Genomic DNA, 255,319 nt, shown 5'->3' on the forward strand with positions numbered 1-255,319 from the left:
CTGCGCAGCTGCAGCCCTCCTTATGTGTGCCGGAGGCCCACGTGCCTACTGGTTTTGTTTCATATGTGCCAGAGGCCCACGTGCCTACTGGTTTTGTTTCATGTGTGCCCGAGGCCCACGTGCCTACTGGTTTTGTTTCATGTGTGCCCGAGGCCCACGTGCCTACTGGTTTTGTTTCATGTGTGCCAGAGGCCCACGTGCCTACTGGTTTTGTTTCATGTGTGCCGGGGGCCCCGGTGCCCACTGGTTCTGCGGCTGTTTTCGCTGGGGGGCCCGTCCAGCCTCCTGCTTCGCTAGCTGGGGGGCCCGAGGAGCCCGTCCAGCCTCATGCCACACTGACTGCCACGTCGGCTGGGGGGCCCGAGGATCCCCCAGCTAGCGAAGCAGGAGGCTGCTTCTCCACCTGTGGCTGCTTCTCCACCTGTGGCTGCAGCGTTGCCTCCTGCAGTACCATCACCTGCAGCGCTACCACCTGCTACTGCCACGCCTCAGCCTGAAGCTTCAGCCTCGCCTGGTTCTGGTCCAGCTTCATCCTCACCTGGCCCAGCTTCAGCTTCAGCTATGGCTTCGTCCTCGCCCGGCCCGGCTTCAGCTACAGCTTCTTCATCGCCTGGCCCGGTTTCGTCCACGCCTGGCCCGGTTTCGTCCACGCCTGGCCCGGCTTCGTCCACGCCTGGCCCGGCTTCATCCTCGGCTTCATCTTCGCCTGATTCTGGTCCAGCTTCATCCTCACCTGGCCCAGCTTCAGCTACAGTGTCAGCTTCGCCTGGCCCAGCTTCAGCTACAGCTTCGTCCTCGCCCGGCCCGGCTTCAGCTACAGCTTCTTCATCGCCTGGCCCGGTTTCATCCACGCCTGGCCCGGCTTCATCCTCTGCTTCATCCTCGCCTGATTCTGGTCCAGCTTCATCCTCACCTGGCCCAGCTTCAGCTACAGCGTCAGCTTCGCCCGGCCCGGCTTCAGCTACAGCTTCTTCATCGCCTGGCCCGGTTTCATCCACGCCTGGTCCGGTTTCATCTCCAGCTTCATCCACGCCTGGTCCAGCTTCGGCTTCTGCTTCAGCATCGCCTGGTCCAGCCTTCGTGTCTCCATCCTCGTCTGGTCCAGCCTTCGTGCCCGCATCCTCGGCCACAGCATCCTCATCTTCACCCACTGCGCCTGGTCCAGCCTCCGCTTCAGCGTCTTCATCAGCTTCGCCTGGTCCAGCCTTCGTGCCCGCATCCTCGGCCACAGCATCCTCATCTTCACCCACTGCGCCTGGTCCAGCCTCCGCTTCAGCGTCTTCATCAGCTTCGCCTGGTCCAGCCTCAGCTTCAGCGTCCTCATCAGCCTCGTCTGGTCCAGCCTTCGTGTCTGCATCATCCTCTGGTCCTGCCTTCGTGTCTGCATCATCATCTCCGCCTGCTGCGGTCCCGGCTTCCGTGTCCTCAGCCTCGCCTGGCCCAGCCTCGTTTGGGTCTGGAGCTAAACGGCCGTTTTCTGGACCGCTGGCCGGGCTACTGGCCGGGCGCCGTTGCCTGACTGGCCGCCGTTGCCTTCCGCACGGCCGGCCCCCAGACAGCCATCGCCTGAGCGGCCGCCGTTGCCTTCCGCACAGCCGGCCCCCGGACCCTCTTCGCCTGAGCGGCCGCCGTTGCCTTCCGCACGGCCGGTCCCCGGACCCTCTTCGCCTGAGTGGCCGCCGTTGCCTTCCGCACGGCCGGCTTCCTGAACCTTTTGTGCGCCTCCACGGCCTTCTTTGTGGCCGGCCTCCTGAACTGTCCCATCCTGGCCTCCTGTGTTATCGGGCCCCTGGCCGGCCACCTGAACTGTGTTTTGGACTCTGCTCCCCTGTGAGTTTTTTTTTTTTTTTTTGTGAACATTTGTTTGGGACTCTGGGGCCTCCGTGTTTGGTCTTGGCCCGGTCCCTCCGTCCTGGGCCCCCTGCCGCCCGCCCGGATCTGGTGGTGTGTTTCTGTGGCTGTCGGGGGCCAGCCCTTGAGGGGGGGGGTACTGTCATGGTCCTGCGACCATGACTCAGTGACTTTATGTTTATGTTCTTTATTGTTATTACTTTCATTATTATTCATGGCTGTTTTGGGATGGTTTGTGTTTGGGATTTTAGACACTGGGTTCTGGGTTTGTGCTCCCTCTGTTGGTCCCTGGTGTTAGTGTTCCCCTGTCTCGTCAGGTTAATCAGGTCCAGCTGTTTCCCCCACCTGTGTGTGATTTCCCAGTGTCTCTTTGTGTACTTATAGTGTGTGATTTCCTCTGCTCCTCGTCGCGTCGTCTGTGTTCATCCTCTGTGTTCATACCTGGTGTAATCCCCTGCGTGCTCTCCCTGCTGTTCTCCCTTCATGTTCAGGTTTGCCACTCCCTTTGTGTAGTTTCTCCCAGTTTAGTTCGTCCTTAGTTCTGTTTGCCATCTCCACTTTATGTTCAGTATTGTCAATAAATCACCTTCACATCTGAGTAAGTGCTGCATCTGAGTCCTCCTTTCCACTCTTCACACGGCCGCTGCCCCGGACTGTGACACGTATAGTGGCAACTAAAAGTTGTTCTAATCAATCATTTGTATCAGTGTACGTTTCAGCCGTATGCTTAGCAACACTGACATCAAGTAGCATTAAGTGTCATGGTCGGCTGTGTGGCAGGCAGGCAGGAGTGGTGGACCCAAAATGCAGGATTCTCAGGACACGAGGTTTAGACAGAAAATGCAGCTTTATTGCTGGAGCAGAACATCAAGATAAAATAAAACTCACAAAAGCAAACAAAACTCTAAACAGAGATGCAGGAGGACTGGAAATCCTAAACACGCAGCAAGTGAGGGTGAACAGACGTTAACGATGCGACACCGAGTAGGGGAAGACACAGACACTAAATACAAGAGGTGAACGGAGCAAAGAGGAAACAGCTGGGAGACACGGCTGACGTTGATTACACTGACGAGACAGGGAGAGCACAAAGCTGAACGCACTGACAAAGGACACAGACCTACAAAATAAGACAGGAAGCACACGCCAGACAGAAACAGACTCGTAAACAGGCATAATGACGTCATGGACAAACAGAGGGACATACGGGCAGAGAAGACCAAGCACAGGCAACCTAGACCAAACATAAGGGCAAGATAACAAAACCTAAACCAGACATAATCATCATCGTCATCAACATCATCATCAGATAACTAAAGAATCAGAATATAATTGTAATCAAAACAGTATCACCAGAGAATAACCAATCCATAATGCAAAAATAAACCAAAACATAAGAAACTCAAAATGCTGGGTCGACCCGACCCAGGACCGTGACAGTACCCCCCCCCCACAAGGGCGGGCTCCAGACCGCCCAACAGAAGCACAAAAAACAGCCAAAAACAGAAAACAACCCAACCAGGGTGGGCGGCGGGGGACCAGGAAGGAGGGACAGAGCCCAGAAAGACCCAGAAGGTCAAGTTCAGGGGGCCGACCCGGAGGCCGACAGTGCAGGAGGCCAAAACAGTTCCGGGGGCCGGCCACGCGGAAGGCAGTGGCGGCGACAGAGCAGATCCGGGGGCCGGCCACGCGGAAGGCAGTGGCGGCGTTCAGGAGGGTGTTCAGGAGGGCGTCCACGGTGGCGGAGATGCCCAACAAGCGGCCTGGCAGATGACCGACGATGTGGAGGCGGTAGTAGGGGACCTGAAGGCTGCGTGGCCCCTGCAGCCCCAGGCGAAGCGGAGGCTGGACCAGACGGGGATGACGAGGACGCTAAAGTTGGACCAGGTGATGCTGATGCTGAAGCTGAAGTTGGACCAGGCGACGCTAATGAGGCCGATGAGGATGCGGGAGCCGGACCAGACGAGGCCGATGAGGATGCGGGAGCCGGACCAGACGAGGCCGATGAGGATGCGGGAGCCGGACCAGGCGATGCCGATGAGGATGCGGGAGCCGGACCAGGCGACGGCGTGGGTGGACCTGAAGCTGGACCCGGCGACGGCGTGGGTGGAGACACAGAGGCTGCAGCTGGCGTGGGTGGAGACACAGAGGCTGCAGCTGGCGAGGATGAAGACACAGAGGCTGCAGCTGGCGGCGGCGTGGAAGCCGGAGACGGAGGCGCTGCAGCAGGTGGCGGCATGGATGAAACTGCTGCTGCAAGCGTGGATGAGGCTGCTGGTGGAGCAGCTGGTGGCTGGACGGGCTCCTCGGGCCCCCCAGCTGACGAGGCAGGAGGCTGGACGGGCTCCTCGGGCCCCCCAGCTGACGAGGAAGGAGGCTGGACGGGCTCCTCGGGCCCCCCAGCTGACGAGGCAGAAGGCTGGACGGGCTCCTCGGGCCCCCCAGCAAAAACAGTCTCAGAACCAGTGGGCACTGGAGCCCCTGGCACACACAGAACAGAACCAGCAGGTGCGGAGACCTCTGGCAGGAACGCAACAGAACCAGCAGGCACACGGGCCTCTGGCAGGAACGCAACAGAACCAGCAGGCACACGGGCCTCTGGCAAGGACAGAACAGGACCAGCAGGCACACGGGCCTCTGGCAGGGACAGAACAGGACCAGCAGGCACACGGGCCTCTGGCAGCGTTGATGCTGACTGGGGCTGAGCAACACATAGGTTAGGCTCAGGAGGCAACAGTTGGGTGCAGTCATCGGCTGACTCCTTAGCCCCCAGGGGTCCAGAGTCAACTGCGGGTTGAAACTCGGACTCTGGGGAGGCCCTGGAGGTAGTAAGTGTCTCTAATCGGGCCAGCTTTCGAGGAACGAAAACAGTCCTTTTGAGCATGTTTTCCTGCTTAATACGAGTGAGAAAAGATGGCTGCTCAGCAGGAGACTGGGTTGAGAAAGACTGAAGTGACCGTTGTGGGGAGAATGAAACTAGTGAAGGAGCAGATGATTGAGCTGCGGGTAACGGAGTGGCTAACTGGGCAGCTGACTGAGCTGAGGGCAGCTGAACAGCTAGCTGGGCTGCTGAACGGGCTAACGGTTGAGGAGGTGTTTGTAGTGAGCGTGATGCAGGGGGTGGTATAGGCTCCCCTGAGCCTCTAGGGCTCGGTTTAACTAGCTGAAGGAGTTCAGAAGAAACAGTTCTGCTTAGGCTTCTCTGCTCTAAGAGAACAGGGCAGAAACAGCCCGTTAAGTCCCCCTCCCCATTCTTGGGTTGCGAACCCACAGCGCCATTCATAGATTCAGCAGTACATGTCAAAACTGAATTCAAACTGTCCGGGGTTAACTCTGTATCGACAGAAAAGTTCTTAGCAGGCTCCAACAGAGGGTGCACAATCAGAGTTTTGCCCATACATTCTGGTTCTTCAGCGGAAAAAGCATCAACATAATGAGTCAGGGAGTCTTTTCTTTCTACTGGGCCGGGGTGAACGTCCATGGAACAAACCGCCTTCACCTCACTACTCTTAGCCGTGAGAAGAAAACAGTTCCCATTACTATTTGCAGGTGAAGCAATAGGGGTACAGTCAATATCACTCACCATTGCCTGCTGTTCTGACGAGTGATTGGGCTCCGGTTGTAGTGAGGAATGACGGCGGTGGCGCCGCTTCCTCCTGGCGGCAGGGGCTGAGGCGACAGGAGAAACTGGTGACGATGGAGAAAAGACGTCCTCGTCCTCGTCCTGCGACCACATCGCCGCCAAGCAGGAGGCAGGTGAATTAAGCCCTGAGCGGCAAGAAGTGGAGCTCTGTGGCCGCGGTGCGGAAACGCCTTTCCTCTGTTGCAATTGCTGCTGTACGGCGGCCGACTCCGCGGAGAGCTCCTTGTGTTGCGGCTGCTGCCGATGCGACGGCTTCGGCGAAGAATACTGGGCGCGGACAAAAGCTGCAAGCTCCCGAGCCTGTAGCACCTCCTGGGCTTCATGCAGCTGGTCTATGAAGCCCCTAAATCCCTTTAGTGTGCGCAAATGAGGATTCCCCTCCAGGATCGCTTCTATAGCGTTAATCCCAACTGCCATAGTCTTAGCGTCCTTAGTGTGGGAGACCCGCTCAATCAGGCGGTGGATGCGGGAGAGGTCATGTTCCCGGGATGAATCCGCTGGGTCCAGGAAATGGTCGCATCGTTCTGTCATGGTCGGCTGTGTGGCAGGCAGGCAGGAGTGGTGGACCCAAAATGCAGGATTCTCAGGACACGAGGTTTAGACAGAAAATGCAGCTTTATTGCTGGAGCAGAACATCAAGATAAAATAAAACTCACAAAAGCAAACAAAACTCTAAACAGAGATGCAGGAGGACTGGAAATCCTAAACACGCAGCAAGTGAGGGTGAACAGACGTTAACGATGCGACACCGAGTAGGGGAAGACACAGACACTAAATACAAGAGGTGAACGGAGCAAAGAGGAAACAGCTGGGAGACACGGCTGACGTTGATTACACTGACGAGACAGGGAGAGCACAAAGCTGAACGCACTGACAAAGGACACAGACCTACAAAATAAGACAGGAAGCACACGCCAGACAGAAACAGACTCGTAAACAGGCATAATGACGTCATGGACAAACAGAGGGACATACGGGCAGAGAAGACCAAGCACAGGCAACCTAGACCAAACATAAGGGCAAGATAACAAAACCTAAACCAGACATAATCATCATCGTCATCAACATCATCATCAGATAACTAAAGAATCAGAATATAATTGTAATCAAAACAGTATCACCAGAGAATAACCAATCCATAATGCAAAAATAAACCAAAACATAAGAAACTCAAAATGCTGGGTCGACCCGACCCAGGACCGTGACATTAAGCTGTATTGAACATTTGACTCGTAGTTCTCAACATTTGTGTCATGAATTGAGCAAGGTACTTTGAGGAAGCCAGAGCATGAGTCTGATGACACAGCTTTTTAAAATACCACAATGACACTGCTTCTTATTTTTTTCTTAAATAAAGGAAAAACAGCTGTAGGCAATCACAGCTTTTTAGAAAATATAGTACAGCCTTTTGTTAAAGGTTTTATGCAGCAAGAAAAACCTAGTCTTTACTCGGTGTTAAAACCGGGTAAAGGTGGTGACATACATCATCTTTCAAGCTTGTTAGAATTGTACAAACTCTGTTTTTGCCTTATCTACTGTATTTCTATTTATGTTTACACGTGTTTTGGCAAATTAAGCAGAAATGAAGAGCGGCTCAAGACTACACTGAGAGACATTTAACCATTAATCAAGATAATAACTGTTACAGCTCTAATATTGTGATGATTATGAAGTAATTATATTCATCTTGACCTTTTGTGTTAGCATAAAAATATTTGCTATTAGCAACTTACATGCAGATAATGTTCAAACACAACCAGATGAATTGTACTTCTGTTTACAGAGGTATCAACCCGACACGTATACAGAGAAAAACTTACATTGAATTATTGCCATTTTCTTTTTCATAATTTGTTACTTTTTGAAATTACTTTATCTATTATAAGCTACATTTAAGTACGTTTTATTTTGTTGTATTTCTCATCCAAAAAGAAATAAAAATGATTTAAAAACGATTATGTCTTTGATTTGTCACAAGTTGTTTTATTTACAACACAGTTTACAATTTTTGGCACAGAAAAAATACACTCATAAATAAGCGAGCAGTTTTAGATTCAAGTGTGCTTTCAGTGAAACAGTCTCACAAATTGACATTTTTTCAGACATGTTAGTGCAGCTTGGGTCAGATTACAGGAAGCTGAATGAGGCTGAACTGTGGCGCAGCATCTTCTGTGGACTGTGTTTGGACCTTATTTCACTGGTGCGAACAGACTGCAAAATGACATTCAATAAGTTGATTCTTTATCTCTTTTTTACTGCTAACAGGAATGTCTGCTTTGCTAGAACGTTAACTGAAGCTCACAAGTAACAAAGGAAATCAATGCTGAAGTGTTTCTGTATATGATTTGTATAAAATGTGCAGTATAAACACCCTTTGAATTCTAGTCTCAGAAAGCAAAGATCTGGAATAATTCTAATTACAATAATAATAATAATAATAATAATAATAATAATGATGATGATGATACAATCACATTCAAAGAGACTTAAATATAAAGCTGAGGGTATACAGAATGGGTATAGCTACATTAAAATAATAAACTACATTACAGAAGGAGAAATATTGATCTTTCGTTTTATATAACACTTTGATCGACTTTGGAAGTGCAATTCAGCAGAGTAAGTCCCAAACTGCTGATACTGTTCTAGCAGAGAGCCGAGACCACAAAGGCACTACAGGCGCTGTAAACACAAGTCTAACTTTTCATATTCTTCCTATTACCAGTGAGCAGCTTTACTTTAATTAGTTTATTTTTTATGTAATATCTCTGGGTAATCATTTGACTCCACAGACGAGTGGAAAACTTCAAAATAGATCCAAGAAATAGATCCCGTTGTTGGCATTAGATTGAACCCCCCCCCCCCCCAAAAAACAAACAAACAAACAAACAAACAAAAAAACCAAAAACAAAGGCACTTTTGGTTTATAAGGCTTAGAAACCTAGAAAACACCTTTTGCATGGAGATGATATCAGTGTTATTATCCTTCCTTCTGGATGTGCTGTGATTGTCTGCACTGCTGAGCTGTTCTTTGATTTCTGCTGTGATGGTTAGTGTGTGTATACTTATTAACTGCTTTAAAAATTTTAATTTTAATCTTCTAGTGTTATTGAAGTTCTAGATTTCTCAGAATACCTTTAGCAGTTTTAATTAGAACAAGCCCAGTTATGATTTGAGTGCCTCCACCAGCCTCTGTAGGTGGATTAAGGCAACGACCACAAAAAAACCAACAAGAAAATACAAATTCACCACCAACAGCTGTTTTTTTTAAAGAATTGTTCTGGGGATTTTTCCCCTTCAGAGGCAGTTGATCTGTCTGTGCGACTGCCTCTGTGGGCCAAGCTGATGAGTCCAGTCTAAAAATCCTAAGTCAAGTGTCATTGGTCGGTGCAGCCTCTCGTGGAGGCGCTCTGCTCACTGTCCGACTGTCCCTTCCCCGGGTTTGCTCTACTTTGCCCTCTCAGTCATTTGATGCGGTGTCGTACCAGCGAGGACTCGTCCGTGATCTCACCGTTCCGGTTTCCGCATCTGCAGGGCAGGATGAGCATGAGCAGCAGGATGAGGAGGGCCAACACGCAGACTGCCATCAGGGCGTAAGATATCATCCACACAAGAGGCTCCTTCAGTGGGCCGCCAGAGCAGTCGGCCGCCACGTCCGCTGCAGAGAAGGGTCCCTCGATCTCTGACAGAGCCACCCCATCGCTCACTGCAGTGACGTATGAGAGAGGTCTTATAACATGATCTCATAAAACCAAAAAAGCAGCATTAAGTTAGCATCACTCATACGCCCTCATTCAATACAAATTTAACAAGTGCCAAATAAAAAGAGTTAACCTGTGACTGTGAGCTAATGTTTGAGAAAAGCTGGAAAGACAGGTAAAGAGAACTTTTGCTGGACTGAGAGCTAGCTGAGGCTATCTTGACAATGAGCAAATGAACGTTTTAAACATTTAAACATTTAACTGAACAACTGTTGCTTTTAAAAGTGTGCAAAATCTATTTTTCATTCCTGTTTTTCCCCGTTTAAGGAACATTTAGAAATTGCTAAATATGGTGTCTTTGGCCGACCGGTCATGGCCGATGGCTGCCCTCCTGGTTCTGCTTGACGTTTACGTCCTGTTAAAGGGGAGTTTTTCCTTGCCACTGTCACCAAGAGCTTGCTCAAATGGGGTCATCTGATTGCTGAGATTTTTGGTGTATTATTGTAGTCTTTACCTTACAATATAAAACGTTTTGAGGGTTCCTGTTGTTGTGATTTAGCCCATAAAAATAAAATTAAATTGAATTTGGTGGAACTGGAAGAAATTATTCATGCACAATTATTGCCTTGTTTACCTGCTTAGATAAATGATCTCTTTCATGCCTCCAAATGACACAGACCATTAACACATTGCAGCAAGCGAGCTCACGTCACTCCTATTTTATAATCTTTACATTGGCTTCAGGATGTCTTGAAATTCTTGTTCTCACATGCAGAGCATTAAACAGCCAGGCTCCAGACTTTATCCCAGCTTTTTAATCAAGCACACTGCTGCTCGTAGTCTTCGATGACGGGCTCAGGCATCATTTTTTTTTTAAACAATGGCATTTAACTTTCTTATTTATTTTACCTGCCCTGCTTAGACATTAAATGCTGTCACAAGCCTCCAACCTTAAGCCTACAAAAGTGTTTGCTCAGTACACAACAAAAATGAACTTTGTACTTTAGTATTAGGGAGGGAGGCTTGGCCAAAGTTCATTTTTCCACAGAACTATGAGGAAGTGCCACTGAAGGCTTAACCTTTGACGTTTAGATCTCAGTGAACAGGACACTGTGTTGAGCTCTTGGTCAGGGAGCCTGAAAGTGGCTGACTTTAGGACTTTGCCTGTCAGTAAGTTATCATTAGCTGATGTCTGGTTTACTCTGTACTTTAGGATTTCTGCTGTAGTTTCTCATAAAAAGCGAAATATTTACAGACATGTAACTGCAGTAAGTGGCACCAGTATGAACCCTGACCTGCACAGCTGCTGAGTGCGAAGCCCAGTCTCCGCTGAGTGCGATCAAACACTACACAGAAGCCTTCCATAACAGTGGCGCCGATCACCATGCCATTTGTTGACGACGACACCCCGAAACGGAAGCAGTCCAGCGTGCCGTCAACGTCCGTGATTGGCTGGATGTAAAGCTGTGAGATGACAAGAAATGAGGATGAGATGAGTTTGTCTTTGTTTGATGGAAGCTCTAGAGAAGGAATGATTATATGATTATATATGTGCCTGGCACCTGAGGCAGAATGGTGACGCGGAACGACTCGCTGGTGTTCGTGGCCCTCAGGTAGATGGACAGCTTAGGGAAAAACCTCCAGGGGTTCTCTCCCTTCATCCAACATGCTAACTTGGTGCCTTCCCAGAACCCTGAAGAAAACTCCTCGATCTGAATTAAAAACGAAAACAAAAAAAAAAAAAACACAGGAGGAAAGAGAAAAAGAAAATAAGACAGTCACAGTAAGAAATTGACAGAGACAGAAAAGAGACAGTGCGAAGGATAAAAAGGATAAAGACAGAAAAAGAAGGTCAACATAGCACCAAAACAAGTTTTGATGTTCTGCTTTCATTTTCCTACTTTGTATTCATCTGCAAGGATGTGGCTGCTTTAATTGAAAATGTTGCCTCCAAGTTCAAATTAACCTTGGGAACTGTTTGTGTGCAGTTCCAAAAAGGTGAGAAATGTGCAAAGCCTAATGGTAAATAAACAAAGGCATGGAGCGCGCGCGCACACACACACATATATATTTTTATAACAGGAAAAAAAACCCTCGATCCCTCCACTTAAAGCTACTACGTCCTTGAACAGTGAGTGTGTGCTATTCTCCCCTGCATATCTTTGCTCTGATAACATGTTTCATCATTGTCTGTGGAGCGGAGGCAGCATACCAGAGAGCTGCGTATGATGGCTTCTACCAATGCATTGAAGACGTTGACAGGAAGTCGCAGCAGAGTCGTCCCACTGTCGACTATAGCTTTATCCATGTTATACTGAAAGAAAGAGAGAAAGAGTGACGTGCGGTAGGGTTTGTTATCGCTGCAACGGACTCCTATGGAAGACCTTGAGCAAACAAAAGAATATAAAATGAGGAAGTTCTTTCACAAGCAGACAAACTGGATTACACTGCTCTGCAGCACTCCTACTCAGCTTCTCTTACATTTCAGTGTTTTAACCTTGACACAGCAAGTTAATCAAGTGCTGTGAGTCAACTTCCAAGTCAAAGTTACAGTTCACTTTGAAATAGTGCAGTGTGGAGTTAGGATCAGACAGTGAGAGAAGCGATTCAGACCGTGAAGTTTTACCTCTCTGCAGTCCAGATTCAGATTCTGGTCTCCCACCTCCAGCTTCAACACCTCCACCTGGTAGTACCACTCTTCTATTATAGGGGTGTACCACACTGAGCCTCGATACAGACTTGGTTCAGCCCCACCCATTATCTAAGAGAAGAAGATAACCAGAATTACTGCCTTTTATTTTTTTTGCCTCAGTAAATCAGCTAAGTTGCAGTTTACATATCTGTTTAGCTTCACCACTTCAGTATCTAACTAAACTTAAAATTAGAGCCTGATAGGAATAGGATTCTTAAGACAGATAAATACCGATACTTAGTGATCTAATTCTGACATACCCTGCCATCTTATCCATCTGTCTGCACCAGCGGGTCACATGATGGAGATGCGGTGAGCGAGGCACCAAGGTCGAAAGTATTACGGCGACAGACTTGCTCTCAGCAGGATGCTATCTTAGCTTAATTAGCTCCAGTCAAAGTAGAAAGGCCTTCCAATGTGGAAACACAGTGACATGAAGGACATCAGCTATGACGTTTATAAAAAGGTGCTGGTCACACACACAAGCTATCAAAATCTCAGACAGAGATCCAAAATATAAAGACTGTTTAAAACCAATGTTTTTATCTAATCAAACTCCTCCTTGGGGTGTTACTTCTGACTACTCACAAGACTGCCGCCCGTAGTGTCTGTTTCGCTGCCGGCTGACAGTCCAGCACCACACATCTGGAGGGAAAAGACGTCAGGAATTCCCAGCTGTCTCACCACGGAGTTGAAGAAGGGCTCCACGGACGAGTCAGGCTGGTGGAGACACACGAGACGGTGTTAAATAATGTTGATCGAGTGAAACCTTTACACTTGCGTTTCATACCTTTAGCTTGTGTAACTACATAGATTGTAAAAGCTTCACACACAACATCGTAGAAAATCAATCACCTCAAACATCAGCTCTATTGAATGGAAATGCTGAAATGTGTTTTTATGTGACAGCGGTGTATCATCAGTTTGGACTGTGATATGTTCACTCCTGTTTTCCTCCACAGTGTCACCATGTCATGCATGACAAACAGCCTGGAAGAAAGTTCAACCTCAGCACTCAGGAGTCGCCAATAGCACAAAGTGGTCAGTGTAAGCGTATCGGCTCCACAATCACTGACATTTGATCCCAAAGGTTGTTGCAGTCAGCGCAGAATGAAGGTACGTATTGTGCAGTTTGCGCTGACGTCTTTAACGCTCCATTAAGACGAGATTAATCTGTTAAAAAAAGCTGACACTGGGTAAAGCACCTTGATTTAGCTCTTCTTTTGAAAAAAGAAAACTGATTAATTCACATCTATGGTATAAGGGGAGATGGAAGTAAGAGATGACAAAATACAGCAACAACATAACCTCACCCCATCATTTTATAAGAAAAACACACACTCCTGTAATTATATCACAAACAAGTTTTCTTCTTTCATGTGAAAAGTGGATGACGACATTCAGATAAGATTAGACCGCAAAGTTATTCAGTGGTTTAACAGAAATGGAGGCGAGCAGGAAGCCATGCAATGCTGTCACATTCCCTTTGTGAAACCTGCATGTTCACATTTTCTCAGGTTTTGCTTCCTCCTTCTGCTCTCATCCTTAGGTTTGTGTTTAATTCCACATACATGGAAAACAGCGCTTTAATTAGCCAAATCATTTTGCAACGATTCATACAGAAACAGAATTCAACCAGAGTATGGTGTTTGTGCTCCAAAAATGACATTCTGCAAATATGACACACCAAGAAATTGACGAGTAAGGAGCAAATATCCCACGGAGAACACAGGTGGATGCTGGGGCTGTTCCAGGGGTTAAAACAGCAGTGACTCAGGGCAGCAGTCAGAGGATTTGCAGCTTAAGTAGACTGCTAAATTGGAAGGGTGTTTGATATGTGATGTGAGGAGTGGGAGGCATGTAAGTGAGAATGACGTTGCTTGTCCGGACAAGCTCTGAGGATTCACTCAATATAATTAGTTTATGTTATTTTAGTAATCAATGCTTTTATAGTCACTTCGGTGGTGCTTTTGGTAGCACTGTTGCCTCACAGCAAGAAGGTCCTGGGTTCAAATCCACCGGCTGGTACTTTGTTTTGTTTTCCCCACTGTCCAAAGATATACATGTTAGGTTAGCTGGCGATTTTTATATGGCTGTAGACCTGAATGTGTCTCTCTGTTAATCCTGTGATAGACTGGCAATCTGTCTAGTATACCACGCCTTTCACCCTATGACAGTGGCTCCAGGCCCCCACAACCCTGAATTGGACAAGTGTAAGAAAACGGTTGAACAGAACACAAATGAAATAAATCAAATCCCCATTTTTTTCACAATTCACATATGAGTGCGCCAAAACGTCTGTCCTTTGAGTGTCGTCTTTGTTTTCATTAGAGTGTAAAACAGCTTCTTACTAGTTAATGTCACACTGGGCAGAAATCAATGACTTTGCTTAATAACTTTACGCAAACTTGTAAATGAGTATCTCCCGTACCCGTGCCAGCACAGGATAGGCCAATCCCAGGATGCCTTGCCAGTTGATCCCAGGGAGGAAGAAGCCATCAGAAGACAGGATGGCGGCGATGTTGATGTTGATGGTCCCGTTTGGGCCTCTGGGAATAGAGACGCTGTCTATTCCCAGCTCACCTTCCCAGTTGCCTTGGGTGTACCTTACAGCTACAGTGCGACCGGTTGAACGGTAGGTACTGGAACTAAAAGCAGGAGAAAAGAAAACAGAATATGTAAACAGTTACAAAGCTATATATAACAAAAACTGAATGTATTTACTATGTTATACTACAGTTATTACAAAATGCAAGCAGGCAGTATTCCAGCCACTCACAGTGCAGTGTTGAAGTAATGAGTAATAAATTGGTGTGGAGCTGCAGCCACGGCAAAGTTACTGCTACCCGTATCCACCAGGATGTTCAGCTGGAAAACAGAAGGCACAGTTTGTTTTAACAATCACTCCAGCTATCTGTTACCCCCCCTCCCCCCACTTACATGGCCCCAGAATCACATGGTAAAAAAGAAAAAAAGAAAAAAAAGAAAAGAATGACAGCTAAGCACAGTGGGATGCATTCACAAGCCTTTAAGCTTTAAAAAGACATTAAAGTTTGTTTGCAGATATGATTAGAGGAGAAGGGAGAAAGATAGATGCGAGAAATTTCTCCACAGCATGAAAACACAAAAGGTAAATTACACAACAGTTCTCAAGGAAACAATGAGAGGGAAATGGGCCATAAAAATAGCCGAACATAAAGAAGGTTATATCTCTTTTAGGGGCGTTTCGTGCCCATCTGAAAGATTCATATAGAACCGTAAATGGACATTTTCTCTGGAGGAAGAAAACGCAGCTTGGTTGCAGCTAAAATTAATTACACATTTTTAATAACGTCTGTAAACATTATTTTAGCAGCACACACGAGAGGAAATGATACACATGAAGTTGCAACGGCACTACTTTTGGTTCAGTTCTAGTGTTGGACAAACTGGTGTGAAAGGTCTTCGTCATTAACAATGCACCTCGGACGTAAGTGTTCACTGAATGTGTGATCTGAGAGTCAAACACGACAGCCTCAAGCTGCTTTCATGACTGTATGACCTAACCAGTTGTTTGGTATGTGTCATGTGAACAGTGGGGACGAGTTAACAGCACTTGAGATCAAGTTGTCTTCCAGGCATCGAGTCAATGAACAGGAACAAATAAACAGCAGACTTCTGTCACCTTCATGTTTCAGCTGTGGCCATGTTAACACTCGCTGGCAAGCATTCGCCACCGAGGCGGGGGTCATAAACCTAATGCCCCGACGCCACCTGATGAATCAGCAACAAAGACTCGTGGCAATCTATGAAAACTGAGCAGCTCATTAGACATGTTCAAATGTAAACAGCGGTTTCAACAACTGATCGACTGTCGCCTCGTTGCGTTTGCCTTTACATTAAGGCGCACCACAACAGCGGGCAATAGTTTACTTAAATTACATTTCAGATAAACGCTTGTTGACCATTGTTGACCATTACGCTACACTGTTTGCTTATGAGCGCAAACTTTCTTACTCATTTCCTTGTAGCCGACATCCCACCGGCATGCTCAGGTTCATTTGGCCTTTATGAAAGCAGGTCTGTAATTATCAACCACATGTTATCGACTGGTTCACTCAGCCATGGGAAACCCCTGTTGAGCCGGGCTTATCAGTTCCTCCTCATTGCGCTGGCTCCTGTCCCACCACTGTCACTGTGCCATCCAAAACTCCTCTGCCACCTTAGCAGATGGCAGCAGGCCACTCACACAAGGCCTGAACCAGTCAAACAGGCCTGACTGGAAAATTCTGATATCCTGTGGTGAAGGAGAATAGCGAGAAGGGAAAGCAAGGGCAGCTCCTTATCCCCACACCACCTATCTTTTTACTAGTCACACTATCCTCCCTTTGTCAAGCTTCAGAGCTTCAGGCAAGTCTCTTCCCCTGCTGAGGCAGTCTGCAGTTGAGCGTTCGCTGTCTAATTGGCGGTAGCTCCATGGAGGCAGCGTGCATCTGCTACCTGTTTGTACCAATTAGCAGATGTGAGGCTCTCCAGCCAACACTCAGCCTGTGTGTGCCACATGCTAACAGACGCCGCAATTAGTGGCTGATTTGAATAGTGCCTCATTGAACACCGCGGCCCTGTAATCACATCATCATCTAGTTAGAATAATATTGAGAGTATAACTCAATAGTATCGAGTTACACGACATTTTGCCACCGCATAAACAATCTGAACCAAAGCAGATGGCTCTCTGCTGGCAAGGTTTCACTAAAAGACTAGAAGATCAAGAGGTGAAGCTTCCTCTATCTTTACTGTGCATCATAAACCAATTAAAGAAGTCTGAGCCTACAATTATGTTCACACATCCGTAATATTAACATCCTGGAAATTGTGCAAGAACGACTTTAAACGCGAACAAATAATAAAAATGGCTGTTTAGCAGGTATCTGTATCAAGTTCAGCTTTCAGGTGGTTTTAATGCTTGATGCAGCAATATGGATCCATTCTGCGATTAAGCGAGCTAGCCTTAAAAAAACACTCCATAATCTCCATAATCTCACACAAATGTGAACAATTCAACAAAAAACAAAGAAACAAAAAACTAAATGGCAATAGCCAAACCCCTAAACATGTCATTAACTTTCTGTGAATGTTCTCTGCACAGAAAGTTTCCTGACAAAGTAGGAAACACACAGCTGTAATAAAAAGACACCATAAAGACTGCGCCCTTTCTGATTTAATGTTTTGTAAAGGTGAGCCACCACTGACACATACATACTCCTCCCAATAGAGAAACATATTTAAAATACCAATATGCTGAATATAACTGAATAGTAATCTTAGTTCCAGTGCTAATGCATTGATGACATTTGCTTAACTGACTGACTTTTATGATTGATAATCTGTTGTTATACATTTACCTGTTGAATAATGATAAGTAATAAGGGTAAAGGGGAATTTTCTTCTTTGGGGAACACTATAAAGTGTTCTTTTCTATTAGGACAAAAGTCATTAAGCACTGTGACTTGATAATAAGGAAGTGTGGGAAGTGTACTCTGGCAAGTGCTGCAATGTTATCCTCAGCGACATGGCAGGTAGCGCAGATAAGCCTCTGTGAGCCTGAGAGACTGAGATGTGCTGCCCAAGAGTCTTAAAAGCTCTGATCTGTTTAACTCGAGATGCCCCGGGGCAACAGGTCAACTTACTAATGAGATAATTCACCTTTGCTTTAAGCTCCAATTCAAAGACAACTACTTTACAACACAAAGGCAAATCGCTGCCACCCTTAAAGCCTCATGTATTTTTAATAGTGACGGGAGCTCCAGCTCACCCAGATTTAGTCCTCCTCAATTATTAATATGATCTTGTTAGGCGCTTTACATAACAAGCAGTATAAAAATGACGTTCTAATAAATTACACGTACGCATTTCCAAGTTCTGCAACCAAAAGAATAGCAGCCAACGAATATCCCTGCTGTAGAGCAAGTGCTATTTTGTACAACTCTCGGGGTGCTCTCTGCTGCCTGGGATCCTGGTAATCCCTGTCAGCTGCCTGCTAAGAAACACTGGTCCTCGCAGGCAGCATCATGTGAGTGCATGTGAGCCAGAGAAAGAGTGTTGGTGTTGGTGGTGGGGGTTTAGTCTACAGACCCCTAGGCTATAATGAGGCTGAAGCACCCTCACAGCTATATTATCCTTCCTCCGTGGTCCCAGGCGAGCCTAAAAGTAAGAATGTACTAGACATACTTATCTTCCCATGACCCTCTGCTGCAGGGGTAAATTTAAACCTCATATTTTGAAGTATAGACTTAATAGCTTGAAAAAAAAAATATGGCTGTTAAACGAGTCAGTGATTGAACATTGGTGGTGGCTTACGACACCAGCTATCGTCCACCTACGATGAAGGCTTCATCTCCACTCACACCTTGCATCAGGTGACCTCAACAGGTCACAAGATGTGGTGGGGTGAAGTCTCACAGTAGTTTCACCCTTCCCACCTTGACTCATGTGACGACTCGCATGACCAAGTGGATCAGGGACCCTGAGGACCACTTCCAAAGGGGGCAACCCTCCACTGGGGATTAAATACCTGACTTCTTTCTTTCTTTCTTTCTTTTTTTTTTTTTAAGAAATGAAGGAGCCTCTTGGGTAATAGAGATCTAGTCTGTTGCCTTATTTTTTCAAACGTTCAAGATGACCTACACAGACATTTAAAAGCATATTTAAATACACAGTGCTGTATAGATGGGTATCCATGGCCCTGAGTCAAAACAAACACACCCAGCCCACCTTCTGACCACTGGATCACATGGTGGATGGACCAGCCCCTATTCACACATACACAGTAAACACACTACAAATGCATCCAGGAAAAAACAAATAAACACAAAAACACACAACACACACAACACAGCGCAAATACAGTGATTAAAGTGGAAAGCTGACACAAGTGGTGCGTTTAAGTCTAAATGAGAAACGTAAAAAAGAGTTAAAACAGACAGGAGCTCAGGAGCTACATTACCTTTTGACCAGGAGTACCGATTGACATTTCTATGTAGTAGCCTCTCCCAGAGTCTCCTTGCAAATTATTCACCATGTCCAGAAAGTTCACGGTACCGGTGGGATCAGAGGCCAGAGAGAGACCGCTTCCATCAGACTTTAACGCTACTCTCCGAAGAGACGTCAAATTCACATCCGATGAGACGTTGTACTTCCCTGGGTATATTTTCAGCGGTATGGAAAAGTAACAATAGGACACGCCGAAGTACAAACTCAAAGCAAATGCCACAAACGAAACGAAAGTTGAGTATGCCATGTTAGTTTTTTGTTGTTTTGTTTTTTATCACGCCAGTAACAACAGAGAAAGTCTCAGAAAAAGACTCCTGTTCCGTGCTCAAACTTTTCTCCTCAAGTTTTCACACTGGCCCGTACTGCGGTCGCCATCATGGAAACGATCCCGCTTCATCGTCAAAAAGACACCGTACATGGTGACATGCTTCCGCGGTGTGAGTGACACTGAACTGTCCGCTGTCGATCGATTTCCAGCGAGAAATTTCACCTCCATCTACTCTTACGACGGCGCCAAGCTAGCCCAAACAGAAGACTCAACTTCCGGCAGTTGCTTTCAAGTTAAAGCACACGTAACTGTTGTAACGGCCACACAAAACAGGCGTTTAACACGCTAGGTAAAGTTAGATAAATTATGAATGGGATTTATGCAATTTTTGCATTTCTAAAAGCTACTTTCAGTCGCTCCCTTATTCGCAGTGTTTGGTTTGCCAGATTTGTATTTTACACCAGATAAGACAACTCCAAAAGGTTTTCTGTCTCTCTTAATTCATAGCGACTCTAATAGGGGTTTATTATTAGACAGATGTAAAGACATTTGTGTCTCATCTAATTCAAAGCCAGTCGAATAGTGGTTTATTTTGAAGGCGCAGTTGCCGAGCTGTAGGTTTTTACCACATCCTTTACTCCTGGTATCAGGCTGAGTGATGTGATTCCACGATGCATGACTTCCTTCCACAACTTGGACTGCTGTAAACCGGACTGATAGCACTGGGGGGCATGTGCCCATTTTTAAAAGACTGTAATTAGATTTCCCCACACTGCTCCAAAGATTTTGCTTCACTTATGTGATCAGAATAAATTGTTTTTTCTGTCATCTACCCGAAACCTTTTGTTGTCTTTTTGTGGTAATCTATCTATCTATCTATCTATCTATCTATCTATCTATCTATCTATCTATCTATCTATCTATCTATATATCTACTTTTAAAATGTTATTGTGGTGTCTTTTTTCCAATTTTAAACACCCTTTAAATCCTGTTATTGGGATTGCTGTGCAGCTCCACATTTATGTAGTGACTAGTATTAGTTAACACAGCCTCAGTTCTGATTCCTCCCCTAACCAACTTCCTCATCATGGCCAGAGTATAAAACACCTGTGCCCTGTATCTTGGCTCCTGGTGTCCAGTTATGTAATTAAATGTGTCTTAACAAAGGTTAACTTTACATATTAGTTCAACGTAGTGTATGTGGGTTAGCTTCTTGTTATGTGTTTGTCCCTGTCACCTGGGGCCTGTACTACAACCTGGTTCACTTACCCTAATGTTACACCATTGTGGTTATCACCTGGATGAGAAACTGTAAGCTTTCCCAAGCATGAATACGAGCCATTCAGCCGTGTAATACAGCAGTGTAATACAGTATTTAAGCTTTCCTTTGGTAATCAACACTTTATGAATGTGTTTAACTGGAACAGTGCTCTAAGTATTAGTCCATTTAAACCCAACTATTTGCTAAAGCATAGTACTCGCCTTAGTCTGGTGAGTAAGACTAAGGCCTAAGAAGAATTACAGGTTTATGTTCTTTTAAATTGTGTTTTTTTTTCTCATGGCATGCAAGCTACATAGTTTCAGCTGCAACATCAGCTGTGTTAAACTGTTTAGTGGTGAGTAAGGAGGTGGCTTATAAGGATATTGCTTTCAAAGGAGGAGAAAAATGCAAGAAATAAAAATCTCCTTTCCTCACCGCGCTCCATCAGGGACACACTAACTTTAGATTCTAACAACTGGACCCTTATGGTGTCTGCACACTGATATCTGAGGGATCTCCCAGGAGGTATAATACCGTTCTCTGAAAAACTGGCCTGTAGGTGGTTTCATGCATGTTTCTCGTGACTCAAACATGACCTACATGAAGCAGCTGGATCTGCAGAATAAGTCATTATGGTAATGAAACAATAAAGTGTAACCCTCATAACACTGGGAATCAGGGCTAAAATAAATCCTTTGTGTTACAGACCTCTGAGAAGGTGTGAAGGGTCACAAGATGCTTATAATTTTCAGTAATCTTTGTGGTGAATCCTAATGCACGTTTGTATTAGACTCCACTGCTTTCCTGGATTTCAAAACAAACTCTCGTCTCTCTCCCCCCCATGCAGATACTGCTATGTTATGAGTTGGTGCCTGAGTAACCCATGGAGTTACAAAGGTAACTTCCCCTTGGTAGGGTCTCCCAAGGTAAATGGGTTATAGGTAGGGAGCAACAGAGACCCAGTTACCTTACCAGGGATGGGATACTGGAGCACCACCCTGGAGCCAGGCCTAGTGGAGGTGATGTTGGTGAGTTCCTGGTGGTCGGACCTTCACCCATTAGACACAACTGTGGCTCACTGCCTGCTCGGGGAGCAATAGGCGCATTTAGGCCAAAGACTGAAGCCTTGTTTTTGAATATGGATTGAGTTTTTGATATGTTGGTCATTGCGAGTTTTAAGGTCTTATGTGTTCAAATTAATTGTGTAAGACACTATTCTTGTTTCCTCCCAGCAGCTTGAGCCTCTGCCTAGTTATGGAAAGGTTTATTATAAAATGTCTTGTCGGTAATGTCTGAATTTACAGCATCATTTTTATATCTTCGTTTATTGCTCCACCCATGTTTGTAAGGGCTTTGTGAAGATATTCTACAAAGATGACTCGGTTCAAGTTATACCAGTATTTAGGACGCTGAAACTAGGCTTTCACTAGAAGTCTTAATTCCATTGTTCAACTTATGTGTATATCTGAAAGTCTACAATAAAAATACCTGTAAGTACTCAGCCTTGTGCATTGGAAAACCCATGATGTCTAGTTATTTTTGTATTTTTAACACCACACTTGAGAAAATGGTCAAAATGATTTGTGGTTATAAGCCTCTGAATAAATGGTAACATGTCCAGTATCTTTTATTAGCACACCACACTCCAAGTATGCTATGTGTATAATCTTGTTCTGAGTGTAACCAGTGGTTTGCACCATGCAAACTCTCTGTATTTACGTTCACGAGGGCATCTCTTGGTTGGTTGAGACGCCTGCCTCTTCAAGTCCTATTGGTTAGATGTTTTCTTAAGCATTGAAATAATCCTATCATTCACTTTATTTTTCTTCTGTGGTCTTTCAGGCCTTGTAGTGTTGCTGAGCTACTCAATGCATTCGTTCTTTTTAAGATGAACCTTACTGTTGATTTGGCCAATCCTGAAGTTCTTCCTATCTCTCTTAGGTTTTAGGGTTTGTTTGTTTTTTGCAGGCTAATGATGGCTTCCCATATTTTAAATTACAATTAAAAGCTATGAAACACAAATCCAACACTTGAATCATGTTCAGATGCACTATATTACAAAAGTGTTTCATCTTCTACCTTCACACATATATGAAATTGAGCCATGTCCCATTCTTCATCCATAGCGTTTAATATAATGTCAGCCTACCATTTGCAGCTATAATGGCTTTGAAACTCTTCCACACCAAGCTCTCTCATCCATGTTAGATGACTACCGTTCTCCTGGCAATGGCTAAACCCATGCTTGTCCGTCAGATTGCCAGTGTCTACTGATCTGAGTCCAGTGGTGGGGTGCTCTACACTGTTGCATTCCACACTTTGCATTGGACTTAATGATGTAAGACTCGAATGCAGCTCCTTGACCATGAAAATCCATTCCATCAAGCTCTCTATGCACTGTTCTTGATTTATTCTAAAGAACACAAGTTTAAATGTCTGTAGTGATTGACTCTGCAGAAACGTCTGTGTACTATGCACCTCAGCATCTGCTGACCCCACCCTCTGATTTTATGTGGCCTATTACTTTTGCTTTTAGTGGTTAAAATACCACCAATAGTTGACTGTGGAATATTTAGTACTGAGGAAATTTCACAACTGGACTTGATGCACAGGTGGCATCCAATCACGGTACCGCGCTGGAAGCTGTCTGCATGCCTAAGTGCTCGATTTTGCACACCTGTGGCCATGGAAGTGATTGGAACACCTGGACTGAATGATTTGGATGGGTGAGTGAATACTTTGGGTAAACGTGGAGCATTATGTCTACTTCATTTGTCATGAAATAACGAGGGAACAGGCCCCAATTGGCAATGAAACTGCCCGTCGATCAAATGTCCAATTGTGTTTGTCCCCATTACAATGGGGGAAAGTGTATAAAAACTGCTGAAAAAAACCCAACAACTTTTAAATAAAGCTGAAAGTCTGCCCTCGCAAAGACTTAATATTGGTTTAAAACCCATGATGGTGGCGTACACATGGAAAACTACAGAAACTGTCTTTGTCAAACAAGTTATAATTTGATATATATCCACCCACCAACTTGTGAACTGTTCACTACAGTATTAGGGAACAAAACTTTTGTGTATGCATTTCAACTTTGCATGACTTCATTCCCCAAGTTGGAAAGCTTTACGTGCATGTTTCAGCTGAGACGGCTTCGGTTCGGCACTGACAGCGTATGGGGAGAAAGAGTAAGAAAGGAAGGCAAGATCGCTGTCACAGGTCTTCTCCATGCTGCCTGTTTCCACACACAGACAACCAGTGTCTCACACTGAATACCTCATGAGTGCACAGTAGTGTCACATGTTCGGCTCTTTTCCCTGTCCCCCACCCATGCTTGTCTCACACCCTCATTGAAGTTAATCGCTATAGTTATATTAGCCTTAATAATGTGGGAAACTACTGTGACCACAAAAATTTATCTTTCCGGTGGACTGCTTGTCATGCACTGGGTCTTGTGAATGACCCATTTAAGCACAATTCCTATTTCTTCTTCCCTGGATCTTGGGGTATTTCCTTACCCTGAGAGTTTTAAAAACAGGACGAAGCTTTAATGCATCATTTGTCTGGTAGCCTACTAACCCCTTAATGCAGAAAATCAGGAGGTATGTTATATATCCTTTGACTGAAGAGTTTAACAACTTTTTAGGGCTCTCTACCTGGTTTTGTTTATGAAGTCTTCTAATGAGAAGTGGAGCTTTATGTCATTTAAAGCCACCATATACTTGTAAATTTGTAAACACGTTAAAAAGTGTACCAATTACAACTGAAAAGTTTTAGCTAAAGAGTTGTAATGATGATCAGATCAAACAGATCTAATGGAAAAGATTCCTTTTATTTAATCTTCGGTTTCGTAGAGATCAGGTTCCATCAGATAAAGACTCATTGGTAAAAAAGACCAAAAGTGATTCATCAAAGAATGTAAATTACGACAAAATACCCATTCATGACTTTTATAAAGTGTATTTTTAATAATGTGCCTGTCTTATATCCAATTCAATGTTTCTAATCTGGTCCTAAAGCCTCTCCCTGCAGTTCCACTTTTGCCCACAACAAGGCGCTCAACACCCTTTTTGTGCCTTTAATCCAATCTAGGAGAGCTGTAGCATCTGGTGGATGAGCAAATTAGACAGCTTAGGGGAGCCAGTGGTCCTACATTTGGCATTGCAAAGCTCCTTTACTGGGACATCGGTACTTAATCCTCACAGCTCTGATCATTACAGCTGATGAGAGGAGGAGACTGCTCCACATTGTCTCAAATGCAAGCCCTCCTCCTCAGCCTCAACAACAAACATCGACGTCTAAGCACAGATGCACATCTAAATGTAACATTATGCCAACTAATTACCACGATGAATTTAATATATATTTATTAAATTCTCATAGTTTTGTTCTCTAAAGTAAATTATATTATAGCAAATTATGTTTTTCTTATTGATTAATCTGCTTTAAACTCACTGGGGTTTTTTTTCTTTTCTTTTTTTTACAGGCAGTCAAACTTTCCTCGAGCCTGACATCAGATATGTAAATGTCTGATTTTACCTGACCAGCAGGTGAAAATATATTTAGTGCACAGTCATCTAAAAAGAAAGTAAGTAGATGGTAACCATGTGGAATTAAAAAAGTGCTTTCTGTTTTTACAGGGTTTCAAAATTGTACATGTTTGATTTAATAATTAACTTGGGATTTTGGCAATTTTGACATAAGTGAGTGTGAATGAGTGAGTTCTCCTTTTGTTAAGAAATCAATGCAGCATAAAACGTGTTTAGAAGCTTAAATGAAACTATTTGAAGATCAAATAAATGAATATTTCCAAAGATTACTGGCTATCGGCTGCCACAGTGTAAGAAAGTATAGGATGTTGTAAAAATGTTAACACTGCACAAAATATCATCTGAACACTTGTTCTTACTCTTACCAGTCTAATTTGACACAGTGCATTATTTTAAAGCATAAGCAGGTCTATCAAACAGGTTGATCATAGAAATAAATATTGTGCTGTGAAGTCCCGAATTAGCTCTGCTGCTTTCTCGGTGACCCCAGCTCTCATCCTTTTTATTTTTTTTAAAGCATCACGCAGGGCTATAATAATCAGGCCTGCAGACAGCCCAATCACTGTAAGTGTATAATGCTGCTCAGAGGTTTGCTGAATCTGCTAGCATTTTGAATGCAGTGTAATTACAGCACAGATATGATTGAGCTGGATGAGCGGTAAATGGGGATCACAGTGGGGCAGATCATCATAATCAGGCTGTCCACATGTTTCTCAGGCAAATCTCATTTTTTGGTATCTAATCAGCAGTGCAGTGTATTAGCAAAAAAAAATGGCTGGGGTCAATTAGCTTTTAGTTTAGTGGACTCAAATATTTAAATAAATACAACGTAGCTTGCTTTAAGAATTAATTTAGGCTGAGATTAAAAGGATTTTTTTGCACATCTTTGTTTTTGTTTCTTCTCTGCACGGCAGAGATTGACATATAGTTAGCCTGTTCTTCATAACAAGCTACTTCCCCGTCTCTCCTTCTGCCAGAACTGTCAACCGCCTAACAAGGTGCACATATTCACAGCTGCTGCTGCAGGAGATGAGCCCAAATGAGGAGAGTCTACATAAGATGAGAGGGACGTGCCAGACAACAGGTGCATGGATACATCACGGCTCATCCACTGGCACCACACTGTATGATTCCAGCCATATAAAAGACAGCTGGTTTTGATCTGTTTCATTTTTTTTAGATCGATTACTTGTAACTGTACAGCAACTCTAGCTCCTCAGACAGGCGGGAGTATGACTAAGCTTAACTTTAAGCTTAAATTTCAAAACTTACATTTAACTACTGATTTTATCTACTGTTCTGATTTTATCTGTTTTGATTTTATATACTGTTGTTTGTTTGTTTGTTTGTTTGTTAACTAGTTAGTTAGTTTATTTGCTTGTTTTATTCAATTTTAAATCATGCTTTTTATTTGTTCTTGTTTCTAATGTCTCTGTAAAGCACTTTGAATCACCTTGTTGTTGAATTGTGCTATACAAATAAACTTGCCTTGCCTTGCCTTGCCTTAAGGGTGTCTCATCCTAGTCTCACAGGCTACTCACACTTACTCTTCCCCCTGTGGTGATAGCGATGCCTCTCCACAGTGTATCTGTTTGTTCATTCATAGGAAAAGCATTAGTGACACGTAGATGAGTCATAGAGGCTTGCGTCTAAACAGTCCACAGCATGTCAGAAACCCTGCCACCCTTCTGCTCCTCGCCTCAAGGCACTACTCATACCCTCACCAGTCTCCCTAGTTACTCTAACTCGTACATATGCATACATATGCCTCCTGTGTTTGTTCAAACAGAGCGGATCCCACCTGATGTGTTGGGTGCCACAGAGCAGATGTTGCTGTAGTTGTGGGCTGGACTGCAGTGGGAGGCTGTGGACATCCTCATTACTGAGATGCTGTTGGGGTTCTCCTCTCTAGTGGGATCTCTTTAATGAAGTGGTTCTTCTTATAATCATTCACTCTATTCACCACACACTGTAAATACAGGAAATTCTGCGCAGTAGTGAGCAGTCTTGGTGAATACAGCTGAATCCCATACTGATACCTCAGAGAAACAAGAAAGGTAGTGTGCAATCTGAACTATGTAGATTTTTCAGCTCAAATCAGAAATGAGAGGCCTGCCAGCACTCGCAGGAATGTGGATGTTTACAACGTTAATTGTGTTGTGGTGGTTGTTTCAGTTATGAGAGCTCAAATGATTAGTCACATCCATCCACATACCCAGAGTTCATCTTCAGGGTGGCTGTCAAAATGTTGTATAAAGCAGGATTATGACTGTGCAGTTAAAGACAATGGGAATTGCTCACCTTATGTCATAATTTAGAAAGGGAATACAATAATTCAGTGTGAACGAGGACACACAGGGAACCTCAGCGGTTGTTACCATGTTTTTAATGTTGCAGTTATTCAATGCTTCACTATATTTTACAGTCATATACTGTTTATGGAGATTAGAGGAAGAACACTAAATTAAAAAAAGAAATGGCAATCGCACAGCTGACAGTATCATACTGCACAGCTTATATATTGTATACAGTTTCATGCTAGCAGATCTAGCTCCAGCACTTCACTGTAATTTAACAGGGAATTTTATCATAGTGCATGAAATCTGTAACCATCCATTCCAATCTGCCCATAGATGCCATCGCTTTCAGGTGAGACATGAGCATAAAGGTTTGCTTGTGCCCCCCCCCCGAAAAAAAATAATAAATAAAAACAAAGAACAATTACTTCGATGGTCTGCCTCCATAGCCGAATAAAAAAGACCTTCCCCTTGTCCGTTTTAAGTTTGCTGCGGGAATTTCGACATATTCCGGCCTGGCTGCGTTAATTGTAAAGCCAGCAGATGGAGCAGATGTGTGTGTTTATACAGTATGTGTCACACTCCCTCTGTGACTTTCAGAGGTGATGTCAGGTGCAACACCTGGAGTTTGTCTCCTAATTAGGATGGGCGTCTCCAAGGCGATACCCAATTAGAAAAGCTGAACCCGGCTCTCGGGGCTCACAAGCGGATAGAGATCAGATGCATCTCATCTCTCACTGGCAAATTGCTTTCATCAATAAACTATATTTGTGGTGCTGATACTGTATTTCTGTTCCCACTAAACACATTTTCTCACACTCTTCCACACTTATATCACACTCTTGTTTCCCCCCCACTGCAGGCTGAAGAGAAAATCCACTCTGAAAGAATATTATTATGAAGGCTGGTGCACCGACTCACCTTGCAGTGCGGTATTCAGTCTCCTTTGCGCTTGACTGTGTCCCTCTGTTCTTACAGCTATCTATCAGTTTCATAGCATGCAATCTGCATCCTTCCAGCCTCCCACTTCACGCCCACCAGCGTTGTATCTGTTGTGTTCTGCATGCATGTAGTGTGCACAGAAACAAGCGCATTGTGTTTTTGTGAAGGCTCAAGTGTTTTCATGTTCCTCACCCCCCTTTCTGTATAAAAAGAGACAGGAGCTCCTGGGCAGAGAATACCCACCGCAGAGCTGCCCCGGCAGGGTTAGGGGGAGTGTAGAGGATGCTCGGCCCCTGGCTACTTGCTACTCGTAAAAGAGGGGAGATAAGAGCTCTGAGGTTGTTGTGTGGTTATAGGAAGGACTAAGCGAAGGCTGGCGGGGAGGAGGTTGAAGGCGTGAGGGGGGGGCTTCTTCATACATTTTTATGACCACGTAGATAAGGTCAGTAGTGTGCCATCGTTACTAGGCAACACTGCGACCCTGAGTTGGATTGAGTTGTGAAATTGAGAAGTCAGATATTCTTATTACAACAGCCCAGCTTCGGTTCTGCTGTGTGCATTTGTTAACAAGCAGCCTGTCTCCGTGTGCCATTCTCTGCGCGAGTCGAGGCTGAAGGACTGCTTTAACTGGACAATTAACTGTGGCACTGAAATAATTAGAAGGCCATTGATTGGGTTATTAAATTGTTACAACCATGTTGGTGATATACTGGTATCTGTGCGCTCTTCAGATACGTGATGATGGTAATGGTGATGAAAAATGACGAGCGGGCGTTTGATTATATATTTTTAATGATCCAGTTCTTGTGGGGATACACTAGACTGTGGGTGTATTGATTTTTCCAGTTTTGAAGCAGAGAATGGAGGAGATGGAGACCAGGCACATATGCAGCCGGAGTACAAATCACCAAAAAAAAAATCATCCACCCTATTCTCTCCCTCCCTTTACTCACACTCTCCACCTTCACTCCCTTCCCTCTCCACTGCTCCTTTCTCCGTCCCCCTCTTTGCCATAACCCTCTCAGCTCTCCATCCTCACTTCCTTATTTCTGCCACTCCTCCAGCAGGTTTTCATTAGGTTCCCCCTTCCACTCCTCTCCCCTCCCCTCCCCTCGCTTACTCTCCTGCTCTCTCCTCCCATTTCTGTCCCCTTCAGCGTCCTAGTTTAGCACGTCAAGGTTGGCTACAGATATGCTCCTCTGTGTCTTGGGGCTAACCAATGGAAAACTGTCTGGGGTTGCTGTAGCAGGCTGGGGTGTTTGTATTACGAATTGAGGAGGAGACGGGAAAAGGTTGCTGTGTGTGCTGTGGTCCGTTTTGCAGAGTCGAAGCGAAGTCTTAAGCACGTGACCCTGAAACGCTTGCAGGGTTAACAGTCGATATCTGAAAAATGTGGTCTGAAAAAAAAGCAGCTCATTTTCTCACAGCACAGTTGAACAGACGACTTCATTAACTTTATTATTCACCACAGCAACAACAAACGCTTCCAAGCGTGTACGTCACTTTTTAGTGTCCCCTGGAAACATGTCTGTCTGAATTTCATTGTGTTTTCTCACATTGAAGCATGTTTTTTCCCTAATTGCTCTGTGTGTATTATCAAATTAGTAAAGGTGTTTTCTCACTTTGCGTGTGTTTTGTCGACTTGTCTGTGCTTTCATACGCTGCAGCGCACTCAGCTGTCAGTTGCAGCACACTTAGGTTAAAACGCATAATTTGGGGAATTTGGCTCATTATTACTGCCTCTGAAATCCTGTAACATCTGCTGTGTGTGACTGAAGTTAGGGCCTAAATCTGAATTAGCAATTAAGAAAAACGAATAAAAGAATAGTCAGGTTTTTGAGAGTTTGCAGTAGGAAGGGAACAAAGGCATCGAGCAAGCAGACGCTGAGTGGAAATATGGGCCAAGGGATAGCCTCTGCTCTCAGATAACAAACTACACTTAAAGCACATGTAGAGTTCACAGGTGAATACATACAATCATACAATCCAATCCACAGTTTGAGTAATCTGTTTAAAGACTGCGCTTTAAAAGTGCTGATAAAATTATTTTGTAAATTAACAGTAGTAGGTTAGCTATATCCCCTGTTTCATGGTTTCATATGGTATTTATAGATCTTGTCCTACTTTAGAAGAAAATTAATCCTCCAAAAAAGAAATATCTGTCAATCAAATTCATAAACTAAATACTTGACTATAAATTGGTATAGCAATAGGTTATTGGTAGTAATAGGGGGTTAAAAATGCTCAGGTTAGCATGTGAAGGACCACTAAGATCTGCTGTAGCGGTGTAGAATTCATTAGAAATAAATTGTCGAAAATAACTTGTTTTGTCAGCTCCAGTAGATTTTTTTGATGCTCTTCTGGATTTAACAACTGAAGTGTGCTACATGGCTGATTTCCAGCCAGAGATACTATAACACTAGTATTATTCATTCACTAAATGAAACTAATCAGTATCCTCACCTTAAATGTAAAACGGTGCCTGCTACTCTTGATCTAATGATGACGCTGAACACAACAACAGCTCAGCACCAGGACAACACAGTGCACTGCTGCAAACTTCGTCACAACACTGCAAAATATCCAGCACAGCACGCACTAAACTGTCTGGCATTTTCATGCAATTCCTAAATAACAGAACATTAGCATTCTTCACATTTCTTTGCAAGATGTTTTGCAAAAATGTAACTCAGAAACACACAATATATATATACCTCCACTACCTGATTTCAAAACTCATAAAAAGAAAAAGTTTAAAAATGCATTACAACATCACATATACAATTTAAATGTCCAGTTTTCAACATTTTTAAAAACTATGTCTATGTTAAAAATGATCAAATGCCACCAAACGCTCTCACCTTTCTCTCTTTTCTTTCCTTTCGTACTTCGTTCTCCATCTCTCAGTGTTGCGCATTAACCTCACTCCGGAAAAATACAAAAAGCTGTAAATCACCCAGAAATATTATATGTGTTGAGGTATTTGCAAGTTGCATTTAAAATTCACCGATACGCAAACAGTATGACTGATTATCTGACCTCTACCGCAGCACTAGCTAAATGCTACAGCTGCAACTTTATTTATATCTGTACCATGAATGGACTGCACGGATGAGAACGAATAAAATGACTTATCTTCTTCATAGTGAGCAAGTATCTCAGCACACAAAAAAAAAAACTCATTTGACAGTAGAATGCATGAATCTGCCTTCACAATTTCATTTCTCATTAACGAAAGGTGCTAGAACACCATTCTGGATCATTCTAACTCACCTGGAACACCTGGTGATAATTGCTTACTTAGTTAGCAAGCTACATCCATAAACTGTATGGATGCGTCACACGGACACAGATAGCTGCTGATTAGAGCTGAGTAACATCCCAAATAAAATACTAGAATTTCACCCACACATCTTAAAACGAACCACGCAGCTGATAATAACATAGCATAGCGATGCTTCAAGATTGTCTTTTGGAGATAGGTTCATATATCAGTAACAATACATAAAAACAGAAAATTTAAATAATTACGTATTACGTGCGATTTACATAATTTAAGTATCCAGTTTTAAAAAGCTTCTGTATCATATAAACTCATAGTTCCTTTGACATGTTGACTTCCAAACCCTGATGCCTTTCATGCAGCTGGCACATTCCCAGGTTATAGCAGTTCTGCCCTAATTTAAAGAGTGTGCATGTGTCCTAATGCTGATTGACCCGCAGGTATCGTGTTCATCCCAAGGGGAACTACTAGATTGTAAACATATAGCAGCTTGAACTACTCTGGCCACTCTGTAACCTTATACACAGTTGTATAAGGAGCCACGAGCATGGCTTGTCTCTTATCAATGTCATTGTCTTAGCAAACAAAAGGGATCATTATACCGGTGCTGAGAATGTTTCTATTCTGAGTTAATGGGTCACATAGTGTAAAGGCAACCTGATCCTCCTTTGGGTGGCGAAAGGAGTGAGCTGAAGGCTGACATTTTGCTGATGATAGGCCAGTCTGTGTTTTGTTGTAAGAGACGCTGGGCTTCACAGGCGTTGTCAAAACAAGAGACCCCATCCTGAGGGATTACCCGGCCTGTCTGCACACACGCCAGGGACAGGGTTGACCAGAGGGACAGCCGGGGTTGTGTGTGTGTGTGTTTGCACGTGTGTGGAAGGTGCTGAATGGAGGAAACGTAGCTAAAGAAGAATATGCCACTTCCTGTCAGTGTTGATATTTTGGTGTGAGAATTTTTAACACCATTGGAGTATGTTTCAGTTAATCACAGAAAGAGCTTGACTGGATGTAGATTATGGGGAAATTACACTGGCTACAGAAGCATACTGCGTATTGTTACCTACAGTGTTGGGAAGGTTACTTTTAAAATGTATTCCACTACAGATTACAGAATACATGCCCCAAAATGTATTTTGTAACATATTCCGTTAAGTTACTCAATGTTAGTAACGTATTCTGAATACTTTGGATTACTTAATATATTGTCATAGTTTTACAACTACATAATGTACTATTGTGTGATTTATTACTATATTACTATTACTGAAGGCTACTCGCCACGCTAGCTAACATTGTTAGCTAGCTTTAGTCTAACATTCTGCAGTCTATAAACTAACCTCAGCTAACGGCAGCTAACAATATTAGCTCGATGGCGAGTGGCCTTCAGTAATAGTAATAAATCACACAGCAATAGTACATTGAAGATACTGAAATGGGACATAACCCAGGTAGCTACCACAACTAAAACAAGCTAGTTGCAGTAGGCTAACGTTAGTTTTTTTTTAAAAAAGAACTTACTTCCAGATGTTTCTTAAGGGTTGGAGTTGGAGTCTTTTGAGCTGAGAGCATCTTGGTTGCTGGCATTGAACGGTCACAGTAGTTCCAAGTAAGAAATGCATTCCTGCCCGTGCACTGCTGTTGTGCTGGCTCCAGGTCATTGTGTAACTGACGCCACCAACATTAACAGGATGCTTACATTAGAGCCTCTTATTTCGTGTTTTGTTTGGAGTTACCAAAAGTAGAGAGGGGATAGCCTAACATATAAAACAGGAAAAGACGGCCGTGTAGTCCATTTATTTTATCAAACTGTATTCTAATTATCACCTTTTTTAACAGTAACTGTAACGAAATACAGTTACTCATATTTTGTATTTTAAATACGTAACGTTGGCACATGTATTCCGTTACTTCCCAGCACTGGTTACCTACATCACATTATAGACACTTACACTTACTCACTATTACAACATTATGGAGTTAATATTTCACTTCATTAAGAGCTTCAGGTTCTTTTATTATGTCCCACTTTGTCTGATTTCCTTCTTTAACTTGTTTTACATTTTTCTTTTTGTCTTACCGTCAAATAAATAAATTACACATTCACGCCTTATTATTTGTGATTTATTTTTATTAATATTTGTAATTTTAATTTTATACTGCATACGGTGCCGTGGAAAACTATTTTATCCCCTTCTTGATTTTCTTAGTTTTTGCATATTTGTCACACTCACATGTTTCATCAAACAAATTTTAATTTCAGACAAAAATAAATATCAAATGCAGTTTTTAAATTATGGTTTCATTTATTAAGTGAAAAAAGCTATCTAAACCTAAGTGACTGTATCAGAAAAAGTAATTGCTGTCTAAACCTAATAACTGGTTTCGCCACTCTAGGCAGCAAGAACTGCAATCAAGTTTTTGATAACTGGCAATGAGTCTTTCACATCCCTGTGGACGAACTTTGGCTCACTCTTCTTTGCAAAATTATTTTAATTCAGGCACATTAGAGAGTTTTAGTCCATAAACAGCCCATTTAAGGCCGTGCCAAAGAATCTCAATCTGATTTAAGTCCAGATTTTGACTATGCCACTCCAAAACCTTTTTTTTTTTGCAAGGCCACCATTGCTGTTATGTTTTATAGGACATGTTTGTCCTGCTACAGAACCCGAGTGTGCTTCAGCTTTAGGGCACAAACTAATGCTTGGACATCTGGAAGAAGTTAAGCAGCCCCAGACCTTTTCATGGCACTGTATATTGTATACATTATATGAAAAAACAGAGGAAAAAAAAGAGTGCATTCCTGAACTGCATCATACATTTACTCCATTACGCTGTATTTTGGACCAATGCTTAACAGAGAATAAATGAATTTGAGGTGTCATGTGGGTCCTCTAAGTGCTGTGAAGTACTCAAGGAAGCTTAGGAAGGGAACCTATTTGCTTTCTCTAAAATCTAATTTCTCACTGTCTCCATTAAACTACTATACAACTCCATTAGCCATTTAACCCAAGATGATATCATTTTGTTTGAGACCTTAATTATAGTTTTCTTTGCAATTACTGACTGACTTGATCAACAAGGTTGTCCAATAAAAGCTTCCAGTTTTAGTGACCAACACATAGGATAGAATAACATAGGAGCCCATGTTTATGGTGAATACAAAGTGCTGATGGGTGTTGCAACTGTATGTTAAAGCACAAATAATGGAGCCAGATGGGACAGTTCGACATGCACATACATTTGCATACAATCCATTTATAAGAAGCAGAGTTCATCAGAAGCCTTAAGTTCCAAAATTTAAAATGCTTGCTCTTCTGTAGTTCCTGATTCATCTGTTCTTGGAGAAATGGGATGAGTGCAGTGCAAATGGGATAAATCACAACAATACAACTTCCACTGGTTTAACAGTGGCTGCCACCACTCTGATTAATATCTTTGATCTAATTTTATCATCCCCGCTGAAGCTGGCAGTAAAATAAAAAGCGCCAACAGATCCCATGCCAGTGTGAGTATCACAGTCAGAGGAGTCATGACCTTGACTGTGCAGTGCCACGAATTGTCTCACATGTGCTCCATTTCCTTCCTTATATGCACGCACCGATACATTGGCACATGCGAACACCCCCGCACAAAGACATGCACTGCAAGGCCAAGACTGCCTGCAGCAGCCCGGGGGCTTCATTGTCACATTTACTTACTGCTGTTTAGGCATCATGCTGGGGGGCTAAAACGAACTCTCTTCTCCTCCCCCAACCCACGCAGTGAACTCAAACCCCACTGAAATCCACTCTGCTCATGTCCAAAACATGGCTGTGGAGCCACTGAATGCTGTTATATAGTTATTGGATTTGTCATATGGATTTCTTTCCCTTGTGGCTGAAAATGGCCCTTTTTCTCCTTATAATTTTGGTTTGGGAGATTTTGTCAAATGAACTAAAATCAAATAAAGTTACACGATGGATGAACCAAAAAAGCCTGATTGGTGTTTCTAAAAGTGCAAACACATGCATATAATACAGTTTTATAGAGTGACTGTAGGTTACCACTTTAGTATCAGCTTGCAATGGGAGCACATCAGTCTTAGTGCCAATAAAGCTTTGGACCACAGCTTCATCTTCACTTGTCTTCATACGACTGGTACATTTGTGCATGTTCTGTGGAAGGTGCCTCGCAGTGCCCCCCAAAAAGGCTTGCGAGCTGATGTTAAAGTGGACTGGTTCATCTCTGAAAGCATTTTTTGAAAAATACCAAAATCAAGACAAATAACATCAAACTGCTGCTCAGACATCAGCTTCAACAACTAAACAGTTTTCCTCTAGTAGAAAAACAGCAGCCATCTTGGTTTTCTCCAATATTTTTCTTTTGGCTTGTTCAGAATTGAAATTTTTGGTGGAAGCTGTTGCAAAATGTTTCCATCCATGTGAGTCCTGTAGATGCGACACTGCAGCTGATGCGGAAAAGCAGACTCTGATTAGTAGGTTGGTCCTGCAGTGCAAAAACAGCTAATTACTCCTGTGATAACAAAGTCCTTTCTAGACACATGTTTCTACTCTGGGGACATCTTCGTGTAGGTGCTTTTAAACATTTGCTAAATTGTAGTTGCCTATTAATAAAATATATTATTACTATTATTATATTTCAATCTCTTTTTACTTCAATGGTTAAAAAGTTTGATCATCCTTCAATTATCTCTTAAAAAACAGCAGGGACAGAGCCCATTTCAGCAGTTTACACCCTGGACAGGTCGCACCCTATTACAGGGTAACACAGAGAGACAGACAATCATTCATGCTCACATTCATGCTATCTATCTATCTATCTATCTATCTATCTATCTATCTATCTATCTATCTATCTATCTATCTATCTATCTATCTATCTATCTATCTATCTATCTATCTATCTATCTATCTATCTATCTATCTATCTATCTATCTCTGAATATAATCTGTTAGCGTTACCACTGAATACCTCAGCCTACTGGTGACAAGGTTGTGGCTCTTGTGTTCAGAGTGAAAATCAAGGTATTGTCTTTCACATCACAAGTAGCCTGTTCAGTTGTACAGCTGCTGTAAGTGATAAACAGCAGCACCTGTTTTCCATAAGTGTAAATAAAGGCTGTGCCAACAGCAACATTTGATCTATATGTATGTCCAGTTCTGACCTTTGTGTTTTCAACATATCATTGATTCTTATTTCTCTGTACAGTGATGCTAAAATTTTGACTTTAAAAAAAAAAAAGTTGTTTTCTTGTGGTAATAAAAGCTTCTCTCACGGCATCCATGTTTTTTATTAAATAGAAGGGAGAGAGGTAATTATTTTATAATTATGGTTTTTAATGTAAAAGGGAATTTAACCCATGCTAACCAGATATTACATACTCATATAGAGATCAAACATGGCTCATAGACAAAGTACTGTAATTACTGGGAGCAATATTGATTAAAAGGATTATATATAAATACAGGTTAGAGCCTTTTTTCCTCAATTGCAGTCCAGCAATGTGAGCATTCTTTGGTGAAATGAATATGAGTTGAGTCATCAAACACACCGGCTGTAATTTGGTTGTTGTGAGGTCATGTTGTCAGTGTTGATGTTACACTGTGCTTGTTTGCTGTCAAACACACTTTGTGAAATTGTGCTTTTACTGGAAGCGCCCTCATTCGGGGCGTGCGTACAGCAGTGTGACGGTGTATATAGTGTACACACACAGTACATATGCCCCTGACCTATGTGCTGAGGTGAGGCTGTGTCATTGCCTCTATTCCATGCTTTGTGACGCCAAACGTTAGTTTTCAAAGGCAAACAAATATCACCTTTTGATTAGCTTTGCTTTATCTATTTCACTGCCAAAGTTTTAATTTCAGCTTCTCATAAAATCCTGTTTGCTGAGCGAGATTACACCAGAGACGTTATAAGGACTTTGATTACACCAATGCTTCATTTCCCCTAAAATGTCAGATGGCAGTCTCTAATGCCATGGATCCCTCCCTCAATCCCTTGAACCCACAGTCAAAGCCTTTTTTTCCTCCCTCTCTAAGAACTGTTTGTCTTGACAGGCTGCGGATGTCACCTTTAGTTGTGGAAAAGCTTTCTTTTAACATTACTAAAAAGGCTGAACCGAGGAAAACTACGGGCAGTTCTGCTCCATTTGATTACCTGTAGGGCATGAATGGGCTTTGCCTTCGGCATCACTAACACGTAGTCCTTGAACTTTACAGAGATGCCCTTGAGCAAGGTGTTTTACTTTCATTTTAAAATAGCTTATTGGAAACAGATGATGAAACCTTGTTTCTGTATTACAGTATTTAAGTGTGACTGCTGTGAATGAGTATGGGCAGCAAGCGAGGCGAAAACAAAGCTTGGATAAAAATATGGCACGGCAAATGATCATATCTCACATTCTGCAGCAGCTAATCAACTCAGCTGTTCTTCCATGCCAAGAATTTACAGCCAAAAAACCAGCACAGTGCTCCTAATCAGCTCTAAATGACAGCCCGGATCTTTAACCATTTGCCCTGAAACACTAGCACTTTCTCCTTTCCTCCAGTCTTAAACTTGTTTGGATTTATCTTGCACGTATAGGCAAAAAGTAAAACAGCATCACTCATTCAAACAGACATTCTGGAGTAGCATTAGTAGTAAAAAAAAAAAATCCAGACAATATCTGACCAATCAAACATGAGTAAATACAAATATCTGAGTACTACTTGAACAGTTTTGAGGCAAACAACGCCCCTGTTTGTCTGCTGGAGTGTGGAGAGAAACAGGAAGAACGCTGTGACAGATTAGACACAGGGACAAACCAGACTGGACAGCAGCAAAATGCAAAGATCAAAATAGCTGAACCGAGAACTCTCAGCTCAGCATCTTTACCAACTTAAAAGGCGGCTATTAGCGCTACAAATGTAGTCAGTATAGCCTTTCACCATGAAACCTTCTATTTATTTATCTTCGTACACATTCAGACTTGTAAGGATATGAGCATACAAAATGAGTGTCTTGGGGTATATAGCTGGAATCTCACTTGCAATGTATTCTGTCGTGTGGGACAGAGCATGAGCTGGCGGTTATATCACACTGAGTGTAACCCGGCGCTGTGGACAGGCCCACAGGCTTCCACAGCTATACCCTTGACTTCAAGGCAGGCATTAAAATGGAGGGGTGGTGGTAGTGGGGGTTGGTGGTGGTGGTGAGTGGTGGATTATTGGGTTGAGGGAGGCGATATAAACTGTGTGAGTATGTGCGTCTTCGGGGTGGGGGGGCTCTTCATCTTAACCCCCTTTCTTCCCCCTGACAGAGTGGCTGCCTTCCCCTCCTATCTTCTGTTCAATGCGATTATTAAATCTCATCAATCAAGTTCACGTTGTTATTCAGTTTAAAAGAAAAAAACAACTACATTTTCTACTTAAACAACAGAAAATACGCGTCACTGGGTGTCCTTGTAGATTCCCATTATTACGGGGGAGCTCGCTTCTGTTTTCACACACGAAAGAAAAACATTAGGAACTAAATTCAAGCCAGATCTGGGGCACAGCGGCGTGTTCCGCGTACACCTGCACGCCAGCAGACAGCGCTTTCTGTTTGAGCTGATACAACCCCGTGCGTAAAAATCTTTGGTACCTTGGTGCGTCAGGTGCAGCTCATTTCCTTAATGCAAATGCCCCACTCGCTGCGTGCTCTCACACTCTTCCACCTCCACAACAGTATCCTGCCCCGAGGAGCGACCGGCTGCCGCCTCTGCTCCTTTAAGGCAATGAGGAATTAAAGCGTCTGCAGGGGCAGGGGAGAGGGTTATTCTGTGTAATGCTCAGAGAGTCAGTGTGGTGCGATTAGAGAGCGGCAGCGGAGAAGATGCGCTTGCTCGCCTCTTGCTGGACGCACAGAGGCGATGAAGATGATCTGACTTTGGAGTCTGAGCAAAAAACCTGCTTTTCATTCTTCTGCCACCGCCCTCTCTCTTATCTTTGCTTCTTTTCTCTTTTAGTTGTTTTAATTTTGTAACATTTTATTTATTCGTTTATTTTTACCTTCAAGGATGATCCGTCTTCCAGTGTTTTATTCAGGAAACCTGAAACCGGACATTTTTCTTTTAAAGATTTAGTTTAACCATTTTTTCTAAATTTTAATTTTTGTTTGTTTGTTTCTTGTTTTCGGATTTAATTTCTTTTCCCAGGATCCGCTCTAACCCGGCTCTGACTCAGCATCACACACACACCTGGGCTTCACCCCTTCAGCATCCTTTTGAATAACAGGGACAAGCAGCAAGACGCGGAGCACAGGAAGGAGAGTCTGAGCAGAGCTCTCCCCAAGAAAATCACAGAGGCGCATTTATGCTCCGAGACATCCCAGAAACCAAATCAGTGTAACAAAAAAGTACGAAGGAGATATTAAAAGTAGAGACTTGGACCGGTTTGCTTCAAGACAGTGGCAAATGTTTAACCTTAGCCCAAGCGCACAGAAGAGAAACCCAGGGAGGCACCGGTCAGAGGAAGAAGAGAAAGCATAGCTTGGGGGGATTGAACGGAGCAGGGCATGTGGATATTGGCTTTTATCTTTTCCCAGAGCATCTTGAATGGTAAGTTGCACCTGCTCATATTTTTATTATTATTATTATTATTATTGCTCATCACATACTGCAGAAGGCAAATCACTGGTAGACAGCTAAGTGACTGAGGAGGGAGGATGGAGGTCACCTGTGACCCACATGAAATGGATTTTATATGCTTGTCAAAAGGCTGACACCCCTGATAGAGGGGGAGAGACGGGCGAGGCATGAATTGCGTTTTAAATCCTTCAAGCTCTCCTACAAACCATTAGACCCATATCTGGCCTTCAGATATACACCCTGAACCAGGAGAAATAAAACGGCTATACCATGTTGTTAGTGTGCCTGTAGTCAGTCTGTTTAATTGCAATAGTTGGATATTATGTCAAGTTTGAATAGTTTTTCATTTGAATCATATTAATAATATTTGTTTTTGTTTTATACCAAATGATACTTATTTTTTTCTGTCACAACCTTGTTCCACTGTGGCCCTTAGTAATAAGTGACGTCTTTGATATAATGGACATTTGGTTTAACCCTTTCCCCATCCCCCACAGAGAGCATATTTTTCAAGTTCAAATGGCCTAAATTGACACTAAAGCATAAAAAAAAAAGGCCAGTTTATACAAAGATCTTTAAAGGCAGTCATTCGTATTTGCATTTTAACGTTTTGGGGTTTGTTTGTTTTTTAATTAAAAAAATTAAATTATATTTCTGGCTTGAGCAGGGTGTTCGCAGCACCTGCAAAACCAGTTTTGTTACAAATGTGAGCTCAGCTTTTTGTTTATTTACCTTAAAATGTAGTTAGCAGAGAGAAAGCGTGCACCATTAGTACAAAATGTTCATGCAACGAATGTAATGAACAGTACAGGTGTAATGTTTTTGGATGAAACACAGTCCTCAGGGGTCATTTTTGTATTTTATTTGTCTGCAAATGCAAAAGTACTTCACAAATTTACTCGTGAAAAGAGTGTGAAATGCATTTTTTCCATTCAAATGCTGGAATTGAGACGTTCAGACCTGGTCGTGCATCTTGTCGCTGTTTTTCGTGTACACAAGTGCAGTTGCATGCATTTGTGCCATTGCACACATGCGAGACACCATGCAGGTATATTTGCACACTCTCACAGTGCGTATATATGCATATATATAAAATCAATGGTGGAAAATTGATACAGTTTATTGCGTTCACTTATTGGCCAGAGTCCCTTCTACAGGGAGGGATTATGGCCGACTGGGTGTGTACGAAAACAGGGGAAGAAAAAGGGAGAGTTGAAGAAGGAGAAGGAAAGAAAATGGAAACATGTCTGGGAGACATCAGGGTGACAAGATGGGGATTGAAAAAAAAAAATCAGTGGTCGGTTGCTTTTGTATGGAAAAAAAAGAGATTTCACAAAAGAAAAATTAGGGAAGTGGGGATTTACAGGTATGAATACATTCAACCGCATCAAGGGGCTGTGATATATTATAGTATGCCCCCAAAATGGATTTTCCCCCCTCTGGCCGGAATGATAAAATAAAGCTTCGAAATGGATTTTTGTTTCTGTGCCAACGCGTTTTCGGTGCTGAGGCAACCCTCCGTCGGTGCCGTTTATTGACATTGACTCCATATAAAATGGTATCTCCCTCAGCCCAGCTTGTGCTGAAACTCATAAAGGAACAATAAGGAATCCTCATTAATCATAATCATCTGACTCTGACATTAGATCAACTGCCATGCAAGATTGTGTCCGTTTATTGCTTAAGGGATTATTGAGGAGGCCTGAGGCAACTGATAGGGATTAAGCAATAGACAGCCTTGAGTGCAGACGTTACACTTTTTGTGCTTGTTATTTGCACTGCAATCATTACACACCCACACACACATACATACATATATATATATATATATATATATATATATATATATATATATATATATATATATATATATATATATATATATATACGCATATATATATATATATATATATATATATATATATATATATATATACGCATATATATATATATATATATATATATATATATATATACGCATATATACACACATATATATATATATATATATATATATGTATGTGTGTGTATAAGTGAATTTTAAAGTATCTTTACCTTTTTCTATCATTTATATTTGATTTTCCCATTATGTACAGGACCCTGGCTATATATATATATGGTTGATTATCATGAAAATGAGGTGTTCATCGGCTGAGTAGTCATTGTCAGAATGAATGAATGACCTTGTAGATGGAAGCCAGCACGGAGATTGGATTCCAGACAGTTCTTGCTGTTTCAGAGTTAGGCCTATCATGTGCACACTGGCCTGTCTCTATGGTAACCTCCTTAATGGGTGTTAGGGGCTGCGTCCTAAAACGTTCACCCATTCACTCTTCACCGTATGGGGGGAAAGAAAGCCATATGATGTGGTGTTGTGCAAAGAAAATACCATGCAGTTCAGAATTCCCGTTCATAACATTGGATAACCGGATGATTTCATTCACTAGGTTGGGCTTAATAATTCTTCACAAACTGGAAACCTTTTTAAAAAATAAAAAAATGGCACACCTGTGGAAATATTAGACTATTCCTGATGGGAACTGTGAGTTTGTCTGCAAACCGTGCTGACCTGGAAGCTCCCGACCCAAAGCTAATCACATCTCGTTACATCGTTGTGTCCACAGGTGTTATAAGCAACCATATTATAACCGAGCACCTCACAGCGCTTCTGGGTTCTCTGTGTTCTTTGCGTACATTCACTGGATATCAGCCTAATGAACTCAATTAAAGAAAGGGAAACGGATTCGCAACCACACAATGCTCAAAAATGTCACATTTTAATTGCTTTCCTTATCTTTGCAATTGATTGTTTATTATCAAAAGGAAGCAAAAGACAACCCCGGTCCTTATTACTCTTTTTATGAAAATTAAAATGTTAAATCTGACACATTCACCAGCCAAGAGGCACAATTACTTTTTGTATTCCGTTTAAGACTTTATGCTCTTGCTATTTCCTGCACCTATCAAAGTAGCATCTATAAATTCAGTCATCAGTACAGGAGAGGAACCATTAAATATCTCTGCCTGAAAGTTGCCTCTGGGCAAAACTACAGCAAGCTAAACCGGCCTATTCAAATTCTCGTTGCAAAGATATAATGAGACAAGGCTTCTCACAGAGTCCCCACCAAGACTGCGATGATTTGTAGACATGCACGCGGCTTAACCCGACGCTCGTGACTTAAAAAGGACTTATCTCGTATTTCTTCAATAAACGAACTATTATGTAGAGGTCAGGAAATCATGCAATCAAATTTTGATCTCAATTAGCTGTGACCTTTCGCGGACTACACACACACACACACACACACACACACACACACACACACACACACACAGACTGGGGTGGATGGATAGATTGAACTTGGCTGCAAATAGAAGGTGGGACGAGTGTTTGTGTGGTAATAAATCTACATGAAGGCGATAAAGCCAGTGCAGTGATGAGAGCCTCCTTTTGTCGGAGATGCCTCTGTAAAAATGACTAAAGATCAGTGGCCTCCCAGCGGCCGGGTCTGTAAAGCAAATGGAGAGAAACCTGACCACCCTTATTGTTGCACTCACGACTAGTAGTCTGTTTACTAATTACCAATTAGGATTTGGTTGCACAAGCAGTATCATAGCTCTTGAAATCAAATTACCCCATGAAAGCACCCAGCGTACAGTCAAGTGATAGATCACCTTGTGCAGTCTCACTCTGATCTGAATATCTAATGGGCTAAATTAAGTTTACAAACCCACTTAACTCTTCCTCACTTGTCTGAGTTGTGTGAAGGTTTGTTGGGTTACGTTTTGAACTCTGCGCGCGATTCCAGTTGAAAGAGGTGCTAATGTTGGGTAATGGATACCCTGATGTGCGATCATAATAGATATCCCCTAGTTCATACATCCCAGCTGTATAATGAGGGCTACTCTACTGTACCATACCTCCTCGAGCCTGTCTAGCTCCCTAATTAGGAGCAAGCTTTGGTGACTCGTGCATGTGCGCGCATGCTTATGTGTGTGTGCTGCATTTCACCCAATGTAAAATCTAATTACCGATCACACTGTGTCTGACAGGATTCCACTGAATCGGAGGTGTAATTGCGCAAGCCCGCGTGTAAATGTCTCTTGCATTAAAATGTTAACGATATCATTTAGCATCTGCGGGGAAGAGCAGAAAAGCCCTCAGCACCCAGATGTAGGTGTTTGATCATGTGTGCAAAGTGAGGCTGTAGTACATCTGGCGGGGGTTTCCCTCTCAGAGAGGGTTCTCAGTAGAGAGGATGTTTTTAATTCACTCAGCACCTGTGAAAGTGACATGTTATATTACTGGGCTACACTGCACAGGTACTGTAGTGGGGGAACTGGTGTAGAAGCTTTATTTGACAGTTTAAAAAAGACCAGTGAACCACTTCTGCTCTCCTCTGCAGAAGTGGTTTTCTGTTGATTTTAGTTTCAAAGTAGTTTGGAACACGCCCACTTATGACAAAAGACCCAGTGAGTGTCTCAATAACAGACCCGCAGACCTACAGACCGCTCTTCTTGATGCAAAACCTGAAACGTGAAGATCTACTGCAAGGTGCTAATTCTGATTTAATAAAACTTTTTCAAGGTCAAAAGTTTGTTTCCAAAACGATTGACCTGAGCTGTCCCTCTGATGTACTCATTTGTAATTCTGTCTATCCTGGTTAAGTCTAAACATCTTCAACTCTGCCACCTCCAGCTTGGCCTTTTGTCTTTTCGTTAGTGTCACTGTCTCCAAACCATACACCATAACAGGGGGTCTCGAGCCAGTGTACTCCCAGTTTCAGTTCCAAACCTGGATATATCTGCAGGGTTGCATCAGGAGAGGTATAAAGTGTAAAATCTTTCCCAAATCAAACATGTGGATCATCAAGAATGAAACAAGGTCCTATACGCAACTTATAACAGCATTCAATCAAAAATTTGTATATTAACTGGAGTTTGGTTAATCCCAGTTACAAACACGCCTACAAAACCTGTTACATAGTCAACTTTATCATTTTATTAGTACTCTGTATCGTACTGTACTGTACATTATCAGTCTGGATATGACAAGTTAACCAACTGTGACATGATCAGCACAGGCAGAAGATACTGAATGAATAAATATGTGTTGATACAACAGTACACTGTGGCCCGCTCTCTTTGCCCAAATAAGTTAAAAGCACTCAAACATTTGAGGAAGCTGATTGCCTTTTTTTAAATTATGTAACAGTGACGTCAGACCAACGATATTGTAAAATAGCTTGCCATATCATTACCTTTGAGCAGGTTTGTGTGCACTCGCAGTCAGCTGCTGTCTTCAGAGTGATTTTGGTGGGATAAAATGGCATATTACAGAGTCAGTCTGCTCTCAGTTTGACTGAATGGGGTTAAGCTGGCAAGTTTGTGAGATCTGTCTGAGATAATGTGGCGATTAATGATGAAAACTTGCAGATCTGTTGCAAGTCAGTTTCCGTCTGATTTGAAATTCAGAAATTCCTCCATAAATAGTGACATAGTTTCTGCAAGATGACAATTTAAGTGCAAAATGACACAGGCACTCAGCAACCTCACTTTTATAAAGGACTATAACCAGAATAAAATCAGTTAGCGACCAGATAAGTTAAGTAGAAAGCCAATTAGAAAGAGACGGGTCCTGACTCAGATTGCCAACACGTTGCAGTCAATCTGACAGAAGTTATCTGAAAACCTTCGTCAATCTGTCTGGGAGTGGTTGCAGTCACACTGCGATTGTTTGCAGACAGGTTGGCTCCCACCAGGTGACCTCTGCAATAACCTTACAATCCAAAATAGTTAGAAGGTTGTTGCACAATCAACCTCTGGGTGACAAGTTGGTTGCACACCTAATTGCAATTGGTCAAAAATGAAGGTGTGTAAAACAAAAAACAAATTTCAACACACTCACCAGGCAACTACACATATAAAAAAAAATATGTTATTTCATTTATTTCTTTTTCATAGTTGCAGTGAGGTCTCCAAATGTTAGTCAGGAACTGGTTTAGAAAAAAAATTCTCAAAAAGCTTCAAGTTATTGAAGTATAGTTTATTCAAAAATGAACAAAATGTGTCTCATCAAACCCAAAGTGTTAGTAGCACAATTTAATTAAACTACTCAATCTTCTCAATGACTTTTGTATCTTTTTTGGGTTTAAAGTGTTCCAAGTTAGCTTTGCTAACTTGCTTTAGTTTGTGATCTGCTTCCAATCAGATGTTTGCTTTAAATAGCAATTATTCTAAACATGAGATTATATTGTTACAAGGTTGCATGAGCCTTTGTGACAATATCCCCCCCAAAATGAGTTCATTAGAAGTAAAACCTTGTTTCTCTATTTGCAGTTTTTATGTGCTGCTGTTTTGCCAGAAGAAACTTGGTTTTGTGAAATTCAATCCAGTTTTGATTCCCTTTTTCCAAACAGGACAGAGAAATGTTATTTAATACTTGTGTCAAATATAAAAACATGCATGACCTTTTCATAAAATATAGATTATATGTGCACGCACACCAGTAGTCCTTTTTGGGTCTCATTGGTGTGTGTGTGTGTGTCTGCAGGCTCACTTGTGGTGAGTATCCCACCACAGTTTTTGCCCATCGTGGAAGACAGGTGTTGAAGGTGCGACAAGTTTGCTATCCATCACCCCTAGAGACAAACAATCACACTGCACCTCATAAATACTGGCTGTTAATCCAGCCATCCACATACCAGGTCCAGGAATTGAACTCGACTCACTTGGTAGCCCAAGGCTGAATTGATTCGCGTGACTTTGTCCTTAGCATGATGCATGCCTGATGTATTGTGGCTCACCAACTGTCTGCCAGCCTGTCTCTTTCTTTCCAGTGATCTCTCTGAGCTTGGCTTTTCATGGACCCTCCTTGTATATTCAAATCTGCATCTCAGTCAGTTTATTCAAAAATGCATTTCCTGGAGATATTTCATCATCAAGTCTGTCCCAGTGTCTCATGCTCCGTTGTCCGAATATTAAAGTAGGCTACGGGATAACGGAGGAGGCAAAGCTGGATAGACAGAGTGACAGAAAGACAAATGGGTCCAGCTTGGTTTCTTGACATTGCTCCTTATTTTTAAACCTGGCACAGATGCTAAGATTTAAGACCAAGTTAGTGGCGGTTATTTTTAGCTGGCCATTTTTAAAGCGCTGTCATCTTGTTTGTAAGGTGTGTGAGAATATGCCTGTGTGTGTGTGTGTGTGTATGAGATGTGGAAGGTAGTGCTGTATTTCCTGGTGTTCATGTGAAGTATATATATAATGTGTCGGGAGGCTTTACGGAGTGTGTGTTCCTGTGTGCATGCAAACCAGTGCGTACGTGAGTTTAATTGGGAAGTGGGGTGGGTGGGCTAGTGTGTGACATGGAGTGGAGCCACAGGAGTCTGATTTATGTCCTTCTGGCCACTCATCGATCCCTCGGCCCGGTGTGAGACTGAGTGCATTGTCAATAATCTTAGCACTTTGTGGTATTCCTAGAATTCCCAGACCTCCTTTGCTCAGGCCAAGGTGTGATGCTGCAGTAAGCCATCTTGTCCAAGATCAAATAAGCGGACGCGGGGCCTGGCTTCAGTGCATTTGATTGTAGGGTAGTGTAGCAGTGAATATATCACTTTGCTGGGGCTGTGCTGTTGAAGAAGACTTCCCTCTATTGTTCGTGCAAGAGGAGGTAATTTGGGCAAAGCCCCACATGGGTCCCCAGAAGCTTGTAACATTTATATACTGTATGTGTTTTTAAGTGTCCCGCAGACATTTAGCAACACATAGACGGGGTCTATTATGTATTGCTCTGTGTCTCTATCTAGAGCATCCATCCCCACAAGTGATTATGCTAATTAGTGTTTGATCAGATGATTAAATTAAAACTCGATTCATTCAAAGGACTAAATGCTCAGAATACATTTGTGTCTGCTTGGCTGCTCGGCTTCGCACAGCACAATTCCCCTTGTGTCCTAGCCACTGGAGGAAAGGATGACCGGAAAGGAAAAGGGAAGAAACTGTACAAAACTGCCTCTCATTTTATTCAGGCAGGCGTACAGAGGGAAACGAGGACTGTAATAAAGCAAGCCAGGGGGGCTGAGGGAGAGTAGAGGAGGAACGGAGAGAAACAAGGAAAAGGAGAAAATAAAGATGTGTGTGTGTGTGTGAAATGTGTGAGTGTGCCGGGGGTGGGGGTGCTGAAAGGATCCCGGCTGTGGTCCCCTAAGTGTTGAATAAACATGCTTGATTTAGGGAAATGGCTGTGATAAATGTTTAATATGATAAGTCCATAAAGACGGTCAAATGAGTCTGGAGTATTAAAATGAGTACGGCACGCAGCAGCAATCACAGCAGCTTTGGAGGGGGAGTAGGTGGTGGCGGTTGGAGGGCCTGATAATGGCAGGCAGAGCTAACAGGATGAGAGCAGCCAGCTGCTGTGACATCCACATTAACACACTCTACCAGCTGCTGGTCACAGACATCTCTTGGACAAAACAGGGACAGGGGTATGTATCTTAAAAGGGTAACCGAGGCAATAATTGTATTATTACCTGTGCAGTATTGGTAGCAATAAAATCACAAGTGTAAAGCACTTCTCAAAATCGAGTTCAGGAGGGTCGCAAAAAAGCTAATAAGGACGCTGCAATCAGCTGGAAGAACAAGGCGGGCTTCAAATGATAGTGCAATTCAAACCAACGGCTCATTTAAAAACACAGAAAAAGGCTGACAGAACAGGAAGAAACCAAAAAAAGCATATGTGATACTGAGCATGGGCGTCGCGTTAGCAAACAAACATCCAAATGCTGATGGTGAAGATATCTGCAAATCGTGTTCGCTGGCAACAAGTTTAATTTGTTTTTCCTTTCAGTGTCAACTCCTGCAGAAGTTTGCTCATTGTAGCTGCTTCCTTCTGGCTATGTTTAGACACCCAGAACCTGCATTATTTCCTCAGAGCTAATATCGACAATCAGTTTTCTGTGGTCTGGATTTAACTATCTCTGTTGCACCTCCTCTGTACGTAAATCGAGTTGGTTATGTGAGTTTGCCGATGCTTGTGTTGTGAAATCAGGTGTTTGCTTTGACTTCTAAGTAAACAGAAAAAGTTTCCTCTGCATATTTTGCACAGGTGTGCCATGGCTACCTAACAGATTTAGCTGGCACAGATAAAATAACAAAGCCTGAGGGCCAAAGGCTATCTGTGTCAGGTCAGCCTCTTCAGAAGCTTCTCATATACCCCTATGAAACCACCATGGAGCTCCCTGGGTACCATCTAGGTGGACAGCAGTTATGATAAATCCAACAGCAGCAACTTTTCTGAAGGCCCTTAGACTTAATGCTGGGTGACATAATAAGGTTGCTTGTCCAGTATGTGTGATATCTGCTTGTCTAACTGAGGTTGGGCCTCTGGTAGACTGAAAAAGCATCTGTTCAGTGAGAATGTTGCTGCTTAATCATGTTATCAAGAAAGGCAGTGTATGTTGACCATTAGATTATTTTGGAGGTGATTTGATTATATCCAGTGAAGGCTCAATCAAACCTGTTGAATACATACAGACAGTCTTAAAGGATAGAAGATTATGATGTCTATTTCTGACAAACCTGGGCCTGACTGTTCTATAAAGTCATCATTATAAATATAGAGCCATAGCAACGCAGACTCTTCGATGAAGCTGGACTTACTTCTTTAAAGGATGTATTTGCATATGTTTCTTAAGAGAATGGGTTACTGATTTAGCGATGTATTATTTGAATAAAAACTGTGGCAGAAAATACACAGTTATGGTAAAAAGAAAGCACATCCTCTTTAAATTCTAAATTTTTATGTATCAAACATCATAATCTTGGCCACAGCCGATCTTGCAATTAGGAAAATACAACCTCAGAACCTCAGACCTTACACTGCGTCATTATTTATTTAACAAAAATTAAGCCAAAATGTAGACAAAGTGTGTGAAAAACTAAGTACAACCTTGTGGCATCCACAAGAATTAAGAGGGTAAGTAGAAGCCAAGTCCTGCTAGTCAAATGGACTTGATTAACTGATCATCAGAGCATGGGAGGCCCTCTATGAGACAGAAGGTTTGGCAGTTTGATGGTCCGGAGCATTCAGGTGTGTGTTAACATGATGCCACAGAGGAAAGACATCAGTAACTATTTTAGATGATGCAACCGCTGCCGTCTATTAATCTGGGAAGGGCTATAAGGCCATTTCCAAACAGTCTGAAGTCCATCATTCTACAGTGAACATTCAAGACAGTTACCGGTCTTCTCAGGAGTCAATTTCCTAGCAAATTCACCACAAGGTCAGACTGAGCAATGAGAAGCTGAGAAACTGCAACAAATCCTTCAGTGCTACATGTCAGACTTTACAGCCCTCAGTTAGCATGTTAAATGTTAAAAGTTCATGACAGTACAATTAAAAAAAGAATGAACAGGTTTGGAAGGGTGAAGGCAGGAGAAGACACTGTCACTGAAAAGGACATGACGGCACAGCTAAGAAAGTTGCAACAAGCTCACAAGACCTGTGTAACAATGTCCTTTAGACAAATGAGACCATAGTGGAGATTTCTGACTGTAATGCACAGTGTTGTGTTTATAGAAAAGCTCCACAGAGCTGCTGGAGATGACTGCGGCTTATTCTGCAGCCACAGGGCCTGGGCGCCTTGCAGCCTTTGAATTGATCACAAACTCCTTTGTATACCAAACTGTTCTACAATATAAACCTTAATATTGACAGATGGTCTACTTTCTTTATACCATGACTCTAGGCAAGCAGAACAATGCTACCGGTATCTTATAAGTGAGCACATTACATGTGTGTAGTAGCACGAGTGAGAAGTTATTGTATTTAGATGAAAGGATGGAGTTATTATTCAAATTAGCAAGTTGGGTTAGCAAGCTACATCCATAAACATCACAAAAACAGATACCTGCTAACTGGTGCTAAGTGCCAGACTAACAAAGTAGAATAATTTCACTCACCAATACTGGAGTTAAAACTTTTTAAACTTCTACCAAAAATGCTCCAAAAAAGCAGCAACAGCTGTGCTGACTTGAATTAGCCTAGCTAATCCTAGCAGAGCGCTACGTAGCACCAATTAATCAAAGTTTTCTAGCTAGCTAAAATAGATGAACTACTATTAAAAATTAAACAAAAATTGATTCATTGATAAATTTTCTTTTATATTTAAAAAGGTAACATCGTTTTAAATGTAAAAGGCATCCAGCATGCCTGTGTTTGTGGTGAGTCTGCCGAGATAATAAATCAGTGATTAAATGAGACCCTCGCTAGATTATGTGCTGCTTTGATTGTTACTTGGTTCCTTCCATTTGATGTTTCCTTCACACAAATAAAAGCATTTACATTATTAATCGGTGTATAAATATAAAGTATCTTCGCTCCTCTCAATCAACTTTCACCTGGCAAACTTATTAAAATTAAAAGATAACAACTCAACCCCCACTGTGGAGTTCACGGGATAGTCCTCTGATTATTTTATGTAACATACAAAAAAATTATTGGTTTATACAGTAAATACATTACTAAATGCTTCTTTTTAGCAGTGCTGGATTACTTTATACAGCACACCATCAATGTTGCACCCTGTGGGAATAAATCACCCCTAAAATATATTTATAACAAACAATCCTGTGCATGTTTGTCAAAAGGATTAGCATTAGCTTTCTATAAATACACAGGTTTTATTCATGTTAATTGGGTTGAGGAGAGGCAACAGCGCAGTGCTGCTCTCCTCAGGTCTTAGTAAAATTAGAAAATTATTTTAATTAATAGGTAAAACTGCAGGTGTTGAAATCTTAAATCATCTGTAATAAGTTTGGTCTAATTGGAGAAGCTGCTGCGGTTCAGTAGCAGCGTTTTCCAGGTTCACATAGTAAAATCCAACTCCTTGTAAATCTGCAGTGGATATATGCAACAATTTCAAAGCAGTGCTTTTTTGTTTACTTTATTACAGACCTTGGTTTCCCTCCACCTTCTAGTGCGCTTGTTATATTACATAGCAATATTAGATTTCTACTAGTGGAGGTTTTTATTCATCATCAGCAGCAGCAGAGGGAGCTGCTATAGTTTGCTACGGTATAATCCCTCATCAGATTCACTTGCACTCATCATCATCAGCAGTAGCAGCAGCATAATTTAGACATCAACGTCTTTATTGCTTAGTTATACTAACTGAGAACCAGTCCAGGGTCTCTGGCTTTCCCTTGATGAGACAGCCAGCCACTCTGGCCCATTTAAGACATGAAAATAGACCAGGGAGGAGGAGGAGGCTCATCTGCTGTGGGGGCCTCGTTTTTAGAGTTGCCCGCCCCTCCTAGACATCAGAGGACTGATCTGTCGGTGTGGATCAGCAGCTTGCGTACAGCCAGCCCTTTCTGTCACAGCCCTGCTTAATATTCATGAGAGCAAATTGGAATACAGTCATTTAACTTCCATGCATGGTGTATTGCCTCTGGCCAGATCAGATCAGTGGGAATGCTTACTCACAGTGGACTCCCTGGCCCTGGCTGGTTATCATCTCCCTGTATCAGAGCTCCTAGCTCTATACATAGCTCTACACATATTGCTTTCAAGTTCATAGACTGATATAAAGAAAAAATAACTTACTTTGGTGAAATATGATTTTCATCCATGGTAATCAGATTAAATGAAATGCAGTGTACCTGTACAGTGTATTTCAAATTTGGGTCACCCACAGGTCAAGGCCCTATTTTTAGCTGCTGGGAATAAAGCTTGATCACATGCTCGAGCGCTGCCTACATCACACTAATGCTACTATCCATAAATGCACAGAGCAGGAATTTGTTAAGGTTGAAAATTGCTTCAGCTGTTAGTGTTGAATGTGAGTGAGCCAGGTATGATCTCCACATCCCAGGCAGACATGCCCTGAGGGCACAGAGCACAGAGCTGCTTTAATTACCCAAGGTTCCTGCTGTCACATTGTCACTATGAGGTACCCGGTGCCACGCTACCATGCAGTGCAGAGTCCCCATGCTGCGGTGGCGTTGACAACTCAGACAATGGATCTGCTCGCTCAACAGATGCAACACAAGTGCCCCCTGAAATATGGGAAGCTGAATCAATCCCACTATCTCTCTGATTCTCTTTTTGCCCCTTCTTGTTTGCTTTCTGCTGTTCTCTCTTCTTCACATGTCACAGAGAGTTCATGACAAAAAAAGCTAGCAGCTGCATAAAAGATGGAATATGTTGGTGTGGGATGAGAAGTCCCATGTGGCACCGGGACCATTCATCTTAACTTGCAAGGACACATGAGAGAGGAAAACATCACACAAAAAGTGACTGTAGCATGTTTTGAGCATGTGTCAGGCTGAAAAATAATTAAGCGGCGAGTCAAGGACTTCAGGACCTGTGGAATCAACCATGTATACTAATCTTTATTACCTTGCATTAACACTGATTCACTGTTTACGTGGCTCTGCTGTGGATGGTAACAGCCTGTCAGCCGATCAGTTATGCTGTGGAAAGGAGCACAGCTATGGCTCATAATAGGTGTTGTTTGCTGTATATACAGTAATTCTGTAGGAATGTTACAGCTTCTCTGAAACAGATCATCAGAAGGTCAAACACTCAATAAACAGATTTTTCTAATAGTTTTTCAGTTATAACATTAAACAGACAATAGATTACAACAGCTCTGCAAGAAATAACTGTATAGTTATGTTTAAATATCTGTGTGGCAGTCTAACAACAGACACACTACCAACCTTTGTCGTCCCATTAAAGCAGATGGCAATAAACAAAGAGCTAATTTTCCCATATCTTACATTCCCAATAAAAACCTTTAAACTTTTACGTGATGTTTTTACGTGTATAATGCACATAAAAAACACTATAGAATGAGGACACAGTATAACACAATACAAAATGGTGCTCTAAGGAATATTTTTATATGGTCAATGGGTTTTTTTTAGTAATAAACTCTCCAAAAATGATCACCTGTCGCTACACACCACTGTTGTGTCTTGCATCTTATTGTTTTATGATGGATAACTTCTGTTCACTCTTCACGCCTCTTTAGTTTTACAAGAAAGCTCTTCTAAGGGGAAAAAATATGTATACATATTGGTTCATAACCAAACAAAAGATGGAGACAGCTGGCATCTAGCTGGTGAACTTAGTGTAGCATTTAGCACGAGTGGGTGGAGACCAAAGCAAAGCTAAAAGGAGAGCCTCTATTGGGCTTTTATGACTCAGAATCACAAACACATCTCCAGATGTAATAAAATGAATGATAATATTATTCCATGTAAGTCAACCGTTTTTGCGCCATGGACTGGTTTATGTCCAACAATATTTTCACGGGCCGGCCTTTAAGGGTTTGTGGATAAATACAAAAAAAGAAAACCAGCACTGCTACCAAAAAAAAAGATTTATTCATAACACTCGGGAAAAGACCCAGGGAAACCGAGTTAATGATAAAAATGATTAAAAAAAAAACCCTGATTAAAAACCGATAAAACCCCAGAAAACCATAAATTTTACACCCAAGCCTCAACTCTCGTGGCCCGGTACCAAACGACTCACGGACCATTACCGGTCCGTGGCCTGGGGGTTGGGGACCGCTGATGTAAGTAATAGTGTGATTTTATATGCATTTATTTATTTTTGGTGATATAGTCGCGTTTGATGTGTTTATATACGTTCTTATATATTCTTACATGCTTATAACGCAATCCAAACACAAACACTTCATACACATACACTTCAGCCCTGTAGAGATTTCTTTATAGCTTTGAAAGTCTTAAAAAATAGTAAATAATGATAGTTTTTAACATTATTGCTCCAATATCTGTCTCATTGCTTTCTAAACCAGTTGCATAAACAGTGGGAATTACAGAAGTGCAACGTGCAAACAAAATACAATTGAGCTAGCTATAGGAAACTGCAAGAATAGCACTCAAAACTATGACAGTAAGCACCAGATTAGTGAATAAAAAGCTTACATTTAAAAGAGGGTAAATATTAAAAAAGTTCTTGTGATAGTTAAGGTTTACATAAAACAGCTTTCCTCATTCCTCCTGTCCCTCTGAAGATCCCGAAAAAAAAAAATCATAGTCAATTATAGATGCATATAATGCATTATTGAACAGTGTCATTTATTTCACCTTTTACAGTTGAGTTCATGAAAAATTATGCCAATTACTGATTTCCTCCAGGGCAATGTAGTAAGTGGTTGGACCCTGAGGCCATTTGTTGGGGAATGACTTGCTGCTCTTTGTGAGGTCGAGGGGAGTGATGTACATGCGTCATCACACCATTTTGCGGTCTGGCTCCTGAGTTTAGTCAATTAGGAAAACGAGCAGTGCAGCGATATGCGCACTTTCACCAGAGTCCATTTCTTTGTTAAATTAAATCAATCTCACTCAGCCAGTCTAAATTGAATAGCTCTCACCTACTTTTAAATGTGAAATAGGCGAATATCAAAACAGCCGTGGCATAAATCCTAATCCAATTTCTCTGATGCTCGCGAAGAATAGAAGCTTTTCAAGCAACTGCACACTTCTTTAATCTATCTTCTCTCGAGACATTTTCTATTGTAACATCTTCAAGAGTCAATTAACTTCACTTGAATAATTTGATCGGAAAACTTTGAAGTGTGCTAGCTGTTTGTAACTGGATTTTTTTTTAAATTAAGAAAAAATATTATGTGTATTTTTTAATTTCGTTTAAATAAAATTGACAAACTTTCTTCACTTACTTCCCCAAATCCAATCAATTGAAGTTTACAAAATATGACGTTTCACTACATGCATACAAACACCTCATTCACAGCACAAACTGTCTTTAGCATAATCAGCTGTGTATTTTGGATTTCACATGAGGGAAATTCTCTGCTGGATGAAAACGAATCAAAGCAGTATGTTTAAAATATCTTGACACAAGTGATTTTAAAGTGTCCTCTCCTTCTCACTAACCTTGAGCACCATCAGGTGAGGCTGAACCCCCCTAAAAAAAAAACTACTACCACCACCATCACCTCCGATCTGTATTATCAACAGAGCACTGAGAAGATTGATACTCCCAGTGCCAGCTGGAAAAAGAGAATGAATCAGAATTTAATATGACTTTGATGTATTATTTTCATCTTAGCCGGTGCCTCAGACCCATCGAGAACCCGGCGCACAATCCCACAGCGTCTTAAAATATTTAAATTGGCTAAAACTTTTTGATGTTAGAGACTGTACAGGTATATGAAAGTTTCTCTGCTGGGAGCATATATAGTGCACATTGCAGAAATTTTATTTGGACCACCCACTCTTAAAAAGTCAGTCTTTCTATAAACGCATATGTGACATTTACACAATCTGCTTTATATATTGTTGAAGAAACTGTATATGCAATATATATTATAAGATATAAACTATATAATACACTATATTTAACAAATACCTATTTTTTCCACATATCTGAGAAACATAATGAGTTGTGTAAACATCTTATCACCCCTTTAAACAAATGAATCTGCAGAAAATATTTTGCATGTATGCATATGGGCATGTTCTAGGACAGGCAGATAACATATTGCAGACAGGCAGCAAGCAGAGTCACGTATTGTATAAAAAAAGGGACGCAGACATTGATTGATTGGTACTTGCTACTTGTGGGCTGTACTACAGTCTGAGTCACAGCTGACATGTTAAAAACCATAATTACAGCATCAAAAATGTGTTTTCTATAAATATATTATTTTATTGTGTCTTACATTTTTCCTCACAAAGGTGATTAGAGCCCCCTAAAAGCTATAATGCAAGCCATATAAGGCACTTTGCTCCTTTTTGGTAATAAAATTTAGGCTGCATTCTTGCCAACCAGGGAGACCAGGCAGGCATGGTGAGATATTGCAGTGATACCTGTGATATTACAGTCTCAGTAGAAAAAACAGCATTGTTTAATTTGACATAACAATTGATATGATTCTGACCAGTGTGTTTTAATACAGGAAGAATAAACAGCTACCATCCCATTTGTGGGTTTCTAGCTAGCTAAAAAACCAACAAAAAACAACTAACTTTGTTAGCCTAAACATTTTAATCTAGAAGTTTCAAATACATCTAAAATGAGTGCACTTTTTTGACATAGTTTTTCGCGGGTTTGAATGCTACTAATATCAGTGTTAGCTCGTTTATTTTGTATTTTATTTTAAATTAGCATTAGCCTTTATAGCGCTAATTTAAGCTAACATAAAAGATAAGGTTATTTTCGCCATTTATTCATATTCCTGGGGAAAAAAAACTCTTTCACTTGCTGTCTATTTGCAGAAGCACAGTTTACCCCTTATAATATAATATTATTTAAATTATTTTGTAAGAAAAAAATACATTTATAAGAAAATACTGTAGTGGGGGAGCAATATACAGAACACTGTTTTATCTAAGCTTAATGTAGCAAATATATAGCTTTATAATCTCACAGAAAAATATACTGTCTGTTTGTATTTTGATAAATAGTTATCCTGCCCTGAACTACAGTCAAAACATTTAAATGAAATGTCTGTATAGTTTTTTTTAGTGTAGTGGTGTAGTGTACTTTATATAACATTGAAAATATAGGTCTCTGTCCAACTTTTCAATATATCTGCATATTCCTTTCTCAGGAGAAAGGCTCCAGCAGTGATCCTTACCTCCATAATAATTTTTGTGTGTTGAATTCCTAATCTTCAAATGAGTGTTTTGCATGTGTACATGTGCAGGTCAGTGGAGTGTCTCATTGCTAGTTCAGAGCTACTGGAGCAGAGAAAAGGATGGAAATGTCTGCAATTTGAAACCTTGTTAGGAATTTATGAAGTGCTAAAATGTTTTCTCCCCAGAGAGGGTCCAAGCCAGCTGCCAGTGCCACTGTAAGCCATTTACTGCAGAGCTTTGCCACCAGGCTGAGGCGACAAGGCATACACACACAAATGCTGTATTTTTGCCTGAAATACAAACAAACTGTCTTTTCACAGAACCTCAGATCGTAGACTTCTGCTGCCTTGGCTTCTTCACTCTGAAATCAAACAGCTGTAGATTTATATGCAGCTAATTGAGCCAACATTGACATTTATTACCCTCCTATCCTCTTGAGAATGCTCCTGCACTAACTACATTTAATGCCATTCTCTTTACAGTGATGCCAGTTTAAACCGAAGCATGAACATAATCACGGCCGTGGACCTTATTTCATAATTGATGGGAGTTTATGTTAATTTAATGTTCCCAAAATCCCAGGGATGGGAATACACTGATGAATCTATAACTGCTGATCATGAGCAATGAATAAGCAACACTTGGAGTCAGAGATTTTTAACAAATACTGATTAAATCTTCTTCATCTTAACTAATTTAAATTGATACTTAAATATCAAGAGCTTAATATCAAGAGCTTATTTATCAACTTATGTTAAGGTGGTGCTTTCAGCAATAATTACTGCAAAATTTAAAAATGAAAGACTGATAAATAAAATCAAAACCACAGATTGTGATGTTCTCCTATTTTTTTTCTTTTCCAGTTTTCAGTGAAGACCTACATTCCAGCTTATACTTTGTCAATGCATCTCTGCAAGAGGTAGTATTTGCCAGCACCACAGGGACCTCTGTGCCCTGTCCTGCTGGGGGTGCGCCGCCTGCCTCGCTGCGATGGTATCTGGCTACCGGCGAGGAGATCTACGATGTCCCCGGCATCCGTCACGTTCACCCCAATGGAACCCTCCAGATCTTTAACTTCCTGCCATCCAGCTTTAGCAAGCTGATCCATGACAACACGTACTACTGCACTGCCGAGAACCCTTCTGGCAAGATTAGGAGTCAGGATGTCCACATCAAAGCCGGTGAGTCTCCAGATAAGGGTTTGAAGGACTTGTTGTTATTGTGATGATGGGGGAACTTGCATGAGTATGAATTTAACAGACTGAGTGTACAACACTTGTAGTACTGATAGTGTGTTATTTTTTTGTAGTTTAGTGGTTAAGTCCAGCAAAGGTCCAAAATCTTACAATAATGCTGCTTAAAGGCTTAGAGCAACTAATGATTGATCTGTAGGCATAGATCAGACAGTTGCCAGGCAGAACCCTTGATGGTCCAATCCCAAGTTGTTCTCAGGACATGCAAGGTCACTTCTCTCTTTGGGAAGAAACCTAAGGTAGCGCTTTAGATTAGGAGAAACTGGCCTGATAATGTTGGACTTCAATGCACAGCTTTTGGAACTAGTCTACTGGAAAAGGCTGGACTTTAGTGCAATCTGCTATTGCCCTCAGTGATTGGACAGGGCAGTGTCGGACAGAGGTGGGCATACTTGTATCATCCAAGCGTGCTTGAAAACTGGGGTTCTCCCTAGTGTCAAAAAAAGAGATCCTGACTGTAAAGCACAAAATAACAGCTCTGAGTTTCTGGTAGTTTCTTGGAGTCCCTGAGTAGGGTGATGGAAGTGGCCCAAGTTGGAGACACCATTGTCCTACTGGGGGACTTCAGTGCTCATCTGGGCAATGACAGTAAATCTGAATGATCTGAATCCAAGCACTGTTCTGGCATTGGAATATTTGTCCATAAATAACACCACGTTCACGCATAAGAATGTTAACCAGGACACCCTAGGGCATAGGTCAATGATCAGTTTTGTAACTGTATCAGTAGACTTTTGGCCAAATGTGTTGAACAATCAGGGGAAGAGAGGAGCTCAGCAATAACTAATGGTGAGTGGAGGATGCCAATTAGCCCAGCCATGCCTAAATGTATACTGAGGAGGTGCGTCCCACCTCTAGTAGAACTTCAGCAGCATTCTGACGGAGGCTGGGGGTCTGAATAGCCCATGTTATGCACCTCCGTTGATCTGTTCCTACATAGCTACAAGGAGTTGTGTAAGGTGGTTGATACCTGCTGTGGACTGTGTTCTCTGAAACACAGATAAGATTAGAAGTTCATGCTATAACATGCACCAGTTTTGTAGTTAAATTTTTTTAGGTGAAACTTGTGTCTCTACTTTAAGCTACACTTTCCACTACCCTGGAAAGTGTCCCTTTCTTTGCAATTTTATACCATAGATCTGAACTCTGATGCTTTCTTTGATGGCAGACCCAGTTTGCTTCACCCTAGATGTCTTTAAAAAAATGCATAATAATGTCATTATTTTGCCCTGTAAATGAGACGTGCCTTTTAATTCTGTTTTTTAATTGTTCAATAGTATCACGGGAACCCTACACAGTCAGAGTGGCTGACCAGAAGGCTATGAGAGGGAGTGTAGCCGTGTTCAAGTGCATTATTCCTGCTTCTGTGGAGGCCTACGTCACTGTCGTATCATGGGAGAAAGACACCGTGTCGCTCAGCTCAGGTAGGAGAAAAACTTCAAATATAGAGCTTTTAGCACTCAAAGCCTCCATGTTCACAACATGGTAATAACTGAACTTAATGTGTATATCTGAAGGTAAAAAGCAAACATTGATGCTAAAATGACCGACCACATTTGTAACTTTGTGCAAGGTATGTACTAAAAAAGACTTTTAGTGGCCATGCCGGTAATTTCAGAGAGTTGTGTCCTTTTTTTTTTTTTTGCTGTTTATGCCCAGTTGCCTTCCACTTTGCTCTGTGCTCTTTGGACGCTGTGTTCTGTTTAGCTGTGAGTCATCTTCTTACCTGTTTACTGGCTGAGTCTGCCATTACTGGGGCTCTGCAGCTCTATACAGCTATGTCCTCTCACTAGCCAGAGGATGTTGATAACTGTCACATTGAATCACTGGGCTTCTCTTTCTTGTACACACTCCACCTCAGCCAACGCCATTTTGAGTCCAGCAAGGGGTAAAGTGGGACAGTTTACATAGCATTACATACCAATGACCTAGTTTACCCTCCTTATTTGAATCCAGTGGCACAGCGGGATAGCGCAACACACCAGAACGTTCTGTAGCTTGAATTTTTACTCAGGTTAAATGGGATGCTTATCTCTTTGATTGCTCCATGTACTGCCCGCTGGCTGATTTTGCTTCATACTGTGGCGTTCAGGGACCTGTAAGTGAGCACTTGATGTCATTTGACTGAAGGCAGAATCTGGGACGGTGTTTTGGTGGCATTTTAAATGTGTGTGCTCAAGCATGAAGATGTGTCTTCTGATCCATGCCAGCGACTTATTTACTCGAGGTTACTCGAGTTACTCGCTGCAAGCTGCTGGTTGAAGACATTGCCTAATGTCACGGAGAGCGAGCAAATACGCAGCATGCAGATATGATTAGGTTCCGCAAATGAAATGAATCATGTAGACAAGACCCAGAGATGATGTTTATCTTAAGTGTGACTGAAAAAACAAAAGCGTCCATGCAAATGAAATACTTTTACGTGTGTTCTCTAGATCAAAAACAAAAGTTTGTTGTCCTGAATTAGAAAATACATGAAGAACGCCTCTCCGTGTATAGACCAGGAGTAGTATTTGTGCCATTTCTGCAAATTAAAATGCAATGTCTGCCAGTTATTTTTCCAAATCAGCTCTGATACAGTCCACAGTGATGTCTGTGCTTTTTACCGCAGGCCAGACGGCCTATAGAATATGCAGTGAAGTTTTGATGGATTATATTGTACACTTGGTGTTCTTTTGAGTTCTTTCACGAGTGTTCAAAAGAACAACGATATCGGATTGTCTGTGTTTACTCCAATAAGTATTGCAGCAGGCGAGTGCTGTCAAAAGCATGAGCACACGGTCAAAATCACTGCTGCTCGGTGATAAATATTTGATGGTAGATTCTGATGCATGAGCGGATTCACCGCGCACTGTTATGGAGAGGGTATGTTTACTCTAGGAGGGTTAGGAGGTGTGTGTGTGTGTTGTGTGCTCGTGTTTGTGCGTGAGCAAAGAACAAGAGTGAGTGAGAGACACCATAAGGATACCAACCGGGCTTGACAATGGCAGGGGGATGCAGTCTGGCCCAGCCTAGTTTTCCGACTTTTTTTTTTTCCACAGCCCTTTCCTTTCTTTTATTCAGTTTTACATAAAAGACGATTTAGTCTCAGAGGACACAAAATAAAGCTATCCCACCGCCTCACTGAATTATTAATCTCAGGTTTTTGTTGGGAGCGGTAACATCAAGTGCACTTCTCTACCTTTGCACGGTGCATCAGAATTAGAAGAAAGACACATCTTTTATAAGATATTTCTCTGAATAGAGGCTGAAATAATCAAAATGGTTAAAACATTGTGGCAGATCATGGTGATAAAGACCTGCGGCTCTGAAACATCTAAGCTGATACCAACAATGTGCTCGCTGCTTAAATGTTCAGGTGTGAGGTTTTGCCTTTTGAGATCTCTAAGTCGCAGAGAGGAAACTGGCTCAAATCGCAGCTGCTGACATCTGTGGAATATCCAGTGATTCACATTAGGGTCAAAAATAGATGCATAATTACAGACTAGAGCTTGTCTTAATTAATCAGCTGTGATTGAAAAGTTAATTACAATATGAATTACCTTTCAGAACGAGGACTGCTTAGTAGTCATTTGAAGCGGCCTGTTTTCAATGTGAATGAGCATGATGCAAGCTCACCGGGTCCTAATGTTGCCACTAACATACCATTAACCCGTCATGAATTTTAAAATGGATCTCGCAGCACGAGCTTTCAAATGGCCGGCTCCGATCGCCTCCTCGCCGCTTTTGATAAACAATTGACAGAGCTAATACAGAGATGAAAGGGGTAAAAAAATATGAAAGGAAGGAAGGTAGAGTAGGGAGGGGAGGAGTTGAGCTGTGTCCTACTGTGGTCCTGCCAGGATTTTATATGATGGACCTTTATTTGAATGCACGTGTGCGCTCCTGTTGTCTTACTACCTGTGTGCACACATTTATGTAAATGCAGAGCTTTTCTTTTTTTTTTTTACACACCCCAGTGTGTTTGCATGTCAAGTGCCCGTGCTTTTTGAAAAGGGTTAGTGTGTGTCTCTGTGTTTTCTATCTACCTGCCTTTTGTCTCCTATCATTCATGATATGAGGCAGCTTAATGAGCTGGGCGGCCTTGGTTTCAGACAAGAGCTTCTGCAAAACCAGTGCTTAAACGCCGAATGAGCTGCAGAGAACATGTTGTCTCAGAGACCTTGTGCTCGTCTCTAGGATGTTCATAGTTACCTATGTTGTGCAATTTGAGCACAAATTCGCCCTGTGCTTGCATCGTCAGTCGTGAGCTGAAATCTGTCAAGTCTTAGATTAGTTCCTCTTGTGCCTACTGTGTACAGACCAACTTCTTATTGACTGTTCTTGCGCACTATAGATGAAGAGGGAACATTAGCCCAAAGTTATCATGCTGTTGGTAAGAAAGGATGCACACAAGATAGCTCTCAGGGTTTAACTTTTGTTTTGCAAGTAGAGACATCAAACTTTGAAACTGAAAGAGCGGAATTTTCGGCGTAGTGCCTAGATGTGAGTGTTTAGATTATGTAATTGGATCCTTTCTTTAGGTTAATAAATTATAATTTGACTTGTATTTCTCAATAATGTCAGATTGCTGCCTATCTTGGTCTAGGATGTTGTCCCAAAAAGCATCAGAATCTTTCTTTTTAAAGATTGTGCCAAATCAAGTTTAATCTATAGCACATTAAAAAAACAGCTGTTGGTGAAAGTGCTATGCATCTAAAATAAAAATAACATGAAAATACAGGACAAAATGACAAAATGAGTTTAAGAAGGGAAATGTTTGATCAAGCACTTGGCAACAGTGGGAAGAAAAACTCTCTTTTAACAGGATGAAACTTCTGGAAGAACTAGGCTCAGCTGTCACTGACCACTGACAACACTTATCAACCATCTCATCATTTGTAATAGTTAGCCTCATATCGTTGTCTTTTAAATTGCTGGGGATTTGTAGCTTTGGTTTCTAACTATTAAAATCAAAATGAATGATATGATTCATTTGACAAGACCTATCAGGCCCAGTGCTGTAATGTACTTAGGCTAAGAGAAACTAAACCTGTACACCTATCACAAACTAATCCGGGAGGAAACCTGACACAGCCTATGATAATGACGTGTAAGCCAGACCGATGACCTGCAGAAACTCCCTGGGGGACAGCTGGTAAAGAGGGGAAAGGTGAGGAGGGGTCAGGTAGGATGGGGAGAGGACAGGAAAAGAAGAAGGAGGCCATATCTCCCTGTCACAAGGAGATACGGCCTCCTTCAGGGAAAGAAAATGCATGCCTCTCGTCTTTTCGGGCAGGAGATTAGGTTAGAGATGAAAGACAGGAAGCTTTATTGTGCAATACAGTAAGACACAGGCTTAGAGTGCGAAGGAAGGAAGAGACTCCACAGGTCCTGCCTACTTCCAGGGTGTGCTGCCATCTTGGCTGTCCACCCTCTTAATTTCACACAACATTGCATAACTTTTCTTCTCCGATGTTTGAATAAAATTTGGACAGTGCATACATTCTATAAGAGTACAGCACTTGTCTGTCGTCTAGATTTGGCCAAATCTTTATATAAATATATTTTTACTATTCAGTAATATTTTTTTTAACCAAAAACATGTCCTCATACTTCATTTATTAACAAATATCACATTTTTTGTTTGTTTTGATTTTGTTCGCAAATTATATTGTGATAAACTAAATATTTCTAATATTTATTAACTGTTTATTAATTGCAAAATAGAACTACAAACATATCCTGTATCACTGGATCATACCGTGCACGTTTTAAAGAGAGAGAGTTTTTTTGGTTTGTATACACTATATATAATATATTGTAATATAGTGTTTATCCATAATGATAAAATCAGATGTTGACATTTTTTATGTTTATGTTTGACTGAGGAAAATACTTCTCTTCTCTTCCATCCTCCTCCGCCGGCCTTGACTGTCGGACTTTTTTCTTTTCCTCTCATTTCGTTGCATAACCTGCTTGGCACAGTGCCCCAGTCAATTTCCTCCTGCATGGAAAATGCTATTTTTTTTATTTGCTTTATGCAAATAACTCCATCCAATACTCAGAGCATCGGCGAAGGGGACAAAAAAAAAAATCTGGCTACATTTTTCAGTCACATGCGTGTTGGCTTCTTGCATTCTGCTCACTCGTCTCTCTTCCTTGTGAGTGCTTATAGGGGCTAATTAAACAGTTTGCTTCCTAATAGAATCACAGCCTTAACCAGCCAGCGGCCCAGTCGCGGGAATGTAAAGGATGTCTTCAAAGGGGCTACTGTAGGTGTTTGGTTTACGTGATCACTGTTGCAGGATTTTTATCATGCCAGTGATGTGCCACCGTCTCCATTTTTCACTGAGATTGACAGTGAGGGCACTGAGAAGGCAGGCAGAGATGGGGCTGTAAATTCAACACGCCCAAAGTCAGGCCAACCTTGAAAGGAGGGCACAGTGCTAGGAATGAGCTTGCGAGGGAATAAGATGCAATGAAATGTCGAGAAGGAGAGGACAGATTAGAAGAAAGGAAGTGAGGGGAGAGTTGAGGAAACAAAAGAGTGAGAAGGAAGGGCTAGAGAGACGTGTGGGTGAGGCTTTTTCTTTGGTAAACAAGAGACTGCATCACATTCGCCACATGATCTCGTCCCTCTGTCTTCCTCTTTAAAGCTTTCTTCACTCGTTCTCACTTTCAGTCTCTTTCAAATTTCTGTTTCTTCCTCCCCACACGAGCAGGGTTTGCTGATCTTGTTGTTGGGGGGCTTGAAAATGGGTCAAGCACAAGAGTGCGATGACTGGAATTCAGAGAAAGCTCAAGATATTATTATGAGCATGTGCGCATATCAGCACATATATGTGCCTGTGTGTATGTGTGTGTTTGCACCAAACTCCACCCATTCTGCAGTGAAACCCTATGAAAACAACACCGCCTATCATTTTGCTCCCCCCCTCCTCCCACACAGATCAGCAGTTAGTGAAATGCTGACCCTTGTCTTTCACTGCACCCCTTTTCCCAGTCCACACACACACACACACACACACACACACACACGCACGCACGCACGCACGCACGCACGCACGCACGCACGCACGCACGCACACACACACACACACACACACACACACACGCACGCGCTTGTTTTCATATCTTAGTGAAGACATCTAATTGACATAATGCTTTCCCTAGCCGCTTACCCTAACCATTAAAAATGGTTATGGTTCTCAGCCTAAACCTAATGATAACCTAATTGTAACCCTGACACTAAAACCACATTTTGAGCCTTAAAAATGCCTTTAAACTTGTGGGGACGGGCATTTGTCCCCATAAGTGACTGTTGGTCCCCACAAGTATAGTGCCAAGCCAATTTTCTGTCCTCAACAAGGACGTCTAAACATGTACACACACACACACACACACACACACACACACTGACTCTAAAGGAGATGGGGTGCTTTTTGTGATGTTGTCACATAAGGAGTGTTTTGGGTTGGTGGGCTAAGGCCACTCTCTCGTAATAAAAAAAGCAAAAAGCAAAATCAATAGTTGTGCGCATTAATCACTCTGCTGCCACAGAGAATTATGGGAACGCGAGCTGAAGGATGCATTTTGTGCATTTGCGACTTATGAGTGCTGCGTGAAGGGGAGTTTGGGGAATTGGAACAGGACGAGACAAGACCCTTTTAGCAAGAAGTGAGGTTAGCGCGGAGATGTTTTCTTGTGTACACGCATTGTGCGCGCAGTCATCTCACTGTTGCCTTGTCTTAGCTCGCTGTTGGGTGGCATTCACACCGTGTTATTTTGAAAGCTTTGATGTTTGAGGCTTTAAAATAGCTGGGATCACATTTTCATCTTGAAGGTTCTTTAATAAGCAGCAGTTTTTGGATGGTTCAGGAACATTTTTACGCTTTGTACATTATTATTTGGATTCAGATCTTCCTTCAGCACAGAGGAGAGATAAAGAAAACCTCGCTCCCCTCTGACTTTCTCTTTGAGCTTCCACTGTTTGAAGTCTCCATCTTAGTTGTGGTGAGGGCTTGAGGACGTGATACATATTTGATAAGGATCGATAGAAGGGTTACTGAGACTGAGATGGAGGGAAATCAATCTTGGACTGGGCTTCCCAAAAGCATCTTAAACCTAAGGTGATCTTTGAAGAATCCAGCTCTGGAGCTGATGCACAGACTCGTACATTCTCACAGAAACACAATGCAATTTTTAAAAAAGTTCCTTTCATGTCCTCTCTTTTCCTTTTTCTTTTTTTTTTAGTTCATCTGTTGAACAACTGTTTCACTGATGTTCATGTTTTATATTAAACCGTCTACTGACATAATCGCTATGCACATAAAACAATAAAGCAATCTGTTTAGTGATGGGGGACTGAACAGCAGGCAGCGTTCTGGCACAGTGGCTGTGATTCCCAGCTGATACTCCATACGGATAGACAAAATCAACAACTGTTGAGGCGGGCATTCTTCCATCAGTGTTTACTAATAAACAGTAGCAATATGGCAGCCATTAGGCTGTTTAGGCTGAGAATGATTAGGGTGGTGATGGCTAGGCGCAATGGGAGACTGAACATGCTCTCATCTTTAATAGGCAATTTGGCTATGGGGGATGCCGCTTTGTTTTTGACTTGGCCTGAAGACAGAAGCTTAGATAAGCGCTGATTTGGAAGAGTGTGCTGCGAGTGCAGTGATCTCATTTTAGGAAATTTGTGTTACGGAGGCCAGTGCGATCTGCTGAAAGAAAGTGTAGACTATCGAGATGACATGCAATTTGAAGTTACTCTTGATCTTATACGCATTGTCTTATTACCTTAACAAATAAGACAGAAATAGAAAGATGTAAATAACTTAGCTTTTTTTCCAGAGAAAAGTTAGAAATTTAAGTTTTGTGGTTGAAAGAAGCTCATCTAGAGGAAAAGGTCCATCCTGCCTGAGCTTTTGGATTACTGTAGAGCAACGCTCGGCTGAAAATGGACTGGATCCGGGCCAGAACTAGCCTGGCGTCGGGCCAAAACACAGATTAGTAATAAGCATGGTGTGAGCTAATTACAGCCGGAACAAGCAATTAATTTCTGTTTATAAACTCTCCTGTATGTGGGCTGCTGAATGAAATGGCTGCGTAGGTGCAAGCACCCTGTGCTCATGCATGTGTCTGCATGTGTCATGCATGACAGGTGGTGGGGTTCACGGAGGAATGTGTCCATATGTTCCCAGCTCAAGCACTGGGATAAATTGAGACAAACTGGTGTGCTCAGTCACATCCCATAATGCAGCAGTGTCTGATCCCATCTTAAGTGACTGATTAGAGTAAAAAAGGCACTTAATAACTCAAATTACTCTGCTGACCTAATAGGGATTTTTCACTCCATTTTTTTCTCTCTCTCACATCTTCCATCCAATCAAGGATTAATACTTGCTCTTATTCTTCTCCCAGGGTGGTAAATCTGTAAAAATACAGTAAATCACATTGAGCCTCTTTAAACTTTCACACAGTGCCTGGGAGCCCGTGGGCCCCATGCTGGGCATCTGTAACACTGATTAGACATGATCATGGTTTCAGAACACCTGCAGTGGACACCAATCAGAGAGTCAGAGAGAGGGATCTAATTTTACAACCAAACACTGTGTGGATGTATAAGTTTGTCTTAACATCCAGCTATAGCTTGTGAAAACACTACTGCATCTTCCCGAGTTATGGAGCTTTGGGAGCTCTCCGTGTTATCTCAGCTCAGGTTTAGTTGCTACAAATGTTACCGGACAGCCTCTGTAAAATGCTTGGGACTTGAAAGACACGTGCTCTGACCAGGCAGGATTGCCATTGAGTTGCATTATGGAAAATAAGAATCAGTGTCTGGGAGGCAGAATTTCCCTCTCGGGTCGATCAAATTTGACTAGACTTTGTTTCTTTTTCTTTTCTTTGCTGTGTCTCCTCAAGCGTTGACCTGTTCACGTTCATCTGGGCTAGCGTTAGGATGCATTTTTGCCACGCGCTAAACAAACATAGTTTTAGAAACTATTACATGTTGTTGCATGCATTTTAGCCCCAGACTTTTTCTGTTATAGGATTCCCATTTTCCCCAATACAGGTGAAGATGTGAAACTAATCCTACCCCAAACCCTTAATACAGTGACCTGGTGAAGCCTGCTAATATCATCAGAATATTTTAAAAGCACAAATTTTAAACTCTTTTGCCAAATAATAAAAGAAAATGAACCCGATTGAGCTGATTGGTGGCTTGAACATTAATCCGTGTTTGGGACTAGTGCAACAAATATACTATCGTAATTTTTATCACTGTTAGTCGCTGTACTGTTCTTTTTTTAATGTTCTTTTTGGTGCCAAGCAGCTATAACTGGTCACTTTTCTTCTGATACAGCTTTGTTTTAGCCATTCCCCGAACACCTGAGATGTCCAATTACTGCACAGTTTTAGCGCATCGTGCAAGTTTGAGTTGACTTCACCGGTGACAAATGGACAAATCGCTCTCCAGATTGAATCCATCACAAGTAAATGACCAGCTGACTTCACAGCAAGGTGACCCTCCATCTTTTCCTTGATGTATGAGGCATCAAGCATCATTATTTTTCTTCAAGGCTCGTTTTCTTTCCTCTTGCCTCTTCTTTGGCATGAGCCTTGAGAACAACACTTAGACACACACAGACAATCACACACTCGGTATACTCGTGGCCCGTCTTTGACCTCACCTTGTCATTGTGCAGCCAGTGACTAAGATCCAAACACCCAAACTCCCGGTGGACTGCTGCTAAGTGGCTGTGGTGAAAACAGCGGGTCTGCTATGTCCTCACTGTGTGCTAGCTGTGTGTCTGTGTGCAATTAAAAGCAGACAAAAACATTTATAATTAAGCTTCCTGTGATATTACCGCACTGAATTAATGATTTCGAGATATGTGGGGGACTTCTTGTACAAGAGGTTCTTAAACCTGAGAGGACGCGTCGTACTGAAGCATTAATGGCGCTGTGCGTGTATGTGGCCAGTCAAACTGTCATTTGCAGCAGTGACGTCACGAGGTGACAACCACGGGCAGAGTGGCCTTTTGACAGACGCAGCCTGTAATCTGCACATCAGCGTAGGAGTTGAGCCAGCCTATCACAGCCGAGCGCCCATCGCCGCACACGCTTATCACCTGCGTACAGCTGCTGTTGCCCCTTTGAGGGAGCGAGTGAAGAGGATGGAGAGAAAGGAAAGAAAGCACAAGAATGAGCGCCTGAGACAGAGGCTGATTTGTGTTGTGTCGCAGCACATTCTCGCCTGCATCTTTCTTTCATACAGTTTCTAAGGTGTGCGTTTGAAGAAGCATTTTTCTGGATCCTATAATCCACATTTTTTCCCTCCCATTTAAGGGTCGAATGGAAGGAAAGTCTTTGTGTTTGTTCTGATTAGTGCTGCATCAGCCCAGCAATAGTTAAAAATGTGATTCAGAGTGGAAGCATGCTTTGTAGCCCTTGCGAAATGAGAAAGGAAAGAGAGAGAGGAGAGATAAGCTCAATCTGAATTGATTTTCGTGTTACTTTCTGCTGTACTTGAGTTTCCATAGCAACGTGGTCAGGTTCCCTCGGCCTCCTAGGGCAAGTGTAATTGTTGTCTCTTTCTTCCAGCAAACTTTCCTTTCCTTTCCTTTCCTTTGTCTTTTGTCTCTGAAAAATGGAAACATACTGTAGATAAAATGGTTCTTGGGTTTCTTTTTTGCAGCTGGCTGAGACAGAATATTTGTATTAATAGTAGCACAGTACCGCCATCCAGCCAAAAAAATTCCATGTTCTCTGAAAGGGAGCTTTGGAAATTGCTTAACAATGTAACACTTAAGTTTATCCAACTACTCTGACTGAAATCTCATATATATTGAGAGGCAGTAGCTATGTTTCCCCATATAAGGCCAGTGCATAAATTATTATAATGCCCCTAAGACCAAAGTCCCAAACACCGGTCTATTCAAATATTGTTTTTATCCATCCAACTGTCTAAAACTCAAAGATGTGCACTTTACTTTAAGGTTTAATTTAAGAAGCAATAAAGAATCTGCACAACCGAGAAAGTCTAAGTGTCAAGATCGTTTGCAGTCGCTTGTCATGCGTTTTGATAAATGATGCATCGGTTATCAAAACAGATGAATTTCTCTTAATTCACGGTTAATGAATTTCAGCTTTAAATGGGTTCAAAAGGTAAGTGTTTTATTATTTCCTTTGCTTTATGATTTATTGCTGTATCTATAAGGCTTGTCAGTGATTTACAGCTCTTTGCTCCTGTTGTCCCCTGACTGATTACCATAATACAAGAGCTTTATTTTCAAAAGAAGCTCAGATATAATCAGTGAAAATGGCCGTGACTGAACCTTTGCAGAGTTTAGATTAAAAGAACAAAATGTGTTCACGCACAAATTTTGAAGACGGAGACAGACAAAGGAAGCGAGGAGGAAAAGGAAAAAAAAAGAGTAGCATAATCCTAAACTGAGTTTGCTGCACATCATCTGATAGATGCATCTTTAAAAAATAAATTAGATATCAGAGCTCTCTGTGAGAGTCCAGTGATACACTGCTGTGCACATAACGAGGCCTTCACAGCTGTTTGGAGTCTAATGGCTCAAAGAGGCCTTGCCTCCTCAGCAAGAAGATATGGAATGCATCTCGGGGCATTTGATTGCTGCTGATCGAGAAACATTTACATTATGGCTTTTAGGACATTATCGAAGAAAAATGGTCCAAAAGCTGATGGAGCTGAGGTCAGCACTCTGACTGTATTTACAGTATATTAGAAAGTGCCTGAGGGAGGCACAAAAAGTCTGGATGTCTCCGCAAAACATGCTCAGCGATATCTAGGTTAAAAAAGGTGTATATTGTTGATTGAGTTAATTTAGCACACAATAACATTAATGTTTCACTTATTGTGTTCTGCTTTGGGTGGGGATGACAGCTAGCTGCTTAAAATGTACAATGCCTTATTTCGAGTAAGCCTCTGCATCTGTGATGGCCTTGGACCTGCCCCAATCTGCTCTGTGTTTTCTTCCTCCAGATCGATGCTAATTAATACACATTTCCCCCAGGGACGGTGGGGAGGCCATGCAGACAATCAGAAATTGCCGTCATAGGCTAGAGTTGAGCTGAGAGCTTTATGGGGAAATAAACCTTCCAAATATTTGCATACAGCAAATAGCTGGAGCCTCGTGTCGTATGTTTCCAACAGCGCTGCCGCTACGAGGCATCAGTCATGAGCTGGGGCTCAGTCTGAGAAGCTAAGTGGACAATCAGTGTTTATCCAGTGGCATATGTTAATTGGCTTGTTAGGCGGAGGCAGCGCCTTGTCTAATCATGTGCTTTAATGCAAATCCAGTTCGCGCAAAGTTCAGCCTTCTATTGTTTTAGCAGCCATATTCCATTAAATCCAAAGGTGTGCACGCCTGTGGTTTACGGTACAGCCAGCCGTACAATACAAAATGGCTGTGCCTATACGCGAACAGCCTTCTGGTTCAATGCTCGTTTTGTTTACTTTCCCGTTCCTGCTCTTCTCTCCTCTCTCCATCTCCCTCTGTTAAAACAAGTGGAAAAAAATGAAAAAGGGGAGACATGTTTTTGTGCATGCCTGGCGGACAGATAGGCGCTGCATAACTAGCAGTTTCCTCTGAAGTAGAGAGAAATCTATTTGCTTGTAGAAGCTGCTTGCATAATCCTTTAGTTACACTTGCCAGCTGTGAGCAAAGATATGGCGCTGTGGGATTTGGCATGAATATCATTGGGAGGACAAAGAAATGAAACTGATAAGTGTTTGTGCATAGGGTCCTTTGCATAATCCAGGATAACCCACAATCTGAGTTTCCCAAATAGATGTAGCGAGAAACCATTAATGAGAGCATATTGTTTGAAAAGAGAGCACATTTAAAGATAATGTGCACATTTCAAAAACTCTGAAATCAGAGATTAGGTTTAATTTGCTTTTGATTATTGGAAATTTTCTTAAACCAATACATTTTGAATATTCTACTCAAGAAAAAAAATTAAAATAAAAGAAAGAAGGTGTTGTCAAAGCCATAATCTGTGAGCCACGTATACAGTGCAGTCTGGTCTTTTTCTGGGTAACACCCTCATGAACACATTGTGGCCAAGCTAAAACACCTCGTCTCCCTTTTTCTCTCTTTGCTCCATATCCTTGTTTCCTTCTGTCTCGGTCAACAGTGTGCACTGCAATAAAGAAAAAACACATCACTCAACAGCTTTCAATACATCTGTCCAACCTCTTAGGGTATTTGTTTGCTCAGACTCCGCTGCCCCGGCACCTGCATTTTATACTTCTCTCTGCGTTATCGGACTCTAATAGACAGCTGCTGAAAGCTGGTGTGAAATATCTGTATGCTACAGTGTGCAGACCCTGATTCGCAGAGGCCTGTAATATCTAAATAATGGGATGAAACACTCTCGGGTATGAAATGTTTACATATTTTTCCCCTTTACTGGCATAATTTGTGAAAATCACTTGATGTACCGCCTAAAATTTAGAGCCACCATATCTGTAGCGGCTCAATCTGACGATGAATAAGCAACAAGTAACAGGATGTAAATAATATTTTGCCTCCAAGTTAATAATTGCTCAATTTAACAGGGAGAGTCCTTTGGTGCAATATGGTGTAGCTTTGTTTCTTCACAGCATCAGCACTGTAGACGCCTAAAATGAATCAAAAATGATCACTAATGTGCTTTAAGCCGTCTCTAAACCACAGCGCAGCTTACAGTTATAAAGATGAAACTGGTTTAGCTTTTTTCATGATATCTGTTGATTTCAAAAAATGTATTATTGTCAAATTAGTTAATAACGTTAGCAGCATTTGTCTTACTGCATACAATAAAGTGTACATTTAAATAGAAAGAATCCACCTATGAAGATGGCCTCAGTTTTCACAGTTTCTGCAACATGGCTCCCACTGTTTTGTCTTCACTGTGTGTTTATAGTCTGTCTCTCATTCCCATGTAACATTAACATTTCATTATCCAGAGGAAACAATAGAAATATACAAAAGGAAAAAATAATGGAAGTCTCCGCATCCAGAAAGGTTAAAATATTGATGCGGTTGCAGGTAAATGACTCAAAATCTGAGCGAGAGGATGAAAATGTGGGCTATAAGGAGAGCGAGCAAGGCGAAGAGGGGAAGACATCACTTGTAAAGCTGGGCTCTGAGGGGGCTTGGGCGCATAATCAATGAAGTGAAGTGTGTGTGTGTTGTATCTGTGGCGTCAAGTCGGCTTCACAGAAGCCAATCCTATTTTTACAGGGTAGACAGGTCTGTTGCTATGCTCTTTGAGAAGGTCTCCCGCAGCTTGGAAAAAGACACAGAACATCCACTCAGGGTTTGTATCACACCTCCAGAGTGGACAGAAGAAAAATGGGCAGTTAGAGCGAGGGGGGCTCCCTCCGCTAGGTGACAGATTCAATTGATTATTGATGATTTGATCCATTATACACTCAAAGGAACGTGTTGACACCAGCAGAAATAGACTCTGTACTTATTCATTTCTTTTTAGGGAGAGGTGTGAATGCAGGGAAGACACATGCTGTCTAGAAAAAGGTGAGCATGACGAGCTCGTTTTAACTATTTATTAAGTATTTCATTATTTACTTCTAAAACTCTCAGCTAAAGCGTGTAACCGGTTCAGTTATCGGTTTAAAATGTTTCGATAAAAGTGAAATAAAATCATGTGATTGGATTTTGGTTGAAAGCACAACATTAAAAGGTCGATATCAGAGTGTCATTGTAAGCTTTGACTCAAAGAAAAGATGTTTGTCTGTCTCTCTTTGTGGTAAACATGTAGCTAAACTGATGCTTAAGTGATTAAACATACTGTACAGGCGGGATTATTGTTCACAAACAAGTCACTCAGATTGCCTCCTGTGTGTTTTTTTTTTTTCTATTTTATGTCATCTTGTCCAGATGTCATCTATTAGACATCAGATTAGGAAGAGTGGTGTTGGATTAGCCAATCCGGAGCCAGAATCATCTTAGATTAGATTATAGTATATGGACATTTGGGTCGCTGCAGTGGCTCTGCTCAGCCAAAATAACATTAAGTCAGTGTTACACTGCTAGACACTACACAGACTGTAATCAGCAGACGAGCAGAAGGAGGATGACGGCATTACACAGAAGGATATAAAAAACAAAAAAATCCTGCTTTTTTACAACTCAATTACAGTTTGCCAAAAGCTGCCCAACTTCACCAGAAAAAAAAATCAACACTGTTCTTTTCATAAGGGGGTTAAAACGGCAGATGCCCACGTAGCCTCTTGTGGTTGCGTGAACAATTGCATGTAAAATCTTAGAATTTTCCAGATGGTTAGTTGTGTGGCCACCGCCACGCCTTATCAGGAAACCCATACAAATGTTAGACAAGCTTCTGGTGTGTGATTTAGTTTGTGGAAGGTGCTTAAATGTAATAATAATATTGATAATACTAAATAAAACTGCCTTTAAATAACAGCTACAAACAGGACGTGAACCCAAGACTTGTGTGCTTCTACATCCAGTAAATGTGAACTCTTTGTATTACCTCACCTGACTCCTAAAGGCTTCCTGGCACAGAGTCTTTTTCACCATCTGTCTCACAGAGGCACTAGACCAACAAATCGGCCCACCCTCACGTCCCGTATGTCATTTTAAGATTCATCAGCACTAGTGGCATTTTGTTGTTGAGGGATATGAGGATGTATTATGGAAAAGTCTACAACAATAGCTTTCCTAACAGGAGGTATGTGTGTGTCCTCAGACTGCAGAAAGCCCAGAAATCTGAGCGTGTGCAAAGAAGGTGATCAGGCCTTCAGTACAGACAGCCCTGCTAATAATAATGGTTATTTTCTCCTCCTCCTCCTCTCCCGCTTTCTCTTTTCTCAGTGTTTGTGCCCAGGCCTCCTGGCAGATAGATGTGCAGAGATTACACCTTCTAATTGGTGCTAGCGGCTGTGGGACAGTGTGGTTCACTGTAGTTTAGTGCTGTGTAGACTGGTTTTTATGTAGTGTGGATTTGTAGTAATGATGATAATGACTTCAGAATGGCAAATTTGCTGTTTAACAGAAAACTGCACTAAAGCATGTAAAGTAATGAGATCACAATAGGCTAAACAAAAGTGTGCATTTTTTCCATTAGCAGATTTTTGTTCTTTATTATTATTATTGTTAACTTTCGTAAGTGCTGGTAATGACTGAGTAGATCATGGCCTTTATTATTGATTAAATCATGGTTCAAAATATTAGTAGAAGTGGACTGACATTCCAGTCTTATTTAACATGAACAATGTTAGCTTGTATTTTATAGCCATCTTTTGGTTTCTGCAAACACATATTGAGGTTTGACATTTTGTCTATACTTTGGAAGTGAATCAGGCTGCACAAATTACCTGACACAACTCACATGATGAATGATAAAGTTGTTAATTTGTGATATAATTGGAGATGACACTGACCTGGCTATGGGACGGCAATGCTATCTCACTCCTTTGAATCTGAGGCTCTTTGTGTCACTCACAAAGTGCGGAGAAGTGATAGATAACGATCTCACAATGAAACAGGAAGTGTTGCTTTTCTATTAGCTGCACATTTCGCAGTGTATTCATCTGCAGGAACACGACATCCACACACACATACATATGCATGCTCTATGTCTGCCATATGCCATTTATGAACACAGGCTCTGTGTGACGCCTCTCCCTGTGCAAGTGTATCTGTGTAAGTATGTGATTCTGGTTGCATTTGTCACTCTTTTTTCCTGGGGTGTGTGTGTGTCAGGTCTGATTAAAGTTAACCCCTGTGAGGCGGCTGGTGCACCCCTCCTCTGTCTCTCCTTCTGCTCTCCCTCCACTCTTCCGTCCCTCTATCACTCCATCCCTGGTCTCCTTCCTCCTGGCAGTCTGACAGCACAGGAGAATATGCTCCCTCAAGGTCTCACCCTCCCTTTCTGGCTCCCGCGGGTGGCGTTTCCGTGGAAACAGTGTCAGAGTTGACTGGGTGGGTGCAGATAGATGGCTGCCCTTTATCGGACTACACCACTGGTCCATTAAACGCTACCAGGCAGGACCTGTGCACACACACGCACCCCTCTGTTCTCACCCTGAATGGACCGATCCACCTGACACGCGTGAATATTAGTCGGCCCAGGCAGAGTGTGTGTGTGTGTGTGTTTGTGTGTGTGTTTGTGCTTTCTTTGTCAGTGTGGATATTGAATGTCTGTGCTTATTACTGCCTATGTGCAGCCTGTGCATGTATGTGTGTGACTGACTGGCAAAATCTCTCATTGAACTGGACGTATTTGGGGAGAATTTCTGTGCAAGTGTCTTCCTTCCTCTCTGTCCTTGGGAAAGAAACAAAATGGAGACTGTTTTTTTTTCCCTTGCTTTGTCTCCCTCCGCTCGAAATGATGTAGCAAAGACAGCCAGATCCCTCCACAGCTAGCTTTAGTGAGAGTGAATGCGACCGCTCTGTTTAAACAACTGTATTATTGCACTCTCATAAACATGACTGGAGTAATTGACTGTTAAATTATTTAAATGCAGACAGTTGCAGTTTGTGTTGAGACCACACATCAGCAGGGAGCAACGTGGACAAGCCAACACAGATGCAAAATTTCTTAATTTAAAAAGGAGTTGATGGAAAACACCTGGCTCTTTGGATCTGGCTGGAACATCAAAATATACATATTACATGAATTAAAACCTATCATGTATCATTCAATCTCCTTTTGTTCCCACATTGGTGTTTTTACTCTTCTACAGTTGATACTCTACACCTTATACAGCTACGATAAACCAGCCTCGAACCAAATGCAGCTGTAGGCTCATGAGTAAAAACCTCCAAATGAAAATATGTCTCAGTTTGCACATGCTTAAAGCCAATGAGCCCTTACTGGAAAGAAACATTTGCAACAACCTTAAATGATCTGAAAACGTTTAATATCGAAAACATGTCATTTGTAGAAAATTATTTTACTATTTTGCACACCCGTTGGAAATGGGGTTCCCAGGCACTAATCTGAGAACCACTGACCTGACCAGTTGCATTGCACCAACTGCATATGAAGTCTTGACTCAACCATGTTTTTGCCATATTTGAGTGGCAACATATTAGAAAACTTTAACAGGGACGCAGCTTATCAGTACATAACATCCCCCACCGCACCCCTCCCGACACAGTATTAAAGTAATTACCTCATGCCAGATCCCGACTGAGTTTAGTAGCATGTGATAATCCATGTAGGCGGCATATGGGAGGAGGGGAATTAGAAGTCCAGAAGAAAATAAAGAAATTAAAGCATCCTGGTGGCTTTCTGCAGACCTGTAGGAGGGAACATTCAGCTTCTGCATGTCACTCCAAGGGTGGGTTTGTGCATGCATGTTTAGGAACGTTTGAGAAGGAGTGACATGATTTGTAACTGTGTTAAGATATTTTTACATCTGAAGAGGGGTGTTGCATGCCAAGTAATTGCGTACCAGACAGATGGTGTAATTAATTACATTATTGGAGACCGAGTGCGTGGCTGTATGCCGTGAAAAGGGTCATCATAATATCACAGAAAACCTCAGCGGTTTGATAATGAGATGATGAAAAAAATCAGCTCCATATTGTCAGAATCACATTCTAATTTGGATGACCTCCCCCACAGAGACTTTGTAAATTGATTGAACTGCCACAGAGCCCGTACTTTCGACAAATTCTCATCCAATTTCACCTCCTGTTTTTTTGGCACCGGGGTATCTTTTCCTGGTTGATTTGCATCAATAAACCTCAGTAAGCAAGGCATTGTAATGCCTAATTGGGCGGTAATGAGCTGTCGCATTATGCATAGTGCTGAGGTTCAAGCTTATTAGTTGCTTGGTTGCCCATAACATTTTCCTGTCTTCTCCGCGCTACTTCAGTGTTGCATGATTGTCAATGCAATCTCCCTTTTCTCTCTCACCTCCTTTTCTCCCTCTCTATTTCAGCCCTATATGTTCTCTCCCACTTCCCTCTCTCCGCTGTTCTAAAAATAGTCTCCTATTATCCAGGAGGCTTGGGCCATGTACAGTTAGGCAGCAATCAGCATGGCGGCCATGCACATAACGGTTCACAATAGCTGTCATTCCACTAACGCTAGCTAATATAATTCTCTGTGCATTACAGAACCCTGCTGGACCGAACAGAGGGTTATAGTCCGTGCTAATTAAAGGTCCTGTATTTTTCTAACGAGTTAATAGACAACCCCGCGGTTGAATAAAATCTCTAAACCGTTTTCCACAAAATACCTCACAAACATAGCTTTTTTCAGAGCTATCCTTTTGTCTCTTTACTTTAAATGCAGATGTGCTGCTGCTCACCATCATTTGTGTCCACAGGAGAATGCAGTCAGTATTTAGGGTCCAGCTGCAGTGCTAGGAAGTTACTGCCACTTTTTAACACTTAACACACAGGAAACCTTGAAAAGTTTGACTATAGACCACCTTTAAAGCCAAGATGGTTCCCTTAATCTACAGTTGCTGTGTTGCAGCGAAAGCTGAGCCAGGTTTAAAGATTATAGTTTTTGCCAACCTCAGTGCAGTTAAATGAAATGAAATTTTATTTATATAGCACCAAATCCCTATAACAGTTGCCTCAGGGTGGTTTATGTTGTGGGATAAAAAAAAAAACTACAATGCAAAGTAAACCTCAACAATCAGATGATCCCCTTTAAGCAAGCACTTGGTGACAGTGGGAAGGAAAAACTACTGTTTAGCAGGAAGAGATATTTGGTAGAAGTGGGCTCAGAGAGGGGCAGCCATCTGCTCTGACTGGTACAGGGTAAGGTGAGGAAGACGGGACAAAAAACACACTGTGGATGAGACCCAGAGAAGAATAATGAGCCTGATGCAGGAGTTCATAGCAAATACTGAGAAACTTTTAGCGTTTCTGCTAGAAGCACATTTTAACACATTTATGTTTCCCGGCAATTAAAGAGTTAATAGTATTATCAGCATTATCAAAATAAAATCTCACCTGTCCAACTTTTAAAGAAAATCCTTTTTTGGTCCATTTTTTTAAGCTGACGTTGACATGTGCTACATTAAATATGGCGGCCCAGCTGTCCGAGTAGACTAGCTGGACTGCAAGGTTCGACGCTCTTATTTGCAATGGGGGTGGGGGCTGATGCAAAACAGAGCCTCTTGTAGCATTAGACTGGGGAATTCACCTTGTTGAATCACACCATAAGACACCCAGGTGTAAGACAAATCCGTGATTGTCACCTTTTGCATTTTCACGCTTGGTAGAAACCCAAATTTATATTTGCGTCTGTTCCAGGATTTGCTGGAGACAATTCAAATCTTAATTAGACACAAATGACAAACGGTAACTAACAGGGTGAATTGGCTCGATGAGGAGCATGGTGCTCGTTAGTCAATCATTTCCTAACCCAGAAGACACCAGCCAACAAATTGGACAAATCTCCCAGGGCCCCTCCCGCACATTGCGTCCTTATGGGACCCACAATTAGCACCGTAGGAAGGAGGGTGTTTGCGTGTTAGGGTGGCAGTGGAAGATGGAGAGGGTGAGGGGTTGTGAGCCTGTGTGAAAGATTTTCATCTTGCGATCTGAACGCAGTAAGGAAGAAAAACGTGCCCTGAGGCAACTGTTGACATTGCGTTGAGAGCCGCTCTGTGCTGAGCTCCTGCTCAGTATTGTTATAATGTATTTATATAACACTGTTAAATGGCGAGACCTGTTCCACATTCATCTACATAAAGGAGCACTGTATTGCCTAGGGCTAAGCACAGACACGCACACACAGACACACTCGAGTACACAAACGCAGATGAGATCATTAAGCAAGGCCCTCCCATTGCTACCCGCAACCCCTCGGCACACCCGGCATTGACTGTTGATTCCCCTCCTCACTTGTCACTCGTGATTGCCAAAAAGCAAGGCACCATATGCCATTCTGTTTGTAAATGCGACCACCCCCTGTGTCATCTTAAACACACACACACACCTACATGAACAACCATACGCATGCACGCAAACACACAGGCGCACGCACGAATGCGACAGACACAATTTCCCAGTCGTAGTCAAAGACAACGACAAACTGCAATTCCCCTCAGCAAACGGTTCTCAGATGATGAAAGTGAGCGTTTTCTTCCTCTGATTTTTGATGTGCAGCGTGGATGTGATCAGAGAGGCCTCCCTCGCATTGCCACTCTCCTCTCTCTTTCTCAGCATTATGCAGTCTGTCTCTGCACCTTCCCTCCTCCCCCCGCTGTAACAGAAAACACTCACACTAGACAAGAGCAAACTGTTTCCATCTGCCTGCTAATTCTTGATCTGTTAGTCTGGCTTGCAGGGGGAATGGTGACTTTTAGCTCCTGTGTTAACAGGGTCAACCCAGATTTCTTCCTCTATCCTTTCAGTGTAAATATTTTTTTGTTTTGTTTTGTTTTTATAGGTGAAACGGGATTATTTATCTGTCAGCCTTTCTAGCTTTATTCCCAGTTGACAGTTTCAGTGGGCTGGATCTGTTCACATGTTATCACATTAAAACAAGCTATAAAGAAACATCTGGCTGAGTGAGACTGGCTGTCATTATCCTTCATGAGCTGGTGGTTCATCATTATCACGCCGACTGGCTGACTGACAGCAGTCACTGATTAACATATTGACTCTAATTGACTGTCTGGCTGGCCATCTAAATGACTGACTTAAGCAGAGACTTACTGACTGGCTGGCCGGCTGGCTCACTAACTAATACAGCCACATGGCTGGTCTACTGACTCACTAATTAACTGACTGACCCACTCTACTGACTGACTGATTGACTTGCATCCGCAGACTGACCAGCTGACAGTTGCTTTGTCTCATCATGTGTTTTTATCAGTGCGGTAAGGGAAGCCTCGCTCTTGATATCAGCACGACGGCTCTCTGACTGACAGGCACATTTCCATTTTTTCCCATTAACTCAGATATGGGAAGAAATTTGAAGAAGTGATGAGATAAAAGAGCCTGGGAAGAAATAGACTGGTGGCTCTGCTTCTGAGTGTGTGTGCCTGTTTATTCAAATAGAAGAGACCAGCCCTGCAGTCTGTTTCATCCTTATTGACAAAGTTCTGCTGCATTTTCCTATAAAGTGCAATCAGTGTAGAAAGGATTTGGAACAAGTCGCTGATCACATTTCATTTTTTATTTTTTCTCTGCTTTAGTTATTCTTAGTTATTCTTGTGCAGCTTTGTTAGTTTTCAGTTTGTCTGACCTGCAGTTACCATCTACATGCTTTATTTCAGTAACTTGCATTCAGTGGAAGATCTGAGTAACAAACTATTTCCATTTGATGCCTTAAATGCCGTCTATTGTTTTACTCTGTCTTGAATTTGGTTGTCTTAACTCTGTAATCAAAGGCATCAGAACTGTTGATACGTGTGGTCCTGTAGCTACTGTAAATTTTAAGAGAGCAGTTGTATTTGTCCATGTGGGTGTACAGTATTTATTTGGACACATGCTTATATGCTTGCACTGTACGTGGGTCCTACCGGCGTAACTGTGTGTAGTGAAGCGTGCATGTGTGCTACAGTGTTCACATTGAACACAGAAATCATGGCACTCTGCGACAGCTGCTACATAATCAGATTACTACTGCTTCAATTTGGGTTGCTTTATGTGTGTCTGGTCATTTGGGCCAGACCCATCTCTTGAGGCAACAGCGGTAGGTCTGACAGCATGTGTGGCCAGGATACATTCATTCAATTTGAGTCTGTTACCTTCTCTGGACTTCAGAGAGTCTAGAGACAAGGTCAGTGCTCGCACGTGTGTGTTAAAGTGTTCACATATGTGCTACATTTTTGGGTGCACCTGGTTCAGAAGGTATCTAAACCAGAAGAGCTTAAAAGGAAGCGTAGCATGTCAGTGTGTCACACAAGCTGTGCTTTTACATATTCTGCTCCATTTATTGCAGACACACCAGCCTTCTCATCTTTCCCTTTCATCTTTCATTTTCCACATTCCTCCTCTCATTCTCTCTGACTCTTGTTGGATTCTCTAAAGCTAATTAATGTTGAAAAGGACATTTCTTTTAGCAAAGTCCTCCAGATGCTTTTTGGCTTTTACTTGGGGCCATCTTATCACACCAGATTCTCATTTCTCAGGAATTAATTTAAAATTTTCTGCCCTTTTAATTTTTACTGCTGAGTTCAGTGTGTGTGTATTCACCAACACAGTGCTGTGAAAAAGTATTTGCCCCCTTCCTGGTTTCTTAAATGTTTGCACATTTGTCACACTTGGATGTTTCAGGTCGTCAAACGAATTTAAATATTAGACAAAGATAAACCGAGTAATTGCTCAATGCAGTTTATAAATGATGATTTTGATCATTAATGGGAAAAAAGCTATCCAAACCTACCTGGCCCTATGTGAAAAAGCTATTGCCTCCTAAACCTAATAACTGGTTGCACAACCCTTGGCAACAAGAACTGTAATCAAGCGTTTGATAACCGGCAATGAGTCTTTCACCTCACTGGATGAATTTTGGCCCACTGTTCTTCACAGAATTGTTTTAATTCAGCAATATTCAAGGGTTTTAGTCCGTAAACAGTCCATTTAAGGTCATGCCAAAGAATCTGAATCTGATTTAAGTCTAGAATTTAACTCTCCCACTCCAAAACCTAAAATATCTGTTTTGTGAGCAATTCAGGGGCAGACTTGCTGGTGTGTTTTGGATCGTTGTCCTGCTGCTCAACTCAAGTGTGCTACAGGGGATGAACTGATCGTGGGACATTTCTGGTCCTAAAGCAGCAAAATCAGCTCCCAGACCATCATACTACAACCACCATATCTGACTGCTGGTATGATGTTCTTTTTATGAAATGCTGTGTTAGTTTTATGCAAAACCAGACTCAAACCATCTAAAAAGTTCAGCTTTTGTCTCATCAGTCAACAAATATTTTCTTGGACATCTTAGGGATCATCAAAATGTTTTTTGTTAAATGTGAGAAAAGCCTTTGTACTGTTTTTGGTCAGCAGTGGTTTTCTCCTTGGAACTCTCCCATTTTTGCCCATTTTTGTCTCTTTCTTATTGTTGAATCATCAACTCTGATCATAACTGGCCTAACCTCTTGGACGGGTCATCCATCTGCTTTTGGAGTAATTTTGGTAGGTCGGCCACTTTTGGGAAGGCGGTTCATTGAATCCCAAAGCCTTTAAAATGGCTTTACAGACTGACAGAGGTCAATGGCTTTGTTGCTCAGCTGTTTCTTTACATCAGGGCATGATGTGTTGCTTTTTGAGATCTTTTAGCCTCGGCCTAGGTGTGGCTCATGAAATTGAATTCAGCTGTCCAAAAATAAAATGTGGTTAATCACAGATAATTTATGATTAATTTACTGGGAGGTTTTTTGTTTTTTTTTACACAGGACCAGGTAGGTTTGGATAGCTTATTCCGCTTAATGAATGAAATGATCATTTCTAAACTGCATTTTGGATTTACTCAGCTTATCTTTGTCTACTATTAAAATTTGTTTGTCATATATAAGTGTGAGAAATATTAAAAAAGAACAGAAAGACATCAGGAAAGGGACAAATACCTTTTCACTGTATTATACACAGTTTAATGGCAGAAATTATACATTGTGTCTTGGAGCAGATGATATTTATTTGGACAAAGTGAACATCTTGATTGATGACTGCGCATGCTTTCTGTTTTTATTTGTGGAGACCTTAAACCCAGGTTTCAGCAATTAGTAATGCATCGTTATGAGAGGAAAGGAGTCAGTACCTGTCTGCATAGCATCTTAGCATTGTTTTAAGACATAAAGTATCCAGTGGCAGCTCTATCTCCGCTGCCATGTTTGACCTTAAACAGACTCTGCAGAAAAGGAAAGAGAACCGGTGACCTCAGTCAAACTATACTTCTGGGACAGCTGGTTGCCCCTGTGTGTGTTTTACCCCGGTGTTCGTGGGTATTGTTTCTACCACAAGGGCATTTTGTCACCTCCCAGCTGGTCTTATCAGAGTCTTGCAGAGCTATGTGGTCTCGGAAAGGTCACCCACACCACAGGAGGCAGCAGACATGGATACACTTCGCACCCCCCACTGTGTTGTTTTCTCTGTCTCTTCAACTTCTGAAGATGGCGAAGACCATCTTTCTTTGGTTTTATTGGGTTTTTTTCTTTCTGTGTGTCGCGTGTTCATTTTTCCACACAAGCGAAGAGACTCGAGGCTGAGGTCAGAGGTCGACATCACAGTCTCGAGGCTCCAATGACATTCCTCTTGTTTATTGCAATTCCTGCGACCTAGACCAAGTGAGACAGACATAAGATTGAAGGATTGCACAAAATGTCCTCAACTTCCTCATTATCTCCTTGGCTGCTTATGCCCTCATGTTGAGCTGGCTCACTCTGCTTCATTACTGTAAGGAGACTATCTTAAAGGTGGAATGGCAGGCTTCCAGTTGGCTCTATCAACCTGTCAATCACTCCAGTCTAATCTTAGCTCTGCCCCTCAGTGCTGCCCATCATTTCCTGGCACTGTGGAGCAGTGAGCAGATTCTAATTCCCCTGAAATAGATAAGGATTTTAATGGATGGCCTACTCAATTATGCAATGGTGTTTTGTTGTTTACTTTTGGTGGCAATACCGCACCCTTCTCTTTTCTTCTTTCTTTTTCTCTTAGGCCAAATAAATAACTTTCACCACTGAGCTAGACCAGCTTGCAAGGCATATGCTGCACAATGCACGTATTAAAATGGTAATGGATACTGTTGAAAGGCTTCTTGTAAACACACACATACACGTCTGCACACACGCGCGGTGCTCTCTGCCACTCTGTCTGTCATTCTCTGCTGTTGTCACAGTAACCATCTCACCTTCCCTTCACAGTCCCGCCCTAATGAGACCACTGGAGGACACGGAGAGGGAGAGAGCAGCAAGTGGGTGGCAGAGAGATGCAGACACAGAGAAAAACAGACATGTATCACAGGAAGATGGGCAGCATGGAGGCAGGGTTGCCATTGTCTTGTATCTGCTCGCTGCACACGAGAAACCCTCTCTGTCAGCTACCGTTCCAGAAACAAAAGCCACTGCCCAGCCAGCAGCATCTGCTGATTACACTGTCTGCTCATGACCACACCACAAGTTCAGTTTGCTGGCTTGGCATTTCCATGTAAATCCAATAACATTATCGTTAATAGATAATTACCCCGCGCTGCATGATTTGTGACCGCAAACACAGATTAAAATTCAATTAAAGGTAAAAGTGTGCGTGGGTGCTGCCTGCTCTGCTTTGCTGAGTGGCTCCATTGAAGCTCAATGAATCACATTCAGCGATTATATCTAATGTACATGTGTATAATGCACTTGAATTCATTTGAAAGAGGCAGTATTAAAATAAATGTGTGAGGGTTTTTTTTTTTTTTTTTGAATCTCCGGAAAACATCGCTGTACACAAATGCGATCAACGTCACATGAAGGTTGATAAACAAATAGATACAGCCAGAAAGGGAGAACGTGGTGGAGCAGACCAGCAACGCTCATATTAACATCTGTTCTTTTATGTACTTTTAAAGTCTCTCCATCTGCTGCAGCATCATAAAAGCTCTAAATGAAGTGAACGAGGCCTCTGGGCTCTGCACAGATTGGCCCAAGAATTTCATCTGGGAAAACACATCTGCCAAATGTTACAGTAATAAGCAGGCCGCTCGTACGGGCATATGAGTGTGTGCAACAGGTTCAGAGGCTCTCATTTAAAGGCATACAGTGTGCTCATATGAGACCAAATGTAAGGCATGCAAAAGTACAACGCATGCTTATTCTTGTCAATGAGATATACATGCGCTTTGATTACACGTGTGCATGTGTGACGTTTGAGGATCCTCTAACGCGGGGTGTGTCAAACATAAGGCCAGAGGGCCTGAATGGGCCGGCAAAGACACCAATCCAGCCCACTGGATGGCTTTAGAAAATGTGAACAGAATTCTCACATTATAAAACATTTCAAGTTTTATAGCTTGATAAAGACCTTCACCGTGACCCTTCATACTACACCATAGTTATTAACCAAGAGATACCATTAAATGATATAAAAGTCCTGTCCTGTGTTTTTTTTTTCTAAATAAAAGGAGATTTTCAGAGAAATTAACAAAAACATTCTGTCTTATAATTACAGGACAGTCTGGCCAATGTGCTAGCAGAACATTTTCTGTAACTTTACACATTTATTTCATACAATTTAAGCCCAGAGAGTCGTGTTGATAGATTTATTTTATTTACTACAGAGATGTGTTATTGAAATTGCACTTATTATCCTTTATTAAAATCTCTCAGGGACTAAATGTCTAGTTAAACTTCTTTAAACTGACAGAAAGGAGAATTTCACTGGTCTGGCCCACTTTAAATCAAAATGGCCTATATGTGGCCTGTGGTGTAAAATGAATATGACGTCCCTGCTCTAGCAGGTTCAATCAGTGACATCAATCAGAATGTGTCACATTTAACCATGGTATGGAGCTGTTCCCATCTTATTTCTGTGCTGCACTTGTTAGGGGGAGATAACTGCAACCCTAAACTAACAAACCGCCCAGCCAGGAGCCTTTCAGTCAGTCATAACAGCATCTTCGAGCTACATGCATGTCCTAGTGTGATTTAGCAGATTCGGCCTCGCGGTGAGCCCTCGTTCTTTGTTGGAGCCGTTTACATAATAGCAGATTTGGGTTTTATGAGGTGAATGTTAGATAACACACAATCATAGTGTAGTGTGATTTCCAGTCTTTACTGTGGCTTCATATGTCAGGACTTACAAAATGCTGTTGATCAGCACTGCAAATTTGCCTATACTTGCTCCAAAGATTTGCATAGATTTCCTCAGCTTCACTGCCAGTCTCACATATCCAATGATTGTTGAATATGTGATGTGATATGTGATTCCCTCTTCTTTTAGAGGCAGTCCATAAACATCTGGGAACTGAGGAGACCAGCTGTTAGATTTTGGGGAGAGGAATGTTGTCTCACTCTTGTCTGATACAGGATTTTAAATGGTGAAAGGTCTGGACCGCAGGCAAGCCAATTCAGCATCCGAACTCTTCTCCTATGAAGTCATGCTTTTGTAAATATGCAAGGCCTTCCCTGAAAATTGTAATTTGGATCGGAGCACATGTTGCTCTAATACCTGTATATAAACCTGTATTTACCTTTCTACAGCGATGGTGCCTTTCCACATGTTCAAGCTGCCAATTTCAGAACTTTAACCTGTATTTATGGATTTCATTTTGAACTGTGTTCAGACAGCGAATTCTGGAAGCGTTCCTGAAACCATGCAATGATTTCCATCACATAATCATCAGCATCTGGTATTGATTTTCAGCCTTGTCCTTTGCACACAGAGATTTCTCCAGATTATCTGAATCTTTTGATGATATGATGCACTGCAGCTGATGAGATATTTAAAGTTTTTACTCTGTGGTGAACCTCTGCTCATCTTTACCTCTGTGAAGCTCTGCCTCTCTAAGATGTTCTTTACACCCATCATGTTACAGATCTGTAGTCTTTTAACCTAATTAGTTGCATTATGCATCTCCAGCTGTTTCTTTTAGTACCATTTACTTTTCCAGCCTTTCGCTGCTCAGTCCCAACTTTTTTTGAGACCTGCTGCTGTCATCAAATTCAAAATGAGTTTTTATGGGTTTATGAGATTTGCAAATCATCGCATTCTGTTTTTAGTAATAATTTGCTCACGCACGCGGCATTTACACAAACGTGGATGGTGCACAACACGACATTCACATTATCTGTGTGTATGATGACTATCCTGACATCCTGACATTGCTACAGTCCTCACCCAGTAATACTGTTCGCTCCCAATCAACGTCCCTTGTCAATATTTACTATCGTCTGCCGGTACATCAGCCGCCTTTGCCGTGTTCTCGTTTCTCACCGTCAACTTAATTAGTCACATCTCTTGGTTTAATTACATCAAGTGGAAGGAGGTTGCAATCTCAAGTAGATCAAATTAAGCTCTATGCAAATGCTGGAGTGTCTCGTTCCAGGTTTCTGTGGCAACAATGTCTCTATCTTCCTTATTTCTGTTGGGAGGAGTAATGCAAAGCTTGTCATCAGTTGCTAAATGAAATCTTACACTGAAAATCACTCCTATTAGGCAGGTTAAGTGGTTGACTGTCTGTTTAAGTTTCCACTGAGAAGTGACTAATCCCCGCTGTGTGTGTGTGTGTGTGAGAGAGACCGAGAATGAGAGAGGGGGACGATATGAGAATGAACCAGCTTAGATTTGGGAGAAAACATCAGAGTTACATCATATTTGACTAATCAGCACTGACAGCCTGTACAGAGATGATCAACTTCAGCAACTTTTCAGCATCACTGGCAAGTAAACTAACCATGTATCGTTTTCTATCTTGTAATATCTCTCAAGATACTGTAAGTAAATGTTTCAGGATAGTATAATGTCATCAATACAAATTAACACTGTGCTATCAAAACACAGCCGAATCAAGCTTCAGCCTGTGGTTATACATTTCCTACTAATGTACTTGTGTGCTGCACTTCCTCTTAAACTGCATGGTCATATTGACACTTTAATCAATGCATTCCTTAAAGGGATTCTTAAAGCAGTAATCTAGTGCTGCTCAATGCTGCACTTCACTTGCTTAATGCTTCAAAAGTTGCTAACTTTGTTGTTGTGTACGTGTGGCAGCACGCTTGCACCGAACAAGATTTCTGCAGAAAATGGCAAAAAAAGGTCAAAATGTTCCATGAATCTAAACAGACATCCAGAGCTGAGTGATAATTCTTATAGATTATTGTTAGGTTTGTGTTAAATCCCAAAATAAAACTTAAATGTAATTCTGATTTATTGTTTGCAATAGAAAAATATTAATCTGATTTGATTTCAGTACAAATTAATTGTAGGAATAATTGACTGTAACTGTGTTTTCTTTTTTATTTCATCTTATTTTCTCGCACAGCCCCCATTAAAATGTAAAATTTTTCCGTAGTGGTTACTGGGAGCTGCTGGCCAGTCTGTAGGTCTGTGCGTCTGAGGCAGTTTTATTCCTTAATATGAAAGAAAAGCAAATAAACTGGACCTTCTGTGATGCTGCTGATCACAAATTTGATTTTGTTTTATAATGTAGTTGAACTGTTTTTCTGCTGCGCTGAACTTTTATCCTTAGGCTGGAAGTTGTGGCAATAGAAACACAGTGCAACTGTGCTTTCAGCTACTTTAGAAACCAATCTTTAAGTAATGCAATGTTTCTTAAATACAATAAAAAAAAAAGCTGTGAGCTTGCATAGAACTGGATTTCTCTAATCATTCCCATCCACTGTGTCGACTCCATCACTGAAATTCAAGCCAAGATTTTTGTAGTGTGATTTGGAGTCTTTACTGTGCACCAAGATTTCTGTCTTGCTTGTGAGCCACAACTCTTACTTCATCAGCCCCCTTCCCATTCCTCTGTCCACTCTGCACTCATGTGGGAAATGCATAAACTATGTGATATTGACGGACACGGTGCACAGGCCTGCCGGACAGTTATGCAAGGATGTGAACTGAAAGGTCTTCTGTGTACATTTTCTTTTATATTATAGCCCTGTGACTTATCTGACTATGTGTTAAATTATTGAAATTATTATATATATGTGAAAGTTAAGAAATCTGAAAGAAAGAAATATAGAAGACACCAAGGTAATTATTCCAGATTACATTTTGCTCATCCTGTTTACATGGAACTAAAGTATGCCATGTAAAGGGCTTTAATCTGCAACACATGCTGTGCACTATTGGAGAGATTTTCATGATCATTTGTTGAGGTTATTGTTTTGGTGGACATGTGGTCCCCTGTAATCCCTTCCCATGAAACAACTGTCCATTGTTCACTCATAACCCAGATGATCCCAAACATTAAATGAAGCATTATGAAGCCAGTACAAAACACTTTAGGGGGTCAGCAGTTTTTGCACCAGAGACACAGAGAAAGCTGACTAACCTCATTTTACCCAAATCTCAGTAAAGACAGTGATGGGAATATTCAAATCAAAACAGAAATAACAGTGACTGTATTTCTATGTTATTTAAAAGGCCTGCTGGATGCATTTCTAAACACATAACTCGAGGTGTTGCACATTGATTTAACTCTTCACAAAAGGTAAACTGACCAAACAAACAAACAAAGAAAAAAAGAAGAAGAAGAAAAAAGCAAAACTGCGGCATAAAGCAAATCAGCCAACAGCAGAAACCAGTCAGCCTTTACTTTGCTATAAAATTTCTCAGTTGGCCCAAACCAGGAAGTGCAGCATGGTGGTTGGAAGAGTAAACATGAACATGACTGAATATCGTTCCTGCAGTGTGACTTCATTATTGATTAAAACAATGAAAACACACTTTGACTGAAAAACACTCGCTGTGCATGTTAATGTTGTGAAAACTGTCCTATGTATTACCAAAGCCTGCATTGGTATCGGATCGATCCTTTGTTTCTGTCCTCTAAGTTCAGTATGTAGTCCAGTTAATTATGTCAAATAAATTACTTTTTAGAAATAAAAAAAATACACCTCAAACATGCACTATGAAAAATGTCTGAACCTTTTTGTGTTGACTGTCATGTCTGTTTCATTTATAGTTCATTTAAACAACAGAAGTTGACCCTTTAGAGACAGGCATATTTAAATGGATCCAAGCAAACCCAGGTTCCAAATTCATGAAAAGCTGAAAGGTGTGTTTTGTTGTGTTAACTAATTATTGTGGAAAGTAAAAATCAGTGATCAAGTGGTTATTAAACCCCAGTCCCACAGCCTGCTGCTATCTGGGAAGTGGCTCACTGCTCTACCACCAGATTTTGGAGCACCGTCTTTCCTTTTTACCAGATTCATCCTTTGGTGGCACAAAGTGCTACAGCTCTTATTTCATTGTGCAGTCTCCAAATCCATAAATATAGTAACATGATCCTGAATCTTGAAAACCTAATGGAAAATCACCAAACATATTTCTTTGAACTTTTTTTGTTTTCCTTTTTGGCGGTGGGAGTTCACATAGTCAGTCATGTAATACACTTTTTTAAATTTATGAAATGAGTTGAAATAACAATAGAAATGCATACTCCTCTGTACGGTAACACAGAGTCCATCGTCGATTGCCATCAGGCCAATCACGTTCAGTGTAGTGTGTAGCCACCATCCGAAGGCCCATTTTGAGACAGGAAAAGTTTTGAATAATAGCTGTACTGTAAATATAATGATCTGATAATGTAATACAGTTTAGTAGTCCTGTTATATGTTCTTCCCACATATTTAAATTAGAGTTGAATGAAAGGTGTGGACCTGTACATAAAACATAAAACACAAAATGTACAGTTTAGTCTGCAGCCAAGATGATAAATTATGAATGTGTTACTTGTGATGAGGTTTTTATGTAGTTGCTAACTAATACAATTGTGATTAGTGTTTGCCTACAATCCTGTCATATACCTGTAAAATAAAGCTTTAGCTCATGTTGTTACAACCTGATGATACACTCTCTTGGACCTGCTGTCCTCCATACATTACCAATTCCATTTATGCATTAAAAAATATTCTGAATGCCAAATAATGTATATTAAATCACATATTTTCTCTCTACGAGATGATAGACTGAAGTAAAATCCTCCTCTTCATGTGTAGTACTGAAGCATTCGTTGACACTAAATGGCTTCCATTACCGATCAAATAGAGGTAATTTGTGTCACAATCTGACATCGGTGACGGGCTGCATCTGGCCGTGCCCAATCTGTACACTCAGATGAGCCAGGAGAGGCAGAGGGGGGGGCAGGCAAGGAAGGAGGAAGAGAAGCAGACAGAGGAAGAGGAGAGAGAGAGAGAGAGAGCGCGGGTGCAGCTTTCTCAGACAGCTGGTGATGTGCAGCTGTCTGGGAGGCTGGATTACTCCCTAAAGTCTGCTCTCTGAGGGAGAGGCGAGAGGGTGACGAAAAGAGTGAGAGAAATAAATAGAAATGGAGACTGAAATGGGGACAGAGAAGCAGAGTGATGGGGCCTGGAACAAAGGGGATTTGGGCGGGCAAAGACGAAGAAAGCAGTACAAAGCAAAAGAAAACAGATTTAAGTTACTGAGATGGAGGAAGAGAGCGACGTGAGAGAGATCATCAGAGATAAACAGCAGACAGGGGAGGGATCAAACTCATTAAATCAATCCCGAATGTGTTTCACCGTCTTCATTTGAAAGGTTTCGAAAATGTGTTTCAGTGAAGTTACGCTTTACTACAGGAAACAGTCAATTTTTTACTTATTTAAACCATACAGCTAAATTCTGTGTTAACGTGAGTACCCCTGTTATTAAGGTGTAACCTAAAGAGGTACAGTTTATTTACACATATCTCTGATAATACACCAACACATTAAACCATCATTATAGGAACAATTAACCTTTAAAAATCCTTATTTAAACAGCTTCTTGCACTGAGATTACAAACACATACACGTGACCTTTAAATGCTCTGACAAAATATGGATTTTATTTTTAATACAGTTTGAATGGCCCAGCATTTAACCCCATTTTCCCCAGTTCAGCGTGAATTTGGTGATATGACATACTCCATGTGCATTTGAGTCTGAAAGGTCATTCCTGACTTCTTGAATGCAGCAGCTGAGAAAAACAAGGTCAATTAAACGGTCCACAGGAAATTTGATTGCATCATGTGATTTACCTGATGAATGGTTCCTTCTTCGACAAAAAAATACAGTTAATTCACTTCATATAACAAAGACGAAAGGCTTTAAAATGCTTTTCAATGACTCTTTTTTTTTTTTTGGATTTATATTAAATGTGTATACTGAATATATACTGTAGCTTACTGACCGCTGAACATAAATGTTAAGTCTAATTGTTGAATGTTTGTCATTATGCTTCTTAAATTTGTAAGGTCTTAGTTCAATCTATAGGATCAAGACATTCCTTTGTCCCTGACCACCTCTCCAGCCACTCTGTGCTGGGGGAGGATTTTTACACATCCCTTGTGAAGATTCTGTTTGATGTTTGGTAAGCTTCCTGCCCTTTGTATGGCTTCATTGTGTTATGCATGGTGAACCATACATTGGGTGTGGGGGAGGTTACCCTCTTTATGACCAGGATGTTGTTAAAAACAGCAGATGCATACAGATGTTTACACATATACACACACATAGTGCCTTGTCTTAGAACCATTTGGGGGGTTTTATGGTGGGCGTTGCTTCGCTGTGATGTGTATTGTGTGAACTGTTTTCCCAAAAAAAGGCAGCAAGCGGAGGCCGTCGTTGGGGTCATTGCGGTAGGATTCAGAGTGCTTTCTGAGACACCAGCTGGGGCCTCCCTTGCTATCAAGTAAAAGATGTTCGTCTTGTTTTTGTCGTTAACGAGAATAAGTTTCACAGACCCAACAACAAATATGTGCATATATCCCTTTTTTGACATTTACAGATTCACATAAACAGTAATTTTAGCTCTGTAATTCATAACATATGCTGGCTTTAAATAAACCAAATAAATATAGACCCTATGGTTTTATTATCTTGTCCAGTCTGGTTTTATGTCTGCAAATTATATCACTTATCTCACTCTTCATCGTGTTGTCCCCACGCACTGTGGCATATATAACTGTCGAAAAGAAAGAGAAAGTTAAGGAGGCGAGATGAGCAAGTGTCTCTGCAAGTGTATCGTCACGTTAAGCTCTAATTTAAAAATTCCAACCAACAGTGAGAAATATCCTCCTTCAGTTTTTGATGGATCAGTGTGGCCACCACATGCGCACACACATTTGTTTGAAAGCATGCAAAAGTCCAAGCATGAACTTTTGCGAGGACGCTTCAATTAATTATCCATCTCATAATAGCGTTAAAGCAGCAGCAGGAAAATTAGCTAAAAAAAAATTGCCTTGACTGATTAGCTATCACCGATCACTTTGTCCATCGGCCCAACCCGAGCATACAGTGTCGAGACATCAGCAGCTCCACTGACAGAAATGCCAGTTCGCATTAAGTCTATTTCTGAATACTACTGTCGCGCTTTTGTGGTCAATTGAAGTAATTTTTGATTGTGATCAAAGTGAGCATGGTATCCTGTCTAGCTCAGAAGAGAACAGAGGAGTGAGCAAGGCCAGTACGGCTGGAGATCAGTAACAGAGGCTGCCAAAGAACAGACACAGTAGCTGGCTGGCTGGCAGGCTGGTATAATAATCAGGCTGTCTACTGCCCATGTGTTCCCCTCAGACTGAACTAATATAGTTTTTGCTGGGTAATGATACCGAGACGCAAGCTCACATTCCCCCATAATTGATCCTGCCGGCTACCGCCACACACTAACGAGCTAAACGAGGAGGAAAACCCTACTAGCAACTGGAGGGTAAGAGAGGCAGAGAGACACAGAGGGAGAAAGAGAGAAAAGAGGGATGGTTTAGACAAGTAAATAAATGCATGCGAGTCAAGCTAAGGCAAAAGAGGGAGAAAAGCTTCTAATACAAAGACACTGAGATTTTGATCTGTTACTATGACAGCGGCATGCTGTAAGGAGATCAAAGTGTAGTGTAAAATGGTTGAAGAGTGCAGGAGCTACTTGAGTATTCACTTTCTTTTTTCTCTCTCTATTCCAGAGAGAATGAGCAGAGAGAGAAAGCGAGAGCAGTGCGGACAGAGCACCAGTGCACGCTAGCTCTTTCATCTTTGACAACATCCATGGGGGGATTGGGCTATTGTGAATTTGGAGTGAAATATTTCAAAGGGGTGTTGGAGTGGGGCTGGGCTCCTCGGCTGAGTTCAGTCTGTGTTTCAGAGAGATGAAGCACACCTGGTTCCCAGCCTTTCCTCTGATTAGATGAGGGTTTGTACCCAATGCCACGGGGCCCTCCCTGATTAATCTGCTCTTTATTTAATGACTGACCGATAGCAAGAGATAATATTCTTTGAGCGCGCTTGTTTCTGGCAAAGCCACCACAGGCAGACCTTTGTGTGTCCTTTTTTTAAAATGAATTTGTCATTGTTAATCTTTCAGTTCATATTCTGATTCCATTATTTGTTTTCAGATGCGCTGAAGAACAAATTGTTTTGTGATCTCCCTGCCAAGGGTTGAATTCTTTGGAATTAGCTTAATTAGTGCTGATAGGTGTTGATCACATGATTACTGTCCTGTTCAGCAGAAAATTATATAACTGATTTGCCAATATATAGCATAAAAATGCTTGAAACTATATGGTCATGCTGCATTTTGATACTGCAGAGCACAGATCTAAACCTTTCTCTCTCTTACCCTCTCTGTCTGTCTATCTTCCTGCCATGCTTTCCTTCCCTGGAAGCAGGTAAGTCTTATACAAACTCTAAAGTAAAAAATGTTGATTTGGTGTCCACACAAAGGGCTAATATCTGCATTGGAGGTTCTCCTTTGGCTTCTAATCAATATCCCCCAGATATGCAGTGTTCACACTGTAGCAAATGAGGGGAAAGAGACAAACGAGCTAAACTCAGCAAAGCGTAAACAATGCCCATTTTGAAATACTGTGTGCAGGACAAAGACCCTGTCTATGTGTATGTATATATGTGTTTGTGTGTTTTTTCCCTGCTTTAGTGTGTGTGTCTGTGTGTTGAAACGGAGATGGAAGCTGCTGAATATTCATGGCGTCTGTGCTCGGTTGGGACCGAGAGATAAGACGTTTATGTTCTGGCAGCCTAAGAGGGAAAGAGTGTGTGTGTGCTTGTGCGTGCATGTGTGTGTGTGTGAATGGGGCTACGGGGTGGGGGCAAATGGGCGCGGCGAAGATGTGTCGACATCAGTGGTTTAATGGTTTGAATCTAACTTGGGCCAATTAAAAGGCATGCCGCGTGCACCGGGGTGGGCTCCCATTCATTTCGGGGGAAATTGAGGTTGAAATGAGCCATTGTCGGGCCACGTGGCCACTGTGCATACTGAGTGGCAAGCCTGCAGTGACTCTCCAAAACGGTGGTTAGAGGACAGAGGAGTCTTTGACCGCGGACAAGGAAAGGCAGTGTTTGCTTTCAAAACGGGAGGAAGGAAAGAGGAAGGGGTGCTTGGAGAGGGAGAGAGAGAGGAGTAAGGGATGTAGACAGATGAGGAGAGATGGAGTGAAAGAGGAAGAAGTAGGGGGAGAATGACAAGAGAACCGAGAGGATGGCGCACCGAGAATGACAAGTGCATATAATGTAGGAAAATAAGACACAACTGATTTTTGCAACAAAGAAGTGGAGGTAGGAATGAGCAGCGAGGCAGAGGTGATGAAAGAGTAGGAAAAGATAAGATGGAAGGAGACAAAGAGAAAGAGACAGAGGAAAGCAGCTAATATCAGAATATAGGAAAACAAGGCAGTGAGCAGAAAGAGAGATCTATGTGGGTGCATAGGTCGAAAGCTCTCAGAGGGCAGTGCATGGGGGTTGCCTGGCTGGTTGGCTCAGTAGCTCTTGCCCTCCTGACGTCAGCTGGACAGCACGATGTGGAATTGCTGACTGAGCCTTAAGCATGCAAACAAACACACACAACCACACACACATGGAAAATGCCTGCCAAGACAATGCCTAAATATTGTACATCACAGCATATCAAGCAAATGTGCTCGTACATTTGTGTGTGCCATAAATGAGAAGCACTAAATTAACAGACACCCTATCAGATCTCATATGCAGATGACGCATATGAGATCAGATAAAGACACGTTTCTGACTGCTAACAAGCCTCTTGTCAAATAAAACAACTTTTTTCATCAACACGAGTCCTGGTACCCAAAATCCAGATTTGAGCTGCCAGAGGCGATTATGTCATAACACTGTCCAATCGAGAAGGCGAGCCACACAGCTCAGAGTGTATCACTTCCTGTTTGGCTTACCCGTGTCCACACGATTGGATGATAACACATATCCCTTTGAGGCTCTGAGTCATTCTGACTGTGGAAGAAGTCTACATGTGACCTTTGGTTAATGTCACACGTCACTTTTATGTCTTTTATGTCACCCTCGAATGACAACGTGACTTGACAGGAATCTTTAGTGACCAGAGTCAGTCTCCTTCACAGAGGGATGCAGGACCACATCAATGATATTTCAGAGCAGCAGGGCAAACCGAGGTTAATTATCCCTTGAAGTGGTATGGAGGAAAAGAGGAGTTGTACATGAGTCAGTAATTATCCCTGTTTTTATATGAGTATGTACATTATTTGAGACCCTGGGTTCCAGAACAGCAAAGAGAACAGGGGAGGTTTCTGGTGTGAGTTCAGTCCTTTGACAGATGCACACACATCCACACATCACTCTGAAATCTCATCTCAACACAGTCTCAGAATTTGAACCTTATTTTGGCACCTTAATTGCTTTGCTGTAAAACATTCGAAACTAATGCTAGTCTTGCTAGACCTAGTAACATTTATGTATTATGTTTAACACAGAAAAAGCCCAATTTCACATTATAATATGTTAATTGATAGACATACACAGGACTAAGACTTGGTGTGTCTTCTATGAGTTACTCAGATCACTAAAGACGGGATATTTTCAGCAAATTTTGTATATAATAATAATGCAAAGGGAACATTTTTGTAGTTTGTAGACAATTCCTACTAACTACAGCAAACCCTATTCTCTTTGCATTGAGAGTGTTTGAGTCTACCCCAGGTGAGGTCTGGATAAAGGCATGTCTCAGGTGGACTTTGGGAGACATCACTTCTTGCCCTAATGCTCACTGGGTTGCAACTGTTAAATAAACATGTTAAATAAATCCCATGCTTCTTAAAACTCTGGTGTCAGTCTTCACATCTGTGTTGCAACTTTGGGTAACATAAATGGGGGCTTGTCCGGGACATTGTGGATTATTTAAATATTTCTGTGGAGACTAAACATCAGAGGGGTTTTTTGGTGTTTGAGTAATGGTTAAGGTGTTCACTGTGACTGAGCTAACCCTCGTTAGTGTGTGGCAGCCGGGTGGCCTTCCATTGAAGCACAAAGCGAATAGGGGTTGCAGAGGAGCAGAACAGTGGTCTCAAACACTGGCTTTCAGTCTTTATCCGCAGCATGATTGCAGATTCTTTGTATAGCATAAATCTGAAGCTATGTAAGTCAACTGGGAACTGTATTTAATGCCTGCAACACATACACTACAAAAGCACACATAATCTTTCATTTCAAGTGTTTCAATCACATTTCCATTGCTGTGTAAAATTAAGCACCCATGAAGTGAAAAAAATAAGTCGTTCTAAAAAACTGACTGAATTTGGGAGTTGTGCTATAAGAGGTCACCACTGTTTTGATATTCCACCATCAACTGTAATTGGTATTATTGCAAAGTAGAGGCATTTGCGAAGTCAGCAGTCTGTTCCTATGCACCAAAAGTTCCTGGGTTTGAATCCAACTTCTGGGCCTTTCTGGCTGCGTTGGCTCTCTCTGGTTACTCCAACTTAATTTCACAGACCTCCAGAAAGTTCCTCTCACATTTTTTCACTCACTTTGAAATAGTTTTTACTATGATGAAAACTAAGTCTGTCACTGTAGCTTCCAGCTACTTCTTCTGAGTTTATTACATACCTCAGCCTTTATATACCTGCTTAAACTTCCCCAGAATAAAAGTTGTGTGCATTTGCATTTGCTGCTGCTATTTGGCACAATAGCAGCAGCTTCATTAAGTACTTCCAATTTATCATTCTTTACACTGAGAGCAACTACAAATGACAATGTGTACTTCAATTCAGACAGATGACCTCTCATGCGCAGACAGTTCATGAGCTAAACTTTCATAATAGTATAATCGTATAGTATAGTATAATCATTTTACTCAAGTTTCCCAAAGTGCATATGAATGTGTTTGAGTCACTTCGTGTAGTACGTGTTTTCTCTAATTGTCAATCTATCAAAACAGAGCCCGTAGGAAAGCTCTGACTCATCACTTGATGACATATTTTGCACAAAGTAAATAATATCCTGTGTGTAATTTGGTGCGCTCCATCAGTGTTGTGGGAATCACTGAACAAAGCAATGAAGAATAATATATGTATGCAAAAGTAAAACATGTCTGAATGACAGATTGATGAAGTCCGCAGTGTTACTTATGCCACATCTGAAAAGGGCTTCAGAGGTTTCTGTTTTTCTTCATTTTGACATGCATCTCTTTGGCAAAAGCCTGAGTCTACCAGATACAAAGCACTTTACTCAAAGCACAAAGAAAGGCCCTATGCTATCTCAGAAGCGCAGCCTTTCAGTGTGTTTGGTGAACAAAATGGACAGAGTGAAGTCTCTGCTGAAGTTCACAGAAAAACTGCATTAAAATTTCAAAGCTGAAAACTTTTGAATAAAGAGACCGAGGGCATGAGGAAGAGATGAGACACAAGAGAGAGTGAAAAAGGTGGATGTGATATTAAAACTGAACCTTGCCTTCTTTATGTAATTGTAAGAGTTGTCACTTAGACAGATGGATGACAAAGCTAACCAAAAAATTATTACCTTTTATATAATGGAAAATGTTCTTTTTCAAACTTTAAAGTCAGCGTTAATACAGATAGATCTTTAACAAAAGCTTTTCCAGTATCTGTGCTAATTTCCTTGAAAAGACAATGGGAAAATTAAGCTTGTTTTTTAGTTACGTAATAACATTTCTCAGGTGATCTCATCAGATTTAAACCCTTAGCTGGCCCTAAATAGCAGGCCTCCACGACTTTCAGTGTAAAGCATACGGTGCAGTCAGAACAGAAAAATATGATCATCAGTTATAACTAAAAAGCTGTGTGTGCCTTTAAGTTTAACAGTTTGGTTTAGTTTACCACCTGGTATTTTATAGTCAGTTAACAGCAGAGACATCAAATAGAGGTTAGAAACAGGCAGCTTCATTAGATGCTCATATCAAAGGCCCTGCACACCTTTGGTCCACCCACACAGGTGTCTTCATCTATTGTGGCTGATTACAACTTGTCTGAGGACTGTGTGGGTGTGCGCAGAGTGCCTGACTGACAAGTATGTGACCCTCCTCTTAGTTTTGTTTTTGCACCTGTTAGGATCGAAGAGGTTATCGTTCCTGAGAGCCTTTTTTTTCTCTCACAGCAGACAGATGGTGTTTTGATAACATCAACAATGGCTTGGTTCTACTCAAGAAGAATCACAGTGAGCCGGTTAAGAGCAACCATTAATTTCACTGCTCTCTTGATTTGAAAAAATAATATGTGTTTATATAGTTAATAAATGTAATTTAATAACACTGTCTGGCCACAGAACAGGCACACCTGCTCGACTGTTCTTAAACACCATATATACTCAGCCAATCACATGGCAGCAACTCAAGTCATTTACGCATGAAGACATGGTCAAGAAGACCCTCTGAAGTTCAAAATGAGCATCAGAATTAGGAAGTCCTGCCCTGTCTTCCTCCCCTCACCCCAAGTGGTCACGGCAGATTAATACCCATCCCTGAGCCTTAATCTGCTGGATTTCTCTTCCTGTTAAGTTTTTCCTTCCCACTGTTCCCAAGTGCTTTCTCATAGGGGGTCATTAGATTATTGGGTTTCTCTCTCTATTTATTAGTGTAGGGTCTACCTTACAATATAAAGCATAACTGTAGTTGTGATTCGGCGCTATATAAATAAAGTTGAGTTGAGCTGAATTGGAAGAAAGGTGAGTTAAGCGACTTTGAATGTTGCATGGGCTAACAGAAAATAGTCTGAAAAAGAGAAAATATCCAGTTAGCAACAGTTCTCTGGGAAAAAATACCTTGTTAATGTCTGAGATCAGACGAAAATGGCCAGACTGCATCAAAGACAGTAACTCAATTAAGCACTGGTTACAACCAAGATACGCAGAAGAGCATGTCTGAACACATAGCACATCAAACCATGAAACAGATGGGCTACAGCAGCAGGACATCCCATCAGTTCCCCCTCCTATCAGCTAAGAACAGGAAACCGAGGCTACAATTCACACAGGTTCACCAGAATTGGATAATAAAAGATTGAAACAAATGTTGCCTGGTCTGATGAGTCTAAACTCCTGCTGCTACACTGAGATGGTAGGGCTACACTTTGGCATAAACTACATGAAAGCATGGATCCATCCTGCATGTCATATTTTATAGCACCAAATAACAACAACAGTTTCCTCAAGGTACATTATATTATAAGTAAAGCCCCTTCAATAACACAGAGAAAACAAAGAAAAACGCCAGCAATTACATGGCCCCCTCATGAGCATGTGCTTTGGTGACAGTGGAAAGGAAAACTCCCTTTTAAGAGGAAGAAACCCTCAGGAGAGCCAGACTCAGGGAGGAACACATGTGCTGTGAATGGCTGAGGGATGAGGGAAGATGAAGACACGCTGTGGAAGAGAGTCAGAGATTAATAAAAACTAATGGTGTATTAACACATATTGAGAAAAAAAAAATCTCAAACTTGTTTCTTGAAGATTCACTTTACTCAAATAGCCTCCACAGTCACCAGATCCCAATAGAGCACCTCTGGGATGTGATGGAACGAGAGATTGTCATCATGGATGTGCAGCTGACATATCTGCAGGAACTGCGCGATGCCATCTTTAGTACGGACCTAAATGTCTGGGAAATGTTTCCAGCACCTTGTTGAATCTGTACCATTGAGAATTATGGGAGTTAGCTTGGTACTAGCAAGGTGTTCCTAATAAAGTGGCAAGTGAGTGTATAAATAGAAGAAATACACTTTATACATTGAAATTAAATTGCTTATTTTTGCAGCTGGAAACACACAGAAGGTGCTCGTCTGTGAAAGGGGTCTGAATTTTGGTCAGACTACAATAACACACCTCGGACTACACGACGTGAAGCTGGATTGAAATCCTGTGTGTCGTGCACCATCATTTTCTTGGCTGTCTAATACACCTGCTGTTCTCTGTTCTTCAGATACTTTAAAAAAATGTCTATACTGGCATCCCTTATCTGCACACACTGACTTTTATTAGTGCTTGCATGTAATATAACAGGCACACGTGTACTCGTTCCTACGCCACTCTTCCCTCTTCCGAACATGACTGCGACCTGCTCGCTCAGGTAAATTGGGGCCTGAGGCAAGAATGTAATCCGGGGCATGTTTCTGACCCTTTTACATGCTTCATTGAGCCATTTCTCATAAAGAACAACAGCGCTGAATTGTGAAATGTATTCTGTGGTTGCTCCTGTTGCTTAATATCAAAGCTCCGGCATTATAATTTTGCTAAGGGCCATATCTGTCAAAGGGTGAGACGTAGTTATGCGGGTTTATTTCCACTTGCCATGTTCTTTAGGCCAGACTTAGCCTAAATTTTTATTTATATTGCTTCATTGTGTTACTGCTCTGTATGGTTTGTCCAGGTATTCATGTAAATGGGTTTTTTTGTGTGAATGAAATCGCGTTTAGCAGCTTTATGTGTTTTTATTAACAAGGTTTACCTATGGAGTGGGTCATCATGCTAAAATGGCACACCGCAAAACAGTGCAACATCAGTTTATATCACAGCTATTATGGACCTTACACTGCATATGTGCTGACCTTTTCAGAAAGCTCTTAAAAGGATAGCCATTGATAATGATATATTTTCCAGTCTTCGCCTAATTTATGACAAATGTTGTCAATACTTTTTGATAGCAAGTCTTTTCTTAGTGAAACAGTGAATATAGAGATTTATATGCTGTTCTTGCAGGCACTTCATGGTACAGAAGACGTAACAGAGGCTAAACCAATGGCACAACTTAATATTTGTGCCGGTAGGATCAGGTGACTTGTCATATTGCCCTAATGTTTCTCCAGGGTACACGCTAAAGTCTGAAAGTCTCTGAGCACACATTTTATTTTAAAAGTTGAGCTGCTCTTGAGGGAAGTCAACTCACAGCTGAAGCTCCAACTGAACTGGGATGTCAGGTATGCTGAAATAGCTATTAATGTCATCATAGTACAATAAGCTGCAGTCTGTGCAGCACCGCAGCCCCGGCAGCTCCGCTCATGTGGCATTAACCGCCTTAGTGAGTGCTCTAAATGAGCAAAGTAGAAATTGCGATCACATTTCGTAATGTCAGTGAAGTGTTTTGATATAGAAAATGAGCAGTTGTGTGTGGATTGCGTCATAGTAAGCTAACATAACCACATACCATACATGCATGTGGGTGCTGCTGCTGCAGCCTCTACAGTCTTCCACAGATTCTTGTTAGAGGACCTGTTGATATGTATCGCAGATCTTGAAACTGACATCAATGGATCTACTACAGCTTTTATTTTTATCACTGGGACTAAACCTCAAATACTGTGAATTAGTTCCAATGCTAGTTCCAGTTTGTCTATTGCCTGCTGTTTGCGTTTCACAGCTCGCTGAACTCAGATGACTGGTCACCAGCAGAGGCTTAGACCTCATTAAAGCACTTTAGCTTTCTCTGTGTAAGTACATTTTGAACAAATTGCTAATGTGTGCTCCTTTAAAAAAAAAAAAAAAAAAGCTCAGTGAGATGGATTAGAGGGTCATGACCTTGGCTTTGCTTCTCTCCCCTGCAAGTAGCCAGGGTTGAACCCTGTGCCATTAGTACATTTCTTCCTCTTCCTACCCAGCAGACCCGATGTAAGAACAGTGAGTCTTTCAGTTGTGTCTTTGTTATGATCAGGTTTGTATGTTTTCACCATCTAATCGCTGGACTGGCGTGACATTAATGTACTGCAGCTAATAAGCATAATGCATATTTTTCTTGTGGTTTTCTTGCAAATATTTTAGCTTGTGCTACTTATCTGTTCATCGAGTTAATGCCATATTGAAACACTCCATCACATCCAGGTGCACTATGTCTATTTATTATATGCATACGCGCTGTATATATGGCATAGTTGCATGCTTTTGCCTGTGCAAAGCAACCCCAGAAATCGATTACTGAGGAGGCCTGACAGCTCTGCTCGCCGGATGCAGCAGAATACATACTGTAGCAAGGGAGCACCATCAGTTGCCCTGACAACACCAGTGCCTGTCAACACCTCTGTCTTAATAGTGACAAATTGTACTTATTACATCAGCGTTAATTCCCCCCGATCTCCCTCAGATGAAGATACTTAGCCCCGCGCTGATCAAATTGTGTCAGCATAATTACTGGGAACAGAACCCTATTAAAAACCAGGGCCTCAGACGCACTGTCCAGACTCATCCACAGGCCTATCACTCAACATGCATCTCTGCGTAGGATGTAAGGGAGGAGGGGGGGCAGAGGGTGGAGAAAGACAGGGAGATGGGGGATTCAGGGGGATGTGGAGGAAGGGTGGGGGATTGTTATTCTGAGGCAGTTGTATGCACAAAGACTGCTGGAGCTGTTCACCTCGAAATATTTTTTGACTGATGGTTGTGCATCCTTAAAAGAAAGCTCTGACTTAAAAGAAAACTGAGAAACATTCAGTTTCTTTAACCATTAAGTATAGCTGCAGTTACATGTAGAGGTGTGTTATCAAGAAAACAAAATAATTCACTATCAGATGTTGATTTTTAATGTTGCCAAAATGATTGTTAGTCGTGATGAATATCAGTTGTCGGTAGATCCCCTCAACTCTGCAAAGTATTTAAGGGTCGTTCACCATTTTGCTTTATAATTTACAGTCGCTGCTGTTTTCTCCTCCATCAAGCACCTTGTTGGAGTTGGAGGAAGCCAAAAATTGAGCTAAAACAACTTTTACATTTGTGGGTTTAGTGTTAATTTTAAATAATCATGGTCTATGTACATTTCCTAGTATGTGGCATTGGAAATCTGTTTTTAGATAAAACAATATTCTTTATCTTAGGAAGCTCTTGGGAAGAGGCATTTTATTGGGAAGTCAGATGAGGAAACATGGGTTTCCCTGGGGTGAGAAGACGTTCAATGTGGACTACACAGAAAATAACTGATTAAAATTAGAAATGTCATTAAAGTGTTAGCCTAGTTTTAAAATAACTGCAATTACCATAAGCAATTTTCACAGCTCTATAGATATGGATTTAGCATCGCTAGTAGCTCAACAGTGAATTAAGTCTCTCTCTCAGCCAGTCCTGAATGGCGCTGGAATGGAATTCACAAATTAGTGTCGTCTGATGGAAATGTGCTAATTGCTGTTGTTAAGCTGCTGCAATAATTAGGTTATGATGGCAGACTGCTACACATGTTGCATGCGCGTACACACACGCACCCAAGCAGCCCCCAAGCCAACATCCCCTCTCCAGCATGGTGGAAATAGAAGGCTAGATTTAATTACTCATTTTACAATCCATCTGTGAGTATAATTTTACAGACATGGAGCCCAACACAAAGAGCAACAGTTGACAACAGTTCCTCTTGCTGTGGTTTAAAGAAATCTTCTTTTTAACTACAATGCTCTGTGGTGTTGTAAGAGTACACTAGAGGTAAATGATGAGATTAGGCCGCAGGCCATTTGGCTGTGGCATCTACTAAGATGAAGCAGACAAAGCACAGAGGTAGAAAGATAAACATGGTGTAATATGAGCTGGGATCTTTTCCACAAATGAACATGAGCTTCATAGGAAAGGTTGTTTTTCAGATGAGGTCACTCTGTCCAACGTTGTGTCACCACAACTTTTCACCGTTTATTGCTGCCTGGCTTAGAGCAATGCTCAACGTGATACAGCAAGATTAATACAACGCACTATATGCAATGGGCCAATTTTCTCTAAAATGAAATGATCCATTATCCTAAACTATCATGCAGAAAAACTTTGAGTGAGGGATAGTGATCTCACAGGTTAACAGAGCACCGCCCTGGGAAAACAGACTAACGTCTGACATGTGGAACTCAAATGTTTGTCCAGAAAAATGTATTATAACAGATTTGATGTTTATAAGTTTGTAATTAAGTCTTTCTGAAACCAACACTTGGTCGTGCAGCAGGGTATAAGGAGGCGTTGATTACTGTGTAATTTTTTTTTACTTTAATTTGATTACTGTCTGTCTTATTAGCTTATTCCTTCTTTTTTGCTTTCTCATGAAACTGTTTGAGTTAGATACAGATATAGAGGTCAATTTTCAGAGTTCTTAGCCATAACTGGGGACCAGCTGGGGAATGTTTGATCATGTATGTTTGATTATAAGTCAGTCCATTTCATGTCTGCACAGCATGCACGCAGCAGTGCAGGTAAATAGTCATGTGGACATGTACTATTAGCTACATGATAACATGTTATTAGCATGGAAGATCTTTACTCTGAAGTAAAGAGCTCCCATGTAGAACGAGGGGAGACCAGCAGGAAAAAATTTAAACAAAACACCTAATCAGACACTTTAAATCACCCTCACCCTGCTAAACGTGGAAAATTTAAAGAAGCTAGCAAAGTGGCTAAAGCTAATCACAGCAAGCCAAAAGCTAGCTGCCTCAGTTATAATGGTATAAAGATGATATTTCTTTTGTTATACAAATGTGTTACACGTGCTTTTGTTTGGTAAGGTGAAGTTGGGTGTATAAGTAATTTATTTTCAGTTAATTATTTGTACCTCTTTCTAATAATATAACACTTTATTTTCACTTATTTAAGTTAAAGAACATCCTGTAACTTACCTGTAACTACAGTTTGGGGAGAAATTTTAAAGTTTAATTAAATTTAATGTAAAGATAAAACTTTGTTTTGAAGAGAAGTTCATTTTTGATTGTATATGCTGTCAGAGAAAAACTCGAATCGTCATTTCTCATTAGCACGTCACACTTACGAAATATCAGGAATCCAAATCAGCCAAGAAAATTGCAATTGATGCATCTCTAGCTAGAAATATTTATTTGATACCTGGTTTAAAGATCAGTAATATTAAATGAAAATTCCATCACATATTACAGTACAGCATAATGAAGCAGGCGAACTGAAAAACACGACTCATTTTGTACTTGTGGTTATTGTCTCTGGAAAACACTGGTAAATATGTCTATTCTCCTTCATTGCTGAAATATCTCCTTAAACCTGCTGCTGTCCAGACTTTCTTCAATACACTTGCTTATCAACCTGCTGTTTACTAGCTCTGGGCTTCAACAGCAATTACTGGATCGCTAACATCATCAAAGACATCAGCACCCACCAGACTCTTTAACCTTGGAGACCTGACTCTCTTTTTCAGCAGTTTCTGTGATATGTGTCTGCCTAAGTGTATGCTGGTAGCCTAGCTCAGCAAGGTGCTATACATTAATGTAGAATTAATTCTACACCATGCATTCTTGTACAAAGGTGCCCACCTGTCACAAACCAGTTCTTGCACCATCACTGTAATATGATACTATACTGTATGTGGCTTTGGACTTTAGATAAGTACATTTCCTGTAGTAATACTGAAACAGTAACAGTTTTCTTTGTGACTGAATGTGTTTAAATAATCACACAGTCCTTCAGCCAGTCGACACAAATTAGTGCCCTATTTGGTTTATGTTGGGTTTTATTTTGTTTTTGTACTGATTTTACATTCATTTTCCCATTTTGTTAAGTTTAAGAGAATACTTTTTGGGGGGTTTAAATGCAAATTTTTCATAATGGAAAGCACATGTTAAAAGGCAAACTTTTCACATCTGCAACAAGTTTCTTAAATGTGTCCTGCTCCAGCAACATTTCCAGCAGAGCACTTTTGCCTACAGTTTGCATTTCAGATATTGAGGTACTCAAGTTAAACTCTTTGTCTAATCTGTACTTTGTAAAATGACACTAAAAGGGTACCCACGGTGTGAAGCTTGGTCCTGAATAAGTATCTGCATCTTAGGGGTTGAGAATAAGAATGTGACTTTTTACAAACCAAAAAATTGAGTAGGATAGTAGGAACGTCTGTGGTCACTGATGATTACTAGTTGTGGTAGTTAGTGCCCAGTAAAGCACACTAGTCTGGTGACTGTTGTAGTCTTTAAAGAGCAGTGTTGGGCAAGTTACTTTGAAAAAGTAATTAGTTATAGTTACTAGTAACTTATTTGAAAAAGTAACTGAGTTAGTAACTGAGTTACAATATTCTGAAAGTAGTTACTTTTCAAGTAATTAATTATTGCGTTACATTAAAAAAATGTTTAACCCTCTGGGGTCCAGGGTATAATTGGCCATTTTTAACTACTTTTGATTTTCCCTCCACATTTCACCTTTAAAAACACCTAAATACCTTGTTTGGTATCATCCTTTTCAGCACAACCTCACGTGTCTGAATTTACAGTTATGTTTTCATTTTGACATACTGTATTAACACAATTGATCTAAAATCAGACAAAAACATAAAATAAGAGTAGAATTTTTTACTGTAACAACCACAAACATGTTTAATGAATCATATTGCATAACTTTAAATGCAAATATAAATTGTCATATGCACAAGTTTTGCAAACAACAAAGTTATTTGCATTCATTTACCTTTTACCTTGATTTTTTTAAATAACCATTCAAACTATTTACAGAACAATCAGCTGTTCTGCATTCAATAAGATGCCACACAAATTATTTGTGCCACTCCAAAAAAAAAAAACTCCACTAAAAAGGAGAACATCACAGCCTGATACCTGCAGGTCTGACAGCAGCAGGTGTGTCACTCCTTTTTCTACCTGGAGACAGCAGTCGCCTCATTGTTCTGTCACACAACACAAAACTATCCACAACACTACACACTAACTACACAAGACAACACATTAACTACACACTCCAAACACGCTAAACATCACAAATCTCTCACATCTCAAAACTCGCTCTCTCTCTTTTTCTACAGTTTCTCTCTCTCTCGCAGTCACTCATTTTTCCTTTTTTTGCTCATAAGCAGAGAGTGCTTGCTAGCGCTGTCCTTAGGCAGTAAACGTGACAAAACTAGGAAAACGCCACGTATATATTGTTTATCATGACTGGTTTTACGTGGCCTATCAACACAATTTAAAAACTGGTATATATCACCTTGTTGCTTTGTCTTTAAGTGGTCTTACCACGACTGCTTTATTCTTCCTCAGTCAAACAGCAGCACTCATTTTTTGCCCCCTTAGCTCCAGGTGTGCCAAAAAGTGATCGTCTGCCAGAAAGTGATTACCGTCCAGCTGCTTAAAGCTGTAGTGCCCAGATTACTTACAGCTACTTCCGTGCAACTGATATAAGATGCGGTAAGCTGAACACAGTTTCAACCGTCTGTTTGTTGAAAAATAGTAACGGACCGTTAGTAACTGTAACGGCGTTGCAGTAATTAGTTAGATTAATCGTTACTGAAAAAAAGTAACGCCGTTATTCCCATCACTGTTAAAAAGTAAACTGGAAATACATCACAGTGATGGATTTCATTACTTTTTAGTTCATGATCCACTTACCATTAAGTTACTCTCTCAGACCCCCACCCCCAAACATTGAAAACAGAAAGAAAACCTTGAAATTGGAGAATTGTTACCCCATAATGATTGGTGTGAAAAAAAGATGCTGAGTCACAAAGGCTGAGTCATACAGATTACAGCATCTGTGATACACAATAGCCTTATGAAATATCTCCAGCATAAAAGAAAAACCCGGTTGTGATTCCGTGGTAGAAATCTCAAGAACTCTTCAGTCTAAAGGTAAAGTTTGTTGGTGCGTTAAGAGATGCAAGTTAAAATAAATAAAAGCAACACAGTAAACTTCCCCATCTTTTCTTTGAAAGTGTTACTACCATCAAATTCAAACTGAGCATCTATTCCAGAAAAAGACCTGATTAGTCTGTTTTTATTTTTATTTTTATAATTAAACATAGACTTTAAATGATTTGCAAGTCACAGCCTTCTGTTTTCATTCATTTTTTATAAAGTGTCCTAACTCTTCTGGAAACAGGCTACAGCTTCTGCTCACTAGATATTCTGTCTACTAGCTGATACTGTACCTCACACTACAAAAGCAGTCTGACCAGTACCGAGACCTGAGCACCACGCTGAAACGGGGTGCACAAGAGTACATGATTTATTAAAGTGACATCCTTCACTCGTTCGGTTGTTTATTAAATATGAATTGTTCGTCTTGTGACAGTTGGACATTTTTTGCATGAATTATGATGCGTAAATTATTCATGATAAATGAAAAGCCATCTTTAATTCACAACAATGTTGGTATGACACTGCATCTCACTCTGTAAATGTCTTCAATTTGGAAATATTTTTTTTCAAAAACTAAAGAAAAATGATAACATATAGTATTTTAGTGTTATTGCACCCACATTAGCTTTTAATGATGTTAATGGTGTTTTGTTGTAGCCGCAACACTAGATGCAGAAAATATACATTGTGACACTTTGACACATTTCTTGTTAATGTTTCGGTGTATGAGTTATTCTTTTGGCACACATGATTGATATAATTATTAGTATTTATTCTATGAATGGTCTGATAAAAAATACATGATTTTATTCTCAAATATTATTCCAAACCTGCAAAACAAATGTTCACCTCTTAATGGATGTTTATCAATTTAAATATGTAAAAGCTTTTGTAGGTCAGTGTCTTGGTAAAGGTAGGTGTTTTCTTGATGTGGGCGTTTGAGACTGCAGGTTTCATTGCAGTGTTCTGACACAGCCAGCCACTGTTTTAGCATTCAGCACACAGAGGGAGAGCCAGGAGAGGAGGAGAAAGAGAGAGACCAAGCGCTAGAGAGTGAAGAAGCAGGAGAGGAAGTAGAATGAGCCAAACAGGAACACAGAGGTTTTTGAGGCTGAATAAGAGACAGAGAGTCTCTTAGTATTCCAGCTCTGATGCCAAAACTTTTGACTGAATCAAGGATGCTTTCTTCACTAGGGCTTCAATGGCAGCTCTGTCATTTACTTGTATTCCTTGAATCTTTTCACACTGCAGGTGCATCGAGAGAAAGACATTTTTATAGGTGACTTTTACAGGTGCTGAAGATTTGTCCTGATTTTAGTGTTAGCTTCAGTATTTGCATTTGCTTTTCATCCACTGAAAGTCTCCATTCTTGCTTCCCCCCCCCTCCAAACAATTGATTTGAGCTATTTGAGCAATTTTCTTCTGCCATGGAAAAAAACACCCCACACTGATTGGCCAGGTGATAGCACTATAAAAACAGCTTTATATTTTAACTGCTACCTCATAAGAAATATGATGTAGAATTGATTTTTGTCTTCAGTTTTCCAGCCTTGAGACAAATCCACTGCACATCGTGTATTTTATAACTGTTTTCTCACCTCTTAGACTTTTATTCAAAAACCCATTTTCTTTGTTTTCCCCCACCATTACACGCTGCCTACTTAACCGCAAGTTTTAAGGTTGGACTTTTGTTTTGCTGTGACTCATAAGACATTCAAACTAGCCATACGTACATGTTTGCATGAGATTAAGTGCCTTAAATCATTGCATATTTAGATGTAAAATATACACGGAAGTTACAGATACAACTGGATGGAGTCTTTTCCACAACATATGTGATGGAATGTTGTGGTATTCCTGTGTCCACACAGGAACTGATTTAAAGTGATGAGTGCCATAGAAAGTCAATGACATTTGGTGACTTTGAGCAACTGCAGGCATGAATAACATGAACAAAAAGTCTGGCAATGCAAAGTAGTCCCAAAAGTCAAACTCTTCTTAACTTTTGTGCAATTAAAGAAAGTACCAATAATACAAAATAATACTGTTTATTGAGATATGCCATTCGGACGCTCGAATGTCCACTAGTGGCCAGCTGTCAGCAAACCATTTCCTCTGTGTGGCCTTCGGTTTGTATGACATAATGTTAGAAATATAGCCTAGACGATACCAAAAACTTGGTGAGATGAATATGAGGTAAATGCGAGTGACCACAACTGGAGACTAGTAGGTCTGCGGGCGGCCAACCATCAGCTTCAACGCGACCCATGACAAGCAAGACTCTACAGGTGTGGAGGTGGCTTTATTCATGTATCTATCCCCATGGTTACCATGACTTACAAAGATTGACTGTTATCTGAACAGTTCAGAAATGGCACACAGACTTGGTAGTAGTTATGTTGTTTTAGTTGCTCTCAAAACTAGTGTTGAAAATTTTGGTATGGCTCTGAATTAGTTAACACAACAAAACACACCATTCATTTTTTCAGTATTTTTAAACTGGATTTTTTGGAGACCTGGAATGTAAATGTGCAGGGATCAGTTGGAACTCAACATATTTTCCATATTGACCATAATAGACTGGTAATTTAGTCAGCAGCAGGATTTGAAGGTCAGCTTTGTCACCCAACCCACACAAAGCAGCAACCGGACAAATGCATCACAGTTTGTTTTAACTGAATGTACGGTTAAGGTAGTTTGGGGTTGTTGTTTTTTTTATACTTCAATTTTTGGTTGAGCTCAGTGAATTACGCCTCACTACACACTATACCTCCAGAGGACTAATTCACTTAATTCCTTTCACTTCCACCAGATTATGCAGCCTGTAGTAACCCACATAGCTCATGCTGTAATGTACTTACTGCTACTCCTCACAGTAGAGGAGCCTATTTGGTGTCATATGCACAATATATGAATCATGATTACTGTTTGTCCCTTTCCAGGTAACATACATTTATTCTTATTCTCATATTCAGTTTCATTTGAGGGTTTCAGTTTAGTTTAGTGAATCTGTAACAGTTTCAAAGCACGGCTGTTATACAGTTCATTAGTAGCCAGATAGTCCGAGAAGCAGATTAACAACAAATATTTTCCTGGTTTCCTGCAGGATGGTCACAGCACTGATTTCAGTTTCTCTTTGCGTAGCCGTGCTACCCCGAGGAGTGGTGGAAAGTTCAGTCCTGCGGTCTGACCTCAATCAGCTTAGATTAAAGCTCTGATCCAACGTCTGGTCCCCCTGCGACTTGTTTCCCGATGCAGCATAACCCCGTCTCAGAATGCAACTCTCGCTTCTCACCACCGCTGGGTGGTCAATGCATTATATTCCCCGTAATGTTTTTCTGTTGCATTGTACCACAGTAACTGCTCTAAGAAACAAAGTAAACCGTGTTAGAGGAGAGAGGAGCGTTTGACTGCATCTTTTCGAACACGTGTGGCGCACTGTAAGGCTTTGATGAGACAGATGTTTTAATTTTAATTTAATGTCTGAAAAGTGACACAGGAGAGTTGAAGTGGGCCATGAAGGTACCACACAAAGCCAGAACATTCATAAGCTCATTTATCATCTCTGCGTCTCTGCTGACCCGACTAGAACTGGGTCCCTCCTCGCTGTGTCTGACTCACAGTTTACTCAGAGCCGGTCCCACCTTCCTCTTTAAACAATAACAACACTGACTCACCGGCGCAACCTTTATGGAAGCGAACACCCTTTACTAAACATTTTTAACCTTTCGCACTCAAGCAGCGTCATATACATAATGTAGTATCAACGTCAGTGCGACATTAGCAGGGTTTTATTGGCAACATGTCGGTTATCTCAGCCACTTCCGTTCACACTGGTCCGCTGATGTTGATTGGTGCATAAAAACGCTGGTGGCTTGTCACCGAAATGCAGATTGTCAGCTAAGATCTGACCGACTTGGCTCTCATTTAAATCGCAGCAACTTCAGAGCGTCTGTTGGCAGCGAGGATGCTGTGACACTAGTTCATCTGTACGTCGAGGCTTATTTAGCCTGCTGAGAGTGAGAGCCCGCTGTTCCTATTAGATTCTGTCTCTGGCAAAGTGGGGATGATTAGATAAAGTGTGTCTGGTGGAGTGGAGCTCTTTTTACTTTACAGTAGCAGTGCCTGCAAATGAATGGAGAGAAAGACTCCACTCTCTGACAATAACACCCAAATCTCCACCGAATGTTTTTTAATGCATCTTGCAGCCGAGGCCTCGGTCGCTCTCACTCAATTAACCCATAGCAGTTTATGTGCTATACACTACGTCTTCACCAGTTTACAATTTTTACATTTAACTTTTAAACGGCCGTAATTTCTTGCTGACGTTGAACAGAAATTACTCCTAAAAGCCAACGCTGCGAGCGAATTAAAGAGGAGCGGGTTGTGGAGAAGAAATACAATACAGTGCAGTACAATTCAATACAATAGCTCTCATTCTGAATCCCCTCCCTACTGTAGTGTCCCCTTCATTCTGTCATAACACAATAACTGAGCTCTGACGTCTTAAAAGGCATTGCAGGAGCATAGAGGTGCTTGAAGAGAAAATTGCAGCAGCTCACAGCGGCTGGAGTGAAATACCATTTTGCCTCACTCAAGATGGATTCCACAGTGAGATTTCAGACGACCAGTACAGAATCAAAATGGAGAAGCCAGAAGGGAGGAGAGGGAAAAAGGGAAGGAGGCAGTGTGTGTGTGTGTAGTGGACAGCTTTGGAGGAGATGTTTGAATTGAGTTTTTGCTGCTGCATTGTTGTAATATGGTTTCTAGGATTTTACAAGTACACTCTTACATATATTTTTATTAAAACCAGCCAGCGAAAAGTGATCGGTATGTGAAGTAAAGGTACACACATCAGATAAATGAGAACTGCCGCTACAGCTGCATACAAAACCAGTGAAAATGGAGCTGAAAAGAGAAGGCGTTGATGAAAAACAGCGTTGTTTTTCTCGCATCTGGCCTCCTCGACCTCTGAGAAGATTTCCTTTTACCAATTGTCTTGCTCGCTGGCGTGCATGCATGGCTGCCGGCATACACACACACAGTCACACCCTCTCTCGCTCTCTTTATAGATTCCACTTGCTGGTTGCCCATCTAACAGCCCTGTATGTAAAACCCGCGAAACCCCTTCAGGACATCAAATCCGTGGAATCTGTTGTCGGTTCTATCTAGGTCAATGCTTACAATAGCTGAGCAGTTTTGTTTTGCTTCTCTCGCCTCTCTCTGTATTCCTCCTGTTTGCTTTTACCCCACAAGGTTGATTTTCCTCTGCCTGTGCAAACATCTAAAATGCATATAAGATGTAAGCATATTAAGCACGCTTTGCTTCCTTCATACATATTAGTCTCCGGTGGAATATTAAAACATGTAGCAGTTTGATGTTAGCATTAGTGTATAATCTAAGATTAGGTTAAATTCGCTCACCACCTCCCCACTCACTGTTTTTGTAGCTAATTGGTTCTGTCTGGTAACACTGTAGCTCATCGTGGCGCTGCGGCCAACCACTGCACCAAATGTAGGAGAGAGATCGGGATTACATTGTGACATACATTTTTTTCTATAATTTTCTCTGATTTTCTGGGGGATGTTGTTAGACGAGGGACGTCACATCTAATTTACAAACCTACATAGGAAAAAGAAACCTTTGCACCTACTTGGATTTTGAAATCTGTTTGGACATTTTGACCTAAACACAATAATAAATATTAAAATTCTTCACTCAAGAACTATTTTTTTAAAAAAGAAAAAAACATTACAGTCCTTAGTTTTTTGGTTTGTTTGTTCTTTTTATTGATTTTTTTTTAAAGGACGTTAATAGATATAGTTAATAGGATGTTAAGTCTCTGTTTAACAATAGACCCACAGCTCCTACCTTTCAGTTTATATGAGTTAACCACTGCTGGTCTCCTTTAGATATCATATGTAATGCAAATTAAATATGCAGAGAAATGTTTCGCTAATAAAAACAGTCAAATGCATTCAGGAAATAATGCAAAACATATATTAAAAATGAAAAAAACTACAGTATGCCTTAAGAAAATAGGAGGGTGTACAGATCTTACTGTAAGTTGTTATATTTTTCTGTCTTCTAATTTGTTTTTACTTTTATCTCATTCATTTGTTAAGTTGTTTAAATGTTTAGTTTTCCTAGGTTTTTATTAGTTTCAGTGTTAGTTTGTCTTTTCAATCATCATTGTATGGGCATACCATTTTTAAAGGTCTTGTTTTTATTTTAGTTAACAACATATTTTTTAATGTCTAATTTTAGTTTTTAGTTTAGTTTCAGTTGACACTACTCAGCTTGAATCAGAGTAATCCAGACTTAAACCACTTGGTGTAATTGGAGGTTTCTCTTCCTTTTGATAATGATGGAAGAATGTACTATGGCCTGTACATTCATATCCAAGCCACTGACTTTCATTTTTTTTTATACAGTTTATCTGTCAATCTATGTTTTTCTTGTGAGGGATGTTGCTTACGTTGTGCTTATTTTCAACCAAACTAAACATACAGGGGAAACAAGAAACTTCCTTGAGGAAAAAATCCCTCATGAAACATGTCACTCTTAAAAATAGCTGCACATTAACATATTATAACCTTGTTATTGTCGAAATCTTGCTTCACAAGCAGATAGCCAAATATTTGCACAGTAAGGTGATGACACAGAGTACACACTCCAGGCCATAAACGCTTCGGCACATTCAGTGACAAATAAATTCCAGTGCACAACCATGTTTTTGAGTATGCACTGTTGGTTATCTTGTCCACAATGTCCTCTTAGCATGATTTTTTTTTTTCAATTCGTTTACCACCACTCTACATGTGTCAACTTTTAGCTTTTTTCTGTTGTTTTATTGGTTTAGCAGGGGTTTACATCTAGTGCAGAATCCTCTGAGTTTCTTGTCATGAAGTTGTTATTTGATCTTTAACTAGGAAACATGTGCTTACATCTGCGTCCTGGAGAGAATGCTTTACCTGCTGTGCGGTGGTGGAGGGACTTCTCTTTACCATGCAAATGATTTAGCTGTCAGAAGACTTCTGCTGAGCCCATTATCTGTTTTTATCTGTGCAAAGTTCCTTTTGTGTTTTTGAATGAAATGTTGATGTTAGCTAACCAAGTGCCTTTGGTATTTAATCCCACTGTTTTAATTAATTTTTAAAAATCTTTTTACTAGTCATACACACAGCGTCATTACAGTCAGCAGTAACTGACAGCTCTCAATGAAACAGTTGGCTTTGAGGTTGGTGTGAGCTTTTTTGTGGTACAACTAACAGGCAAACAAACAGCAGCTGACCAGAAACCTTTGCTCTTTGAATATCTTCTATCATCTGCAGTATATAATTTGATTAAAAGTTTTAAAGAATCTGGAGAAAACCCAAAAGTCAAGTCTTCAATGCCGCATTGCATTAAAACAGTCATGAGTCTTCCAGAAAGTTCACGGTGCCATTCAGAACTGCAGGTTAGAAGTCTGTCTGAAAATGAGCTGTAAGTGAACAGAAACGCTGGCCTCCTCTTTGGGCCACAGTTCATTTAAAATGGACTGAGCCAATGGGGAGCACTGTTACTGGTCAGAAAAATCTAAATTATGGGATTTTGATTTTTGGGAAACATAGATGTCATGTCACCCAGACAGAGGAGTGGGACGATTCTGCTTGTTATCAGCATTCAGTCCAGAAGCCTGCATCTCTAATGGTGTTAGTGTGACTTAGTTCTTTTTAAATTGGCAGCTTGAACATCTGGAAAAGGCAGCATCAATTTTGAAATATACATACAGGTTTTAGAGCAACAAATGCTCCTATCCAGATGACGTCTTCTTCAGAGAAGGCCTTGCATATTTCAGTAAGACAATGCTAAATCACAGCTGAACTGCACTGTCTGCAGTCCAGGCGGTCACCATTTGAAACTGTCTGGAGCATCATGAAATTAAAAATACAACAAAGAAGACCCAGGACTGTTCAGCAGCTAGAATCCTCTATCAAACAACATTCCCATCTCCCATTGGTCCAGCAGGTGGACTCCTCATTTGCCAGAAGTTTATGAACTGTTGATGCCGCACAGTCGTAAACACGGCTCTGTCCCAACTTTCTACACATGTGGCTGCCATCAAATTTAAAATGAGCACATCATTTTCCCTAAAATTGTGCACTGACTCCATTTAAAGATTTGATATATTTTATATGCTCTACTGTGAATAAAATGTGGGTTTGTAAGATTTTCAAAGAATTGCATTTTGTTTAGTTTTTTTATTTTATTTCTTCTTATATACACAGCGTTCCTACTTTTTAAGAATTGAGATTTTACTTTTAAATGGTGCTACAATTTGTGCACCATGGGGAATTTCATAAATTCATTTTTTGTGCAGTAATATCAAGTATATGTTCAAATTAAAGCTTGATCTGGCTAACAAACAAAAATGCCAAATACTTTTTTTTTGGACTCTTAGTATAGCTTATAGTTCTATTTGGGTTCACTTTATATCTTATATTTATGTGGAGGAAAAAAAAGTAGACTAGAGTGCCAAAAAGGATTTAAAAAAATCGAACGGGTACCGCTGCAGCTTTGCAACCCCGTGATGGCACAGTACGATATTTTTCTTCTCGACCCGGTCGTCGTCACCTATTGCTGTTGTAGGACTCTCCCTAGCCCGAAAGGCTTCCTGTGCTATCTCTGTCGTAGCATACCCACCACTGCACAGAGAAGACAATATCCTGTAAATTGCTTTTTCAATCAGTTTTGACGTCAATCTGCTCCCATGGGACTGTGGGCATCCACGTGATGGCTGTGAGGAAGGTTTCTTTCCTTATGGATGGTGACAACCCCACTCAACCTCGTTTGATCTGCAGAATTAACATAATATTACCGTACTTACAGAACTGCCTGTGACAGCATAAGAGGGATTGGTTTTCTGTAACAGACTATGGCGCCAGTGAGGCTACTGCAACAGCACAAAGACAAGACAATAAAAGCTGTTAAAAGTTAAGGACTCGTATAATAAACACAATATGTGGACTGAGTTTTTAATTTGTATATTTTGTACATGATTAATTCAATATTTATAGCAGTTACAGCATCATTTAAGATGATATTTCTTGTGGTGTGTATTTATATGTGACATCTGTGACATTAGAAATTCATTAGCACCCTATGGAGGAAGAGAGAAAATCTCTCAGTGGTGCTGGAGTGAATGCATTTTCTTTATATTGTAAAAGCTGTTGTGATGCTATAAGACAACCACACAACTGCTTTCTTTCTTATCTTCTCCAGGACAAAGATATCTCATCACATCCACGGGAGCCTTGTATATTTTGGACGTCCTGCCTGAGGATGGCCTGAATAACTATCGCTGCACCACGCGTCACCGCTACACCGGTGAAACTCGCCAGAGCAACAGTGCACGTCTCATTGTGTCGGGTCAGTACTGCATTTAAAGATAACACTTAGTCAGAAGTTACAAATATATATGCGCTTTTCATATTTGATACTGGGATCATCCCTACAGGGAGTGCAGAATTATTAGGCAAGTTGTATTTTTGAGGAATAATGTTATTATTGAACAACAACCATGTTCTCAGGGAACCCAAAAAACTCATTAATATCAAAGCTGAATGTTTTTGGAAGTAGTTTTTAGTTTGTTTTTAGTTTTAGCTATTTTAGGGGGGTATGTGTGTGCAGGTGACTATTACTGTGCATAATTATTAGGCAACTTAACAAAAAACAAATATATACCCATTTCAATTATTTATTTTTACCAGTGAAACCAATATAACATCTCCACATTCACAAATATACATTTCTGACATTCAAAAACAAAACAAAAACAAATCAGCGACCAATATAGCCACCTTTCTTTGCAAGGACACTCAAAAGCCTGCCATCCATGGATTCTGTCAGTGTTTTGATCTGTTCACCATCAACATTGCGTGCAGCAGCAACCACAGCCTCCCAGACACTGTTCAGAGAGGTGTACTGTTTTCCCTCCTTGTAAATCTCACATTTGATGATGGACCACAGGTTCTCAATGCGGTTCAGATCAGGTGAACAAGGTGGCCATGTCATTAGTTTTTCTTCTTTTATACCCTTTCTTGCCAGCCACGCTGTGGAGTACTTGGACGCGTGTGATGGAGCATTGTCCTGCATGAAAATCATGTTTTTCTTGAAGGATGCAGACTTCTTCCTGTACCACTGCTTGAAGAAGGTGTCTTCCAGAAACTGGCAGTAGGACTGGGAGTTGAGCTCGACTCCATCCTCAACCCGAAAAGGCCCCACAAGCTCATCTTTGATGATACCAGCCCAAACCAGTACTCCACCTCCACCTTGCTGGCGTCTGAGTCGGACTGGAGCTCTCTGCCCTTTACCAATCCAGCCACGGGCCCATCCGTCTGGCCCATCAAGACTCACTCTCATTTCATCAGTCCATAAAACCTTAGAAAAACCAGTCTTGAGATATTTCTTGGCCCAGTCTTGACGTTTCAGCTTGTGTGTCTTGTTCAGTGGTGGTCGTCTTTCAGCCTTTCTTACCTTGGCCATGTCTCTGAGTATTGCACACCTTGTGCTTTTGGGCACTCCAGTGATGTTGCAGCTCTGAAATATGGCCAAACTGGTGGCAAGTGGCATCTTGGCAACTGCACGCTTAACTTTTCTCAGTTCATGGGCAGTTATTTTGCACCTTGGTTTTTCCACACGTTTCTTGCAACCCTGTTGACTATTTTGAATGAAACGCTTGATTGTTCGATGATCACGCTTCAGAAGCTTTGCAATTTTGAGACTGCTGCATCCCTCTGCAAGATATCTCACTATTTTTGACTTTTCTGAGCCTGTCAAGTCCTTCTTTTGACCCATTTTGCCAAAGGAAAGGACGTTGCCTAATAATTATGCACACCTGATATAGGGTGTTGATGTCATTAGACCACACCCCTTCTCATTACAGAGATGCACATCACCTAATATGCTTAATTGGTAGTAGGCTTTCGAGCCTATACAGCTTGGAGTAAGACAACATGCATGAAGAGGATGATGTGGACAAAATACTCATTTGCCTAATAATTCTGCACTCCCTGTACATTGAAAATTTAGAGTTGGGTTGGGCATTTTAAAATGTCATAAGATAAAGAAGCTGCATCTCCACATATGGTGTGTTGCAGACAAAACTGAGTTATGCAGTGACCTATTCTGTCTTTTTCATCGTCATTGTGTCAGATGTTAGATAAAAGTAAACAAACCAGGAGGTATCAGCAAAGAGCTTCTTATAAAATTGCAGTAGATTCTGATAAAAATAAGTCATTTAGCATGAAATGCACATTTATATTCTTCATTTATTTAGTATGTCTGAATTCGGTTGTAGGAGACAGTAAAACTGCGGTAAATTACAGAAGCAAGTCTCTTTCTCTCTTTTCCACCACGTAACAAAATATACAGTATGTAGAACTGAATGTTGACCCGAAGAATCAATATTGGATTAGACTGTCGAGCGGCTGGCAACGCTCACCACTAATTAACACTAAATTCTCTGCTCCTTCCAGACCCCACCAATGCTGAGCCAGTCATCTTGGATGGCTTTGACCACCGAGAGGTGATGATTAATCATCGGGTGGAGCTGCCCTGCAAGGCTTCAGGCTACCCAATGCCCAAATACCGCTGGCTGAAGGACAACAGCCCCTTGGAGCTCGACAGTCGCATACACCAGACAACCTCGGGGTTGCTGATAGAGAGCACACAGCCCAGTGACTCGGGAACATATGTCTGTGAGGTGTGGAACAGCTATGGCACCGCGGAGGTCATGGGTCGCCTGTATGTCAAACGTAAGTGCTTTATAAAATTCAGGGGTTCTTCTATGTTGTGGGTAGCTGAAACTGCTGTATTAGAGTAATGAAGTGAAATGAGTGGAAAAAAAAACAGCCTTGGCACGTGTTAGAGAGTGGATGGTTAGTTTGGTTCATGTGAGTAAAATGAACATATAAACTAAACAAGAAGTACTCAGAGAGCACATACCTCCACCGAGGCGGCTCACTCTCTGGGCACTTGTAAGAATATACCATTATATTTTGTATATATTAATTTTCTTTTCTTTGCTCTTTTTAAATGTACTTTGTAGACTAGAATCCACATATGTGATTCCCTGTATGCTTATATGTTGTCAATACAAGCAATGTCAGTAAGAAACATAGATTTAAATAGCGCTACATAGCCTTCAGAGGAATCTGCTGACCTTGAAGGAGGTCAGAGGTCAAATGCGACATGATTTTAAATCGTTCTTTCTTTATAGAACTTTCTATATGCTGACAACACACACCACATTTGTAATATTTGTAGTTTCTAAGGTATGAGGCTTTTTGTCAGTTTTCAATAATAAATCATTTAGTTGACCTTGAAGACATCGGTGGATGTAAGCTGAATTTTAAAGGATTGTTAACATGACCCCACTCTACACTCTACACATCAGAATTCATTTGAAACTTTTACACCTTGGTGTTTACAGACAGAACGAATGACACACACACAGGCAAACGCTACCAAAAACATAACTTCCTTGTTGGAGGTAATTAAGGATTATGAAGCTACAACAGTAAATACTAGGGGTGCAACGATATTCGTATCGATATTGAACCGTTCGATACAGTGCTTTCGGTTCGGTACGCATATGTATCGAACAATACAACATTTGTAATTTATTTTATCAACTTTCCTTCTGACGATGCTGTCTGTGTTGAGCGCTCAGTGAATCTGTGTTCGACTACTCCGCCTAGGCTGCACTGTCGAGCGCAGATCCACTGAGTGCTCAACACAGACAGCATAGTCAGAAGGAAGAGCGCAGGGCAAGCTAGCGAGACAGAAGTTAAGCTCTACTTGCAACAGGCAAATTGAACCTCATTCAGATCTGGCGTTTGGAATTATTTTGGTTTTCATGTGACGTATGACCCTGAAGGTAAGCGAGTCATGGACTAAAGCAGAGGTGTGGACTCGAGTCACATGACTTGGACTCGAGTCAGACTCGAGTCATTAATTTTATGACTTTAGACTTGACTTGAAAAAATGTTGTAAGACTTGTGACTTGACTTGGACTTTTACACCAATGACTTGGGACTTGAATTGGACTTGAACCGGTTTACTTGAAAAGACTTGATATTTTACCCCAAATATAAAATTTAACATGCATATTATATAGAGATTGAAAATGTGACGTCATTCACGGGTAGAACCGCAAAGGATTCTGGGAACTCGTGGCAAGAGGTACTAGCGCACGCAGGCTTTCAATTAAAATCAGTCACACAGCGATAAAAAGAAACACAAAAATGTCAAGAAGCTGTTGTATTATTAACTGCAATAGCCGGTCGCATGACAGCCACGGGAAGCCGACGGGTAAAGAGATCGGTTGTTATCGGATTACGTCGTTGAAGAGAAATTGTTCGAGCCATGTTTCCAAAGTAACAAAGACGCGACGGGTGGCCTGGATTGCAGCCATTCAAAGATCAAATATAACGTCCCAGAACACTCCAGCTCACAGGTTAGTCTGCTCCAAGCATTTCCACACAGGTCAGTCTGCTGTTGTAGTTAATGCGTCATTTTCATAACATAATTGGTGATATAGGTTACAAGCAAGTCTGGCGCTGAACAGAAATTGTCGCGCTATGCTCCTTTGTTTATTGTGCATAAATAGTGAATTGTCCTGACACAATATTGCGTTTCGCTTCTGTTATTATGGTACATTGACAAAAACATATACTTTTATTCACAGGATAAAACAGGTTTTTTGTATCACTAATTGCCCAGTACGATTACAGCATACAGTATTATTGTCACTGCTACATTTCTGTGATGGGTACCAGAAATTATTTCCACTACTAATTAATTACCGTTGAGCTCAAAGGTTATATTAATAAACGGTTAACGAATGTGTATTTATGAAGACGATTTGTGAGACTGGTAAACTTATGATACGTACGATGGTCTTTCGTTCTACACGGTGCATTTCAAGGTCCTGCACCCATCCGTCGGTAAACTGTACCTGGGCTTGTTGCAGTGACCTGAAGTTACTAAACTTCATGAGTGTATGCACTCACTCCAAGAACCGTATGATTATAAATATGCATATAAATATGCTACGATGAGATAGCTGACTTCATCTAACTAGCAAATGTTTTCAAGGCTACGTTGGTGATGCAGTTTTTTTTAAAAATGATATTTAAAAAAAAAAATCATTTATTTATGTATGATATTTTTGTCATGCGATTTCAAAGCCGGTCCTACAACCGCATCCAAGAATAACATGCAGCTTATCTCAGAACTGTCGGTGAAAATTATTCTTGGAGCTAGGTTTAATTGAGCTGCATTTTAAAGAGGTGCAATTTCACAATTTGTGTATATTTTCTAAGTTCACTATTTTGTCATGTGTTGAGAAAAACACAGATTAAAAAATTACATGGTCTAATATTTACATTTAGCATAACTGCAACATGCTTTTTTTCGTTTTTTTTTTTAAAGACTCGAAAGGACTTGAAATTCAAAGTTTCAGACTTGTGACTTGACTCGGACTTTTACACCAGTGACTTGAGACTCGACTCTGACTTGCCTGACATTACTTGAGACTTGACTTGAGACTTGAGGATAAAGACTTGAGACTTACTTGAGACTTGCAAAACAATGACTTGGTCCCACCTCTGGACTAAAGTAAAACAGTATGTTGGATGTGCCATGCAATGCTCAATTACATTGGTGTGAACTAGTGTGTTAGCGCAGTTAGCTCGTTAACGTGTTTGCCGTCTAGCCCCATGCACGGAGCGATCGGCGGTAGCTCGTTAACGGAGATTTGCCGTGTTGTGGCGTTAAGGTCATTTCAACGAGATTAACCTGAAAGCACTAGTGGGAACACAATGAATATGACTGCACATTTATGCCGACATCATCCTAGTGCAAAGACAAGTGGAAGCAGACAAAAAAAAGCAAGCATGCTACTAACTTTAGCCGAGTCATTTAGACAGCTGTTAGCACATGATTCTCCTTATGCTGCTGAGAATATAGCCCAGAAGAAGCGGATAGTATAGCTTTTATTTTGGAAAGAGCCATTTCTCTGTAATAAACTCTCTTTTCCAAAGATGAGTGATTCCTCAATCAGATACAGGGCTCGCAATATCGCTAGCCCGACGTCCCGGAGCTAGCGATTTTTTCAGTCGGGCTACCAAAATCTATCTCTTCCCTGCCCGTCGGGCTATTGTAGGAAAAATATATGTCAATGCTTTTGCATTCTTTCGGAAATGTAGCTGGGTAATTATGTCATTGGCATCGGTGAGCCACTGTCAATATGTGACATATTGAAGTCGCGTTTGAATTTGCTCTTGTTTTTTTGCTTTCACTTTGCAATCGCGTGAACTGTGTATAGAGAGCGACAGCACTGATCTGTGAGTGATGATAATTTGCGCACCAATTCCTCTGACATCGTCTTATTAATCGTTAGCTTACTATGCAAACATGACAAGTGAAATCTCCCGCAGCAAGCTTAAACATGTGAGAGGTTGATCGCGCAGAGAATCGCTGAGCTTATGTGAGTGAGTGTGTAAAAGCATTTCAGTTCTGCTGAGCCAAATAAGACAGGTCAGGGTGAAGAAGTGACAGCCAAAGAAAAGCTTACCACAAAACGGAGAAGTTATGACAAATCAGACTATAAGGCAAAAAGAAAGTGCAGCTTTATGGTTTCATGGACAAAAGAATTTCTGTGGCTGCGATATGATGAGCTAAATAACCAGGGCTGCACATAAGTGGTCCGCAGGTGCGCATTCGCTGTCAAAATAAAAAACACGCACAAGGGTTAGGGTTAAATTTAAAAACTGTACTTTTGAGTTAAAATATATATTTATAATTTTAATAAATGACAAATTAAAAATGCATGAACATTTTTTTTGTATCGAAAAAATATCGAACCGTGACACCAAAGTATCGAACCGAACCGAACCGTGAATTTTGTGTATCGTTGCACCCCTAGTAAATACGTGTGTGTGAGATTGAAATGATTTGCCAGTAACTGACTCCTGCACCAGCAGCACCACTGGGGGCTGTGTTTAGTGATAGCAAGTGACACCCTGCTTGTTTTGTTTGATACAGTGATGTACTGCATTGATGAGAATCAAATGTTAGCGCTAGCATTCTTAATGATTAAGAATAAACATTGAACTTGGACAAATATAATGATAATCATACTGTACCTCATTATTATATTTACTACCCAATTTTTTTTCTTAAACATCTCTTTGATTTCTGTGTCCACAGAACCCTTGAAAGTAGTGGTCAGCCCTCGAAAGGTGAAGGGCAGCGTGGGTAGCAAGGTGTCTCTGTCCTGTAGCGTGAGCGGCTCAGATGAATACGAGCTGTCATGGTATCGCAACGGAGAGATCATCTACCCTGGCAACAATGTTCGCTTCATTGGGCTAAACCGGGAGAACCTCATGATGGAAGGAATGTCGAAAAGTGATGGCGGGGCTTACCAGTGCTTCGCCAGGAAGGGCAAGATGTCTGCACAGGACTTTGTTCAGGTTATCCTTGAAGGTAAAATGGCATCACTGCTGCAAAGGTATCCAAACACACAAATACTGACCAAAACGCTACACAGTAGCAGCTGTCCTATACATATTCAGTGAGTTAGCACAAACAGATTCAGGCCTTGAAGATCAATAGGGTTTATGTGTTAATGGCATGCTGCTGCGATTCTCTGCCACCACTAGAATGATTGCCCCACACTTCACAAACACATACAAAAATACATCCACACACTCTTTAATCCATTAACTTACCTTGGAAGCGTTGCTTAGGCAACTGTCTCCTGTGGCCAGGGAGCTGTAAAAAGAAGATATTGATAATCTATAATCATGTGGAATACACCTAGATTATCAGAGAGCAGCAGCAGCAGCAGCAGGCAGACACAGACATTTGAAAAGCCGACAACTCTCTGTGTCTGGTAGAAAAGCTCATGGATCTATGTTCTTAATGAAAAAATGGCAAAGTCTTCTCAGAAAGACATGATTTTTTTCCTTTCCTTTTGCTGCTTTCTATCACTGTTTTATTAACAAAAATGTTTTCTTCTAAAGAAAAAAAAGATTTGTCTCCAACAACAAATGTATACTGCGTCTGGATATTACAAAGAGTAGTATGTAGACAATACAGGATATGAATGTTTTTTTTTGAATAATGAGTAAATGACTGAAAAAAATTTACCTGGTTTTTATGCAGGATTTCAGTAGAAGCTGTATCAGATGAACAAAGATTTTACATCACTTGCCCAAAAGTGGAAAAATGTGTAATTACCGACTGGTTAGTGAGTGGCACCTGGAGGTTGCTGGCAGTCACTTGGTGAAATTGATCACAAAGTGTGCTGTGCCACAAAGCCATCTTTATGATTGCCTTGATTTTTAGAAGATTGCTGCAGTTACCAGGAGTTTGCAAGAAAGATGTGGATTGCCAGCTACCAGCCAAGTGCTAACAAAATTTGCATCCAGATTTCCAAAGCCGTAACTTTTGCACGGAAGACAAACTATTTATGTTTTTTTTTTTATCTCACTTTCCAGTTTTGCCACCACTCAGAGAGTAGCTTGTAGACATGCTGGCATGGTCAACACCTGAGAGGGGTGCTAGCTACCAAACCATTTTGGCTTTGCTAGCCAGTGGGGAGCACACAACTGTGTCACTGGGGCTTTATTTGCTCGGGCTAGGGTTGCCAACCGTCCCTTAAAAAACGGAATCGTCCCGTATTTAGAAACAAAAGTACACGTCCCGTATTGAGCTAATAAGGGACGCACTTTGTTCCGTAATACAGTGAGAATCAAAAGTAGTCTATAACTTTTAATGGAATTAACGCTTTGTTTGAAAACATAATTCCCAGTCCCTCTCCTGCTTTGTGACCAATGAGCTGACAGCACACTTATGACAATTCGAGTATGACAATTCAGATTATCTCATTGGTCGAGGAAAGGTCGCTTGCGGAGAAAATACCGGAAGACAACAGATGACCACAACAACAAGCATGGCCAACAGGGAAACAAACGCCGACACTGCGGTGCACGTCTCGGATGACAGTACACCTAAAGCTGGGCAGACACTGCGATTTTTTTCAGTCACGTTATTCAGCTCTTGCTCAAACTGCACGATTGACTCGCAGGGATTAGAAGTTTGCAGGTCACGATGCAGGGTCTCACACTATACGGCCCGATGCTCTGATGCGACCTGAGTGCTCACACTGTGCCAACATAACATGAAGGTTATAACAGAAAATCTGTCGCTCGCTCTCTCTGTCTTTCACTCACACAGACACACCACCATCAACTTTGCTAAATTGCTAATGAAAAACATGATCAGGCAGCTGTGATTGAGCAGCAGTGTAAATCCAACTATTTTCACGGTTGTTGTGGTCGTGATAATTTTGTGATGCCACATCGAAAAGGCTCGGATGAGCTTTCCAAAGTTCTACAAGTGCCTCCATCACTTGTGTCCAGATCACACGCTGCACAGCCGTGCTGCGCCGTCTTTTTCACCGATGTTTACGTGTTTGCGCATGAGCAGTGTGAGCGGCTGTGGTGACACCCTCACGAGCGATTGATGATCGGGAGCTGGTCGTGAGGTGTTAATCGCTTCTCGTTACCCCACGTATACTACACGATGCACGATGAAGGCCAAAATCGGGCCGATCACCAAATCGGTCGCACGACTCAAAAATCGGCTCAAAATGGGCCAAAAATCGCACAGTGTGAGCCCAGCGTTAGAGCAGCAATGTTTGTTCCCCTCAGAGAAAGAAAAGAAAAAAGGCTGCAAAAGTACAGGGAGGACTGGGAAAAGGAAAACACCTGGCTGGGAAAGTGCACGATAACACCTATAAAGCGCACTGCACTGTGTGCCGGCGCACTTTTTCCATAGGCATGCTTCTAGTGGTGGGCACAAGAAGAACATGAGGGGCGTGAAAGCTCGGGGAACCCTTAACCAATTTTTTGTCCACCAGGCCACGGCAGAAGCAGATATGGTATGTAAACACTGGTTTGTTGTTTAAACCCTCTGGTTAAGGTTAATATGGGCATGTGCGGTGAATATCAGCGCTATGTGGCCAGAAGTGTGATAATATCATTTATTTTGTGTAATAAACAACTGCAAGGATGGATGATTACAACAAATAGATGAATAATACATAAAAGTAATACATAGATGAATAATGATGATGAGTTAAGATGCGTAATCATGGGAACAAGTGGGTTTACAAACAGGAGCAGCTGATTAGCATTAGAAAAGCTGAAATAATACCTCAACTGAAGCCAATTGTACTAAATGCACTATATGTGCACTGTTACAAGAATATTTTTCGTTCTATTGCTTTCTATTAATTTATATAATTTTAAGTTAAGCAGGACAGAGTTCTTTTAAAGAAAGATTTACTTATATTCTCAAAAGTTAAGCATGACAGGCTTCTGTTTAAGAAAGAGACCTGTTTTATGTGTTAATGTTGTCATTTTGAGCTAAAAATAAATGGCTAAATGATCATTTGTTTCCCATATGGTCATATCACAAAGAATATGCATCTGCTTAAATCAAATTCAAGTCAAATGGTTAAAAAATAATTTCACACACACAAAAAAAGAGCTACCACACTGGGAAGGGTGAAGACAACTGGGTTGCCCGGCCCTGGCCACGAGGTGTCCCTTATTTATTTTTCAGGGAGTTGGCAACCCGAGCCTCGGGCCTACATTGTCACCATCATTATTGTTATAGGTGGACAGGTTAACACCATGTGGTTAGCAATCACATGTCTGAAAAACCCCAATAGGCACATTAGCTTAGTTTGCAAAGCTTAAAAAATATACATATTGGATTCATCACACAGCTGGTGCAACAGCGTTCAGTGATATTTAGGAGCTTCCCTTTGTGTCTCAAAGCACTAGTTGAAAATCAAAGCTATATATATGTATTTCTCACTGCCATTTTAGTGAGTAGTGAGAAAGGAATCAAACTGGCTCACTGTGATTTGTGCCCAACACAAACTCACTGGCTCGGCTAATTAGTCAGCACAAATGTTTAATTTGAGTGGTATGTGAGAAAAGATCAGTAATCATCCCGTTTCTGCCTGGGAATTGTTTAAAGTCTAGCATTTCTTCCCCACTCTCCCACACTTGGAGTCAGCCTTTTTACATATGCCTTATTGCCGTTGTTTGATGAACTATGAAACACATAAGTAAAGCTGTTATTGTGTCCAAAACTACCGAGATTATAAAATGAGATATCAGCAGGTATATTCAGTTTTTAAACGGTTGCCCTTTAAACTACAAAAATCTATTGAAGACAGGTGTGTTACAGTGACCTAACATGCACGATTTCATCTGTGACTGGTTTGAATCCTGTCAGGGATCGACATTATAACGCATTTCCTTTTCCCTTTTTCCACATGTGCACGTTTCAGCTTTGTTTGTCAATCCTGTAAAGCCTGATTCATGAGTTTTTAAAAAACTAAATAGCAATTTACATACATGAATCTCCATTTGTTCAGTCATTTTTGCTACATCTGGCGTTTTTGTTATTTTATTACTCACAGTAGTATTGCGTGTGTCTGATTGTAGACATTAGGTTTTTCACACCGATGATGTTGAGGTCTCAAAATCTCATATTTCAAATATGATACACTTGGCGTTACAGGGTTAAAACAACAAACTACCCCCAAAATACATAATTTATGATGACATTATTCACTAAACCGCTCTCACTTTTAAACTTAGTACTTCTGTGTGACTTAGCCTCTCTTTTATTCACCACCACGTTCCACTTTTGTCTTCTGTCACAGATGGTACTCCGAAAATCTTGTCCTCCTTCAGCGAGAAGGTGGTGAACCCGAACGAGCCCGTCTTCCTGGTCTGCAACGTCAAGGGCACCCCGCCTCCGAGGTGCACCTGGTCGCTGGACGACGACCCCGTCATCAAAGACAGCCACCACCACCTGGGCCACTACGAGACCCACGAGGGCCACGTGGTCAGCCAGCTCAATGTCACGCACACCCAGGTGCAAGACGGCGGGGTGTATCGGTGCACGTGCAGCAACTCGGCCGGGGTCGTGTACCACCAGGCTCGAATAAACGTAAGAGGTGCTTGTCAAATCAGCTCCTCCAAGAACAAATACACATACCTGTCTGTCTCTCTATGTGTCTGTCTCTGTGTCGTATATGAGAGCTGCTTGTTGTTTGGATCTGGAATTTATCTGCGAAAAACTTGTTCTTAAAATTTGGTGTTTGTTTTTTTCTTTGCTATTATTTTATTTTTAATTTGAAATCTTTATTCACACTTACATCTCCTTTTAAGTTGCTCTCCAGCGACTGATTTTGCCTCAGTTTTGTTTTCCTGTTACTGTCTCTTAATCCTAAACCACGTATACTTTTCTAAAATTGTTGCTTTGTAATTTTCTCTCCAAATTGTTACTGTGCTTTTCCAACACGCTTGCATTTTAGGTCAAATGAATTATGCTGGTTTGCTGCTCGTACGCCTATCTGGATATGGTTTGTAAATAGCCAGAAGAAAAATGCATTTCTTCTGTTTGAATACATTTATCCCCCGGTGTGCTTGTGTGTGCGAGTCATGTGTGTCTGTGTGTATTTACTCAAGCAGCCAATTCGACTCTTCTCGATCAGATGCTAAAGCAATTACTCTGTTTCCATTTTATGAGACACAGAATGAGGCTCGGCATGTATAACATTTGATGGGAAACAGAATGTATTACAGCCAAGTTATAAGCACGCGTAGTACAGTGTTATTTTAATGCTCTCTTTTCCTTCATATAGTTAGCACACTTTAATCTGCTTGTCATTTCACCGCCTTCTACTTAGAGTTCTGTCTTATTTCTTGTAGTTAAACAAAAGCTTTAAACAGCAGCTTCCTTTCACTTCTCCTGTGAGTACTTGGTGCCTGGTAGGACTTGTGGAGCTGTGAGGGGAAACACTTTCATGTTGAAATCCTGAATACGTTTAACGAGTCACGAGTCTGTTTGTAAAAACACCATAATAAAGCAAACCACACTCATTCACACTGTTGTTGTGATTTTCTGTGAATACCGCTGTCCTTAAAATCTTACATTTTTAATCTCTGTGCCTTTTTAGGCCGAGCCAGCATTCGTCCAATGAAAAACATCACCGCAATCGCTGGACGGGATGCCTTCGTTCACTGTCGCGTCATTGGCTACCCTTACTATTCCATAAAGTGGTACAAGAACTCTGCGCTGCTACCTTTCAACCACAGGCAGCGAGCGTTCGAGAACAACGGCACGCTGAAGCTTAGTAACGTGCAGCAGGTGGACGCCGGCGAGTATAACTGCAAGGTGATGGTTCAGCCCAACAAGATGGACTCCCAGAGCGTCCACGTCCGAGTGAGAGGTAAGTCCAATGAAACTGCAGCTCACCAAGTTGCCATTGGCAACCTTGATGTGTTATTCTTACTCTGATTACTCTTTGACATAAAGTCATTAGAAAGGTGCAGTACATCCGGAAAGTATTTACAGCACTTCACCTGTTTCACATTTTTTCATTATTCATTTTTGTTTTATTTTTAACAAAATTGCAAGAATTTCAAGGATGCAAGGATTGTTTTATAGTCATTCGCATCACATGTTTACATGAGGTGGAACGAAATTACGTGCACACAGTCCCAGAGCGAAAGAAACAGAATAAAAAGAAAATAGAATAACAAGTAATAAGTTATACAGATAAATAGAGTGCAACAACCTGAGTACCAGTATGGAGTAGATATAGAAACGTAGGTATATTTAAGCAAACTCTTTTTAAATTCTGTCTTTTTGGGGTATTGTGTGTTGAATTTTGAGGTGAATAATGAATTTAACCCATTTTATATTAAGGCTGTAACATGAACAAAGTTAAGTGAATCGCTGCGACTACTATCAGGATGCCCTGCATAAGAAATGAGAACGTTGATGCCGCTAAAAATATGTTGCATGTGCTTTATAATTTATTATTGGTGACATACTGTTATTAAATCTATTTGGTAAACCAGTTCTGTGATTATTAGTGCATAGACTGTATATAAAGGGTGGTCATTAATTAGCAAACTGACATTTTATAGCATTTAGTGTTTAACTTCAAATGATCTTGTTTTTTCTTGGAACAAAAGATAGCCATGTTTATCAAGTTATCAGCAAATACTAGCAAGATTGTTACTATGTTGTGATATGTTAATCTGGTTTCTATGTGGATTTGAAAACCATGTATGTGCCAACTGCAAATCATATCTAAATGCTCCAAAACACACCACACAGATCATTACTGGAATTAGCTAATGTTACAGTCACATTGAGGGAAAAAAAAGTGCTTGGAGACAAATAAAGTTAATGCTACAGAAATAAAGCATCACTTTGCCCTTCGAGCTCCCTTCTCTTTAAGTCTGTGTTCTTGGTTTTTGATCGAATGGTCTATTGTTAACACATGCTTTAGAAATTTGCATTTCTAAAACATAAAAAGGTCACTAAGTACTCATGCATTTACACTTATTTTCTGCAATAATCCAAAAGCATATGGGAAAAAACAACTACTGACCTTCTGTCAAGGGTACCAGGATGATGATAACATCCTATAAACATAGATATTTCTCTACCACTTCATGGTAAAATGGACCGCTACCTATGTAGCGCTTTTTCACTCAAAGCGCTTTCTTACTACAATTCATCAATTCACAAATTAACAAACATTTACAAGCAAGTCCGGCATAAATATTGGAAAAACTAGCCTAAGTAATAAATTCTACCTACCGACACTTCCCTCTGCAGCTCAACAATTAATATGTAGTATTACATCTATTTAATATTAACACTCTGAGCTAAAAAAAAATGTGCCATTACCCTGTATAGTATTGCATGTGTGGTATTGATCTTCACACGTCACATTTAGCCAAAAGGCATAGGCATATTCCTCCATAGGTTTTGTGGGAAACTGTCACAGTTCCAACTTTGTGGGATACAGTGGTGAAAAAAGGTTTCGGCTCACTCTTCTCCTCCCATCCAGACGCCACAATATAAATAGATCTCTCCGGACTAAATTAATTAATCTACCTGATATTCCTGGGTACATTAGTCTGGCTTATGAAGAAGAAGTGAAGATGGCAGCTGATATTACAGGGCTGACTGACTGATCTCCACTGAGATCTTACAACTGTAATAGATTATACTAAAAAAACGGGCTTCCCCATTATGTCTCATTTCCTTCCCTCTGCACAGTATGTAATGTTGTTTTCACTATAATACACTTTCCCACAGAGCGAGGGAAACGGAGGAAGAAAGAGAGTGAGAAAGAGAGAGTGATGATATAAAGCAACCCTTCCCAGCGGTGCTATAGTGAGGGAGTGCATTTGTTAATTTACTCTGCTCATGCTTAAAATGCCGAAGTGTCTTTGGGGATCCCTGGAGTCCATTATCTCCACTTTGTTGTGAATTAAATAAGCGGCTAAAGTGCTGCTTATTTCAGTGTTATTTGAACTGAATGGACGCTCGCGCAGATGACTTGTGTGATGGCTGGAGATTTCCCAGAGAATATAGCGCAGTCAATTTGAATAGATCATATTGTAACTGTGATTATATCGTGCAGATAGATTGACTTTGTTTCTGAATTTCAGTTATTCAAGACAGGTGCATTGAAGACTGAGGTGGTGCAAGGGATGTAGCCTCTGTTTAGTTTAAAGTTGTTAATTCTTTATATTGTAATATAAATGCAAGTATAAATATTTCCTGTAATCATGATTTTTGTGCTATAATTTGATAGTGTTGTTGCAGCTAGATGTTAATGCACATAGGTGTAGGTTAGTGGCTTGATATATGATCATTTATAGATAAAGGGAAAAGGCTCAGGTTCGTTAAGGTTTCTTTTTCTAAAGCATCACAACAAGTCACCTTGAAAGTTATTATTATTTATTTTCTTTCTCTCTTTCTATGCACTCTGAGGACAAAATGTTCCAGCCTGGGAATGACAACGAATTATTGCAGCATGTTTTGCTATTCAAGTCTTTTATGTTCTTTCAGTGACCTCTTGTTTCCTTAACAGAGAGAGAGAGTGATGCTTATAGGGTTAGTCTCAATAAGGGACACAGCAGCTTTAACAGAATCCAGGGAGTTCAGATGATTTTTGAAGACTTGTAATCATTTAGATTTTTATCCCTCCACCTGCAGTCCCTCCCTACATCCAGCCCTTCGAGTTTCAGCGTTTCACCATCGGCCAACGCGTCTTCATCCCCTGCGTGGTCATGTCTGGTGACCGACCGCTGGACATCACGTGGCAGAAGGACGGGCGGCCGATCCCCGCCAGCTTGGGCGTAACTGTGGACAACATAGACTTTACCAGCTCGCTGAGGATCTCCAACCTAACACCCGACCACAACGGCAACTACACCTGCATCGCCCGCAATGAAGCTGCTGTTGTGGAGCACCAGAGCCAGCTGATCGTTAGGGGTAAGACAGCATCCACCTTCCATCTATCAGTAAAATCAGCTGGGAAACACCATGAAGTGTTGCTGTTTGTTGTGTTTGTTGCTGTGTACAGTCCCTCCTCAGTTTGTGGTTCAGCCTGAGGATCAAGATGGGATCTATGGCAAAACTGTGACTCTTAACTGCTCCGCTGAAGGTTATCCACCACCTACCATCGTTTGGGAACACTCCAAAGGTACATTAAATGAACTGAATGTAAAGGGAAGATGGTTGAACATGTGAGAAGAGGTGCAAACATCAGTCAAAACAGGGAGAAATCACTCTGCTTGCTGCTTTCTTTACCTGCGGCTGGCATACATGTCTATGAATGCGCAGGACATACAAACGCACACACCACTTCAATTTAGGGCTGTTAGTTTTCACAGTTCCCACCTGCATCGTTAGAAAATCATCAGAGAGAAAAAGACGAGAACAGACTGAAGCAGACAGACAGGCAGCAAGGCAGCAGGTGATTTTAGTCACTTGAGCAGGGCAGATGAAGAAAGGGGCCCCAGATGTTTGCTCCATCATCCATATAACCTGGGATGAAAGCTTCACCAAGAGAAACACAACAGCCAACGAGGAGCAGAGCGTGCACATGTGTGTGTCTGCGTGCTCGGTGCCATGATCAAAGGAGTGAAAGAATCAGATCTGTTTTTCACCCTTTGATGGGATTTATGTGTGCTCGTGTGCATGTCTGTGCCTGATTAGCAGTGTCTGACCAGGCCTGATCAGTATGTACAGAGGGATCGGCCTGAGCTCAGCATGTGTCTACTCGCTTGTAGTGTTTGAAGCTAGCTTATTGGTCAGGTTTGCTTAAGCCAGACTACCAGTCAGTCCTATTTTTTGGTTTCTGGGACCTTTTTACCTCAGCATTTCACACACTTCCTGTTTCTCTACAGGATAGCTGTCAGAGCAAAGGGACAATGAAAATCAACTTATCCAGGGCAGGCAGTTTAGCTCGCTAATGCCTAATTTGTTGTTAGCCAGACTGCAGTTTGTCCAGAGAATAGCTGCCTGGCATGCTTTTACTGCAACAGTAATAGCTAAGAGCCAGATGAGTGTCTCCGAGAGATATGGAACAGTAAGTAAAGGTCAACTGCTATTAACATAACGACTAGCACTATTTGGATATGCAGAATCCATAATTCAAGGAAGAACACCTCTACCTCCCTCTGCCTCTCTAAGAGCCAGGGGAGCAGGAACAAAGTCACCACTTGACCCTTCTCTAGCCACGGCCACTTGACTGCATTTTAATTAAACAGCAAATACCCACAGCTCCCTAAATGGTCTAATCTGTACACGCTAACTTTAACACGAGCTTATGCAACGTCTGGCTCACTTTGCATGCGTTTAATGCTACATGAGCAAGACTAGTTAAAGATATGAGCCTTATAATTCAGTGTTGGTGACATTTCTTAGAGACTTAAGGGCTGCCAGTTCAGGAAGAGATACTGTAATGTATAACAGTAAAAAGAGACTGATTATATAATTTTCTATTTAAAAGACAGAGACAGTTTCCTACCCATCTGTTAGCAGACTTCAGACAGGTACCGGACAGATTTTGTTACTTATTTTGAAAAATTTTAAGAATGAATTTCAAATGTCAGTCATATTTGACTTTTACAGATAAAGAACGGCGCAAAGCATCGAACCCACTGCTTCAGGATTAGTGTGTCCTTGTCTTTCAGACTGGCCAGAAATGTGTTTCTAAGGACATTTCTGTGTTATTCTTTTGGTGAATTCAGCAAACACAAGAGCAAAGACTAAATCCAGAGTTGGAAACACAAGAACAAAAAGAAAAAAGGAGAAAATCCTCTTCTAACTTCAGCGGAGAAATCTGCCTGACTCTGCATCGAAGGCTAGTTCCAATATAAGGCCTCCCTGCTCTCCCCGTTGTTCCTCTGCACCAATCTGCCTTCTTGTTAAACATGAGCATTATGTCTGTTCTGATTGCATCACACCAGGAGCTCAGCCTGTTTCGCTCTGCTCAGCAGCTGTTTGGCGATTTAAGGATTTAGGCCTGGTGTTAAGAAACATGTTTACAATCCTTGCTGAATCTGACAGGCTTTGTCGTCAAATCTGTAAACACAGATGCATGGTCAAGTGAATGCACATGGACACACACATTCTAGTTCCTCTTACTGTTAAGTACTGTAATGCTATTTATCTTCATATATGTGTATTTTTCTCTGTGTCGTGGTGCACTGAATGAGCCGTATAAATAAATCTGAATGCCTCTTTTCTGATTTAAAACAGCTCCTGATTTTGTCTTTTTTTGGCCCGTTTCTACCTGCTCGCACTAGGCGCCGGCGTCCCCCAGTTTCAGCCCATCCCTCTGAACACCGGCTCTCGTATCCAGCTGCTGAGCAACGGTTCGCTGCTTATCAAACACGTGCTGGAGGACGACAGCGGCTTCTACCTGTGTAAAGTCAGCAACGACGTGGGAGCGGATGTCAGCAAGTCCATGTACCTCACAGTCAAAAGTAAGAATCCACATCTGATGCAGCTGTAATCAATTTCTGCTTCGCTGTCTGGGCTGAAGGAGCAGTAGGCTGAATTGGCTTCCATTATTTTCAGGAGTTAAGCTGTGCAGCTTATGAACGAACAGATCATGACGAGAACATTTTTCTATATACATCAGTTATACCTCACACCTCCACGTGAACGTGTCTTAGTTTAATGTCCATGACTGCTGGTGTCCTGCTTCCACGAGCATTAGCATGTAGCTCCCCTAACGTGCTAGGAGTGGTACTTAGATGCAAGTGGGGATTATTTTCCCTCTGCTACTGTTATCAAACTCGAGCATGAGGTTCCCTGCTGACAGGCAGCACTCTTTCTTTCTCCGTCTCATCCTCTGTTTTCTTCTTGGGTGTACATAAACAAGACTGTGACTCCAGCTCAATTTAATATTTAAGTTAGTCTGACAGGATAAAGGTCAGGTGTTCAAAATGTTCTCTATCATACTGTGACCTCTGACCTCTCTGTGAAAAATAATTTGTGCAGAACCCGCCTTCTGGGTGAATCTGTATGTTCTATCATTAATATCAGCGGGCACATCGTGGATATTCATGTGTCACTGTAATTAAGCCTCGCAGTGTACAAGGCTGAGAAGCTGTCAGCACTGAAACAGCAAGCTCAGAGAGGAACAAACTCTGTGTTTTCATAGGTCAGTTTGCTGACTGTGGCACCCAGTTGCTATGCAGCAAGTTGACCTATGGCTGTGCCAACCTTTTTTCTTCTATTTTCTACCACGCAGAGAGCAAACACTGCAGCTGCAGCTACTGCAGGCTCAACTCTCAGTAGCATATCAAACTCCAAACATTGATTTTCATGTATTTCAACTGAAGAAAATGATAAGTGAACAAGTTCTTACGGCACACAGTATGCTTTAACCATTAACTAAAAAAATACATAAAATAAATCGGGCCTGCATTTTCTTTATATTATGCTTTCAGTGTATCTGTTAAAATCCACCCATATGTGCTCCTCAGGGTCACAGAGAATGCTAAAGATGTTAGAATAAGATAATATAGCTCAATAATTTAATCTTTGCTGTTGTTGAATGCAACAGCAATGCAGATCTTCTCTTTTTCTCTCATCTCTGACCTTTTTCGTTTTAGTCAACTTTTAGTCCCTTTGTGAGGTCTTCTCGCAGGAGTTCACTGAGATAATGTGCAGCAGCAGAGAAGATATTGGTGTGCTTTTCTGGGTGACTCCTCAATGATCATTCTCATCAATCCCCACCCTAAGTCAGAGCTCCTAGGTGTATGTGAGGTGTGCAGAAGGGAGCATAGAGTTTATTGGCCGAATCAAACATGCTGGTGTGCACACATGCAGCTTATTTACATGCTAGAACATGTAAAGTGCATTTTCCACACACTGCCACATTGCTTTAGTATCAGTTACTGTGCAGTCCACCCTTTGGGCTTCCTTATTAGGGGTGGGTTTTGATTATCAATTTATCGATTAAAATCGATTCTCGCTTAGATAACGTGATATCGATTCATTAAAATCCTGAATCGATTTTTTAATATAATTTTTTTTTTGCCCGAAACGCCAGAATCTCAGGTTAAACCAAACAAAATTTCAACAACCACCAAAAAGCTAAAACAATAAATGAGAGCAGGTACACGGATTCTGCACAAAGATGTAAACACACAGCTCGGACCCGCCGACGGATCAGAATCAGTGAGATGTCGCCTTTCTCACCCGACGGCACGGACATGGACACAAGCTGAAAGCCGACAGCTCGCTGATTCTGATGTTTCGGCGTGTCCGCGCTTTGTGTTTGCGCCATTTTTGCCCTGATTCTGAAGCTGCAGGTTTTATCTCTCTCCAAACATTATTGACTGAACCAGCAGCAAAAGAAGCAGCAAACTCGATTCACATAAACATCGTCATGAATTCCCTCTTATTGTTTTGCTGCCACCTCGATAAAATCACACTACATGCACAGCTGTCTCTCTCTCTCTCTCTCTCTCTCTCTCTCTCTCTCTCTCTCTCCGACAGCGCTGTCGGACGCTGTTTTTTTTTTCCTTTCACTTACTTCCGAAAAGAAAGCCTCATTTCTGCCGTTCAATACTGAACAAATCTAAACTTTTTAAAATTATGCAAAATTGCAAAACGCTCAGCTGTGTCTCTAATAAAACCTCTGTAACTTTGCTCTGCTTCACGTCAGCAGCATCAGGTAATGTTCATATGTTCATTAACGGTTTTGTTGCGTTTTTGATCTACTGCAGAATATTTTTATTAAATCCCAGGCCAGGAAAATCACCTTCATGTTTTTCTGTGTTTTATCCTCAGCTACTTTGACACAAAGGCATCTGCTGTGATGCTCACACCTTTGATTATGTCTCGCAAGTGTCAGCTTTCTTTTTATAGATATAAAAATATAGAAATGTACTGATGCATGATCTGAATTATAATATTTCTGACTGTCTGAGGCAAAATTTCCCGATTCAAATTGAATCGAATCATGGATCGAATCGATTTGGGACCTTGTGACTCGGAATCGAATCGATTCTAGAAATGAGTGACGATACCCTGCACATCCATGATGTTCCACCACATCACAACACAGTGAACTCATCGTCATGCACAAGAAACCAGTTCGAGATGATTTGAGCTTTGTGACATGGCTCGTTATAATACCAGAAGAAGGCATCAGAAGATGGGTACACTGTGGTCATAAAGAGACAGACATGCTCAGCAGCAATACTCTGGTAGGCTGCTCTGTTTCAACAATGCTCAGTTGGTGGTAATGGGACCAAAGTGTGCCAAGGAAATATACCCCACACTATTATATCAGCAGCCTAAACCACTCATATAAAGCAGGATAAGCCCATGCTTTCATGTTGTTTACTCCAAAGTTTGACCCTACAGTCCAAATGTTGCAGCAGAAAACAAGAGTCATCAGATTCTGATGCTCAGTTTGAACTTCAGCAGGTCGTCTTGACCACGTCTACATGACTAAATGCACTGAGTTTACCCCATGAGACTGGCTGGTTAAATATTTGTGTTAACAAGCAGCTGAAGAGGTGTATGTAACAAAATGTCCAGTGAGTGTATGTGTGTTATTTGTGGAGGACATGAACAATCAATAACCCATACCTCTACTCGACAGGAAACAGCAGTGGACTGTTTATGCTGTGTTATTGGTGTGCATTTTGTATTCTAGTAGGAAATGGAATCGTGTGAGGAGTGAACAGAAACTGCTTGCATAGTTTCACTTTCATTGATCCTAATATTCAGCTGCACTAGCTGCCACAGCAGTGTGAGAGAGTTGTGTATATGTGTGTGCGTGAGAGAGGCTTGACCTATTGAATGCACTCTGCTGTTGCTGCAGGCTTCAGTTTCACGTTGCACTGGGCTCTATCAAAGGGAATTCTAATAACTTCACTACTGAATAATGTACGCTTGCTTCTCACAACTAGTAGTTTCATTAACATGAACTGTAACCGTAACATGATTTACAGCTTTTATTATTTATATGAAAACATGTTCTTCTGCTTTAAATGAACAGAAACATGTTCTATTCCTTTAAAGCGCGAGTTATATATTCCCAACATAGTTGGGTGAATTTTTGAAGCCACATACACACACGATAGGCCTGTGGTGCTGATAAAATCATTTTTCTCCCTAAAGCACCAAGTGCACTGCACCTGCACATCTTTAGTTGGAAAGATGTTCAGGGATTTGTGCTCTAAAGATGCTTCTTTCCACCCAAAGTAACCAAAATGAGTCTTCCTCACTCCTCATGCGACAACATATGCAACTTATTAGAAAATATCAAACATTCGAGCAGCTGTAAAAGCGACAAAGATGACTCGTTTATAAATAACTTGGCTGAGATTACTAGAATACCTTCTCCTCCCCTCGCTCTGTCACGCTCTCCAGCAAACACAAACACTCCGGTCCTCTTGAGGCCGTGCTGTCGATAATCTGCATTACCGAACTATAAAGTCACCTGCATCTATCACAGTTCTTTCTGCTATTAGGCTAAGATACAATCAGCCACTGCAATCAATGGCCTGCCTTGCTGTGTCTGCAGTCCATGCCGCTGTCCGTAGTGCTGAACTAGCAATGCTGGCTGTACTCTATTCCTAAAATATCCCTTTAATATTTCTCAGGTCATTCAGAAACATCTGTGCTACAAAAAACAAAAAAACATATACACCGGCTCTGACGATAACGCTTGCGGGGTTTTACATGAGAAATGACTAAACATCCAGTTTTTACTGCTTTGCTGTTTTGTGCAACTTGCAGGTAAAGTGACTGAGTTAATTAACCTGCACTTGTATAATTCATATAATGTAATACGATATCTATATAAAATACCCCAGCTTGGATTGTACAGTGTAAAACATGGGAAAATCCTGCCCCCCCCCCCCCCCAAAAGGAAAAAAAAAATTCTTAGGTGCTTGTAAAGTAATTTTTTAAAACTTTGCTATAAAATTACAAAGAGACAGTTGTAGTATGGAGAGAAAGAAGGCGATTCGATAAAACTGAATTGGAGATTTATGGTTAAGGCAGCCTACAATGGAGGCTGCAGGCATGTAATAGTATTTCTTACACTCAATGTAGTAAAATGGCCTTGAAATATCATTTTTATATTCTCTATAGCTGCCTGCGGGCTCCGCATGATTTTGTACAGAGCAAGCAACTTTATTTCAGTCAATAACGATTGCTAGTTAATGGACCCCCCCCCCCCCCCCTCCCCCCTTTGTATTAGATGCCATTGATTCTCACGTTCATGAACTTTAGTAATATTTGAGAACATTGAGAACTTTTCATTTGTTCTGTAGGTGTTCAGCAGATCTTCCGAGCTTACACTTCTCTTCAGGAAATGTGCAGGCAAACATAAAGAAAGATCAGTGCTACCAATCGTCATAGTCCAACATTTTCTATCATAGTCGAGATTTGAAAAAAGAAAATTAAGTATAAAACGTTTAAGATCACGGTCATATTTTGTTTAATCCAGGATCAGTTCATGTTATATACAAGATGGTATATTCTGTATATAAGTGAGTGATACACTTTTCACTCCAGACATTTTTTTCTAAATGATCTTAGAGGTGACGGGGCTTTCTCCATTGCCGCCCCGAGGCTCTGGAACAGTCCTTGGAAGTCTTCAAATGGAATCTAAAGACCTACCTATTTTCCAAGGCTTTCCAATCTCTCTGACACCTCTTTTATTCTGTTTTAGCTATTCAGGTCTTTTACCTCATTGAATGATGTTTGCATGCGCATACATGTATTTAATGTTCACGTATGTGTGCTTGTGTGTGAATGTGTGCATTTTTGTATATGTATGTGCATATTTGCATGTACACATATTTTTTACAAACATATATGGATGTCTTACAATGTTTTCTATAATGTTTTCATCTTATCTATTTTAATTCTTTTTATTATATTATCCCTCAGTTTAGCACTTTGGCCGACACTTGATGTCTTTTAAATGTGTTATATGATTAAAGATGACTTGACTTGGCTGGACATTTCTGTACCACAGTTACTATATTGATGCCACGTCTGTATGGGATCATCAAAGTAGATCAAATATGAACACACTTCTTTCTTTTTCTTTTATAGAGTTATTCCAAACCTTCTTAGTCATTTGTGATTCAGTTAGCACTGACGTGTCATCTTCACAGTTAGAATACTTCACATTAGAGGAAAATGTGATATGTTCTTTTGGGCCTCTGATCATACTTAGCTTCCCCTGCTACCATTGGCTCAGCCCCATGCCGAACACTCATCAAGAGATCAGATTTCACATTTTAAACCCCAGCTTGTACTTGTTGTACTCGAGATGCTTTCTGTAAAGCTGAACTAAAGTCGCCTGAGTGGTGTATAATTTTTTTTCTTGGCATACATTGTATATGTTTTTGTACACGCTGCAGGAATATTTTAGAGTTTGTGTATTCATGTAAAACACATCGTTTGCATTGTGCTTGTATGGAGAGGATACAGTTGTGTGTGTGGGGGTGTATGTGTGCCTTTTATGAGAGGTTAGAACTCTTGAGTGCATTTCTGCTTCATTTAAATCCATCAATACCTCAATTAGTAGCTGACGTGGGCTCAAGGGAAGTGCAGTCTGCATGTTTCTCTGCTTTATTTGCACTCTCAGCCCATTGTTTCGTCTTACACATTCAGCAGTGAGAGACTGAATAACACACCAAATAGTGTTAATCTAATGAATATACGAGTTATATAGCAAAAGATCTATTTTACATATTTTTGCTGTTCGTTGTAATTGGTTATTTAAATTTTTACGCTATTTTATGAGTCTAATTATGTCCGTATTATGTTATATGTCCAAGTGTTATCAGTTGGTCTGTGTAATTGAATTTTGTGTTAAGTCTATGAGTGTAAGTACAAGCAAAAAAGAAACATTTAAAATTTACTGGTTATTTTTAACCTGCTCCTCAAACTTGTTTGTTCTTTTGGTGCTGTATATACACAGGGCTGCAGTGACACTGAAAAAGTTGAAAAAGTAGTGTTTATTCTTTTTAGTAATCCTTTTTAAAAACCAAATTAGTAAAAATAAAAATGAAAGCACAGGGTTAAATATTAAGCAGGTGTTTTTGTGATTTCCAGCTACTAAAGGTCAGCATGACTGGCTCTCTAAATAGCATATAGCATTAACATAAAATTTTAATACGATGGATACTACCAACTTTTTGATTAAACAAACTAAGTTAAATTTTTTTAAAAAATTAACTAAATAAAAAAACAGAAAATCCCATTGAGCTTACCTTTTAATATTCACCCTAATCCCCAAAATACAAGAGAAAGCAAGGTGTCTCCTAAGAACACAGGCTGCGGGCTACGAATTGCTAATGCCATCTAATCATGTGCAAAGTGTTAAGACCAATGTGTGACCCACCTGCCACTGGGACATGACCAGTAAATTAAGGTCAGAGTAATGAATATCATCACAAACTAAATTTATATCATTTATATCGATAGTATGATATGTTACCCTACATGATGATTAATTTTAAACTGAATTTCTTCTATTACTGCGGCCCACCTGCAGTTACGTTGCAGCCCAGCAGGGGACCCCAGCACATACTTTGGGACTCCATCCATCCATCCATCCATCTATTCGCTTCCGCTTATCCTTTTCAGGGTCGCGGGGGGTGCTGGAGCCTATCCCAGCTGTCATAGGGCGAGAGGCGGGGTACACCCTGGACAGGTCGCCAGTCTGTCACAGGGCCAACACACAGGGACAGACAACCATTCACACTCACATTCATTCGCACATTCACACCTAGTGACAATTTGGATTATCCGATTAACCTATCCCCACAAGCTGCATGTCTTTGGACGGTGGGAGGAAGCCGGAGTACCCGGAGGGAACCCACGCAAACACGGGGAGAAACATGAAAACTCCACACAGAAAGACCCCGGCCTGATGTTGGAATTGAACTCAGGACCTGCTTGCTGTGCGGCAACAGTGCTAACCACCGTGCCACCGTGCTGCCACTTTGGGACTCACTAGCATAAATAGCAGAGGTGCACATAAGTGGTCCGCAGTCCCGCATTCGCTGTCAAAATAAAAGACGCACACCAGATAAGAAGTTGCAACGCTGTTTGCGAAGCCAGCTCACCTCCTGCAACCACTTTTCCGAGAATATGCGTTTCTTTTGCGGTTCGGACTCCTTCTGACATTTCTTTGGAGGTGGAGGAACACCAAAGTGTAATTGCTTAAAGTTGTTTAAGTTGAGTTTGCTTCTTCGACATCTTTATAAGTTCTAAACAAATGTCTGTCCTCCTCCAGAAAATCTTATGTACACAAATGCGCGTTGCAACTGACTATAATTACAAATTACAAAAGGAGGCAGAACTGAAACTGAGAATAAATAAACAGGAGGAATAACTTAGAATACAAAACTGAAAATGACCAGGACAAAGCACACATTACAAAAAATGTGAGGATAAACAGAACCAAAATGTCAAAACTCAAAACACAGGGGCAAAGACACGAGACCGTGGCATTTTAGTTTCGGACACATGGTTATTGTTTATTAAGTAAATAGTGTTCACCTTTTTTACACCTCTTCTAATGTAAGGGAATTTGACCATGTGGCAAAAAGCTTTGAAAGGGTATAAATCTTTGCATTCCTCTGTTAAGTCCTCCTCTTCCTTTCTGTTGTCTTTGTTCCCTCTCTTTCACTCCCTTCTCGACCACCTCAGCTTTCTCCTCCTCTCCTGTCTCCCCCTCTTCGCACTCACGCTTTCTCCTCTACCCGTCCGTGTTTTATTACCAGGCCCCTGTAATATTGCTGGATATTAAAAAATATACATCAACTGAGCAATTACAGGCCATCAAAAAGAATAGGTTTAGCCCGGGGCTGTGCAAGTGCTGCACGGTAGATGCATAGAGATCAGATGAGGAGAAGGCCTTACCTCTGCTCGGGCCACTGAAGCACAGCCGAGAAGATGTAGAACATTTTAGGTACTGCATTGTACTTCGCATGTTTCATTCACACGTGTTTGTATACAAGGTCAAAAACAGCTTGAATACCTCAATGTGCACAGAGAGGTATTCATATGTGCAGTCAGGGGCACAGGAACACTTCAGCAGTCAAACATGCGCTCGTAGGTACAACCGTAAATGATGAATACAGTCGTGCACACGTGATTTCACAGTCATTGTGCGCCCTTTCTAGAGTTCTTTTCATGAGCAAACATGATCCCTGTTGATGTTAACTCGCCGAGGCCTCCGATTTAGATGGAGAAAATAGCCCCTGTTAAGGAGCAATAACATTTAGAGATGGGGCTGAGGAGACTCTGTTTATAGGACTCACTTAAAATTCATAGTTGCTATGCAAAATAAATCAGCAGTTTCCTGCGCGGGGGCAGTGGGTACGGGAATGATGGCGCTGGGAGCGAGGGAGAGGGAGGGGCTCCAAGTGAATAAGGGATGAGGTTTAAACGTCGGCAGTCCCAAGTCTGACACGCACAATAGCGCACAGACCCGAGCGTGCACATCCGCGCAGGCACACACAAACGCGCACGAGTATCAACCCCCTTTTGATTTTTGCTGGCTGCTTCAAAGATGAAAATGTGCTGTGAGGGAGGGAAAAAAGACAGAGAAACATGTTGAAAGAGTCTGTGTGTAAGTGTTTGTTTGTTTGTATGTGGGGGGAGGTTACTGTACGCGGGATCCGTGCTTGTGTGCGGACGTGCTTGTCGAGTCTCTTGATTTGAATGTAGAGCATCAAAAACAAAAGACTGAGAGATATAAGTCTGATGTTTTTGGCAGATGGCAAATGATCACAGATATACAGATGTTTCAAAGACATGTTTGAGCTAATTAAAAGATAAGGCACACAATTTAGTTTTCCCTCTAGAGGGAATTTACAGGTTGTTTTAGCCACACTAGAAGCAGAGATCCTGAGCAGGATGGCAGTGTTATTATTCTGCTCCTTTCATTTTAAAAGGAAAAATTGTATTGTAAACTTGATAACACCCTTTGCCATCATCAGGCCAAGGTTTTTATTCATCCAATACTATTATAACATTGTTATTTTGACACATTAGTGTGCTGTTGTTATCATTTAACTCATCAAACATCCTCACAGAGCTTATGGCATGTGTGTAAGCCTGAACTCACCTTAAAAATCCAACGCTGGTGAGGCCTTGATACGTGTGGTATCCGGTATAGCGACACCTTCACGCATGCCACCGAAATGATGAATAACAACTGAGCAAAAAATAATCTGCAGCATTTTTCAGCCTGCGTGACGTTTCAACACATCAGAGTAATTCAAACGCCATCATGCAAATAGCCATTCACACAAGTGTGGGATAATAAATGATTAATTATGTTTTCAAGTACTTTAAATGGCTTGTGATTGTCTAACCTTCCTGGCACTCCAAGTATAATCAAAGCGTACTGTGTGCAGCCAAAATAAATTATTACAAAGTTAGCTACAAATGCTGGTTCAACCACAGGAATGCTTTGTGTTTGTGTGCGCGTGTGTGTTTGTGGATGACGGTGGGTAACAGGTCTGTTTCTACAGTGCTCTCTGTGTTTTACTTTGGATTTGTTTGTGTACATGCATGCCTATTGTGTGTAGATGCACTGTGCATGTGTGCAAGGCCAACGTTGCTGTATTTATGCATTTCTGAGTGTGAGTATGTGTGTGCGCCTGTGCATATCTGAGGTTCGTGTACGCCTGTGTGAGACAACAGCACGGCCAGCGGACTTGTCTGCTGTGTATGAATAATCAAAGTGGTCTCTCTCATCATTAAATCATCACTGTCCTGGTGGGAGCCTGAGGAGGGAGATGGAGCGAGAGAGCGAGGGAGAGAGCGAGGGATCATAGTTAGCGCTGCAGGGGTACATGCTCGCTCTCTCTCCTCCATCGTGTACTGTGGCTGAGATGTGTCATGAGCACAAGTCTTTTCTGCTCTCTGCGCTCGCCCACTTAGCTCCCCCAGACACATCCGCTCTCGTGCGCACACATATTCATACATACGTGCACGTTGTTCAGGAGTGTACAGACACTCGCGCACTGAGTCAAACACACGTATCGCTTCCTTTCTTGGAAGCGAAGGCCTCGGAGCGCTGCTACAAAAGCATCTGCCACATGTAGCTGCTGTTACTGTCCTATTCAGTCACACAGTCCTCACCACTGCGTGCAAACACCTCAAAATGCATAGCGCATATATACCGGTAGTACAAATGTGTTTTCCTAATAAAAACAAGACTTGGAGATTTGTCTTTTTGACAGAATCCTTTGTAGCTGATTAACCGACGAAAGCTGCTCCACTAATTAATCTTAAAATGACAAGGAGTCTAAAGCGTCTCTCAGTTTTGCATCATTTTGTAACCTCTTTCAGCCTATTACAACCCCAAACCTGCCCATTATTAAAAAGCAGATACGATATCATGCAAAAGTCTTGAGTCGGCCCTCATTTCTTTATATTTTGCTTTCAGGGAGCCAGACTTTCTTGTCTTGAGCAATAGCTCTCAAGGCTGTCTGAAGGTCTTTCAAAGCTTTACTTTGGACATTTGCTGTTTTTCCCGCTCTGTCCAGTCCAGTCCTTGTACCTGACCAGTTTCAGAGGAATGTTTTTGTTTTGTTTGCTTTCTTAGCCACTTAAGCTGCTACAGCTACACATGTTTCTTTTCCAAATATTTATTTATAAGTGACTTATGTATGTATGTATATATATGTATATATTGTACTATTCTTAGTTAGTGTATTGTCTGTCTTGTCTTAATGTTGGTTTAAAGTGGAGCACTGTAACAAAAAATAATTTCCCCCAGGGATCAATAAAGTATTCTGATTCTGATTCTGAAGACTGACATATAAATCATTCAAGCATAAAAAAAAGCAAGGCTGTTGTTTCTACACACACCAGCAAAAAAATCTATTTTTAATTGTATCTTTAGGCACTTTGTTACTAGTGGTCTGTCACAAAAAAAATTTTTTTTGTTCAATTGATGAAAAATACCAAAGATAACAGTTTGATAGCCATAAAATCTTTGCACCGCTAATTCCCCAAGAGCTATGAACTGTGAAAACTTGGCAGCATGGTTGCAGGCCTAAAAAACAGCAGTACCTGAGAGAGTCATCGTACTCCTCAGTCGATCCATCTACAGTTCACTTAAGCTTCATCAGAAATGGTCTCAGGAATATGGGAAGGAAAGGTTAAGGTATGCCCAGTTAAACAAAAAACTCAAGTGAAAATCAGTGGCAACTAGTCTTATGAAGAGACAAATCCATTTTTTGGCTCTAATCATCATCAGTATGTAGGGAGAAGGTCAGGAGAGACGTACAGCTGTCTGTAAAACACGGTGGAGGCTCTGTCAGGGTTTGGGGCTGCGTTTTAGCCAGTGGTGTTGGAGATTTGATCAGAATTGATGGCATGGCAATGACACATGGCCAATGCAGTAAAAGGATATTGGATAGGAAAAACACACCCTGCAACACTGTCAGTCATGGACTGGCCTCCCCAGAGCCTGGACCTCAACATTATTGAAGCAGTGTGGGACCATATTGAGTGAGGATGGGGGGAAAAGGCAGACAACATCCGAAGAAGAACTTTGAATGTCCTTCAAGAAGCCTGGAGAACTATTCCTGAAGACTACTTGAAGAAATGACAAGAAAGGTTAGTTAAGAGAGCTCAGGTTGTGTTGAAGAATAAAGGCGGACATAACAAATATTGAGTTGGAATCTGGTTAGAATCGTACAAACTCTTTCTTATGTATGGTTGCACATTTCAGTTGCTGAACCCATGTCCCATTTTCCATGTCCCTAGTAAAATATAAGGAAATGAGGGATGGCTCAAGACTTTTGCACAGCACTGTAGACTAGAGAAAGCTAGGGTGACAATTGGCAGGTAAGGACATGCATAATCCCAAGTGGAAATCAAGATTTAAATGAATGTCCTTAATATGCTTTTACAATTTATTCAAATGCTCTTGTGAATACAATTTTAATATAAAACTTAAAAAAAACTTCATAAAACATTATTTACATGTGGCAAACATTATTTGATGTATTATTTATTGTCATTTGTTGAAATCTGTGGCTCATATTTGTCTGCTTAGATACCTTTTAAGATTCAGTATTGTCTGTAATTACAGCTTTTCTAATAGGAGTGATTCCCATAACCATATTCTCCTGCTGATTTCGATGTGCTGTCTAACACTACTGACAGCAGTCGGATCCTCTGAATTGTTTTACTTGAATTGCAAAGTGTATAATAATAATTGAGATAATGCTCTCTTCGATGGAGATTAACATATTCATTCAGTCTGCTCAGACTGCAGGAGCTAATATGGTGTAATCCAATTCAGGAGCTTCACACCTTAGAGATCATTATGGTGTGAATAGCACCTGAAAGTCTCTGCGAGTGTTACGATCAGGAGACAGCTTCGTGTAAGAAGGGAGAAAAAGATGGAATAAAAGAGAGTGTGAGTACGAGAATAGTGTGAGTAGAGATTGTGGGTGAGAGACGTTCACAACAGATACTCATTCTGCTGAACGACACACTCGCACATGGGCTAGATGTGCTGCTAATGAGCCTGGTGTGCGGTTACGGTGTAGAGCCAGACCGACTCCACTCTCAGACCGAAGGGAGTTCAGTCAGGAGTCACTGCTTTTTTCTCCTTCCTCCATTCCTCTACCTCATCTTCAGAAAGGAGCACGTTACCCTTCACTGTCTTTATCAAAGCAGGCGCTGGCTTACCTGAAAGGCTCCTTTTCAGTCTTCTAAGTACTGGGAGAGACAGGCAGACTCAAACAGGAGTTCGTGGCGGTCCCTGGAGTGTTTAAGTGGTTGTCATAATTGTCACAAAAAAGCAGAAATAGAGTTTTCTCAGCATTAGACAAGAAACACAGTAGAGTGTGCCATGTTCTGGGAAATACATATTGATATATTTTAATTTGATGTAAAACTCTATGCTAAAACGTGAAGGTAGTGATTCCAAAGTGGCACATACACATTAAGCATTATGTCACATCCACATATAGAGAAACCTAGCACTAACAGTCAGGAAATTAATAAATCTTCTACTTTATTTCCCCTCAAATGGTGCCATATTTGTGGGTTGAGCAGCAGAGTTGAGCAGTTGGGTTGCACCCATGAAGAACTATTGACTCTGGTTTGGTCTTGTTCATTGGATCGGATGATTGAAATCTGAGGAAACACTGCTGTGAGATGGAACTCAGAAGTGTTCACAGTTGTTGGGGTTAGACTCCAGGCAATCCCAAATCTCCACCGTCTGAGACCAAACTCTATCCTCTGAGATGACAGTGCTCAACCCCCACAGAGCCGGGTTTATCAGAGACTACCTCCAATATTTGGGAATTGAGAAGATGTTCCAGGTTGCTGTGGCTGTGTATCTAAATAAATAAATGACCCCAAACAAGAGTCAATAGCAAAATAAGCTGTTTGACATTGACAGAGAATATTTGGCAAATTTTTCATGGGCTCAACCCTCCTACTCAACTCTGCTGCTCAACCCACAAATGCATTTTCCTTACATAGGCGATATTTAAAGGGAAATAAAGAGGCTTTCCAACAATATAGGATTTATTTGCAACAAAGAAATAGTCACCCTTCACACCCCAAAACAAATTTCCTTCCTTTTTCTGTATATAGGTAGATACATTTGTGTGTGTCAGCTTTGTGTATGTAGTGGAGTTTTTTCTACTCTTCGCTCGATATGATGACAAAGAGAGGGGATATCCCTAATATGGTCATCTCAATTATGTGGGTGTGGCTGTGAGCAGGGTAATCCTGTCTACTTGAAGTTTAACTCTTGCTCTGAAAGTTTGCTCAAAGGGAGGTTGGCCTTAAAAGGAGAGGCGCTAAAACAGCTTGTTTCAGAGAATCATGCAAAGCTACTGTAGTGGAGTTCAAGAACAAATAAATACAGTAAACCATATTGTTTTCTTTTCACTTTTACTCATTACCCACCCAACTCTCCGTTCAGTACCAGCCATGATCACCTCCTACCCGAACACCACTCTTGCCACGCAGGGTGAGGAGAAGAGGATGAGCTGCATAGCTCACGGAGAGAAACCCATCATGGTGCGCTGGGAGAAAGAAGAGCGCATTATCAACCCCGAGACCAGCAGATATGTGGTCACTGTCAAAGAGGTGGCCGACGAAGTCATCTCAACGCTCGTGGTAAGTGCTCGGTTTCACTGTAAATCGAAACGCATTTCAAATCTTCGGGGAGCACGCCAACCTTCAGTCATTTTATCTGTACAGACAGATGGAAAGCAGAAAGGGAGGAGTAGAGGAGGCAGGGCAGAGGAAAACTCGGGCTAAAAGACATTCTCATTGTATTAATCTTTGAGTATGAATTATTAATTATTAAGGAGGTATTTTCCAATTAAATTTAATGGTTAATACACATTATGAACAAGTACAAATGTAATGCAGTAAATTGAAGCAATGTACGCCAAGAGATAATCGAGTGGAGGTCCAGCCTCTCTCTAGTTTATCGCAAATTAAAAGATGAAAGTGCTGGAGATGAGTTCAGTGCCCTGCTGTCTTTTAAACTCACTCAGGATGAAACAGTGTTTTAGATTCCTACCTGATAGCAAAGCTCTGCACACTTGAAAGCCTCGAGTTTGGTGTGTTTCTCTGTAGATTATGCCTACTCTTCGCGAGGACTCTGGGTTTTTCTCCTGTCATGCCATCAACTCCTTCGGCGAGGACCGAGGCATCATACAGCTGACAGTGCAAGGTGAGCTTCAACTCACCTCAGCTTTTTTTTTTGTGTCAGTGGATTGGTTTCAGGAAAAAGTTTTGAGTGATTTATTGGTGTTTGAGATATTTCGTATCTCTTTCTCTCTCAAACTTACTGTTCCACAGAACCTCCTGACCCTCCCGAGGTGGAGATTAGGGATGTCAAAGATCGAACCATAGCGCTCCGCTGGACTATGGGCTTCGATGGAAATAGCCCGATCACAGGATACGATATTGAGTGCAAGAACAAATCAGGTAGACGCGAGGAGAGGGGAGCGATGTAACTATCACGAGTCAAACTAAAAAAAACAACAACAATCCAGAATTAATAAAAGAGCAAAACCTTTATCGATTGTTTGACAGTGTGTGTTCACCCGCTTGTGTTTTGTTTCTTCTAGCGTCATGGCTATCAGCCCAGGTAACCAAAGATGTCTCGCCACAGCTCAACCAGGCCACTATTATCGACCTCCACCCTTCCTCCACTTACAACATCCGCATGGTTGCCAAGAACGTTATCGGCAACAGCAACCCCAGCAATGAGCTCACCATCACTACTGATGAAGCAGGTCAGTGAGCTTCAGTTTGGGGGAGTGATATTCTGTTTAACGTAGAGCCTGTTTCCTCCGGCCTCGCAAACCTGTTGAGTCGTCATGCACGTAATTATTTTGCAGTTGCTTTAAATGCAGGTCATCATCATTTTTTATATCTTGAGAAACAGCTCAGTCCACCGTTGCTTTTAGTCATCTCTATCAGTGTTCACTTACCCTCTATTGCCTATAATGATCCTCCCTCAGGCATTCCAGCACATTAAAATGGCACATTTTATCAGATTCATTGCTAAAATAAAGTGCTAAAATTCATATATCATTCCTCACATTATTTAAGGTTAAAGTTGATGATGTTACAAGTTTTTTTTCTTTTTTTAATTATTATTAAGTTAAGGTGAAACCTGCTGGGGTCATGAATCAGCAAGCGCATCGAGGAACATGCAATCTTAGCTCAACAGCACCATCTAGTGTAGCTGAACGCGATTGAAAACAAATGAAATTTCACAGTGAATCATCTTTCCCCGCATTATACCCAGCGGTGTTTAATAACGTTAAATGATGTGCTTCATTTGCAGCTCCTGATGGCCCTCCACAAGATGTCACTCTAGAGCCCACCTCCCCACAGAGCATCAAAGTTTCCTGGAAGGTGCTGTTTGAAAGTTTTTAAGTGCCGCTTTATGAGCTGAGCCATTCATACACAGGGACTATTCTCATGCATCTCATTAGTCATCGAGAATAAACACTAGACAGTCTTTTAATTTACAGCCGAATTTTTCCAAATACAGACCAAATACTGATTTGCATTTGCCATTCTATTTATTTATTAATTTATTTTTTGTGTGTTTTTCAGGAATTTAAACAAACTGCAATAAAGTAAAAATTATATCTTGAATTTAACAATGAAATGAACACAGTAATTAAGTGTATTCAGCTGCATTGATTAAAATCTGTGGTATGTATGGACTGACATAAGACAAAGTATTAATGTAATTATTTCAAATATAAAACACAATTAGCCATAAAGTATTTCAGAATTACCCAATAGGAAGAATCTGAGTAAGTCTGAGCTTCCTGATTCTCCTCACAGCCTCCACAGAAACACCTGCAGAACGGTGTGATCCGTGGCTACCAGGTGGGCTACAGGGAGTACAGCCCCGGTGGGAGCCACCAGTTTACCATTATCAGTGTGGACAGCACGGGCGATACCACAGAGAGCATCGTGCTGGACAACCTGAAGAAATTCACCCAGTACAGTGTGGTGGTGCAGGCTGCAAACAGAGCAGGCACCGGGCCGTCTTCACAGCAAGTGGTCACTAAGACACTGGAGGATGGTAAGCAGGGGATGTGGGCGCCTCTTACCTGGTGCATTTCCATGCAGCCATACTGAAAATGTTGCACTTTAGCAGTTAGAGTAGTTTGTAGCATAATAATGCATTTTAGTTATTCTGTATTTGTAACTGAAGCAGTTTTAGATATTTTGAACTGGATCAGCATATTCTCAGATTCCTCTCACATCAAGCCTTAAATGAGCAGGGGCTCAAAACCTTAAAGCTATTCTCGTGAAAAGGTTTCCATCTACTGGGCATATTTTGAACTGCATTACATCAAACAGTAAGCTTCTCTTCTGTCTGGGGCTCTAACATAGAAGGATATACAAACTTAAAAAGAAAAATAAAGTGTTTGTTCTTATTTAAAACCTTTTATTTTGTCTCTCAAAACACATCTCTTTTCCAAAATTAAAGAATGCATTCAGTATTTAATGTTAGAATATGACTTAGTCAACATAATAATACATTTAACATATCAGAATCACTGCAGGATGCAAATATATATCATAAACTTCCCTCATTTTAAAATAATCATAGTTGTAAAATAAAATGATTTATAAATGGAGGTTTTGACTTAATATTTGGTGGCAGGAGGTATTTGTGTGATTTATTTTTGGATACTTGTTCAATATCCTAGATGAGGGTACTTTTCCTTAAAAAGACTCCATTATGCTTCCACTTCAATACTTTTTTTTGTCTCCCTTGTCTCTGATAGTGCCGTCTCGGCCTCCTGAAAATGTTCTGGCAGTGGCCAAGTCTCCAGAGGTCATTTCACTCTCCTGGATACCTCTACCCAGGGAGGCTCTGAACGGGAACCTGCAGGGCTACAGAGTCATCTACTGGGCCAACCTGCCTGACGGAGGTGCTAGCATACACACACACACACACACACACACACACACACACACACACACACACACACACACACACACACACCTTTTAGTTGCCACTTAGGCCAATCCTTTGGTCCCTGTCTTTATTTCATTGCTGTTGCTTGCTTACCCAGGCACTAGGTGGCGCTGTGGTTTTGTCAAGATGCAACAATATGATGTAAAATGGTGTTTTGAAGCTGTTTCAGTGTGTGTGTGTGTGTGTGTGTGTGTGTGTGTGTGTGTGTGTATAGGACAGTTATCACTTATTCAACACTCATGGTGCTTTGTCTCTGACTCATCCTGTTTGTGGTTAGCAGCAGAACGATGAGCTCATTTTTACCCATTTTTAAAGGTTTAAATATGATTTCCAGCCACCTTGTTGCATTAATAATAATGTTTTGTTTTTTTTTTACGTCTCATGCAGTTTTATCTCCTTGGGATTATAAACGTACTTGCATGTTTTATATTTTTCATATTTTGTGACCAGCATGTGACTTTTGGACAATCAGCGGTGCGTTACACTACATCCTGATTGCTCACAAATGCTAATCAGCAGTAGAAACGCGAAGCCTGCAGTTCACAGAGGGAAGATTTGTGGTTGTATTTCCTGTGAATATATAGCAGTATAGCAGTGAGCGAACCTGCAGTCTGGCTGGGCGCCATCAATAATTCACAGTGCAATAATTCCAGCGAGCCTCATTGCTTCAGCTCTGAGTGACAGGACATAAGAAGAGAGGGAAGAGAAGATGAGAGTAGAGTAAAAATCCGAGTAATAATATAATAAAGTTTTGTCGGGTTAAAATACTTTATCTAAGTTTTATCACATTTGAAGGGGGATAGTTTTGTAACTTTTCAGAGCTGAATTAACTGCTCTTGCTCTACTCTGCCGCAGTTTATACATTCAGACTTATTAACATGTTTCTTTTTTTGTGTCAGAACTGGGAGAAATCAGAAATATGACCACCAGTCAGCCTTCTCTGGAGCTCGATGGTTTGGAGAAGTACACCAACTACAGCATCCAGGTGTTAGCCTTCACAAATGCTGGAGATGGTGTCCGCAGTGAACAGATCTACGTCCGCACCAAAGAGGATGGTATAAGAAATACCAGATAACTCCCCGTTGACTATAGTTTAGTTGCTCCTGGAAAATGCTTCAGTGTAAATGGCACTGTGTTGTTCCTCTGCAGTTCCTGGGCCTCCAGCAGGAGTGAAGGCCGCGGCCTCCAGTGGCTCAGAAGTCTACGTGTCCTGGCTGCCTCCGCTCAAACTCAATGGCATCATCAGGAAATACATCGTCTTCTGCTCCAACCTGCATCCGATGGTAATAGCATTTGTATACCACAAGATTTTCATGGTCTTCTTCAGTCTTCCTCACAAGCCTCTCTGCACTTTCTCATGCTGATGCTGCCCAGTGATACATTAATCCTTTCCGTCCCTTCGCTTCACAGGTGATGAGTGAGTTTGAAGCTTCTCCAGATGCATACATCTACAGGATCCCAAACTTGGTTCTGACCAGACAGTACAGTATCTGGGTGGTGGCTGTGACTGCTGCAGGTCACGGCAACAACAGTGAGAAAATCACAGTGCAGCCTCTGGCCAAAGGTACAAAATCCTAACTAAACTGGCCTTTTTTGTGTCATGTAGGAATTTTCCCACGGATTATTTCTTTAAGTGGAATTGCATGGTTCCTTTAATAGTGGTGCTTTAATCACACAGAGCATAAACTTATAAGAAGACAGGAACAGTAACTTATTTTTGTGCTGCTTTTAGCTCCAGCTAGGATCCTGACGTTTAATGGGACAGTGACCACTCCTTGGATGAAGGACATTGTTTTACCATGCAGGGCGGTTGGAGACCCTCCTCCCACCATCAAGTGGCTCAAGGGAAAGTAGGTCTCACACAGACGCACAAACAAGCATGTAGTACTGGTCAGCAGGATACAGATAGATTATTTTCATGCCTTTTTCCAGCACCAATGGGACACCTACACCCGTCCTGGTGGATGGTCGTCGTATTGTCTACGGCAATGGCAGCTTCCTCATCCGTACAGTGAAAGCAGAGGATTCTGGGAACTACAGCTGTGTGGCCAGCAACAACTGGGGGTCAGATGAGATCACACTCAATTTGCAGGTGCAAGGTAAGAAATATTTATTTTCTACCTTTTATATACACACTCACTGGCATTTGGGTGAGGTACACCTGTTCAGCTGCTCATTAACACAAATGTCTAATCAGCCAATCACACGGCACAAACTCAGCGCTCAGGGTTTAGGCGTATAGACATGGTCAAGACCAAACCAAGGATCAGAACGGGGAAGCACCTTTGGGATCTGGTGAAACAGGAGATTCATGGACTCATGGAAGTGCAGCCAGTAAATCTGCAGCAACTGTTTAACGCTGTCATACCAATGTAAACCAAAATCTGTGAATCTGTGTCACGAAGAATTACTGCAGTTCTAAAGACAGCAAGGTGCCCAACCCAATTCCTAATTACAGTGAACACCATATAGAGTAAACTGACTTTTTACTTGCATCAAGTGAACCATGAGACACTTTAATCCAAGCGACTAACCGAGCATTGACCTTTGTTTGTCCTCATATCCACAGTACCACCTGATCAGCCACGCCTCACAGTGACCAAGACCACCACCACATCGATCACATTGTCATGGATACCAGGAGACAACGGAGGGAGTTCAATCAGAGGTGAGGGTGTCCAACATCCACAGAACATAACATGTGCACATACAACAGACAGTACAAGGAAGTGGATGGTCAACAACATACACCTTTATATAACAACAATTACCCCCACCACCACCACCACACACAAACTGTGGCCTGACCCCCATTTCTGCTGCTCGTGTCTCATTATCTGCTGGTGCAGCACAATACTGGAGTCCTAAAAGCCAGATTAAAAAGCAGCAGGGAAGATTAGGTCCTTTTAAGTGAAGATTAAAGCGCTCCATCTTAAAGAAAGTGTAATCACACTGAGACTAGTTGTAGTGATTTATCATTGCACATAATCGAGGGGCTCCTGTGCTCAGAGCTGGAGCCGTTAAAGAAGCTGTCTATGATACCTTCTCTGTGATATTTGTTTTGCTTTCCTGCACAAAGCAACAGCCATCACCAAAATACACACATCTACTGCAAGTTTACTGATGTCTGTTTGCAGGCTAGCATGCAGCCTTTTCTCGGGATCCTGTGATGAGCGGTTGGTCTATTTTTCCTCATCCTTTGACCACAAAACCTATAAACAAACTGTGATTAAATTTTTCAGCTTCCTAGCCGATACGTGCCAAATTTATCTGAAATAGTTGGACCTGTTTGCCTTGATTCACAGTTGAGATCCTTTTTAGATGTTTAAGTTCTTCCGTGTCATAACATTTTTCGAAATTGTTCCAGGAATTTCCAGAATAAGCCTCTGTCTAAGCATTATTGAGAGTTTTCCTTTGATGATAAATGCAGGACCAGAAAACATTCTGGTGAATTAAAGGCTACAAATGTTTGTCTCTGTAAACAAAATACTTTCTTACATCCAATAATTAACTGTGGAGCCATAAATATATTAAAAAGGTAGGAACACAAGCTTACTATGTATTACTGGAAAAATATCAAATTTATTCGGACTCAGCTCACTCCAGATATACTGTGTCATGTCTTCATTCATACCTCTTTCTCCTCCTCGCAGGTTACATTCTGCAGTACTCAGAAGATAACAGTGAGCAGTGGGGCAGTTTTCCCATCAGCCCCAGCGAGCGTTCATACCGCCTGGAGAACCTGAAGTGTGGCACGTGGTACAAATTCACTCTGACGGCCCAGAATGCAGTGGGACCAGGGCGCATCAGTGAGATCATTGAAGCTAAGACTCATGGGAAAGGTGTGGAGTACTTTTTTAAAAAAAATATTATTTTTATTATTATTATTATTATACTAACAAGTATTAATATGCGAACAGCAGTGCTACAACATTGGGTATAGTTGACCAGGAAAGGGTGCTTTTAAAATAAATAATATACCCTAACCCTATACAACAAACTTTATGCCACACCTACCCCAAATTAGCAGTACTGGTAATTAATAACATATTTTTTAATGTTACTGCAATGATTAATGCACCAGTTAGGTGCAAGCTCTTTAATGAAAACTTTTTTAATGCTAAAATATAATTATTGTTGTTTTCTGTGATTTTTTTTTTTCTATTTTACAAAAATGCAGAAGATCATATGACCAAATGAAAGTTATTTACTTATAATTTTTAGTTTTAAAACAAGTTTTTGATATTTGTGTTTATTGTTTTATTTGTGTTTAATAAATTTGTTATGTGCTCTGCAGTCAAAGCAAAAATAGTTGTTACAGTTTTCCCACAGAGAGAGGATTCATGAGCTTAGATGAGGGAATCCATATTTGGACAAGATGGTGACATTTAGCAGCTAATGCTAGCTAGCTTCAGTGGCGAGCTTGGTGCACCCACACAGTCATGTGTGGGTGCACCAAGCGGGCAGACATAGATATCTGCTAAATAGTGGTGAACTATATCTAAAATAATACTTAAGCTACTTTGATTTCAATCACTGATACTGACTTTGTTTTTCAAGGTCAGTTGGTATTTACTTGCAAAAGTTGTAACTTTCTTTCTGTATTCTCTTCAGAACCTCAATTTGCCAAAGAACATGAACTCTTCACCAGCATCAACTCCACGAGGGCCAGGCTCAACCTGGCTGGCTGGAATAACGGAGGCTGTCCAATCACCTCCTTTATACTGGAGTACCGAGCAGTGGACTTGGGCACCTGGACCACAGCCCAGCGCACATCGCTGACCAAGAGCTACATCCTGTACGAATTGCAGGAGGCGACGTGGTACGAACTGCAGATGAAGGTCACCAACAGCGCCGGCTCAGCAGAGAAGAGGATCACCTTTGCTACTTTGAATGCTGATGGAAGTGAGTTTGGATTTTAACAGTTTGCATGTTATGGATCTTTGGATGAATCATGGATGACTCAAAAAATCATAAAAATGTTTAAAGAAATACTAAAAATGTGAAAAGTAGATGGAAGAAATGTTATTAGCAAAATTGGGCTCTTACTAAAACGAAAGTCTGTTGGGAAATGTTTAACCCTGTCATTCTATTGCAAGAAACCAGTCTGAGCCCAAGACTACAGTATATGGTCAAACATACTTAGATGTTGATGCCAGATTTGGAACTTGTCAGCAGAGCGCTGGGGAGTCTTAAACACCATCAACACTACAGGGTTGAGTTGATCTGGTTGCTGAACACTTCCATGTTGCAATAAAACCATTTTTAATTGATCATGTAATATCTAGGAATGAAGAAATTCCAGAAACTAACTTGTTGCAATGGTGGCATCCTGTTACAGTACCTCACTCGATTCCAGTGAGCTCTTTAGAACGACCTATTCTTTCACAAATGTTTGTAAAGGCAGGCCATATGGCAGGGTGGGCAACTCCAGGCCTCGAGGGCTGGTGTGTCCTTGATCCAACACAGTTGATGGCTAAATGACCTCGTCAACATGTCCTAAAGTTTTCCAGAGGCTTGGTAATGAAGTAATCATGTGATTCAGGTGTTTTGACCCAGGGTGATATCTAAAACCTGCAGGACACCAGCCCTCGAGGCCTGGAGTTGCCCACCCCTGCCGTATGGCTTGGTGGTTGATTTTATACAGCTGTGGCAATAAAAACATTAAAATTAAAAGATTTAGAGGTGTGGTCCCGTACCTTTGTCCGTATAGTGTATTTACAATGATTGCAATTAACAGTAATAATAATAGTAATTGTTTATTTATACAGAAAACTGTAGAGTGTTCCAGAGTTTGAAGAATATTTCCAATGAGCAGAAAAATTTGAAATGAATAACAAGGTATCCTACATGAAAAATACACAAAAATAGCTCATAATAAGAATCAAAATATATTAGCTGTTAAGAAGGGTCAAACTGTTAAAGGAAGACTTGAATCGAAGGCTGTTCTGAGCCGAGGAAACACTACAGCAAAAGTGTGATCCTTTCGTTGCTTCTCAGACTTGAGAGGTCTGTTCAGTAAAGCTTCTGTTAAATACTCTGGTGCTGTTTGCTGCTCGCAGAGTCGGCGTTACACCATAAAGTGCCATTCTGCACTTCTGCCTACAGTCGAGAATGTATTTTTTATTTAGATTGTCTGTCCCACTGTTTTATCAGCCTTTGAACAAGGCTCAGTAAGAGAATGGGGATGGTCTTCTGATTCTCCATGGGCTGTGGCGTCGCTCTATTTGCCTTGGGCTACAGATTGTGTCAGTCATGCACAAAGGATCTGTGAAGAAGGATAGGAACTTGTAAGCACTGTGCTCTCCAGACGGTTAACTTATTTCCTTTGAAGAGCTTTGCTGAGATGTGTAAGCTGCCTGTAAGGGTGTTATGTGTGCGTGCATGCATGTATGTGAGTGAGTGTGTGTGGGACACAAGTGTGTGTGGATGCTATTGTGAGTGTGAGAGTGGGTCTACAGCTTAATGCAGCTGCTGAGAAGCAGTCCTGCGGACTTAACACCACATATTCAGTCTGCTACAAACCTGGTTCCCCATCATCCCCCCACCAGCTATGGCAGATGGCTGCCCCTCCCTGAGGCTGGTTTCGCCAGAGATTTTTTCCTGTTGAAAGGGAGTTTTTCCTTCCCACTGTTGCTAAGTGCTTAATCAAAGCAGTCATTTGATTGTTGGGGTTTTCTGTATTGTTGTAAGGTCTCTACCTTACAATATAAAGCACCGGGAAGGGACTGTTGTTGTGATTTGGTGCTATATAAATAAAAATAAATTGAATTGAACTGAAAAGGTTTTGAGACCAGGAAGAAAATAGTTTAACTAATAAATTAAGACCAGATGAAAACAGCTACTTCACAAACATAGACAGGAAATGGACAAGCTGATCCAATGTTGCCAATGTGCATGCCGTTTAAAACAGCACCAAAATGTCACAAATACATATATTTTTGCAAGTTAAAAAGTGTGCAAAGGTTTGCAACCATGTTAACCAGGTTTAAATCCACCGACTGGTCATGAGTACTCGAGTCTTCTCTTGGGGTTCGGCTGAATCCTTTGTGACATCCCAATAAAGAACACGCATGTGGAAAAGCAGCATCCTAAGAGAGAATCAGCATCTTATCATCCCTGTATTCTTTAACTGTGTTGCATAAAAGCTTATCTTCAGTGTTTGTCTTGCAGGAAACCATCAACAGCACTTTGTTGTTGTAGAATATTAAATGTTTTTGAAGATTCAAAAGCAAAGTATTTGAAAATGTTAACAAATGTTGTTTTTTCACCCTCCTTTCAAGGCACCATCCCTCCTCTGCTGAAAACAGGAGATCCCATCTCAGACAACATGTCAGGCAGTGGAGGTCTGAAGATGGTGGTGACCATCACCTCTATTCTTGTGGTGGCTGTGCTGGTTTTTATTATGCTCATGGTGCTAAAGAGGAGAAGGCGGGAGCAGAGGCTCAAAAGACTCAGAGGTGGGTTGTAGATTAAGTTGTGTTGCTTTTATAATTTGTATGAATTTGCATTCTGTTTACAGTGTGAAGTGTAAATCTGGTCCATAAACCCAACATGTCTGTGTGCAAACCTGATCTCCATTACACAGATAAGCACTCGGACAAAAATGTGTTGTGTAATTAATCTTAAATGTAAAACTTTAGGCTTAGTTTGCCTTTAAAATGAAGAAATTGCCTCTGTGAGTATTTTGCACCTGGCGCCTTTCTGTAAGAGTTGTTGTCAGTGATTGTAGACTCTTAGCGCTGCTGTGGATTATCAACTAGGACAGTGCTATTATAGTATATTAACTGCCTCTTTGCTGACTTCACAGATGCCAAAAGCCTGGCAGAAATGCTGATGAGGTATGTGTTCCTAATTTTAATTTATGCACACAGCTTTCCTTTGAGCGGGGAACATAAATCACTGTGTAGCCCGGAGTTACAGTGCCCATCAGTAAGAATCAAATATATCGCATGCACACTGTCCCTCCTGCTTTCTTACAGCTACTTATCAGCTTAAATTAAATTGAATTAGCATTTCTGCAATATAGTGCAAAATCACAGCTGAAAAGTAAGGATTTTTTTCCTATTAATCTCCTCAGTAAGAACACCCGGACCCCTGACACAGTGAACAAGCAGCAGCAAACGCTAAGAATGCACATCGACATCCCCAGAGCACAGCTCCTCATCGAGGAGAGAGACACCATGGAGACAATCGGTAAGGCCCTCAAAGTCAGACTTGTGCGTCTAAGTGTAAAATATGGACGATACTTAAAGTCTTTTCCTCCGTTTTGCAGATGACAGGTCTACCGTGCTGCTGACAGACAATGACTTTGGGGAGACCAATAAACAGAAGTCCTCCACAGTGACCCACACAGTCCACTACCAGTCTCTGTCACAGGCCACTGGACCGCTGGTGGATGTGTCCGATGCTAGGCCTGGAACCAGTGAGTCCCACCACCGTCAGTGCTCAACATTTATTTCTACTACTAATAATACTAATACTACTGCAAGTGCTGTGCTGTGCTTCTAGCATACTGTTGAATACTGTCTTGTGGATAAAGCAGTAATATTGTTTTATTTGGTTGTTCTGCAGCTTCATCTTACACCATAAAACACAAACAGTAAAAGCTTTTCAGTGCAAATCGCGCTGAAGTACAGTACATGCAAAGCAAATGGGTTTTCTAGCCGGTCTGAGTTTAACAGTAGGCAGCTCACGTGGAGTATTGTACCACCTTTCAGCAGTGAGATGACAAAGCACAACAGCTGGGCTTCTGGTGTTTGAGTCCCACTGAAGCAGAAGTGATGAAGAGCTGTTATCTCCCTGCCTTTTCTTGACATATTCCCATCTGACTGCCGTGCTCCAACTGGCCAGCTGGACCCGAGTACAGACGCAGACCTCAATGCACACACTTAGTGATGTACCAAAGTGATTTTGTGCAGAAAGTTAGCTGCAGATGGATTCACCTAACAATATATTGTGGTATTTGTAACACCGAGTCACGCGGTTCATTTTGTCCTAATTAAATGGCTTAAACTTTAAATTATTCATTTTACAACAGGCTGTTTGAAATGTAAATCAAAACTAAATGGAATGATTATATTCTACTTTATAGTAGAAGACTCAAGGTGCTGAACTGACAGGGTGAGATAACCTCCCTCTCCAAAAGTACAGCAGCAGGGTTCTTGACTGTAAAAAATATGACTGTAATTCATCAGAAAAGTTCTTAATTTTCATTAACATGTGCTTTTTAGCTTTACTTGATATCTGCCAACACATAAACAAGACATAAACAGAACAACAGCATATCTGTGCTCACATAAAATTGAAAACATGGGCACGAGTCCAATATTCATCACAGTCAAACACACGCATTTGCAGTCATTTTTAATCAAACAGCCACACGATTGGGTCGTTTAATTTGTCCGGTGGGGCATGAACCCAGATGCTGACTCTGCTTTTTTTTCCTCCTCCCTGCTGCTGGCCAAACACCTCCATCATTTATCCCCCCATCCGCACAGATAAAATTACAGCCTGACCTACTACAATTACCAGCACTATTCTTCTCTGCACAGATCCAATCCAGGCCTTTTTTAAAGACTGAATCTGCCCAGCAGTGAATAGACCAGTAGTCTGTCTGGGTCAGGGTGATAGGTGACGGTTTGTGTGTCTGTCTGCAATGAGACAATTGGATTGAGTGTAATGTTCAGTTCTCTTAGAGAGAATAATTGTAGCTTTACATGAAAGCCCAGCAGGAAACGCACATATTCACTTTTTAAATCCCTGCACAGTTACGGAAAAAATGTGTTTTTTTGTTCGCATCCATTTGTCTCGTGCCTGTCATGTGTGGTGGACTCTGCAATGGTTGCTAGGACTAAATAGATCTATCCATGTCATTTAACAATTATTTATTAGATAACTAATAGTTAAACTAAAAAATATGCCTTTTGTTGTGTCAGAGGACTTTGGTGGTTTGAAAATTATTACCTGTGTTCATTAACAGTGCAACCCCCTCTGTCCTTACTTAGATCCCACTGCCAGACGCACTGCCAAAGCTGGTCCTGCCGCAGCACGGAGCCGATACGCCAGCCAGTGGACTCTGAACCGGCCACACCCCACCAGCTCCTCACACACCCTGACCACTGACTGGAGACTCCCCACTCCGCGTGCCACTGGATCTGTGGACAAAGAGAGCGACAGCTACAGTGTCAGCCCCTCACAGGATACAGGTAGAGCAGTGCTGTCCAGAAACAACATGGACTCATATGTAGCCCTTGGTAGAATTCAGGGTTTAAAGTTGGAGGAGGTGACGGAAATCGTGTTGCTGTTGGGAGATGTTCAAGTGTGAAGAGTCAGCATGAATATCACGTTGGCTTTTCTCTGCAATCCAAATCATTTGGGCTGCAGTTTTTTATTCCAAACTGCAGTTTTGGGGCGTACTCTTGGCTGAAGATTGCAGGGTACAAGTCCAACTTGAACCCACGCATTTTTTATATTTAAAACACATTAAATAATAAATAAACCTGAAAAGCACAGGAAATACGGCAATAATCCACATATATGATAAACCGTAGCTTTTCATAATACACCATTCTTTACAATAACTAAGCACGTGCTATACGATGTGTGACTTGTGACCCTCAGATCGCGCACGGAGCAGCATGGTATCAACAGAGAGTGCCTCCTCCACCTACGAGGAGCTGGCCAGAGCCTATGAGCATGCCAAGATGGAGGAACAGCTCCGCCATGCCAAGTTCACCATCACCGAGTGCTTCATCTCTGACACCTCATCTGAACAGATGACAGCAGGGACCAACGACTACACCGACAGCCTGACCTCTAGCACACCGTCCGAGTCGGGCATCTGCCGCTTTACCGCTTCTCCGCCCAAACCTCAGGATGTCAGCAGGGTCATGAACATGGCCGTGCCCAAAGCGCACAGACCTGGTGAGGATGTGGTGTTTGTCACGCCCAGCGTACACACAGTTCGTAGCTGAACCACCCTTTCTGACAGTAAACTGCATTTAGATGTACAGAAAAGCTTCTATATTCGTCTTCTTCATTAGGAAAACTCGTTGAGAGAATTTAACCAGAAATCTAAGACAAAAAATGTGGGCAGCTGCAATCATTTATGCCACATGCTTGAGACTGACTGGGTTGCTCATCTGAACATAGCTTAACAGATGTTGCAGAGATCCATTTGCTTTCATGTGCACCTCTCTCACCTGTGTGGTTCGCACAGGAAAATTTGAGCTACTTCTTCACCAACAATGTGAGCAAACATGTCCTGGAAAGATTTTTGTTCTCCTGTAGCAGCCAACACGAGCTACAACAACACGAGCTACAACAACACGAGCTACAACAACACGAGCTACAACAACACGAGCTACAACAACACGAGCTACAAGCCGACAGGCAGGTATAGTTTTGTGTAATGGGCAGAACAGCTAAATCACATTACATTAAAGATTTTCTCTAACCTCTCTAGTCTTTCAACAAAACCAGTGACTTTGGTCTCTTTGGTTTTTAAGCTGTTTTGTAAATGACCACATATTATTCTGCAGAAGCCAGTCAGTTCACTTTATGGCCACCCTCTGCTTTAATTCAGCTGCCATCAGCTTCCCATCCTAAGGATGCATCCCCTTAGTCTTCACCCAGCTGGTGCTAAGGTATTGTCTCATTAAACCAGTACAGAGCTCTTTACAGGCCTCCTGGGAGAGTAGCTCCTTGTTTTGGCAACTTTTAGGCCCTTAACAAAGCAACAAGAAGAATTCCAATATGCAGTTTTCCCTGCTGAACCCCGGGGAAGCTCGTCATTGTTAGAAAACAAAAAAACGTTTTACTAGTAATTGATACGTATGTTTTGTTGTTTTTTTTTAAACTCTGACTCCAAAGTTTTTCATTACTTCTGCAATTTGAGGTAGACCTGCTGTGCTGTGCTCTCTCCTCTCGGTTTGTAGTCTTACCTTACGTGACCCTCTGCTCCTCCTGGGAGATTTGCAGCTCAGTTACAAGATCTGGCAGTCCCGCTGCAAAGCTGCTGGCCACACACAGAAGCGCAGACATTCAAAAACACACACACGTATTCACAGCTCTTTTGTCATCCCCTCTGATCTCTGGGGCCGCAGATAATTAGCAGAGTCGAAGGTGTTTGGAAATTTAGGTCTGTGTTGTTGTTATTTTGTTTCTCAACAATAAGCATCCCAGAATCTTCAGTTTGACCTGACTGGGTTGAGGCCTCTTAGGCTTCATTATGTTTGTAACATTTATGCACAGGACGGCGGACTCGTATCACCAGTTTAGCGGAGAGAGAGGTCGGCTAAAGGCTATCAGTCAACCTAATCTCTATTGCCTATTGTCACTCGGCACAAAACGGCTCTTTACCGCCACACTGGAGACCTGTCAGTGTGATACCAGACTCTTTTCAGGCTGGTGTGGGAGCGCGGAGTGTTGAGACCCTGGTGTCATTTACATTAGTAATTGACACCAGGTCTGGTAGGTACGGCTTTTCTTAGCTGTATAAGCATTGTGTATTTTGCTGCCTTTGCAGTTAATGGACTATAAAATGACTACATGGTTTTCTGGAAGTTTACAGTTAACAAAGATTTATCAAAGCTCTATTTATTAGTAAGTTGTCTTGTAGAGTACAGAGAGAGAGAGATGCAAAACATTAACCAATCTGGCCAAAATTATTTAGAAACATTGTATGCATATTACTGTTGAATATGTGGATGCAGGATCTCTGTCACCCAGGTCACGGTAGTCCTGAGAGCTTGAAAAAAGAAGGGAATGGGCCTTCTTTTATTTGTGATGACGTGTCCCCCTCAGGATCATCTCCAAAAGGAGAAAGTCCCCAGAAGACCTTCCTGGCCAGTTACCTGGGACTGAAAAAGCCTCTTGAATGAGAGTTTAAATGTTTTCAAAGACCAACAGAAGTCCAATTACAGGGAAATAGTGCTATCCAAAGCACAGGTGAGCATGGAAACTGGATGATAGGCGTAGTTCATCACTTATGGTGTGCACTTGCCCAGGACCGCTGGCGTATTAAACTTCTTAAAAGACATTTTTAATGCCATGTCATGCTTGCTTCTGCAGGTGTAGCCATACAGACGTGAAAGCAGTATCGATCTTTCCAACAAGCTCTTAGAAGAGAGTGACTTTCCCAAAATGCCAGACAGCTCATTTAAAACATCTCCACACTTGTAAATTCTAAAAAATACAGACCCAGTGTGGAGGTTGTTTTGCTTGACTGTGGGTAAATGACCTGACTTCAACCCTATATTTGTCTCTATTACACCTGAGTGACATGAGCTCACCTAACCTGTCCATGCAGGGGTCAAAGGTGCTGCTTTCCACTGGGCCTTTGCAACAAATCCTCTGGATTTACGGGGCCATGAGCAGCAATCGTCGCACAATCAGCTTGTAAATATTTTGCGCGTAGCTCTTCCTTAACGACACACATAATATCCTTTGCAGAAGACTACAGCGATAAGGCAACAGACACTTGCACAGATTAATGTGTTTGGCAGAGAGCTGCGGTTGTATCGTGGCTACACATAACGCCCCATTACTGAACGATCGGAAATTTACTGGCTGATGAATTTTCAAACCACATTTCTAATGAGCCCCCACGGAATCACTTAAATCTATATTTAATTCAATCAACACTCCTCCTCATTCATCATCTTTGGTGGCACTAATAGGGCTTGTTATGAAACACAGTAAATTATTCATTCTCCCCGTGAACCCAGAAATCCATTCTCCAAGGTCACGTTGGGCTGAAAGTGCAAACATGACCTCGGCTAATGCTGTGCAGGCAGGAAGTGTGGGTCTACATATAGCGTATACTTCTGTGCATGTGTGGGCCGAGTACATGTGAGTGTGTCAGTGTGCGTGGGAGAGAGAGTGCATGCGTTGAAAATGTTATTTTAGCGTTAAATTGTACACGTGTTGAAATGTTGATCCCTGCTCCCGTGAAACATAAACGCTCCATGACTAATGAAACAGTGCAGGTGCTGCTCAGCTCATCAAGTGTTCAATCTCGCCGCAGAGCACCCAATCTGGTAACCTGACGCTCTTTTGAGATTGGCTTGTTTGCTGTGTTAAACATGTAATCCACTCAGTAGAATGGATACAATAGCAGTAAACTCGCTGAACCCAAAGCGCCTCTCCTAATCCAACACCTCACAGGATTATTTAACAATTGACAGGACAGCATTTAGTCAAAGTTTATCACTTGGTCAAGATATTAAATCTGACCTGCTTTATGTGTCCACAGGCCTTTGAAGGTTCTTCTCATTCCTGCAGTGAAACACTGAGAGAAAAGTGCAAATTGACAAATGAATGAATGTCATACATATATGCCGGTGGCAGAGACAAAGGCCATAACTCAGTTTCATCGCTTTAAGAGGAGAGAGCCACTGCATCCGTCCCTGACAGTGATAGCAAAGTTAACACTGTAATATTCACTTTCCTATTACATTATCTCCTGCACACTTTTCCCAATACCAACTCTTAAATTAAATAGATTCACAAATAGCGAAGATTGGTATTACATTAAAATAATAGTCGTGAATCATAATCCCGAGAGGGGCCCAAGGTGAGAAAATGTACCGGCGTGAATGTGAATTAAATATAGATTTCTTTTCCGGCTCTGTGCAATTAATTTAAACTGAGGGGAAGGAAGAACAAGCAGGGAGCCCAGAAAGTAGCTTCACTGTTTCAGGGCAAGCAGAGGCATCTCTTAAAATCAGCTTATGTTAAATGATATCTCAAAGATTTCTTTATTTCCTCCTCACTGAAGCAGTGCCTTAGATTGATTTAAATACCCCTGATAGCTGACAATAAATAACGCTTCCCAAATCGATGTCTTCAGCAAATCAGCAAATGACCGCGTGTAATCTTGTGATGAAGAAGCCAAGGAGAATTATCACCCGACTCTATTGCCAGTAGCTCTGCAGAGCATTTTAATGGCTTTCACCTCATTGCTTTGGTTTATGGTGCATAACATAACTACTCATTAGTCCCACTGGTCTTAGCATTTCCTCCAGACACAGAAGCTAAATGATTTAAAAAAAACATCCTGACACCCATTATAAACTGTCTCGCCCCCCAAAACCGTTAGAATCTATGTAATTGAGCATTTAGCAGCTAGAGATAGAAAAGACAGATATTTCCATCATGGGCAGAGAAAAAGAAAGCTACCCAAGGTTGGTAACCCCACTGGCAACCTCCGGTCTCTAGAGAAGAATATGCAGATGGTGAGTAGTTGCTGAAGTTTTCTGGGTGAAATTGGTCACAGGAACCCTGGGTGCTGCACCTTGGTCTCTACCAGATTATTTGCATGGAAAACACAGATTTGTCTGCAAACACTCTCTAACTAACCACCTAGCACCAGCCAGACTAGGAGAACAATTCACCTTCACAGCCTCAGCACTGAGACCAACATGATTCAAAAGGTGCAACTCCATTGCAGTCCTCACTTCTTCATTACTGCTTTGTGAGTAAGTGACGAAGGTGTTTTCCAGACATGTCAGTGTCTTCAGTACAAACTGTGGGCAACTGCAGCAATCTGCAAGCAACCAAGCAACCTCAAGGAGGTTTGGGTGTAGCGCTGCATACTTCTTTGTGACCACTTTATAGTATTAGCAAGCATCCTCCTGCTGTGGTTTCTCATTAACCAGTGGTTGCCATGCAGTCTCCAACTGGTCTTTAGGCCTCTGTGAGTGGGACATTAGTTAGTTTCACAAACACCTTAGAAGCTGACAGCATTTTTAGTCTTTTTGCTTGTCTCCTGTGTGTCACCTCCCAGGAGGAGAGCTGGTCCACTTGCCGCCTTACCTCCGTATGGACTTCCTGTTGAACCGCGGCGTGCCTCTTCCAGCCCGAGGTGGGGGCGTCAGCAGCAGTAGTGGCAGCAGCAGCAGTGGAGGTGGTGCTGGAGCAAGTGGAAGTGGTGCCGGTGCTACAGGGGAAACAAGAGGAGGCGGAGGAGCCATGGGTCAGACCTGCCTGGAGCCCCAGAGGAGCCGTACCCTGAAGAGGCCACCTCCCATGGAACCCACCCCTATGGAAGTGCCCTCACCCAGGGAGGTTCAGCAGTGGCAGCCAGGAACTGCTTCCACCCTCCCACACAGGGATGTCCGGGAGAGGGGAGAGGCCCGTGGTGAGGTCCGGGGAGAGGTCCCTTCCTCAGGAGATCTAGCCCAAGCACAGGCTGCCAAGCTTAGCACCTCCCAGGAGTCACTGCTGGACTCCAGAGGACACCTGAAACAGAGCAACAACCCCTATGCCAAGTCTTACACTCTGGTATAACACTGGGACACAGAGGACTGCTTCAGACAACAGGACTACTGCAGACACACTGGAGGAGGAAGGACAAGAGGCAGACGAAAGGCACAGGACGGACAGTTTTCCACAACAGAAATTGTTGTATATAGAGCTGTTTCTGACATGCGTCTGAAGTGGATGCTTTTCTTTGAGTCTGTCTTTCTTTCTTTCACTCTTTTCTTTGTTTCCTCTCTCGCTCTTCTCTGTTGCTTTCACACCTTTCATTCTCTCACGCCTCGCTCCTCTTCTGATGAAATTTTCTCTCACAGTTTTTATTTTCTACTTGAATATTCTTTTATTCTAAAGTGACAAAATATGAGGATTGCCAAAATGATTTATTTAAAATTTGAGAAAGAGAAAAAAATACTATTGAATTTATATCAAGGACAATTATAGTCATTATTAATATTACTATTATTATATAAAACAGAAAATATTTAAAAAAGAAGAAGGGACAGGGAGGAGGACTCTGCAGGAGAACGTTGCTTTCTTAATTTATTTTTGTTTTATTGTCGCAGTGTGATGAAATCTGTGGTTGGGAAACTGAGGGGGTTTTTAGCACTACAAGGAGCCAACAGAGGAGAAGAGGAGAGACCCCAGACGTGACCGCCAATGCTGACCAATCGTAATGTTTTTCAACCTTTCTGACGACTGCATGGCGACTGATCCAATGACAATTAATAGGAATGGCTGGACATCCCAAAAAAAAAAGAAGAGACAGAGAAAGAGAATTTTTGTCACACTATGAAATTATACAATGTGAATATATATAAAGAGATCACTTTTATTTGTGGATATTATGGGGAAAATGATTTGGTTAATAAAGTCCTTAGTCATGTTTGCACACATCTGAGTTTGATTTATATTTCCAAAGATCAATATCCCTCCTTTTTCTTTAACCTGGTTGTTCTTATACTTTCCACCTACTTTCCTAATTTACCAAAAAAGGGCAGCCATATCTGGTAATATCTAAAAGAGGTTTGATCAATGACCTCCTGATGGCTGCAGCCTGATTTTCTGCATATTTAACATCATTTTGACAATCTTCAAAGTTTTTTACTTTGAAGATTGTTCCTGGAAATGCATTAGTGTGCAAAATCCAAACACTAGTGCATCCAAAATAGATTAATAATTAAAAAAGTAAGCTTTCCTTTACCTTTTGTTTTTTGTTTTAACTTTGGTAATAACAGCTTACAGTTAATGAAAATCTGAAATCCTGTATCTTAAATTATTAAAATGTTTAATTTCCAGTGTGAGTAAATTACTATTCAGACAGTGCAAATACCTTGTATCACTATAGTTCAGTACACACAGCTGTCATTGGGGAACAATGCATCGAAGCCACAGAAGTTGACTGCTGAAAATATTAATGGAAAGTTGACTAGAAGTGAAACGTGTGGTAGGGAAAGGTCCACCGGGTGCAGGGGTGTTTGCAGCCGTGACAAGATTGTCAAAAAGAACAAAACTGTTCCACTTGGGAGAGCTGGAAACTGAACACAACGCACACAAAAGAAGAGACTCACAACTAACCAGGAAGTAACAGAGCAGAAATGCAGACTTTACACAGAGACAAAAGGTAAACAGACAGAGACGGTGACAGGACTGAGAGAGGCAGGAAATACACAAACTAACAACTAAAACTGTCAAAGAACTAAAGGCACAGATAACTGAGGTAAGGAAAGCAAACCGCAATATAAAGAGAACAGAAAACAACATTACAGAATAAGATTGATGAAAAATACAAAACTAGAGAAACTAAACATCTCAAAACTCAAAACCACAGTCCAAGACCCACAGAGGTTGCATTCGAGGTGTATGATCTGTCAGACATGGTCTAGGCTTCTGGCTGGAAGCTGTGCAATATCAAACCCGCAACTCCTCCCAGAGTTAATTTATTTCGTTTGGGGATAGTTGTAGTTTGGGAGTTTGTAAGATATTTATATAGCCATCGCCATTTGAGGAAAAGACCTTCATCTAAAAAGCTGCTGGCAGTACAAAATATAATTAAACTGTAAAGGAAAAAGTTGAAAAACCATTAACAAGTAAGTAGGAGATGAAAGGTTTAATGATATCTGGAAAACAAATCCATAAGTTGCTTCATTTGTATACTCATACAGCAGAAAAAAAAACTGAATTAACGTTTACCTTTTGCATTGATCGGCTGACTGTCCGACGTCACAGTGGAACCATAACACCGATCATCTGACAGCACTTGATGTCCATTGTTAACCTGAACTATTCCCAATTTTGTGTGAATTACCAGTTACTGTGAAATCCATACATACATCATATCATGGCAATATGCAATTTAGAGATATCTGCCTGTAGAAAGGTAGGCTTAGTACACTAAACTAAAAGTAACACAAAACCACTTTAAAGAAATCTTAAATTTTTAAAGATCATTTTTTATTATTATTCTCTTATTTTTCTTATTTTGTCGAAACATTTCTCACCAACATAAGCATCCACAAAAACTGAGCTGAAGCACAAAAATACACACATCATTACAAAACAAACACGTCACGTTTTACAGAGGATTACTGGTGTGTAGAAGTTGTTTGAATGCAATGAATCGGTCTCTTGAGTGTGTCCACACGTCAGCGGGGAGCATGTAACAGCGAAGAACAACCTTGGCATGGCACAAGCATTAATTAAAACAGGCTTGTGTGGATGCTCGGCGTTGGTTTTGATCAACAGATGGCACTGTGCAGTCACTGAATCGAGTCCTTTTGCTGATAACAAGCAGTGAGCGTGTGGACTTGGAGGAGGTGGAAAAGGATGGTTCAGCACCAAAACTATTTGTGACAACCTGGAGAGAAACATCAAGGGCAACCCAGCATCCATTCCAGCGTGTGTCTGCCATTTGCAGGAGCACGCCACCCCGAACACTGTGAATTATTCATGCCAGCGCTGACACTGGGGGCTAGATCAGGTTTACACTGTCACAGTGATCCCCACGGTGCCCCAAATGTGGATGAGACAGCAGAAGCTGGGAAAAGATTGCTTGCACCCCAATGAATAACCACACACACACACACACACACACACACACACACACACACACACACACACACACACACACACACACACATTATGCTAATCCTTGGTGGTAAATCGATGCAGCTGAAGTTGCTTTAAGTTGTTCTGTTGCTGTTTTATTCTTCCCTTTATGGTGCGTACATTTGTCCATTCAGTGCAACACAAAAATGATCTGCTGCAGGCTCTGAAATTGGCTACCAGGAAAACTTCATGCAGTTGCTATAAATGTTTGCAAGGAAACGGTCACACTGGAAATCAAATTTATCACCGTGGGCGAATGACAATAATTGCAGTTTCTTTTTTAAACCTGTGGACTCCCTTCGCTGGTGTGTGGTATTATAATAAAGATAGATTGCCCACCTGCACACCAAGAATACTTCATGCCTGTTCACTTGCCCTCATACATTAGGAAGAAGTAGGACTGGGGTGTTAGTGTGTGACTTGCCTCCTGGCTGTGGGCCATTATCGCGCCTCCAACCACGCTCAGCAGCCACAGAGGGAAACTCTGAGATAGTGGAACGGGATGAGGAGGTTTTAAAGCTAAAAGTGTAGTGCAGTGGTTTGTAACCGTTCTTTCTTTTGCTATATGAATTCAAGTAACCTTTAAGCAACACTATGCATACACTTTTAGTTTAGTTAGCTGTTCTATCCATTTATCTCTTACTTGTCTCTGACTTTTCTGCTAGCTTGCTTGCGGAATAATTTCAGATTCAATATGTGGGTATACTTTGTGGGGAAAAATATTGTTTATTTTGAGCAGCAGAATTTGCCGTACCGAGTAGACCTCTCCCACGGGAATGAGGCTGTACTGTATGACTGCTAATTTTCAGAAGGAGCCCTTGTGTGCTGTGGTGCAGATTTTTAGTAGATTTCTTCTAACTCTCCTAGGAGGATACCATAGCATGATGTGCACTGTCAGTGAACATACGAGGTTAGGAACAGTCAAGAGAGCTCCCAGGTGGTTTTCATAATGAGGTGCCTTAAGGGTTGGTAGGAGACAGGGGTGCAATTTAGAGAGCATGAAACGGAAGGAAATTCCCCCGGAGTTCTCAGATTGTTCCCACTGTGTTTATCTCTCCGAGGCCCATTATTTTTCTTCTCAGTCTTGACCTCCATCTCGCTGCTCTGCCTCTGTATTGATCCTGCAGCGTCTGTCCTTGTCTTCAGTGAAGGACTTGAAGAGCACAGTATTTTTCTGACAAGAAGATTATTTCACATGGGTTCCCTTTGTCATCTCAAGCAAACCAGTGGACTTTCAGTACTTAACGAGTTAGCTGTGGAATTGTAGGCCAACAAATACACTTCAGATGTTTACACACTCTCATCGTGGACATGAAGTTCATGGTAATTTTGGGCTTTTAATCATTTTTTTGAACTCTTCTTCTTCCGAGGTAGAATGATTGTAGAGCATACACCTTTAAGGTCTAAAAAATAATAATAATTGAGTGCATAAGTTTAAATTTATTCTCTAATCCACACTGATTAAAAAAAAAGAATAAAATATACATACACCAGCAATAATGAGACATTGCTAAATGTCCCTTAGCAAGTTGCACCACGACCAGACACTATTGGTAGCAATCAACAAGTTTGGGTTAAATATTATATATATGGTAGATTTAATTTAGACTGGTTAGTTTCCTGCTAAAGACATGGTTAATAATAATGCAAATTTTGTTTTTTCTTTTTTTTTTTGCCTGTCCCGTTTGGCTCTTTTGCCATCAGAATTGTTGTCTAAAGGCAAAGAAAGATGCCCAACGGATTTACTTTACCAAATTGACCATCCCAGCCTTGCCATAATGGTCCATTTGATTCACCTTTTATTGTTTATTTTATTTTCACTTACTGAATACGGGACAGACTTGAATGGGGGAAAGAAGGGGAGAAAGAAAGAGGGAAAGAGAAACAGCTGAGAAGAGGGACGGGGGAGAAGGGCAAAAGACAAAAACCAACAGAACGGGCAGAGAAAAAAAAAGAAGAAAAAAAGAAAAAAATGCATATATCAATCACCTGGATCACCTGCTGAGAAAGAAAAAAGAAAACAAGCAGAAGAGAACAAGAGTAATAGAATACACAACATCACAATGATATATGGGAATATGACAGTAAATACTAAATATTAAACATTATTGTGCAGCACATAAGATCAACAGAACACAGTGTGCTTTGAGGTAGGAGCCAAAAAGGGTGTAGTTTGTGGGTGTGATCACCCGTGTGTACACCTGTGAGCATGGACGCGTTTGTTTTTTGTTTTTTAAAAGGTTCCTTCATGTAATGATCTGCTAGAGGGTGTGGGGGGGCCATAGCCCCGTCCTCCAGGGCATGAAGCAGGTATGGAGGAGATCAAAACTCCAGACATCCAGAGGCCCCCAGAACACAAGAGACCAAGGAAGACCAACAGAGGGGCAGCCGCGCCACTGTCCCAGAAAGAGCTGAGGAGAGTCCCAGATGAGGGCTCACTCAGCAGCCGCGGAGCAGAAGCCAGGGGGAGTTGCAGTGACGCGCCCGTGAGCTCCGCCGGCAGCCAGCTGCGCCTGAGTGACCGAGCCCCAGGCCGAGAGGCCGGGGGCACCCCACCTCCGAAGTGGCCCGAGCAAGCCCCAGGCTCCAGGCCCCGATAAGCGGCCGCCAAGGAGTGATAATAATGCAAATTTTCAATAGAGTTGAGGTCAGGGCTTTGGGAAAGCTTAACGCTAGCATGTTTTATCCATTCCAAAACCAGTTCTGATGTGTGTTTGAGATCATTGACCTGGTTGAACAACCAGTTGTATCTAAGTTTCAACTGTCTAGCTGTTGATTTGAGGGGAAGTTGAAGAATTTGGAGGTAACGTTTTCATTATTCTATCCATACCTCTGGCAATTAAACAGCCCAGTGCATGATGCTACCGCCACCATGCTCGACAGCTGGTACACTGGTCTTAGGTTTGAAAGCCTCACCTTCACTCCTCCAAACATAACTCTGGGCATAAAATGTTTCTCCAGTATGCATTTGTCTTGACCATGTGGGCAGCTGCAAATTTCACTCACTTAAAGGTGCCAGTTTTGGTGCTACTTTTTTGCTCATCAGTTTCCTGTTCATGGCGGACTTAAGCCTTGCAACTAGTAGTTAGTCATGAGCTGTAATTCGAAGTTTGTAGACCTTGCTCATGTCATGTAGAACCATAAGAACCATTTTTAAGTGATTTAAGTGGTACAGTGTACAATCATTCGACTCTGGGAAAAGAATAGTTCAAAGAAAAGAAGTGAGTGCTCAGGAAGTCACTGTAGTCAAGGACGCAAGCTGTTTGTTAGGTGGTTTGATAGCTATGATCCCTGTCAAATATCTGTTATTATAATGAAAAACTTAATACTGTCATGTAAAACATTACAGATTGCAAATGTTTGAACAATATTGATCTGTCTAAAGGAAGAGATCCTGTGTTATGGACTACTAAGTGATGGATGGTCTGATTAAGCCAAGTCGATGTTGTAAAAAGCTGTTGTAATTGCTCACAGTTAATTAGAAACTGGCAAAGAGTCATGCAATAAGGAGTTAGAGCTTTATAAACTTAAGGTTTGTTTCTCATTGAAGCAGCTATATCATTATATATATCATGAAATGAGCTTCAGATCAAGGTATCAATGTGTCAGTGTAGCTGGTGTCTGAAAGCATAATCCAGATGCTCCTCAGCAACACCAGCAACCCAAAGAACTGCAAATCTTTCAGAGAATTGCATCATACTTCATAATTTAATCATGGTGGTCTGCGAGAGAGGCATGTTGTCAATAATGTGTGCTTACTATGTCTCATGACTTTACACAGACTCACATCTGGAGTGATGTTTAACACAAATTTACTTTACTGTCCCCTCAAGTCAAAGGCTACTTGAAGTGCCCATAAAACTTCAGTGGAAGATAAGTGAATATGGAAAAAAACACAAATCAATAAAACCTCATAGATCTGTCACACTTATACAATACATACATGGGTATTTTTAGAAAACTGAGATTTCTGCTTTTATTTTGAAAACTATTTTCATTCAGATGAAAATGCCAAAAATTCTATCAAGCCAGAGCAAAAGGTGGTGATATAATCCTAACTGTACAGAAATGTTAGCCAATCAAAAGATGAAATACAACAACAAAGTCTGCTGTCGATACAAGGAGGAACAGGTGCGCACATGCAGCAGGGCCAGGCAAACATCTTTGTTTTCCTCAGTTTAAAAGCAGAGATGGACTTTCTAAAAATCTTCAACCTTAGAGGAGTTTTACAAAAATCTTTGTTCTCACTGATGTGTGGCTGAAAGGCCAGGATGCAGAGAAAAAGCTGTTTCCCGAAACACACACGCACGTGTGGACAGGGGCCTTAATCAGCAGAGCCTTTCATGAACAGCACTTTTTAGCTTTAACTGTAAAGCTAACTGAGCCAGACACTGTATTAGATAAAAGCATCTCTATTGATTTCTACGGTTTTATTTCCATATGTAAGAGTTTAACAACTGATTTATGTTTTATAGTTATTAATGCAGTCTTTTCCTTTCAAGTGCAGACAGATGTAAACTGTTGTAATTTTATGAGCTTCTGAGGCATATGCAGAAGCCAATAACACTCTGTAGGAGCAACATATGCAGCACAGAAACTCAAAGCTTCACACTGCTGATGTTTTTTTCCCTTAGCATCTATGAGATGTGACATCTAACTATTGATATAAACTGCAGTCTTCTCCAGGAGCTATCCTGAAAGATCACAAGTGGTATTCTGGGGGCATTAAAAGAATTAAAATTAAAATTATTTATAAAATGAAGAACTTTAAGCATTTTGATTTAAATTGGATTATTATGGCTTATAGTCCATGGAAATCAGAAATCTGGTATCTAGTAAAACATTATAAACACTGTATTTCTCACAGTATAGTTCAATACCCCCAACCTCAGTCATGGTGAAGACCATCCAACACTTGTCCAGATAACGGTCATCAGTGAGGAGAGTGAGGGAAGGTGATTCCTGAAAAGCTGGCTTTTTGCAAAATGCTGTATCAAATAATATTAATGGAAAGTTGCCTGCAAGGGAAACGTGTGGAAGAAAAAGTTGCACAAGCAACAGTGATGATGGCAGCCTTGAGAGGAACTGACCTGTTTTTCTGTTTTCCAAAGTCCTCTCTACAGATGACAGTGAAATTTCAATTTCATATTGAAATCAAGGCTGTAGAGTCTGGAGGAATATGAGGTGCTTGAAGTCCAGTGTGAAGTTTGTGCAGTCTGTGGTTATTCGGGCTGTTGTATCATCTGTTGTTGTCAGTGGTTCTTGGTAATGTGTGTTTAATCAAGTCCAAAGTCAACGCAGCCACACACTGGGAGATTTTAGAGCGCTTCATGCTTCCATCTGCTGATGAGCCTTATGGAGATGCTGGTTTCCTTCTTTGGCAGGACTTCACACCTGCCCGCAGTGCCAAAACTACTACCAAATGGTTTGCTGATCGTGTTATTATGTAGAGAGAAATTACTTCACATAACCACGATATGATCTACAAACATAAAATAAGATTTACAAATGTGTATAATCGCTTTAGTGTAACTTTGCATAATCGCAAATGTGTGTTGCAACAACCTCCTGTCAGCGAGTGAAACATCACAACCCTTAATTGAACTGAATTGAATTGCACAGTTTTCCATGTTGTTTAACATGTATTTACCCACTCTCACATGCAATGATGTGTGACCATATGCACAAACACACACCACCTAGCTCTCTCTGGAAAAAATACCTGCTCTCACACGTACGTCCTATTAAAACAATTACTCGCTTACAAATTCAAGATCACTGAAAGGAAACTAACTACTGCATCTTTATGACTGATTCACAAACTGCTGTGAGAGCAGGCAGGCTCTAATTCACACACGGAGCGATTTCAGTGCAAGTAAGCTGTGTGTATGAAAGGCCGACTACACAGTGAGCATTTACATAATTTCCTTAGTGATTAATAAAGTGTTCGGATTCTGATATGCACAAAAAATTTTAAAGTCACTTTACTAATCTGAAAAGGCTTGTTTTTAAAACCTCCGCCTGTGCACACAAAGGTCCAATCGTATTTGTGATGTTCTTTCCCTTCAATTAAAAATTGTTAAAGATAGAAAAGTGCACAAGTTATTTGTTTCCCACTTACGCACTTATTTTGTACTTAGAGTACAGTATATAGTGAATTTGCCATCATTGAAAAATTCCTTTGAGGTGGAATTCGTAGCTGCAAAGGTGAAGTCTCATTAATGAGAAAGAAAAGCGGGTATAAATAGCAGCTGGTTTCTGGGGTTCATTCACAATCACAGGGTCAGTGGAGCAGCAACACTGCCGGGGGATAAAGTTTCTAGGACGGTTTTCAAATATGAAGATGGGAAATTATAGTTCACTACAGCGAGTGTGAGGTGTCACTTTTTGCTTTTCAGAAATTGGTTCACAGCGTTTTTTTTCCTCTTTTAAATTTTCCTTTAAAATACCAAATGTGACAGCTTACTTTATTTACCTCTGCTGTACCTTTACCACTAGCAAACTAGCATGATGCTAAATATGGAAAGACAACCTTAATATTGCCAATCCTGCATATAATGCAAATGCAAAGTAAATGTTCTAATTATTTAATAAAAGCTTACTGTTTGTTCCAGAAACCACATCGTGATTGACAAAGTCCTAAAGCTGTGGCATCACAGCAACGTGAACAACACTGATTATGGTGAGGCAGGAATCACACCAACAGATGGATATCAGACACACGTCTGGAATGGCTTGGCCACATTCAACACACAACCCCAAAACCCAATTTTATTATTTCATAAAACATATTAGTTCATTTTGAATCTGATGCCAGCAACAAATCACAAAGAAAGGTTGGTTCTTGGGCAGAATTTGAATTTGTAATAAACAAAAACAGATGGGAGAACATTTTGCAGTTAATTAGGCTAACTGATAACAGGTCAGTAATATGACTGGGCATGAAAAGAGCGTCTCAGTGATTTGGAGTAAAGTAAAGATGTACGCAAGTCGATTATTTCATTATTTGTCTGCCTTGGTTGCTCTTCCAGGGGTTTCACCTCCTGTATGTATGTGAAAAGGCCTCTTCCTTCTGGTAGTTGTTATTCAAGAAAAGAACTGCTTCCAGCAGCGTAGTCAATGTTTGGCACTTCTCTTTGAAAGAGGGTACAAGCTTGCTCAGCTTGTCTGTTTTCAGTCTGCAGTCCTGCAAGTTGTGCCACACTGTTGGTCTTTCAGCCTGCTCAATGGTACGCTCATTGACTCTGTGTGCACTTGATTTTAATTGTTCATTTTCAGCCGGGGTGGCTTTAAAGACCTTTCACACTTCTATTTGCATAGAGGGCCACGTCCTGGACCAAGCTACCTTGGAAAAATTAAAACAGTCAATTGATGTGTATAGAGTCAGAGCAAAGCTACTGCAGACAGCGAGTATCACGGCTGCGCCTGCTGCAGTTGTGGCCATGGTCTGGCATGTGCACCTGTACATACGGATGTCTGAAATATAAAAAATTGCCAAAAATGAAAGAAAAATAAATAAATTTGACAACAAAATCAAAAATGTGTGGATCAGCTGAGGCTCTCAACTACAGGGAGTGCAGAATTATTAGGCAAATGAGTATTTTGTCCACATCATCCTCTTCATGCATGTTGTCTTACTCCAAGCTGTATAGGCTCGAAAGCCTACTACCAATTAAGCATATTAGGTGATGTGCATCTCTGTAATGAGAAGGGGTGTGGTCTAATGACATCAACACCCTATATCAGGTGTGCATAATTATTAGGCAACGTCCTTTCCTTTGGCAAAATGGGTCAAAAGAAGGACTTGACAGGCTCAGAAAAGTCAAAAATAGTGAGATATCTTGCAGAGGGATGCAGCAGTCTCAAAATTGCAAAGCTTCTGAAGCGTGATCATCGAACAATCAAGCGTTTCATTCAAAATAGTCAACAGGGTCGCAAGAAGCGTGTGGAAAAACCAAGGCGCAAAATAACTGCCCATGAACTGAGAAAAGTCAAGCGTGCAGCTGCCAAGATGCCACTTGCCACCAGTTTGGCCATATTTCAGAGCTGCAACATCACTGGAGTGCCCAAAAGCACAAGGTGTGCAATACTCAGAGACACGGCCAAGGTAAGAAAGGCTGAAAGACGACCACCACTGAACAAGACACACAAGCTGAAACGTCAAGACTGGGCCAAGAAATATCTCAAGACTGATTTTTCTAAGGTTTTATGGACTGATGAAATGAGAGTGAGTCCTGATGGGCCAGATGGATGGGCCCGTGGCTGGATTGGTAAAGGGCAGAGAGCTCCAGTCCGACTCAGACGCCAGCAAGGTGGAGGTGGAGTACTGGTTTGGGCTGGTATCATCAAAGATGAGCTTGTGGGGCCTTTCCGGGTTGAGGATGGAGTCAAGCTCAACTCCCAGTCCTACTGCCAGTTTCTGGAAGACACCTTCTTCAAGCAGTGGTACAGGAAGAAGTCTGCATCCTTCAAGAAAAACATGATTTTCATGCAGGACAATGCTCCATCACACGCGTCCAAGTACTCCACAGCGTGGCTGGCAAGAAAGGGTATAAAAGAAGAAAAACTAATGACATGGCCACCTTGTTCACCTGATCTGAACCCCATTGAGAACCTGTGGTCCATCATCAAATGTGAGATTTACAAGGAGGGAAAACAGTACACCTCTCTGAACAGTGTCTGGGAGGCTGTGGTTGCTGCTGCACGCAATGTTGATGGTGAACAGATCAAAACACTGACAGAATCCATGGATGGCAGGCTTTTGAGTGTCCTTGCAAAGAAAGGTGGCTATATTGGTCGCTGATTTGTTTTTGTTTTGTTTTTGAATGTCAGAAATGTATATTTGTGAATGTGGAGATGTTATATTGGTTTCACTGGTAAAAATAAATAATTGAAATGGGTATATATTTGTTTTTTGTTAAGTTGCCTAATAATTATGCACAGTAATAGTCACCTGCACACACAGATATCCCCTAAAATAGCTAAAACTAAAAACAAACCAAAAACTACTTCCAAAAACATTCAGCTTTGATATTAATGAGTTTTTTGGGTTCATTGAGAACATGGTTGTTGTTCAATAATAACATTATTCCTCAAAAATACAACTTGACTAATAATTCTGCACTCCCTGTATATTTGAATCAGGTTTGGAAGGAAAAAGAGAATCGTTGAATGAGGAGTGGCAAACAAAAACAAAAACTCACAAAATGCTTCCCAGTTATAGCAAAGGTACTCTGTGGTGCTCATATTGTTAAGACATTTACTGCAGTGGCCCACATTCGAATCTGTGACAGCTGGAGCTTTTCTATTGAATGTTTTTACCAAAGTGTATAAAGTGACAGGGCTCTAGAGTGCGACTAATTTGGTCGCAAATGCGACCAAATTTTTCAGTGGTGCGACTAAAAATAAATACTGTTCCGGTAACAAAAAAAAAAATCTCTGTAACTCTCCGTGTGGTCAACAACAGACACACATTATGCCCCTATCGTGGACTAAACCAATCAGAGATAGTCAGGGGCGGGACCTCTCTGATTGGCCGTGGTCCAGTTGAAAGTGCAGGTGGAAGAGAGAGGTGAGTAGCTTGAATAAAACGATATCAATTCATTAACGGATTCCACACAAAGACCTAAACACGGAGCGGACCCAACACATCAGAATCAGCTTCGTCTTTCTCGGCTTTCTCACCCGACGGCCTGAACACGGACACGCTGTCGGAGCTTAGCGATTCTTCGGGTCCGCGCTGTGTTTACGTCTTTTTGCGCTGATTCTGAGCTGCAGGTTTTGCCTCTCTCCAACCAAAATTCACCGAGCCTGCAGCAAAAGAAGCAGCAAACTGCGCTTCACATTTGATCAATGTCGTCATGAATTCCCTCTGACTTTTGCTGTTTTGCTTCCACCACGATAAAAATCACACTTCCTGCACAGCTCTCTCTCTCTCTGTACTTCAGGAACAGTTTCCCGTCTCAAATCTGTTTTCTGCATTATTCATTCGCTTATTACCCACCAGTCTAGCGTTGTTTACAGCGCTTTTTCTTTTTTCACTTAAATGACCTCGGACAAGAAAGCCTAATTTCTGCTGTTCAATACTGAAGAAATTTAAATTTCTTAAAATTATGCAAAATTGCAGAATATTTTTAAGGTTATCTGCTATAAAAAGCCAGACCAGGAAAATCTCCTTCATGTTTTCCTGTGTTTTATTCTCAGTTACTTTCACACAAAGGCATCTGCTGTGATTTTCACAATTCTGATGAAGTCTCATGTGTATCAGTACTGATAAATGATCAGAATTATAATATTTCTGACTGTCTGAGGCTAAATTGAATCAAATCAGGACTTTGAGAACCGGAATTGAATGGATTATAGAAATCAGTGATGATACTCAGCCCTAGTGAGCAGCCTAGGCCTGAGAGAAGTGGATGTACTGTAGCTGTGGGTAATAAGAAAAGATGAAAAGAACTATTGATAACTTTTTTGTTAAGTTAAGGCCTGATCTGTCTGAAATTCATAGCCAGTGCTCTGACACGGTGCCATCAATATTTGAATGCTGAAAAAGCACAGTGTATCCAGAAAACACATTATATGCTGCAGTAAATGCACTGCCCAAGTGTCCCCTCTCCCCACGGCCTTTCAGCAGCAGACAGCAGCAAACAGGTCGTCAGAGGAGGCCAAGATGATGATTAAGTTTTTAACATTTTCTACAATATTGACAAAGCACTTTAAGCACAAGTTTGTTAGTTAATAATTTAGAAATTAATATTGTCTGTATGGACTTCCCCCCCCCCAAAGAAAGTGCACATGTAAAACTGCGGTGTTAAGCGATGCGGTTGAAAAATTTGAGTGCGCCTAACTTTTGTGCCGGTACGCCTAAATTTTTAAAGTTAGGCGTACCGGTGCGCCCATGTCAAAAAGTTAGTCTAGAGCCCTGAAGTGGCAACAGATGCATCCATCAGTCATGTTTGTTTTTCTGTAAATATAGTGTTCTAGTCCCTTCATGGTTCAATGTCTTAGGGAGCATTTAGCTCGATATACTGTTTTTGCATTTTGTTGTAAGTATATAGTATCGATATGCACAAACTTTACACTTGTGATATTCTATAGATCCAAATCATGTATAGACTGCCAAATAGATGTTTATAGTAAATTAAATTAATACAAGTAGTTTATTTTGTTTTGTTTTTAGAGGCAGATGTTTTTATTAGTCTTATCTTGTCAGGGCTCTGTGTGCAGGCGGATGGAGAGGAGGATCCAAATGTGAGACTCTGAGACTCTGGAATTGAATTGAGACTGAATTGAAACTGAGAACCTTAGCTTTATTGCTGGCGACAAACGAAAACGTGAACAGAACAATGACACCGAGAACTGAACACACAGGCATAATTCTGAGGGTACGACGCGACACTGACACAGAGAAACACAGGGCTTAAATACACAGATGGCAGTAATCAAGGGATGAGAGACAGGAGGGGAACACACCTGGGAGAAATCACAGCTGACGAGACGTGACGTGAGCACACTCACATACGATACAGACCTACACAATAAAACAGGAAACTCAGACACATGGAACCAGACAAGACATTGAACTAAACAGACAGCTTCACAAACAGACGGGGTGACACCATAGACAGACAGAGATACAGACGCAGACTCAGACCGAATGTAACACGTAGAACTCAAACAATAATAATAATCATGATAATAAATTGGAAAATGATAATAATAAACTTGGACCATGACATATCTAATTAGCAGCACACACGTTTGATCTGTTTTGACAGCCAGTTTTGCCTAATTGGATGACTGAATACTGCCTGTTGGATGGGAGCGATTGCGTGCACGATGTTCTTTTGTACCGGATGAAGGTCTGTTGGACTGAAATATTGTGTTTTAATAAAATAATGGTAAGTGAGACAGTGCGGACAGTGAGGTTATTATTTAATTGTCTAATAAAGGAGCAAATGCCCAAAAGAAAACATCTTTAAAAAAGACCACTGGGTGGTCCGATCACCGCAATACTGAACTTTAACCTCCTAGGACCTGGCGTCCACATATGTGGACATCACATTTTGGGTTGTCTAGACCAAAATACCAAATTTTGCTCTACAAGGGTCTGATATCCACTTACGAGGACATTATATATATACTGTTCTATCGAAATTTAAAGCGAATGTCCTAATTTGTGGATCTCATTTCTGTCAGAAACAAAAATCATGTAAAAAAAACAAAAAAACAAAACAAATCACGTAAATCTTTGTTTTTACTTTTTTTTTTTACAGGTCACAATCAGCTCAAATAGCAAAGAGAAATTAAAAATGCATGCCATGAAAGAGTTCAGGTCTTAGGAGGTTAAAGATAAACTGTATGAACTTGAAGTTCCTCACACTGTCAGGTGGACTTTAAAATAAACTGCGTATAACTTTTGTGTTGTTTTACGCCTAAAACCAAAACCCAAACTGAAAGCTGCTGCCTAGAACTTCTGTAGCTTTATGAAGAGCTTCATATCTACAACCATCAATAGGTAGACCAAGAAAGACAGAACAGCAGAGAGGTGTGTGTTATATGAAACCATTAACTAAAACTCCTCAGGCACCTGTCTCTGTTTCTGACATCAAGTTTTAATCAGATTTTAGAGAGACGGAAAATTTTTTGTTTTGTTCTGAAGCGTGAGAAGCAAGTTTAGCTTTAATCCATCAGCGCTCAATTTCCTGTCGTCTCGCTCCGAGATTTGCCAGCGGAAGAACGTTGACGTGCAAAAGAAATCAACTTTGGATGGAAAATACCTTATTAGGTATTTACTGGTCCTTTGTGCTGGAAAACTGGCTGGTGGAGTGTTAGAAGTGAAAATGGTAATTGTGCTAATTCCAGAGGAAGCATCAGTCTTTGGTACAGACAGAGGGCTCGTTGTATTTGACAGCGAAATTCCTCACATCATGCTCACAGGCACACACGCTCACTCGATTAGATCAGATTCATGTTACTGTTGGTGTGACAGGATACTAATGACTAATGCAATTTTAATGAATCAAACTGAGTGGAATCATTCATCTCCACATCTCCGGGGAGCATAAGACTACCGTGCAGAAATATCCTTATATCTGAACAACTAACCACATCTCACTACAACAATGTGTGAGATTTTATGTTTCTATAATGTTGTTAAAACACACATTTACGAGAAAAAAAGCAGATCGGTTGATTTATGGGGTGATCGTGGCTCAAGAGTTGGGAGGTCGCCTTGTAATCAGAAGCTTGCTGGTTCGAGCCCCGGCTTGGACAGTCTAGGTCGTTGTGTCCTTGGGCAAGACACTTCACCCGTTGTCAGAGGGCCCATGTCCGGCAGCCTCACCTCTGTCAGTGCGTCCCAGAGGGGGGTGTGGCTACAATGTAGCTGTCATCACCATTGTGTGAATGGGTGGATGACTGGATGTGTAAAGCCCTTTGAGGTCCTTTGGGACTAGTAAAGCGCTATATAAATACAGGCCATTTACCATTTCCAAGGTAATACATTGGCATGCAAAGTGCACAGCAGTGCGTAAACCAATCATGAAAATGTCAGTTTTCATAAGATCATGGCTGATAAATTATTATCAGTAACATTGTAGTGTGAAGGTGATGTCTGTGGCTGTTGGGACATAAGCACAGAAACCAGTTTATTTAGATGCCTCTACATTTACAGGCTGCTTTTACAGACTCTGAGGGCTACGAAAAATGCTCCAAGATTTATTCTGGTTTCTGTAGGAGTGATATTTGTCTCTATAGGAGGAACAGGAGGCACACAGTGAGTTTCACTGTTCTATTCTCAGTACACGTGGAAAATTTCATCCTTATTTCAGTGCATGCATTACCATAGTGTTCACGCTGAACTTAGTGTCTTGGTAATTAATCTAATTTGAGAGGATTTGAGCTTTGTGACATGGTGTGTTGTCCTGCTGGATTGGCAGCCATGGTTATAAAGAGACACGGCAGCAACAATAGTCAGGTAGGCTACAGCATGTAAACAATGGTGGGCAACCCCTTACACCATTACAAGAGAGTTTACAAAAAATACAGACATCCTCGTCTCCATATCTTGGTTGGATTTAGTGGTTATTTGAGTTGCCTTCCGCTCTAGGTCGTCTTGAACATAAGAAGATAAAGATTGATTCATCTCCTACGGGATATTCATGTGTCCAGTTGCTTACACACAGAGATCAACTCAATAAATTAACAGTTTAAAGAGTATAAATGTTCAACTGTTGTTACTGCTGGAAGGTAGTGTGGGGATCAGGTCATGAATCTTTTGTCCTGACAAATCATTATAAAATCTCTTGATAGTAGAAACAAAAGATCTTCTAAAGCATTCTGTCCTAAAGCACTTATCATCTGATAAGGTGACCGCTTAATCTACTTTTATGGTCAACCAAACTCCTGTGGAAAGGATGACTGTGGTTTTCAAATATGGCATTCCTTCTTCTCTGTACACCTTTCCATCACAATTCCCAATGAGTGCACAGTTCTACCAATCCCCACGCCAGCCTTCTTCACCAACTTGTCTATTCTCCTAGCGTCCTTGTGCGTCACACTGCCTCCCCAACACACGTCAGTAAAAAAGAAGACCTTGGCAACACCAGCAGGCCATGTTGAAATGCACTGATTTGCTGCCAAGTCATTGGCTGATCAGATATTTGCATTAATGAGCAGGTGAACAGGTATGCTAATGAAGAGGCTGGTGAGTACATATCCCTGCTGTACTATTTTTAATCTTTTTTGTGCGTAAAGTACAAAAAAGGGTGACTGTTGACTTTAAAACCAAAACTACTAACATTTATTGTATTGTACAACCCTGCTTGGAGAACACAGAGCTGTTTCTACTGTAGGTGAGAGTAGCACACCTTCGAGGCAAATGTCAGGGGACGAAGAACCCACAACGGATGACACAGCCGTCATCCTCTTGTTCTTACTGTCAGAGGAGAAGAGAGGGACTTATCATAATGCAAGACGAGAACACAATCTCCATATGATAATGCCATATTTTAATTCTATTAGGAGAGACAAACACAAACAAGAGTCTGGCCCTTGGGAGGACTGCTGTTCTCTGTGGGCCTTTGGATGACTTGGCAGGGAGCTTTTTAATAGGTATCAGGTGGAAAATAAAACAAACAGGGTGCTGCAGCGAGTCCTTCCAGAACACAGTGACCTTTTGTGAAAACACAAAGATCATCTGCACTGCTGCTTTTAAGTAAGCCTGGCGATGTCACCAAACATGCTTTGTATTGATTTGTTAGCAGGTATATGGGACATAAGCAAGGCACAAAAATGTAATTAATATACTACACAGGTTTTCTAGACAGCTAAATATAAAAATACAATGGTTGCCCTTTCTTTTAGTGTTTGTTCTGTTAATAATAATAAGAAAATAGTAGCTGTTGTCTCAGCACTTTAATCCTCCTAGGCTTACAAAGCCGATCCGCAGTGAGGATCAATTCCCTGGGGTGCAAAGGTTACCACTGACCTTCATAAGCTTTGCAGGTTTAAACCCCCGACAAGCTTATTCTCTTCAGCATCTTCTAAAGAATAGGAAGATTTAGTGCATAAGGGCAGTCGTGAATTTGTTATTTAACTGGTAAGTTGTCGCAGCAGCACAATGCGGACAGCAGAAAGAGTCAGATCACAGATAAACCTGTTTAATGATGACTCACCTTATACGACACACTGCCATTATACAAACTTTGATAACTCTGCTACCATATTACAGGTTCGACAGGCGCTAATGTGCATTTAAGCTAAGTGCTAACATCAGTATGCTAAAACGGAAACAATGGTAAACTAGCAGATTTATATTCATCATTACTTTTCTGTTAGTACAATTTATTTAACTTACTTGTTTAGTGCTGAACTTCGACAGGGTCAAATACAGCTATTTACGCATGTACCACGCATGTACCACTATTGCTGTGCTAGCTGTTGCATTTTACGAACATTTGCTAATTGTTGAGCCTCTGACTGCCCGTACTAGAATCTACTAGATATGGCCATTTAACAGTTTAAACAAAATGGAATATCACATTTTTCTGATTGAACTAAAGTAGATGATTAACCAGTCAAAATTTTGGCATCACTGTTCGTATTGTGATGGCGCTAGCATGGGAACAAAATTAAATCTTCTTTTAGAAAAGCATCAGTGATTGACAACTTGCTTGTTAGAGTTGTGTGTTTTGTGTGATGTGCTTTGGTCTTCATTCTTTTGAAACCAGACATCAGGGTTTAACTTTTACAGTGTCTTTGCCAGAGTTGGTTTGTTTATTTATACAGACTAATGAGGGAAGGGCTAACCACATAATGTGCCGGTGTCGTATACTGTACTGCATAATGATGCGAGGCTTTGTGTCTTTTCTGTAATCAGTTTCAAAAGGAGTAAGGCTTGTTTGTGACAGCTCTGCAGCTGAAATCCTGGCCACTGGAATAATTTACACAGAACTATAAAAAAAAATCAAATAATGAAGCAGCAGCCGGGCAGTTCAGACAGAAATCAGATGTCAGTTCCCCTACAAATGCAGTTTTTACACAAATCGCTACTGAAAACTCAATAAAAGCCAATTTTAAAATTGTATTATTATTATTTTTTTACAATCCTTCACTTCACAACAAAATATCACTGTTGGAGTTTGACCTAAAATATATGACATTTAATGAGGTGTATGCTGTTGGGTGGTTGTAGGTTAGCAAATGCCTAAAGCTGAGAGCAGCTCAGTGGGAATCAGTCACTCAGTTAGCCTGGCTTTACACAGAGAAGGTCATCAAGCTGAGAAGGGAATACATTAGGCCAAGCTTATTCAGAACAGTTTCTATTCGCAGACAGAGTAAAAGTCCCTACGCATACTGCAACAATTCAGCAGCCACATTTCAGCACAGTTTCCACACAGAGTTTTTATTTATTCAATTTACATTGATACACATTTTGATAGTACCATGCAGGTAAGAAATAAAAATGCCTCTGGATGAAATATTATGCTCGGAATGAAAAAGCTCCAGGCAGGGTTTCCTTAAAACAGCCTTCACTCTAACATTAGCTTTTAGTCCACCCACACTATGAATACAGGTGCTTTTAGGGAAACACGGTCTAAAGCAGTACAGAAAGGGATGGTGAGGGGAAATATAAGTACAAAAACATATTCTAACACAAACACCAGCTAGACTTTATGATATACGGGACATATATGGCAGGACAGAAACCATATCGTTATTACTCTATTACTTAGTTATTGATACAGTAGTCGAATATTAAATAATAGCATTTATAATTATAGGGTAAGGAAACTTCACAGACATGTTATATGATTAACAGGCTATTGCATTCCACCCCCCACCCCACCCCCAGCCCCATCGCAACCCTTTGAGTTCCAACTGGTATGAATTTGTTTTACATGCAAATGTCACACCGTCGTCGCTGTGCCGTCACTTCCGCCCGCCGTCCCTGCACACAGTGACAGAGCAACATGGTGCTCACTAGGACTTTTCATCGCACTTCTTCTTCTTCTGGAACTTTCTGAACTGGGACTGGATGGTGACGGCTGCCTTTTCAGTCTCTGGGTCGTCCAAGTCGATGTCAAAGTCCTCTGGCACATCCGTTTTGGATGCATCTGGAAAGGAAAATGAAAAGGTGTTTGAACCTTTCATCAGTGTGGACAAAGTTGGAGTTTATCCCACGGTCAGGTAAGGCCTCTGCTCTGAAAAGCGATTTTAGATTAGCAACCTTAAGGACAGAGGTCAAGTTGTATTTTTCCACTTATTGACATCTCCGCGGGACCGTTTTTGGATCAACATTTAGAATTTAAAAAGTTGTTTTTTGAAGCCTCATCAGCATATCCCGATAACAAGGCAGTGCTTACTGTAGAGAGATCACTGCTTCTGTTAGTTTGCATGACTTAATGGTCATATAAGGTCTTTCAAGACATCTGCTATATATGATCAGCACTGTGTGGACATGAGTAAAGTTTAGGCTTTTGTTAGCAGTTCGGCCTTCATTTGGGCTCATAGGTACAGATCAACAGAGCATTACCAAGGTGAAAAGGCATGCACACAGGTGCTGATTTCCAAAGCTGTGGTCTTTTCCGTAACCTGAAGTAGTAATGTGTAGACAACTAGTCTAGTGTGAACGTTGGCAGGACATAGCTGGCTTGATCTCATAATCTGTCAACATCAGCTTATGTAATACTGCTGTAACTAACTACTACATTATTACCTGAGTACTCAGTAGTTACAGATCAGACCACATCTTTTGGCACAGCCGAAAAGTTTGACTGAAAACATTTGACAGTGTAGCTGTTACAGATACTTAAAGATGCTTTTTTTGGTATTTCCTGCTACTGTTAAAAGACTTTTGCAATGATGACACTCACATGCACAGATAATATGTAGCATACACAGAAACACACAGAGTTCTGTCACAACATCATATGATATGGGTAAATAATAGTGGAGCAGGGCTTCTGTGAGGGAATCGGGCAGAGTGCAAGAAATAAATTGACAACCAGTTCTTAATCCTATCTGGAGCTCAACCAACACTGGCAAAAAGGCCACGACTGTAATCCCAGTGAAAGCAGATCATATATATGCACACTACCAGTCAAAAGTTTGGGCACACCTTCTCATTTAATGTTTTTTCTTTATTTTTGCTACATTGTAGGTACATACTGAAGACATCAAATATATGAAGCTAGATATATGGAATTATGTAGCAAAGAAAACAATAATTCTAAATATGTCTTATATTATATAAATCTCAGAAGAGATGAGCCAAGAAACACAAGGAATGGACATTAGACCAGTAGAAATCTGTGCGTTGGTCTGATTAGTCCAAATTTGAGATCTTTGGTTCCACCCACCGTTTGTTTGTGCGACGCAGAAAAGGTGAACAGATGATCTCTACATGCATGGAAGCTCAATGAGAGAAAGGCAAGAGTGTGCAAAACAGTAATCAAAGAAAAAGGGTGGCTGCTTCGAAGAATCTAAAATATAAACATGTTGTGAGTTATTCCACGCTTTTTTTGCTTACTACAGAATTCATGTGTTCATTCATCTACAATGTAAATAGTCATGAAAATAAAGAAAAACTATTAAAGAAAATGTGTGACAAACCTTTGACTGGTAGAGTATATATATACCAAAATCAAATCAGTGTTAGGTTATCATTTTAAATTTCTACACAGTGGAAAATACAAAGCATTTGAATGTCATTCCAAAAAACGTTTAGTTATATCTAACTGCATAATTTTAGGGTAATATGTAGTATGTATTTTAACTAGGTTTTAAAAACCTGGTTGTTATTGTTATTATTGTCCTTAATATGGTCAACAAGCATTTGTGCATTTTTATTACCTGACAAACGGTTAGAAACATGAATAAATAGCCGATCGAGGAGTAAATGAGCAGATGAAAATAGCTGTGGTGTTACAGAGAAGAGTTTTGGTGATTAAAATGATTTCCTCCCTGTAGGTTATATGAAGGGAGGCTATCAGAAGATTTTTCTCAAGCAGCATTCACTGTGGCTCCAACATATATCAACAACAACAACTTTTGCCACCAAGAATAACAGTCTAGAAGAAAGTAAAAGTCTCTCAGGCCTCCTGAAAATAATAATCATAGCATTGTTTTTGCCATGTAAAGAATAACTGTATACAATTTTTACCATTTTGCATCTGTGATGATTAACGATCCTCAAACACAACCACAAGTTAGGTGGTTTTAGCCATTTTATTTTTCTGAGCAACTAATGAGTCACCAGCAGAGCTCCACATGAAGTCTAATGCATTTTGCTGCCTTACAAAACTTCTGCAAAACATTGATTGTCTCCAGTTTGATCAGCAGAGAAACACACGACAGAAGAGCAGAGGAGCGACTCGTGTATTGACCGTGCAGCTAATCCTTGGGTTCCCTTGAGGTTGAACTTGAGTACCTCTCTCTTGCTGCTCAAGGAGAAAACACTAACCTCTATATCAAGTCGCACTTTGAATCCAGCATTAATTGATATTGAATTTTCCAACGCTCTGATGCCTGCTGTTTTCATCCCAGCGGCATTACCTATTGAGCTGTGCCCTCTGCCGTGTCAACATGTTCGTAATCTTTGCAGTACGACTGGATGAGATCTGTACTGTCTGTCTAAAGAGGAAGGTGAAAGGATGGATCTGATCTGATGCTGCCTTCAAGTGCTTGAAGGGATCATGTCAAGCTCAGCTAAATCATAAAAAAATCAAGTCCAGCTTGTTTGAGTCAGAAATGCATCCATCAAAGAGCTGACCTTTTTATAATACATTAAAATCTCTTTGTCCTGGTTGAATGCGGTCAGTTTATGTTGCAAAAACTGCTAAAAGATTTGATTAAGAATCCAAGTGGCATCGAAGGTTCTACTCCTTTAAAGCTACAGACAAACATAGAATCGTATTCATACATATCACATTAAGACCTCTGTAAACTGAACCCAGAAAAACAATTTCACTAGTGACAGGTGATTTGCAAGGGGCTCACTGAGTGATCTGTAGGCCTGCATGACCGTGGCTTTAGCAATCATTTTTTTTCAGCGACTGGCATCAACCACATTTCAGGGAATATTCATTTTAACCTCACAGCAGTTGTCGTTGGATGGCCGTGTATTAGGCTACGTTCACACACAACACGTTCTGTTTACGGAAGTAAAAATGGCGGCTACAGAGCTAGTGGGTGTTGTTGCAATTTCTGCACAATCGTAACCGACAGAATTTTGACAAATTAATTAGAGAAAGAAGGACACTGAGAAAAAAGAGAGCCCGTGCTTTAACAATGGCCACCATGCTTTCTCGTTTGTCTTCTCCGGCGCTGATAATTGGCTTCTGTCTTGCGTCAGTGAAGTAAAAGAGGGATTTAAACAGCAGTCGCTTTCTACAACATCAGATATGTATCGGATTTAGTATCAGAAGTGACCAAGGTCGGATTGGAAAATATCTGATTTGTGCTGTTCAAACTGTCATACCATGATCGGATATGGGTCACATAGGGTCACAAAAGTCAGATTTGATGCGCTTTCGCCTGCAGTGTGAACGTAGGAAAACGTGTATTTTGGACAAAAATGGGCAAAATTAACGCTGTAACCAAAACTGGCTTTTCTCACTATACAGTGAATTATACTGTATATCGTACATGGACCAAGGAGGCTGCACCAGTGAGAGTAATTGGGACAGTTTCAATACTAGTGCATAAGCACAGTAGACATAAAGTCAAACCTGTTTAGAAATGGATAAGTTACTATTCTAGTTTTCAATATCATGTCTCAAAAGATGCTATTTTGGTCAATTTAATCAACATTTGTCCAAGTATGTAGAAACTATACCACTCCTATCATTGTGAGTTGAGAACTGCAGAGCAAGGAAACGTGAATGAAACAGTTGATGCCCATTGGCTAATGCAAGCACGATTTACAGTACTTTACTAACACTGTGCTACTTCGATCCTGCATGGATGTAGCTTCAATTTTAAAGGTCTGAAAAAAGAAGCGTGTTTGAAGGCCACCAGATGGTGACAGATGTGGTTGCATAAAAATGGCTTTCTGCCCCGACCTCTGTAAACACTGTTGAGTTTATGGTCTCAGTCATTCATTTTGGGCCATGTTGAATAAAAACTTCAGCCTATTTTTTAAAGTCTTGGTCATAACATGTTTCAAAATGGAGGATTTTCTGTGGTATGCTCATCGGCTAACGACTTATGCTTACTTTCATAGTGGGAAGTCAAAACAGGACTTCGGAAACTAATGGGTGACATAATGGTAGCGACATTTATCCTTTGTGCTCTCTGTGGGCCTGAGGGGAAACTGCTATAGTGAATTAAGAGCAGTAATGAAAAAGTATTTAAAATAAGATTTATGAACATTATTAACAAGGGAGGAAAAAAAACACGTCTTCCAAATTACTGAAAGCAAATGGGCTCACCTCTGTGTTCGCCGCTAGTCATGTCAGTCAGAGCCACATGTCAGCTATGTTACCTAAGCACCTTCATTAGCAATGCCCTGACTCGCTGTTTGTGTTTTGTCGATCAGCCGTCACGCACGCTGCATGACTGACCCACTCATTCGCCCACTTTGTTTGGATGATTATAAAAAAAAATTCATTTAAAAAAAGAAAGAAAAGGTTAATTAATCTAAAAATAAACTAATAAATACATACAGTAAATAAGAGAATTAATACAAGGATAAATCAATACAGTACAGATAAAAATATAAACATGTCTTGTAATATCTACATTTAATACTTTGTGTGCTTTTATTGGGAACATTTCCTTCCTTCATCCTCATATTGAGCTTCAGCCTGTTAGAATTTGTGATTTTCTCAGACACATTCCCACGTTTCTAGTTTCCTCTGTCAACACGAGCAGCTGAATTCTTTGGTTTGTTCACCCTCAGACTTTCTTATCTTTTTCAAATCACTCGACTCTCATCCACCCATCCCACCCATTCATGAGCTCTGCCTGTCTGCCATGCATATGTCCCCCAGTTTGTCCACTGTCATTGTGTTTCATTTGCTTCTTGTACACCACTGCTTCAATCTCTGTTATTCTCACTTCTAAAACTAAATAGAGAATAAAACCCACTAAAAATGGCATTACCATGGCAACATTTAGTTTCTCTCTGCAATCAACAACTGCAAACTGGAGTTTTGCACAGACCCAACACGTCGTCGTCATCCCGATGAATGCTTGGAGTCTTTAGGATGGATTTTCTTCTGTTTTATGAGACAGGAAGCCACGGCTGAATGTGACAGTGACAGATCATTCTCCTCACTTTGTGGATTCATCTCCTGCTCACGACACAAATTACAGATCATCAAACCCATTACCCCTGTAATATCTGCTGTCGGGGTGCCGCACCCGCTCGTCTGGTTTAGTACTTTCAGCAAGTAAAAGAATAAATAAACAAGTCCATGGTGCTGTTGTGTGGTATCTGCTGAAATTTAGGCCTAATTGCTATGAGGTCTGAAGCTAAGGTGATTTAGTTTAAATGGAATAGATTCATAAGAGTCATGATAAGACCCTCCTTGGTTGGCTTTCTTTCAGAATGCCTTTTAAAAGCCGCTTTGAAGCCCACTGAAAGTTGGGACATCTTATTGATTTCACTGCTTAAAACCAGTTGAGCCATGAGAGGGATTTGTGTGAGCCGGGGACGAGAGACATGAAAGAAGGCTTACAGACCTTGAGACAAAAGAAAGTGATTGTTGAAAGTAAAGTAGAACTTATTAAGTTTTCGCACAGCATGTAGACGGCTATTTTAGCCCACGTTACTGCAGCAAGTTATTACATCTGTGAGTAAAATGGTCTGTGCTGCATATTTTTGCTGTTGTTGCTAGCAGCACGCCACAAAGACACATAATTTGCTCCTATTTCTTTAATTGAACCTACAACCTGCAGTGTGTTCTTACAAAGTCTGAGTAACTAGACAAAAAGGATAAAAGAGGAACTGGCTTAAAATAGACTACAGCGGAAAACCAGTATCTGCAAGTAATGTCCTTAAGAAATAGGAAAAATAATAATAATCCAATACAGGACCCGAGAGACGCATCTTTCCCTTCAGTTGATTTAACTCCTTCTCACTAAACCCCCATCTGAAATCTTCTCAGTGAACAGGTGGCTGCAAAGAAGCCATTCTTAAGGAGGTGAAACAAGGAGAAAAAAAGATGAGCTATGCTAAATTACACAAGAGCTGGACTGAAAGACACTGTCAGGTCTGATGGAGTGATGGTTCCAAAATCGAATGTTCTGGATAAAATCATCTTCAGTATGTATGGAGGAGGTCAGGAGACAGGTGAGTATCTACAGCCATCTGCACAACACTGTGGCTGTTCTGTCATGGGGATCAATTTCAACCAGTGGTGTTGGAGATCCCTTTAAATCTGATGGAAATATGAACACAGAAAAGTACCTCAACATTACTGGAGCAGTGTGGGATCGTCTTGACAGCGAACAGAATAAAAGGCAGCCAGCATCCAATAAAGAGCTTTGAATGTCCTTCAAGAAGCCAGAGAACCATTCCTGAAGACGACTTAGAGGAATGACAAGAAAGCTTGACTCGGGCTTGATTCAGGCTGTGTTGCTGAAAGTGAAGGTTTTTGTGTCAAACATTGACTTTCAATCTCATTAGAATTGTAGAAATTTTATTTCCATGTGTTACAAAATCACTGCATCTATTTCTCAAATGCCACAAAATAGAAAAATGCAACACATTTTTCCACCAACTTAGTGAAGAAAAACAATCTAGATCTTTTGCTTCTAAATTCTTCACTTTGGGTCTTATTCTCAGAAAGCAGTGTGCAACACACCAGGAATTATAACTGGCAGGAATATGCAGTGAATACCAGGGGTGACAATGAAACACCCGACAGCCCCTTCACAGGTGTTACACAGCTGTAAAAAAAGGGTTACAAAATAGTAAAATGCTGCTTCTGGTGCTGAAAGGATGAGATTTGTATTTACTTTTTGTTTGCGTTCTTGTTAACTATTGTGGGTCTGTAGCTTACAATATAAAGCATTGTTGGGATTCTGCTATGTTGGCATCATCAACAGTAGATGTCACAGTGAATGGAGGTTTATTTGTCAAGTATGTAACTTGAATCAGTGACACTTACAGCATATAAGATCATAAATTGAGCTTAAGAGTCTAAAGTGTGGCCTGGACTGTATCATTATACAATGCTATCAGTAATATTGATCAGGTGACACAAGGGGAGGCATACTCTGGCGTCTGATTTGCATAGCAAGAGATAAGACGCAGTAAAGAGACACCTTATCCAAATGGACCCAGTAGTGCAATTGCCACATATACACCTGTGAAGCTTAAAGTAGACTGGGAATCCTTGAGATAGACAAGAAGCAAGAAATGTCCTCCAGCTATCAGAACAAGCCAGTCAGAATTTTTAAACGTTTTTGGCATTTTTTACCATGGCACCTCTAAATTTTACACAAAACGAATAACAGAGTTGCTGAAAGATCTGGACTTGAAAGAATTTTGTTTAACTATGATATATGGTGCACACAAACAGAACCTCCCAAGAGGTTTTAGCCTCCCAAAGAACAAAGCGCAATAGAAATAATATAACCATTTTTTTAAGTCAATTTTCATTTGTGTGAACATACAAAATATTTTTCACATTTTTTGTCTATTAAATTTCAAAAGATAACTAAAAAAAGACTCCTTAAGAAAGGAAAATGCATCTTAAGTAAGGTAACACACGCTGTTCCCAGATCAGTTGTGCTCAATTGCAGTCACCCTACAAAGACTCATTTGGAGCCATGAAAAATCCTCATATGTACTGTGTGCATATATATTTATGTGGGTAGAAATGTGTGTGTACAGTTTAAAGCCAGCGTGAAAGTCAAGGAAACATCGTCAACCCCTGAGGCCATGAGACACTAGAGAGGCGCAGAAAACCGCGAGAGAGACGATCGATATGCGCATAAACGTGGAGGACCATGTCAGCATCGATTGGTACGGTTTTCCCCTTTAAGTCTACTTTTTATTTTAATGTTTTTTCTCTTTCTTTGGCAAGGAAGCATCTGTGTAATCTACTTGCACATGGCATCAGATTTGAAAGAGGAAGCCAGAAAACATGGTGCATTCAAAGGCCTGAAGAAGAAATACTGTTTGTGTTTTCAGCTCCTGAAACAGAAATACAGTGTGCATTCAATAACATTATCCAACAGAATAGGAAGAATTCGTTATGGTTATAATTTAGTACAGTAAAGCTAATTAAAAAGTATGTAGAAAATGGGTCATCTTCACTTTGAGGGCTTGTCACAAGCTAATTATACAAGGATGACTTTGATCTCTAAGGTGAGCCCACTTGAAATTACGCCTGTGCCTGTTTGAAACGAGGGGGAGGGGCCGTTGGTGGAGCAGTTCCACATTGTTCTTTAACATTACTTTGCAAGCTTAACATTTACATGAGGTAACTGAGCTGTTTTCATGTGTCATGTCCCACATGAATAAGCAGATAACAGGGGGCACTTCCCATATGACAGCATCACTGTGCCCCATCCTTAACTGCTACTGTCAGTGTGGTTTGTTCATGAAGTATCATGTAAAGCTGTGGTACTAACAGCTGTTTCAGTGGCAGGGACAGTCTGTGTCGTACTTGGGCTCATAAGGTCACTGAAGAAATGAAACATATGGTACAAACACATGACATCTGGACTCCAACCACGTCTGCCAATGTCACAGAAGCCCACTAAAAGGTTCTGAATAGTACACTGACTTCAATATACACCGTCACCTGTTCAACTACTCATTAATACAGATATTGAATCAGCCAATCACATGGCAGCAGCTCAATAAATTTAGATATGTAGACATCGTCAAAACGACCATCTGTAGGGTTTATAGAGATCGGACCAAAAAAACTGTTAATTTCCTTGAAGAATAATTTTCAACAAGAATTTTTTTTCTGATTACAACAAGACTGTAACTAAATAAAAAGGACAAAAAATATGATAAAAATGTATTGATACATTTGTCAACCAGTAGAAGTGAGATGAAATTCAAGGGAGACGAGATCCAATCAGAACTAACTAAGTTGCGTAGATGCGAGTTGAGTTGGGAAGTGATTTTTTTCTCCCTGTTTGCCATGAAAACATAAAAAAATGTCAACGCTAGGATAGATTTCTGAAATCTGAAAGACTTAAATAACTATTTAAAATGCAAGTCACTACAGTCAACCTGTTGTGGACGAAGCATAAATGAGTTGGATGAAAGAATGAAAACAGAGGCCTTTCACCTAGGACAATGAGGTTTGTGCGTAGTGAAAAAAACAATAGTAATATTAATTTTTACTGTTAATAGTTTAATGTTTTCAGTTTAACTGCCTGGTTGTGTTCAGGTATTGTATAGCTGAATAAAGGCTGGGGTTAAAATACGCCCTTTCAAAAGCATTAACCGTGTATTCAAGCCCTGAAAGCACAACTCTCCTACATGTGACATTATAAAAATGTGCCTGGCTGTGCTCTTCACCTAGCTGCTATTACAATTTGAGCATAATGCACACCAATCTCATGTTTCTTTTGTAAGGTTTTCATTGTCTGAATCATTCAATCGCACACATTCACAGTTGCTTTGACTCTACTCTCTTTCAAGCACTGTTAATGTCAATATAATACATGAATTTCTCAAATTAAATGGCTACAGGGAAGCTAACTGAAAAACTTTAAAGTGAAAAGTTTTGTATTTTACACGTTTAAGTTTAGTCATTTTAGCTAAACAGGCTGAATTATTCTGTAAATGAGGTGAACCTTGAAAAGAAATATAATTACAGATTAGTTTACACATCAAACTCTAAAAGCCTCAAATGAAGGTCCAGGTTCCTCTGCGGTTAGATAAACAAACCTTACGATGGTTTTGCACTAAAGTAGTAAAATTAGCAAAATTTCATCATGTTGCATCATGAAAATAAATAATATTCCAGCTATATATTTAACAAATAGCAGATAGGACACCCTGCAAATGACCTCTTCTGATCAACATCATTTGCAGTTACTTCTGTTTTATCTATGTCAGGTTTTGCACATTATTATCACTCTGCAGACTTTTTTTGTACGTTTAAAACAATAAGAGCCTGTTGTGTCACTTTCTGAATCACTTTCTTTTAATAAGAGTGAAATATATGAGCACCAGCAGCCAGCACTCTCTAGCTCTTTATGCAGAAAAGCAGAAAAAAGATTCATTTGTATCCACTTGATAAACATTCAATCTGGCGTCCTTATCTTTGCAGTAAACACTTGCATCCTCCACCCGCTGGTATCAGGGAAACAGCCCCTTCTGCATCTCTGAGGTGCATCACAGCTGCATGTACTTAAATGTACCCAGTTCAAAATGAGTTCCAGTGCATATGAATACATCTGCTTGTGGCTGTCCTTGAGCCCGTGAGAGGTTGCCTCTAAAGACTGTGCTGTGGGCGAGTCAATAGCAGCGTTACTCCCCCTCCCCACCCCCTTCGCCCACTCTCTCTCTCTCCCCCCACATCTCTGTGTATTAAGAAACACACTTCAGACACGCTGGGAAAGCAGTTTTTACAGGCTTCAAATTAATTTTCAAGGTCAGACAACAAAGGCGCATTCTGTGTTTGTGTATGTGTACTGCGGGCCGTGTAGTTTCCTTCACTTTCTCTTTTCATTAAGTGAGTGAAATGCTAGAGCTGAATTTTAAAGGCAGTGAAAAATTAGTCTCCTGCATCACAGTGTTCACCCTGCTCGAGATAATCCCGTTAATTGCTGTTGGTGAATAATGTAGCTGAAACAGCAGCTCGGTTTAATTGGAGCGACTTTTTGTTTTATTTTAGACGGGGTCAGCTGCTGCGTGAACTTGGTTCCAAGCTTCTCTCAATCGCAAATGAGGATGCACTTTTCAAACGCACTTTCCAGGCAGATTACTCCCTTAAGTATTTCTAACTCTTTCAGGTGGATAATATAAGAAATTGAAACATTGGAACAAAAGATTTGCTTTGATTCTATTGAAGTTGTATTACCTTACAATATAAAGTGCCTTGAGGCGACTGCTGTTGTGATTTGATCCAATAGAAATAAAACTGAATTGAAGTTGCTTTATGTAACTTTATCTATACAATACATCATTATCTTTGCAAAAAAAAAAACCTCACCATCACACTCATCAACTAATTGCACATAAACTGTAATATTTTCTGACAATACTGCCTGTGTGTAATGCAACAAACGTCGGTGTGTGTTTGCATCTTAGGTTTTTGGGCCATTCCTTTGAGTTTTAGAGGTTTGGGAATTATTTTTGGTCTAATGAAATGTTTTCGGTTTTAGTCCTATGGTATTCTGTGTTTCGAGTTTAAGGTTATTTCCATTGTATTATATTCTTATTTCTGGAACTGTATCTGTCCCCTCTTTTGTCACCTGCCCCTTGTCTTGTCTCTTTGAGTAGTCAGCCTTTGTCACTGTATTTGGTTAACTTTGGTCCGTCTAGTTCATAGGTTCTTGTCTAGGTCATAGTGTGCATGTGTTTATCTTCTTATTCTATTCTGTGATCCCTGTTATGTCTCGCTCTCTGGTCTCTCTGTTAGTTGTCTCAGGTGAGTCATCTTTCAGTCACGTTTGTGTTCTGTTCCTGTTTCTAGTGTCTGTTTCTGAGTTTGTTATGTTTCCTGTTTTATTTTGATAGTCCTTTGTCTCATGTGCATTGAGTTCCTGTCTTCCGTGATTCCCTCCTGTGTATTTATTGTCCGAGTCTCCCTCTGGTCTTTGTCGTTGTCATACTTTCCCCCATGTGTGCGTGTTCAGTTTTGTAACTTGCAAGTGCTTGATTCCTGGTTAGTCTGAGTTTCTGCATAGAGTATTTCGCTCCCCAAGCTCTGGCAATAAATGCTGTTCAAAGTTCGGTCGTGTCTCCAGATCTTCAATTGGGTCTGCACTCTGCCAGCCACATATTGGCCACTTTTTTGGCACCTTTGGGTTTTGTGTTTCTGAATTTTGTTGTTTGAATTTCTGTGATTTTGGAGTCTGATTCCTGTATGATTGTGAGTCTTAGTTTGAGTCTACAATTCATTTTTATCCATTCAGTTCAGTTCAGTTTGTAATCCCAACAAACATTTCATGGTTGTATAATGGTCAACTGGCCGTCTGTTTGGTTTGTTTTTTTACATGTATGAACAATGGCTCCAAATTTAACCACTGCAGTGACGTCGGTTTCAGGTACTTCTTCAGGTTGCTTGGACATCCTTATTAGACTTTCTACCAACAGAAAGCTTAAGAATTGTTTCCTACTTACTATAGATTAGAATGAAAAAACAAAACATTTTCTAGTTTGCGTCAGTGGTGACGCAAACTCATTATCGCACGCTTCCAGTTTTCTTTCCTATTGAGGTGTTTATACACACAAGGAGCTGCACCCCTGGGTTTATGATGCTGACATCAGGGACAGAGCGGTGATGCTTCTAACAGTCGAATGTGTTACCATCTTCATTCAACAAATGAGGCCCAATTTACATGTGCACAAATGTAAATGACTTAAAAGTAGAGAAGGTGTGTGGCCATCTATTAGCAACTAACCAGATTGGTTCTCTAGGAAAGACAAAGAAAGTGTAGAAATACATGGAACCATCAACAGTCATCTCTCTTTTGTTCGAGTTTTCAGACATACCACGACTGCTTTGTCTGCTTTGCTTTGTTTGGCATCAGGTTTTTAACTATGTTTCCTGTGATGTTTTGATTTTTATGAGTTGCAGTTTTAGCTCCACAAGTGTTTTCTCTCTGTCATCATCTTTCTCTCTCTCTCATAATCTTTCTGATGATGCCTGTTCTCCTCTCTCTGTCATGGCTACTGTTTAGCATCCTGTTTTACTTTGAACTTTCTTTAATGCCTTGTGTTTGTTGTACTTCGTGCTTTGTGATTACATACAAAACTGCTCCACTGTGTACTAGTTACACATTCGCCTAACAAGCAAAAGATCCCCGGGTGGAGACACAAATCCCCTGGGGGTTGCACCAGGAAATGCATCTAGTGTTAAAAATCTGGGAGCAACCGACAGTATCCTTTTACAGAGCAGCTGTTGCTGCACAGAACACGTCACGTCTTCACGAATTTCTATGGTTTGAAAATATAGCTCCAAGTGATTTATTTTTTGTGAGTTCAGGACTTCTGAGTGTGGCATGCCTAATTAAAGCAGTCTCTACTTCATTTAAAAAAAAAAGAAGTTTTTACATGACTAACATATCTGATTTGTGACATACAGGTGTCAGTGTAACAGCGGTGCTGTTGAGTTTTAATGCAGTTTCCCACAAATAAAGTGAATAAGATCCGAGATTCACTGTTTTATCTCATAAAAATAGCGCAGCCTACTTGGTCCCATCTCAATCCGTGATGCGCTGCTGAGTCAGGGCATCAAATCAGCGCCATGATTTAGAGAAGGTGAAAGCTGGGAGGATATTAGTTCTCTCGTTGAAGCCTTTATTTGCTCTGCTGTGATGGGTTTAATGACAGAAAGCTCAACAATAAACATGATTTGTAACGTGCTCGGTGCACAGAGCTGTGCTTTATTTCCCCCAGGACTGAACTCATACAGGCCGTCTGTCTCTGCTCAGGGAGGCAATCATCAGAGAAGTGTGTTTACAGACACTGGTGGTCATCTCACTTTTGTCTCCTGGTTTTTAGGGTGTTTTTTTCCAGCTGAATCAGGATATCAAAGTTGCAAACAAACCTCTTTGTCAAATAATGTAAAGCCATAAAGTATAAGCAATATAAACAAGGTGATCTTCTGTCAAGCAGGGGAAGAGATTATTATATTGTTCTGAATAATAAGGAACAATTTGATAAAAATCACATAATCTCTGACATTTATCAAATGTTCTCCATGTTATATATGATGACATCATTCCCTGAACTCTTGTAAGAACAGATCTGATGGAAAGCCTGAGGTGAATTTGTGTCTTTGTGCATGTCCTTCTCTCCTTGTTGCTGTCCATCTACTGTCATCTGTCTTCTAAAACCATCCTATACTGTAAACTCCAATCTCCTCTCCCCTAAACCAACAGTTTGTTTCCCCTAAAATAAATGTCCAAGTATATTCCAAAGGAAATAACAAACAAACATATCGTTTTGTGACTTTTTTTACCTTGTCCTCCAGAAGTCTTATTGTTGCCAGCAGCAGCTCCAGATGTTTGTCTCTGCAATACAAAAAACAAAATGAGTCAGTGGAGCGCAGATTTCTTCTCATTTTAATCCACCAGACTTTACTCTGACAGCATCCTGTCTTTGTATCCAAAGGGCCTGAGTACGTGCCACTGGTCTGTGCTCTTATTGGTTATTAAGACCCAGTCTCATGATTGCTTCTGACATACTGGAGGCTGCGCTGGCACGCCTTCCCCATGACAGCCAGAGGGGGTCTTAAATGTGGCCACGTGGGCTGGGCAGTGCAGGCCCTGTGGACCAAGGAGCCCGTGACAGTAGAGACAGTTTACAGTAAGACAGGGACTGACACAGTACCTGAGGGGTTGCTCTTTACTATGACTTGTCACTGTGACACTACAGAGGTCACAATAGTAGCAACATGTTTTCTTTTCTCACTATTTATGAGATAATATAAGTATATCTTATACAGCCTCATGCAGCTGGATAAGTACTTAAACCTTAGTTTTAAATAAGGGCTTAAACGACAACTAAATGAGGATGTGTACATTGTAGGTATAGTTTTATTGTATAATAAAGTCCAATTACATTATGTACCTTCATTCTAATACCACATTTCACATCAGTTTATAGTATTAACAAGTCAATAGTATTTTGCACAGGTCCAAAACAACCTGTTTGCTAAATACACTTTAAATAAATAAAATCTAGATGTTACATAATACAGATAGCCACGCTTAGCTGATATAGCATTATCATTATGCCCTTAAACACTAAAGCAGCGACATTTATCTAAATGCCATGTCTCATTATCCAACAGCCATTTATTTGCCACATCATATTAACTCTGTATTCCAAACACACTCGCTTTCCCCCATCAAACTGCAAATAAGCACTAATCTCTAGAGAAATAACACACACACACTCGCACACGCTCAGTTAATGTATGTAATACCCATTTCTGCCAACACAACATGTGATTTTCTCAGCGTGTACATAAAGTGAGCCCAAACACCGGGGAGTTTGAAAAGTTTTGCCTCGTAATGAGATATCAGTCTGCTGGGAAAATAAATGTTCATCTTTTTTTTTAAATATCGGTCATAAAAACAAGTTTATGTAAGAAAAAAACAACTATATAGCTCTTGGTAGTAAAATGCCTTCATTTGTATGTTAAAGTGTTTGGGATCCAGACAGGTACTCTCAGCATTAGAGGCATGAAAAGGGTAAAACATTATAGAAGAGTATAAGAGTGACACTTCATCACAGTGAGCAGATTAGGCAAAGCTATTCTTAGAACCATATTATAGCTTTTAATATGCAGCACAGCAAGGAAGAGAAGGCACATCATCATCATCATAAAGGAACCAAATAAAAGAAGTAAAGACGGATTAAGGAAAGGAAGGGAGGAGGATGGGCTGCAGCGAGGAGCAACATCTCAAGCCTTTTGCTTTTTCCTCTTTTTTTTTGGTGAGTAGCTGAGTGTCAAAAGCCAGCACACATTTTGATCAGTCGTTGTCCAATGAAAAAAACTGTGACATCCTTGTAAAGCTGTGTGCGTTCATATTATTAAAAAAAAAACATCACAAATCTTTTTGTGTCTTTATTTTGAAAAAAAAAAAAAAAGCATTTAGTTGATACTTTAATGTTGGTGATTAGTCAAGCAAGCAAGATAATTCACTTCCACAGCCTATCAGCAGATGTCTATTTTTAAAAAATATATTTATATAATTTCTTAAGCTTCAGCTGGTCCAGAATTCAGTTGCTTGTATTGTCACTACAGTCCACTCACCACATCACTCCTGTTCTGCAACAGCTTCAATGGCTCCCACTTAAATTCCACATTAATTTCAAAATGTTTCTTTGGCCATTCAAGCCATCCACAGCCTCGCCCCTCCATGTCTGTCTGACCTTCTCCAGGTTGCCACTTCCCCTCGCACTCTTAGATCTTCTTCCTCCCTCCACTCGTCTCACAAGAATAGGGTTCAGAGCTTTCAGCTGGTCTCCTCCCTGGCTTTTGAACTCATAATCTTTAAATATTAAATATTATAAGATATAAAATATCATTTTGTATTTTTTTTAAATAGCAGGTTAGCTTAACTTCGCTTAAACCCTGGGCACTAAGCCTGTCAGAGAAATAAAGTTTTTCTCTGGAAGCATGAATATGATGTCACTGCACTTTTATTTACTTGTTTAAAAATATATTTTTGTCATTCAATTATTGACACGAAGAGCATTCCCTACAGTGTTCAAAATTAATGGAGCTAAAAGCAGATAGCATCAAATGATCCTCTTGTTTGCTGCTCCACCATATCAGCCCATGCTAATTAATTCAGTATTAGCTATCCCTATCCCCAGGCCTGTGTTTGGGCCCGCCTTGGTGGCCCATTTATCTTCAGAGCCACAACCGAAGGGTTCTGTGGAGAGAGAGCGTGCAAACACTCCTAACTCACTGTCACTTTAATAAAAATCATTATGCACAGAAAGTAGACACCCTGGAGGAAATGCTCACTAGCAAACTTTTAGTTTAAATTTCTGCTGCTAATAACTTTTTTTTGCAGTGCGATTTCCATCTGAAGCCACACACATGGTGCAAGGCTCGAAAGTCCCCCGTGCAATCACTGTGAGTCGATTTGAGCTCAGACATGTGCAGTCGAGTAAGTTTCTTGCAGGAAATCACTGCAGAAATTACAATGTCACTTTAACATCAACAATATGCATTTTCATATTCATAACCAGGGTGTGAGCTGTGATCGTTTCTCCCTTATGTATCGAGGAGGAGGGGATAAAGAGAGGAGAGCAGGATCAATACCTCCCTTTGCAGTTAAGATGTAGTCTACAAACATTGGCACTGGGAAGATAAATGACCTCAATCCACTCTCTGACTGCCTCCTGTGGTCCCGGGGGGGGGGGGTGGGGGACTGAGACTTTCAGCCTGAAGTGGGAGTGACCAGAAACCAGATCATCCAACATGCATTATAACTGGTAATAGTTCAGAGGAAGATTCTGTCCTGTGATTGGTTAGCCGGTTGTTAGCTAAAGGAAGACTTTTTTTAAAAACCTCAAAAACCATCAACATGCAGACAGTTTGGGCTCTCACTCAGTGCAACTCTTATTACTAATACAAGTCAATAAATGCCTCAGAGATCAATGCAGTGATTATATCTTCAGAATGTGTTACAGATTAAATTTTACTTTTACATTACTTCATAGTTCCAGCTTTTTAAATATGCCAGTTTGCTACAATTCCTTTTACCAATTCTGATCATTTAAAAGCTTTGGCTGTATTCCCCAACTGGTTGGGTGAGGTTGCTGGCAGTCGCTGTGACATTGCTAGCAACCCCAATGCGAGCAGGTATGGTGATTGGTTGATGATCAACTGGTAACCTCTGGTTGCTAGGGAAAAGTGTGAATTCCATGACCGGTTGGCAAGTGGTTGCTGGAGGTTGCTGACAGTCCCTAGCTTTGAAAATGTTGTAAACAATGCTGCACAGTAAACCTCCTTGTGACTACTTTTATCACTAGCAGGTTTCCATGGTCACCAGTAGTTTCTGTGTTGTGTGCAAACATGCAACGTAAAGTGAGGAACATATATTTTTACATTAAAACTTGGTTCTTTGGAAATGTGTTAGTTACAATAAGATACAAAATTTACCCTGAAGATAAAAAAATCTGTTTCCTACTTGCAACATGCTTTTTACAGTCTCACTTTGCAGCCAAGTCGGTATCTTCCATTAAACTATCTGCTAGCCAAAGCAGGTTTTGATGATCTCTTGTGTCACCCAAGAATGCCCCTCTAACAGTGTTTGCGCAAATTAATTGTATTTCTATTTAAATATTAAAGGTAGCCATTTAATATAAACCATCACCAACTACTGGCTGCAGCCACAGAAAACAAAATAAAACATTTATAAATTGACTCCAAACGTTCTGCTTGTACAATGAACCAAAGAGCAAGTCATGTTATATATCAGATAAATGTGTCAAATTAGTGAAGATGAGTAGAAAGCTACTGTCTGTAACAAAGTGGTCGTGCCACTAAAGTAATGTTTCTTTATCCCAATGCAGTTTAAACAGGCAAGTTATGAAAAGAAACTGCTTCACATATAGACATTCAATGAGAGGAAACTACTACAGCTACGAGGCGTTAGCTAGTTTTGGGCAGTTTTCATGGTGGATTTGGACCATTTTAACACATCTTTCTATGGTACTCACCTGCTTTGGAGCAAATTTAATGTACTCGTTCAAAGGACCTCAGCTTTTGCCTCTTTTAGTACTGGGATAACTTTTTATCACTGGAGCTAGCATCTTGGCTGTCTCCAGAGTTTAAGCTAAATACAGCTTGGTAGCAAGTTAGTCGCAAGACTAGCATAAAAGAGGACTGAAGATAAAGTAAAGTACAGAAAATGAAACGGGGCCTTCACTTGCATAGTGCTTATCATCAGGGCTTGACATTATTTACCCATGCTTAGCAGAGTTATTGATATGATATTGAATCGCACTGATTCAATATCATATCGCATCACATCCGCATCCACATTCAATCGCATCCACTCACACACTGAACACCGGCTCCCCACAGGGCTGTGTGCTGAGCCCCCTCCTGTATTCTCTCTACACCCACGACTGCAGTTCGACCCACAACAACACTCTCATCATAAAGTTTGCTGATGACACCACGGTAGTCGGACTCATCTCAAAGGGACGAGGCAGACTACAGCGAAGACGTTCTGAAGCTGGCAGCCTGGTGTTCAGAAAACAACCTGGCACTGAACACTAAGAAAACCAAAGAGCTCATTGTTGACTTCAGGAGACACAGCGCTGACTTGGCCCCCCTTTACATCAACGGGGAGTGTGTGGAGAGGGTCCACACCTTCCGGTTCCTTGGTGTCCTCATCTCTGCTGACATCTCCTGGACAGACATAATCTCAGCGGTCGTCAAGAAGGCCCAACAGCGGCTGCACTTCCTGAGAGTCCTCAGGAAGTACAAGCTGAACTCCAACCTGCTGCTGACCTTCTACTGCTCGTCCATTGAGAGCCTGCTAACCTACTGCATCACGGTATGGTACGCAGCTGCACCAAGTCGGATAGAGTGAGGCTTCAGAGTGTAGTCAAGGCAGCACAAAAGATCATCGGCTGCCCTCTCCCCTCCCTGATGGATATTTATTCCTCCCGCTGCCTCAGCAGAGCAGCAAACATTATCAAGGACAGCTCCCACCCTGGTTTCAATATGTTCAGCCCTCAGGGAAGCGCTACAGGTGCATCAACACAAAAACCCACAGACTCAAAAACTGTTTCTTCCCCAAAGCCATAACCACCCTGAACTCACACATGCACCGATTACACATCCCCCCCCAATTTTTTTTTCTTCCTACTTCCTCTATGGACCACCACTGTGCAATACCAATTCTATGTGCAATAACTCAACTGTATATACACAACACTATTTATTAAATATTACTTTTTTTTTTTAAACGGCTTGTATACTTGTACATTTTACATATATATATATATATATATATCTTTTTCCCTATGTTAATACTGTCCATATGTATATAGCGCTGCAGAACTGTACCCCCCAGCATGTTTACACTGAGCAGGAGATGCTCTGTATCTCATTGTACAACTGTATAGTGACAATAAAAGCATTCTATTCTATTCTAATTTTACTCATCTCTTTTCTATACATATTTTATTATTTTTATTTTAACCTCCTGTAAATTCAGTGGGAAACAATGAGGTGAAGCCACGGTAGCAAAACAGAGAAAGAAAATGGTTTCATTTAGGGAGCATGTATCTGACTGCCTCCTGGGGGATTTAGCTCCTGCTATTTTCACTGCAAGCTTTTAAAAGCTATCCACCTGCTCGGTCAAAGGTTTCCCATTCGGTCATGTCAGATGGGTTTCCATGGTTTAATAGCTGAGGAGTCAAGAAAACATCACGTTACGTATCCTCTTTTCTCAGCTTCTCTCCCTGCATTATTAATCCAATGCTTTCAATGAATTTCAAACGGCGTGCGCTGTGCTTTGATGCTGAGGAGAAGCATGAGCGGTGCGAGGGTATGAAATATCCACGCTAACTCAAAACACAACACAGCTGTGCCTTTTGGGAAGAAAAGTCTAATTTAGGGCTGGTCTTTGATGCAGTTCAAACCACAACAAACACGGATTACTTCAAGTGTGTAAAAAAAAGTGCATACAACACTGCAGGTGATGCTTACCTGTCAACATGTGTTCCTGATTTGTTCTCACTTTTGCATTTGTCTGTCAGGAGAAAGCTGAAGGGAAGTGACTTTTAAAATTCACATTAGAATAAAACAGCTGAGCTCTCTTCCAGTCACCCCTGCAGCGCCAAACAAATATCAGGACCAGATAAGAGCACTGTTTTGTTCTTCCTCGTTACTAATCCCAGTTCAAAGAGAGTAACTGAGTCTCTGCTGCAGCCTTTAGTAATAGCCATGAAATTAGCTGCTTCCTGCATTGGAGCTATTGGAGCTGATATTTCACAATACACTCATGTGGCTCCCAGAAGCTATTGTGGCACCAGTTGACTAGGAGAAAAGAGGACAGTCAGACTGCGTTGCACTCCATCAGTACTCACTGCACACAAAACTAGCCTCAAGCTCATGGGCCTGAGTCTTTCGTGTTTGCTTTTGGAGCTATAATGTTGATGTAAAATCACAGCTTTATTACAACACGACCATTCGCAGATATTTTTTTTAATTTATTTGTATCACTAAAGCTGTCCAGCAGGCCTATTAGTAGATAGTAGCATATGAGTCCATTCCATTTATTATAAACTAAGCAAGTCAGTCATTTTTACCTCATTTAGGGTTGTTAAATGGTTACAAATTACATATAACCATTCATATCCTTCACAAAGGGTTTGTTGTTCATGGTCCTTTAAAGCCAACCGATAGTGCCAACATTTCAAATGACAGCATTTACCATTCATGGCCGTGCTCCAGCAAGAATTTATATAGCAGTTAATCTGTGTTTTCCAACAATTATACAGACAGTTAAATTCAATACAATGTAAGGAAGCAGTGTTAATAAATGTACTAGTCCAGCAACCACCGTGGTGGTGTTTGCAGTCTGTCTCTAAGCACACTGGAGATTAAAGCTGAGATGGTAAATTCAAGTTTCAGTGAGAGGTTGTTGCGTCATTTAGTCATCAGCATTAATATTTCACTTTTTCCACAGTTACTGCTGAAATATACGCTGTGTGTTAAAAAATTACTTGTTTATCTTCTAAATTGCTGCAGAGTATGTCTGAGGGTGGTTTTCATAAATCTGGTAGCCACAGTTACAGCACGAAATAACAACTGTGAGGTTTTAAAGGCATCAGTAGAAATCACTGACTCTCTTCTCTTAGATAACACCAGTGCATATGTAAGCGTTGCTTGACTTGAGGAGTTGGAAGCAAAAACTGTGAAGAAGACCTTCTGGCTAATAGTTGCTGATTTATTCTCCCTGTGGAATCATGGACCAACTATTTACCGTTTAGGAAGTGCAGAAATAGTCTGATCTGTGTTTTTTGGGGGTTCTTGGAAGTTTATACTTAAACTGTCCGGTCTATTAGGAGAGTCCCAACAGAGGGCTGTTGTTACATGCCATCCAGTCTTTGTTTAACCTAAACCTGAACTCTGTCAGTGCCCTATTTGCTAACACAAACCTGCCTAACCTATACAGACATGCTTGCGTGCACAGAGTGGTTGTATGTGACAGTGCACCCTGGTAACAGCAAACAGCTACTACATTGGGGCGCGCAATAAATCGAATTTTAATCTCGATCATCATTTTAACTTCTCACAATTAAATGAATGCGATCAAGCGATATTGAAAATGTGCGTCTGCCAACAGAACTTAATGTAAAGGCAAATTAAGTGCAACCACGTGTCAAGAAAAACTCAGTTGTCCGCAAGAGCAACGGTGAGCTATCCATCCAGTATTTCATTGGACCAAATGTTTTATCCAAATTTCTCCAGTACACATGCTGAGTGCAAAGACTTCACAAAAATGTTGCACATACGTGACAAAAGCCGTTTTCATCTGACACAATTATTTGTCTTTTCTAAAGTGGCCACTGTACGTAAAAGCACATAGGAGAAATAGAGAGTAATCTCACAACCGTGGAGTGTTTTTTTTATGAGTTTTATTTGCAAATGTCATGCAGATACAACGAATGAAGGGAAAGACTTTAATTTGCTTTTCAGAGATGCACTTCGGTCAAGTGACTGAATATCACATTTGTCTGCAATAATGCTTTAATTTTGATTTCTGATTTAATTTTTATTGATGCTGTCTAGCACCAATAGAAACATTTGAATCTCTCCTCTGACACAACCAAATAATTGCAATGAATGTAAACGTCGCCATAATAATGGTGTAATACTAAAGTTACAACAGGTTCTGCGGGGTTTAACAGGTTACAGTTTGGCTACAGTTCAAGAAGCGTCTTGAGGTCATTGTGTTTATAGCAAGAGTTCTTAGCTCAGCACTGAGGTGATGATGAGAAGCTATAACACTCGAGTGCAACGGAGAGAGGAGGAGCCATTAAGGCCGAGCTGCTCTGGAGCTGAGCCAAGTGTAAATTGCAATAACAGCAGCGCTCGATGAGTGAGATTACTGAGGGGGAAAAGGGGGCTATCCTCACGTTGCAGATTACCCTGCACTCGAAAAAAAATCAGTGCACCTGTAGAAAGGATGGAGGAGAACAACAAGAAACTGAATTTCCTGCACTGAGAAACAAACAAGTAGATGAGAAACCAATCAAGCAGAAGAAAACAGTAATTATATGATGATGAGGGAGCTAGAGAGTAAAGAGATACATATTGTGTGTCTCATTAATCATTTACAGACTCAAAGGGACACAAGGTCAGCAAACAATGCTTTGATGTGTGTGTGTATGTGTGCCTTTAGGTGAAGTTGACAAACACAAACTATGATTGCAGCGCACCGCATGCAAAGCTGCTGTTTCTGCATTGCAATTTTGTGCCTCCGGGCTTTCAATTACAGTACTGCAAGGAGAAAACATATACGCGTACAGTGCAAACAAGAGTCCCTGCATGCACACGTGCCCCTAAACAGAATAGCAGAAAATCCAGTGCGCGCATACCATAAGCGCATTGCACATCAGAGAAATGTAAATATGTTTTATCTCTGATTGGGCATTCATCTGGGGATGGAGCGGGAAGAGAGCGAGGAGGTTTTTCAGAGAGAATCCTTTAAATCATCCCCCTCCTTTCATTCTGCCGAGAGCGAGCCTTTATTTTCCTCACTCCAAGTCAAAGTCGGTTATCTGCCCTGCAGAATAGGATGCTGGAGGCAAACCGACACTTTGAACCTGACTTTTGTGTGATTTATCATCAAGTCGTCAAACTCCAAGTTTTCAAAGCATTTCTTGTTCAGTGAATGTCAGGATTGCGTCTAAGCAAAAAATACCAAGTCAGTGCTTATGTAGTTAGGTCTACATAAAACAGGTCCACATGAATGGAGTCTTAAAGGAGTGCTTCTACTGCCATCCTGCAGTTAGACACGATCTGAGGAACTAGTGGTTATCTGATGATTAACCTCTATGGGCCAATGTTTCAGCACCTCCAGGGTTGCCAGCAGCGAAGACCTCTAATGTCAAAGTCAGCGGATGGTAGCCAGTGGTTTCGAGACTACATGTTGGCCAATGAGTTCCAATATTATATTAAATATGATGTTATTATTCTGTTATTTTATTGTATTTCTTTTGAAAATTAAACGTGATATAGATAGGAAAGTATAGAGGTGCTTCTCTAATGTCTGAATAAGAAACAGTCAACAAACAGAATAAAACATGGCAGGTCTGAGGGACTGTCCAAGAATAGCAACTTTATTTTCAAATCAAATCACTTTTTATTGTCACATCACATGTGCAGGCACACTGGCACAGCACATGCGAGTGAAATTCTTGTGTGCGAGCCCCACAAGTAACAGAGATGTGCAAACACAACAACACAAACGAGCAAAATACAAGAATGGCCAACCTGAAACTAATAAATATATGTACAATATATAATAGTGTATGCATTTCTGGATGTGTATACTAAATATTTTCCTACGTGTGTGTGTGTGTGTGTGTGTGTGTATACACATTTTTACAAATTAAATAGTAAAAAAATAAAATAATAATAATAATAATAATAATAATAATAAAATATATAAAATATACAGAGTTGAATATGTGCAAAACAAGTGGCATTTATATACAGTGTGGAGTGCATAATGTTGAAGTTCCAGTAGTGAAGCTGAGGTGTCTATGACGTGTTCAGCAGTCTGATGGCCTGATGGAAAAAGCTGTCTCTCAGTCTGCTGGTACGGGACCGGATGCTGCAGAACCTCCTTCCTGATGGAAGTAGTCTGAACAGTTTATGGCTGGGGTGACTGGAGTCCTTGATGATCCTCCCCGCTTTCCTCAGGCAGCGCTTCCTGTAGATGTCTTGGAGGGAGGGAAGCTCACCTCCAATTATCCGTTCAGAGCACCGCACTACTCGCTGGAGAGCTTTGCAGTTGTAGGCGGTGCTGTTGCCATACCAGGTGGTGATGCATCCAGTGAGGATGCTCTCAATGGCACAGTGATAGAAGGTCCTGAGGATGCGGGGGCTCATGCCGAATCTTTTCAGTCTCCTGAGAAAGAAGAGGCGCTGCTGGGCCTTCTTCACTGTTTTGTTTGTGTGTACTGACCACGTAAGATCCTCAGCCAGGTGTACGCCAAGGAACCGGAAGCTGCTCACTCTCTCCACAGCAGCGCCGTTGATGGTGATGGGGGTGTGTACTTCTCTGCACCTCCGGAAGTCCACTATCAACTCCTTTGTCTTTGCGACGTTGAGGGTGAGATGGTTGTCTTGACACCAGTGGGTCAGGGCGCTGACCTCCTCCCTGTAAGCCGTCTCATCACCATTGGTGATAAGACCCACCACTGTAGTGTCGTCCGCAAACTTCACAATGATGTTGGAGCTGTTAGTGGCTGTGCAGTCGTAGGTGTAGAGTGAGTACAGGAGAGGGCTCAGTACACACCCCTGTGGAGCACCAGTGTTCAGTGTGATGGGGGATGAGGTGATGCTGCCCAGTCTGACCACCTGGCGTCTGTCAGACAGGAAGCTAAGGATCCAGCTGCAGAGGGAGCTGCTCAGTCCTAGATCCTGCAGTTTTACATGAGTGGGCGGTGATTTCATACCTGTTGATCCCTAAACTGGGCAACATCACAACCATCCTGGTTATTGTATTGAATTTTTTCCTCATTTATGGCGTTTTTTGCCCACAGATTCAGCATAAATCTCTGGATGACCAGTTTCAATTGCAAGGTGACTACATGGGTCACCTGCAGGAAGCAACGATTGCAGTTCAGCTCAGAGCGACTGCAGTCACATTCAGACAGATTGGAAGTTTGTTAATAATTGCCGTCTAATTTATAAGCACGGACATTTTTTCAGCTTGTTGCAGAATCCGTCTGCACTGATGAGCACAAGTTGTCTGCAACACGGGTCTTTGCAATAGCAGACTCGACTCACCTGGTTGCTACCTGGTTTTCTATATAAAAGCAAAGTTGCAGAGCACCAATGTCATTCTGCAGTTAGACTGTCATTCTTCGTCATTAATTGTGGAAGAGTTTCTGTCTCAGATCTTTGATGTTCCGTCTGTAATGTAAGTAGTGGAGGTGACTTCTGTTCAATGGGAATTTCTATGTATGTAGATGGCAACACATTTGTGATTATCAACAATTTATCACAGATAGCTGAGGTATTATGACAAACAGATTGCAGGTAATTGCAAATTTGATCACCTAACTGAAAGCCGACTGAAGAGGTTTACACACCAAATGCACTGCAGAAAAAATTCAGAAAAATTCCGCATTTATCAGATTCATACTTGTAACATGTAATGCATATCCGCAATGAAACCATTGTGTTTGCAAACAATTCAATGAAAAAGATGAAGTTGAAATGAAGAGATGGTCCTGATCTTTCTAAACAAGAAAAAGAAGAAACTGAGGTTCTGGGTTCATCCGATTCTCAGGGAAAGGCAGCAACAGGAGGAATTTCATGGTTTCCTACAAATGTCAGTGTGGCAGTTTGGCGGAGGTGGGAGCACATCTGAGGAGGGGGAGAAGAAGCTGATTGACCCGGAGCAGATTCTAGCTGTGTCTGAGGTGAGACAGTGATAAATTACTACTCCCATATCATTGTACTGATCAGAGCTGTTCATTCACGTTTGAAAAACTGAGATCGACCCAGAAAAATAATTCCTAAATTAAGTGGTCAGTGTAAACAGCTAAAATATTTTTAAAACAAGAATTTGAAGGCAGTGAGCTAAACCCTCAACTCTCTTACTGCTGTTTTACTGCTGCAAAAGTCATGTTGAAGACAACAACTATGAATGGTCACAAACCTGGTCCCTTTTTTTGAAGCAACTGTTTTAAAGCCTACAGTCACAATCATTTTGATCCTGCCGCGATCTCCAACTACTGTTTTCCTACTGTAGCTTTAGAAATAAAAAGCAGATTTAAGCCCTGTCCCCACAAATGAGGGCCAGATACTTCATTGCCCCTCATTTCCTCCACAGTGTGCGAGCACAAGTCTTTATCACTTCCATCTGTTAGCCTGCACAACCGAGCCTTTAAGGAAACAAAAGCGGCAACAAGGATGTGAGGCATCAGCAGGAAGAACGGAAGTGTTAGCGCTGCACTAAAAATAACAAACTCACCATGTCGGTTACATATCTTTTCCACAGGCTTCCCACAGTAACATACAGAGATACGTGCGGGGCTGTAGACGCCTTGTTTCCATGACAGTGACATGTTAATAAAGGCGTAGCGATCTGCATCTGCAGCCTTTACGGCCATGTTCTGTGCTTTTCAGGATGCTGCTGTGCTGTTTCCCTCTCAGTGCTCTAACTTTACTCTCCACCTGCCTCTTCAGCTCTTCAGAAATCAGCGTGTTCATCCTCACTGTGCAGGCAGTGGGAGTGGGTGTCTGCTTGTGCTCTTTACTACAAGTGTTCTGTGTGTGTCTGCGTTTGCGTGCGCTGGATTGTGTGTTACAGACCACTCATCTGTATGAGCTCCATTGGCAGTTACATAAACCATACTGTCATAAGGGCCACAGGGCGTCCTGAAGCATCGCCAAATCAGTGCTGGGTCAATAACTCCTCACTGCAGATTTTTTGGATTTTCTTTCCTTTGTTGGGCGGCCAGTGCACGTCTGGTTGAGAGTGTGGAGGAAGTGGGTGGGTTCTTACTCCTGCAGTGCAGCACCATGAAACATGATTACTGAGTTTCCCTGGATGTTTTTTTTCACTTTCTCTAGAAAGACGGGCAGTAGTTTGACCACAGTAATTAGAACATAAAGAGAGGCTTTTATGAGTCAAAGAGAGACATTAAGTGAGCATTAAGGTTGAAATGTGTCTGAGCTGCTACTCTGCATGTGAATGTGGCATTCATGCCAAAGGAAAATGGTATTAATCACTAGTGACAACACAATTACTAGTATAGTTTTCTCTTTTAACTCCGTAAGCTTTCACCGAAATAATGTTTTAAATGGAAGTTTGGCTCAAAACGGGTACATTTTCATTCTTTTGTGCCAGGAAAACAACTCTTATTTTATAAAATTATAAAAATTGCTTTTTTAAAACCTTTCACCGCTGCCAACACATCACTGTTGTGATACAGCTGCCACCAATAAACACTGGCAGATATTAACCAACGCTGTTGCTCAGCTCATATTTGGGCGCATTCGCAATACTGTTAAGCTAAAATGCTCTCAGGGAATACACCTACCTTCAGCCAAAAAAAGGGCTCCTGTTAAATTGCTGAGTGTCGGTGCGGGAACGGCACTGCGATGAAGGAAGGTGCTACTTTTACAAATAACGAGTGGAGTTGGCTTTCCTCCTCAGTGGAGAATTAGTGATACTGTAGGGGGAATCAGCAGGGGAGGAGTACGTGTCACAAATATCAGCTGTTTGAAGGTGACTTGAGATGCCTGGACGTTTGCACAGTCAGCCCGGGGAACCTCAACACGTAGAAACTCAGTCGCACACATATCGTTTCATTAGGCGAGGAGATGATGTCAAACTCCTCGTTCCCCTCATTTCTCTTCCTCACTACTCCTGACACCGTCTAGCCACCTTTACTTGTGCCTGTCAGTGTGAGAGACACACTTTTAGTTGTTTTGCTTCCTTTGCATTCCTCCGAATTTCGGGCTGAGGAGGGCTTTCGGTAAAATTACGAGCCTAAGCAAAAAAGCAGGCCGGCTGTCACGCAACCAAGGAGCCCTCCCTGGAAAAGCTCAAATCAAACCTCTCACACTGACTCACAAAAGTCTTTTTCTTTTGTTTTGCTTTGCAGCAGTGAAAGTCTGAGCTCTCATAATGCGGTCAACACTAAACAAAGAAGTGCTAATGCCTTTGGGGCGCAGAAAAAAAAATAAACTACAAATATCCCTGGAATAAAAATCATTTGTTTTCATGGTGTGCTAGTAAAGGGGGAAAAGCTGTTTCCACTGAGAGAAGCAATGAGGGAAGGAACAAGAGGAAAGGAGGGGGAAACGCATTAGAACCCCCTTCAAATTATTTTTTCAAGCTTCCGTCTGTTACACAAATTAATGAGCCTTGAAATTGGCGAGATTACATCTTTCTGTGTTTCTGTCATTAATGTGGGTGTCGCAAGTGTCTGGGGATTGGTTTTCCTCGCATTGGCATTGTACATTGTGCTGCCACAGACTGCACTGACCAAAAGAGCCACAGACTAACCAGCAAGCCAGGAAATAAACGTGAGCGGCTTGAGGGTTCATTCAGTGAGCCTGCTGATTTGACAAAGCTTTGCAGCAAGAGCGAAAACTTGTTTCTATTTTAATGTTTTTAACACAAAACCATCTTTTCACAGAAAGGTCAAGTTGTTCACAGAGCTTAATGAAGCCAGTGGCTGAATATTTCAGTTAATTTACAGGTGTTGCTTCACACTGACTTACACTTTCATGTCTAAATAGTGGCTGTTTTGCTGACCTCCTCTGGTTAGCTAAGCTTAAAGACAGGAAATCTTAACCTCCAATGATCACTCGGAAAACCCGCCCACAAAAACGTTCATTCGTACACCGACCGGTGTTGGCCAAGTTACCTGAAAAAAGTAATTAATAACTAATTATTGATTACTTCTCCAAAAAAAAGTAATTCCATTACTTTACTGATTACTTATTTTCAAAAGTAATTAGTTACTTAGTTACTTTTTAAAAACATGATACACAACCTAAATACGTAATAAAGCAATAGACCTTTCAGCCCAATTCTATTTTTTCTGCATGATCCATCATATAAGATAGAATTTTAATTTAATTTGTGTTTACACTCATTCTTTCAAATTGATGCAAGTAAAACACAGCAATAAATAAATAAGATCAAAGACTCAGCGGTACTACGTCCTGTCGCACTTAGATCTATTTTCACCTGTTTAATAGGAGTGGGGCGGGTGGAGGTTTGCCCGGTGCTACAGCGGTCATGTCAGCGGGGAGATCCGGGAGTTTCTCTGTGAATTTCACATTCCCATGGCGGCTTGCTAGGTACATGCTCAGATTTGTAGTTTAATTTTTCGCTGTAGAAAGAAGTTTTCTTCCCACGCAGAGTGTACAGAGGATGCTAATGTTTCTTTCACTTTTTGCGGGCTAAAACTCAAAGTAATGTAAATACGTCCACGCTTTAAACGCTGCATGGTCGTATCTCTCCCACACTCCAGATTATCTTTTGTTGTTCTACACACGTCTGTTGCTGCAAGGGGCGTCACACGCTCGTACGTCATTGTCACGAGACACTCTCACAACCAAAATCACAGTTTAGCAACACAAAAAGATGATAGCTCTGTTTATTTTTATTTATTTTTATTATTATTTCATGAAATCTGAAATCACACTGTAAGATCTTTGTAAACATACTTGCAAACAGACTTTCTTGCCTCATCTATTGTTTTATTAACCAAAATTATATTTACACCTGGAAAGCTTCTGTAGCTTCTTGCATTAACTCAGTTGTGTGGCTCACAGGAATGGTTATTTGTATTTTGAAGCAGATGAGATGAGAATGAGGGAAAAATGAATATTTTGCATCCCAGAAGCTTCTTAGTTAGTTGACCTGTATAGCTGATTCATTAGCATAGCTGGCATAATGTGATAATTGAGGTTTTGGCTTCAGCTTCTTTGTCTGGCTCACTGACCATTTTGATCTGATGAGCTAACATCGAAGTAGACCGGCTTGTTTAGAAGCGGGCCAACCAGCTGGCAGGAGCTCTGTTTTTCAGATACAAGGCAAGCGGCCATCATTTGACGGGGGGAGTAACATAAAGAAAGCATGCTACCTAACCAGGCGACCCAGATAGCACCCCAGTCTGCCTTTGTGGGCCAGGCAGCAGGAGAGTATCTTTGCAAATGAAGTGAAAAGAGCAAGGTGTTCAAATTAAGGCTCTAATTATGTGGAATGACGATCTGTCCTCTGCTTGTGCCGTCCCGTCGGACATCGTCAGATAGAGACGGCCCACAGAACAACTTCCTGAAGAAGAACTGGTATTTGATGTGTTAATAATCAGGAATCAACTCATAACCTGGAAACGATTCCACAAACTTCCTTTCTCCTTGTTCAGTGGGTTCCCTAATGTGTATTTCTTAGCAGTAATAACCAAATCAGAACTGTGGATAAAAACAACAAGTGAGGAATTGGAAATAAATTAAATCACTCTTAAATTAATTTTATTTAAAATAATGAAATCATTTTTCTACAGTTATTTTAAGGCTTGTGTCCCACAGTTTTCTGCCACACATGATGCCCATTGAGAATTTGAAAAAAAGAAAAAGTAGGTCAAGGACAGTTGAGGGTGAAACAACGTAAACGGCAAAAGTTTCTTTTCATTCTTTTAGTTCTTGAAGTTTACGTCAGAGAAAGATTAGTCTACTGTCCTACCACGAGAGGCGAAAGTATAGAAACCACCAGCCTACCTACTACCAACCTAAGATCTTGATCAGATAGTAGAGAGTTCAGTCTAAGAAATCTAAAGGTGAGAGGGGTGGATGTGGATTTGATTTTTGAAAGTAGCGGTGTTAAGGGGAGTGTGTCTGTACTCAAAAGGAGCATGGACTGTGTATAAAAGACAGACGTAGCTGCTTTGACATCCGTCATTGGTTACTGAGGTCTTGTTTTAAAGCATGTGGTCATCATCAGCCTGATGCTTTGGAAGCAAATGATGAACAAAGGATGGATCTACTAAGATTGCCCACAGAAGTCTAATTCAGGCTTTAGTCTCTCCTCCTCCAGCTGATCCTTGTTCTGCTCTGCAGCCTTGGTGAGTTCAGTAAAGAAGCACATGAAGCAGAAAATGCAGAAGGTTCTTGTTCAGGTGATCCTACAACTTGCAGCGAAACTCCAGAGCAGAATTAAGATTACTGTCATGAGGTACAATCCAACACAGATGGAGGAGAAGCTCAAGCAGCTGATAAATCTCAAACACTGGCAGTAAGAAAACACAATATAGGAAGGGCCAGAGTTAGCTGGTTAGCAGCAACTGAACTTTCAAAGTAACGCCAAGGGGATTGTCTACTAGTTTATTGATTGTAAACAGCATTGTTGTCTCCGTTTTTATTATTCCCGGTGGGAAAGTGCAGAGGCCAGGAGTTGAACTGTGTCTGCTCAGATGAAAAGTGTTTCAGGCAGATTCGCTCTGAGCAAAGACGGTGACCTGAGGGCCATGAGGAAAAAACAACTTTACTTCTTGCATCCGAGTGATTGTGTGCTATTTGTTTTACCATTTCTGGCTAATGCGAAGAAGGAATGCAGAACCTGCTTTTATATTTTGGCATTGCTATCCAATCACATGAATTTATGCCACCTGATCTGTGTTTCCCCTCAGCTCTGATCACCGCAGACATCCAGTTACTTGTAACGCCAAAGACCCACAATGTAGAAATGAGAACACAAGTCAGGCTCCATATTTGTCCATAATTGAAAGAAAAGAGAATACTGCGATTAGACTTACAGCTTTGTTAAATTAACCACTCCAACTGGAAAGTGTCACCGCCACTGTGTTCATTATAAAACATAGCCCAATGCTTCTGCAGGAAAACATTCAGATCAATTCTGTGGTTTATTAAAGAAACAAATAAGACGTCACACTGATTATTGTTACAAATACATGTGCTCAAAAACATCCCTAGAAAATGAAACCAATAATAATCAGTGTGACATTTAAGCATGGCAAACACACTATTATTATACCAGTGAAGACAGGACACGATCTACAAAGAGGGATTAAAAGAAAAGCCAGCAGAGTATGAACACAGTTCTGTTGCAGCAACTTGTAATTTTATGCACTGCGGCTCGTAATAATTACCGAGAACACAGACACAGGACATTAAGTAGCAAATGCTGATATGAGGACAGTTCAGAGTTTGCTGGATTCATGCATCAAGACTTAGTGTAGCCTTTATTCTTCCTGACAGAGACATTTAATAACAAAACACAAATAACATGACCTCCGTTTAAGAACTAAATGACCCGAATGAAAGAGCTCAACTTGGAACTGCTGAACAAAACAGCAGTTGTTGTAGCAAACTGTAAGTTGTAAGTGCAAACTGAAGAACGTTGAGGGCTACAGTTGTTGCAAAAACATCTAACAGCGTGCACAATCTTATTAAAGAAGTCTTATATGGCTTTACCACCCTGTGGTCCCTGAGGTTTTCCTGCTCTCAAATCTGCAGAGTGTGACGCTTTAATGATTTTGTGGGAGGGAAATTTGCAGCTCTGCTAATTCAGCCCTTCCCAATCCTCACCACTCGTAAGGTGAATGACTAAAATATAGGTGCCCGCACCGTTGCTGATGTTGCTGAAATGTGTGATTTATACGACTGCGGTTAGCACAGAGAGCAGCCATGACTCTGGCCCCTTTTACCCAGCAACGGTGTCTATTAAACCTGCACTTACGTATTTTACGGTTGGCAACCTGTGCTTTCATCTTTCAGTCTGTAGTGTTACCGTATTGAGAGTTAGTTTATTGTTCAGTCATAACGTACAGTGCTTGAACGTTTTTCTGTTTTTCCTCATTTTTATGTGTCATATTTTTCCATCAGTGTCAAAAAGTGGCAATGATGAGTGTTTTTTGTGCGTTTTATGTTTGATCTGACGGCATCTCATGCATCAACCAGGACAGGACAAAACAACTTCTGTAAACCACAGATTTAATAAAGATGTCATTTTAGGTTATTGGTTCCCTTCACATTGTAGCTATTGGCTGTGCAAGATGCAGGGGCCCATCAGTGGTGCATGCACGCAGCTGGTGAATTTATGGCTGCATACTAATCAGACAACAGTCGCACATGCATTACAAAAACTGTTTTCATCCCAGTCGCTTAAGCACCCAGTGTGTAATAGTTTCGCTGCGCATTCGACACCAACCCAAGTGATTAATGACGCTGCAGCTGAGTAAATTGCCATTCATGTCTTCTGTGCTGTTGATAAAGATTGTGCTGGTGATGAAGTGTCTGTTAATAAGACACATGAAGGAAACTAAACCTGATATGAATCAACAAACAGATAATAAATGGGCTGATAGCATTATCTGGCTGATGTGACATGATTTCTAAGTCATTTTAAAAAGAAAGAAGCACTCTTTTATAGTGAACAGAACCCATACTTAGGATATCTTTTGATACCAAATTCTGGAAACGTGATGGTACTTCATGTTGTTTGTTTGTTTTCTTTTCTTTTCTGTTCTTTTCTTTTCTTTTTATTACCGTAGGCAGTGCATTGCTGAGGCTGCAGTACTTCCTGAACTGACAAGCTCAGCATACACATACAAATGTTTTTGTCTTATCCTTACATGTTGAAGAAGAAGAAGAGGAAAATGCCCCAAAGCACAGAAAAAAACTACACATGGACAAATGCAACTAGTGCAACTGCCACAATAGTCGTCTCCCAAACATTTATAGAAAAGGTGTGGAAGCAATTTGTTTTGTTATCCTACACTTTAACTTTTTTTTCCCTTTGAGACAGTTGCTATAGCCGTTGTGAGATCAGCTATGTCACATAACTTTAGCCTATTATATAAATACACTTATATCAATCCATCCATTCTCTTCCACTTATTCTTATCAGGGGCTGGATGAGCTGGATGATGAGCTGGATGATGAGCTGGATGAGCATTAGGGCTGCAACCCTCAACAGGTTGCAGCCCTAATGCCGAGAAACAGACAACCATTCGCACTCACATTCATTACCAATGGGAAATTTGCTAATTAACCTAACCCCACAAACTGCATGTCTCTGGGCTGTGGGAGGAAGACGGAGTACCCATGCAGACACAGGGAGAACATGCAAACTTCACACCCCAGCCTTGTTGCTGTGAGGCAACAGTGCTAACCATCGTGCCACTGTGCTACCCAAAATATGCATATAAATATTTACATAAATGCTTAAGCTAATATAATAATTACCTACTTTATACCCCATATTAAAGTCAGCAAACTGTTATATTTAAGTGAAATGATGTGATAATTGCCTTACCATTATATTTTATTAGTAGCCATAGCTGCTAGCTACTAGCTTAGTTAGCTAGCTTAGATAAACTAGTATCTAAGGGGGTGTCCAAATTCATGGGCTGCATCCTCCTGAGGACCCGGCCCACGTAGACCGCGAAGGCTGGGTCCTCAGGAGGATGCAGCCTATGAATTTGGACACCCCTAAAAGCTACCTAGCTTAGCTTTACAGACTGTTAATACGGCTATTGGGTAAATGCTGATAGTTAAATTAATAACATCAACATGTGGTCTGGCCAGGTTAACATTTATGATAACTATTTACTATTTCACTGCTGTTGAAATGGGAGCTTTACTGAACTCTTAAAATTCAGAGCAACTGGTCATGTGATCAGCTGCGAGTGAGGGGAGGGGCTGTGTTTCTGTCTGCAGCACTGCTGGCATTGATACTGTTGCAAGTGAGTATCTAATCCAGTATTAATTTCTAGTATCAGAGCTTTGATTTTCTGGCAACCTTAATCCCTAATGACTGATACACTGGTGGCCTAAAATGGTTACATTACATTTTTTTGTTTAAATCGGGATTTATATTTGAATACTAACAAATAGAAATTTTGACCAGTGAATGAGGAACTGTTACAGGTTATATATTTAGCCAGGTCAATTCAGAAATTTCACTCAAAACCAGAAACAACAATCTAATGAAGATAAACAGATACTTGTTTCAATTGCATTAAAGTGGTGAATCAGCTGACCAGCACCCTAATTCTCTTTAAAGGTGCCATCAGAGTGCTTTGATTGTTGGTACAGATCATCTGTTAAAACTATGACAGGCTAACAGCAATAAATGGCAAATAGGAGACGATTTATTTAATGTCAACACATTTTAGTCCATTTACAACGCCAAGCCAATTTATCTGTCTGTTTCACTGGGGTGAAAAACACTTTTTTACACGGGTCCATCTGTCCATTGGACAGTGTATAAAAATATGGCCAACAGCCTTGCAAATCAGACTGAAGCAGATCTATGCAATCCCCAAAAGTCCTCTAATCCAGCAGTACATGCTTCAAAGCTGCTTAATCTCTGATTGTAGGGGCAGACCAGTCCATGTTATAGGTTTACAATCTGGAGAGACTAGGACAGATGTATTTGAATTCTGCTAAGCATCAATGCAGATTTGTACCCGTAGATGCAGCCTGCATTTCAAACACAAAGTACATCATGCTACTTATGGACAAATCAAACAAATGGGCTGGAGAACAAATGCTTGAACTTTGAGTTGGCAAATTGTTGAGAGCAACAAAAGCGAGACGGAAAAACCATCATCTGAAGCAATTCCTCACATCCACCCCAGATAATGACCAAAAATGAAAATGGATACCATTACTGTCACCGCATTAATAAAAATGACACATAAAGCCACAGCAGCAAATACATTTAAGCGTCTGGAGTCATTAACACGCTGAATTTATTACAACTCCTGTTACAGTTCCTACCCAAAGCTCATGGATAACACCAAACAATCCAATCGGAGGCGTGCGACGATGATGATGTGTGAAGATGTCAGTCCAGCATTACAGGAGACTAATGGAAGTCGGAGAGCTGCTGCCACAAAACACACAGCAGAAAATTATCTGGGTGTCAGACTCAATTACAGTCGCCTTCCCTCGTGAAAAATAGACTAAGTTAGGAGAAAATAATTTGATCAAGAGCAGCAAAGCTAAAGATGGGTGGTTAAGTAAGCACATCTGAAGTCTCGCAAAAACTGCAAAGCTATGGAGAGACGCCTGATTTATGCTGGCTATTAATATGATGGCATCATTGTTACACTGGCCTGGGTTATTTCAGTCTAAGCACTTAGAGGAATCCAATCTCTGCTTAAAGTGGATTAAACAGCTTTTTCTGTCATGTTTATGCTTCCTGCCTGCACCAAAAGTAAGGCGGGGCTAATTCTGAGCAGCCTGAAAACTCTGATTTCTTACTGAGATCACATGAAACTGTTCTTATCATTGAAAACTCAAGTAATTTAAAGTAAAAACATTGTTGGCAAGGTCATTTAGATATTCTAATATAACCTTTTTTATTTTGAGATCAGTGAAAGGTCTGAATGTCCAAGGAAGCTGGAAGTTGTATTTCTAATCAAGCTAATTAGCATTTCCATTCTCAGATGGGCCAACTTGTTCAAAAAATTGCTGCACATCGCAAAAAACTACGGGTTAGGATGAGAAAAACACACACACATGAATGCAACTTTTCTCAAATGACCCTGTGCACACACCCACCACATCTGTGCTGCTACTTTATAATCCAGCCAGTTTGTGAGAGCACTCCTTTGACGTTAATTAGTGCAGCAGAGTATGGATGGGAGGTGACAGTAACAACCAAGAAGACCCTTGACTCAAATTATGATGGAGCTTATTTGGCGGTGATGGAAACAAGCCATTCCTGAAGCTGCGGACACCGGAGACTGCTGTTTGGGCTTGACGAGAGCTTAGTTATGAGTCAGTGTCTGCAGGAATGTAACAGCATAACAGTGCCATTGTGTAGTTTGCAAATGCCTGCAAGTCAACGGGAGTTCAAGTACCCTTCAAACAACTATTTCGTGAACTGTGCATTAACCCTTCGTCGTCCCTTTCTTAGTTTAGAGTCACGCTGTTGCCACTTCACACACATTTGTGAAGTGTCCAGTGATGATGTGTGGATTTTCTGTGTGCTAGAATTTCTAATCCTGGTTACTGTATGTTTATTTTATTAGTTTAACTAAATAGAGTCCCAAGGTTCTTTTGTTCTTGCTTGTTTGAATTGTTTTTTTAGTGCAGGGAGTCTTCATAATAGCAGTTCTGCGGGGCACACACAGTCACCATGGAAACTGATGTGATCCTGTTAAAAGGGTGTCTGTAACCATGATAGGAAAAGGAAAAAAAATGTGTTTTTGCTTTTTGCAGCTCCCTCCAGTGGCCAGTAATTTTTTTCATCTTTTTTTTTTTTGGGGGGGGGGGTATGGGGGCGAAAGTAACAACCCAGGGCAGGGTGTTACATCAATACATGAAGTTTGAGCTTGTTAAATCAAACTGCTGCTGAGATAAAAGCTCACTTCCTCTTCAATGGATGTCACAGACTGTTTTGAGAAATAACTTTCATGAGGTTTTATCTAAAGGTCATTTGTTTTCTGCAAAAGATTTTTTTTAAAGGAAAAACCAACTTCTCATTCTGTGGAAACATTTTTAACCCTTGAAAGCCAGAACCATGAACTAATTCCCCCCAAATTATATATATATGTTTTGTTAAGAAAGTAAAAGTGTTTATTGAACCATTTGACAAATATTTTACAAGTTATAATGAGCATTTATGAGTTTTAAACATATTTAGGAATGCATTTCTGCCGATTTCTGGTAACTACGCAAACACTTCAAGGTCACGGTAATGAGACACAGCTGCAGCAATCATGCGAAAAACTGCTTCTGCTTCATATTTCTTATTAGAATATCCGGATGTTGTCAAACAGGTGAAGACAAAACCACTTTGATAGAGACCACAGAAGTAATAAAGTCTCTAAATCAGCCACTTCCCTCCATGTTGACTGCCTCACAGTTTTCAGGCTCTCTAGTCAGCTTGTTCTCTCCTCCATGTCATGAACACACTGACAGATGTAAGCAGCTTTAGGGACTTTCAGTAGATTATACCACTAGATTTCTTTTAAGTTTCCTTTAAGTCATAGATTTGGTTTATTTGCCAAGTGGTAAAGAAGAAGAAGAAGAAGAAGAAGAAGAAGAAGAAGAAGAAGAAGAAGAAGAAGAAGAAGAAGGGGAAAATTCAGAGTAGGTGTGTGCAGATGAGGGAGAGAAAGAGGAAGGTGGAGAGAGCAAGGGCAGAGTGTGAGGCGGGGGTGAGGGAGGATGCACTGCAGTGCTGACCGCTGCGAGACTCATCCATCCAGAACATGCTGAGCTGCTCTGCTTTGCTCACTGGCTTCAAGTCAACTTCAGAGTCTGAATACGTTCATGACTTTGATTGAGGACTTCTTCGCTCTGCGCAGCACTCGCCCAAACGCTCCAAAGTTATTTAGCATCCCCCACCACTGCCCATTCTCCTTCCTCTTCCTCACATTTGCAGCAGAGCCACATAGTCAATAAATTTATACCTCTTTTAACCAACAGGCTGGCTTCTCTTCACTTTTCACAGCATTACCAGACCAAAGGCTCAGGTTATTCAGGGGATTCAATTATTTAGAAGCTGTTAATGCTTTCATTGTGTGTGTGTGTGCCTGGAATGAATCAATTACTGAGGCAGCCAGCGAGTGGCTTGCTGTAAACAGCTTGAAGAGACGCAAAGGTGACGTCTGCCACCGATCCATTTAAACGAGTGACAAACTGCATACCCACTACCCTGCAGGACCGAGCTCTGACAGAATTGCTGCCATTGTTACCTGAAGGCTGTTGCTGCTGTGAACACGTGGAAGCGGCTCGCTCTGAAGCCAAACAGACTCAGAACTTATCCTTTGTGCAAACATTTGTGCCTACTCCATGTTTTTTAACCTTAACGTATGCACGATGAAACGCAAACAAAAAAATTCTATATAAGCTTCTGAAAAGCAAACACACCTGCCTGTACAAACAAGAAAACTCCCACAACTCCAAGCACACTTGTCCCTGGTAAGCACTTCAGTTCAACTTATTTTCTCATAAGATGCAGCAGAAAACCGTAGCGCACTATGAATTCATTCATGCTCGCTGTCCGAATTTAAGCCATCACAACGACAGCAGTTTGGTAACAAGATTAAAAATGTCAATTTATTAATTAAAAAAAATGGTTGTTGTTTGTCAGGTTTGCCAGCTTCTGTTTTAGTTAGCAGGATTATGCAAACACCACCATGCTGAATATCATTAAACTTGGTGCAAAGGTGGAGCCTGGGAAAAGGAGAAACCAGTAAAGATACAGATCCCTCCATCTATAGCATTGTGGACACTGGGAGTAACTTTATTTCTAATTCACATTTATGCATGATTTTTTTTTCTTTTATTCTCTGTATATCGATGGGAGTTGATACTTCTATTTTGAAAGGAGAAGAGCGGGGAGGAGGAGAGAAGGAGAAAGACGACAAATGGGGAAAGTGGGAAGCATCAACTGGTATGTTTTTGAGAGGCTGTGTGGGTAATTCATCCAGTATAATCCATCCAGTATCCATGGCCTTAGACACAGGCGAGCTAGTGCAGTTTGTACTAGCCAGTAGTGTCTGCTTAATAAGCAAGAATTATTAACAGACTCTTCAGACTGAGGGCCTCACACTAACCAGATTGAGCACATCACCAATTATATTGCATCTCCATGGGAGCATGTTTGTTGCTTCTATGAGACAGTTCAGGGCGACTCCTCTTGAACGTGGCTGGTGCGCAGGAGCAGCCACAACCAAAAAACAGTCCAGTCCTTTAACAATGGGACTTGTTGATTCAGGGTTGGTTCTGAGGTCTGTGTGAGTGTGTTCATGGGGCCAATACAATATTCATTTGAATAAGAATGACCTTGCATCTCGCAAGAGACCATTTATTTTTCATAATTCCTGTTAGTAAAGAGTTCTGTTCAATTTGCCAACCTTCCTATACATTAATGCTTTGCATGTATATATATGCAAAGCATTGCATATAGATAGATAGATAGATAGATAGATAGATAGATAGATAGATAGATAGATAGATAGATAGATAGATAGATAGATAGATAGATAGATAGATAGATAGATAGATAGATTAAAAAAAATTCTGTGAAAGGTATTGTTTTTGCGAGCACAACTTTGACTGACTGAACTGATTGCAAGGCGTCTGCACCTCTGCTTGCAGCTGTGTGCTGATGTCCCATCAGCAGATGAGTCCAGACATCTCAAGTACTGACCAGGATGGAGGTGTCACTTGGATCCACCTCCGTCTTCTGACAGTGCCAATCAAACGAACAAAGAAAAAAGAGCTTTGAAGATATTATTGTCAGAACAGCAGCTCTTTTTAAATGATTTTGTAAACCAGGTGTGATAGTTGCTGAAAATATCAGCTATCCATACCTAAAGAAAAGAAAAACTGTGGTGACTCTGGGTGTAATACGAAAAAATTTATTCATTAAATTGAGCTATTTATAACCTCCTCCCTCCAATTTCATGGAGCTGAAACATCTGTGACTGTGTGGCGTTTTGGCGGAGTTAGGAAACAGCAGTTTTCCACTGAAAGCTGAACCCCTGTGATGTTACACGTTTTTAGCCAGAACTGCTGGGAGTTTGTGAAGCACAATAAACCTACAGTAGAGTTGGCACAATCGCCATGTACTACCAGTCACACAAGCTATATGATAAAAAGCAAAACACTTCAGCAGCCTCTTCGTATCCCTGCAATAAAAAGTGTTTTAAAATGACAGCGAAGAGCACAAAGGGAAAAAAAGAAAAAACAAACACACACTGCGCTCAAATTCACCACCTTTTGTTCCCTGTAACTGCTGTCAAACCACGCTGTGTAGTTCAAAAATATAAATCACAGCAACTGTACTGAAAAATACAGTTATTTATCGTAAATCCACTGTCACTTCACGGGGAGTAGCCCACGGTGCAATAATGCGCCCCGGTGTTTCCTACATCGCTCATTGTTCGGCACACTTTGATAGTGTCTGACGCTCAGTACTGAATCATATCCGAGCTGCAACAGAAGATGTGAAGAAATCCCATCAATTAACAGAAATCCGGCGTACACGGCAGCTCGCGTGGGGCGTTAAACGTCTCATTAATACAGTTTCCCTTTGCGCAAGGACCGTGCGTAAAAGGGTTCATCCCGACGCTTCTTTGGTTTAAATCATAAAATAGTCCTACCTCGCTCATGATGGACAGTAATGCCGACGTTTCCCTCCCTGCTTCCACTGCGTGTCTTGTTGGAAAGTGAAGTTTCGGGCACGGTGATCTTTAGAAGAGTGGCTCGCCGCGGACAGAGCAGCTTTATAAAGCGTTAAGCCCAACTCCTCCGTGTCATCACATCACTAATAAACCAATAGGAACGCCGTGGGCAAATGTGTGTCCCAAGTCACCACCCAACTTCTTCAAGCTTTCATACGCTGTGTAAGCCCTTTTCACGGTGATCAGCCAAACGGAGCCGCTGTCTCCTGTTGATGAACACCCACTCACAAAATGTGAGCACCGGGAGGCATTTCATGCGCCAGTCATCATGTCATCAATAAACAGCAACATGTACCACTGTCATTTTCACCTCAGCGTGTGCGCCAGTGCGAGCTTCGTGGCAAAAACTCAGTAGTAAAATTAGCAGCTTCTTTAATTTCCCTTAAAAAGGGCAATATTCACTGCTGGAAATCGGCTTTATAATGTTTGTGGGAGTTCTCTGTTGTACAATTCCTCTTATATTGCTTTGCATTACATTACACTCGGATACAGGATTAGTTATGCCTGAATAAATGTTTACGCTGGCTTTTTCTTTCATGGAATCTCAAACAATGCTGAATTTATTGCATCAGAGAGTTTAAGATTTGGGGTTTAAGTTTATTAAATTTCTTGAAAATGAAGGTGCTTGTCTCCATTAAGAATATAAAGTATTTCTAGTAATCCTTTTACTGCAATCTACAGTAACTGTATCCAGCCCTGTCCATTTCCCTTTTCATCCCATTCAGCATCTATTTCAAATTGTAGTAGGTAATCATCATTTGTCCTCAATCCCTTGATCCATTTTAAAAATTGCATGCAATGTTTCTCAAACTGAACATTTTAAATAGCAAGCAGCTTCAATCCGGTATCCAGAAGGTAACTTCCATCTGCATCATGTACATGTACATGGAAATTGCCTCAGATAAAGAGGAACAGGTCCAGTATTCACAAAGCTTTGATGTGGATGCTATTTGAAGGTTGTTCGGCTTTCTTGTGGACTATCACTGGAGTGCCTTGAAGTCCCAGTGGAGTTCAGATAGATGGAAGAAGAGGAAAGCACTTACAAATGAAGCCTAACGGCGCTGCTGCGCTGACCTGTGTGAGTCTCAGAGTTAATGTCAAACGCTGACGAGCTGAGGCGGATTTGTAGTGAAAATGGCTTTGGGTGTCTTTGTTCTGCAGAAACAGACCTCGTCAGCTTGAGGTAGTTGGAGGAAAAAGAAGTTGCTATGCCAAATGTAGCAGCTAGTAATGCAGCTGGTAGAGGGTTACAAAGTTAGTGCAAAGCAATGTACTGCTGCATTACAGCTACTTGTATTAAAAACAGTTTACTCCTTGTACAAAATGACTGTTTGTATCACTCAGTATGTCTTCCTTCCTTACCCTGAAAGGAGAACATACTCGATGTGTTACATCACTGTGTTATAGACAAACTCAGTGTCATTAATGAGTTACTGTGTCCTACAGTGCCCAGTTGCTCTGCAAACCTAAAAAAGAACAATAGGGTTACAAAAAATGAATGTTACAGAATATAAATTCTTAATCTAAGAGCGTTATTGAGCACTTTAAAATGCAACTTGAAAGTTATCTTGCTCTACAGTATTCAATTCAAGCATTTGCTCATGCAAGGTCTTTTTAAAACTCCACTCAGTCTTTAGCTCACAGAACTCCAGCTGCTAAATCTCTCTTTTATAGTTGTTCATACATATAGATTATTAGCATTTGTATCCACATTTCAGAGCTATAAAAAGTTTTCTATGGACATAGTTGCATGTTTTTTTCCAGCATGAAGTTGTGGCCTAGTGCAGCCAAGCTGGAAGTTCCGTAAACCTGCATTATTTCTAATGGCCAGCAGAGGGAGACTGCTGTGGCCTCATATCTCACTGGATTTCCTGTTTATGGTGACAATGGCTAGTTTTAAGTAGAGCGGAACCGATATATTGGCTATTGGCTGTTAGCTAGTAGCCAATAAACTATGTTATGATGTTGATGTTGAATAGTTTGTCCACTAGAGGGCACTTTGCAATTTACCTGTTAGCAACACAAATGTTTGGAATACCACAAACCCGACAACCAGAATCAGGTGGAAACGAGTAATCCACAACTTGCTTTGTCAATAAAGCAATATTTTTTTAAACTGCTTTGTTACAATATCTTAGAAAGAACTCACAAATAACTGGTTATTTTTTATGTTTTTTAAATCACCAAATATCGGTATTGGTATTAATCTTAAAAGTTCCCATATCAGTTTGACTCTAGTTTTAAGTCACTGATACTTGTTCACATATGATGTTCATTTCCTCAGTGGAAAATCAACAGTTTAGCAGAGTGTGGTTATCAGATCCAGTCTTTGCATGTGCTTTGTGGCTCCAAAATCCTGGAATCCTATTCATTAAAATTTTATTTATAGTGCCAAACAGTTCCCCCAAGGCACTTTATATTGTAAGGTAAATACGCTACAAAAAATACAAAAAGAAATAGAGAAAACCCCAATAATCAGATGACCCCCAATGAGCAAGCACTTTGGTGACAGTGGGAAGGGAAAACTCTCTTTTAACAGGAAGATACATCTAGCAGAACCAGGCTCAGGGAGGGGCGGTCATCTACTGTGACCAGTTGAGGGTGAAGGGGGGAAGACAGGACAATGGCATGCTGTGGAAGAGAGCCAGAGATTATTAATTACTAATGATTAACTGCAGAGTGGCATGTCAACACACAGTGTTTAAAGAAAAGATCATGACAAACCAACAGCAGTCTAAAAAACAAAGACATTTACCCACAAAAGGGGGGCTGCCCGAGACTTTTGCTCTAATTATCGAGATAACAAAGGTGAAGGAAGTCATATATACATGTAAGTCTGATGACTTACATGGTGTTCAGTCTAGCAGGACACAACAACTCTTTGAACTGCTGTGAAACACAAGTACCCAAAAACTCTCCTCTGTATAGGATTGCATAAATGTTCAAACTGTGTGATTTCAGCAAGAGTTCTGGCATGCAGAGACTATAATACAATCATTACACGTTACTGAACCCTTCTTTTTTTAACCTTTGAAATGTGAAAATTTCTACAATTTTCCGAGAAGAAATAACCATAATGAAGACATACTGGGGTAAAAAGTGGAGTAAGAACCTTTTTACTGTGCACTTCCTCACCTTCATCTTCACATACAGTATATCCTCAGGATAAAAGACAAAGCCTGTCTTGAAAACAGTGCACCTAACAGAATAACCTAATGTTTAAATGTTTAACTGCTGCAATTAAAAGGCAAAAGAAGAAAACAGCTGATTTTGTCCACAGGGAAGACAGCAGTGAAACATTTACAATCAGGAACAGATTGCCAGTCAGCTAGTGGCGCGGAGACGTCAGAGCAACATTTTGAGAAACATATGGCTGTCCTTGAGGAGAAACTGAGCATCACCTTAAAGTGAGGGAAGGTGTTTTCATCTAAGGATGCATAACATGCAAAATGAGCATGAAGTTACGAACTGACCGTCATGTTTTGTACTGTTTCACATTTGCTCTGCGTGTGTGTGTGTGTGTGCATGTGTTTGTGTGTGTGTTTGTGTGTGTGTGTGTGTTCATTAATTAAGGGGAAAAAGTTTTCCAGACCTCATTGGCCCTGTGTGAAAAACTCACTGCCCAGACATCCTGTAATAACAAAACTGAAAGTTTGTGTTAATTCACAGTTCCTTTAGTGTAATATAAATGGCCATGTGGGTCGGTCTGTGTTAAATGAAAAAGCTGTAAAAAGTCCAAAATTTACGCTCTCTGTCACAGTTACCACAGCTCTCCAGTGGGCCAATTCTGGGCCCCAGGACTTATGTTTGTCACCTCTGCATTAGACTAAAAATAGGATGCCACCAGTAAAAATCAGTGGTTACTCTTGCAGCACCAACGACGTCTGATCCTGAGGCAACAGCAGTGGTTGCCTGGTTGGAGGAAACCTACAAGGTTCTGAGTGAACTCCCTAGTTATTGTGAATTCCTGTGCATGCAGACAGCACCAGATTTGGGAACTTTACTTGCAAACTGATAGCAGACTGACATCTTATTGCTGTAATTGTCTGCGACTGGTCATAAACTTGTTGCCATCTCCCAAGCAGCCATTTCAAAGTTCATTGCATGCAGTCACAGTACGTTTGGTCTCCAATCACAGTTTTCTTTGTGTGACAGTAGAATAATGAAATGTCCATTAAACTACAACCAAGCTGGATTTGAATTACACTGTATTCCGATGTGGGATTGGTTATTGTTTGCTATTATTAAACACTGCACCTTAAAACTTCCCATTAACAGTGTTAATGCTGTTATATCTTCTGTAAGGTTTGGATTCATGAATTAAAAACCTCTGTTTTGTTTTCCTGCAGATACTCTTCCCTCAGAGAGTTTCACTGAACCTATTTTTATTCTCTACGTTGTGTGTCTGGATGATGCAGTGTGCACATTTATGTAAATATATGTTAACTAGGCCTTTTGTAGACATTTGAGTTCTCCAAAACTAAAATTATTTTTGCTGTTTTGTTAGGAAGCTCTATATACACACAGCAAGTCCACGCTGTCTTTGACCTGAAAATAAATAAAATGTGGTTAAAATATTTTTCATAATCTAAAACGTAATCACTGTCATTTATTTAAATTCAAAAAGCATCATTTGCAGTTTTCCAGAGTACGGCAAAGAAGTGACACAAACACATGAAATTCTGTGTTTGATCACGTTGTTCTTCCATGGCTCCTCCATAAAGCATGCACTAGCTCTCACACAATCAATCCCATCTTTATTAAAGAGACACAGAGAAGCATTTCGACCACGGGCAGTTTTTCCTTTCATCTGCTTCTATCTGAGGAAGCCAATCTCAGCCCAGCAGGTTGGTACACAGGAACAAAGAGAGTGGCCGCAGTGCCCTTTTTGCTACAGGGTGATGCTGTGGATAAAAATAAACACCTTCACATATCCATTTGAAACAATATGAGCATGAGTGTTGCGATATAAATCACTTTTGTCATGACCCATAACAACACGAGTTATTGATTACAGCAGTAAGACCTCAGTCAAGTGGAGTGCTAAGGGAAAGTGTCGTAATCCATCATTTGCTTATCAAACGTGACAAGTCGAAGGATTCACTACTGTCACAGTAACTGTAACATAATCACACTTCCTCACATGGACAGTTTCATTATATTTACAATGTAATAATATGAAAATTGTGTTTAACATCTGAAGAGAAATGCATAAATCGTGTAATTTGCAGCTGAAGTAGTCACCAAATAATAGTTTATGGAGGATTTTTCGTGACTTTGACATTTGTGACCTGCTTGTTTAAAGTTACAGCGCCAAGCATCACACATGCTGAATACTGTTTCTGTTGTTTAAATAGGGTTTGCTGAAAATATGCCCACACCTGTCCACCACCAGGCCCTACTGACTCTACCATCTGAACGTGGCAGCAGAAGTTGAGACCCTTCAGACCAGGCAACTCAACCCTTACATTCTTTTGGTGAATATATGTGAGCTCTAGTCACAATTTCCTGTTCTTAGTTTTCAGGAGTGGCACCCAGTGTGATCTTTTGCTGCTGTAGCTCATGTTATGGGATGCTTTTCTGCATGGTTAATTTGTAAAGTCATTGGTTAGTGTAGAAAACAAGTTTCAGCACTATTAGAGAGCAGACTGTTCATTACTGTATGGCTCTGCTTTTTATATATCAATTGCACAAAAGCAGAGAGTGCAGAGAGCTGCAGGTCTATGTTTTTAACAGTAAAATAATTTTCATGTGCATGATCACTACTAATGTGAGTCCTTTGCTAAACTACAGTGAGGTTCAGTTCCTCTCGACATAAGCACTTTAAAGCACAGTCGCTTAAGGCGTTACTACATGCTTAAACTCTGAGTTGGGAACTTGTGATTGAACTTACTGACAGAAACATCGACACTTTCCACTACAGAGACACACTGTGAAGATCTAGTGAGCAATAATTGCTTACTGTAGATCAGAACAGTCTCTTATGCTATTCTGCCTCATTACTTGCAAAATAATAAGGTGCAATTTAGAAATGATTTTTTTTTTAATTGATTCCCTCCTGTTCAGAGCCCATTTGTATAATAAACTGCTGCATTCAAAGTGCCCTGAATCACGAGTACAATAGATGCACACAGATTGGTCTTGGTGTCACTGTTGTGGACTCGGTGACAGCTCACAGAGTTTCACAGCACACATAGTCTGAACAACAGGAGCTAAGTGTAAAGAATAATTCACAGTCACTCTGCACTGCGGGCGACGTTACCAGATATATGATACACAGCTGAGTGCACAGTACAAATCTGTCCTCACAAGCAGCCACCCTGCAGGATTACAGTATACTATAGTCCTATGAATCCTCTATGCCACAGACTATATCTGCACAGGAAGTCCTTATCGTTATGTGATCAGACTCTACAGAAGGAAGCTGGACTTCATCTGTAGCTTGCTGCCTGCAGTTACCCAGACTATAGATGTGTATCGGTGGCACCACAATGAAGAACATGCCTGTGACTTTCAATTATAAGAGGAAAACGGATGTCAAATACAACACATCTTCTTTCCCCAGTATCATAAATGTTTCTGCTGGCTTTAGATATTAAGAGAGTTTGTGCTGCTACCTGCTATCTGCTATCTGCTATCTGCAAATCATTTGTAAGACAGGAGACTCTCAGCTCAGTCTTGAGAAAATAAGACTGATATTAATTGCGGATGAAACAGTAAGGAGTAGGAAAGCAAAGAGTAACGGCATAATATGCAAACAAGATGACACTGAATGTATTAGAAGACAGAAAATCTTAAATAAAGGAAAGAAAATCAGCTCCTGTGAGGAGAGCTCAGAAGGAGGAGAACAACCAGATCAGAGATGCCTAGAAGGAGAAAAGTGAACAGATCAAAGGTTGCTTTTTTTAAAAAAGAAAAGAAACAAGAAACAAGCAAAAGTAGATTGGGACAGCTTGTGAAGGAAATAAGAATATGCTTAGCGGCAGATTAAACAAAAATGAACATGAGTATATGAAGAAATGGCAGCCTTAATATGAGAGGAATGACTGGCCTGATTTAGAGCGAGCAGTGGAAACAGAAAAGTGATGCTCTTGAGAAGAAGAGCTTCGGGAAAGAGCTGACTGATGATGGGCATAAATCGAAAAGAAACATGGAAACAGTGGAGAAAAACAAGTGCAAACTGCAGTTGTGTATCTTCTGAAGGAAGATGAAACGAGCACAGCTGAGCTAAATGAAGGAACTCAAACACCCAAGGTTTCAGGAGATCCAGCTTCAGATACGTTGTCTCAGCTCGTACTTCTCGCAAATGAAACATCAGATCAGTTCAGAACTAACACTTAAAGGTGAAATAAGACTGCATATGGATTCTCTCTGGCTTTTAAAATAGACCATACTTATCCGTGTGAATATTTGAATACTTATAATCCTATCCTTCCTACTGCTAACTGTGGTGGCGAGGTGTGGTTTGTGGATCAACTGCAGCAGTGGGGCCGTGCCAGTGTAGGCTGTCAGCCATCAGCTAATCAAGATTCTCCTATTTGTCACAGCAGGACACCAGACCCAGAAGTGTATGGCAGAGAGAAATCAAGCTGTGGCCGGCAGTGACAGAGCAGCAGCGAGACCTACTCAAGGAGAGCTGCAAACACAGTGCATTTGTGAAGAACAGAGTGTATAAAAAAGTCTATGTGAAAGGCTGATCAGAGTGTCTGGGGTCATGTGTGGGGTCTCCCCATAAAAGTCTGTGTTACACCAGGGTTTACTGGCAAGCCAGGAAATACTGGGGATTATAGCGACTGTGCATCGATCTGGAAGTTGTTTGGCTTTGCATCTGGTTTTATTCTGTTGCTTCCATAAGAATTAAGAAGTTAGCAGCCATGTGTTGCCAATCAAATGCACTCAATTAACCGATCATCAGCATGTGCAAGCACCTCTGTGAAAGCCGAAGATTAGGTAGTTCGTTAGACTGGAGTGTTCAGGTGTGTGTTAACATGATGCCACAGTCTTTTAAGCAGTGTTGCCAACTTAGCGACTTTGTCGCTATATTTAGCGAGTTTTCAGACCCCCTCAGCGACTTTTTTTTCTAAAAAGCGACTAGCGACAAATCTGGCGACTTTTTCTGGTGTTATTGGAGACTTATTTATGACGACTTTTTGACGTGAAAGCGGGTATCGCTTTTACTCTCAACAAGCAGCGGGTGCTGCCGTGGGTACCTCGCCCGTTCCAAAGCGCTCACGGGCGGAGAATAGTCCTCCCCCAGCTGCTATCAGGGCAGGAGACGTTCACACCTGTGCGTCCGAATTGCAAATGAATCGCGCATGAGCGAAGCCGCTGCTCCCGCACTGACTATAACGCAGTCAGTTCTTCTTTTACTGTTATGCTGTTTTGTGGATCACGAGGTTTAAAACTACTTATACACGCGCGCGCGCACACACACACACACACACACACACACACACAGTAACTCCACCAGAGCGCCTATTTCGGGTCACTTTTGCCGGTCCAAGCCCGGGTAAAGGAGCAGGGTTGGGATTGTGACATTAAAAAAAAACAATAATTGCTAAAATAAATTTAATTTGTAGTTATAAATAAATTCTAAATGCATTTAGGACGTTCTTTACTCACTTTATGTCTCTTCCATGATGTTATTTCTCTCTCCAACAACATAGGTTACAATTATATTAGCTTGACCAATTATGCAAATTAGGCGATGACGTCATTTAGCGACTTTTAGGACAACCAATAGCGATTTTCCTTACTGAGGAGTTGGCAACACTGCTTTTAAGGAGTGGATGTCTGAAAGCGTGCAGTGCTCTGACAACTCAGACTCTACAGGCCTCAGTTAGCATGTTAAATGTTAGAGTTCATGACAGTACAATTACAAAAATACTGAATAAGCATGGCTTGTTTGGAAAGGTTCCCAGGACAAAGCCTCTTCTCTCTAAAAAGAACATGGCAGCATGGCTTAGGTTTACAAAGCTGCATCTGAATGAATCACAAGACTTGAAATGTTTGGCCTAATGCACAGCGCCATGTTTGGAGAAACCCAAGCACAGTATATCAGCGCAAACACCTCCTACCAACTGCCAAGCCGGTGCTAAAGACAGAGGGAAGATTTAGGCTTGTTTTGCAGACCTGGACACAAAATATTGAGGACATAAATATGAGGCCATCTCCCCACATAGCAGACAGGTCTGGCCCGTATCTGGTGTCAAGCCGGCACTGCTGGCTGACTTCTGGCATGGTAAGTGGTATGTCAACCAGATATGGGCCAGGCCTGGTGTAGATGGCACTGTCTCTGTGATGGCATGCCATATCTGGCCCGATTATGGTTTGGTTTATGTGGCCCAGGCCCATAGAAAACATGTCTTCCCCGGATCCGGCATCAAGTTGGCACTTCTGACTGACTGGTGTCATGCCAGGGTGTAAGTCAACCAGATGTGGGTCAGGTCTGGCAATGATGGCACCATTTATGTTCCTATTTTAGTTAGAAGACCCAAATGCCAAGTTGCAATACTGCTATGGTAGCCAACGTTTCAAATGCAGGTTTGACAGGTTTGTGAGTGTACACTTTATCCAAAACCTAGTGAGGATTTACTCATGTTCGATCCCTGTCTCATCCAGTCAAGAGTGTGAATGTGCATGAATGTAGTTAGAAAGCACTCAGTTTAGAGAAATTGTGTGATTTGGTGAATGTGGCATGTTGTATAGAGCACTTTGATTAATCTGGGAGAAAAGCTCTATATAAGAATCAGTCCATTCACTGTCTGAACAGAGTTTCGTTATGTTGTTATTACATGGCTTGATTAAGGTACACATTAGGCTGACATCTGGGGCCAGAGCTGAAACTGTTCTGGGCCAGCACAGGGCGCACAGTGCGTCTGCAACTGGCCTTGTGATGGCCCATGTGTGGGCCACCAAAGGGCCGTCATTCTTTGCGGTGTGTGGGCCATGTGTAAGCACATTGTGTGGGCCAAATCGGGGCCATACCAGTTTTGCTATGTGGGTCTGTGACAGCTAAAGCTTGGCTAAAATTGGTACATGCAACAAGACAATGATCCTGAAGCAGAGCAACACAATGGCTCAAAAAGAAAAGAGTCAAGATGCTGCAAAGGTCCCATCAAAGTCCAGACCCCAAACTGATTGAAACTATGTGTAGAACCTTAAGAGAGTTGTGGATAAAATGAGTGCTTACAAAACTCAATGAACTGAAGCTAGGATGTAAGGAGCGGTACAAAATTCCTCCACATCAATGTGAGAGACTGATGAAGTCATACAGAAAAGAACTGCTTTAACTTATTGCTGCTAAAAGTGGTACTTAGTGTTTCACAGGACTGCAGAGAGTGCTCCGAAAGTGTTCTTTTTCACGTAATTGTGCAGTAACATTAAAGTCAATGTCCGATTTCGGAACCGATGCACTCGGGGCTGGATTGATATGAAAAGAGTTTTTTAATGTTAGTTTGCCTTTGGGGAAATACATATTTATAGAGAGCATGTCTCTTTCTTCTTGTGTAAGGTTGTACTATTTGCACAGGCTTAGGCCATTATATCAGCAGTCATGTCTCTTGTCTCGATATGTTTGAATAAGATACAACCGCACGGTGCTCAGCGCTGACACGTTACAAGTGCAGCTCTTATAATTTTAGTCACGGTGCAGGGCGGTGTGGGGAGCAATAGGGCGGTGTGGAATAGCATAGACAGCTTTTTGGCACATGCATATAGTCATTGTCTATGTTAGCATGAATATATTTTATTTAAAGTACACTGCAGTCAAAGCAGAATGTCTTTGCTATCATTAAGGAACCTGTCGCGCGTTCCTCCCCCTGCTTTTATCATTTAAATTAAAGTTCAGCGACTGTATGAAACAGTGGCATTTCAGTACAGTAATTGAGTGAGGAAGCCAGTGTTCTGTGGCACAGTGATTTTGTGACAGAAGCTGGTATTTTATAACAGTAAAACCAGCATAAAGAAAAGGCATATGACCTTTTGCCCTTTAGACATTACTGCGTCTCATCAAAATACAATCTTTCCCATATTCTGCAGCTCTTATATGTTGCCCACCATCCCAGTTTTGCGTGCGTGCGTATGTGCTCCCCATCCCACACACACACACTCTAAACAAACATTGTGTCAAAAGACCCTGGAGACATTCTCTTTGTTTTTATGACTGTAGTTGGCAATTTAATCCAATCCTGTGAGAACAGCCCGTAGCTACCAGAGACAGCTGCATAATGAAATCTCACACAGAGGAAACCTGACAGCTCTGTCTGCCTGGAATCCTCCTCCTCCTCCTCATGATGTACAGCGATTGTCCCTCTCCTCTTTCACACTTTTCATTTGTCTTCTTCTTTATGTCCACTCCTTATTGTTGTCTCTCCTACGCCTTGTTGCGTGATGTCCCGCGTCTCTTTGACTGTCATCTGCTGTGGTCAGATCCTGGGTGGTGAAATGCTCTCCCTCATCTGTGGATGCTGAACCATTTTTTTAATAAGCGCTCCTGCTGGGCATTAAAAGCCGCACAGCCAATCAGCTTTCATTAGCACGCAGATCACTGAAGACAAAGTAGGGTGTAGCTAATGACATGTATACTTTGGGTTTGTGAGAGGGGAAAGTAGAATACAGCTCTGGTTTCTCAGTGCCCGAAGAAGAGAGTAACCAAAGGATGTCCAGACATAGGATATCACAGTTTCAGCATTTTTTTTTATTTTGTAAATTGAAAAAGTAAAATAAAATTCCAACCAGCTTATTGAGTCTTGTTGAGCTCATTGAACTCATTAAACTCTCCCAAGATTTACAAATACAGTGTAAAAATCTTAAATTACATCCCATTTCTTCATATTTTCTCAGGATAATTGCAAATATTGCCAAAAGTATTCACTCGTCTGCCTTCACACGAACTTAAGTGACATTCCATTTTTAATCCACAGGGTTTATTTATGGTGTCGGCCCACCATTTGTAGTTATAACAGCTTTAACTCTTCTGGGAAGGTTTTCCAAAAGATTTAGGAGTGTGTTTGTGGGAGTTTTTGACCACTCTTCCAGAAGCACATTTGTGAGGTCAGACTGATGTTTGGCAAGAAACCCTGGCTCAGAGTCTCCGCTCTACTTCCTCTCAAAGATGTTCTGTTGGGTTGAGGTCAGGACTCTGTGCAGGCCAGTCAAGTTCTTCTACACCAAACTCACTCATCCATCTCTTTAAGGACCTTGCTTTGTGTACTAGTGTGCAGTTAGGCTGGAACAGGAAAGAGCCATCCCCAAACTGTTCCCACAATGTTGGAAGAATAAAATTGTCCAAAATTTATAAAATTTCACTAACACTAAGGGCCGACTCCTGACACACAACCCCACACCCTTCCACCAAACTTTACATTTGCCATAATGCAGTCAGAGAAGTTCAGTTCTCCTGACAAGCGCCAAACCCAGTCCATCGGATTGCCACACGGAGAAGCGTGAATCATCACTTCAGAGAACATGTCTCCACTGCTCTAGAGTCCAGTGGCGGTATGCTTTACACTGTTGCATCCCACACTTTGCATTGCACTAAGTGATGTAAGCCTCAAATGCAGCTGCTCGGCCATGAAAACCCATTCCATGAAGCCCTCTACCCACTGTTCCTGAGTTAATCCGTAGGCCATATGGAGTCTATAGCAATTAACTCTGCAGAAAGTGCAGAAAGTGACCTCTGCACACTTTGTACCTCAGCATCTGCTGACTGCGCTCTGGGAACCACTTTGTTTCTGAGTTGCTGTCATTCCCAACAACACCTAATTGTGGAATATTTAGTAGAGTGGAAATGTCACAACTGGACTTGTTGCACAGGTGGCATCCTATCATTGTACCACACATGAACTCACTGAGCTCCTGAGAGGGAGTCATTCTTCCTCGTATGTTAGTAGATGCAGTCTGCATGTTTAGATGCTTCATTTTGCCAGTCGGTTGCTGATCACCTGTGGCCATGTAAGTGATTGGAACACCTGAATTCAATGATTTAAATAAAGTGAATACTTTTGTCAATGTAGGATATGAACACTCATACATAAATCATATGTAACAATATAAATCATAAATAAATCAATATACATGCTGTTTTTCTGCCCATCTCCTTTTCTCTCTTTCACAGACACACAGGGGAACTGTGTGTCTGTGAAAGACAGTGCATCTCTACAGCTGTCATGCCTAGTGAGGTTCTCCAGCAGAGCACGGACACTTCATTTCATGTCTCAGCTCTACACACTACAGTTATTAGTGGCTAATTACTGTGAATATTGCCAGTCAGAGGAAAGTTATGACAGACTTTCTACATGCTGAGAGTCAGCCTGACAAGAGAGAGATGTAGCAACAGATGAAGTGGAACCCACAGACGCTCTGGAGAAGTCTGAACTCAATTTGTCTTGCCTTGTCTCGATTGCTGATCAATACCAATTGTATTACAAGTGGAGCAGAGTCACGTCAATGAGCACAGTCAGCACCTGCACATAGATGGATTGGTGTGGGAATATTGGCAATGCTGCTGTTTTTTCATATCAGGGAGAAACACATAGTAACTGAATCCATCCCTCGCGTCATGTATTTAAATAGTAAATTAACGATGATCATATTGTCAGTTATTTGATCACAAAGTCAATTTGAGGTCTGAAGCATGAGCAGCTGCATGTCAAGAAAATAGAAGGAAGAAAGCACTGAAGCCAAAATATTGCAAAAGAGACTTTAGGAGTTTTTTGTTGTTTGTTTTGTTGTTGTCTTTCAAAAGGACAGTACAGCACATGGAATCACAGTATAGAAGCCAAATCAGAGTTTGAACGATTCTAACCAGCTTGAAAGTCAGTATTTGTAATGACCACATTTATCCTTCAACACAGCCTGCGCTCTCTTAGTCAAGCTTTTCTGTCATTTCTTTAAATAGAAGAAGGATTAGGCTAGTAGGCTTCTTGGAGGACACTCAGAGCTCTGCTTTGGATGGTAGCTGCCTTTTTGTTCAGCTCTCAGGTACATCACAAATTCACTTTAGAATGGGTTCTTTGGGAAGTTGCTATGAGTGCACAAAACACTGGTTTATCCCTTGAGTAAGGTGCCTTTAATAAATACTGATCAGTGTGGCTTCTTGGATGCATATATTTTCTATTTTCCTGCCAAGAGATTTGCACTTCATTCTTACTCTCACTGATCTGGCTCTTTACTTTCATTTTGTATTATGTCATAGTTTATTTGCCTCCTGGGTGAGGTGTTCTGGGCATGTCCCAACGGGAGGAGGCCCTGGGGCAGACCCAAGACACGGTGGAGAGATTATGTCTCTCTCGGCTGTCCTGGGAACGCCTTGGTGTTCCCCCTAACAAGAAACAGAAGGTGGCTGGGGAGGTATGGTCTCTGCTTAGGCTTGTCCCTGCATCCTGGTCCTGGATAAATTCAATGTCTTAACCAGTGTCTTGAACAAAATGCTACTATAACAAGTGTTAGGTCTTAAAAGTGTACAGAAATAATAAAAAACACACACACACAAATTTTTCATAGAATATTACAAACAGTTTTAGCTTTAGTGGTTGTTGTTTTGGGAGGTTGTCTCAAACAAAGATGAGAGGAGAGCTCTGTGGCTTTTAGCAGAGACAGGAGAAATGAGGGACATTTTTACATAATTGTACCATCATCTTGTCCAATAACTGCATGAAAAAAAAATCTGATAGATTTGAACTGTTTTAAGTACAGAAATGTCAAATATTACTAAATTCAAAAGTTAATTCCATATATACAAAGAATATTAAGAGCTTTTACATTACTGGGACCACATTTACAGAAGTGTTAAAAGCAGCTCTTTCATTATGTGTGTTATTATTACATCGTAATGCTGAAAGGCAGAACAGTACCAGCATGAACAGAAGTAACAGAGAGCAGACAATCGTTCCGCTGAAACAGTTACATAAGTCTGAAAATGTCAGGTAAAAGCAGGCAGTGCAGTGAAACATCAGAGAGTTTGATTTGAAGGTAAACAAACATTGCATTTAAGTGCAGCTTTTATGCAGCTTGAGGACAGAAAGAAAAAAACCCAAGGAAGACTCTGGGCTCAGTTTCTTGGAAAAAGAGTGATTCTTTGTTGACTTTCAATTTCTCACAAGAAAGGGGCGAAAATCAAGTCCATGCACAAAGAAATCCACATCCGCAGGAGGTGTGCAATTATATTGCTTCATACGGTCTTTGGCTCAGCTGGGAAAGAGAGGCGCTGTAGATCCTGTCATTAGCTGAATAAAAATGCATTTCAGCCTGCAAGAAAGTCCTGAAAGAGAGAACCAGTCAAGTCAGCAGCAAACGAGGGTGCAGCCGTGGTGAGTCAGTGCTTAATTATTACACAACCTTGGTCCTCAATGACATTATTGGAAACTGATTCTGATGATTACTTCATGGTGTATTTTATGAGACATGAAATTGCTGAACGAAGCACAAGTCGTCTTGAACCGGGGCACAAAAGGCTCTGGCAGAGCTTGTGGGTACATTGCTGGTAGCCTATCGATACCCTTTAGCTTGGCAAGTTATTAATTGCTTCCATTTCACACAAAAGCCCAGGACAAAAGCCTGTGACAGAGACTGGCTAATGGGTTAGTTCATTTGGGGTGCAGGAACATCAATTAGATATCAACTGGTGGTAAAACAAAGTATAAAAACAGACATTCGAGCGTCTGGAGAACCAACTTCCATAAAGTGCCAGTACTGGACACTGTATTATTAGTAGAATAACTCTTACTTTGACATAAATTCTTTTTCTGTGAGGTTCTGCAGCTCACTGCATTAAGTCAGTCAATCTATGAAACTGCAGCAGAAGGTTAAAGCCACCTCTATCTCAGTACCCATCACACTTCTATTATTTGTCCAATATTATTCCAGATTGCCATCTCTCCTTAGAAACATTTTATTTAATCAAAAGCTGCTCGCTCTGCAAGGCTGCCAGCAATCACAGTTTTAACAGACTCAGAATCAGGACTCATCTAAAAATTAATAATTAAAAATTAATAACTATTTAAACCCAAATTGCTGACTTTAAGTAATTTGACTACATGTAAAAAAAAAAAATTACAATTGCATAAGTAATATGTAATGTAAAATGTTAAACTTATGGAATCTGGTTAAATTAAATTTACTTGATTGGTTTACAGTTAATACTAAGTATATTTTCCATAATGACTATTAATTTCAAAGAAACCTTTGAATTTATATATTTCAGCAAAAGTACTTTCATCCCAGCACTAGCAAGGTGTACCTAATCAAGTGCCCATTGAATGTATGTATGTCTGTACACACACAAGCTTTAAATTATCAGGTTAAATATTTTGAGGTTGATTTCAATTGTAGCTTTAATGCATTCTGATTTAAATGATTTTGGAGTTATTTGGCAGAGTTGATCACATCGATGTTAGCCCAACTCTGCAGAGATCTAATTAAACTCCATCCAGGCATTTAATTACTTTGAATGGAGATGAGGTGCCAAGTTGGCACCATTTTTATCCTCACAGTTCTACATGGTAAGTGCAATTAAATCAACCTTACTTGCAGAATGTTCAAGGTGCACTGATGCACCTACAGAGAATGTTTTACACAACGTTGTTTGTTGCCAGGACTGAATAAGAAGGTGACTGATTAACTAACTATATGTAGTAATTTAAAGTAAATAGCTAACTGAGCATCTTCAGTTCTACCAGTGACTGTCTATGACAGTTTGCATCCAAGTTCAACTCAAAAGCAAAGACAAAGGTTTGCTGATATAAAAATCTGATTTGAGGCTGAGTTTAAATTTGTGGCTTCTCTAAATTTTAAATGAAAACCATGTTCGTAGAACCCGGCATACCTCTTTTATTAGTTTAGGGCACTGGTGTTATGTCAGAAAGACAGAGCGGTCATAAAGGTCCTCGCCTGTTTGCATCCATCCTTCACATTACTGCCCTGTTGTGGCCACAGTCTGCTATTGTCGGTGAACTCTGCGCTTATTTTGTGTTCAGAGGAAACTGTAGCTGTCTCCATTTTATGGGAGTGTCTGTCGCCTTTTAGCAGTGACTGGAGCTAGGCAAGCTGAGAGTTGGTAGTGGTGGCGGATGCACATTGTGGATAAACCTCTAGTCTTTCACAGTAAACTGATGGGAGACCACCGTGCACGGCAAGCTGCCGCTGGCTCAGCTTTTGCTGCTCTGAGCTCTTTTGTGATTTGCACTTTGTGTGGAAACAAGCTTCTGAGATATGTTGTCCTCACAGGACAACCAATAAAAACATATGATTTATAGAATTTGATGCTAGACATAATATAAAGAATTTAAAATGAGCTCAGCCTTATGTAGGAGAAATCCATCCATTTGACGCTGATGGGGAACATTTTTCTGTACAGGGAGGTGATTTCATAGTGTTTTATTGCTTTTTTTTTTCCCCTAAAGGAAAGTTTAAAACATTCCTCTGCTGCTTGTCATTGTCAGCTAACAGTAGATTAATTTCAGTAATTTATTAGGTATTTATTTAGCTATAGAAGTAACATTTTACAATTCCTCAGCCAGGAAGGAGTGCAGAGAGGTGAAGACACGTGGTATGTTTTAACCTGATCCATTTGATTTTAAATAGTGGAGGAGGAAGATGGTTTTGTTTGTTTGCTTGTGTGTTGGGACAACATAGTTTTCTCTGACTGCCTTTCTGTAAAAGTCATCGCACAACACTGGCTTAGGGCTGCACCTGGCGTTTTGTCTATTCATTTTTTTTTTAATGTTGGTTCAAATGGGGAATTTACATTGTGTGTTGCAAGTGTGAGAAACTGCAGTCAGCAGCTGATTGTATTTTTTTGTTTTAATGTACTATTATTTAAAATAGTTTATCTACTTGCTGGGTTAAAGCCAGTGCATTGTATAAAGTTGGACTTATTTCTTGCAGTGCAGTGGATAAAAACATTCCAGCATTTTTGTCTGATAGGTGATCGTTTTTCAGTTGACAATCAGATAAAATACAATTTTAATGAGCATCTTCTTGCAGTGAATTCCATGAAGCAAAGAATGCTGGACAATAAAGTCTGAGCTAAATAAACTCTTCATGTTTATTAAATGAGATTTCAGCTATCAGCTCTCCCTCAGTTATATTTGTTACTGCTGGAGGAAGATGTTAAAAATAGATGTTATTTTGCAATGTATTTTCTTTCTTGCCATTATTTCTCCTAACTTTAACATTTTCTATAATAAATTCCTTGACACTTTAGGGAGTAAAACTAAATATAAACTAAATATAAATTGCAACTCAAAGCCATGTTATTGTCACGGCGGGGCGAGCTACGCACAGTAGCTCGGCGTGCCGGTGTAGCGTGCTGACTAGACCCAAGCGCGGCTACGGCTAGCGGTGGGTTTGGAGCAGACACGCAGTTATTCTAGTAACGATCAGTGCACGAAGCGTGGCTTCGGAACTGTCGTTACAGACAGAGAGCGAGCGGAGCCGGGAAGAGAAAAAGGATTGAAGGGAAAGACACTCACGGTTGCTGAATCAGGCGGAGACTGACGTCGGCAGAGTTTCGGAGCTCCTGACACGAAGAGAATGATGTCTGAGCGGGGAACAGGTGGGTGGCGTCTCTCTTTTAACCCCGGCCCCGTGATCAGCTGGTCACAGCTGATCACCGGCTGACAGGACCCCCCCCCCCCCCGAGGACCGGCACCCGACGGGCCAGGACGGCGGCGACGGAAATCCGAGATGAGGGAAGGATCCAAGATGAAGCGGGACGGCACCCAGGAGCGCTCCTCAGGGCCGTAGCCAGCCCAGTCTACCAAATACTGGACCCCCCGGCCCCGGGGACGGGAGTCCAAGATCCGTCGGACAGTGTAGACAGGACCCCCATCGATGATCCTGGGCGGGGGCGGGGCCCGGGAGGGGGGCGCCAGCGAGGAAGTGACGCGCCGCTTAAGCTGCGAGACGTGGGAAACCGGATGGACCTTCATGGCGGGCGGAAGCCGGAGACGGTAAGCCACGGGGTTGAGCCGGGCAGTGACTTCGTACAGGCCGACGAACCGGGGAGTGAGCTTCTTGGACTCACCGCGCAGCCGCAGGTGCTTTGTGGAGAGCCAGACGCGGTCCCCTGGCTGGAAGGGGTGACCCGGGCGGTGGCGGCGACGATGCTGCCGGGTGTACAGAGCGTTGGCCCGGGTAATGGCAGCCCGCGCCTTGATCCAGGCCTGACGACAGCGGCGGACCATCCGTTCAGCAGCAGGCACGTCGACCCCCGCTTCCTGATGGCTGAAGATAGGAGGATGAAAACCATGACAGACCTCAAAGGGCGAGAGACCGGTGGCGGAAGAGACGTGAAGGTTATGAGACAACTCAGTCCACACCAGGTAACGAGGCCAAAGCGACGGTTGGGCGGAGACGAAGCACCGTAAGAAGCGCCCCAACTGTTGATTGGTCCGTTCAACCTGCCCATTGGTCTGAGGGTGATAGCCGGACGAGAGGCTGGGAGACGCTCCAATCGGGCGGCAAAAGGCTTTCCAGAACCTGGCGGTGAACTGGGGCCCCCGATCGGAGACTATGTCCTTGGGGAATCCGTGAAGCCGGACGACATGGTCCAGGAGGAGCTCGGCCGTCCGTTTGGCGGAGGGGAGGCCGGCCAGAGCGACCAGGTGCACCGCCTTAGAAAACCGGTCCACAAAGGTGAGGATGGTGTCAAGACCGTCCACAGATGGGAGGCCGGTAACAAAGTCAAGACCGACATGGGACCAGGGACGTCTCGGCACAGGGAGAGGGCGAAGGTCGCCAGCGGGCGGCTGGGTGGAGGACTTGGCCCGAGCACAGCTGTCACAGGCGGAAATGAAGTCATGGACGTCCCGAGTCATGGAGGGCCACCAGAAGGCACGACGGAGGAGCTGGAGGGTCCTGTCGGGCCCTGGGTGACCAGAGAGCGAGGAGGAGTGAGCCCAGAGCAAGGCCTCCTGACGGCACCGGGATGGTACATAGAGCCTCCCAGCCGGGGTGTCAGGCGGAGGCGTTTCGGCGGTCAGGGCATCCCGGATAGAGTCCTCCAAGGGCCACCGAAGGGGGGCAGCGAAACAATGAGACGGTAGGATAGGTCCAGGGTCTAACGTGAGGCCGTCCTGGGCGAACTGCCTGGAGAGAGCGTCTGCCTTGGTGTTCTTGGAGCCAGAGCGGTAGGCGAGGTGGAAGTTGTAAGGTTCGAAGAATAAGGCCCAACGGGCCTGCCTTGGGTTGAGCTGCTTGGCAGAACGAATATGGATCAGGTTCTGGTGATCAGTCCAGATCAGAAACGGTTCTTTCGCTCCCAGGAGCCAAAGCCGCCACTCTTCCAAGGCCCACTTAATGGCCAGGAGTTCCCGGTCGCCGACACCGTACCGTCGCTGCGTGTCAGAGAATTTCCTCGAGAAATAGCAGCACGGGTGAAGTTTCCCATCCGGGCCGTGTTGAGAGA

At 41.3% G+C, this 255,319-nt stretch overlaps 3 protein-coding genes and 1 long non-coding RNA gene across 7 annotated transcripts; 2 read left to right on the forward strand and 2 right to left on the reverse strand.

Annotated features, from left to right (window-relative positions):
• Positions 1-7,449: 7,449 nt before the first annotated feature.
• LOC147314322 (beta-secretase 2-like) lies at positions 7,450-19,586 on the reverse strand. The gene is made up of 9 exons (XM_086261166.1): positions 18,873-19,586; positions 14,667-14,755; positions 14,319-14,535; positions 12,476-12,607; positions 11,822-11,956; positions 11,408-11,509; positions 10,758-10,907; positions 10,491-10,659; positions 7,450-9,200 (listed from the first exon to the last, which is right to left on the reverse strand). The coding sequence occupies exons 1-9, from the start codon at positions 19,164-19,166 to the stop codon at positions 8,959-8,961; spliced, it is 1,530 nt and encodes a 509-aa protein (XP_086117292.1). The 5' UTR covers positions 19,167-19,586; the 3' UTR covers positions 7,450-8,958.
• Positions 19,587-24,715: 5,129 nt separating this feature from the next.
• LOC147314323 (uncharacterized) lies at positions 24,716-26,551 on the forward strand. Its single transcript, XR_015124645.1, has 3 exons — positions 24,716-24,774; positions 24,939-25,040; positions 25,980-26,551. It is a non-coding gene; the product is annotated as an uncharacterized LOC147314323 (long non-coding RNA).
• A 12,662-nt stretch (positions 26,552-39,213) lies between these two features.
• On the forward strand, positions 39,214-173,618 carry dscamb (Down syndrome cell adhesion molecule b). 4 transcript variants are annotated; one of them, XM_086261168.1, is made up of 33 exons: positions 39,214-40,105; positions 58,645-58,962; positions 60,312-60,458; positions 119,750-119,896; positions 122,005-122,283; positions 126,743-127,018; positions 131,283-131,579; positions 132,585-132,857; positions 135,653-135,931; positions 136,023-136,142; positions 138,253-138,432; positions 152,916-153,112; positions 153,581-153,677; positions 153,806-153,934; positions 154,078-154,245; positions 154,803-154,873; positions 155,315-155,558; positions 156,271-156,417; positions 157,364-157,519; positions 157,614-157,753; positions 157,875-158,028; positions 158,197-158,314; positions 158,397-158,563; positions 159,034-159,132; positions 160,118-160,306; positions 161,079-161,369; positions 163,748-163,924; positions 164,275-164,305; positions 164,545-164,660; positions 164,740-164,904; positions 166,472-166,672; positions 167,088-167,390; positions 172,255-173,618. In XM_086261168.1, the coding sequence occupies exons 1-33, from the start codon at positions 40,063-40,065 to the stop codon at positions 172,755-172,757; spliced, it is 6,222 nt and encodes a 2,073-aa protein (XP_086117294.1). In that variant the 5' UTR covers positions 39,214-40,062; the 3' UTR covers positions 172,758-173,618. The 4 variants fall into 4 exon arrangements, with proteins under 4 accessions (XP_086117294.1, XP_086117295.1, XP_086117296.1 ...); XM_086261169.1 differs by having other exon boundaries at positions 157,614-157,747; XM_086261170.1 differs by having other exon boundaries at positions 39,215-40,105; positions 164,740-164,889.
• Positions 173,619-193,187: 19,569 nt separating this feature from the next.
• Positions 193,188-235,058, reverse strand: pcp4b (Purkinje cell protein 4b). Its single transcript, XM_086262791.1, has 3 exons — positions 234,829-235,058; positions 207,449-207,500; positions 193,188-193,450 (listed from the first exon to the last, which is right to left on the reverse strand). The coding sequence occupies exons 1-3, from the start codon at positions 234,835-234,837 to the stop codon at positions 193,317-193,319; spliced, it is 195 nt and encodes a 64-aa protein (XP_086118917.1). The 5' UTR covers positions 234,838-235,058; the 3' UTR covers positions 193,188-193,316.
• Positions 235,059-255,319: the final 20,261 nt, after the last annotated feature.

The sequence above is a fragment of the Aulonocara sp. 'chitande type north' Nkhata Bay genome, linkage group LG14 (genome assembly GCF_057382095.1).
Source record: "Aulonocara sp. 'chitande type north' Nkhata Bay isolate Kocher_YH1m ecotype deep benthic linkage group LG14, A_spYH_male_GT1.1, whole genome shotgun sequence".
Lineage (NCBI taxonomy): Eukaryota > Metazoa > Chordata > Actinopteri > Cichliformes > Cichlidae > Aulonocara > Aulonocara sp. 'chitande type north' Nkhata Bay.

Coding starts and splice junctions, on each gene's coding strand:
- pcp4b (XM_086262791.1), bottom strand. Junction 193,451..207,448: donor TAAGACTTCTGGAGGACAAG/GTAAAAAAAGTC, acceptor TTTCCTTTCCAG/ATGCATCCAAAACGGATGTG.
- LOC147314322 (XM_086261166.1), bottom strand. CDS start 19,166: ATGGCATACTCAACTTTCGTTTCGTTTGTGGCATTTGCTTTGAGTTTG. Junction 12,608..14,318: donor CCTATCCTGTGCTGGCACGG/GTACGGGAGATA, acceptor TGTCTCCACCAG/CCTGACTCGTCCGTGGAGCC. Junction 9,201..10,490: donor CGCACTCAGCAGCTGTGCAG/GTCAGGGTTCAT, acceptor ACGTCACTGCAG/TGAGCGATGGGGTGGCTCTG.
- dscamb (XM_086261168.1), top strand. CDS start 40,063: ATGTGGATATTGGCTTTTATCTTTTCCCAGAGCATCTTGAATG. Junction 138,433..152,915: donor CATGTACCTCACAGTCAAAA/GTAAGAATCCAC, acceptor CTCTCCGTTCAG/TACCAGCCATGATCACCTCC. Junction 153,935..154,077: donor TGAGTGCAAGAACAAATCAG/GTAGACGCGAGG, acceptor TGTTTCTTCTAG/CGTCATGGCTATCAGCCCAG.